This window comes from Xiphophorus maculatus, chromosome 2 (genome assembly GCF_002775205.1).
Source record: "Xiphophorus maculatus strain JP 163 A chromosome 2, X_maculatus-5.0-male, whole genome shotgun sequence".
Classification (NCBI taxonomy): domain Eukaryota; kingdom Metazoa; phylum Chordata; class Actinopteri; order Cyprinodontiformes; family Poeciliidae; genus Xiphophorus; species Xiphophorus maculatus.
In genome coordinates, this window is record NC_036444.1 from 22,237,685 (window position 1) to 22,526,042 (window position 288,358).

General features: G+C 40.1%; 4 protein-coding genes, 1 long non-coding RNA gene and 5 other non-coding genes across 15 annotated transcripts in view; 8 read left to right on the forward strand and 2 right to left on the reverse strand.

The window, feature by feature from the left end:
* Positions 1-830: 830 nt before the first annotated feature.
* Positions 831-18,783, forward strand: appl2 (adaptor protein, phosphotyrosine interacting with PH domain and leucine zipper 2). The gene is made up of 21 exons (XM_005796335.3): positions 831-1,053; positions 2,755-2,853; positions 3,186-3,245; positions 4,835-4,906; positions 5,780-5,867; positions 5,954-5,995; positions 6,101-6,159; positions 6,524-6,670; positions 7,384-7,466; positions 7,860-8,012; positions 10,555-10,743; positions 10,847-10,889; positions 11,145-11,201; positions 11,763-11,857; positions 12,143-12,298; positions 12,496-12,545; positions 12,629-12,803; positions 14,748-14,784; positions 14,875-15,030; positions 15,148-15,195; positions 16,008-18,783. Exons 1-21 carry the CDS (start codon positions 997-999, stop codon positions 16,137-16,139), a joined length of 1,998 nt encoding a protein of 665 aa, XP_005796392.1. The 5' UTR covers positions 831-996; the 3' UTR covers positions 16,140-18,783.
* A 78-nt stretch (positions 18,784-18,861) lies between these two features.
* tubgcp6 (tubulin gamma complex associated protein 6) lies at positions 18,862-45,318 on the reverse strand. 2 transcript variants are annotated; one of them, XM_023342670.1, is made up of 25 exons: positions 44,979-45,318; positions 42,812-43,616; positions 42,055-42,218; positions 40,908-41,121; positions 39,019-39,177; positions 37,655-37,776; positions 37,412-37,475; positions 37,203-37,312; positions 37,030-37,121; positions 33,722-33,861; positions 32,284-32,433; positions 31,987-32,068; positions 31,463-31,551; positions 29,337-29,452; positions 28,395-28,533; positions 28,165-28,254; positions 26,515-28,084; positions 25,746-25,886; positions 24,914-25,082; positions 24,342-24,483; positions 23,130-23,324; positions 22,487-22,619; positions 20,689-20,902; positions 20,063-20,256; positions 18,862-19,271 (listed from the first exon to the last, which is right to left on the reverse strand). In XM_023342670.1, the coding sequence occupies exons 2-25, from the start codon at positions 43,592-43,594 to the stop codon at positions 19,180-19,182; spliced, it is 5,364 nt and encodes a 1,787-aa protein (XP_023198438.1). In that variant the 5' UTR covers positions 43,595-43,616; positions 44,979-45,318; the 3' UTR covers positions 18,862-19,179. The 2 variants fall into 2 exon arrangements, with proteins under 2 accessions (XP_023198438.1, XP_023198433.1); XM_023342665.1 differs by having other exon boundaries at positions 25,746-25,898.
* A 4,682-nt stretch (positions 45,319-50,000) lies between these two features.
* On the reverse strand, positions 50,001-208,008 carry plxnb2 (plexin B2). 3 transcript variants are annotated; one of them, XM_023352742.1, is made up of 38 exons: positions 204,403-208,008; positions 200,783-200,842; positions 171,938-172,124; positions 99,038-100,161; positions 97,120-97,308; positions 96,851-96,976; positions 95,276-95,376; positions 94,424-94,550; positions 93,692-93,851; positions 92,153-92,264; positions 91,523-91,634; positions 90,325-90,426; positions 88,877-88,972; positions 88,209-88,296; positions 87,946-88,109; positions 86,690-86,838; positions 83,983-84,094; positions 82,615-82,751; positions 82,105-82,287; positions 80,373-80,466; positions 77,043-77,240; positions 75,806-75,985; positions 73,274-73,410; positions 72,075-72,175; positions 71,508-71,737; positions 69,747-69,928; positions 66,028-66,094; positions 64,396-64,542; positions 63,154-63,310; positions 61,535-61,635; positions 59,641-59,725; positions 59,114-59,265; positions 58,745-58,905; positions 56,194-56,341; positions 55,421-55,485; positions 55,203-55,278; positions 53,622-53,696; positions 50,001-53,088 (listed from the first exon to the last, which is right to left on the reverse strand). In XM_023352742.1, exons 4-38 carry the CDS (start codon positions 100,157-100,159, stop codon positions 52,984-52,986), a joined length of 5,541 nt encoding a protein of 1,846 aa, XP_023208510.1. In that variant the 5' UTR covers positions 100,160-100,161; positions 171,938-172,124; positions 200,783-200,842; positions 204,403-208,008; the 3' UTR covers positions 50,001-52,983. The 3 variants fall into 3 exon arrangements, with proteins under 3 accessions (XP_023208510.1, XP_005796393.1, XP_023208511.1); XM_005796336.2 differs by lacking the exon at positions 200,783-200,842; XM_023352743.1 differs by lacking the exons at positions 171,938-172,124; positions 200,783-200,842.
* A 7,076-nt stretch (positions 208,009-215,084) lies between these two features.
* On the forward strand, positions 215,085-215,225 carry LOC111606591. The gene has a single exon (XR_002752127.1). It is a non-coding gene; the product is annotated as a U4 spliceosomal RNA (small nuclear RNA).
* A 549-nt stretch (positions 215,226-215,774) lies between these two features.
* LOC111606588 lies at positions 215,775-215,915 on the forward strand. The gene has a single exon (XR_002752125.1). It is a non-coding gene; the product is annotated as a U4 spliceosomal RNA (small nuclear RNA).
* An 871-nt stretch (positions 215,916-216,786) lies between these two features.
* LOC111606584 lies at positions 216,787-216,927 on the forward strand. The gene has a single exon (XR_002752121.1). It is a non-coding gene; the product is annotated as a U4 spliceosomal RNA (small nuclear RNA).
* A 392-nt stretch (positions 216,928-217,319) lies between these two features.
* On the forward strand, positions 217,320-220,863 carry LOC111610591. Its single transcript, XR_002753733.1, has 3 exons — positions 217,320-218,950; positions 219,071-219,252; positions 219,366-220,863. It is a non-coding gene; the product is annotated as an uncharacterized LOC111610591 (long non-coding RNA).
* On the forward strand, positions 218,416-218,556 carry LOC111606586. Its single transcript, XR_002752123.1, has one exon. It is a non-coding gene; the product is annotated as a U4 spliceosomal RNA (small nuclear RNA).
* LOC111606589 lies at positions 220,589-220,729 on the forward strand. The gene has a single exon (XR_002752126.1). It is a non-coding gene; the product is annotated as a U4 spliceosomal RNA (small nuclear RNA).
* Positions 220,864-278,778: 57,915 nt separating the features above from the next.
* Positions 278,779-288,358, forward strand: part of shisal1 (shisa like 1) — a 65,933-nt gene continuing 56,353 nt past the window's right edge. Inside the window, exons 1-2 of one of the 3 annotated variants that reach the window (XM_023352087.1) lie at positions 281,162-281,556; positions 281,632-281,767. The gene's annotated coding sequence lies outside the window, so the exon portion shown is untranslated. Of the gene's footprint in view, positions 279,160-281,161; positions 281,768-288,358 lie in introns of those variants that run through there. The other 2 variants (XM_023352096.1, XM_023352100.1) reach the window with 2 other exon arrangements.

A 288,358-nucleotide genomic window follows, 5' to 3' on the forward strand; every position in this document is an offset into this window, starting at 1 on the left:
AAGACATTAAATATTTAAGGGCTGATTATTCAAATTTTAATTCAGAAATTTTTTTTTTTTTTAAACTTGTACACCAAATATTTTTTCTATGAAACTGAGGCTTTTATCTCATAAAGACTTTGAGGGTCACCCACACACCATACAGGCTCCAACTCTCAATGTTTTTGACCATCATCACAAAACATATTCACTCATTGGCTTTTAATACAGAAACTTTAAAATGTTTTACTGTTTTAATATTTTATATACTAGTTTATTTCAGTTTAATAGTGTTTTTGTGTTTTATTTTTTTGTTTTATTTTGTTGAAACCAGTTGCTTTTCTAAAAAATCGGTTGCATTATTTGACTTGAACTTCCGCATGTTTACAGTATCTCTCTTATGCTTGTGACAAACTTTAGATGGGACTTCTTGGCTTACTTAAAAGCAATGTAATATATTGACGTTTGTGGTTGCAAAGTCAGTATTATAAGTGATTAGATCTATATTTTGACAAAACGTGTTTAAACACTTTGTCTGCAGAGTTTCCATGTGTTCTTCTCTCACATTTTTATCAATCTGCCACAATAACTGGGTTGATTTTATTTATTACTGAGGGAAATAACATTTAAACGTTCTTCCTAAATTAAGTATTATGTCAAGCTGCTGTAAATCCTGTTGGTAACACAAGGGGGCACTATTAACACTTGTTCCTTGTTCATTTCTAAGCTAGCTCATATTTAGCTAGCTTACACTTGGCCTGAGCGAGGCTTACACTTTAAATCACAATAAATATGAAGCTTCAAAGAATAACACCAAAATCCTAAAAACTATCCTCTCAAAGATTGAGTGCGCCAGTTTTTATTTGTCTATTTCCAGTGAACCTGTGTGGGTCGGTGAGACGCCATCAGAGTACTGCCCCGCAATTTTACGTTGTCACGCTGAGACATCTGGGAAACCGAGTTCTCCTTCTTAGTATTTCCAGCCCCTCATTCTCGTCTCCTGGTACAGCTAACAAGATGCCGGCCGTACATCACAAACTGCTCCTTGAGGACGCCTTGCAAGACAGTCCTCAGGTACGCCTGCGTGTTTTTGTTTTTTTCCTCGTGTGCGGAGACACAGTTATCCCTTTTAGTGCGTTACGAGCGCAGCGGTTAGCTTTACTTTAGCCTAGCCAGTATCCAGGACCCACTGTAGGCGGTTTCCACTGGTCGATGATGAAAGCGTCCAGTTGACACATTGTTATTAGAAAGTAATCCCCCGGTGATTTTAGAAACATTTCTCTACCGCGAACACAACCTCCTATGTAAATATCACACGTTTTGTGGCGTGTATTATATTTACAACGCTACCTCTCGTCATTGGGTTGTCTTCATGTGTATAGTGTACATCCTAAGGCTTCTGTCTCAAACATGTAGCTCAGTGTGAATACTACTCTGTACAGTTTTATTTTTCCTCTGCGATACGTAGAGTTGGGTTGTAGCCTGCAGCAGAGCCAGTGTTGGCCTGATTCTCAGGGTGTGGGAAAGGTTTCCATCACAGTCTGCAGCAGGGCTGCGTCCCTGACTAATATCGCTACGTTTGCAGGATTTCAGTGCATAGCAAAAGAGTTAAATCAGCTCTGAAGACCCTTGACTTGCTCCCCGGGCTGTTTTCTCTCGTTTGTTGCATCAATCTTGCTTCAAACAGTGTTGTCATCTCTAATGGGTTCTACTTTTAAGTGCAACTCATGCAAGAAGACATATACATGTACATTCCCCTTGCCCCCTTTTCAGGAAGTTTCCTTCACTAGAATTAGGCCTAAAATATATATTTTTTTTTAAAAGCCAAGACTGACAATGCTGCTAATAATTTCTTTTTAATGTAAGAGGTCTTATCTTTCTTTGAGTGCCAAAAGTCAACTGCTGAGAAATGTAAACAGACCTAACCCTTATGGGCGTGTGCCTTTCTGCTCTCTCTGCATTTCCTTGCTGCACCTGTTTGCTACAATGACTTGGCTCAGTCTTGATTTTTCTTAGTTTGCATAGACGGCCTGTAGTAAAATCTTCATGTCTTTGTTTTCACCTTAACTCAGCTTGTCAGTACCTAATGAAATACCCTCAGTTCGGTCTCTTATCCCCTCTTTAAACTTGCAAGCATATTAATATCATCCAACTTTTCCCACATTTTTACGGATGAAATCTAAAAAGTCTGGTATTCATTTCTACTTTCCCCTCTCCTTTATATTCCTAAATACAATTCTGACCAGCAAAGGACATCTAATTAGCAACTTCATCGTTAAGTGTCGTGTTCTGCGTGCACGTCACACTGACCACATTATAAGACACGGTGGTGGTTACATCATGCTGAGGGGATGATATACAGTTTTCAAACGGACTAGATTAGATTAAGGCACATTCATGTGTTAGAAGGACTGCAGTAAGACTTGGAAAATTGCTGTTCACATACGCTCTCCATCCATAAACTACAATTTTTGGATTTTTTTTATGTACTGGATAAAAATTTAAACCACAGATATTTTTCTTCTCTTGTAAAGTTTAACCTTTCAAGTTTTTCTAGTGTATATTTTTACAAAGTAAATCTGATTTACGTTGAGTTATAAAAAAAACAAAAACAACATATGATCACTGGTTGGATTTCTTTTGAAAATATATCCTGACATTTCTTAAGTTCAGATCTTGAAACTAATCTTCTCCCTTACTGCGAGTCAGGTGGTAAAGAGATGCAGGGAATTGTTCCACGTTGGCCCTCTTGACGTTCTCTGTGTTGTCCCACAGACCCGCTCCTTGCTGAGTGTGTTTGAGGAAGATGCAGGGAATCTGACGGAGTACACCAACCAGCTGCTGCAGGCCATGCAGAGGGTGTTTGGAGCGCAGGTACCAAAGCGCATACACCGTGTTAAAAAACTAAGTTCAATGTTGTTTGGAATGTATTTTGATGACACTAACACGGCAAGCTCAGATATTCTGTATAGATTATTAACTTTACAGTTCAACAGCTTAGAATAACGTCTCGCTGCCACAGTCGGACTTGCTTTAACCTGTCGTCCTTTTGTGTCTTCAAATTAAATCTCATGTGAACTTTGATTCATCCCTTATCTCTTCATTTTGTTCATTCCTTTATGATACACAAGGGGAAGCTACATGCTGATCTCTTGTAATTAACCTTTCATAATAAGCAGTGCCTCGTCCTCCTCCTGTCTTTGCAGAGTGAAATGGGACTGGCCACAGAGCAGCTTTCAAAGCAGCTTCTCGACTATGAAAAGAAAGTAAGTTTGCAGACACCTAAGCATAAATATCAAAAAGTTCATCTACGAAGTAACGCTAATTAGTCGACCAAGGCAAAGCTGGACAAACAACTTAAGTTTAATTAAAAGTTTCTAAAACTGGGGACAGGCTACAGGACTTTGACAGCACAGGTTTTGAAAAAGACAAAAGTGTTCACACAGACGGGCTGGGTGTGGTTTGGTTTTGACGAGTGAAAGACTGAGGCTCACACGCTTAACCACTGGGCCTGCTGCTGCTTCACAGAAGACAGGATTCTTTTGGACCAATTGGGTGCATTAAAGTCTCGTGGAAACTCTTGTGAGGGTGGAACCAGCAGGTGGCGACAATAGAAAATGTTCTTCTTCAGGCTTCAACTGGGTTATATTTCTGTGACACTCCCCTGTAGAAGGGAAGAGTTGCGATTTCAAATATGCTGCAAGTGAGACACGGACAAGTAAATATGAATATGAATAAGTTGGGTTTGAAGTGACTTTAAATGTCAGCTGTGATGTAAAACAATGTTATTTGTTTCTGAACAAACAACTGAAAACTCTTTTCAAATAAACCCTAAATATTTATGATAAATAGTTGATGAGGAAAATATTTCATTCAGAAATGCGAATTTGTCAAAACCAAGTTTAATATGCAAATTGTTCAGTTTGTTTTAAAAAGGCCCTTTATGATTTATTGTGTTTTGAATAACAGAGTATCTGTTATTTGTTTGTTTTTTTTAACACGTGATTGAAATCAGTTATGTGATAGTTTGGATGATGCCCATTGCTGTTGTGAAGGTTAAAGGTTACAGGCTAAATTCTCACTGGGTAGCTGAACGTGGAACTCCCCTGTCACCAGGGCCGAATTTACAAAGATGTGGTCCCCTGGGCTGCAAACTGTTTGGTGCCCTATATCCACAAAAGAAAAGTTATTTCACTAATACAACTTACATCATTTGCATAAACCAGGTAGGAACTGATGACACCAACTGAAGATGCTAGATTTTTTTTTGGTACATCCCTTTGCAAAAAAAAAAAAGAAAGAAAAAAATCAAACACTTTAGTTGTTTATATTCACAAAAATCCCAAAATATAAATACAACTCACCTGATATGGGCCTTTGACGCCTATCTAAAGTACAATATTTGCAAAACAGGCATTCATTAAAATAAATAAAAGGAATAAAAATCTGTGGGCCTCCCCAAAAATTGGCACCCTGGGCTGTTGCCCCTGTAAGCCCTTATTAAAGTCTGGTCCAGAATATTGTAGAAATGGTGTTTACAGCGTCTCTATATTCCAGACAGAAGCCCAGTATTGTGACCAGGCTATCATCTAGTGTGGGTGTGAAAGGAGAAGTGAAAAATGTTTCTATTATCCCTATTCTAGCATAAAAATAACAAAACAAAACAGAAAGCTGTCTTGTCTCCATGAATTTCCTCATTTTGTAGATTTAATACGAAGTCACACAGGAAAAATGTTTTCAAAAGAGAAAAACTAGAGATTCAATTTGAGGTATTCTGACAGGAACTAACGCCCAACTTCTCTACACTGTAGGTTTTCAGAGTTAAACAACTCAAACCACTTCTCCTTCTGTCTAGAATTTTGCCCTCGGGAAAGGTGACGAAGAGGTCATAACTACACTACAGAGCTTTGCAAAAACCGTTGGAGAGGTAAGGCCCTGTCCTTCTTTGTGTCATTCTGTGGCGGTTCTCCGTAAATCCATGCACTCACTGAGCGATGATCAACTGCTCCAAACTTATTAGTTGGGCTCTTTATCCCAACTTTATCTCATTATGGGAGATTTTGCACCTGTGCTCCCCTCAGCATCCTGCAGGGAAGGAGAAAAAAAAAAAAAGAGCTTAATAAAAAGACGGACAGATTATCAGTCCTGTGAGACCGGAACTGAGCGGCTAAGCGGGGAGCCGAATGTGATGTGTGTCAGGCTGGATGGATGAACAGAGCGGAGCAGAGCTGCGGGTCGATGGATGGATGCGTAGCTGACTCAGGAGTGTGTGTGCAGGCAGAACAGATGGACTTGTCCCCGTCAGCCATAGGGGTTCAGGAACCTGCCAAGGACTCGCATCGTCAAAGATACAAGGTGTTGACCTTCTACTCCATCGTCCACACCGAGGAAACGAGGCTCAGTTCTGAATCTAATCCAGCCGATCCGCTCCCATCAAGTCAAACCAAATCCACCAGCTTCATCCTTCAAACTTGTTAGCCGTCAGCGTGGAGCTTGTTGATAAGCGCAGAGAATAAAAGAAGGATTTGCTCATCTGTGAGATCCTCTTTCCTTTTTCAGGGTAAACAGAAGGATTTTTTTATTATTATCCTTCACATAACCCTCTGTTCCACAGAGTGAAGGCTTTTCTCTGCAGTGAAACCCACTTCGTGATTGAAAATGATCTTTCCTAGCTTGAAAATGTAACCTTCAATAAAAAAAAAAAATAAGTAAATGGGAATCCTCCAAGATGTCTGTTGAGGCCTCACTTCCTGTCCTTCTGCTGAGCTTTAAGGTGTAATAATTTTTTTCTTTTTTCCAGCTAAACTCGCTCCACTCCGAGCTGGCCAACCAGATGGCTGACAGCATGGTGTTCCCCCTGATCCAGTTCAGAGAGAAAGACCTCACAGGTGGCCAAATATAAAATGGGAAAAGAAAAAAAAAAGTTTTCCCACATTTATCTTGGATTATTTAACTAAACTTTCAAACTTTGCAGAGATAAGCACTCTGAAGGAAATATTCGGTATTGCCACTGACGGTAAGCGTCAACTTTTGGTGCTTTCAGAAGCAAATTGCAGGCCTTATTTGCAGATCTAATGTCCCCACTCCTCTTTTCTCCCTTTCTCTCTTTCCTGCTGATCAGAGCATGAGGCGGCTATGGTCAAGTACAGCCGACTGCCCAAGAAGAAGGAGAACGAAAAGGTAGAGTAACCGCAGAGTGCTGATTTAACAAGCTGCAAAAAGCCTTCCAGAGCAGTAGCGCTGCTGTTAATGCAGTGCAAGTGTTCGATGACCATTTGAAACGGTGTGATATGAACAAAAAGCGACCTGCTGCAGAGCTAAATGTGCTCTAAAACTGTAACACTTCACGTTGAAGAGCAGACGTTGCAGCTGTTAAACATGCGAGCGTGTCGTTTTGAATGGACAAGGAAATGGGAGATCGCTCATTTGCATTTTTAAGAGCGTGACGGGTGTTTGCATACAATATGTACAGGAGTGCAAATCTCGATAGCTATACATGTGCAAGGGGTACATTTGCATGCTCAGGCCGATTCTGTTTGGACAGCTGAAGACAGACATGGTGAAGGAGGTGGCCTACACCAGGAGGAAGCAGCACCAGGCCTCGCTGCAGTACTACTGCGCCCTCAACGCCCTGCAGTACCGCAAGAGAGTCGCAATGCTTGAGCCCATGCTGGGGTACACTCAGGCGCAGGTACTGACCTTCGAACTGTGTCCGAGGACATTTTGGTGATCGTGCATGTATTCGCAATAGGAGGCAGAAATGTTGTCGCTTTCTAAGTTCCTAAGTTTATTTGCATCGCACATTTCAGCGAGTGCCAAGAAAAACATAATACAGTGTCCAATTACGAAGCAAGCATTTAAACGTTACATTTACATTTTTATGAATCAAAAGCAGCTCTAAACAGGTGAGCTTGTTGCTTTGATTTAAAGGAAGTCAGTGTTTCAGCAGTTTTGTGGAAGTTTGTTCCAAATTAGTAGAGCATAGAAACTGAATGCTGCATCTCCATGTTTGGTTCTGGAGATGAAGAGTAGACTAGAGATACCATGTTTTTATGTCATTCCCACTTGGGAAGCAGGAAGTCAGTTCTTTGTCTCTCCGATTAACCTAAAATGTTTGCTATAAATTTAACCTTTAACATTAATGTTGAAGTTTTCTCTGCCACCCCAAATAGCAGATTTAATCTACTTAAATTAAAGTGATTGATGATGATTTCACAATTTTTACAGCACTAGAGCAATAAATGATTATTTATTTAAGGGTTTTTGCACTAGAATGTGCTAATAAATATGAAGGGTCCTACAGCTAGCAACTGTGTCTTATTGGCAAGAAGAAAAAATGAGTATAAAGACCCACACAGGAAATGTTTCGTAATAGCTAACTATGACTCTGTTATGTGTCCACAGATCAGCTTTTTCAAGAAGGGCCTTGAGCTTGTGTCAAAGAAGATGGAAAGCTTTCTCTCCTCAGTGTCCAACATGGCCCAAAAGTAATTAACTTTAACATTCAATGTGTGCAACTGATGAAGCACAACTTTGGCTCTTAATATCTTGCAAATGTTTGAAAAATCATTGAATCTTTCCACTTATCGTCACATCACAACCACAAACCTGTATCGTATTTATTAGATTTTAAGAGAGTAATGTACGCAAACGGCTGCCGCACTTTTCAGACTTTCATTTGAAAAACATTTTGAAAACCACGTAAATCAGTCTCACTTCCTCACAACGATACACTTCTATTTTAGTCCTCCCCCCAAAAAATCCAGGAAAGCTTATAGTTGCAATGTGACACCGTGTGGAAAAATTCAGGAGTGTGAACCTTTTGAATTTAGAATTAAGTTGAGATGTCTTCCCTTTAAAAGTGTAATTTTTCTGTCCAGTATCCAGAAGCAGCTGGACGCTGAGGCTGAGACCATGCGCATGGCGCAGAAGGAGTTTCTGTCTGTGGAAGACACCGTGTATATGCCAGATAAGGAAACTGAAACCGTCAATCGCACTCTTATCCAGAAGGCTGGCTACCTCAACATTAGGAAGTAAGACAGGTTGTATCTAAAATGAAGGTCTTCAAATGTCTTAGACTCATAAAAAATGCAAGTTGGTCTTGAATACATTAACCGCAGGTCTTAAATTTTTAGCGTGGCAAGACTATTTAATCTCAAATGTACGTTTTTGTCAGGAAAAAGTTTGAGTCGCACGTAAACATCTTCATTGTGCTCTGTGGCTGCAGGCGGTTGAGGCTACTGCTAACTAGCTGCTAGTAAACCCTGTTTAGCTAGCTGTTTATTATGGGTAAGTGCAAATGTATTTCCAGTTGGCAGGACGTTTGTTTTTGCCACAGGCTTATTTCTGTAACCAACCAATATAAGGCCAGGTGCGTTATGTGCAAAAAAATGTAATTCAAGGTGGCATTCTGTGTTCTTAGAAATGTGACTTGCTGAAACCTGCAGATACCCTGTAAGATTAATTACCATAATTTTGACCCTATCTGAGCTCCAGGGATGTTTCCTGGTTATTAGTGACTGATGGTATTCTGTTGGCTAGGCTATAAAGGCAGCCTTTCTTTTTCCCCCCCATTAATATGCAGAAAACATAAAGGAGAGAAACAATAAGTGTCAAAGAAGACGAGGTGGGTCAGATAATATGGTGACGGCGTGCTTTGCCAGCTTATTGTAGAGCAGATGTATGAGAAGGGAAACTTCCTTAACGGCCAGAGGAGATAAAACCGCGGCGTGGCGCGCGTTGTGATTTAGTGAAATGCCAGCGCTGTCAAACCCCGTCGCTCCCTCGTATACATCAAAGCACTCTGATAAATGTCTGTGTCCCCAAAGGAAAAAGGTTTCCCAGAACACCAGTCACTCTGTACATCAAGTGCAACCTCAAATTCTTTGATGGAACTGAGGGCAAATGAGCTCCGCCGTTTGCAATGGTTTCTTAGTATTTAGTGTTTGAGTCACAGAGTCCACCGGGAGCCACGCACCTCAGCATTTATCCAAGATTATCTAAGCATTTCTGGTTATTTTGCAAACAGGACGTGGAAGGAGAAAAAAGGAACACCGATGACTAATTCATGTGAATCACACACCTGTAGTTTAGAAATCCATAGATTAATGGATTTCATAAACATGTAGATGACAATCCATTTAATAAATTACAGTATTAATGAAAAGTTAAGCTGAGTAATTCAAGTCACTCAGTTCTCTGCAACAAGGGGGAGAGTATTATGTAAAAATGACCTTTTGTTATGTGTTCCCTGATCAAAACTATACCTGGGGTTCCTCCGGACTAGCGGCAGCAGCAATCAGCAAACACCTGATGGAACTGTGCGTCTGCTTAGCTCTTCATACGAACTACTTCTCAGTGTAAAGCTCCTAAGAACATCTGTAAACGAGATGATGGAGGAGAGATTATGTGTTTAAGGCCGAGTGTCGGAAAAAGTTGGCGTTTCTTAAAGACACAGAGGCCAATTTCCTGGCATCAAATTGTGAAGTCATGTTTGAGATATGCAACATTTTTATAACTGAAGGTAACAGTTACTTGATTGTGCTACAAAGTGGCAATATGTGCCTAGAAAATATATAATCAATCAAGTTCAATCAAAAACATCATGAAACTTATACTGCAATTCTATATAAAAAAAAAGGGTAAAAAATATTAAATAGCTGAATTAATTAACAGCCCAGAGTGGTATGGCTTGGTGTAAGCTTAAGTTGTTTTTCTAAGTGAGACTAGAAAGAAGTAGTCAGTATTCAAGGAGCACAACGTATTTGAAATCTGTAGGCTCTGCAAGAACACAGGGCCCACAGGAAAAAACTGAAGTGGAAAAACTCAATTTAAGAATCTTAATGGGGCAAATACCTTTTAGCATTCAGAATTTGTTTAATACCCCGAAAAATTTCTTTACACAAAGTTATAAGCATTCCTGAGTCAGTTGTGCATCAGAACTGATATTAGCACTGAGCTAATCATAATTTATATTGCTGAAATTTATCAGGCATTCACTGCGATTAATATTTCAGTTTCCATGTGGAAATTGCTGACAGGTAAATGATCAGGACAAATGACTTTTGCATCAGATGTGTCTCAAACTTAGTTTTAGAAAGCCAAACAGGTGTTACTATCCTGCGTGGCGGATCTTAATGACTTCCTGTTAGTCATGGCTGAAGCTTTATTGCTCAACGCTCCGTTCATGTCCAATAAGGCTCTTTATAATGACAAAACACATCATTAGTTGTGTTCGCGAAACAAATATTAACCAGACTGGGTGAATCACTGCAGGAAACTTGCACTAATGTTAGTTTTCATGCAAATGCAAATTAAGATATTTTCTATATGTGATTTAAAAAAAATATTATTTCATTCTTCCTCACTTCCAAATGTCCAAATCGTACTTCATATTTGTCAGAATCCAAAAGGTTTTAGTCAGTATTAAGTCACTGCTGAAATGTAAATAAAAGAAATGGATGGATGATGTAATTATAGCCATTCTGTAGATCCTCCTGTTTGTATAGGTTATCACAATAACAATAAAATGTTGATATACACACTCATACTGTGGTCGTTCTTCCCGTTTCCCAGTAAAACAGGCCTGGTGACCACAGCCTGGGATCGACTCTTCTTCTTCACCCAGGGTGGAAACCTCATGTGCCAGCCTCGAGGGGCCGTGGCGGGGGGCATGGTGCTGGACCTGGACAACAGCTCCGTCATGGCGGTGGAGTGCGAGGACAGACGTTACTGCTTCCAGATAACCTCCCCTTCAGGAAAGACGTACGCGTGCCCCTCCCTTCTGACAATTACAAGCAAGCCAAAAATACGATCAAACTTGGTTTTAATTGCCTCCGTTATTGTTCACGCCCCTCATCCCCCCCAGGTCGATGATTCTACAAGCTGAGAGCAAAAAGGAGTACGAGGAGGTCAGTGTGAAAGAGGAGGCAGCTCAAACGTCTGTTTGTTTGATCTTCATCACAGAGAGATGTGCTGCTATGGGTATCCGTCACGGGACAATGGAGATGCTGTCAGGCGTCGTTTGTGTGGTTTTCATCATTGTTTTTGCTCGGACACATCTGAGTGGTCTCTGACAGCTGGTATCAGTCGAGTTATTTTAGGGGAAGTCGTGACGGAACTAGAGGGAGGTCTAATGTGTGTGTGTGTGTGTGCTTGTTTTTTAGTGGATTTGCACTGTGAACAACATCTCCAGGCAGATCTACCTGACGGATAACCCAGAGGTAAATGCACAATTTGAATTTTAAAAATGTTAAACAGAGCAGCAATTATCCCACCATCCCCGTTTGTAGAGCACAATGCTGAGATTTTACACTTTTCACTTTTTTAAATTCAATAACGGCATGTAATTTTCTTCCTGCTTTACAGTTGTGCTCCTTTGTGTTAGTCCATCACATATAATATCTGTAAAATGCATCAAAGTTTCTAAAAGAATACTTTGGTAAGGTCCTGTATTACAGATTTTAGACTCTATCAGTGTGTCACTAATAACAGTAGTCCTGCATTTCTCAGAATCAAATCTCACCAGCCCAATTTCCAGCACAAATTGGTAGCAAAATGTTCAGATTGAGAGCAATAAATAGAAATGAGACAGTTTGGAGGAGCTTAAACATGGTGAGCTAAGCAGCAGATGGAGAACAAATTTAGAATTAACTAATTTAATAAAACCTCACAGCTTCAGCCTCTCAACACAGCCCGTTTTGTCTCATTTATCTTCTGTATTTTGCTCTCTCCAGTCTAATCCTGATATATTCTAATCATTGAAAGGCTTTGCTCCTCTTTAGGCCGTCGCTATCAGATTGAACCAAACCGCCATACAGGCAGTCACTCCGATCACCAGCTTTGAGAAGAGACAAGAAGGTTCACCCAACCCCGACAGGTCAGTACCACACTTTAAAACACACTGCTATATTTAGAGAACTGCTTAGTACAGCTTGTTGTTATTATTGCCAAATTGTTGCAAACTGACATAGTTCTCCTATAAGACGTTTTTCTGTTGAACAGGATGAAGTCGGTATTGGCCAAAAGACCTTTTTAACATTGCTTCGTTGAACATTTCATAAACACAAAGATGTGCTTGCTGGAAGTCCGAGAAATAAAAGTGAGCTTACTTTTAGTGAGTTCATTCCCTGAAGCTCAGTCGTCCTTTGTCCTGTCCCTTCAGAGCCAAGCCGGGAGGTGCTCAACCTGCTGGAAGCGATTCCCAGAAAACAGGGGCCGCTCCAGAACCAGAGGACCTGATCGCTCCTGGGACGCCCATTCAGTTCGACATCATGCTGCCGGCGTCTGAGTTCCAGGACCAGAACAGAGCCGGGGGGAGGTGAGGGCAGGACAATCGCATGATTATGCTTGTTTATCCATATGCAGGCAGGGGGTGAGGCACTGCTAATTTTCCCCAAACACTGGCCCCACTGAGTTGATTACATCATTTCCAGGAAATTGAGATCTTCATAATGACCTTTGCAGGGGGTTAACTGCTTCTTTGTTTTGCTGATGCATGTGCTTGCATCGTTACAGGCGGACGAACCCTTTTGGGGAAACAGAAGAGTGTTCAGCAGAGAGTGATGGTAACCTTAGTCTTGTTCCACATGCCCCATTAAGACACTGTTAATGTTAAACTGTTGTAAATGATGTATGTTTACCTCTGCAGACTCCCTCCTGCAGCAGGTGTTCGCCGTGCGCTTCCTGGGCTCCATGGCCGTTCGGTGCGGAAACAACCAGGAGGTGATCTACGAGGCCATGAGGCAGGTGCTGGCGGCCCGCGCCATCCACAACATCTTCAGGACCACCGAGGCCCACCTCATGGTCACCAGCAGCAGCCTCCGGTATTTCTGTTTGTTCTTTTTGTTTGTTTTTGAGAGTTACATCATAAATGCATTAAAAAAACACACACACACACAAACAAAACAAGCTCCTTTATCCGGCGAGGAAATAAACTCTTTATCCTCTGTTTTTGACATACATTATTAAAAAGAATCAATTAGGCAGTTTTTCATTTTAAGAACCATTCAAAATGCAGAAAATCAAAACAGGCAAAAATGTTGGGAAAAAAATACTGGGCACATGAATATTCTTTAATTTCATAAAATAAAGTACAAACTAGAGCGTAAGCAACTGATGATCTTTTTTCTTTTTCCGAAGCGCTCTTTCCACCCCCGATATAATTCTTCCCTGAGTGGTGAACCATAATCATCCATGTGACACATTTGCCTTAATAATCACATTTCTAGCATTAAAGCTTAGGTGGATGCAGTTTTTGTCTGGTTTTGACAAAAACTATATAGCTGAACAGCATTAAGGTAGCACAAGCCGCATCATTCATATTTTCTCTTTTTGTAACACGGAGTTTTGTAAAACTTTGACTTATCAAGCCATTTTTCTCTTGATGCCTCTACAAAGTATTTGTATCATTCTTAAAAATGACAGATAAAAACATGGTTACAACTAGGCCTGTCGCGATAAACGTACGATAAATTAAAACTATCGACGTCATTTCAATTATCGGCATTATCGTCTCTTCCGGCCTTTTTCTCTTTCTGTTGATGACATCGAATGAAAAAAGGCTCAACTCCAGTGCTCTCCACTGACTCCTCCCTTCCTCATTTCCTTAGTGTAAAGCCCAGCGCAGACTACACAATCTTAGAACTGTCGGCCGATTTTCAAAACCTGACATATCACACATTAGCCGACAGAAATCCTAGGTATAACGGTTCGATCGGGTTCGTTCCTGCCGTGTGGTTTCCAACAATGGGCACAAAATAATGGCTACAAGTTCAGTTAACTAATTTTAAAACCAGGCATCAATCAATGCTTTACTACAATCTACCTGCAATGCATGTTGCTAGTGTCAGCGTAAAGTCCTGACTGAATGAAAATCATTATAACCTGTTTACGTCACGTTAACGAAGAACAGCTGAAAAGTTACCGGGTTTATCAACTGCGGTAGCAATTTCGCTCCAACTCCTCCCCTTGTCATTTCTATATTCTTTGCATGTTGAATAAACATTAATGTTGTTTCCACGTCCGCTGGACTTCGTGTTGCGCCGTGTCAGCTGTTTGGGATTCCCCGACATAATTTCCCCTCAGAAAACACAGAGGAGAATCCTCGCTTTCTGATTGGCTACCTGTCACATTCGACAGGCTGCGTTAACGATCCCAATGGGAAAAAACCCTGATTTAGATCGGAGCGGCAACGACGATCTACCATAACACACCACACAATCTTAGAAAGACCAACATTTTAAGATTGTTGTAAGGGGGAAAATAGGAGCAAAAAATCATGTAGTGTGAACTATTGCATCAGGTAGTCGATGTGCCCATCTTCTCTATTTAAATCTAATTATTACTGAAGGGCAACATAATATACAGACTTCATAATCTGCCCTCTTTTGGTTGAATGCAGTTTTTATTACCACTTTGGCTTTATGTTGTTTAGTTTTTATCAAGTACATTTTTTGTTAATGGAGACTGAGAATCCATTTTGTTTTTGGTTGTTTTGTTTATTTTGTTTATCAGCTCCAGTGTTAAATATTCTTTTGAAAATAAAGTGTATCTATCTTTGGCAGGAAATCACATGCATTATTACGTCATTTCCATTAAATCAGTGTAAAAAGGTCTTCAAACAATATTATCGTTTATCGCAATAATTTTTTGAGACAATTAATCGCTCAGCAAAATTTGCTATCGTGACAGGCCTAGTTACAACTGAAAGTGGGGAAAAAAAGGCAAAAACTTCCTAAAAGAAAAGCATTTTCTTTTCTCCTTCACAGGTTGATTGACCCACAAACTCAAGTAACAAGAATAAGCGTAAGCATGCCCTAAAAATCGGGTCATTGCTTTTAATTAAAGGCTCCCGTCATGCTGTCTGCACCACGTTAATACCTTTTATTTCCTCAGTTCCAGCTAGAAGAGGTGTGCCAGTTCGCAGCCCATCAGGAGAACGGGAGGCTGATGGGGTTTGTGGTCGAGGGGAGAGACTGGAGCGACGGGAACGAGGAGGGAGAGCCGTCGTTCAGCGCCTTTGTCTTTGAGAGCAACACGGAGGGCGAAAAGGTTTGGCTCCTCTCTTCCCCCAAAATACGTGTTTTTGTTTTTCTGCTCGAGTTCAGACTCATGCTCACTGATGCTGAAAGTGTGTAATTAGTTCTGCTCTCTTCTTTTCATTCACAGATATGTTACACCATAAACTTGGCAAAGGAGATTACAGAAGCAAAGAAGGTAAATGTGTTATTATGGGAAACAGAAGGCAAATCGAAATCCAGGATGTCATGCTTGATTCTTTTGATTAATTCTATTTTTTTTATGTAAAAGCATGAAGGGAGGCGACAGTTTTATATCCATGTCAGGACTGAGATGACTCCATTATGTTTAGATTTTCAGCATTAAAAATAATTTAGTTTGAAGTGAATGATGATTTGAATAAAGAGAAGACTAAATGTCTCCACTAGAGGGAACCACCACCTGGAACGTAAACTAGAGTGAAAGAAAATTTCCCTGGAACTTTTTCACATTTTCAGAACCAGACTCATTTGCAGTGCATAGTTGTGACATGAAAATAAATGTAATCAGCTCCTCTAAGCCAATATCATGTAGCACCTCTAACCGTGCATTAACATTTGTCTCTACTAGTGTTGGACACCTACAGACTCAGATTTCCGTCCACTACTGCACCATACTCTTTCAGGTTTCTGATGAACCAAGCAGTGCTATTTGAGATGCTCCAAGGTTGGAGATATAGTCTTATAACCTAACCGTAACCCTGCTTTAAACGTCTCCACATACTTTCTGCCCGACCTGTGTCCCTTGGTCTTCATGACTGTTTGTTCACTAAGAAACTTCCTACCTAGACAACTTCCAATGCCAGAGCTGGTTGCATTGGATTTTATTTATGGATGTCAGAATAAAGGAGGCGAAAAATAAAAGCAAACAAAAAAAATATGTTGACATCTGACTGACAAAATGTGAAAACTTGCGTTTTGTAAGTCAGTGGACTTACACTGACACATTGTATGATTCTGATTCCGTTAAAGGATCCAGAGGCCCTGGCCGAGCTGATGAAGAACATGCCTCTGACCAACGACGGCAAGTTCCTTCTTCTGGAACCCGAGACGGGCGACTCGAACAGCGGAGAGAACCAAGAAGACCTGGAGTCTGAGGCCTAGTCGTCATTAGAACATTCCTTTTTCTCCAGAAAACAAACAAAACAAAAACCAGGCTTCATTACGACCTCCCCGCCCCTAACTCTAGTACTGTAACACCATCCCAAGAGCGCAGGGTTCATTCCCAGCCTGTGCAGCCACATCTCCAGATTAAGACATGGAGACATGGCGTTTGACCAGAAACAAAAGTCAAATCCATCTCTTTGGTGTTCAGTATCATCTGTTCCATGCTTACATTAGTATGGATCTTTGAAGTTCTTAATTTCCTTGTGCACTATTTTAAACAGCATGCACGTCCTAAGGTCCTGCGCCTTGATTGGTCCTGGTGGTGATTTATTCACTTCAGCTTAGGTTTACATTTGTTTCAGCTTCTCATAGTGTGAGGGTGTTTGTGTATGGAAAGACTTGTAAACCTGCAAGTAATTAATCTCTTTTGGCATTTTTTTTCTTTCCTGAACGAAAAAATATTGCACTTTTAAGGTTAAGCACCAATTCATACAGCAAAAGAAGCTAAATGCGTGGAAAAAAAAGAAAGTTTAGACAATGTTGGTTGCTTTTGCTCGCAGTGACTATAGCGGTTTATTATAATCAGCCATAAAATATGGGGCAGGAGAGAAAATGTTTTGCTCTCTCTCCACAAACTTGAACGCATCTTAAGCATTCCTGGTGAGCTATATTAACGTCATGCTCGAAGTAGTTTCCATCTACCTGCATAAAAACAAATCTGAGGATAATCTGTCTGCAACATCCTCATTGAGAACCCCCTCCCAAAAAAAAAAAAAAACAACAACTCTACGCTCCATTCCTCTGAGTCGTGTGTAAATATGATTTGTCAGAGTGTCTATTTGCCATTTGATCTGCGTGTGTGTGCAGGGACTGTTGCGGTTCATGAATAAATGACACCGTCTCCACTTGTAGAAGATTAAAGCCTCTGTTCTGAGTACCGAACAGTAATACAAGAGGAAACTCCACTCAAAGTTTCTCCATTAATGCATGAAAGAAGACCCAGAAACGGCCGCTTCGCATGTTTCAAAGCACAAGAGCTGAAAGCGTAGTTATCTGTGGGAATGTTGGACATTTTTTGCCGTTTGATCTTATTTCAGCAGATAAACTGTAAACGATGGAGACTTTATACAGATAAGAACAGAACCTGACCTTGAATGTTACATTAAATGGTTTTGTTTAGCTTATGTTACCAACGATGTAAGAGGATTAGAGGCACTATTTGATTTAGGACTGGTTTTCCTACTATACCAGTTAGCGTAAAAGTGAAAGGTTAGCATACACTCACTTCACGGATGAATTTAACAAGTTTTGGCCTTAAGTGATGCATTTGAGCTGTTCTTTTTCATCAGTTCATTTTAAAACTAGAACCATTCAGGCCTTTTTTTGTCCAGCCTAATCATAAAACCTTAATTCAAATATATATTTACCTTGTTGATGTGGGAAGCGGCATATACCTGGACCAGGTGCTTTTTCTCCTCCCAAAATAAAGATTATCAAATACAAGTATCCAAAAGGGTTAATATTTCATCCTCCATGTATAGTTTTAACCCTTTGGGGTATAAAGAAATTGAAGACACAGTCTTGTTTGTCAAATAAAATTTGTAAATCCTTCAACCCTGAGATGAAGAACCACCCAAATGCGTCCTTAAAGGTTCCAAATTAACCAGACATTCATGTCCAGTGTGAGCGTACATGATCTTTTCCACCGGAGCTATACATAGTTAAGACAAAGTTCATTTTGGAAAATGTGCATATCAGCTTTCTCAAGGCCTATTGAAGTTTAGCTCTTATCAGGTGATGCACAGACAAATGCAAGGCAAGGAGAAATTAAAGCGAATCAGCCAACAGGGATTGCAAAAAAACAAAAATTCTGACTTTGAGGAATGTAGATGTTGGTGAAGTTGGGGGAAATTTATTTAGTTACATGTACGACTGCAAAAAAAAAAAAAGTAGGAGGTAATACCTGATCTGGTACTAGTTTGTGTAAATGAATTCACAATATCAGTGGAAGGTGAAAAGGTAGAGAAAATTGACATCTACAGATGAAACTCTATGAAGACGCCTCCTTTAAGAATGGCCTGCTTCTCAAGACTCCAGAAACCACAAGCCACTAACTGAACCTTCTCAAATATCAGGCGCTCCCTTTTTCTGTTGCCGGATCTTCATTTGCAGTGTCTGATGTTGTAAAGCAAACTTTCGCTCCTCCAGAGTCCCGAGTAATGCAAACTAATGTGATTACCGTTTCCCATCAAGAGGGGTTTTTTTTTTTTGTGTGTGTATAAAGACAAAGCTACTGTTTGTGTTTTCTCTTTAGCAAATTACTGGCTTGAAGAAATTAGTTTAAACTTTTAATATTCCATCCGGAAACTAAAACTTTCCTTCTGTATGCGACCTGCTGCAGAGCTACAGCCTTGATATATTTTTTTGCTTTGCAAGTCATTTATCCTTAGAAAAATTCTTGGTACTCACAGTGAAGGAGGTACATTACCATAATATTAGCAGGAACGTGTTTCTTCACTCTGTCTTTTTTATAAACGGCTACATTTATTACCTGAAATGCTTTGCACTTAATTAAACCCGGTTTTCTAAAACCATTAATGTTAACATTCAGACTTTAATAAATATGTAATTTCTTAACAGAGTTATTGCTTGGAGTTTTTTTTTTTGTTTTTTTTAATCACATTACTTTAGAAATTTTACATAAAAACAGACTCAGAAAACATGTCAACTTTGTATTCACACATGAACACTTCACTTATATTAGCTTTAAATATACGTCGATGAACGCCCACATGTACACGAGATGCATCGCAACAGTCATGAGCTTCAGCTCACGCATGTCGCCTTGATTGTTTAAGTGCATGGAAACCATTAAGGGCTCAACATTCATTACTGTTTGCTTCCTAAATGGAGGACAGCAGAGGTGGGATTTGAAGGACGTTTGAACACCATCATAAATCCAACATATCTTCTCAAAGCGGCCCACAGGGAGGGTTCAGCCAATTAAACGATGTACAACAGGAAACCAGAGAGCACCTTAAGAGTCCTTGTAGTAGTTGTTGAAGTTGATGCGAAGCAGGAAATCCTCTAAATGGGGCTGATAGCCTCGGTTCACCAGTTTAGTCACCACTGGAGCGGGGGAGAGAAAAGAGAAATAAGTTTTAGTCCATCAATCTCGTAGCTTAAGCCAGAAGCTTACATACACTAATCTGCATGAATATTATATTTAGAGATACCTTTTTTCCCCCTGAAATATTACAAGTTTCATGAGGTAAAATAAAATAGAATTTACTACTTGTATAACTGATAAATATAAACATTGTTTACTAATTATTTCTAAGTATGAGAATTGGATACACAAGTTCATATGTAAGACACATGGGGTCAGAATTCTACACAGAGACTCAATTCAACTGAATTGAATTGATGTTCATTTCTTAAACCTATGAACTGAGGTTTAAGAATCCTCAATTTAATTCAACAAACATTCTTAGAGGCTGCACAGAATAACTTTACACTCTGCTTTCCTCTGAACAGTGACTCTGGTGTACAAGCAATTTCCAGACTGGATTAATACCGATCATTCCCTCCAGTTTCATTTCATCCGAGTGCAGCAATTTGGGTCAGATGACTGGAACTTTAGCACAACCTTTTGATAAACTACTAACATCAAATTTGCTTAAGGAAACCAACCATATTAAGCTACAATAAAATCTCAGGTATACACTAAACTGATTAGAAAGCTGTTTAAAATCTATCAGGAAGATCAGAAACTGTTACTATGATTTGTAAAAGTCCACTAGTCATTTTTCTCTGAACGTAAAAAACTTTTTTTTCAATCTTTCCTGTCTTGCCTCGACTGTAACTACAGAGGCCAAATTACATTCAGCCAGAGGTGAAACAATGTTCTCTGGTCTTACCTTTGAAAAGGAAGTGGGAGTAATACTTAAAAGTGTTGTACGACTGCTGCATAGCAATGAAGCTCGGGTGCACTGCCTCCCCCTGCTGGCTGTCCCAGGGTTGCGCGATGAGCTGAGCCCGAAATTTGAGGATCAGGCTGAAAATGCTGTGGATGATGTTCATGACCGGAGCTGCTTTCTCCGTCAGCAGACCCCTGGAGAGGGCGAAGGGAGAGAAAGGTCACAGAAAGAATAAAGTTAACTTTTTAATGACCTTCGAAGGCGAGACACAACCACGAAACACCTCGGTGTGATAGTAACAACCTCTCCTGAATTATTCATATGCAGATTAAATCATTCATCGGGTTCGCAAGTTAGCCTCGTCATTCAACAGGAATGTGAATGAGTGCGTTATGAGGAGAATAAAATGAGCTAAAACAAGATAACCAAAAGTAGGACTTAACTTACTGTGCCTAAATAAAATAAAAATTAAATAATTAAACATCCCAGGATAAACTAAACTACTGCCTCTGCACGTCTAGAACAAACTTCAAATATCAAATATAACCTCATTTCTGCAGAGACAACAATTACAACCAGCAGTGCTGTGATGTTGTGGATTATACATTTGCAGTTCCACGTGTCACCTAAAGATGGCTCTGTTGAGGTAGTCAGCGTGTGTGCGGTGGATGCCGTCCAGGTCACCGGCGGTGGCCAGCTTCGCCGTGAACTCAGTCCAGGACACCTGCAGGATCTGGTTGGCGATGTAACCCTGAATGACTTTGACAAAATGCTGCATCTCGTGCCTGTAGAGCTGCAGCTGACGGAACTGCACCGAGCGGCCCGCGCCTTTCACCAGTGCTGCAAGACACAACAGGGTTTCTGCAGGCTTCACCGACTCAAATTTAACAACTTTTAAGGACCTTTTTAAGACCATTGTGAATTAAACTTAACACCAGTATCACAACTGTGACATTTCCAGGGTCTGTTTGTGGTTCTTGGCAGCAGCTTTATGCTTCTCACACTGCATATGGCTCTCTACAACCTAGCTAGCTAGCGAGGCTACATTAGCAGCTCAGCCTCAAGTCAAACAAGGCAATAAAGATGTGCGACTCAAACTTTTGCCTGACAGAAAAGTCATGCGAGAAAAAATAGCAACATAGAATATACAAAATTAGTCCTGCCACAACCAAATTTAAGATGTGATTAATGTATTTAAGATATTTTAAGGTTTTAATTTATTAGTTACATGGATTTAAGACATTTTAAGGAGGCGCAGACACCCTGCATGAGCGTGGGAACAACTGACAAGGGTGAAGGAACTTGATAGTCATAGTTAGGAGCATAGACATAATATATTTATATTATGTCTATGGTTAGGAGGATCATATGTTGGAAACCTCTTGGACCAATAAACGCAAATTCAGTGCCTTGGAAAGTTATTAATGCTCTTTGACTTTACTCATTGGCTATGCTTTAAGTTACATCTTGGTGCACACAAATCTGCTTTTAGTTGCTGTATTACAACCTGGCTAACTGGCTAAGTGTTTTCAATGTAGAGTGACCTATATGCTGTTTTTGTTGCTGAGAAAAGACTAAATATTTTTTAGTTTTCTTCAATCGAGTCCAGATTAATAAGCAAACTGGATGGCTTCAGTTTTATAAGGGAAGCATGCAAAAACCAATTCAAGTTTTGGATGGACAATCACAAATCACATCATTTGTTTAATTAAAATAGTTCATGATTAGTTTATAGTTTTGAACGTAGGAAAAAACCCCAGCATCTTTGGTGATCTTAGGTTTTAAGAATTATATTTTTTGGCTTGCAAGCACTTTCCAGCATATTTATATGCTAGAAATCCAGTTGAGAATCTGTAGTAAGTCTTGAAATTGATGTTCACAGATGTTCTCTATCCAGTCTGATGGATGAATGCATCCTTTTCCTTGGTATTTTGTGTCGCTCTGTCATAAAATCCTAGTAACATCACAAGAGTTTGTGGTTGGAATGGGACAAAATGTGAAAAGCTTCAAAAGCTGGAAAAATTAATTAGCATTAAATTGACTAGTACTATAGTTTTTACAATACAGGTACGACATATGGTCACGTTTTTTTTAGCTCTGGGAAAATATTTTCAATATCATCCGTTTCCATCTTAAGACTTTGTTTCTCTCCTTTTAGTTTATCCATTTCTGAGATTTGTGCACAAAGTGTTGCAGATCAATATAATCAAACCCTATGAAGAAAACAGAAAAACAACATTCCTTGTTTATCTTTTATTCAAAGCAGAGGCTTGGACCTCTGCTTTGAATAAATAAATCATACAAAAAACTTCAACATTTCTTTCTATAAACATTGGAGATCCTGGTATAAAGCAGGATCTTATCCCTCCTTTCTGCGTGATGAAGTTTGAACTAGAGCTGCATCAGCAGCTGCCTTTCCCTCACCTGTCCTCTTGAGGTGAAACCAGACATCCCTGAGGCTCCACACCATGTGTTTGAGCTGCAGCAGGAACGAAAACAAGCGGTTGTACTTGTTCATGCAGCTGTCGGTGATGATGATGTTCAACGGCCAGTCCACCTGGAGGAGATAGATCTATGTCAGACAGAAAAGCTAAGAGAGGTTGAGAGAGGGGAAGGAAATAACAAGGAGGTGAATTGAGAGTTGAGGAAAAAAAAAAAAAACAGGTAAAGGCAGAGTGATGGATGACGGGAGAGAAAGGTGTGAATATGAAGCCGCTGATAAAGTAGGTGAGAGGATTGTGAAGGGGGTGAGAGAAACACGGCAACATAAAGAGGCAGAACATGTGAAGAAAGAGGTAAAGATAAGCAGGAGGAGGAACAAGATGGAGTCAGCAGCTTCAGGAAACATGAGAGAGGAGAGCTGGGGCCCATATGTGCACCATTAGTTTCTGAGCATGACATGAATCTAATTCCTCTATGATGCTCACCTATTTCGGTGAGAGATAAAGCTTGTTTTCTACACTCTGAGCCGTTTGTCAAAACATGACAGGCTGTCACATTCACGCCGGGACGAACACGCCCATGTCAGGGTCGCCGCCGCGGTACCCGCTCCATCAAGGCAGCTCACCTTGTAGCGCAGCTCCAAGCAGTTGAGGGAGTCCGGGGCGTGGGGGTGGAAGGTTTCGGGCAGGAAGCGCAGGGCGAAGGTGAAATTAGGAGCTAAGGGAGTGTCTCCGTGGAGGCTGTACTGCAGGGCCTTACTGAGGATGGAATTCAGGACCAGCGGGGTCAGCAGCTCGCCCGGAGTCTGGCCGCTGGCCATCTGGAAGGACACAAAGCAAACATTTGGCAACTTAAATATTCCTAATCTTTAGATAAACATACTTTTAGAACAAGTTCTTGTTTTACAAACACACAACTGATTAAAGGCTCCACTTCCTGTGTGGTTGAAGGTGTGCCAATCAGCAGAATTAGAGCTTTGGCTGGATAAACAACACCTTCTGTCTGATGGGCCTCAGGAGACAGATGTACATGAATGTTCCTGTAGAACAGCCCTGAGGTGTGAGCGACGGCTGCGCTTGTTATCTCACGACAGGAAGCTTAAAAGCCAGCAGTGGAATCAGACAGACCCTTTTCATGGAGAAATTCTTCACTTTTCCAGATGGAAACAGTGTTTCTCAGGGGTTGTTTTAAAATCCAAAGTTCACTACGAGTTTCTGCTAGAGATTTCAACAGAGGCCAGGCTTTAAATGTGGAGAAACAAGAGACCGGGAACAAAGGGAAAACAAAAACAGTGGGTGGCAAGAAGGAAAGACAGCAAGAAAAAAAAAGAGAAAACAAAAAAAGAAAAAGCAAAGAAGGAATCCATCCATTTTATTTGGTTATTGTTATTTTTTTTGGAAAAAAGTGAAATTGAATTGCAGGAACCCTGGTTAGACAGACAGCACTGACAGCACAAACTACAGAACATGTTATGACAGTGACAGATTTAACAAAAAAGTAAAAAGCATATTTTCTTTATAAAAGCTACAGGCTGCTGCTCTAAATGCTGTTTTCTTCTACATAGTAATCTGTGAAACTAGCCTAACAGCTTTTAATTATAGTTAGTGGGAGAAAATTAAAACCATTACCTAAAGTGCTCCCAGGGTGAGAATGTTGGACAAAAACGGTCCTTAAACCTGTGAGTCCACATTTTTAAACATGGCAAACCTACGCTCCCAAATCACCTCCAGAGAGGCTAACAGTAGTGACAGCTCCTTCAAGTCTGACCGTAGGAAAGGTGGAGAAAAAAAAATAAAATCTTGCGACACAGAAATAATTACAGGCAAAAGAGCGTCACCTTTTCAAAGATCAGATCGCTGAGAGACTGGGCGAACTCGCCATCCTCCATCAGCAGGAAGTGGCGAAGCGCCTCAAAGTGTCTTTCCACCCCCAGCTCCACAAAGAAGTAGTCCACTATAGCCTTATTCACCAAGGAGACACTGGGAACAGAGTTGACATATCATGGAGAGAAGCATTTGCATTTCAGAATACGAATACAGAAAATTCGACCAAGCATGAAGTAGGCTGATACCACAGTGAACTACATTAGTGTTTATATGTAGTTTATAGAAATATGTCCTCCTTCTCATCACTTTTAGAAATCTGCATTCATGCAGCTATGTTATTCTGGAACGACAAGCATCTTTGCCATTCCTGCAGGGTCAATTATGCTCTTAACTACAACGTAACTGGCTTAAATTAAATAAGACTGGATTCAGTTAAAACTGATGTCAACATGACACCAGTCCTTTCATGCATAATGATATACCTTTAATCTGAACCATTAATTTGCTTCGAAATAAGCCATTACTTCTCGCCTAACACAAAGAGAGCCTCTCCTCGACGCGCTCTTCCAGAAGGGAAACTTACTGCGTGATGAGCGGGGCGGTGACAGAGTGCTTTATCAGCACCGGCAGGGAAACCATCTCGCTGAGCTGTACAGCTGTGGTGTCTGTGGCTCTGCGGAGCGTCGGGTCCACGGGAAGGCCCCAGGGCCCCCGCGTTACCTGCTTCAGCAGCTGGGACTCAGGGGACGAAGCTGTGAAGGGGAGAAGACAGGCGCGCTGGTGAAGAAACGTCTTTCTCACAGCTGCAGGTTACATAACTGAAACAAGATGTCTGGATTTTTTTCATTTGTATTTTTTAATCGAGGCTGTAGTTAGGCGAGTTTCAGACTGATTGCAGCAGTAATCACCCAGAAGCAAGTTGCTTCACCTGCTCAGCCGATTCCATCCCTGCATTTATGGAAACCGGGCCCTAATAATTATGTCTGCTGGCTTCGATCGGCGATGTGGAAGAGGAACTCGCTGGAGAAGATGCTGACTGATTTTGGCGCGAATGCTTGCAGCGTGAATAAACAACAAACAGAGTGAAAAGGAGAGGATATGACTTAAACAAGCCACGGCCCTCCCCCAAAGCTAAACATGAGCCTCGTTTTCAGAAATGACCGTCATTTCAGCAAGTCAAATATATGCTTAACACAAAGACGATATGCGACAATTGATCCTAGAAATTTAAAATCAATTTCACCCCGTTGAAAACACAACACCTTGTTGGCACAGTTTCACATCATAAACAGAAAGTGAGCAAAAAATCCTTTCAGCTGCACATCATCCAAACCCAGAGGGAATAGCTGTCCAAGCACGCAATGCCTCAACCAAAAGAAATATGAACTTTATTTTCAGCCGTGTTCTGCACTAACCTAGTAAGTTGTAGCAGTCCTCGTAGTGTTCCACCTGGTACTGAGCGGATAGGGCCATGAGGTATTCCTGCTGGGACTTCTCTCCAGGGGATAACCACAAACCAGACGTCCAACACACCATCCTGTCATCGGTGGGGCTGCCTGAAGGAGAAACTGAGAAGAAATTTAGAGACCATTCTCCAAAGAACAAGTAAACATTTTGCTGCAAAAAACCAAAAAAACAAAAAGTGTATTAATTTGGCCTTCACAGGAAAAGGCAGCAACAGTTTGAAATCTATGATTATATTTAGCTTTGTATGAAAGTGATCAACTAAAAAGCCCCATTTTATGACATCCAAACAATTTGGATTTAAGAAAAGAAACTCATAGCTGCTCACCTGAAATGTATTACTTTAAAATGGACCTTTACAGCAGATCAGACTTTAAAGTATTTCTTTCTTTTTCTCCATCTAGTTAGAAGTCTCATTTAACACACATGCGATCTTTAAAAATAGATGGGTAGTTACTGCAATCAAAAATAAATGTTTTCAGTGAAAAGCTGCACAATGGTTATTTAATGATTCATCGATGCTTTCTCTATTTTTATCTGTTGACTTTATCTGAGAATGCTGAGACATGAACAGCATGTGCTGGATTTAAAAGTGATAAATGAAAAACAAAGGTATGATAGCTCTAATTTTATACTTAATTATTCTGTTATTGATTCATAGAAATAAAAACTTAACTGCAATAATCCAATACCTACATAGATACCTCCATGTTTTAGTACCTTTATCTTCCTTGTCCTTTGTCTTTTGCAGGTTTTGATCTTCTTTTCCTTTCACTACACATCCAACCCCTAGAGCAGAGTCTGATGAGTGACCGTATGAGCTGCCTGGAAGTGCAGCGGGCGGCGGCTCTGACCCCTGGACCACGCAGCCGATGCCCAGTGTTGAATCAGAGGAGTGACCGTAGGCGCTGCCTGGTAGTGGCGATGGAAGCGGGTCGGATTTTGAGACGACGCATCCGATACCCAAAGAAGAGTCTGACGAATGTCCGTGGGCGCTGCCAGGTAACGCTGCTCGTTTGGGCTCCTCTCCCTGGACCACACACCCGATACCTAAAGCTGAGTCCGAGGAGTGACCGTAAGAGCTGCCAGGCAGAGGGGCTGATGGGAGTTCTTCTCCAGAGACCACACAACCTGGCTGGAGGACACAATCCGAGGCGTGCCCGTGTTTACTCCAACGAGGTCTTCCTTCTGCTACATCAGACACAAACTCCCCCACTCTTATATTGGCGTCAGAGGAATGTCCGTGAACACTGGGTGCAGGCCGCGGTGCCACAACATCTGACACATTTTCCCCGACCTTTATATGAGCGTCAGAGCTGTGGCCGTGAACGCTACGCGCAGGCCGCGGCGCCACAACATCTGAAACATTTTCCCCGACCTTTATATGAGCGTCAGAGCTGTGGCCATGAACGCTCGGCGACGGTAACGGCGCCTCTATTTCGGAAACATATTCGCCAACCTTGATGTGGGCATGCGAGACATGACCGTGGATGTTACGGACAGGAAGAGGAAGGACACACTCAGGAACATATTCCCCGATTTTGATGTGCGCGTCAGAGGAGTGGCCGTGAGCACCGGAGGATGGTGTGGGAGCGTCGACGTCAGACACGTGTTCTCCCACCTTGATGTGCGAGTCTGAAGCATGGCCATGAATGTTGGGGGAGGGGATGTGAGCAGTTACCTCAGAGACATTCTGTCCAACCTTTATATGAGCATCAGATGAATGGCCATGAGAGCCTCTGTCTGGAACCTTTATGTTAGCAATGGAGAGAGAGCGCTGAGGGCCTGGGAGAGAAACACCTCCACCAGATGTGTCTCCACTCTCTAAGTCTTGGTCTTTAGTGTCTGCCTCAACTGCCTCAGTCTTAGTTTGATCTTTTTTCTGCTCATCACTTGCCTCTTGTTCAGGTACAGCCTCATTCTGACCCTGGTCTGTACCCGAGCTGGAAGCTTCCGAGTGCTGCGTCAACTCAGGCTGGACTGCAGGTCCCCACCGAGGCCTGGACTGAGAAGAAGACTGGCCGGCGATACCCTCGAGTGGGCTAAAGGGGGCACTAAAGTCATAGTCAACGAGTTGCAGAGCAGGATGGGCATCAGGTAGGTCAGAGCCAATCTCCTCCAAGGCGTTATCCACTTGCTGACTGTCAGGCTTCAGCGATTTAGTGAGAAGGTCACTGATGTCGGAGTCCTCCGAGATGGGAGGAGGGTCTGCTGCCGACGGATTAAGTGGCGGGGATGCAGCTTCTGATCTTCGAATGTCTGCTAACTGCTCCTCCTGAGTGGGAAATTCCTGTAAGCAAGGATGCTAAGTGAGTTTCTAACAAAGCAGAGGCTACGGAAAAAGGATTGCCGTGATGAGGGAGCTATTACGTGAGTTTGTTGTGGCGTTAATGAAGGACCAGATGGCAATGCAGCCACAGGAAGGCTCTCCTGGCCAAAGGGGTATTTATCCAGCAATACCTGAAAGGTGGGCACAAAAGTTTTGAATTAAAAAAATGTAATAAAACGGTGAAAACCTTGAGAAACTGTTACATATTTTTTTATCTGCCTCCTTAGAAATCTATGTTTTTCATTCTTCTGTGCATTTGTTTGTCACCAACCTGAATTTTCTGCCCGTCGAGCATGAGGAACTGTTCCCTGGCTTCGTGGAGTCTCATTCGCTGCACTCTCCACATGGCCCGTCTCTCTCTGCGAGCCGCTTCCTCCGACAGACGGCTGTACTGAGCAATCAGCTCCTTTCTATAACATGCGATCGAGGGACATCCTTTCAGATACAAGGTTTATCCAGAGCAGCAACAGCTGCGTCAAGAAACTGTGTTTAGCATGAGGGTTAAATATTTAGAAAAAGAAGAAAAAGAGAGTTGAGCAATGTGAAAGACTAGCAGAGATGGTGCCAACATGCATGAAAGTTGTCCCTAGTGGTGGTTTTTGATATGGGCATCTGCCCGGGGTGGCACTAGCAGTAAGTCTAGCAGTAAGAAGCAGTTTACAGAATAAAAGCATATACATTTATTATATTTTAAATGATTTTTTTTGTGAAGGTCAACTCGAGTTTGCAATATTTTATAGGACAGAAGGTAGAAATGGCTCTTTGACCTGGAGTCAGCAACATTTACAATCCACAGAAATAGAAATCTTTGCCTTTATAACACCCAAATGCTTTTCTTTATTGTCCATATCGCAAACATATTCGGTGTTTAAAATCTTGAATTTTACCAATCCTTCCTGAAGGGTAGAGGAGTAGAAAGATGCAAACTGGCTGCTTAAAAGGCTGCAGATGGCAGGTGCTTCCTTCCTTCAGCTTTGGCACACTCTGATCTCCAACATGTCGTCGAGCTGAATGACAGCTCTGATAGCATTTGCTCACGCTGTGGCATTAGACAGTTATCCCAACTGTGCGGGAATGCTGCATAAGTCTAGCCGCTCGCATATGCAATACTCGTGAAGGTGACGTTTCAGCATGGTAAACATACAGTGTTTATGTTCGTGCCCAACATGGACGGATCGGTTAGCTGGAATAGGCAGAGCGGAAGCTGTCAAACCTGGCTCTCTGCTCCAGCTGCTCCTCCAGGGCTTGCAGTCTCTTTTCTCTGTCTCTCAGCTCTCTGGCAAAGCCAAAGTCGTCGTCCTCCTGCTTCTTCTTGGCTGCACTTCGCCACTGGCCGCAGAAACACAAACAAACGCATGCATGCATCGTTTCTTTAAGCTGGAAATGTTTATTTGTACGTTTTTGAGGCCATGTTTTAATCTCCTACGCTTCCCTTTAGAGGGTTATCTAAGATTTTTCTGACATTGTATGGAGAAAATCCACAGCCAGAGTCTCACCTCAGCTGTCAGCATGCTGTCAGTTTGGAAAGTATTTGCGACAAGAGATGAGCCAAGTTTACTGATCCCTACACTGGCCCCAAAAGAACAACAATGTGAAAAATAGAATAAATCACTGTAGTTTCAGTGAACACTGCAAAGTACTCTGTGTATTTTTAACAAAGAAAACATCTCTATTGCAAACAAAGCCCGGCAGTCTTAAAACCTATTGGAAGTCCTTACAAAGGTTTGAATAGTTAAATATTCCCCTTAGTAAGTACGATTCAAATTAACTTTTGCTTTTAAAATGAAAAGAATGTGTATTATGTTGTGGTACAAACTGAACAGAATCATTTAAGGTGCTATACTTCAAAGAACTAAGACAGTCATCTTACATGCGACACCATCACATTCTCCTTAATCTAACACCTTTTAGAAACTAGCTTCATTATTTCTATAAAGGACCGTACTTGAGGGTGCTGAAAGTTAGGTTCCGAGTATGAACCGTGAAGAAAATTACCTCAGATAAAGGTCTGCACATCTTGTGAAACTTTTCTCAGGAGTTACGAACCAAGGCAGGGATCTTTTTTAGGCTTAAACGGGACCACTGTGCGTGGGTGAATGGGGTCGTGTCCCTCCATTTTAGCAGAGCCGCGCGTAGCCAAGAGAGACGTGAAACATAATGCATGGTATTGTACAGAGGGTCAGAGGAGTGTCAATCTGTCAGATGGTACCAAAGAGGGCAACCAGCGGGTTAGATTCTATGTGGTGTTTGAGAAATAAAGATAGGGTCTGAAAAAAGGGGGAAAAAAAGTCTCTCCAGCATGTTTTAAGATGAGCAAATGTTGAGCTAATGTGGACGAGGGAAGCCGGCGCCATATTTATCACAGCAGGGACTTGAGTCTGGATAACTGATGGACTCGAAAGGAGGTATAATTAGCCTATTTGTGTATTTAATTTGTTTTATTTTCATCCTGACCAACAGAGCAACTGTATTGAAGAAAGTCTGTAAAGAATATTAGCTCTCCAACCTCAGACCAATGCAAATTTAACACGTTTTTTTAGAGCCTCGCAAAAGTATTGATGTCGTGATGAGGTGAATGGAAAAGCATAGCCAGTTTTCAAATATTTGGGTTCTGAGTCAACCATCTTTTACTGCAACTACAGCAGAGAGTCACTGGGAGCAATCTGCAACCAGCTTTGCATATCCAGATATTGAATGTTTGCCCTATATTCCCAGTAAAACAGGAAAGACCAGAAGAAGAATGTCTATGAGCACTAATTCGCATGATCTTTGATTCATGGTCTCCTTATTCACCTGCTTAAGAAGATGGTCAAGTCTCGGCTTTGCTCCACTCATTAGGAATGTTCTGCAATTTGTTCATTAATCTTCTATTTAAAAATTCCTGAAAGCCTTCAAGCAAAAGCTGAAATTATTATTATTCAGAATAAATTTCCCGCAAGTAACGTTACCCGACTTCTGAAGGCACCTAGGTGAACAAAAATTTAGGATGTAGAGTGATAAAATGTGAAGAAAGTTCAAGGTGTGAAAACATTTCAAGCCACTGCAAAGACAGATGGTTGGAAACAGACTGCTGTGTTTGGGTAGTTTCAAACAGAGATATAGTTTTGTTTTTGAGATCATTTTCTGGCCTAACTAACAACATATCATGCTCAGAGAAGTGCAAGCAACACCCTGTTTGACCTATTACTAGTTTGCAGATCGTCACAAAAAAAAAAAAAACTATACAGATTTCATATTTCTTAGAATTTCTCTTGAACATTCGTTCAGATATAGAAACACAGTTCAAACTACTTTTTTAAAAGAAAAAAAAAACAAAACATGCATTTCCACTTGAACTACCTCCTGCTCCTGTTCCAGGTGCTGCTTCAGCTCCTCAAAGCGTTCCCTTTTCTTGGCCTCCTCAGCTAGACGCTGCGACACCTGGCGCCCTGCAGGAGGTGGGGGAGATAACAGTGGGCTGTTTACCCCTCCCGGTCGAAAAGCAACTCAACATCCGCAACCCTCTAACTATGCGCCGCAGCACAAAACAACACCGCCATCTGCCTCGCACTCGAATAAGCCGAGACGTGCATAAAGCAAGTGAGCACTGCATTCCCCAAGCCAATCATCCTCCTTTGCCAACAATCCTTTACATCTTGTGGAGGAAAAGAAAAAATGGATGTGAGGACTTTGGTGAACTCTGTGACTGATAGTTAAATTTCACACTCTTACGGTAATGGAAGATGCGTCGTCACACAGCGGCGAAGTGTGATTAGTATAATTTCACCTGGAGTGTATTTAATGTCACAGGTTGAAGGTATATTCAGCCGCTTCATGAACGGTAGAAGAAGCAGTGCTTCTCAGAGTTTAAGTGTGACGCTAACCTCGGATGCTCTCCAGGGTTTTAGCCGCCGACTCCCTGACCTGATTGATCAGCTCCTGGCGCGATCGCTCTGCTCGCAGGGCCTAACAATAGACAGGCAAGAAATCATCATTAACAAAGACTCATCCCCCTGCCCCGGAGCTCACCTCTCCTCCCCTCTCCCCCATCTCTGCCTGTCACAGCTGCCAGCTGCAGGCCATACAAACTAGCTCATTGCCTTTAAAAGCAAAACACGAGCATCAGATTGTGCAAAGAGAAACACTGAAGCTCTAAAAATAAAGCTCAAACGCATCCTTACCTGCTCCTCCCTGCTGACGGCGCTGTGTTTCGCGATCCTCTCCATGCGGCTGCGATACACCGCGCATTCCCGCTCAATCTCCTCCACCTCCTGCAGGGAGAAGGTGACGGCGATGCGAGGCACCGGCAGCTCCGACCAGCAGATGTAGTGCTGGTGGAGGAACAGACTTGGTGAGAAGTTATTGCTACCACAAAAAAAAAAAAAAAAAAGGAAGAGACACGCTGCTTCTAGTGTTAAATTAATGACTCATCATGTTGACATCATGTTTTATAACCTCAAAGTTCATTTCATAAACAAAATATGCTGCACCAGCTGTCGGAAAGTACAACTCCTTTTTCGCCGCTAGATCCAAAAGTAAACTAGCGGAGAATCTGGGATGACATACGGGAGGGATTTGGACACAAACAACTAGAGAATAACCTGCAGTTGCTTGGAAGTACAAAGTATTCCCACCAATTGATTCTTTCCACATTTTGTTGTTTGGTTTTATGCAACAGGCCAACACAAAGTTAAAATGTGAATTTGCATTTTGCTGCTTTACTCTGCGATGCCTTTCTTTAGCAGGGACAGGTTTATGGCTTACCAATGTGGAAAAGTTGAATGGGTGTGAATACTTTCATATGGTGTTGTTGGATTCCTTTGAATTAAAGAAATAATTTGACTCAATCAGATTTACAAGCAGACGTCCCATCTTTCTACTTTAAACGTGACTTGCATGAGGTCACATTGATGCATTTCATATTAATTTGCTGTCATTTATGTCTAAATAAGCAAAATGTCTACGAAATTCTGAACTTTATTGAAGGTTAACCTTTCAGAATGTATAGATTTGACAAAAAAAATTCATGACATGAATATTTTTTTTAATTCTTCAAACTTTTTTTTAATCAACAACAGAATCATCAAGCGAATCATGCAGTATGATGTCATACGACACTTCTGTCTGAGTATCACTTCAAAAAACTAAAAACGTTTAATCATTTCTGATTTTTTCTCTCAGCAAATATAATACCAACATCAACTCTTCATATATATGGAAGCACTTTCTGCTTTGATTGAAACTTCCTGATCCATGTTAAAATATTAACTATGTGTTTCACTTTTTAAAGGGCCATTTTATAAGTATAAAATAAAACATAAACTCGTAATTGCGACAGATGGACAACTGCCTTAAGTAAGCAGAGCCAGTCTGTGCATTTATTAGCAAACACAAACAACTGAATCCTTGTTGGAAGCAAGAAAATAAACACAATCAGTAATAATAACAGTTCATTTAAATGCTTAATGAATTCATTGCAAACAAGAAAAGGAAATTCCTGTTTGCAGGAACAATTTATAAATACTAATTAAGCCAAGATTATTTTTACACAGAATTCAAGTGCATTAAGTTGTTCCTCCTCCACATTTGCACAGATGGCTATGAATGTGCAAAACAAACCTGTGGACAGCAGATTCGGAGAAGGTTTATGGTCTTCCCACAGACATAGACGTCGTTGGCAAATTGTCTCAGGAAGACTGGCACACAGTCCTCCACATCCATCGAGATCAGAGTGTAGCCTTGAACCCAGAAGTGTTTGTCTGCAGAAAATCAAACATACCAATTGATGTCTGCATGTGCTAAACAAGAAAAAACAACAACCAAAAAGCTTTCCCTTGTTCAATGAAATACCTACAACTACCAGTGGTGGAGTTATGCCTGGCCTTAAACTTTCTCCTTTTTACTATGACTTACAGGGCGTGACATAAGTGGCCGCTTCGATTAGCACCTGTAATAGTTAGCCCTTAATAGTTGGCGATCCAAAGCAAAAAGCATAAGAGAACATGAATGCACGAGCTTCCCGAGCGCTTTTCACGAAGCCTGCAGCTTGCCAAGAAAGCTTTGCTGCTGCTGCTGCTGCTGATCGCTTCCTGGGCCGGCAGAGTTTCGAAGAGAACAATGACATCTGCGTGTCCTTCAAACGGCGGGAGCGAGAACTGTGGAGGTTCGCGGCTGGAATTGATGAGGTGTAGCCGATGAGCAAATGAAACGGTTAGCCAGACAAAGCCAGCATGATGCTGTGACCTTGAATGGGATGTTGCGTTACATGCAATGTTTGGACAGGCAGTAATCACTCATACTTCACTGTATTTATTAGCTGGTGTCAACATTAAAAAGAAACAGCTTGTATATTTGTGGCTTGGAGTTTGAAGTTTATGAATATTAATGCTTGGTTTTCATCGACAGGTAAACATGCAGACATCTCTTCTGTCTATAAATGATCAGGTAAATATTTAGGCCTGAATGGAAGAGAATTATTTTAAATAAACATCTGTGGAAGATAGATGTTTTTTGGGGTTTTTTTGCAAGAGCATAATCTTGCATTGAACAAAGTGCAGTAGTTTCTTGGTTTGGAGAAGTCTTTTTTTTTTTTTTTAAACCTCCCTTACCATTCTTCTGACTGGAGGTTTAGGTAAGTGTAAGACGTATGTAGGGCTGAAACGATTGACCGGGTTAATCGTTTATAATCGATTATGGATATAATTGTTAACTAATTTAGTAATCGATTAATCATTAATTGAAGCATAGAGATTCAAAAATGTCATTTGGTGAGAAAAATAAGATATTCAGAGCAATAATTAAGCCAAAACACCTGTACAGACATAGACATATTTTAGCCAAGTGGTGCATTTTTACCTTTAACTGGTTCAGATTTATGAAAGGAACGCAATAGTTCTGTGTCTCAGGTAATAAAATGTTTATTTTCTTAATTTAATAAGTTATTGAATTATTTGCATTTTTAATGCATTTCTAAGATTGTATAAAATAAGATTAGGTGGTTGAATAAAAAAATCTGTAGAATGTGAAAATTTGTCTCATCCAATTAATTAATTAATTGTCAGAATAATTAATAGATAACGATCACTAAAATAATCATAAGTTGCTGCCCTAGAAAGAAGCTATATTTCATGACCATAAAGGAGAGTCTGAATGAAGAAAACTCACTTTTGAGCAAGTGAAGCTCCAACCTACCTAACCGTCTCCTGCTCCTTCCTACCATCATTCACAACCAAGACGTCAAGATCCTTTAGTGTCTCTGCTTGCGGCAAAAACAGAACTTCAAAGCACGGTAAGGAATCCGCTATATACACCTTTTAATGCAGTAGCAGACAGGGTCCCTTCATATTTTCCATGTCAGAACACTAAACTATTTCAGACTCTACTTTCCAGTCTTCTCAGTTCACTTCAGAATTTTTTTTTAAAAAGTCCAATTCTCCCGTTTGAACGAATGTCAGATTTCTATACGGTATTTAAATAAGGAATCTGCAAAAATCATTGACAGAATGACAGACGGAGTGATGGGTTACTGGACAAGCAGATGGGTGAGTACTGAACAGATGGACGGATGGACAGGCGGATATTAAATAGATGGATGGATATTGGACAAACAAATGAACAGACACAAGAATATTGGACAGATGGATTGTTGGATTCAACATCTAGTTAACTAGACAGATAATAAAGTCTGAAAATATTAATAGTTTCCCATTCTTTGTTTTCGGTTTCCAGACTTAAATCAGACTCAGAAAGGACTTCAACTAATTTCCAAATTTCTCCAGACTCCATAGAAATACCAGAGTTTTTTTTTTATTCTAAAGTAGCATTCTGACTGAAGGGACGGAAAGAGTCAAAAAAAAATTGTAACGAGTAATGAGGATCAAGACATATCGGTCTCACTTTACATTCTCTTGTCTTTCCTATTTTGAAAAATAGCTATCAAAAATGGGCCTCTGTGCAACATAGTCATACATTACTACATGGACTCCTAATTAGACACTGCCAGTCACTACAATCAACTTTTTAAAAAAAAGTTTTATTATATTCATTATTAGAAGTGACTCTAGTGGAAGAGTCTGTCCTTGTGCGAAAAACAGTTACCTGAACTTTGAATTTTTACTCTGCTGAATAAAATGTACTCAAAGCAAAGATTGTCCTTTTCTTAATTGTTCAGTGTCGGATTTTGCAAAAGCAATAAGTTTTTATTTTGATGCATTTTACACAAACTAAAGCATAAATTAGAACAACAAGAACCCCCTTTCCTGATATTTAAATACTAAACACTTGAAAATTTGCCTTTTCAAGAAGAACAAATTACCACCATTTTCCTTAATTACAGAAAATCTCAGCTCCATTTCAGAATTCAGTCTCAGTGACTGAAATGTAAAAGACCAATAAAGACAGAGGACCTGGCATTGAAAAAAACAGCTTGCGTTGAGTGAGAGAATGGAGACCCACAAAGCTAAGAGTGGAAGTTTCTGCAGAGCACAGATGGGTTTATTCTTCCTTCCTCTCCTCCTGTCTTAACTCTGATGCTTTTCTCCTCATGGAACCCATTAATTAGACCAAATGAAAATACTTCAAGTCCAGCTTTCAAGAGTAAATCTGAGACAAATCCACTTACGAAGCGTCTCGTTTTTTTTTTTTTTCTTCTCTCCAATCAGCATGGTGTGCTAAATAAAAAGAATAAAGCAATAATATTTATTAGTGTTTGTTCCTGCCGTTTTCTGAGCGGAGATGATTCCGGTCCCCACAGCAGCTGGGACTGATTCTGTTTCCTGCTTATTATTTTCCAATAACTTCATGGCATCCTTTATAGACACAAGGACAAATCCAACTAGGCAATAAAGGATCAAATTGAATCTCTGTTTTTCTGCTACTATAGACAGCCTGCTTTTCCGCTATATGTGTGTGTCTGTGAGACATCTCACCCCTGAAACTGAGGTAGTCCTCGTTGACCTGGATCATGAATTCTCCACAAACGTCTCGAAACACGCCGCTGTACACCCAGTCGTACACGAACCTGAATGAAGCAGAGCCGAGACTCCGTTAGTTCAAACGACTCCTGCGCGTCTTTGGATGTGAGCGCGTCTCACTCACGAACCGTGTGTAAGGTTCACAGCAGCTCTTCAACAGGGACAGCAGGATGGGATAGTTCTCGTTGCTGCAGTTACTCTGGGCTTCGTTGTAGAGGTAGGACAGCAGCTTAACACCCTGAGGAGAGCAACATGAAGTGAGCTGACATCTCATCTGGAAGGTTAAACACTCCCTGATGGATGACAAATTGCAGTGTGTACATAAAAGAGCCCTCACCACAGGGAAGGCAGCCTGGCCTGAGCCCGACAGTCCGTCCACACAGCACAGCTCCGACAGGTACCTTTGGACAAAAAGAGAGAGAGAGGGAAGGGAGTTTGTGATGTGATGACGTCTGTGGTGAGCTGCTTTCTGTCAGAACTGTCTGCCAGCGTGAGGTTGAGGTTAAAAGGAGTAATAAAAAAAAACCCCAAAGAAACCAGCAGAAGAAAACAGAACATCAAAAAGGAGGAGTGGTCTGACCTGAGCTGGCGGCCCACTTTGCGGAAAAGGAAGCCGATGGTCAACAGGCTGAGAGTGGGGGGAGTGCTGAGAACGCATGCTCTGTAGTAATGCAGATACTTCCTCAGACCACCGGTGAACGCCTTGGGCGAGAAAAATTATTAGTCACATGCAGCGACTTCCAAAAGTAATTATACCCATGGATATCACTCTTCACATCACAAGAAATGCTGAAATATTGTATTGGGATTTTAAGTAATAAGTAGAGTATGTTTGCAAAGTGGAGAGAAATAATCCTCTTTTTTTTTTTTTTAGGCCTGTTAATTGATTGGTAAAAATTAACTAATTAGTCACAATTAATCACTTTTCAAGGAAACCTATATTCAAGACTTAATTGAAGACTGAATCCATCTTCATTATAAAACAGGGACTTTTATTGTTTTGTTCTTACAGACCATTTCTGCTTTGTTTTGAAGCCAGATATAGAAGATAAAGCAAAATTGATCATTCAATATTGTCTTTTTATCCATTGACTGAGCAAGTGGAAGTGAGGTACGGCAACACAGAGGGATGCTTTTCAAATTAGCCACTGTGTTAATTTATTTTATCGAGTTTTAGTAAAAAAATAAATAAATAAATAATTAACATGATTTTTACAAATAAAGAAATTTGGCAAGAATTGGTATTTAGCGTTTTAAGACAAAACTCTGTGGAACCCCCTTTTGCTTTTACAGCAACTAACAAGTTTTCTTCCAGGATTGCCTCCTTTCATTTTCCGAAGATAAACTTTCTAGAGAAAACCATCCACATAGCATGATGCTGCCAGCACCATGTTTCATGGTGGTGATGGTGAGTTCAGCTTGATGTGAATATCAGATTTCCGGTCCACATAGTGTTTTGCATGTCAGACAACTGGTTAAATGTAATTCTAATTTGACCAGAGGACATTTTGTTTGCCGAATCCCCAACATGGCAAGCTGCAAGCAGAACTTATTTTGCCTCCGTTAACGATGGCTTTCTTCTTGAAATGTGAAACTATTTACCACTACGCACACTCTTACTTGCTAACGCAAAGCAGATGAAACGATAAACCAACCTCGACTAATGATAAATGATAACACTTGAACTTTGGTGTATTTTTGTGCTTTTAATAAATTCTGTTGCTCCCCTGCTTTTCTCCTTTGCGTTTTTAGAGAGTTTTCTATTGTCATTAATAGACTGTGTCTATTTGTGCTTGGTTGTCCTAAATTGTCCCTTAAGGGACGATTAAAACTTTCCAAATTGATGAACACAACAGGGTGCAACACTGACATTAGTGCAAAATACGAGAGGAGGGAAACATGTGGCCCCAGAGGCATTAATTAATGGAGATTATACAAACATACCTGGAAGACTAGGCCCTTCTTGTCACCACTCTGGAGACAAAAGCGACTCAGCCTCAGGTAGTGGGTGCCATACTGGGCCAACTCTCCCAGAAGACGAGACACGCTCTCTGGAGAAGCTCCCGACACGCACACACCAGGCCTGACGTCAAACTGAACGCTCTGGTGTAGAAAGCACATATTTAGAAAAGGCCTTTAAAAGAGGAGGATAGTCTAATAAAAAAAATCAGCCATACTTGTAGCACACAGAAAATTAAACTCAGGAGTGTAGGAGGAGTCACCTCCTGCATGACTTCTGAAGGAACAATTGGTGGAGTTCTTTTATTAGATTATATAAGGAGAAGTTTTATGAGAACAAGAAATCGCGTCTCTAAGCAGCAGTCTTCTGGGGAAAACAAAATCAACACGGACAGTATTTTGCAATCACAAAGGCTACTGCTGTTATAAAAAACAAGTGGTCACCAAAGCAAAAAATAAATAAGAAAGCTTCAAGACCACACATTAACTCCAGATATTAAAGTAAGGTCTAATATTACTGTTGGCCACACTGTGCCATGCTTTTGTTAGTTTTCTGAACAACGTACTTGAGTCGCATTTCATTTCTTGAAATTTTGTCTTAAAAAGCCAAACTTTAATGTAGACTTCTCAAACATTTAACTTTAAGAGTTAGCATCCCAGGTCTACAAAATCTTTGAACTTGAACAGGGATGCACAACAGGAAAATATTTAATTATATCGAGTATGATGAAGCCATTTTACTGCTACTTTTCTTTGCTAATGTTAAAATCACGTATTAAAAAAATGTACTGTCTACTAGCGAATCCCAACCCAAAAGATGGACATTAATCCGTTTTTAATAGGTTGCAGGCTTTCGTTATGTTAAAAACACACAAAATATGAAATAAATAAAAACTAAACAAATTAATAAAATAAACTCAATGTGCTCACATATAATAGACTGCAGCAGTGCCCTATGATTTTAGTTGTGTTGACCCATTTAAAGTGAAATTTGATTCTTTACTGCCAACAGCTGCTAGTTTGAATATTTTGTCAGTAAATCTAATTGACAGTGCAGAATGAATCATTTATGGTGCAGTAGAATGATACAGATTATGTAGAATATTGATACAAATATGATCATCAAAATGTGTGAGTTTAGCAGAAGAAAGATAACCCGTTACTGTTTCCAAATAAAGTAAAGTCATGTTATACATCTCTGCGTAAATACAGTAATTCTGTAAAAATGTTATTTTTATGATCATTTTTCTTGACGTCTCTTACTGCTTTAAAGGTTCACAAAGTACTTGACCTTATCAATGAAAAGAGCAATATCTAATAAAATGATTTAAAAACCTTGGGAACTATTGCTAAAAACAACTTTACATTCTGATTCTCTGATTCTTCTGACGCCAAACGTGAAGTGCTTTAAGCCTTTTCACATCACTGTATGTCAGTGTCAAGCATCTCCTGCAGTAACGGGATAAGGACGGGGCCGGGGGAAATCAGGAGAATCGTGATGTAATTTATGTTGTAAGACAAGTCTACAACCCTCCTAAAACAGGAAAAAAAAAACTTAATGGGACACAATAAAGCAACTGCTGCTCTCTCCTGTGGTTTAGGTTTTAACACGAGGAACACTGCAATTTACTTCTTCATCATTTAATCAAGTTAATGGCTTGATACGATTTGGCTCGGTTCTCCGGAAGTCGCTGTAATGGGCTTTTTTTTTTCTTTTTTTTTTTAAAGGAACTGAGTTTGTTTATATCTCATAGACTAATTGCACATTGATTCTTTTTTTGTGTGTGTGAGCTGTGCACTGGCAGCGCGTGAAAAAGGAAATGATTGCATTTAAGTGCATCTCCGAGAGACGAACAAATGATGATGAATTGCACCTGGTTGAGAGGGAAGGTAGTGGACGCCACTCCTATCAGAACGTTCAGGAGGTCGGACACTAATTGCGTCTGGGAGTCCAGGGGCAGGATGAGGATGGGAGAGGAGTCGCTGGAGCTCACGACCCTCATCTCTCCCTCCCACAGCCGATAGAGCTGGTCAAACGTCTCTCTGCCTCCCTCTGTCAGATAGAAGGACTCCCTGTTTCCTGGTGGACTAGTGGGACAAACATTACAAATTATTTTTTAAAAATTAGGTGTTTTGTTCCTAACTAACTTTTTTTTTTTTTTTTTGCAAAAACAAAACAGTTTACAATGGATTAAAACCCATATTTTCTTTTCTCAGAAAATAAGAATATAACTTTAGACAAGTAGTCCTGTCACAATAAACTTTGCCGGACGATAAATTGGCCCAGAAATTATTGCGATAAATGATAATATTGTCTTTTTGAAGTCGTTGTAAACAAACTTGCCTTTCAAAATATATTAATTATCGGGGTACACCAATTTATCAGTCGGCCAATTTATCCACAGTTATTGTGGACAGTCAGTAAGACAGAGACAGCCCATTGATAGTGGATTTGTTTTTCTTCCTCCAAGCTGGGAAACCTGCATCAGATGATATTAGGCTTTAGGTGCAGATGCATTTTTGTTGTTGTTGCAACTGTTTAACAACGAATGCGACATGCAGGTGATGTGGTCCACCACGGTCATTAGGTTTGAATCCAAATTGCTCCCAGACTGCAGCTGTCACTTTTGGCTTTTAAACCACTCTTCTCTGGCCCACTGATCCTCATGAGACGTTCATGCTACGCTCTGTGGTAGGAAACCACGAACCTGCCAAGCAACTGATGCGAGAGTTCACTTCTCCTTGAGTTCAATGCACAGGGAACGACAAACGACAGGCCAAAGCCACCACCACCCAGGGTTGTCATAGCGACGACAGTGACAAAAGTTGAACATTTTTCCACTTTCTTGTGTTGCGCCGCTAGTCGACGTTTGCATGTCCAGGTATACAAACTCAATATTTCACATGCACGAATTGTGCTGGTCGCTTGGCTGCAGGAGGCCATGCGGTTGTCGCCTCAATTGTGATTATCGGTAGAGCAACCTGGGCTGTACTTGTATAATTAGTAAACGGATCATTTACCAGCCAACAGACTCCCAGCAGCGGCGTCTTCTGGGCTCAAACGTGCGGACAGCCTCCCAGATGTCAACATCTGGAACGGGGCTCGCCTCTGACTGAGAGTCTGGGGTCAGGTTGGAGGCTGACTGGAAGCCCTCGTCTTCAGACTGATCCAAGTAGTGAGGAACCTGCGCAGGACACACAACAGACAGTGAGTATAAAAACTGTCAAAAATGAAGATCCTCCAACACCATTTTCACTTCCGGTACAGATATCTGAGGTTTAGTATCAGTAGGTAACAATGCAATACAGAAAAACATTACTGAAGTGACTACACAGATTTTTTTGTTGTTGTTTTTAAACATAGACATAAATGTACTGAATTACTAATTAATTTGACAACTCTTCACCAGTACCACACATTTAAAACCACCAATAGTTTCACAAGCTTCGTCAAAAGATAAAACCAACACTGTTTTAATTTGTTCAGTTAGTGTAATCAGGAGTGTAACAGCAAATGTAAAAAAATTTAAAAATCGATGTGGCTCAGAGCACAAGTCATAAAATTAGACTGAATAGATCTGCCCTTATGGACCGGGCTCATTGTCACAGAAAACTAAATTTTTTTTCTATATAATATAATTCAGATATTAAAATCGGGTCAGTGCATCCCTAGTTTATAGTGTGCAAATTTGAACCTGGTGACATTATAAAACATGTGTAAAGCTAGTGTGTTACATGGAAACTGCTCAAAAGTTGAGTTTAACTGTGAGTCACCCACCCTGATAGCCAGTCCAGTAACATCGATATTACTGGGAATAGGCGGGAGGTCCAGTCTGATGTCCATATCTGATGTTCGAGTGTGCTGCAGCGCCCCAAACAACGACAGCCGCGTCTCCTTCTCAAATCTCTCTTCTGCTTCCACTTTCGTGCTCAAAGCCAGCAACCCTGTCCTTGGCAGGGAGTCCATCAGCCTCTGAGTTCCACACAGAGTCTCCAGCGTCCCCCACTCCTCCGCACACACCAGACCCCACGCCCTGGCCTCCAGCCTCTGCAGCTCCTCGCTCTGGTAGCTCCAGGGTTGCGGCTTCCGCAGCACGGCCCTCTCTCGTCTCATGTAGTCCCTGCTGAACGAGGTGGGAGGCGGCGGCGCGGAGCCGGCGAGGCACACTAGGAGCTCCAGGACGGAGTCTACTTCTTTCAGACCGGAGGACGCTCCTTCACGCAGCCTCCCCAGCTGATCCTCCAGCGCCTCCGCTTCTTCCCGGCAGCCGGCCACTCGCAAGTCAAAGCACATCATCAGGACTTTGTTCCTGGGTGGAGTTCTGGCTGCGGCACTGGGTCTCGAGCCAGACCCTTTGGTGCCATCTTGAAAAAGCTTAGACAGCAAGGCGCCGTAGGCCCGCTTTTTAAGGGCTCGGTGGAAGCCCTCTCTGGAAACTCCTCCGAGGGCTCGACGCTTCCAAGAGACCCCAGAGAGGCTGCGGTCACACAGAGCGCTCAGGAGCTCTGTGATGCTGCTGCTGGAGTTGGCCTTTGTGGGATTGTTTGAGCTCGAATACATGATGGCACTGCTGTCTCAGACGCTTGGAGGGGGGGGGAACAAAACATATTTGTTATTTTGTGGAAAAAAATCTCTGAAGTGCAAAGAGCAACAGATTGCTACCTATATTTGTCAAAGCATGCTCGTAAAAACTTCAACAAGTCGTTTGCACTTTAGACTAACAGTATGCTCACTTTCAGAAGCATAATTGAATTGTAACGTGTACAAAATGCAACAGGCCCAAATATTTCTAACATAAAGTTGCTGTATATACAAGTTCCACAGCAGGTAACGTCAGCCACTGGAAGTTGACAGACTTGTCACATGTCACAATAATTTGGCTTGTAATGATGTATCTGAGCCATTGTTTGTATAAGAGTGACATGAAGTCTCTTTCACAGCCATCAACATGTATCTGTCCGAATATGTGACTACTCTTCTCAGAATTGGTAGGGCTTCTTTGAGGTGACATTAGGTCTTCAGTACTCCAAACACTTTGTACAATGTACCAATATCATTGGCAAGCGAAACATACCCACAGCATAATGCTGCCACCCTATGCTCAACACTGCTCTTAGATTGTAAAGTCTCATCTTAACTCTTCTTTGTGTGGCCAAGCAGCTCTGACCATAACACTTTCCTCTCTGGTCCATGCGAGTACTTGTATATTTTCGGTATAATTTTTAGTCAAGCCGAGCTTGTTTTGTATAGCACATTTCAGCGACAAAGCAGTTCAAAGTGCTTTAAATCATTAAAAAAAAAACATCAATTATTTAACAAGCAGGTGACACTTCTGCAACATCCACTTCTTTTTTGGCTAGAGAATATTAGGAACTAAGCTTAAAAAATGCATCTGTAGCAGAAAACAAAACGATTTATGCCGGACGTTTCCTGATGTATAGTCATTCTACCAAGTGAATTATGACATAATATTCATATTCACAATTAGTAGACGTAAACATCTAAGAAACACTGTTTAATGCAGTGTTGTTGTTTTTTTGTTTACCCTAGTGCTATAGGCACACTGCCCTCGGTGTTTCAGATGTTTATTCCTGGCTCACCACACCTGAATTCAATTGCTGACTGATTAACAGGCTTTTGCAGAGCTGGAATCATATCGACCAGGTGAGTTAAAGCATAGCAACATCTCAAACATGCTGCTCTGATGGTCAAAATGGAAAAAAAAAACAATTGTATAATGTGTTACTACCACGTTCAAACACACGACAACCCAAAAATAGTCTTACATGTTCAACTTGCTCACAAAGAATACTGTAAATACATGGAAAGCTTCTTGGTAACGCAGGCTGCAGCTAGCCGCTGCTAGCTAAATGTTAGCAATGTCAACCGTCGCTCCCTGCAACAAACAGCATATTCTTTTTTTTTTTAAACCTCAGTTTCCTACCAAGATAAAATGACGCGTCTGGTTGTTGTTAGTCCTCCTCATATGGTCCGTTTACATCATTTTCCTGGGGATTTCAACCTCCCATCCAACCAAAGGAACTGTTTCCCCATCTTTGCTAATGTTTATTAGCAATAGGCTGGTGCGTTATTTTCCTTTCCCAGTGTCCTCTATGCGGTAAATATGCAAAATCCAAAAAGGCAATTAATCCAGCTCAAAGTGTCTATATTAGCCGTTCTCACCGGTTTTTACTCAGCAAAAATCAGTTCATATTTGGCAAAGTTGCACCAAGTAGCGAAATTTCAAGCTCTCTATCTTATTCATATTCTGCCATCAAACGCGGGCTACAAGCAATTCTGTAGAACCCACCCACTTCAACGTGATTGGATGATTTTGGCTGAACTCCTCGCTATGCGCGATTGTCAGCCACGATGTTTGGCCAGACCTGTCTGTCAATCACTATGGTGCGTTCAGGTGATGCTCGGTAACAGGCAATTAGCATCTCGATACCGCTGTCACATTTAAGCTAATAGATTTCAGAGTTTCAAATCGGAATGCAAATCTATAGCATATATAGGTAATCACCTTTTGATACATCTTTAGCATTTATTAAAAACAAACAACCAAAAGAAAAGCCAACTTAAAATCCTTGTGCAATGTTTATTGTCACTTATTGCTCTAAGTAGCCACTAGCCCAGATTTCTCCAACGGGAAGGAAAGTCGCATTTCTTACTACAGTTTTCACAGTACTGTGCTTTGGGGCGTTATTCTTAAAAAGGGTCAAGGAAGATACAGATATTTTTTCTCTTTTTCTTGCCATTTCTTCATCCTCACAACTATGGTTGGTTTGTCATTTAAAATGCCAATCTGAAGTTGCACTGGTAACATTTCAGAAAGTGTCAAAGTTTAAGGGGTATGAATATTTTTACAAACTAGTCCAGGTAGTATAATGTTATAGTTACATGGTCTGTCCACTGATGAGATAAATCACAAAGAAATCTTTCCCATAGTGCTTTACATAATGTAGAATATGGATTAATATACTCACCTGCTTCTACAATATAATTGTCTTTTTACCCTGATAAAATCTGAGCACTAAGACACTACAACCGTGCACAGAGCATCATAAAGCATTGGGGACACACTTGTGAAGAGCCCACCCCATTATTTTATAATGGGTTTTCTGCCCCTCCCTGGACATTTAATCTCCAGTTACAAAGAATTTATAGTTGGCTACATGTTTTTGCCTGTTGGCTGTAATATATATCTTTAAAGTCATTTGCATTTCTTTTTATAGTCTGCTCTATTTTCCGAATATATCTACGTTTATTTTCATTTTGCCTCGGCCCTGGTTTTGCCTCCATTTGCAGTTCCCTTTGTCTCTGTTTAACAGTTTAAATCTCTTTATTGTTGCTCTGCACCTCTTTGATGGCATTTTGGGTTTTGGTTAGCTCTGTCCCCATGTGGATTTTGTTTTCTTTGGAGCCGGCTCACATCTATTTTCTTTTCAAAATGTATTCTTTAAAAAAAAAAAAAAAGCTTTTTTTGTAGTACAAGAAATTGTAATGTCAAGCAGAAGCTCAAAACAGAGAGCATATAATCCCATGGCTCTGTGGGACTGCACAAGAGAAAACAGAAACCCAGTAAAAGCAGCCCACAAATGTTCATTTTGGGTATGCATCCTCACGAAAAAATTATTCGATTTTAATTTGAAAGCAACATGGGTGATAAAGAACAGGGGTTGTAAATCTTTTTCAGTGTAGGAGGGCATCGCAATGAATAATTGAAGCTATGTATTTTAAAGAAGTCAAGAAAGAATTATTTTTGTGCATTTTATCATCCAATTTAAAAAAAAATGTATTTGTTTTGTGAACAATGGGAAAAGAGAAATTGGATGTTACCTCGGCAGGTAAACGAAGATTCCAGTTCCAGTAAGGATAAAGGATTCAATACAGCTTTTTACAAATTGTTAAAGATTTGGGGGTTTTTTAATTTTTTTTTTTTTTTTTTTTGCATGCTGGGGTGAATCTAAATACATACCTGCTAAATACTGTAAGTAGCCATCATATCTTGTCATCCATATACAGTATCTTCAGAGTCATTGTGTTTGGTGATGCAGTGAGTGGGAAGGTTCCCTGGTAGCAGTCAGACTTGCAGCGAATCTGAAAAGGCCTGTCAATGAAGACTCTTGCTGAATGACAGTCCTACAACAGCTAAATTTCTAAATATACCACAGTATGTCTTGGATGACATCAATCCACTGCTAATCCATTTCATTTGCTTTTGCTGCAATTGAGATGGGCTAGGAAGCTAGCCAGAGAGGTGTTGGTATCAGAAATATGTTATAATAATTTTTATTTTATTTTTGGAGGACCTGGTTTGAACTTTCTCAATCTCTTCTGCATCCATGAAGTCTCATTTTTTAACACCTCTGGCATTTGGGGTTGTAGTTCATGTAATGTTTGAACTTTTGAGACGCTAATTAGCTACATCAAGTTGTAAAAGCAATACCTCGTTGCCTCGGTTGCACATAACTGTTTGAAAGTTTAAAAAAACAAGTAGGAACAAAACTCCTTCTAGCTGAACAAAACCAGAGGGAATCGTTAATACGTAATGTCGCTAAAAAAAAAAATCCATAAAAAGAACAAATCAGAAATATCACAAAGTTACTCCAACATGAGCGACAAAACTCTGCATTACTTTTGCATATCAGCTAGAATTATCAGTTTTGATCGCATCTGAGCAAAGCACCTTTTCTCAATGTTTGTCTTGACAGATTGTCCCACCTGAGCTGTGGTTTTCTGTGTCTCCTCAAAGACTGTGGTAGGAGAGCGACAAAATTGAGAAAAAGTTCAACATTTATGAGTACTTACAGTTCTATTAAAGAAATCAGAAGCAGAAATGTTTCCCCCTCAAGTTATTTGCGATTTACTTCTTAAATATGTTAACATACATTTAGAAGAAGGATTATTCTTGTAGTTTTAAGGAATTTACAAAATAGTTTTGACTTAAAAGTCTTGTCAGCCCTTAGCTGGACCACTCTAGATCACCTCGACTTTATAATAGCCTTGCGCTTAAGAAAAAGGCACGATAGCATCTTCTAGTATAATGCTGTTAGATAAATGTGTTTACACAGTTGTAGAATCACTCTCAGTGGTTTTCAATTATTCATGAGCAGTGTTCAAAAAATGATACCGCGCAATAATTGTTTATATTTTTCCGAGTTCTCTCCCTCCTTCTCCTCCCTTAAGGAGGTGTGAATCAAAGCCAAATCTCATTAGGAACTTTGAAATGTGGAGGTGAAAAGCAACCTATTGGGAAATACAAAGATCTCCTGCTGTAGGAGAGGCTGGCAGCTGTGTGCAGGGAAGCGTCCTGGGAAGGAGAACAGAAGCCAGCAACATGCAGATTTTAACCCATTTTCTTTGAGCATTTCCAGCACAGATGCCGACTTTAAATAATAATTGTCAGCGAGCAGTATTGATTTCTACGGCGTGAAGGACACGGGTTATTTTTTTTTCTTCCAAGTTTAATCTTACAAGTGCAAATAATGTTGATTTAAGCAGCATGTCCTGGTAGAGGTATAAAGAGCTCTATCTTTGATTTACGGCAAGTGGATCGGGGCTGTCGTGCTTGATGCTGTACTTGCAATAATCAAGTTTACTCAGAAAACCCCGGAAGTTACTTTATCTCTTGCTGAATCAGTGATTTGCTCACTTTCAACAAAGCCTAAGTAAACGCAGGCCTGCGATCCGTCTCGTGTGCATCAACTCCAGCAACTCATTTTGTTCCTTCAATTTCTTTTATAGCTGTCGGAAGCACTGAATATTTTCAGCACAATTTTATTCACTTCAGCGCTTCTGACAGAGATCCTGCACTGCCATTTACAAGTCATTTCATGGCAGAACTTTGAGTTTGTATTCAGGGCGGTGTGATAGGATCCCGATGTGGGAATTAGATAAAGACCTTCACAGGGTGTGCCACATATGGAGACTGATTTTATAAGATTTTCGAATCATAACATGACAGGATATTTGTGTTGGAAAAATGTAACTTGGGTTAGAGCACCTCTTTTTATGAAGTAACTGGATTTACTTTTCATAATTCTTAAACTTCTAAGCTCAAATACCAACTCAAGAAAGAAATGGAGAAATAAAAGTTTCCAGACACCTACGTCTTTATTAAAAAGCACTTGAACCTTTAAAGGTTGCTCACAAAAACCTTCATATAAACTAGCACTGCATGATTAAGTTTAGAAGTCCAAATTTCTATATTTAAAAGTTGAAAGGATCTTTAAAGTGAAAATTATGAGTGGAAATGTCTGGTTTCTCAATAACCCTGGCCTGAAAATTACATATGGCTGACTTGAAATGAAGCATAATGATTTTCAAATGGAAGAAAAATGTCCACTTCTGATTTATATCTAAATTAATTAGTGATGTACAGTACTATGCAACCTCCTTTTATAGTGCAGTTTACAAAATGAAAAGAAATACATTAATATTAGCTTGTATTGCCTGGTCATAAAGCACTCCAACTCAAATACCACTGGTTTGCAGACTTACATCTGGAACATATTGGGTTTAATGTCACTTATTGTCAGAGGTTAAAGATAAATTCAAAAATATCCATTAGCCCTTGCTCCCTAGCTCACTGTTGTTTAACACAAAACAGCTAATATGTTCATATTCAAGTTGAAAAGCATATTCATATAGTACTATCTTTACATCTTATGATTTTGCAGTACTGTGTTACTTTGTCACATAAAATCCCATTAAAACACACTGACGTCCGTGGTTGTAACAGGACAGAACGTGGAAAGGTTCAAAGTGTCTGAATACTTATGCAAAGGTGCTGTAAGTGTCAGAGATTTTGAAGAACACACAATTCACTCCAATGAGAAAAATCGGCTGCCTGTGGCAACTCCATCACCCAAGGTGATTGTTACTCCTGATGAATAAAGCATGAGAGCGGTTTCAGTCAAAGCAAATCAATATTGTCCAAGTGAAAGAAACACAGCCAATATGAAGGGTATATATGTCTCTGAGTTTATTCACGGAGGAGTACATGATGAAACATGTGGGTAACCGCTCCGTCCACACATACGACTTTTTAAAATTATGTTCATCCAGCACGACCGGATCAGGTACAAGATCGAGAATATTCGAAGCTGCCTCGTACGGGGAGGAAAAAAAAAACATTGGCTTCCATTACTGGTCCTGTACCGAAAGTGGAGTGTCCCAGTTTCTTTTGTCAATACAGCACATTCACAAGTTTCAAAATGGGGAGTGAGGGACAAAAAAAAAAGACAACAAAAAAAACAAACAGGTCTCGACAACAGCACAATTTTTTTCGCTCTTTTGTTGTTTTCGTCATAGGAACCAATGCATAGGGGTATACAGATAGAATACAGTATTTCAACTTGTTTTACAAAGATTCATATGTATAGGAAACGAGAAATAAAATAACTGCACAGCAGTAAGAAAAGTCAATTGTCGAGTATAGATAGTCATTTGTCGTACACACTGTAGGATAGCTTAGAAACACAGGTCAAAAGAATCAACACCATTGGAACAATTTTTGCGCGATGTTCAATTGTACACATGGATACCCTTTTTGTCTAATTTTGGAATGTGAGACATTTTCAAGGGAAACCCAACTGGTCATTCTTCAACATTTAGTCTTTGACTTTTTTTCTTCTTTTTTTATTTATTTTTTTGCTGTTTTTGCCACCAAAATCCTAGTAAGCACACACCAAAGACATCCAAATGAAATGCACACGTCGAAGCTGCAGCCAGGAAAAAGAAATCGTACTGAAATGTCCTCAGCCTAACGGCACGCCAATGGCTGCAGCGGCGCATCTAGCGTTTTTAGACACCACACATAAGATCACAAGTCCAAGTACATTTCTGTGTCTATAGTACTATCATCATATTCCTATGTTGCCAACAGAATAATTTAGAAACAATATATAGGTGTCATCCTATCCGATAAGGCACATTTTTGGCTAAAGAAAGGCTCTGAAAGAAGAAGCTTCTTGCATCGACTCTAGTCAGCGAGAACGGAGTCACCAGTAAACAACAGCGGAGACGAGGATGGAGAGTCTGCAGTCGGCATGCAATTAAGATCAAAAGCCTCCCCTGCTGATTTCATTACACAGAGTGCCACTCCGCATCGCACTGAGTGGGCAGTGCCAAATGCTGTTAGTCAGGAAGCCGGAGCGCCATGCTGAGACGGCAGGCGGGCAGGCTTGAGGTCTGTGCAAACGTCACTCTAGCCAAGGCAGGAATCGTTAACATTCTGGGGTCTCTGGAGCTCGTTGCCACGTGTCGGCCAAACGCGTCCACCCGTCAGACACGAAGGGAGGACAATTAAAAAGATCTGCCGACGGCCAGACCTACAATTTGGGGACGGTGTTTAATGGACAAAGAAATATCACACCCTCGTTGCGACTCAGGCCACATTCTGACATTGATTTCAGTTATCATAAGCAATTATATACACGACTGAACCCAAGCACCCTGACATCATTAAAGAAACAACAAAAAGAAAATGTAGAAGAACAACAATTTGTTCGCAACAAGCCGCTGCAGTACCAACTGCGTCTCTGACAGATCGTTACCATCAGCATTAGGCTATTTTATAGCAAAGAGGCAGAGTTATTAATGATTATTTGGAACATTACTATGTAGAGAAATGGCACAACAATAAAAAAGACAAACAAAAAAAATGCATAAATCAATTTTGAATTGTTTTTTAACATATTGCTCAACTGCTACGATATGGCAAATACATTTAATAAGAAAAAGCAGGAGTCTACTGTACTGTAGCTCGTAGTATACCAACGTTATTGCAGGGCTAATATGAGCGGCATGGTTCCATGGCATAATACAACTGCTTCTCTTTGCTGACAGCTAAAGAAAAAAAAGTAATATACCAAAGAAGAAGAAAAAGAAATGAATCAACTGAAATGTCTTAAAGAAAACTCAGAAATGTCCCTCTGTGCTTTAGTTGAAGTGGAATGTTTCATGGCACTGTACAATAAAGGGAGACAGGCTGTGCTGTTATTGATTTCCATGAGCACGAGTTGGCAATCAAGCTTAAAACAAAACAACAACAAAAACATCTGTGTGTGTGTATATATATATATTTTTTTTAAAAAGCAAAAGGAAATGTTTGCGAAACCTCTGGTGAGCGGTCAGTCACACAAAGCCGGCGTCCCTGTCCGGACCCTTTGGTCGCTGTCGTAAAGCTCGGCGAGAGCACAGGCTCCGGCGGGGTGGGGACTTAAGAACGAGAGAACGCAGGCGTCGCTTCGCCCTCACGCCTAGGCATCCTGTGTGCGCACGCATGTTCCCCACACAACCCCCACGCTCGCTCACAACGGGCACGCTACCATTCACACAGCTACGCACACAGGCTGATAAAAACACTCTCCGCACCACAAAGTGATTCCAATTAAAAAGATTTTTTTGTTTGTTTCTTATAAAGCTTTCTGCATAAAGACTGCACAATAAAAAAAATATATAATACAACTCTTTAACCCTTTTTTTCCACACATACAGAGAGAGAGAAATTCAAACATCTGATTATCTGCGGTGCCAGTGCTCCACAGTGGGGCTTAATTCTCACAGAGACTTTTCTCATACTGCATCCTGGGAGCAATATTCAGTGGAGCATGAGTAAGGGCTCAGACCTTTAAGGTTTGGCAAGTGAGATTTAAGGCGTACCTATGACAGCGGAACCCATCATTTTTCCCCAATCTTTTTACTTTTCTTTTTTGATGTCTGTGTGCAATTAATTAATCTTGGTTTACGCCACAGAACCAGAAAAAAAAATAAAAAATACACGCTCCGGGGAAGCACACATCAAAATGAGCCCCCCCCCTCAAGATTTTTACATTTCCATACTTCATGCTCTGAAAAAAAAGAGGAGAAAAAGAAATAAGCCCCTGTAGTCACTGGCGATCTCCCTCTATGTCTTGACTTTTGTCCCTCCTCTCGGTGGGTTAGAGATCAGTCATTTTGTTTTCCAGGGCAGCTGCAATCTGCTGCAGCCGCAGGGTCAGCTGTTTACTCTGAGCGGCCGGGTCCTCATCCAGGGATGCGATGATCTGAAAGGGACGACGGAAGGACGGTCATTGAAATGATCGACAGAGCAGTCGCAAGTATCAAGAGAAGAGGGAGGGGAGGGGGATTTGGATGAAGGACAGCAGAAGGGTAGCGCTGGAATAGTAAAAAAAACAACAAAAAACAATAGGAAAGGGGTGACGAGTGTGGACGGGTGTTATTCCCCATCAACAGTCACTTCATATTAGTCGTTATTGTTTGTGAGCCCCTCTTAGGGGAGACTGACAGCCCCATTTGTTTATCCGACTTGTTCATTAGGTTTTGTTTATCTGCTCCTTTTTGTGACCTCAAGTGGCGACACGCAGTGGACTTTAAAAAAAAGAAATAAAAAAAAAAATCAATTCCCAAAGCAATTTTCCAATTCACATCCCACAGAAATGCTTTCAATTAAAATTTCACACAATCTCTTTTCTGGCATATCAAGAGTGAAGGAGGAGAAAAAGAAATACAGTGGGTAGCAGTGCATGCAGTGGAATAGCCCTCCGTGGGTGCGATAGGAGAGCAGGGAGGTTCTTACCCCGTCGTAGTATTTGCTGGCGTACTGGTAAAGCTGATGGAGAGCCACTTGGGTGTTCAGTTTGTCTGTGTGAGACTGCAGAACATAAAAAGACAGTTTAAAAGTAAGAGATTCGACAAAATGAAAGGACTAAATTGCGCACAAAAAGTGCCCTTCCCTCATCTCCCCCCGGTGTAGATAATGACTCTACCTGTAGAGGCAACTTAAAAAGTGGTCTGTGCAAAAAAATATCACCCAAGACCCAACATACTTTAACCACTGCAATTTGAAATAATTGGTTCTATTTAACAATCAGACATAAATTGGCTCATATTTGCTCAAAGATTTTTTTTTCTTATTTAAAGTGAGGACTCAAACAGTTCCAGTCAAAATATTAAAATAAAGGCGACATAAAAACCACGTTTTCAGATTCTAATATGTTTTTCTTGCTTTCTTCAAAACTGTCTGCAATCAGCAGGAAACATGTTTCAAAAAAGAAAAAAAAAGCTCTGTGCCTGTTGTAGTTTGTAACACCAACAATTTAAATTCAGATAAAATGTGTACCAGCTCAAGTCCTGGAGACATTAATGAGACCTCACTTAAAATGCCACCAGATTTTGATTTAAACTTTACAAAAAAACCCAACCATAAATCATAATACCATGCAAAGCAAAGTCTCTATGCTCATTGGACAAGAGGATGAGACAGGAGAGAACAGTGCAGAGCAACACAGGCTGCCATACTAACAATTAGACACAATGCTTTTGTACAGAATAATCTTTTACTTCAGACCAGACCTACATAAAGTAATTTTTTTTTGTGCTTAAAATTAATCGTAAAACTCTTTAAGATTTGTTCTTAAACCAACATGGAATATGACCAATATTACACCATGACTTTTCTCTGGAAGCAGTCATAAAATCTATGATGGTCTGTCTAAACTGCCCCGAACTACTTGCTTGTGATTTTTGCAGCAAATGCACCATCTGCATAAACACAAACTCAGGCCTCTACAGCAAAAAAATAATTTTTGTTTTGTAATTATTTTTGGAAGTTAAATCAAATTAAAAACTTCATAGAAACTGATCAGCTTAAGTAAAAAAAAAAAAAAAAACACTTCAGTAATATTTATTACAAAGTTATTGTTAGCGGCACCAACCAGTCACTGAAGAAACTCACTCAAATTTAAAGTTGAACTTATCAATATAAATCACTGCAAGTCTATGCAGTAAGTCTTTTTACACATCCTTTCAAGGGGTGCCAAGAAATTTGCCTGCACCAGTAATTTTGAAAATAACTTGAGGGATGTGGATGTGAATACATCACAACGGGATTAAACAAAACTGCCAGGGCGCATTTTGCAAGAAAATTGCATGCTTTGAAATAAGGCAACAACCGTTGCTGGGAAAAAACAAAAACAAACTCTGAAGATTAAATTGATAGAGAAATGTAATGCCTCCCCTCATAATATTTATGTACCGCGTGACATGTTCTCTTTTACACATAGCGGAAACCCATTGGGCTTGCCGCCTGGTTCTGGGCTTAAAACATTTAAAGCAAGGTCGACTACAAGCCAAAGATAATGACAGCTGCGTCTCTCACCCGTGATACTTCCGCCAAATGAGTGTTCATGTCCTGATCACTGACAGGGACCATCTGCCTGATGCCCTTGTAGTAGCTGCACACACATAAAGAACAGACAAGAGGGTGTAATCATTCAGTTATGCAACTGTTATTTTAAAAAAATGGTCTTGGGGAAATCTGGAGGATTTTAAACTTGACATAAAAACAGATGGGAGAGTAAAGAGCACCACACTTACTCATCCACCATCTTCTTATAGGTGGAGATCTCCTTTGCATAGAGTAGTTTGTTACTTGGAGAGTCCTGCAGACGAAAAAAAAATAAAATAAATGAAAGCATGAGTAAAAGGACATACATCTACATCTCAAATTAGAATAGTTGAAAATATCATTTATTTCAGTAAGCATCAGTTTTAACTATGAATCAGTTTTTAGTACTATTGCATGCAATGAAACAAAATGAGAATATTACAAAATACCAATTTTAAAGGGTTTGCAGTGCAGATGTGCAACATAGGGAAGATTGGTGACTTAACAGTTGTCCAACTGAGAATCACTGACACTTTCTATAGATCGGGGAAGTCACAAACAACAACTCCTAAAGAAAGTCGAAGCGAATTAATGGAAAGCTCAGTGAAAGGACAAAGTGTGGTGAAAGAGGGCGCACAAGTAGGGACAAGTACAGCCTTCTGAAGACTGAACAGAAACCCATTTACGAGTTTGGGAAAAATGTGTGAAGTCAAGATGGAGTCGATGTTTGAAGAGCTACAACACATACACATATCCCAAGTTTGACTCTTCCAGCTGACAGAAAAACTAAATCAAAAACAAAATAACTCAAATATTCCTCTTGGTGTAATGAGTCTATATCAGACTTTCACATTTTGATTTACAACCACTGACATACTTGAACCGACTGATGATATTCTATTTCATTGACATGCTCCTATATATTCCTTCACCTTCTCTTGCACCACATTCCCACTCCTTTGATTTGTTTGGGTCTACTCACCCGGCTGAGTTTGTGTTCGCTCTTGGTGCAAGCATCCATGAACGTCTGGGCTATGACTGACAGAGACGCGTCCACCACTTCAGACACGTGGACGTCGAAGGTGAAGTGGGGATTCTTGAGGATGTTCACCCAGAATCTCAGTGGCAGGCTGGACAAGTGAAGGAGGCAAAAAAAATAAATAAATCACTATGATTATCACCATTAACGCTTTAAAACTTGAGGGAAATCTCAACGGTAAACTGATGTAAGTCGAGGAGGCGTGGCATGGGAAAGAGCACTTGTCTGTGGTTTGAACTGACTACAATAGGAGGTAATAATAGGGGTGGAGGAAAGCCTGCTTTGTATGTGTCGGTGTTATTCAGAACAATAGCCTTTACTGTCTGTTTATTTTAGCGTTTGCTCAATGCTGACCTCCTTGTAAGTCCACACTGCGTCCACACTAACAAACAGAGATTAAGAAAGCCGAAGTAGCTGCAGCACATTGACCTTTTCAGCTCCTGCGCAGCTTAATGTAAAGACCAGACTACATAATGTAACGCCCCGGCGCTTGTGCTAATTTCCCTCCTGAAAAGGAAAAAACACACGCTCAGTGCTCTTCTTTCTGCTCTCCCTCTCAAGCTTATGAATTCATGAAAAACGCCCCAAAATACAGCAGTTTCCTCAGCCCCTCCGCCCCCTCTCCTCCCAGATCGCCGCGAACATCCCCGACATCTGGGAGAGGAGACGTGCGGCGTGTAAAATTCATCCTGATTTGGTAATATCTTCTGGGAAGGCTTCGGTTAGAATACAATAGGAGCATAAAAATAGCTGTTACTATAATCACAGAATTAATTTAGCTTGGGAAATAATTACCATGTTTGTTTGTTTGTTATGCTTCATACACACATTCATATTAAATACATGGCCCTCGGTTGATTTGATAAACAGAACGGGTGGATGCAGAATTGGGCGTAGAGTATAGTAAGTAATTAAATCGCTCATATCGTGTCCTTGTGCAGCTGCTCTCCAGCCAGCAGCGCGTCAATCACGGCCATCTACATGCAACACGTCGTCTTGTGCGCTTGAGCCTCAGCCGACGCGACACTAATTTATGCACTTAAATGGCACATGGGAGCGCAGAGATTGCAAATGCAAACCAAGTACCGCTGAAATTGTGCATTTGCATTCAGCACTTCCCGGAACAAGTAAGTTTTATTTCTTTGAGAGTTATCGTATCAGAGAGAGAGAGAGGAGAAGAAGAAAAAAATAATAATAATCTGACCGCTGCTGACTGGGCAGACTTCCAGCTGCGTTTTTGTTAGTCGAAGAAGGTCTGAAATGTGGGCAAATGCCTGTACTGTACTGTGTTTTATTAGGTGATGCTGCAAGTTAATATTTTATTACTGAGAAACAGCATGCACACCTAAAGAAACGTTAAAAGATTCACATTAATCCCAGTACATCTTTTTGTAACGCAATCAGCAGCGGTACAACCTTTGACACCTCTGAGGTGAACTCCACCTGGAGTGATTGTTGACAGAAGCATGATCCAAGTCCGCTCCACATGTTTATGTTTGTGATGGTCAGAGAGGAACGGCACAAGTTCCAAACACCATGTTGTCATGTAGGTATTGTCTAGTGGTTGCTATGGAAACCTGGTTCACCCTGGGGTCAGTGGCTTAATGAAATAGGCCTCTGTGTCACGCCACATTATTACTCTAGGGAAACCGAATGTCGTGTGTGAAAAACTTTGCAATAAATCTTTTCACAAGGAGTCCCGATATGAGACCAAGCAGGTCCGGGCAGAAATGGACAGTGATCCGAGATAAGTGGGAGAAAGTGGCTACAGTAAAGTTACATTTCTGAAGCAATCTCACAGAATGGAGCTGGATCTTCTTCTACTGTCAAGTGGACAATGTTCCGCAAACTTCAAGGATGATACATGAGCCAAGTAAAAGCTTGAAAGGTCTTTTATACACCAGCTTCTTTTCTGTGAAACAGAATCTAATTATAACAAGCATTTGGTTTAGAAGATGCAGTTTTGGGGATATGCTGTTAGTGTGCGACTGAGTGGAAAACTACAAAAATAAGTATTTGATGAAACAGTAAAATCTAGGCAACAAGTATTAGGTGGATCCCATTGTTCGTTTGTGCTTTAATCTTCAGTTGCAAGAAATGTGGGGAAAATATGATTTTTGATATTGCAAGTCAGTCTGCCTCTAGTCCGGGTAAGTATGGAGCAATAAAGCAAGCACGGGCTTTTATTGGATACAGAATATCTGTGGGGGAAAAAGCCTGACTGACATGTTTTCTTTTAGCAATCAGATGTAATCTGACAATGTTAAGGCTTTCTTAACCATTAGCACGATAATTAAGACTTATAAGTCAAAAGTATCTGCTACATTTGAAGTATCAAAAATGTCAATGCTGCATGCCAGTAACAGTTTTATTAAAAACTAGAAAAATTATGTATCGTTTCTTTTTAGTTGATGTTATTTTACCTGATCAGAAAAGAACAGCAGCATAGAATCTGGTTGAAGTACAGTAAGTTTACCGTTTCCCATCTTTTTACCTATTAGTCTTCCAGATGTGGATGGTCTCCTCATCAACATTGTTGTGTTTTAGCGCTTGTTCATCCAGGAAGTCAAAAAAATATTTGACAGCTGGTGGGACCACTGCCCCGGAGCACAGCACGCTGCGGAAAAAGTCGTCCACAAACTGCTGCAGTGTTCCCTGAAAGCGAACAGACAGAATGTGAAACTATTTAGCTGACGGTTATTGATATTAAATCTCTGAGATGGACCTGGGAGAAAAAACATTGGGTTTAAGCTTAGAGCATTTCTGCTCTTTCCTGATCATCTGAGGCGTCACCTAATACCGTTTGGACCCCCAAAATGCTCCAATGTCAGGAGGTACATACAGTTTTGTGTTTGTGTTTTACCTTTACAGACAAAAGTCGGGTCAGGTAGATCTCTGTAATGGCTTTGGTCATCGACTTGTCCTTTATGCTCCCTCGTTTGGATTTGATCTCATCCAGCTCGTCCTGCGGCCTCACCAGATGGAAAACTTTATCGTCGTCCAACAGAGCATTTCCTAATGCGGAAAGACAAAAAAGTTCAAATTTTACTTTAGATCAGTTTCATTACCCATGTGCATTTCTGATGAGTAAACAAACATGAGGGGGGAATTTTCAGACAGATTTGAAAAAAAGCAAACAGTAGATAAACAGCTCTCATGAAATGTGTCCCAAAAAAGAATAAAATAAAAATGCAGACAGTTTCAGCATAATATAAAAGAGTGGAATACATAGAACATATATTAGCATTTTTAATGAGAGTGGGGATATTTTTGAGGAGCTAAACAAAAAAAACAAGACAAAGAAATGTGTTATAATCTGAATGCCATGTTACATTTGATCTTTTGGATTGTACTTGTATCTGTTCATTATGTCTACTGACGGATACTTACGTTCTTCATGGTTTTCCTGGTTTTGGTCATAGTTCTGCTGTGTGTGAAGCACTCTGGATAAAACCAACGTGGCATTATCTCGTACCTACAATGCACAGATGTCAGAAAATATAACTTTTGATTTTGATAAATGCATCGGCTTGTAACAACACTCAAACACAGCCAACAGCAGCACTTTATTGTGATTCAATTTCATAGACAAGACATTTTTATCAAGCATAAAAAGTATGATTCATATTTATGTTCAGCCCCATTAAGTCCATGTCCATGCAAACAAAAAAAAGCCCCCCACTGTGTCCCTACATGGCTTGTTGCGAAATGCTAACAGGAACACAGCTTCCTTTTCTTGACACATTTCCAGAAAATTTTTTTGAAAATTTCTAGAATTCAAGACTAATAGTTGTACTGATTCTTCTGCTTGAGCTCCAGAGTTACTTGGCCAGTTCTCTGAATTACAGTTTAGGTAAACAGCTACAGTATGTCTACGCATATTTTTGAAAAATAATTATCATTTTATTTCTTTTAGAAAACGTATGAACTACTTTATGCTGGTCTGCCACATAAAATCCCAATAAGATACATTGCATTTGGTAGTTGTAACAAGGCCCTATGCTGTATTTCAACTGTGTTTCTTCATCCCATTTGTTTGCCCCAGAATTTATGTCCAATCAATGCGAGTGAGCAGACATGAACAGTGGGTCTTAACTGTGATATTTAGAGGCCAGTTTCTGCAGCACACCCTGTTATTGACCGCACATACACTGTGATTAGCGGCACTCTGACACAGGCGATGAATCCATGGCAGTTAGGCTGAGGTCTAAGAACAACGGAGAGGCAGGTAGGCTCAAAGGAGGCCAAGCCGCTCTGAAAGATCAGGATTTAAGTAGCCGAAAAGCACGGCAAGTAGGGGATATTACCGCGTGACCTTTATTGTCTCACAATCGATACAGTGGCAAGAAGATTTAGTGACATTCAGTTGGGAACCAAAACTGGCAAGCAGGGAGGGTCTGGGAAAAAAAACACAAGTCTAAAGAAAAGTGGTGACTTGAGAATGAGTTTGATAATAATATCCTAGCTAGCTAGCTAATTAGCCAGGTAGCTACATGGAGAAAAACTCCAAGCTTCTTGATGATGCACACATTTTCTCAACCATTAATCATATCCACTGACTGCTATCTTGTTATATATGGCACAAAAGTCCCTGCATATTTGTCTGAATACATGTGTAGGATATTCATGGTGGCAGAATTTTTACATTAAATTTACAACACAATGCTCTGTGGGGGTCATAAGCAGGAGTGAAGAGAAATGTCCTTGTCATGAATTCCCCCTTTCCCCCTCATTATGGTAATTCTTTCCCGCCAATAAGTGACTTGACAGACATAAAATATGACAAAGAGTCACAGCCACTGTGTTGTGTGTCATAAGTCAACTTTGTACGTAGATTTTGAAGCTATTTAGCTAACAGGTAGAGAGATTTATTTTGCCCTAAATACTTCATATTAGAGATGACAGATTGTGAATTGAAGAACAGATGTATTATTCTTCTTTTTTTTCTTTATTTCCACTCGTACACGCAATAGCAAGAAATGGTGTAAAATTCAAACCTTTGGCAGTTTTGTGATAAGAACAAGCAATAACTCAATATGTGCTAATGTATTCAGGTCAGAAAATCTACTGCAGACAGATTTCATGCAAATTGCTCCAATGTGCAACTCAGACTGACTGACTGAGATGAAGTGAAAATATTAGGCTCCATTCGCTTCTACACACCCACGTGTATCTACTCATCTCCCTACATTCTTACCAAATCCAAAGCTTTTCTTTTATTGCAGCAGTTGATTGTTGAGATACTGCATTTAAAGTTAGGATTAAATATTTTGCCGGTACTCACGTTGTAGTGTGCCAGAGTGTTGATGCGCTTCCATCTGCCTTCTTTCTGGGAGGTCAGGTCCAGATCGGATAAAATCTGTCCTGTTGAGCCGGGACGCCACTCTGTCAACGGGAAGAGGATGGAAGGTATACTGAAAAACTTTGGAAAATGTCCACAAATGTATTGTTTTTTAAGGTAAGTACACAGGTTTAAATTAGTTACGTTATTCATGGCAGTCACCCAGCTTTCTGCAGGGGTTTTAAGAGCACACATGAGGAAGTTGGGAGTGAAGAAAATACATCAATCTTATGAATAATTTAGATTTAATTAAAATCTGTGTTTTGCACCCTAACATTTTCTGCATCGCTGCAGACTTGACAACACACGTGATGTTCTGGATGACTCCCTTACGAGTTCAGCAAATATACGGGAGCCATCTTTTTATTAATCGTGAACAAAGACGGCTCTCTATTTAAAACGTCTCGAGAAATTAGATCTACAGCGTGATGCGAGTGGCTTTGAGGTTATGGCGTATCTCTGGAGCTTTAGCCTTTCAAGTCGGTCCCAACGGTTTCTGTCTGCACTGGAGAGAAAAGCTCTGTTAAAGGATGAAGGGTTGCTTCATGTTGCTGAAATACAGTTACATCTTCACCAAAATAAGGCTTTATTTAATCTTAATGAAAATATTTTTGATTTTTATAATTTTACAACCACTTATCTGAAGTGCCTGGTAAAAGTGTTCATACTTTGAAACCTTTGCAATGTCTGTCACATCCCAGTTTCAGAGTAGATCACACTTCACTGGGATCTTACTGGCGGAAAGCACAAAGCAGCACACGACTGAAGTGGATACAAAAGCATAGATGGCTTTTCAAACTTGTTCTTTTTTCCTTTTTTTTTTTTTTTTTTACAAAATTATCTTTAAAATGTGGCATGCATTTCTATGTGGCTTCACTCAACACTTTGTTTTCTTCACAAACGTTGTACTTCCAGAGGCTGTTGTTTCTGCTCATTTTTTGTGAATTAGTCTACATTTTACCAAATTTAACAAAGACGTCCTGAATTGCAATATTCAAATCTTGTCACAATTCTCAATCGAATTAAACTTTGGGCTTTGACTGTACCATTCTACCAAATTTGATTTGATCTAAAAAGACAAAATTGTTGCTCCGGCTTTAAGGTTGTTGAAACTCTTCCCCTGTCTCAATCTTAATTTTTGTTTTTATATATATTTCCTGGATTATTCTGCATTTACCCAAATAGTGCTAACGAGTTGTTCAAAGCTTTATAACCAAACCTGCTTTAAATTTCTCCACAACTGTGACCTGTCTGCTGTGGCTTTGGTCTGCATGATAAAGTTTGTTCACTAATGTTCTCTAATAAGCATCAGGTGGACATTATTGACTCTTTAGACGACTCATTACGGTAGTTGTAATTTTCTTTATGGGTCTGAATACAAATGTCTGAAACACTTGAGATTTTTATTTCTACAAGAAAAGAAAAAATTCAGAACCATTTTCTTTTTCACGACTATGAGCTACTGTGTGTTGGTCAAGGTTTGTGGTTGTGACATGACCAATGTGCATAAGCTCAAGAGGGCACCGTGTTACAGGACTCATTAGTGCCTCTTCTCTACTTACCCAGAGTGACGCTGTCAACCTTGGGTCTCTGGGAGTAAGGCAGGTTCCTGTATACTTGCTCTATGATCTTCTCCTTCACCTGCGAGACCGTGTCACAGCTCAGCACCTTGACGGGTGTCACATCTGGACCCTCACCTTGAACCAGCACCTGCAGGGTCTGACAGGTAAACACACAGATATATACACATCATTACCGAGTCGGAGACAGCATGTGTACCACCATGGAGTACTGAGAATTAAAAGCATGCAGACAAATGTCCACATCTGCAGCCAATTGGGATGCTACCATTATGGCAACTGGGCATTTCAACACACATACACACATGCTGCACTGACACCTGACATGACTTTTGTCACCTTGGCTGGCTAATGACCAGGACTCAGCTGGAGAAAACCCTGACCCACGTCACCTACTATACTCTGCCAGCTATTAGAGATAACTGACCACTCAGTGGACAGGGAGCAAAGAAATTCACAGCTGAAAGCTCATAAAACTGATCTGTATTTGACGTGAACACGCTGCGGACTGAAGGCAGAGGTAAAGATTTTGCAGGCAGATAGTGGGGCATCTGCCTGCAAAATCCAACTGGTTTAGTCTTTTTTCACCCTCTGCCTCTCCCTTCCCCGTGAAATTTAATCACAGAAGGCGATCCATCACAACGGGAGACGTGTAATTCAGCCTAATTTGATAATTGTCCTCGACGACGCCATTACCCATGGGTCTTTTTGTTTGTGCCGACTTTAACAGAAAACAGCTGTGCTCAGATTAGCGTCCATTATTGAAACACAATACTAAAATGAAAGGTGCAGCCCCCCCCACTCCACCACTCCTGAAAGCTGCCCAAACGAATGCAGAGCACGCATAGGTGGCAAGGTCGAGGAAAGGTCGCCGAAGGGGCTTGTACTCCATTCTTGTTCTGACTTGTACAGTGCTCACCTAAACCACACATTTTACCACTATACTGGAATGAGTCGCCAGGGATGTTTTTTTTTTCTCTCTCTCTCTTTTAAGAATGAGAACACTGGCAACTGGAAATGGATGTCACATGAAAGCAGGCTTGTCATCTTAAGATTTGTTCCTGTGTATGGCTACCATGGCAACACCACAGAGCATGTGTGTGAGCATGTTTCTGTAGCCCATCACACATGAAACACTGTGTATTCAGAAAGCAGTGTGTGTGCAGTCTTTGTGACAGGGTTTCCGAATATGTATGCGGAAATGTGTGTGTGAGTTTATCTCACCAGGACAGAATACTCGACATCGTCGCCCAACAGGCCGGTGTCGTTGAGGGTGTACTTGGCTTTCTTAACTCTGGCGTCCACAGGGCCCTTTTCAATCTGGTGCTTGATGGCTCGGAACAGTTTGTATAAGGGCTCGCCTGCGGTGTCCTAGTACACACACACACACACACACAATTGCACAGGAATAAAACGACACTTAGGGGAGGTTTTCTCTGTTGTTATTATTAGGAAGTTAATCGTTGTCAGACGACTCACAAGATAAATTCACAACATTCACACAAACATCAAACCAGAGAATGCCTGGTTGTTTTCTTTAAAAAGCTCATTATTAATCTGGACTTTACCCTGGTAATAACTCAAGCATGAAAAAGCATGACTTTTATTTTGAAAAGTATCAGGGGACTTTAATTTGAAAGGTTAATAATCACTTTTTCAAGAATGGCTTGGATCCATTAGTAATGTGGAGGCTAGCTTTACAATCAATAAAAAATTGAGGATTTCGTTTTGTAGTTTCGGCGTGAGTTTTATTTTGAAAGAATCCCGTTTTACATCACTGCTTTAGTTCAATCAGTAGTGCAGAACATACTTGACTAACTATCTATAACTAACTAAAACTAACTATCTATAAAATATTGAGGCTTGTCTTTTATAGCGCACAATCTTGAAAGAATGACATTCTCTGGTTTAAAAAATAAGTAAGGTAAAAACCAACATTTGCAACTTTTTATCCTATGAAATACTAAAAATTTACTGAGTATGTATGAGCTCCATTTTAAAATGGCTAAATTTCAATTACTAATATAGAACCCACTTCAGCAATGTAACTTATGAATTATTTAGGTTTTATTTTGAAACGTTAGTAATCCCATCTTTATTGCTGGTTTTATGCCGTTAGTAACGTAGAACCTACAATTGCAATACAACATGACAGATATGAAAATCTATATTTAACATTATTTATAAGCTGTATTTTTAAAGGCTAACAAGCCTGTTTTTACCAGTGGTTTAATTTTGTTTGTCATCACTGATGATTGCAATGTTCTCATCAAAACAATATTTTCCCTTTTATTGCTAAGAGTATCAATAAGCTTTATTTCAAATGTCAAAGTGCATATCTTTTCTGTTTAGTAAGAATGTAAAAGTTCATCACCAACATGGGTTTTTATTTAGATAAAAAGAGAGCAAAACACCATGTAAGTTGATCAAAAAGGAACATATTTCATTTTGAACCAAAATCACTAAGTTACTGCTCCTCCGGTATTAATTACATCCCCAGAATGATCCCATGTTAATCATAGTTGCTGATGTTGGTTAACATTTATAACAAAAATCTTCACTATGTCTTGAAAAAGATGTAACCTCAGATCTATGCCTCGTTTAATAAGCACACATATGAAAAATTGTTGGAACTTATCCTCCATCCCTCCTGCTCATATAGCAGCAGGCGATGCTAATTTATTGCTGTTTTTGCTCCTGTCGTGCTGCAGATGAGTGACTGAAAGTTGATTTTTAATACTGTGTTGTTTTTTTTTCTTTTCCTGATGATGCGAAGACCAATTAATATGCCTTCACCTCCTCAGTCATCAAAACCGATTTAATGGATTCCAAGGTGCCAAACATAAATTCTGCTACCTTCAAAAACTGGTAAAGGCAGATGGACATCCAGTTACAAAGCATCCTTTCCACCACCGTCTCTGATCTGAAAAACAGATGAGATGAAAACATCAAAGTTGCAAATAGTATCAGTTTTAATTTGAAATGCACGAACTTATGCATTGGGATGGATGGCAGATCAGAGTAAAAATTTCATGGACAGATTCAATTATTTACATGAGGCTCATTCTGCATGTTATGCGAGTTCCAGATCGATCAACTAACTCTTTAAAAAATAAATTAATTTATCACCACCACTGAAAGCAACATCAAGGATAAATAAAACGGAACAGCACACATCTCCATTATGTGCTCCTGAAAATGCCGAAACCCTTCAGCGTTTTCTGAACAGCTAATCAGCGTCAAGATATTTTAATCAAAATCTCGTGTCAGCGGTCACTTGACGGGCGGGTGACACCCATTGTTAACTTGTGGCATACCTAATTAGATGTCTCGCGTATAAGAAGGGCCTGTGTTTGTACAATGGCCTAATCAACATAACGAGCTTCTCCACTGGGGAATAATTAGGATGTGTGCTTGCAGCTCGTCGCTGCCTGCCTCAGCACAGCAGATAGTTCGGATCACATAACCCAGTCTCAGAGGCGATGAGCGACTGTTGTGTAATCAGGAGACGATTTGACACTGATGGCATCGTTACACCAAACAAACAAACAAACAGCCTGGATTGCACCGAGGATGATGCGTTTCAAAGAAATCTGTTAGGTCACCTTTTTTTTCTTTTTGTTTTTTTTTTGAAACGGCAGAAGAATTTTAAAAGTCTAAGCTAGCTGGCAAAGTCAAAAAAAGGGGAAAACATTAAGATTTTAAAATCAAAATTATTAAATAAAAGCAGTATTTGAGAATGTTTTAATGAAAATCAGATAGTTCTTGTTCCAGGTTTACGTCATATCGTCACAGGCGTGTGCGTCACATTACTTTTTATTTGAGCATTTTAATATTTATTTATTTATTTATTTATTTATTTATTTCGAACAGACTTTAAAACAATCAAAAGAAAATAAAATAAAATGGAATGAAACAAACTTAAGAAATAAAATATGAAACAAATTATTATGCCCATGTGACATGCAAAATTTTCTGTTCGAAAAGGAGCAGGCAGAAGATACATCTTATAATGTCCTGCCCCTTTCCTACTTGTCAATGTATTTACAATGAACTGTCATAACATCAAAAAGAGAAATTTTTCCATTTTTTCATCATGTATAACTATACAAAATTATTTTAAGTACTATTTATATCATCAATTACATTATAGCCTATTGGATATTAAACATCTTATACAGCATATTTTGAAATGAGCTCTGCTTTAATCAGCTTTTTAAATTGGCTTACATTTGTAATTTGTTTTAACTCATCATTCAATCCATTCCAGACATTTACTCCACACACAGATAAACAAAAACTCTTCCTGGTTGTTCTAATATGTTGTTTTTTAAAATATCCTTCACCTCTTAGATAATAACCACCCTCTCTGTCAGCAAACATTTCCTGTATACTGTGTGGAAGTTTTTGATGTCTGACCTTAAACATGAATTGTGTAGTTTTAAATGTTACCAGGTCCCAGAATTTCAGTATATTTGATTTAATAAATAACTGGTTTGTGTGTTCCCAGTATCCCACTTTATGTAATATTCGGATGGATTGTTTTTGTAAGAGGTATAATGGCTGTAAATTTGTTTTGTATGTATTCCCCCAGACTTCCACACAATATGTCAGATGTGGTGCAATGAGTGTATTATATAGAATAAACAAAGATTTATAGTCTAGTACGAAGTTAATTCTTCTTATAACAGCAACACTCTTGGCTATTTTAGATTTTACTTGTCCGATGTGTGGTTTCCAGCTGAATTTATTATCTAATATGACACCCAAGAATTTTATTTCATGTACTTCTTCTAAATTAACACTGTCAATTGATATTTTAATTGGATTATTTTCCTGTTTTTTATTGTTTCCGAATATCATAAATTTGGTTTTATCTAAATTTACAAATAATTTATTGTTTTTGAGCCAATGCTGTAATTTTTCTATTTCTGTGTTGATCACTTTAGAGAGTTGTTGAATGTGATCCTTTTGCAAAGGTGGGATGATCATACAACTCGCAATTTAAGTGAAATTCAGAAATAAGAATAACAGTTTGTATTTACTGCAGATTTTCTCTCCAATATATACATACATATATGGTTGGGTTGGAGAAAAAGTCACAAATTCGCTCTTGCAAAGCTTATTATTGTTTTCAAAGTTTATTGTAATTGACATGACATTTATGTTAAATGTCTGGTGTAGATACTCAGTCATCCCTGACATTCTTAAGTGCTCCAGTACAAGGCAACTTGACATCTTTGTATCCTTTAAGATGTTTTGCCTCTCATCCAAAAGGCTTCCTCAGTTCTGAATATTCTGGAAGTAACAAGATAATAAATTGTAGTGTGAACAATAACATTAATAGTGCCTTTTAAGTCATTAATGGGGCAATTGGGACATGCAAGTCGCTGCTGGTCCAACCCTTCATTCATCACAATATTCAGATTATTGTTCAACCGTCGGAGCATATCCCGAACGATGCGAGTTGTTTTGGTCACAGGTGAATAATTGTTAAAGAAAAAAACCCCCACCCAGATGAAGACTCGGAGTTGCAGAGTAGGTGTTAGAAAGATTAAATCTGACTTAATCTTTTCAGATCGTTAAACAACAACATAAACTTTGAGCGAGTGATTTACATGTTCAAATTGCTACTTTGTTGTTTGATTGTTCTGAATAATATTCATAAGCCATGTTCCTTCAAACCAAGTTGGAGAACTGAAGAAACTTTTTGGATGACAGCTGAAACATCTTCAAAAAAAAGAAGAAAAAATAGAAGCAATTCTACTGACTTCTAATTAAGCGCTTAGGATTGTCCTGTCCTTAATGAGTGAGAATCTACACTAGATATTTCTATCAATGACGACTAAGGTACGTTTCTGGTCAGAACTGTGTGTATTCTTACCTTCAAACTGTTTCAATTATATACAATTCATTTTCTAATTAAAGATTTTAAAGCACAACTCTTGGTAAAAGATGAATGTTATTTGTAGATTTATTGTGAGTTTTAAGAGTGGTAATCTGGTCAGAAATAACATTTTAGACGTTATCAAGGATGCTAAAAACGAACAACAGTCATCTGTGGGGACCTCGGTGGGCTCCAAGGACGAAAAAGAAAAACAGAAGGAAGAACAGAAGGAGGAGGACTGGAATAGACTGAGCTGCAGTCTGGCTCGTTCAAAGAGGACTACAGTAGTAAGTGCAAAATTCAACCGAAAATATGGCACCAGAATGAAACAGTCCGATGCATCTTGAGCCGATTCCCAGTCCGCCTCAACTGTCCGATGAGATCAGTGCCAAAGTCTAGAAATGGAGAGACGCCTTATAGAGCTTCAGCACGAAGACCTTTAATGACCTGTGAAAAGTTTGACTAAGCAGGAGAACAGCTAACATCGACCTATTCGCTGTTCTCCTGACCCTACTGGGGCAAAAAAAGGAGAATACTACTAAAAAATATTGAATAAATGTGGTGGCAAGCAATCTTGTCAAACAAAAGATACTTTACTTGTGTAAAATTTGAGCTGCTGAAAGCACAAGTTAAAAGGTCAGCTTTGAAATTTGATGCAAAGCAGCGCGTGAAGTTGGTTCTCACTCACCTGCGCAGCATCAGCTTGGGGTTCTTACTGTTGACGTACTCCTCCATCAGCTCCAGCAGCAATGTCCTCATGATATCCGTGTAGTATTCCAGCTTCCCATGCAGGGCCACGGTAAGCAAGGAGGCAAAGTACACCTTGGCCCTGGCGTTGAAGTCGTGACTGCGCTCTAAGGTGCGGATAAACTGCAACACGCAGACACAGGCGGAGGATGAAGTGAATTAGTGATCGCAATGAGGGTTACTCACGCTCAAGCAAATCCTGCATGATGTGCTTTTAAATTATCAGATGACTAATGCCAGTGAAAATTATAATCATCAAGGTAATTTTAGTGTTGCCCTGTAAAAACATTGTGGCTTAGAAATGATCCCAATTAGTGGGAGAAGAATCCCCCTACACACACACACACACACACACACCAACCATTAACACCTCAGAGGTTGTTTCTGTGCCAGCAATATTGGATTAATAGGAAGCTTCACACGTATCTCCCAGCTCAGTCTTCTGCTATTCTGATGCCGCATCACCACGTAGAACATGACAGCCTTCAATTTAAAGGCCAGCAGTCTGACTTTAAATTAGACTCTATATTCACTCTCAACACAGTGACAGGAGTTAAGCTGGATTTTCAAAAGCAATATAGATAGAAGGTGCCAAACTGAATCAAAGTTTAATATGAATATTAACTTCATGGCACAAAAAAAATATAGTGAAAAGTGATACTTAAATGATTTATGCTTATAAATAGCAATATATATAACATTGACCAAAAAGCTTTTTAATTAGTTTTTGGTGCCAGAGGAAATTCACCACTGTGATGAAATACATGGAGACTGGGCGTTAAACTCCAAACTACAATCCTGATTTCTTCCTCTCTGATGTCACCATCCACCTATTGACACTGCCAATAATCATTTTGTCATCGTCGTATGCGTAGATACCCAAAGTTCAGTGTTCTGCCGGCGGCATAACTCCTTTAATTTTACACTCTTTTTCATATATCATAAATTCAAACGTGGATTTGAAAATGTTCAGGCGCTTCAAGCGAGAACACAACTGAAAAGAAAAAGTTGCAGATATTATCCAACACGCCCGTAAAATAACACCAGAGATAAATGCGGGTAAGAGATCTTCCAAATGAAAACTGTCACAGGAACAAATGGTGAGTGTTTCTGCAGCTGTCTGCGCATAAACAACTGCATTATAAATGCACATCTTCAGCTGTGCTTGCTGCAAGTTTGTACTGCCACAGAGGTGGCATAACCACTGCCCGTCCTTTGAAATTAAATTTATGAAAATGAGCAAGAGATGCAGATTGAAATGCGGACTGTAGATTTTTATCCTTTTTGATGAACACAATGAGTCAAATGGTGCTGTAACATTATAAAGTGTGCAGTGCAGAGTGTGTGTTGATAGAACGACAGAAAAACAACAAATAGAGTTAGTCCTAAATTTCACAAACGCTAAAACACTTAATATTCAATATAGTAAAACATTATCAGGAGTAAGAACTTAGTTTGAGATTATAATGTTGGAATAATCCAAGGTAGTAAGTCTAATTTTCCTAGTCTTGATCCATCTAACATGTCCGTTCCTCGCCAAGTTTATAGAAGTATAAAAATATCACGCAAAAATCCTAGCAGCTCTTTTCAATGTTTATAGCAAACCACTTGGAATAAAAAGTAGAGCCAACTCCTAGCATCTGGGTTAAAGTGGTAAACTAACCACTCTAGTCTGTTGGAAAGTAATTTTTGGTATAATTACATTAATCAGAAACGTTTTGGAATTCAAAAGGTTGGAGAACTGGTTGAGTGCCTGCGACACGGTCGCCCTCCGGGCCTGCGGGATATCCAGCTTCCCTGTGATCATCACGTCATTGGCTCCATCTTTAGACGGCAGGAAGAAGACCCTGTCGGTGTAGGTCTTATAGTCCAGGAAGGGGATTCGTCCCTCGCTCAACTCGTTCGTGTGGTCTTCCATTTCAATCATCAGGTCTGCAAAATGCAACAACAAAATGAAAATTACTGTATTTTTACCTAATAAGCAGTGGGGTTTGTTGTCTGTTTCCTTTGTACACTGCTGATCTGTCTAAATTATGTTGTTAGAGACATAGAAAAAAAAACCCTCTAGGAAAAATCAATTCTCCATTAAAAGACCGCTTTTTATAACCGTTTTTGCTAAACCGCTTCTCATATTGATGACAGAACAATACTAAGAGGGAGAACTGAATTAATTGCAGTGGAAAAGATATATAATCACAGCAATGAAGCACAGTACTCTTCATCAGACATTAATCACATTGCTGAGAATTAGCAGCTGGTTTCGTATTACCTGTGAACTCCTTCTTGCAGCGGTCTCTAACGCTCTCCTCCAGGTTCTCCAGCTGATGCTTGACTTTCTCATATTCTCTTTCGGCCTGTTGACTCTTTCTCCTGAAAGCATACAAAGAGGAGAGGTAAGATGTAAATGCATTGAACATTAGGTCCAATAAAACATTTCAACTGCGCTGTACCATGGCGATAAAGCAGTCTCGCCATGTGTATTTCTGATGCAAACACAAGCGGCGTTGACAGCCCTCGTAGCTCAACGTTGTTCCAAACTTGTGGCGACCGTGGAGCCCCGGCACCGCCACCTTGTCGTTAACGCCAACGTACAATTTTTACTCCAATACTCGCACCAATGTTCACATCTTCCTGTTTTTTGGAGGGGAGCACATATTTTGGCAGGCAGCATGTTCAGCCTTGTAGGATAAGTAAAATAATCACTTTGTGTTTATGAAAAGTGTTTTAAATGAATTATTACCTTGCTCTAATAAGTGATCATATAAAGACCAGAACTTTAAAACCAACGCTATTATTATCTTGGGAAAGCTCTAGGGCCAGTAATTTTACAAAATCCCAAGCTGCTACCTTGGTTTGGCTTCATTACAAGAAACTCAACTTTGTGGTTAGCACAGCTTGGTAGTGTAGCCCCTCTTACATAGCTCGCTAGCTTGCACAATTATACTAATTAACATTCATAATTAAAAACTTCTCATAACATGTGGATAAATAGCTAAATATGTTGCTGCTTCACTGTTGCTGCCTTAAGCCATGTTGAGTTGTAAACTGTCTGAACTTCAATATGGCTACAGCGCTGTTGAAATGTGTTAATATGATTGGCTCATGCACAATCACGTGAGGTGTGTTCTTATGATTGGCTGAAATAAGGAAGATATCTGATTCCTTGTTAAAAAGATGACATTTGTGGGTTGAGTCAAGTCAGGGGAGCCTCTTCACTCGCACACGAATGAAGCAAAATTCACAGACCAGAAGCAGAAGGTAACTCAAGATACATTTGCGTTTCCATCAAAAGTACAAGTGTGAATCTTGCATTGCATTTGTGAATCGTTCTGTGCACATGTGAACATTGAGACCATTTTAGCTCCGTACTATATGGCAACATTTCTGAAATTCTGATTTATAATTAAATCAGCAATAGTCTGAATCCCGGCTACTGCATTTTACCACATGGGAGTGAGAATGATTCACCTGTAGCAGTAGACTGAAATGATGATGATGAGCAGCATGGGCACAATAACTGCAGGGATGATTATGTAGAGAGACAAATCGTTCTTCTTTTCATACTCCACCGAGCCGATTACCCACTCTCCCTTTCCAAACTTGATCTGTGGATAAACACAGTGGAAAACTCTTACAACGTATAGAATGAAGCACATTTTACCCAGAAACAGTCAGTGGCAGAGCGTGCAAAGCAACACGCAAATACACAAATGTGATTCTGCTCCTATTTCAGCTGAAATCCATTTTAGTGGCGAGAAAATGAACAAGATCGGTTTCACACCAGCAGAAAGACAGTGTGTTCTACATATTGACCTTCAACAAAATATATGTAACTAAATATATCACGTAAATTAATACATTTTATTTTAATAACTGAAGGTGACTCTTCCAAAATCTAATTGCAATTACACAAAACTGCTGTGACCAATCCGTAAAACGCCTGCGGTACAAACTGGGAAGAAACAATTATTGCTTTGCTGATTACAATGAAGAAACAAAAAATATTATTAAACTGAAAAACCCTACATTAAACCCCAAAAACTGACAGGACAGTTATGATTGTTAAAGTGACTTTCTTTACAGTTGGTACAATAAGATCACCAACAAATATCAATATATCTGAATAGATGATTAAACATAATTATTGTGTGGTGTTTGGTGGTTCTAAAGTAAATGGCCTTTTCAATAATGTAAGTTTTACTTTTAGAGAAGTAGGGGGTGCTTATGATTGTAAACAGTGACAAATACAGTATATTTCCATAAGAAGACTTTATTGTAGTTTTTATCACTAAAAAATGCCACAAAGCATGAGAACATTTTAAGTCCATATTGCCCATTCTTTGTACAATCAGCAACAGACATACAAAGTGCGTGCAAAACTGCTGCTGTGAAGTGGCCACTGTTTCCTTTTAAAGTGGACAAATGTTTACACGTAAAATTGTTCAGGATAACATTATGATCTCCATTTGCTGCCAAACCAGCAGCACTATAAACTGGGATGCACAGTATCTTCAGACACCTTCTTATCAGAACAAAACTAATACTTACTCTTGTCCATTTTTCTCTTCATAACATATCTTGGAGGATAAAATGTTCACTCGCAGTCCAACATGTCCCACTCGGTAACTGGTACCACTATGAACAAGTGATCATCGGTGTGGCTTAAACTGTCAGTGATCATAATGTTATGCCTGATCCCAGTGTACTCTCCTTTCTTTACTGCGCGCATCTTGTACTATTGATAGTCCAGTCATGTTCCTTAACTATGCCGCACAGAACAGCCGCAGAAATGAAACAATAGCTCACTTTTAGGTACTACCCATGGGAGAGATTACTCTATTCATCACAATTGTGGGTTGGATATAATTAAATGTAATTATAGGAGCCTGTAGCTACAGAGAAATTCTTTAGCTGGAGAAAAGGAAAAAAGAAAAAGTCTCAAGACGCATGTATAGAGGACATGCCTAGAGAACCACAGCCGATACTCATAATGAATAGCTGTTCTCTTCTATACCTCTGCATAAGAGTCTGGAGTTTTGCAACGGACATTTACTCAAGTAATAATGTTTCTTAGTGCAGATTTGAAGGACATGTACTTTTTGATTTTCTTCTCATTTACACTTCCACTCCACTGCCAAGAACATTCTGTTTTATAGTTTGTAGCTACAAAGACTGCACAGAGAGTCTGTGTCAAGTTCATACAGGAAATATCCTCATACAATGTGGACAAAGAGTGTACATTTATTTATTAAAATGCATGTTGCTTTCAATTTGTTTTCAAATAATTGTCAGGTTCAAATATTAAACCTCTACAGTAAGTGAAAAGGTGTCATTTTGTACAAGTTAGGGTGAATTTGTGCACAACAAAATGGCAAAATGGCCTGTTTTAAACTTCTCCATAACTTTATCCCTGACCTGTCTGCTTCGTGATGTTGTTTGTTCCATAATGTTTTCTTCAACCTGTGAGGTCGTCACAGAGCAGCTGTATTTCTACTGAGATTACAGTACGTACAGTTCGACTCTCAGTTTCAGTTTTTTATTTGTCAAATGTAGAAAGAAAAAGTAATTTTTTTCTACTTCACAATTGTACAATCACTGTGTGTTGGTCTTTTAAACAGAAATATATTTATGTTTGTGGTTGTGATGTGCAAAAACATGGAAAAGTTCAAGTGGTATGAATAATTTTGCAAGCCACTGCATGCTTGTTATGTAGTAACTATCAGTATAATCACACCAAACAGTTGAGGGCATTTTTGCTTATTTGACCTCCTAACAAGATTTTGGATAGTTATATTCAAATATTAACTCATTATTTCCTTCAAATAGTTTAAGTCCAAAAAATAAGCACTTCAGACCATATTCAACTCTCAAACAACAATTTGAATTTGTCCCGTTTATTTATTTTAATATTTGCCTGCAAATCAAAATACTGGACAGTAGTTTTACATTATGCTGGACTTTCCCTCCATGCTTCAGCTCTTGGTCTTTATCTGTTCTTACCATCAGGTCCAGCAGCTCAGGGCGGGTGTCTCGGCGCTGCCGTCTGGAGCGGGCCCGGGGCTTACTGGAAGGTGGGTCCAGGAACAGCTTGTCGTCCTGAAGCGTGTTGACTTGACACTGAACGTCCCCCACAAACGCTTGGGCTTCCTTGGCGGTCATCGCCCTGGAGAACCCTCGACCCTGCAAGAGAAGAGCAACAGAAACACTCACCGTGTTGAGACCGAACAGGTTGGGAGAGAGAAAAAATTTTTTTTACCAATATTAGATAAATGATGTAAAAAGCAGAGCGAGCATTATTCTAGGCTTTTTAATTAGAAAGGGGTGAAAAGAGAAACTCTTAACAGTCCCTTTCTGTTTAAGGGTTGAAAAGTAATTAGAAGTCATTTAAATTCTTAAGATTATAGTTGCTGGAGGCATAATTACAAGCAGTTGTTCACTTAAGAAAATCAACCTTACAGTTCTGTCAAATCAAATCATTTAGGAGTCAACAAGTCAAACTTCCTATAATTTTAATACAAGGTAGGTTTACGTAAACCGCAACAAAATAACTGAAAAGCTCACATGTTTATTCTGATCTTAGCTCAAAACATTAACTCAAGGACTGCTAGCTTTATCATGATTTCTTGGAGTAATAAAATGTAAACTGAACAATGTGTATAATCACTACAACAATGACAACTCAGTTTTTTTCTGTTTTAAACTTTCTAGTTAAGAGTTTAAAATAAAACATTTTAAAATTGGAATAAGATATGCGAAAATATTCAACTAGGAGGTCCAAAGTGTCTTTGTAATTATGAGGAAAAAATCTGAAGACATGAACATTTGTGTATATTTAAAGAATGACTTGAATCTCATTCTTAATCTAAACCACATAAAACATTCATTTTTATTTAAATATTGTAATCCCTAACAGTATACCACAAAGAGGCCAAAACCTTTTTTCCCCTAAGCTATTCTCTTATATTTCTATAAAGTCTGCTAACTGTAACACTAATTTGCATTCATCATTTCCAACCAACACTTACAGATAACAAGTGCTCTGTTATTTGCATAGCTTTTATACGCAACAGAGCCGAGAAGGCTAGTAGCTGCTAAGTAATGTTAATGTGTCACATTGTGTCAACTCAGCAATTCCCCCCCCTTTTCATTTTAATTCTCATGTCAGATAACAAAGCAATTTCTCTTAATTGTTTCAAGCAAACAAAACAGGGAGGGAGTCGGTGCAGCGAGTGCTCACCTTGACGATGATGATGCTGGTCTCGGTGATGACCTTCTTCGTCACGTTCTCAAAGACAGGGTTGGCGTAGTACTTGAAGGACTTGAGCTCCATCACCCAGTTGTCCAGCTGGATGTAGGTTCTGAAGTCCTGGCTCTGAGAGCTGCTCACCGTCGGAGACCGAAACTGGATGACCGTGTCGTTCTTCTCGTGGGCTTCCTGAGTTGTTTCAGCGTGACAGTTTTTGAAAAAAAGACGTGAACAAAATTAATGAGGAAGAAAAGACACAAATGAAAACACACCAGTATGAGCACAGAAAGCTATTTACTGGGATTAGCGAATCAAAAAGCAAATAGTAGCTGTTGAAAGGCCTTTGTTTTATTGTTGGGTTTTTGTTTTTGCAGTTTTTTGTACAATAAGGAGGTTAAAATTATGCACATCTTTGAAATCATTCAGACTCCAATGTGCCACAGAGAGCAGCATCTGCCTCTGATGAGTCACAAATCACAGTCACAATGGCATTTCAGCGCTTTATTAAACTTCTTTTAGTTTGATTTTTTTTATACTCTGTCACTCACTGATTGTTTTGATAACGGACTGAAAAAAACACAGCAATCTCCATCACAGTTTACCTTTACAAGGTAAAGGTGTGCCATAATTCACATAAATTCAAACACTTAAATTCTTCTTCAGGCTCATTTGTAGGATTTATAAGTCATACATAAAACTTAAAGTGTTAATTTGTCTAACTAATGTCCTAAAAACAAGTAAATTTGCAGCTTTTTTAAAAAAAAGAACCTCACAGAGCATCTTTTATTCACAGTGTAACTTTCATGTACGTTTTAATTCATGACATAAGTCTGTGTATTTTATATTCAGGTCTAGTTTGATATGAAATAAAATGTAGAGAATATGTTTAGTTCAAGAATACTAATCAGGTATGTCCTTTTGCGTTAAAGCTGACATGACATAAGCTTTTGTTTAAAATAAGAGCAGTCCTGCGTAGCTAAGCAGACATGACAAATAACTTAAAAAAAAACAGATCCAGCAGAAAGGACATTCATGCTGCTGATTATTATTATCATTTACAAAAAGGAGCCTCGTTTAAAATAATTCAGCAAATGTTGGCTATAGTGCATTCCAATATGATAACCTGAACGAAATATGTTGTTCCTGATACTTTTTAAAGCAGAAGCATGTTTTGATTAAGAAACTAACTGGAAAGAGGAAAACAAAGTGGTAGAAACACTGCTTAGCTAAAATAACCTCAAATACTTTCAAGGGGAAAGCCAAACTAGAACGACATGCAAGAATATTTAAATCTATCTTTATAAGTTACATGAGGGCCACAGAAGAACAAACCAAGGATTCAAACTGAAGACGCTAAAGTTGACCAAAAAACACATTTCCTCGTCTAACGAGAAATGGTGCAACATTTTGTGGACTGATGACAGCGAGGTTGTTCTTTTTAGAGGTTTTTAGGGGCTGCAGACAGTTTGTCAGACAGCAACAGTAACAACAGCCATGCCTTTTCTGAGGCAAAACCAAGAAATGCAAAGAAATCGTTAAATTCCTAAAGCAGTTCTAAATCTAGATTTATCTAGATTTAGATTCTAAATCTAGATTTAGAACTGGAAGCTAAATCTTCCAAGCATATTTCAGTTTATATAGTAAATTACTGTAGTTTGTAAAGATAAATGCAGACTATTTTGTAAGTTTTTATTTCTGTATATAGGGTGAATGTAATGTAGTTTTAAAAATCGCTTTGAAAACAGAAATAAAGGCTTTTACATGAAATTCAAGCTTCGCTTACATTTCTTGGTAACGCTTTATTTGACGGGGTGTGCATAAGACCGACATGATACTGTCGTAAACATGACACAGCACCTGTCATGAACATGAAGGAGTCTTCATGAATGTCTATGTCTGCTGTCATGACGTGTCATTCGGTAAATAATGACACTCTTATAAAATAAAATTGTCAACTTTGCATTATTTGGTGAATAACTGCATTTTTAATGCAAAGTTGATGGACTTCTACTGGACTTTTAGAATAGAATAGAATAGAATAGAATTACTTTATTCATCCCAGCAGGGAAATTATTTCGCAGTTACAGCAGCATAGAGACAAGACACACAACAACCACCACTGAGTAGCAATTGTAGACAAAATAAAAATAAAAATAAAATATAACATGCACGTTTCAATGAAACTTTGCTTTAAAAGTGTCATTATTTACCGAAAGACACTTCATGACCAGATTCATAAAGACTCCTTCATGTTCATGACAGGTGTTATGTCAATCTTATGCACACGATTTCAAATGAAGTGGGGGTTTTTTAACCACACTGTTATTATAAACAGGACAATATGCAATGTTTATATTTTACCAATAAAAACATTACACATTAAACGATTTTACATGATATAGTTTAGCTAAATCTAGCATAAGGTTATCTGGAAATATACAACAGTACAACATTGCCCTCATATTTAACATGGTAATATAAACATTTTCAATATAGCTTCTCATAGCACAAGAACCATCTACTCTCTATTATATTAAGGAAATTGGCTCTTAAAGTATGCCTGCTTATGATAACTGATATGCAGACTTCAGAGGGCTGTGTTTCAAAATGAAAAGTACAGAGTGTCTTTCAAAAACAGAAAACCACTTGATGGCTAACCACCAACCTGACCTACATGTAAACATTGGTTTACCGCATGCCAGCAGCAATAATGTGTGTGCATATTTGGGCTTAGTTGGATGGAGTTGAACCAAGAGGAATGTATCAAATAGAGCAGCTTAAGCCTCTGAGATGACACCCTACATCCCGTTCTAGGCTGTGCTGGCCAGAAGTATTTTCCAATCTCTGCCCAGAACCTTGGCCCAAGAACAAAGTGGCAAGGTTTAGCACCGTTGTGAAACTTTAAATCTGCTATTACATTGAGGTCTTTAAATAAAATGCACTGAATCTCTCCAGAAAAGCGCTGCCCAGGACACAGATTGGTAAATAGCAGCAAGCTGCACGAAAACCTTCTGGCTCGGATCAACCTAATGAAGCCGGTCAAGGATTAGTTGCTTTATGGTGAGATTGAAACCATATGTCTTTTACCTTGAGCTTAACAGGTTTTATAGATTTAAAGAGTGTTCCTAATTGGTGGGGAGAAAAAGAAGGGATGGGAATCTGCAGTTAATTTAACAACAGCAAAGCTAATTTTGAATGAATTGTCAACGAAGGAGCAGAGCAGAGCAGCGCTGCCAAAGACAAGTGATTGGGAAAAGACAAACACTCGATGACAGATCAGATCAAAGAAGAGAAACGCTGATGAAGAAAAGTAGTAGAGACCTCGACAGATGATGAGTTGTCTCCCTGGACTCTCATCACAGCGGTCTGGATTATATCAAAACCGGAGCCTGTGACCACAATGTTCCTCCCACCACTAAAACACAAATCAAACAGAAATTAGGCATGTGAATTCCCAGACGCACAGAGTTCAGATTAAACTTAAAGAAATAGAGTGAATTGTAAGAAAACAGGCATTTTAAATAGAAGCTAAAGCAATTTTACAGCGAATTGTTTCAGTACATAACGGATCAAAGACAGATACTGGAGAAAAAAAAACACCAACTGGTTAAGAAATGATCAAACACTTTATTTCACGGTACATTTTCAAGTCTTTCTTATTCCATTTTAAACTCTGTTTTACTTCTTAGAGTTCAAAAGGTGCAATCAGTCCCGAGTCCTGTTTTCTCATTTTTTTCCTAATTTCTAACAGTCTTTGTGACATTTTCTACACAGCTTCCATTGCAGAGATTTAGACATCAGCAGCTCTGGCAGGACGATGACTGTTGGGGCCAGAAAATTGCATCTCCTAAGGCCTTCAAAACAAGACAACACTTTACAGAAAGGCTGTCAGTTGTTGCAGAAAAGCGCTGGGAGCGGAGCGCTAACATATTGATTTTGCTTAGAAGATAATGTAGATGATATTCACCATTTGACAAAAGCAGCCATTTGTTAAAGTGCATGTATTTATTCATAAAAATGTGCTTTGCCATCCAGCACATATACAGATGTACCTTACAGGCTAAGTGAGCACAAATGTTGTTATCGTTTGTGGTCGTCTTCATGATTCATCACCTGGGGATCACAAAGCCGTTAAGCAGCAGTTTATCTTTTGCAAAACAGCAAAGTGCTAGCAAAATAGGTGTGTTTACCTCTTAGACAAACAAAATCAATTGTAAAATGTATAACTTAAAACCAGTTCCAGAACAATTTGTTTCCATACAAAAATATGAGCAGCCTGAGGTCTCTACGCCTTTCGAGGAAAGCGATGTCAGGGGTGATGTCTGTAATAGCCTGTTTATAGTTACACGGTGCTCAAGGCTTTCTCCGACAGGTACAGAGCGCTGAATGCAACTTGTGTGTGTTTTGCCAGTCTGAGTATGGCAGTGTGTCCTTTAATTATCTAAAATGTTAGTACGTGTTGTCCTGGGTTTATTCCTTCAGCTCGAAGACAAGGCTGGAAATGTAGAAGTCTGACTCTTGTGATTCCTTAGCTGTTTTTTTTCCCCATGTGACTTTCAGGGTTATGCTCCAGTTCGGTGTTTGATTTCAGATGTTTCTAGGGGAGGTGCAACTGTTGCAGCTAACTGTAGCCTTTTTAAAACATAATTTATAGCAAGTTTATGTGATTTTCATTCTTTTTCCTCAAATTCTGTAAAGCAAAATCATTGGATCAAAATCCATTGCCTTTGGACTTTTCCCCCCAATTTACAACTTCAATGTACTTGACAGACTTTTAGAAAAAAATCAGTGGAGCTTTTTTATTAATAAAAAAGCAAAGCTATGTGCTCTTGCCCTATTTCACAAATTTTCTACTACTTAGTCAAGCACATAAAATCTCCATAAAAGACAGTGAAGATGGTGATTATAATGTGAAAAAAGGTGGAGACACGTTTTTTCCCCCATTTTAATGTAAATTGAAAACATTTGAAAATTGAAAACTTGGGACAACTATTTGTGATATTTGGCCCACAGTCAGACTGTGGCCAAAGGTGGATGCTTTAGTTATACTGACCAGACAAAGCTTTCTCTGGGATGATGGTTCGTCACTGTTGGGTTTTCCACATACTGGAAGGCACCTTGGACGGATGTTGTGGTTGACTTTCCGTAGTGAATTGTGACGGGGAGCTTGTCCAGAGGCAACTTCTCCTGTTGATATTCACCTGTCTTGCAGACAATAGCTTCCCCAAATTCCTTCCTGCCAAGACGAGGACAAAACTCAGTACAGGCTGTCTGTACTGAGCCTGTACAAAAGGTCGCTGTGCGGTTCAAGCCAACATGGCAGCCACCCGACAGTCCTGGCTCAACCGCTTCTCTTGGTTGTTATTTTTAAATATCGCTACGGATTTTGAAGGAACTTTGGCAGCCACAAGAGTTGAACAGAGGGGAAAATACATTTCTACAGCTAAGATCAATTAAAGTTTTACATTTTTTGAAAAATCTACAGGCTTTAGGTCTGGACAGCAGCTGGCTATTTCATCAGAGAGATTAATGGCATCAATACAAATCTAAATGCAATCCTTACACAGCACAGTTCACGTCTCCAACTTTAACCTGGACATCCTCCTTGCTGCTGGTCTTCAGAAACTGCCCAGTTATTGTAATGTTCGTGCCCCCTGCTTTAGGCCCTCTAGCAGGGTGCACACCTTGTGGCACTGGGTCCTAGCAAAGGAGAAAAAAAAGGAGTAGGAAAAAAAAAGCAGTCAGGTTGTTTGTCACCAAGTACTGCTTGAATAAGTGCACATATCTATCTTGCAAGGACTCAAACACACAAGCGTCAACCCTCAGGCTCATACAACCAGAGGAGCTACACACACAGAGATAACAGTGTTGTGCCATAAACATGCACGCTTTCTCTCGGACTCCTTTAACAACCCCCACTCGCTCTATCAGAAGCATTCTGCCACAAACCCATACAAGCTCCACATCTGCCTCAAAATGCCGCGTAAACAGTGAGGCGGAAGCAATTCCCTTGTGGGAAGAAAAGGCGGCGATATAAAAGGCCAGTTAAAAAAAAAAAAGCTGTGATCTTATAAAGCATTTAAAAAGTGACTACTGAAGTTAAACTGCTGTTTAGCACTTCAAAATGAAAATTAAACTCTACCCCTACTTAGAGCATTTTAACAAAGAAATGCATATCTAGAAATGAAATTTATGGCCTAGTTTAAGTTTTAAGGAGAGTATAGTGGCTTGCAAAAGTTTTCATACGCCTTTTTCTCATTTATCAAATTTCAACCACAAAAATTCTCTGCGTTTTGGGAAAAACCAACACAAAAGTGCTAAATTATGAAGCATAAGAAAAAATATGTAGTTTTCAAATGTTTTTATAAATTTTTTTTGACAAGGATAAATAATCCCCTTGATTTTCATACCCCTGACACAGGGTTGTAGCAGTGACATACTTTATGGATGCTTATCCTTCAGCGGGCAAATTAAACATATACTTGATGGGAGCCCTTAGCTGTATACAAAACAATTATGCATTATGTGCATCTTATGTGTTAAAATGACCCAGTCAAAGTCCAGACTTAAAACCACAATATGTAAGAAGTCTTCAAAACTGATTTTTCTCAAGTGCTCAGCGTCCAGTTTAGTTTGAAATATATGGCAAATAAAATTTAAAAAACACACTTTTGAATTACCACATTTAACCACTACTTTCACAGACAAAAATCCCCAACAAACTATATTGAGGTTTGTGGATAACTTTGCAAAATATGGGAATTAAAACTTTTGTACGGCACTGTTTTGAGATGAACGTTTAAGTACTTAAACATACAAGCACGATCTCCAAAATATTAATCAAGATAAAAATCTTAAGTTTTTATCTCCTTTCCTTAAAACATTTAAGACTTACTTCTAGTCAGGCAGCAGAGTAAAGTTTGGTACTTACCCTGTAGGTGAAGTTGATGCGAGACTTTCCTCTCTTTCCCCCATTCACCCATATCTCCACTGGACCCGAGAGGCTTTTATTAGGGCCTATACGTCCAATCTCACACACGACACTGGACAAATCCAATAAGAAAGGTTCAGATGTGAGAAAGTATTTCAGGCATGGACCTTATGTGATATATATATATATACACACTTTTTTTTCTCCACTTTTTAGGTAATCCTCATTATCAGTCTTGCAAGTCACAAGCCTACTTTTACAGCTACTGGCACAGTTTGTAAAAAAAAGCGTAAAGACTCCTTCACATTGTGAGAAAAACTGTAAATTAAACAACGAAAAGCAAAGGGAAAGTGACTGTTTCAACACAACAAGTTAATATTTCAGTAACGCTGAATAATTACAAAACGTATTTCAGTATCTTTAGCTGGACCAGCCAACTTTTGATGTGTGGCTGCTTATTATGTCGGCATCTGGACTCTAGTAGAAAACCATGTCCACATCTTCAGCAGATTGTAGGGGAAGTGTGTTGCAGCTGATTAAAGTTAAAACAGCAAGGCTCATTCAGGCAAATGAGTGGGCCCCAATATCAGAATGAGGAGCTCAAACCAAGCACACTTCAACCTGAAAAACAAACAACAACAAAAAACGCGTGGCAGCTAGCAACAAGAGGAGAGGAGTGCGGTCGTCGGAACAAAAGTGAATGATTTAAGACCGGGAGACTTCCATCTGGTCACATAAATCCCGGTTTATGCCTCATCATGCAGATGGTGGGGCGAGGATTTGTCGTAAATGTAGCTCCATCCTGCCAGGTGTCAACTGCTCTGGCAAGAGGCTGTTTTCTGTTTTATAGACCATTTGTATGAAGTGAGCACTTTTAGACCCAGCTGTGACTGAAGTGAATCTGGTAGACTTGGTTAATGCAATTATCTTCCTAACTGTGCCCTGCCAAATAAAATGCCTGCAAGACGAAGGGAATAAACCATTAAAAATCTGTCCAGAACATGCAAGATCTTATCACGATTGAAATAATGTCATATTTAAGACTGGCCTGGGAACACTTGCCCCGTCTGAGGAAGGTTATAAAAAGCAAAGGTCAGAATTAAAAATGAATTTGACCAGATTACTTAACCATACTACAAAGGACAAAACTAAATACTTTCCTTTTGCTCATTTTTAAGCATCTTAAATTCCTGCCACTCTCAGTAAGAACAGTCTGGGGTTCACTACACGTGAAAATATGTTACTGTGCAAGTAAAAAAAAAAAATTAAGTCAGAGACCTAGCTGCATGCTGTCCATATTGAAAGCAGAAAAATCAAAGGGTTAAATCCTTTCTAGGTATCTGTATCAGAATAAGCCACTATTAAACCTTTTTTAAGTTGGAAACATTGCTTCAGGTTGTGCTACTTTTTGGCTTAAAAATGGAGCAATTAAGAGCTACATCATTTATATTCTACTACTTTTATTCTCTACAATAACACAAATGTTCATGTTCACAATCAGTGGGGAGTTTAAAGCCTTCCCTAAAGACTCAACAATCAACATCCAGCCAAAAATGCTCAACTAGATTTTAAACTTTAAGTCAGTAAAGGCATCATTAATAATATCAGGGGAAAGCAGAGTAAACAAAAAAAAGGAACATGGTGATCAATTCATTTGTAGCAGTTTGCTGAATATTGTTGGACTTTTGTGTTTGCAGGTGTGGCAGTACTTTATGAAAACAAACGTCTGCACAAATATATATGGACAGCTAAGTGCTTCCACAAACACTTATTCAGGGAAAAACGTAGCAGATGGACAACATGGCGGACTTCGTTGAGTGCGTTCAGCAGATTAAAAATAATATTACGGTAACTTTGTCTTTACTGTCTTCTTATGAGCAGAAACTGAGTGTTGTTTCTGCAGCTGCAACTTTGACATTATTTTATAACTTTGAATTAATTTTATCCTGTTTAATTTGAGAAAAAACTGTGAAATTTCAGAAAATTAGTTCAATCTATTAAACTTTAGATTTTCATAAAAACAGCAATGTTGACATCATTAATTGGATAAATTAACTAAAAACATCCCCAATTTGCACATAAAACACAATTACAAAAAACAGCAGAAGTGTCGGCATGCCTCCTACACAATCATAACAGTTTTGTAATTGTTTATATAAGCCGTACATTTGCCTGTTAAATCAAATGTGTTTTCAGACTCTTATGGTTTGGGTTGTATGGACTTTTGTCCAACAAAATGTTTAAAAGAAAAAGTTAAGTAAGAGTTAGTGATTCATTATAGTTTTAAGTTGAAATGTGTTTTTAGAGGTGCTTATATGCTATTCTGAGTGCATTCTCCTTTATATGCATTTCAGTCATAGTTTTATAAAAAATATTTAACCTAGGACTCCAGACACCTTGGACAGGTCTAACAGTTCACCTGAGAGGAATTTTAATGAAGGAGCTGAATGTGATCTGTTGTTTTAGATTTACTCAAAAAAAACAATATGCAGTGTCTGTGTCCTTTAAGAAGACTTTTTACTAAACCCGCCCATGTCTGGAGACCATCAGATCAATACGGTTGTATAATAAGCTTTCCAGCACATGCAGGCACGACACAGTGAGGAGAGGGAAAAGCCTCCGAATGCAGAGATACTTCAAAAACACAATTAGGAAAATGACAATGAAATGTGTGTTTGTAGTATAGCTCACACCAAGCATACTTTACCTGGTGGAGACAGAATACTTTTCCGCCTGATGTATGCAGGGCTCTCCAGCTACTGTGATGTTTTTAATGTCCTCCTTGTAAATACCAAGGTTGGATCCATGGACGGTAATGGAGATGCCTCCTTTCATGGGCCCAAAAAGAGGGACGATCTGGAGGGAGAAAGTTTGGAGAGATCAATCAATTGAGCTTATTTGTGTGGCTCATTTCAGCATCAAGGCAGTTCAAAGTGCTTTACATCATAAAGCAAGTTGAATCTGTGACAGATCAACACACTGTGCATAACTTTGAAATCTATTTTTTCTCTTTCAAAGTGCAGTGCCTCTTTGAAACCCACCTCCCTGTATCAATACTTTGTACACATACCTTATTTGCAATTACAGCTGCAAGACTCACAGCTTTACACATGGAGCTTATTGGCTATTCTTTCAAAAAAAATAAAACTTGAACGTTTCCGGCTTCCAGCAGGAAACTTTTGATAGATTTTTTAAAATCTACATAATCAATTCATCAGAATGAATGCTTTGAAGTAGTAAAAACACCTGGATTTATACTTTGATTAAGTTGACTGCAAAGCGATGTGTGAAGTCAGGTTGCTGCGCAGGACTTCATTCAGGGGTATCAATGTAAATATAAATGTTAACATGTCAAAAACGTTTTTGTTGACCAGTCACATAAAATCCAAATTCAATACATTAAGAGTTTTGGTTCTAGTTTATAAAAAGATGGTGGAGATTTAGGAGTCTGTCTGTTTTTGTGAACAAGTAGAACAAAGGTTTAGCAGACAAACTGAATTCAACCTCTGGGATCCTTGAAACCTCAATGATTGGTGGGGGGAAAAAAATAAAAAAATCAACCCACTGACACCATAAACAATCCTGCCAATGCCATTTATCCGTGTTTCCATCAACCGATATATCTGTTTGTCGGTGTTGTGGCTGCTGACAACCTCTGTCTGAATTACATCAACACAATTACTGGTCGGCGTTTCTTTTGTCAATGACAAAAAGACACCAACAACCCAGTAAGCAAACAAAATATTGATCCAATCTAGACATAATGGAGGAACATTGCACCATGCTCACAAGGAGACTTCCAAATCTTCTGTCAACACACAGATGAGACAGACAATACACAGCCAATACACTGGTCTAATCAATAATCCAATCCCAAAGATCAATGTGTTCTCCGCTCAAACGTCCTAGAGGCGGACACAGTTTCACATTTTAAACGTAAATGTGAGGTTTGCCAGTACTTACGTTGGTGATCTCAGGGTTGGGGCACTCTGTGTTTTGGGTATCACCACAGAGCTTATTGAACACACACGCCTTCTGCTTGCTGCACCACACACAGTCGTACTTTGAGTCGGCGTACTTGCAGAGGCTACAGTCTTCCCTCCCCACGGAGCAGTTGTACAGGGTGACTGGATCGCAAGAGATGTCAGAAGAACAGTTAGAGTGTTAGTCAGATTCCCATCCATTTTGTTTCAGGTTGGAAATTAAAGGTAGCTTAAGAAATGCACCGTTTAGAGTGCTGTCCATCTTGTTCCCAGTCCTCTTGTCCTTCATGTAAAACAGGACGCTGGTCTCCGGTGACTTATCGTAGGAGAACTAAGGAATTGAAAACAGAATGAATAAATACTATGAAATCCAGTGATTTATTACATTTAAACTCTTCTCTACAAACAGTGTGGGCTGCTGCTGCCACCCTGTGCCAAGGGGAAAAAAAAAAAAAAGAAAAAGAAAAACTATACCCAGTCTGGCAGATTTTCAGCAGAGGAAATCAATGTAGGAGAAAGAACATAGCTGGGGGCAAGATACGGTTCGAGTTTCTCAATCAGAGAATTCAAAATGTGGAGAGACGCAGCTAAAATAACTCAAACGAGTGGAGCCTGTCCATTAGAGGGAGCTAGAGAATATCAAAGGATTATGAAAAAACTGCTAAAGGGGAAATTCATTTATAATTACGCAACATACAGAACATGCTTGGCAATAAAAAGGATGTGCTGCAAAAAGAACTGAGGCTGTTCTATGGTATATGCTGTTACTTACTGTATGTAGCACTATAAACTGAACAACCCCACACCTTAGCTGTAGTTTAGAAGCTGCAGTTCAGTGGAGGATAATTTCTGCTAACACTGAGGAAAGAAACTAAAGTCTAGTGCAGTATTTACAGTTATGGTGTACTCACACTGAAGCCCTTAAAGCTGTAGAAACGACCGCTCTCTTTTCTGACCACTTCCTCCATGTTTTTCATCAGTTCGGTGCCGATGGTGAAAACATGATCCTGCATGACAACAAGGAGGGAAACAGGTAAACTGATACAGAAGGCAATGGCTATTATTAGAACAAAGACCAGACTCACTAAGTGATCTCTTGACATATTTCAAGTGTTTAGCTACATTAAAACTGATCACCAAATGAAAGCAGCAAATGAAAATCTAAAATTCCGTTTCTCGTTAAATTTGAATATAATATTAGACCAAAAACCACTTTTATTTCCAGAAGTGTCTGTGCAACACAGGCACGAGCCAAAAAATTAAAAGCCGCAAATACCTGAAACTCCCTCCAAAAAATGTAGAATTGCCTATTTTAATATTTTAACCAATAAATCTGTCTTTAAGCTCTCACTACAGCTACAGACGATGCCTGCAAACTCTTGAATGGACTTTGATTCATAATCCTCTCAAGGATGCTTTCATCCCTGTTGTTTGTGTATCTTTTTCCTAATATACTTTTTCCTTCCACTTTACTATCCAATAATATGCTTGGATACAGAACTTGGAACCACCAGCAACTCTGTATGAAAACTTAAAAGAAACAAAAGCACTGTGTTTAACCTACAGAATGAGTTTTTATTATGGAAATAAACTTCATAATAAAATGACAATTTCTTTTCAGACTCACATGCAGGTACGGTACATACTATTTTCATCCATGTTCGCCTAGTCCATTAGCATGGCAAAAAATATACCTGCAGACTGTTCCAGCCTTCCCACACTGAGATGATTATATGTTAGTAAATTACAGGTAGCTTTATAGATCCTTCAGCCTCACACAGTGTCTTAAGGAGGCACACAAAAGTGGCAAGTTTAGTCTCAAAACTTGGATTAAGACTTGCTTCAACACTCAAAGTCTCGATCAGAAGTGATGGCTAAAGAGGCAGAGGGTAGGTGCTTCATCCCCGGCCAGTCTAGTCCACATGTCGACGTGTTCTTAGCAACACTGGTAAATCTACCAGTTTCCCCTGATGTATAAGTGCGTCTGTGATAGAAGAAGTGCTTTATGTAAGACAGGAAAAAATAAATAAATAAAAAACACGGCATAAATGTGTATGAATGTGGCTTATGTTTTAAAGCACTTTGCGTGGTCAATAATACTATCAGAGTGCTACATAAATACAGTGCATTTCCCATTTCGCTTCGCTGTAATGACTTCCTGTTGTGATTTAGGTGATTAATGGAATTTAGCACGTCCAACGTCTGCTTCCTCTTTTTGCTTTCTTATAAGGTGGAGTTTTTTTTCTTCTTTTTAATCAAGAAAAAGCTGTATATTTATTCTTTTACAACTTGTGTACCGCATCTGTTTGTTTGCTAACAAACCACTGAATGTTTTGGGTGCGTAGACAGTCGCCTTTACCTCGTAGTTACCCAAATTGATCCCTTCAAAACTGATACTGGTCTCGTAGCCCACTGGGATCAGAACTGGATCTGGATTCTCAAACTGAGGACACGCCGATCCCTGAAAACATATCAAAGCAAGTCAGACACACCCACTTTTAATGATCTGCATTTCAAACATGCAAGCCACTTAACAGATGCCCTCATCTGCAGCAACAGATAAGTTTATCGCTGGAACATCTGCCGACTTGTAAATTGATATCTTCCACACTCAGTGTTTGTCATGGACGATGTTGGCGGCTGATTGAGGGATTTGCGTTTTTTATTAATTTTCAGGAAGGCTCTGAACAGTCAGTTGCTGCGTCACAATTGATGAATAGATACACGGTCTTACAAAAGTGTTCATGCCCCCTGCACTTCTCACGTTTCATCAAACTTCAACCACAAATCTTAATACATTTTAGTGGAATTGCATTTTACAGAAATACAAGATAAGGGACAAATATAAAGTGGAAAGAAAATTATGCATAATTTTACATTTTTGATTCTAAAAGGTAATTTCAAAATTGTCTTATCCATCTGAATAAATATCCTTTTGATGCAATGGCAAGTCTATTAGAGTGTGGCTCTGTCTGCTTTGCATCTACAGATTGATGTTTTACCCATTCGTCTTTGCAACATAGTTCAGGTTCGGTCCAATTAAAGGGAAAGCATAACAGCAAATTTCAACTCCCATGTTGATTTTGTCTGGACTCTGGAGTCATTCCAGCACATTAAAATGTTTCATCCAAACCATTCCATTGCAGATCTGTTTGTATGTCCTGGGTTGCACCACAAATTTGGCCAATCACAAATCTTTTTCAAAAAATAACTTGACCTGTCGATTCCAATTTTGGCCAGTATCAATTTTTTTTGTCTGAAAGTTCACTAAACATAGTGACGGAAACCCTAAGTTTGCAACAGTTGGGTGACTATTATTAACTGCATGCGTGCAAACATAGCCTAAATCAAATGCACACCACACTTTTCAGGGGAAAGAAATGCAGAAAAAAAACTCTCTTTAGTGTAGATATGTGGCATAAGATCCTAATAAAATGCATTGACGTCTGTGGTTCTATTGTGGCAAAATGTAAAACAGACACAAGATCTCTTCGCTTAACATACCAACACACTGTTAGTGATAGAAAACATCGACTCATCTCTTTACTGAGACTGACCTTACGGTGTCCAATGATACCTGGGCCCACTGTGCTGTCGTCTTTGTCACTACATGTGTGATGACGCGTATTCCACTGGCAGCCCCACGGACTTGTCACGCATGCCATGCACCTAAAAGACATGGCAATATCAAATGTCAGAGAATTCTGACAAGCATATGCACGAACAAAAGCCTGTAAAGAACAAATTTTTTTTAAAAACATGCAAACTCATCAGAGGCCGTCCGGCACAGAAATCTATGCAGCTGACATTGAAATGGATTTCTGCAACTTCACATAAGCAAAGCTCGTTCATCACAAATGCCTCCATGTGAAAGAAATGAAGAAAAAATATGGGTGGGGGTGTGAGGAGGTGCTGTGGGGGGGACTGGTGTGATCGACTTACATTTTTTGATTAATGAAAAGGGAACACAGGCAATTTCCTCGGTTTGGTAATAAAGGCACAGAAAAATGCGAGAGGTGCATTCAAAGCCGCCATGCATCACAATTTACAAACAGAGCCTTGATCTCTCATCTATTCATGCGTGGTGATAAATTTACATCAAGGTTGTCAAGGCGATGCTGTGTTCAGTGTCACTGTGCATTTTGGTGAGTGACAGAGCAGAACTGATAGGTAACAATCTCACTCACGGCGTGTTTTCTGATTTCCTCACAGTGGCTGCACAGTTGTAGAACTTGAACTCCCTCTCAGCCAGCTCCACGGTCTCGTTGACGAAAATCCTCACTGAGACGGCCACAAAATCTAAGGAGAGAGCAAAACTTTTAAGTATTTTGTAAAGATAAGCCAGGCAGGGAAAGCACAAATGCTACGTGTGCTCATCAAGACCAGAGAAATGATTCATTCAGTAAATATCTGTTCAATGATTCCAAAACTGTTTACAAATCATGACCCAATCTATAACTTTTTGCGCTGATTTTCTTGGCTGGCAACTTTTGATCTCTTTTGAAAGTGACCACAACTAAGATAATGCCAACATTTTGCAGATAATGGTTATATCATAAAAGCCAAATTACAGAATTAAACAAACACTGACGGAACAGAATTAGCTGAAGTGGAGAGGTAAATTGTTTGGCCCAAGTGTTCGCACACTTTACACTTTTATATTATAGATCAATGCAAAGCAGCTTATTAATTATTTCAACAATTTTAGAAAGACGAGTTGAAATAAAAAAACCCAAAGACGCCCCATTTGCATCTAAACAGAAGCCGTCTAACAGACACAAAACACACACATGAAATAGGAATTTGTGATCAGATGAGACTAAAATTTAGCCTTCAAGCCTATTTTCAAAACTCTCTCCATCTAAAACTAACATCCACACATGGTGGTGGCAGCATCACGCTGGAGGAAGATGGAAAACCTGCTGGAGGCTGCAAAATACTGGAGACTGAGGTAGAGGTTAGGCTGCAGCATGACAACATGCCTTATGGGCGATATGAATTTATTATCATGATCATTTGTGGTACTATTGTGATAACAAGAGCTATTTATTACTTCTTTTTTAGGCAGCTGTAGGGCCGCGACTGCATGACAACAATCATAGCTCCACAAACACAAACACTGCTCTTGAAAAACATTTCTAATTATAAAAGACTTCTTTAAGACACTATTCACTAGAAAAGTGTGATTTCTATCACTAAGCTCCGCGCAGTCACTGAATTTATTCATATTTATTTATCGTCTCATTGAACAGGCAGTTTGGGGAGGAGAGTTAAACAGCATTATTTAGAATTTATCGCAAAAGCGATAAGAAATTTACCAAAATAAATGATAAACATGTCCATTACTAATCAAATTAAACAAACCTTGAACAATTTTACAAAAAAAAAGAGCAAAAGTGTCATTCTCTTCAATGCTAATGAAGTCATGAACCTGCCTTTCTAAACGTGGAGCTTTAATTATTATGAAATGTGGTACTTCAAAGTATTTACTCTGTTACAATAAATAGAGATGAATATAAATGCATGCCAAACTTTCTGGATACATGTTTCAAAAGCCATGTCACTTCAAAATTGGGTGGTTGTTTTTTTTTAACATTTGCTCACCATATGGGATATTAATACCGTACTATATATTGAAAATTTTAGCAACAATGTGGAAAAGCTTGAAAGCCTTTTGTGAGGCACCTTAAGGAAATCGGACTGGTCATGAAAAGGAAGGGCCAGACCTTGATTCTCGGGAGTTTTGGGGATGTCCGAAGGCTGCGGCAGATCACAGGAAACCTGGCTGGAGTCCAGCATGATGCCTTCACTCTGGAACGATCCAACATTACACTTCAGACGGTCAGAGGGTCCGATAGAAGGGAGTGAAGGGACGTTGATCTGGATCTGGTTGGGAAAAAAAGAAAAAAAAAATACACACACAGAGAACATAAAACCAATTGATTCTTGCTAAAATCAATGTTGTTCATCACAAGCTTTGATTAAAAAAAAAAAGGAAAGACTTGAGTTAATTTCTCTGCTCTGTTAATGATACAAACACCTCTGAAACAGAAGTCAGAAAACAAGAAACAATTTCCTTTTGAAAGACAGGAGATTGATTGAGAGCAAGAAAGGAGGAGACAAGCTTTTGATGGAAATTCCAGTGAGTCAGAAAGGGAGGGACAGAAAAATAGAAAGCAAAAGGAATGAGAAAAAACATTTTAGAAGCAAAGCACATAAGAGGGGCTCTCAATCTTCACAGTGAAAGGCCCAATCAGCCAGCCTGGTTATTAATAAGAAAGTTTGGAGCTTTCTGGATGGATCAATACAGAACAGGAAGACCCAGAGTCTATGGTCGCTGACTCAGAGTAAACGGTTTATAGCTCAGATCATAGATATTAGTTTAGCATGCTCTGGAAGCCAGCAAGAGAGAAAAAACACAAAACAAGACCAGAGCAAATTAGAGGAACTGTGTGTACCTTGTCGGTTTTTTTGTTGGAAAGGTTCGGCGGGTAGAAGGATAAAATCTTGAGACATTGCTGCCCGGGGCTCCACAGCCAGCCGTTCCTCTCCTCTGCCCGGCGGCACTCGGACCTCCTGGTGCACCTACAAATGAAGGATGAACAACCGCCATCAGCATCTGCTCCACATCCCGTAAACACTCCCAACGCCACAGACTCCTGCAGAATCTCAATGGGCTTTGTGAATAACAGTTCGACACCAAAGTGACCTAAAAAAAACAACATGTTCTTAAAACAAACTTTCATAAGCACAAAGTCAGAGTCTTGGCAGTGGAAAAATACACTTTAATTTTAAAGGTAAATTATTTCAGGGATAATGAACTTAAGTACTTTTTGAGGGAAAACAACTTTAAGCAAAATAAGTAATTTTATTTTCTGACTCAGCTAGCTAGACTTTTTTTAAAATAAACAACTGTTTACCTCTTCAACTAATGAGCAAAATACACATTTGATAATAAAAGTAATACTAACTTTCTAAAGAAAGCTCCCTAACATATCCCTGTGAAACATGACACATTCGCACCTTTTTTTTTTTTTTTTTTTTACTTTTCAGACCTTGATAAATATAGTCTGATCAGAGTAAATTGCAGTCTGGCTTCGCTGCATGAAGCTGACAAACAGCTTTAATTTCTTATGGTTCCATGGACAACACAAGACTGAATATAAACACTAAGGGGTAATAAATGTGTCTGCAATAAAACACACCGAACAAATACCCCACTGTGTTATACAGATGGAATAGCATTCGCGGGTGTTTGCATTCGTGTGTTTTTGTGCATACGCGCATGTCTCTGTGACAGAGATTCTCACCTGCCCTCCAGGACACACCAGCCACAGTAAGGATCCCTCAGCTCCACGCATGATTTGCAGTCTGTCTTTTGGAGGCACGTCTGCACCGGCACCTTGGTGATCTTGAGAATTACAAAACAGAGTACGATCAAACAGTGCACCTCGGAGACGTTGCACTGAAACGAGGCGTTCGGCTAGAAGCGCCTAACTGGTTTTCTGGAGGAGTGCTCCTGTCACAGCACATGGTCATGTACAATTACTGAAACAATTTACTCGGCGCATTCAGTAAATGTTTACTGTATCGGGCTAATAGAAAGTAACTACCTATGTAATTACCCTATGCACTTCCATTAGACGCCACGTTCTGCTGTCAGGATTCTTCAAACAAAGTGCCTGCACAAGTCCCTAAATGTATCTGAAATAGCCTCTCTGTTTTTAGGGGAAAGCTGCACAGATTTTTTTCTTTCTTTATCCCAGCCCTGATACAATTATTTAGCACTATGAGCGTCTTCCAGGAGAAACGGTCTAAAAATATTTTTCATGTTTTGAAAGGATTCACATCTCGCCTATCTGTAAGAAAGTTGGCACTCAACTCTGCTTTTGACTGAGCTTGGCAGAGAGGCGAACGCTCACCGCTTCCAACGCAGCTGAACATCGTGTCATTCAAACCTGTTTTGATCAAGTACAAGTCACCCTTTTAACCCTGCGTCTCTCTGCTGTTAGACTGGCTCAAAACAACAGAAAAAAGGGAAAAATCAAAGTTGGGTTCAGTTTTCAGTCTTCTGTCTACATATGGTGCAGTTGTTTTTGTCAAAATACAAAAGCGTTTGAGATTTAAATTCAGCTGTATGTCAACTAAGAACATATCTGTATATATTCACTTTAAAAAGTGGGTTTGTACTCAACCTGGGGCTCTCGCATCAGGATTTTTAAAATTTTGCTTAGTAATAAAAATGATCTGTGTATAAAATCAGTGTAATGTTACTAATAGGTTGTCAGACTTAAAAAACAAAATGTAACTGTGAGATTTACATCTGAACAAGTTATATTTGTATTAAAACACACAGTTGAGACAAAAAACTGCAAAAAAGAAAAAAAAAAATAAATGTCTGGGTGAGATTTTCTATCAAAATAAAAGAAAAATATCTCTTCAATAACCAGATTATTCCATTTGTACTGCAACAATAGAACCTTAGCAAGTATTTTTGGTCTAATTTCTAGTGGAAATATATTTGTACACTTGGAATAAGACAAAACCAACTTGCAGGTGACTTTTCAGTAAGATATAGGAGCTTGTTTTAAGTTAATAATTCCTTAACATTGGTGAAAAGGTATTTGTTATAAAAGTACTAGTGATAAGTGAAATAATCTCCCAGTGGAACAAGACATTTTAACTTACAATATGGGAAAAAGTCTTGATCCACTGACAGATTATTTCACTTATAAATAGTGAAACTTGCATAATGAAAATGTACTTTTTATTATGCAATATTCAAAATGGAATTGTATTTCGCTTTAAGCGCTGCCATGAAGCAACAGACTTCCTCTCTGCTGTTCACCTGCATGAATACGTTGCGCTCTACCTGCCTGACGTACCTTTTTCTCTGTGGTGATGTAGAGGTGGCTGTGAGGGAGGTCAAAGAAGAGGTTCTTGTTGACCTTCTCCCCGAGGTTGTCACCAGGAACCTTGCCGTACTCATCCGCTGCCGCTGTGAGATGTACCTGGACAAATAAGAAAAAATAAATAAATAAGAGAGCAACCCTGTCAGACATGAGCTTCGTCATTAACCTGACAGAAGCTCCCTCTGGGCAAAAGGTTAAAGAAAATGAAAAGCTGAGAGAAGAAACAGATGAAATAACAGCACCTTGAAGACCTCTCCCTTGTTGTTGCCCAAGAAAGCAATGGTGTGATCGTTCTCCACGGCAACAGCCACAGCGGTCAGAAGGCTTTTAGAGGTCCACGCTGCACTGGCCGTTAAGGCAAATTTTGGCCTGCTCGCCAGAGGGGATGGCAAAAAGTCTGCACCACACTTGAAGGTTTCCAACAAGTCTTTCTGTGAAAGGTAAACAATTGTACAGAGGTGACTTATTAATTTTTCTTTTTTCCCCCTCAACATTATGAAATTATATAACTGACTGCAAATAAAACCACTTGTTGATACTAATTACACTGCTCACATGTGTATAGCGATTACTTTTTATAGTCACAACCTACTTTTTCAATTTGAAATGCAGTTTTAACTTGTTACATTATATGCTTCATCCAAAAAGACACATTATTCTGCTTGGGTTGCTTATGTGTCAAATTTAGACTTTTAAAGACAAACTCATTCTTTCTCATCCATTCTTTGCACAATAGGCCCGACATTTCAAGTAGTTTATAAGACAGCAGAATTAGTTCAGCATGACAGAAAAAATGAACTGACACACTAAAGAAAAAAACCCCATTAATTTAAATGTAGAAAACTTTGCATTTGATTGGGAACAACTTCTGATGTGATTTTGATCCTCTTTGACAAATAAGAATAAAAAAGGAGTGTTTTCAGTTGTACATTTTAAAATCCTTTCAGCCTCCAGCACCCTGAAAGGAGAAACACTTATAGATTATGGATGAACTGATGGACATTTTAAATTAGTAAGGATGCTTAAATGTGCAATTTGTGCTGAATATTGAGCATTGTGCTTACAGGTGACTAATTCATGTAATATGCACTTTGTTGTTTTCAGGGTTTCCGGAGGTTTCACCAACTCAAATTTAAGACCCTTATGAATTTAACTTAAGACCTACAGTATAACTCCACAGAAATGCACAAACTTCATCCAGCCAGCATGTGATAAATTTGCATTGCCCCATGATAGATACAAAAAAGCTAGCCAGCTAGCCAGGATGTAGCAGTGGCTAGTTAGCGGTAGCTTCAACCGTCTCTAGTCACAGAACGTAATGAAGATGTGTGAGTGAGACTCAAACTTTTGGTCTCAGAAAAATTCCACCAGAAAAAAGAAAGAAAAAAAATAATATAAGAGGTTAAATAGTCCTGTCTCGACAAAATTTAAGACCTGGGAATAACAGAAAGGCCAACTTACTTTTTAAAAAAAAAGAAATTTAAGATATTTTAAGGCCTTAATTTTATGCCTGGGCCATATTTTGGAATGACTCGGGTCTAATGGAGTTATGTCAAAGCAGCTAAAGATCAGAGGACAGAGGAGGAACCTCAAAGACCTGGAACTAAGACTTGTATAGTCAAATATATCAGTGGAGACATGCAAAATTTTGCCAATGATTATCAGCTGGGTTTGATTGCTCAAATAAAAATAAAGGCTTTTCCACTATACCAAGGCTATCTGAGAATGTTAATTTTCTATGCAACATTATTTGCTAAATGTCACATGGGAGGTGAATGTGTCATTCTTTGTCAAAAACACATTTTTTTTGGTCACTGAAAGTTACTAAAATGGCCTGTACTTGTGAAGCGCCTTATCAAATCCAGAGGAGTCCACAGCACCTCACACTACATTCAGTCATTCACACACATATTCACACTAATCTAAACCTGTTAGGGCTATAATTATCTCTGGCCGTATCGTCTACCTGACACAAGTTTTATTAATGTTAATGTATAGTATCTGACTAGGAAAGCTTTTCAAATGCCTACCATCAATAGAATGTGTGCAGAGAATTTTTTTTTTTTAAAGTATTCAAAAGTTGTTTTTACTGATAAAATATGCATTTTATATATAGAAGACAGAGATCTATTAAATATGTTGCGCTTATAGAGAACTCACCCCAATGTTAGATGTGCAAAATTCTCCTGCTTTGGAAGAGTAGGGGATGTAAACAGCAGGTACCCCTGAAATCTTCCCGTTGTCACTGTAACAAGCACTGATTATATCCACCAGCCTCTCATTGATGGAGTTCATGGGATACATGCACAGAGCTGATTCACCATCGAGGTCATCCGAACTTGCCACCATGAAGAGGACTTTATGCCACGGGCTTACCTTCCCGTACACAGTGGACTCAGTCATGGCCCGCGCCAGTTCTTTTCCAGGAGAAGCCACAAAAGCCGCCTGGACTTTGTTGTATTGATTTTCTGCTCCACATTTCAGCTGAAGCTCTGTGTAGGAGTAGTAATGTTGGTCGTCTTCGCAGAGACGGGACACGAAGGTCAGGTTTTTGGTATCCACACCATCAGTTCGAGACAAGAGAAAATATATGTGACCGTCCTCTTTGAAGGCGTGCCTGAAATCATGAGAGTACTTTATATTAAATGGCGGCTGTATTGTAGAAGCCTCAATGATGGTCTCAAACACGACCCATTCCTTGTATTCATCGAGGATTCGCGTGCTGATGAGTTTTGAACTGTCAGAGTTTCTGTAGTCCTTCCCCACAACAAACACGTTGAAAGTTTTGTCATCTTTTTTGTAGTAAGACATGACTCCCACCACGTTGACATTATCCTCTACATTAGCAACGTAAGTCCTCTCTCCTTTACTGTCACAGTAGTAAATCTCCTGCTCCACATTGGACAGGTTGAGGAGGGAGCAGATGCCTCGATAGCGACTGCCACAGGCTATAAGTGACTGATTAGATGGATGGATTAGCAGAAGCTTGTTGAGATTGGGCATTGGCTTCGTGTTCTGGCAGGCTGACGCTGGCGGTGTGCAGGTAGGCGAGTCATCTTTGGGGCCCGTCTCGGCACGGGCCTGCAGCTTGAGGGAAGGGCCGAGCTGGTAGATGGAGTTGTTAGCTCCCAGATAAATACGGCCCGTCTGGGGGTCTTGAACCACATTATTAATGGTGGTCTCAGAGTTGAAAACCGGGTGGGGGGCGTTGCTGCTCTCCTCCTGGGCTTGTGATATTGATCGGCATAAGAGGACGAGAAGAAGGGAGACCCAGCTTGCCATCTCTGTTGGGAACAGGAAAGGAGAAAATGCTTCATTATTAATGAAGTTAAATGCATACAGCAGTGCACTCTAAAGGCCACAAACACTGGAGCTCAACAGAATTTGAGTGGTTAACATGACCATGACACGATAGTGCATATAAACCAAGAATTTATGTTAAGGTCAGGAACGTTTCTAATCACATTTTAACTCTCTATGTCATGACCTTTTTATTTTTGGGGAGAAAAAATGTCTTTGGGAGCTTGGTGGTCCTTGACTACATACCAATCATAAAATCGGACCCACCCAGCTCCCAGAACCACATCTGGGTTTGTTGCCTCAGGGCCTATATGGAGTCTAAAGGTTTTCAACAGTGATTATGAAAAGTGGTATAAAAGTCAAACGTATGCAAGAAAAAAAATTTTTTTTTTGACAAATAATAAGTCAGACATGGTTCCAACTTACCAACTAACATTCAAAAATGAATGTTAGATTTGAACATTTATACACTTGAACAAATCACTAAGAGGAGCAGCACCCTTTAAACACCGTTAAAGCATTTCAAGACGATGCCAACAGACATTTATAATGTAGTGTAAAAAGTGCCATGACAAATTGTACCCACGTTTTCAGATTTTCCACTCTGCCGTCTCAGTTTTGACAGCGATATCAACTATTTATCCAATGTGATTCCATGATTACGCCAGAAGAATTGGTATGGGAGCCTCTGGTATTAAAAATGCCCACACACAATCATATCCAGTGGCTACATTAGCAATGCTTCATCTGGTGAAGCAATTTTTGAACTATGACCCCATGATATGAAAGCGCTGTAAGCTTGGCAACCATGTCTACGTCTTAGGGTCTTTATTTTGGTGTGAACTACTAAGCCTGAGCTGACCTGTGGTGATGATGCTAAGTTTATCCAAGTTCACTTTATCCAGGTTTTAATGGTTGGAGACAATGGGGCAGAAAATAAAGTATTTCTTTTGTTTGTTTTACTTATCCACTGAGAACATTCTTACATTTTAGGCTTTCTGACCATTTTCCGGTCAAAATCTAACATAATAACCCTGAACTGGCTAATTAAACACTGAAAAATGTTTGAAACACAGTTTGATATTTATTAAGCTTTTATTCTAGTTATGAATACAATGGCATTGAGCATCTCTGCTGCATTTGGGTCTGAAAACAAACTGGAATTCAAGGGGTGAAACAAATCTATAAACACACTAATCAAATCTGGTAAAAAAATATATATATATTTAAAGCATATCTTTTTATTTGTGAAATGTTCAACAAAAAATTGAGAACCTAATACTGTCCATCTTTCCATCTTGTGAGCTGCATGTATCACTACTCCTCCAGGTTATGCACAAAATTGGCTATTGCATCAGCAACACTAACAGTGAATTGTGATTCATAATCTCAAACATATCAAGGTATTTCTGGAGTTCAGCTATTAGGGTAAAACCTTTTTTTTTTTTTAACTGCCTCCAGCTAATACCATGTGCAGTGTAGGTGTTTGTGTGTGACTCAGATCTGTGTTCCAGTTATAAAAAGGCCATTCTATTTTGGATTTAACTGACTTAATATCAAAAACGATCACTGTTCTGCTCAGATGGGGGGTAAATAAAGACTGAGGCCAAGAACAAGGTTTATTTAAAGTTCTTGGCTTTCAGCCAGTTTGATTTGCACTTTGTCCCCCCTCAACACACAAACACCTCTGAAAACAATGTGCTGAGGAAGAACGGCGTTTTGTCTCAGGAAAACATGATCACACAATATCATCGCGGCGTACAGACAGCATCATGTACCAGGACACAGCAGGGGCCTGCGGAGCCTTCGCTCACTGCTGTTTGCCCAAGCTGTGGCAAATATGGAACTGCAGGTGGTTTTGCAGCAGCTATTGCCCACACAACAAATGTGTGTCTGCGACTGAATGCAGTTTCGAGCTTTCACACTCTGTAGTAGCCTCCTTTCTTAGTTCACCTTGCCAGTCAAATCCACAGGCACATTCAGTCAAATGAAAGCTCCCCGATGAAACTTGCCAGAGCTGTGTTTTATTGCCTTAACCTGCCGTTGTTTACTCCACTAAGTGGGGAGACCACTGATTAGAAACTTGACTGAAGAGGGGCGGGGGAAGCACGTTCATTTCACCAGAAACACTCATTTGCATTTAAGTGCCCACAAATCGATTCAATGATTTTATTTTACTTTGGAGTTACTGCCACAATCTTTCTTCCCACCTTGGCTAATCTCACTGCATAAATGCAGTTCATTTCGCAGATTAAAATATTTCCATTAAAATTGAAATGGTGCAGTAAAATCCCTGTCTTTGCTTATTCGGGACAGAAAAGTGTGTGGCTGTTTGTTTCTTACAGCTTTAATTAAAAAGAAAGGGGCAGTCGGTGTTCTGTCAAAGAGCTTTCTTGAGGTTACACGCATGCTGCAGTGGGAGGAAAAAGAAGAAAAAAACAAGTGAACAATAATTTCATTTCAAAGTAACAAAAATTCAATTTCAAAGACATTTCTAGTAGCAATTATGAGCCTGTCTCAGTTTGAAGAGATGCCAAGAAAACTTTAATGTTCAGGTTTTCAAGGAAACACCACAAAAACTGCAAGAGCTGCAAAACAGCCTTGCTGCCACAAATTGTCGGGGGGAAAAATAAGCAAAACGTAGCCACATAGTACCGACAAGGAGATGTGTCATATAGGAAATTATTAAAAATAGAGATCTTAAAAAAATAATCTTAAAATGCCTGCAGAATTAAATGAAAATGTCTGTGAGCTGCTCTTAGCGTAATAATGTTTGCTTTTAAAGGCAAGTAAGTGCAGATTCAAAATACATTTGGCAATGCTTTCGGTTATTTTAATGCATTTACTTACAACCCACCGGTCTTCCACAACAAGCTGATATTTAAGCTGCTTTCATAAGAGCAATGCATGTATCCTGCCGTGACATAAGACATTTAATAGAGTAGACCTCAACATGCAATGTGCAACAAGTTTTGTTTAAATCTGGAAAGCACTCATTAGCGATCGAAATAGACATAAACCTGACAGTTAAATTTAGCTTCTTGAAAAATTGATTGGTACACGTGGCTACAAACTAAAAATTTTATAATTTTTCTGATTAGTGAGCACAACACAAGTATGGGCAAATACTTCATGCCAAGAACATGTTCCAGTGAGGAATTTCTTGCTTTGGGAATGCTCGCATCTCTCAACTCTAAGAGAAGCTAAAATATTTAAGATCTGACCTCTAATCATTTTGTCCGTTCTGAAAAAGGCTTTAGAGTCAGATTCCTCACACACGCAGTGTGATATCGCCTCTTCTTCTACTACAAATAATTAACTGTACACAGCAGAAAGTACAGAAACAATGCTGCTGGTTATGTCATCTTAATCGCCATTCTTGTACAGAAATCTGAATCACCCTCGACCAGTTATTGGAGAGATTGTCAAAGATTGAAAGAAAAATAGATTGAAACTCGAAAGAGATCGACCATTAATAAACTGCCCTTTATAAGACAACAAAATGTTTGCCAAATAATTTTGACTGGAAATCAACAAGGAGGAAAAGGCATCGGGCAAAACCACCAACCTTGGACCAATGAATTTAAATTGTTGTGAAAATCTATAAGACAAAGAGCCACATAAAAATACTCCAGACGACAAAAGGGAAGACAAATTAAGGAAAATTGCCTACAATAAGAAAGGAAGTCAGGACTGAGACAAATTAATTAGCAAGATACCATACTGAAAAGTCCAGACTTTGAGAATGTTTGTGTCTAATAAAACTTCAGCTACAAAAAACAAATTAAAAGTTAATCTGAACTAACTGTTATAAACAGAAAAAAATTAGGTTGTTCAAAGCCACTAATTATTTTTTGTCCATGAACAAACCACCCAGGCATCCCTGTTGCTCAACCTGGTCACTATTCATCCACACACGCACACGCCCACACACACGAAAAACCACACACACATTTCCATAAATCCACTTGTGTTTTCATCAGCTTAATTCTGAATATGAGATTTATAGAGGGTTTAAAGAGCCGAGGACAGACCGCTGCGTAATAGGGGTGGTGCAGGTGAATTAGGACCCATTTCTCTTCAGACTAGCCCACGTCTCTTTTCTCCACATATTTGAAAGCTTTGATGAGGGAGCGTGGCAACTGGGCATATCATTCAACACGTGGCCATTCAAGATAAATAAATAGCTGTTAAATTTAGCAGGGCCTTGTGCCACATCAGCCTCCTGCTAATGGTGTCTTCAAATGGTCTGGAATAAATATAATGAAACACATCAGGCGCTAATAAAGGTGGCATATATGAAAAATGTCATCTTATGAAAAAAAAAGAAGTTGATGCTGAATGTGTTCAACTGACCCTGAATAAGGCATCTGATCCAATTTATCTTTGTATTACACAACATTCAAAAGAACATATTGAAGAGGCAAAACTCTTAATTAAAAAGACAGTTATCTTCCAACTAAATGGGTATTTAACAATGGATCCTCCCCCAGATTAGGTTCAGAGTAAATGGATCCTGTCCTCTTAAAACATGCAAACCCAAATTAAGGAGAATTGGTCAGTTTAATGATGCACAATGTAGTTAAAGAACCTCAAGAATAAGTTGCTAATTTCATTGGGTTTGGGTTTTTGAATCCATACATTCCTACTAGACCTCCTTAATGTCTTTGCTGTTCTCTTTGTCTTGCCTTACGAATACCTAAACAAACACTAAAGATGCATCAACAACCAGGTTTTGGTCAGAATTAGACAATTTTTAGCTTGACCTACAAATGAAGAGCAGCTGAACTACAACAAATGAACACATCAGAGGTCTCACTTAAAAAGGTGGCGTACACACAAGAAATGTGACCTGAAAGTGAAGTTCGTCACTTTCCAAGAAAAGTTGTGAATTTATAAAAAAACAAACTTGATGGGAGAATATGTAGTTTCTTACCGAAACTCTGGCCAAAATTAATTCTAGCTTTTGGAGTCAAGAAAAACTGGTGACGGAAAAACTGAAGCAGCCCGGTTCCTGAGGTATTTAATTTCACTCCTTAATCAAAACCACAACTATAAAAAAAATAGCTGCCAAATTAAATATTATATTAAAGTCCATGCAACATTTCAAAGTTTTCTCACAATCACATTCCACTGGGCTTGTGTTTGTTTCTTTTTTTTGTTACTGTCACACCACCACTGTTGGAAAAAATTATATTTTTTCAACTCCACTGCGCTCACATCGATTTCTGCCTCGGTGAAATTCTGTTTCTCGACTTTTTTCTCCATGGGTGCCATCGTTGACCATAAAACAGAACTGATCCGCTCATGTAAATACGTTGTGGTTTTTGCCATGTGCCATATAAAACATAATCAATCAAGTAATTCAAACTACTTGTTGTTAAATGCAACCTTATTGTGAAAGTTTAGTGAATAAATGCTTTAACCTCCTTGAGATCATTAATGCATCAGGGAATATGGCGGAGCTCCTTTCTCCGAAGCAAGATTTAAAAACACATTTTTATGAATGTCGGCTTAATTGCTGCACAGCAGGCTAGATGTACAATTTAGGTACTGCCACATAATCTCCATAGTCTGGGTGTTAATACCACCATTTTGTCAAATGGGCTCAGACACCATGCGCCAGCTGTTCCTGTGTGTGAGCTGTGGTGTACCAGCTGTGGTAATATCTGATGGAAAGAGCGTTACGAAAGTGGGACAACTACAACACCATGTAGACTCGCATCTTAAGTAGCAGTTTCTGTTGACTTCCTGCTCACTGGTAAATCATTGCAGGCACAGTGCCTTTTTGACCTCAAGGGGGTTCCATAGTTTGTTCTTTGAAACAGCCACACAATCCCACGGTTTTTTATTATGTATTTACACCATATACAGTCCTGTAAGTTCACTCGTACACTGATAAGCATATTCGGATGCAACCTGGGGCTGCAGAGGTTGCCCAAGGACACTCAGACATGACTACTTTACCAATGAGCTACAGTTGCCTAAGGCAACAAAATTCCTTGGTTGGGCAAAGGATATAATGATGGTTTGTGTTAAAATATTCAATTTCTTAGGGTTAATGTAGCATACGCAACAGGACATCCAATGATTTACAAAGCAGCACATCATGTCTGGACAAACAGACTGTGTGCAATAACCAGAGATGCACAGAAAAATCGGCTCAGACTGACTGACGCTTTACAGAGTGTTGGGAACTCAAAAGTTCAATATTTTCTCTTCAGTGAATGCAGCATACACAAGTGCTATCATGCTGCAATAAAATCTGTAGTGCGAGAGCTGTTACAATGGGAAGAAAACTATGCTTGTCATTTTTAATACTGAGTTAAACAGCCAAGTTAGAGAAAGAACCATTTGCTGCTGATGCATATTATTGGTTGCTCTTTTGCAGCTGCATCGGAAAGCGAGGCTAAAGCTGGTAATCTTGCTTGCAATTTTATACTTTAGCAGTTTTGCCACAGGAAGTTAATTTGTTCCAACAGTGAGGCAGTTTTGAGTACTGACTCCAGCAAATAAGACTGAATATAAGGCAAAAAAAAGTTTGGCTGTTTTACTCTTGAACTGCTAGAGGTAGTGTAAAATGTTTAATTTCGACTGACTGAGGCCCAGTTAGACAGCGACTTCTCTCTCACGCACATGATGTAAAGTCACCTCTGCTCCAATACTGTGATTGGTTTTCACAGGAAACGAGCTAGAACTCTTTTAGAAATGGGGTTGTTAGAATGGCCAAATACTAAAGATCAAAAATCCACTACTAATGTCTCTGGTATGCCTCTGCTTGTAACTGTTCCAATCGTTTGGACTGATTTCTGATGGATCCAGGAAAATTTCGTAATACATGTAGCCGTGAGCAGAGCTTTTTAAGTCTGAACTTGCCAGGCCAACTGAGCAGCCAACAAAAAAATGTATGACTTAAGGTGGTGCATAAATAAAATTTGTAAGACTTAACAAAATCTTACAAATGACCTCAATAGACTTGAGGTCATTTGGTTGTACCTCAAGCTTATTAATTTGGATACAAGGAAGATAAGTATTGCAAGAAGGGAACTACTTTACTACTACTACTTTAGGAAACTACTTACAGACTTGCACAAGGCTTATGAAAGTATGTCGCTTTGTTGGCTTGCCAAGTTCTACACACACCTTTTGTTGACATACATAGCACAATTTCTTTTAGTCACTTGCTACAAGTTGAGGCTAGTCTAGACAAGAGAGGCAGCTCTCAGTAGAGGAAATGACAGATAATTGAAAAATTGTAGGTGTATACGCAACATGCACACAACCTCACACAGGCTTTGAACCGCATGTTCACACATCCATCCGTGCACCGTCTCAGGCTGAAGTGCTGATGAAGTAATCCCCCTCTGACCACACAGAGACACTCTTCTCCTCAAACTGCCATGCTGCGTTTCTTTGACACAGTGGCACTAAAACCCAACATGGAAGCCCTCATGCCTGTCGTCCAATCCTCTCGCCATGAAGCAAACATGCCAACGTTGGCTGGGAGAGTGAGCCAAAGATCATAAAGGATAAAGCTTCGAAGGGGGAGAATCAGTTGTGACTCCATCATCCACACAAACTGCTTCAGACTGCTGACCTGGCAAGTATTAGCCTGACACAAGTGCTGCTCTTGCGCGCTAAAACAGATACGGAAAGGAAACGGATGTAATGGCTAAATAACAGACGCGCCACACTGAAAACATAATAGGATATATCATTCCATGATGGGATCATTCATATTCAGCACTTATAAAGATGAGCTGGTTTCAATAGATGCCAGCTCCGACAGGGATGTGCTGGGTATCTTTATAATCAAAGCGCTTTCACTGATGTAAAAAGAGAAAAGAGGGAGTGCAATTAAATTACTGGCCGGTCCCCAGAGGTTTCCGTTTTGTGCAGAGAGGGATGAACAGGGAGGTCTCCGAGGATTTAGACATTATGCCTTGGAAAAATATTAATAGTCCTTCAACTTCAACATGTTTGCATGCAACATTATAAAGTTTCAGTGCATTTAATGTGATTTGACGTGCAAAAATTCAACAATCCAGAAAGAAAACTTGCTGAAAGGAGCAACATCCGGGTGAAGACCAGCCTTCCACCAGGGCAACATATCTTAAAATACAGCCACAGATACACAGTCATCTACTAGAACAACCAAGTCAAAGTTCAGATCTAGATCTAACAGAGTTTGGGCAAAAACCTAACAATACATGTTCTCAGAAACTCTTCATCTAACCTGACTGAGCTAAAGATATTTTGCAAAGAATGGGTAATACCTGCAATGTCCAAATGTGCTAAGCTAGTTGAGATGTGGGTTGCATCATATTAGAAAATCACACAATAGTTATGTCATTAGTAAACAGACTTTTTCATGTGCATCTCTGTGACCTTAATGGTGTAATTGATGTCATCCATAGGCCCTGACTGCAGCAAGACTGTCCAACAGGCAGAACATCTTATTGGCCTGCAATAATATAGCCTGGTAAAAAAAAAAAGCCCCTTGTTCTACACTTTGCGCCGTGCAGAGGGTTTGGACCCTCGTCTTTTGAGAAATGACTGATTCCTCAAGGCGTGGACTCTGTGGAAGTTTTAACTTCAACTTCACAAACATTTGCCCGTGGTGTGTGCCTGCGCTGTAAACAACCATCCTCCACTGTGAAGAGAGAAGTGCCGAACCGAATGAGGCCGCTGTTAGTGTTAATTCAATATTTGGAAGCGCGGCCAACAGGGACTGAATGGCTTTGTTCACTTCCTTCGCTGCCATTGCTAAAACTATAGGCAGACTGAAATTTTAAAACAGCGCAGGAAATTGACATCATCATTCAAAACATCTCCTGTTCACCAATCGACTCAGTTGAAATTTTACAGGAGAAATCCAGCTCAATGGGAGAAAGTCAAGCAGAGCCGTGAAAGAAATTAGAATCTAGCGGAAGGCAATGGTGAGGCTAAAAATAATATAGAAGAAATTAGAAAACAATTCCTGCATAGAAACAGTCTTTTGCGTATCAACTTTTCCACACCAATATTGTGAAAAGGGTATGTTCATGAGATACTGCACAGCAGCAGCAAGAGAGATGCACCAATTTTTTAAATTTAATTTGGTTTTGACAGAATTATAAATACTTTTGCAAAGCAATGTATGATGGCACTTTTTGGCAAACCAGCTTTTCTCAAGGACCTCTTGCCATTTTTCCTACACAGTGTAAGTTTATGAACAAGGTAGACAGAGCTCAAGAGGGGTCTGGAGCTATGACAACAAACTGGGAAAATGGGCGTGTCTGTCTTTTATTTCCCTGCCACTACCAGTAGGACGGGCAGAACAAGACGCATTGTTAAAGACGAGACACACGAAAAGGGAGACTATGGAGAGCATTTTCTTTATCTGCACGTCTTTTATTCGTCCTTTTTTTTAAAAAAAAAAAAAAGAAAAATTTTGACATGCAGACACTCTTGTCCAATCCTTACAGCGATGTTTCACAAGTTGCAACAGGGAGGCTGGCGTGACGATGGCAATCCAATTTCCATATGAACAATTACCCTGCCGTCAGGGCTGGCAGTTCATTTATTTCAATTTGACTGACTGGGAGAAGCTCGCTCACTAAAGCAGGCAGCCAGGCCATTGTATTCAGGGCACCAAGCAGAGGCGGGGGTTTGATGAGCCCGGTCCATTTCAGAGGGATCCAGCTGCTCTGGCCTAAATATGCTAACATCTTTAAAGTTGGCCCGTGACCCAAAGAGTGTGTGGATCGCGCCAGGGTACTTTTTTTAGCCTGTGTGTCCCAAATTTACTGAGTATTTACTTTGTCTCTGTGTCCTCTTGTGTGTGTTGTGTCTGCTGTGATGTATGACCACGAGTCAGGAAGGTGTGAGCCCAACATGTGCACACACACACACACACACCATCCGTTTAGGCACAGCACTTTTCCTCATTAAGGCTGATAGACTGTTTGTGTGTCTGTTTACTGCTCCGTCACCATTTTTAAGGCTCCTGCTATCTCCCCTCTGCCAGCTGGACACTTGAGCAGCAAAAGCACAAAACCACAGGCTCAGACACACAAACCACTCGAGCCGCACACGCATTTAAATGCGCTTTGTGTGCACCGCTGCGCACGCACGCAGAAATTTCGGTGCCTGAATTTTTCCAGCCACATAGTTTTCTCAGCAGTCTCTTGTAATCTTTTCAATCTCTGTTTGTCTTTCAGACAAACACGCGAATGCAACCTCTGTCTGTCTGGGCAGATTCGGTTAATCTCCCGTCGCTAAACCACCTGCACCCCTCCTCCCTCCGACGGCGTCTCCCCAGCTGGATGCTGCAGCTCTCCAGTGGTGTAGAGTGGCTGTTCGCTGTGTGGACACAGCTGGCCGACGTGGGGAACCTGATTAAACGGCCCAGCCTGGCAGAGGAGAGCTACTTTCAGGAGCCAATACATCCTCGGCCCGACATAGCCGCCGCGTCCAGACGGTTGCCGTAATACACACAAACAGTTGTCGGAGGCGGCCATGCATGCACAAGCTCATTTCCTTGACTCACTCAGTGATCTGCATGTGGAAAAACCAACTCTAGAGCAGCATATGAAAACTGTCACTCATGCCAAGACTCCGGTTAGACATATTTTCACTATCAATCAACCCCTTCATTTATTTTTTTTTGATGCATGGATTAATTTTTTTTTAGTTCACAAAATGTCAAGCTTGCAATGTCTTGTTTGATGAATGACTTAAACCTCTGATTAGCAAAATACATGTCTATTAATTCTCTGTCTATCCACTAATCAAATCGTCAACTAATGCTTTCACCCTGAGCTCAATTTGACACAAGACTGATGGCTACAGGCTATTTCGTTTTCCACTTCCTCATATTAGAGTTTTAAAAAAAAGGGAAAACAGGTAATAACTCAGTGTCTTGCTAAAGGGCATTTCAGCAAGTTGGAAGTTCCCTCTCGCACACAGAAACTGAAACTGTGAGCTTCAACCGGCCGGAAGGCAGCTCCCTTAATCCAGACACCAGCCTGAGGTGAAGCCCTGCTCATCACCCTGCTCTTACACACTGCACACTCATGTTCCAACTCTCATGCAGTGACAATTAAGAAGTCAAGCCGGCAGACTGACTGCTGGGAAGGAATCCATTACACACCTTATTGGTTATAATGATTTCACTTCACGAGCATAAACGCCAATGAGCCATGAAGGTATCTTGTAATGTGGTTTAGTCTCAGTGGCCAGCTTTCCTTTGGTTCCAAGGGGAATACTGATCTCATGGTGACGGATTGCTCGCCTCCTCTCCAGCAGATACTTACATGAAGCCTATGCAACGCTCGGCATTAAGATACAACTGCTCTGTCTTTTTAGTGGCTCTGACTTGAAGGGGATTCGGTAATACGGCTGTTTGCTTTCCTTCCAAGCATAGCATGAGATGAGCAAAATGAATCTTGTGTCAGCACACAGCTGGAGTCTCTGTGTGTAATGTAAGACAGAATATATACAGTAATCTGGCAAATGCTTTCAAATGGGTCGCAAACAAATCTGTAAATCGGCCGTCTCCTCTACTGGCTGTGCTTTGAAGTTTTGATGATAAGCTTGATTAAAAACAATGCAAAACCTCTAAATATAAACTTGGGCTTTATCATATGTGGAAAATCTTCAATAGCCACACTGCTGCTGAAGATGGTGATACATTTACGCGAATGCATGTTCGTACATTGAGGGTGGGCATAAAGAAGCATTTTACAAATGGTGCGATTCTCAAGAGCAGTATTTTGTTTGTATGGCTATGAATTCTGCGTCATGCAGTCATAGCCAGGCAGTTTTGTAAAAAAAGTAGTAAATAGATTTTATTGTCACTTTTATTGTTACCACAATACTACAACAGAATATTGCGATAATACTTTAAGTATACATCGCCCACCCATATCATGCGTACAGACATCAATGTTACTTCCAAACCATCATTATCACATGCATATCCAAAGACGTACAGTAAATAAACAGTATGAAAAGTGTATAAAATATCTATAAATCAATTGCAATGCTGATAATTCACTCACATTTTCCAGGCACTTTTTTTTTTACCATAATGCAATGCTCCCACCACTTTCTGTGAGCCTTTGGCACCAAACCATTAAAGATTGAGGGCAGTTAGAGTCCATCTATCTGACCAAATCAATATGCAGAGCGTGAACGCCTGACACTTGAAATATAATACCCCCACCAAATGCTGCACACAAGCAGTCTGTTGCAAATGAAATACTGCACACACTGATATTGCAATGAGCATTGCAATTCGATAAATTGTGCAGCTCTAATATAAACACATTTGAATGCATTTTATTCTCTACACAAGCATAGGAACTTGAACAATAGGGAGAAACTTTGTGTAGCAAAAGAATCTGAGTCTTATAAATTTATAAATGTTGTTCATTTACATATTATCATTTTTGCCCCCTCTCTCCTTTGTTACAGATACTGCGATCCAACTCGCAGCACACATGCTGAGTTACCCATATTGCATTTCTCCTTGCTTTTCCTCTGTACGCCATGATGCAATCTGGCGGCGGTGGAGATGGGTTGATGTTCAGAGCCATCAAAATCGCGTCTGCAATGAGGGGCCCGGGGGATGCAAACTCTTTATGCAGCATTCCCCAAAACAAAGATGCTGTCTCATGCTCCACAACTCTGCAAAATAATCGTATGGCACTTCTCCAAACATTCTGAAGCACAGACACATCCGGGTGTCTTTACATTTATATTTAATTGCAAGCCTGGAAATTTTGCTGTGAGGGCTAGACGAACGTGTGGCATGCAAGTGCCACCAAAAATTGGTAGGCATTGCTTTTTGTCATGAAACAAGAGGAAAATGCATACCTTAAGTCCTAAATGAGGTGATAAAAACACAACATCAAAATGTCTCCAATAATGTAGAATAGGATTGTTTTTAAAAACAATCATTCATAAGACATTACTTTAGTAAGAGTTACAGGTGGTGTTCCTTTAGTTTCTAAACATACATCGTCTAAGACTAAAATATCTCCAAACAATGAACTTGTCTTCCTGTAACAGAGCAAAACTTTGCTTTCTTTTAGCCTGCTGACCTCCACTGTGGCACAACAGGTGGAGAAGGAGCAGCATTGCATTAAACTGCTTTATTTAACTGGAAGTAACTGAAAACCCACAACTCTGAAGTACTTTAAAGCACAGGGAAGATAACACTGAAAATGTGAGCAGTTTGGAAACTTTAATGCCTTAAAACCTTAGTATGTGTATTTGGAGACTTTTCTGGTAGAGGACACATGCTGACTGGTCAGCTGGTCTCCATTTTGCCCTGTGGTGTTTAATGTGCCTGAATTTGACAGTCGCATGATGGGCTGTGAAAACGGATTGCTTTTGTTTTATAGAAAGTAGCTGGTATTTTAAATTCAGGCAGATTTCAGATGGAGCCATTTAAAATTACCCTATGAAATGATCTGTGTTTTATTAGGGATCTGCTGCTTCCCCTCTCTGAGGTTTGTGACTGTTGTAAAAGGCTGATTAACATAATGTAGTAAATTTCAGCTAGAGAAACCCAATCCGATAACTAATTCCAATAAATGCCATTATCGAAAAACTGTTTCCTAGTTCCCAACTCACACACACACACAGGTTACAATCAGAACATAATAATTATGTAGAGTTTGACAAAACATAAAGTTCCAAGACTGAGCCGAAAATATAAGGAGACTTTGCTCTGCCAACAACAGTAGGCTATAATCCAAACAATTACCACTTCCAACTCTCTTCTGCATGCAACCATGCTGCTTGTAACTTTTATGGAGGCAAGTTCAGATACAGGCAGAACTGATATCATAACTGAAAAATCATTATGAGTCAATCATTCCCAGTATGCTACTAGAAGAAAAAAAAGAAGATTTTAATAGCTAATTAATTTTTTTCCCTCTATCAGGTCCAGCTTCTCGTGACAGACTGGCACATGGAAAACTTCCAGTAATGAGTTGCTGTCTAACAAAGATAAACTCCTGTTGTGTGCGAAAGGCGACTTCGGACAATGGCCGAACCTGATAGTGCGGACGTCGTATGTGGGAAAGCAGCTTATGACAACAAAACAATGGAGAAAGTTGGCTGTGTATGGTCACTTCCATTTGCCAAGAAATATTTCTATCAGGCAAGCCTTCCTGGTCGTGTCTTGGTTTTGGTGTATGCAGTATAGTCAAGTATTTGTGTACTTAAAGGAGTACTGGAGCGTTAGCAGGGTGCTCCGTTGCCTGCCTGGGCATGTTTGTAATACTCTGGTCATCTTTAAAAAAAGGATTAAAACCAAATATTCACACATATCCAAACCAATGTCTACAGGTTTTGTAAATCGTGAACTTTTTCGAGTTTTGTCCCTCTACAACCTCCAACTTCATGTGTTGTATTTAGATTTATGCGATAGAAAAACAACAGTGCATAGTTATGAACTAAAATGATGCCAGGTTTACAATTTTATAAATATATATATATATATATATATATATATATATATATATATATATATATATATATATATATACACACACTTCCATAGACGTCTTAATCCCCCTTTAATCATCTGCAACAAAATAAAATCTAGTGTATGAATTGAGGTGTTCTAAGAAAGCCTCAAAGGTTTGCGAGAGAACATTACTTAAAGACTAAGGAACACACAGACAGATTGAGGATAAAATTGTGGATCAGTTTAAAGGGAAGTTAGGTAAGGTTATGATTATCTGAGCCATTTTTAATCTCTTATCTGAAAATGTACAGAGTATGCCAAAGCACCAAGACATGGCTGTCCATGTAAACCGACAAGCCAGATAATGAGAACATTAATCAGAGAACCAGCCAAGATTTCCTTGGTACCTCTGGGAAAGCTGTGGAGATAAACAGCTCAGGTGGGAAACCTGTCAGGAGGACTGGCAGACACGGATCCCACACATGTTGCCTCAAGCTAATTATAGGGGACAGCAAACATGTGAGAGAAGGCACCCTGGTAAAATACCAGCAATGAACGTTTTTGTTCATAGGCAAAATGTAACTGTATATGCAGTGGAAAACCGACTGGGCACATCTACCTCAATAAATTGCCCTAACTGTGAAAAGTATTGGGGACAGAAATACCAAACAATGCCACTGAGCAATCAGATCAAAACATATTCACGTGTGATAATGACAGTCATAGTCTAATATTTATTATTGAGAATCTTTTGAATGTTTTGAAAATTGATCGTCAGATGTCATCAATGTGCGATAGCTTGAGTTATTTTGCAAAGAAGAATGGGGAGAAAAAGTAATACTAGAGTATTACCAAGCAAAGGGACACCAACATACACCAAGACTTATCACTGAAACTACAACAAAAGATGCTTCAGCAAAATATTCACTCAGGAGAGTCAAAACCATTTTTCAGATTTCCGGCTTGTAAAACTTAAATAACCTTTTCTTTTCACCTCACAATTATGCACCAGTCTGTATCGGTCTATCATAAAATGAAACATATTTTCAAGGTGTATGAATACTTTTGCAAAACATCAAAGGAACAGGTGGGACGGAGCAGAGAAGGAGGGAGGACAGAAGCAGAGGGCGGGCCTTTCACACTTTACTGACTGAAATTCAATAACTTTATTGTGCGAGCTGGCAGCTGCCTGTCACTTGTCAACATGAGTCAGAGTGTGGTTGGTGACAGCGTATCGTCGTGATGGGTATATTAACTGATGCCCAGTAAGACTCCAGCTGCTGGTAATGACTAACAGCTATCAGTAATGGCTCTAAAATGAGCCAGCTCTCATCAGCATATGGAGAAAAGGTCACATTCAGAACTTAGAAGGTAATCTCTAATAGCTGCAAAAATACCTCGCAGAATTAAACTTGAAGTGCCTTCCACCGCTGCAGCAGAAGGAAATGGACTGGACTTCTTTTTAATTAGTTGGACGAAGAAAACTAATCACAGGATGGGAGGACTGTGATAAACGTCTGCATGCCTCAATGCAAAACTCATAACACAAGAGCGCCTTCTAACTTTCACCCACTCTAAAATATTAATGAAAAACCACATTTGCTTAGACTACCTGCTTCTTAATTGAGGGCAATAAAAAAGATTTAAAAAAACCAAAAACGCTCCGTGGGTTGGTGAAATCCCTGCACAGCTCTCATCCCTCAGTCTGCCGATCCTTGCAATCTTCATCCATCATCTATCAGCGCTGCTGTAGCCAGAGGGGAGAGAGCTGCTAAGCAGGGCCTGACTAATGGCTAAACAAATACCATTATCAGGCCTTGGTGGCCAAGCGCTGAGCTACAGGAGCCCCAGAGCAGCTGAGGCTCTTTAATACTTAATCCCTGCCACCCTGCTTTGCTACGGCTGTTCAAAGCTGTGGGCCGCGCGGAAGGTCCCCTAATGAGGAAATAGCCACGAAAACGCGAGGAAGGATAAGGTGGGAATAAAAAGGAAGGGTCGCATATTTAGGCTCACGCAGGCACAATCACTTAGTGTAAAAACGAAGGCGTGAAAAGGCCGTGTTAAGGACGCGTGTGGCCCACTCATCTCGGCCAATATCCCTGTATATATATATATAAAAAAAAATATTCAGGGAGAAGTTAATGAGCCTGTTACAGCCCCACACCTCCCCTGACGGGGTGGCTGATTGCACCGCGCGTCTGGAAACAGGAGAGCCGGTGTGTACGTTAGAATGCACATTTCCAGAGGGGACGCCACCTGACCTAAAGCGGTCATTTGCTAATTGTATGTTCCCCAACTCAGGAATGCACATTTACTGATGAACACGCTTTCACCCACAAATCAGCGCTCTCGGGCTTGCAATCTATCCCACTCGCACTCGACGTCACCTTCCTGCATAAACCCATCACACCCGCCGTAATGTTTCACATGCACACCCCCACAAGCGCAGACAAACACACTCAATCAAGTGTGACTGAGCGGGCGAGCCACTCAATGAGAGTGGGTGATTAGGCCCTCGGAGAGTAGGCCTGACCTTTCCTTCCACATCCAGTCCTCCATGCACATGTGTTTTTATGAGTCAGTGACTGTAAGCTCTCGGGCTCGCGCCACTTCACATCAAATGTCACAGACTTAAATGAGACGCCCAGACAGACAGGATGATGATGGAGGAGGGAGGGGCAGAGAAGGGAAAGGAACAATTGAGGATAAGTAAAATAAGGAAATGTAAGAACGACAGGATTTATTATATTTTTTTTTGGATGGGAGGGCGTTTACAGTAGCATTACAGTAGGAGGGAAGGAAAGAATCCCTTCACCAATCAATCTGCTGTCAGACTCCTCTCTCTTCCTCTCTGCATGAGAAACAGCAAAAGATATTTTTACAAGTCCTTGTTGAGTTGAGGGAATTTTGCACAGCCTTCGTGTGTACACCGACCTCCCCATCTGACACCAGAGATAGTCGAGTCTGCAACTTCCACATTCCCGGATTTCAAGACGGACAGAATGGCAGACAGTCTGAGTCAGGACTCAAGGGAAAGGGGTGAGCAAAGGACAAGAAAGTTTTGCTCTGAAGGTTTACTGGACCGCCAACCGTTAAGGGCAATGTTTCCCCCATTATATAAATCCTTGAAATTATTCAAAATACTCCAGAATTAATAGCCTCCAGAGGACTCCTGTATGTGTCCAAGGCTTGTTGTTAACTGAACACACACCACTCTGTATATCATCAACTCCTTTAAGAACAGATCGCTAATGACCTTACCTGGTTAAAAAAAACAAAAAAAACACACCTCAGGATCCAGCAGAGATGGCACTTCATGAGGAGACTGAAGCAAACATCTCAGAGAGACTGCCAGAGAGTTTCACTGTATTTAAACAGAAATTTTACATAATATGATCTAACTGACTTAATGCAAAGACAAAAATGATCTCAAAATCAAAATATATTTAAACTATAGCAATAATTAACACTTTGTAAAAATTATGATTTTGATACATAAGCCATGTTTCTTCTGCTTTCTTTAGTTTTCACATTGGCGTCTTTAGCAACTGTGATTTATTTGTAAAGGCAATAAAAAGGCTAAACCATACCAGTAGGTGACCTTTTTCCACAGGTGCTTTCCATATGTAACCATTTAACTTATTTTGATTAATTAGTTTAATTAATTAGTAAAAATGTCCTGCTTAGTTAGTTAGTCTTGAGCAAATTCAATCTCTTGAGAGGAGACAAACTACACGATGTTCTGGTACAGTCATAATGACTAGTTTAGAAACTTAGAAAATAACTGCTGGATTAATCAAGGATGGAAATCGGCAATTTACATGACCTACAAATATCACCACAGCCCTTCATCAATTAACATTTAGTGAAGCAGGAGCACTCGGATAATCAGAGGTTAGTCAGAGCAGTCTGGGGGAGAAAACAACAAGAAACTATAAAACGATGGTACCAAACTGCAGACGTTTCTTCAAAATTTACGGTCAGGTTTATAAGTAGGCGAGTGAAAATAGCACACTTTTCCTCAGTCCCGGGGTTGAGGGGGCTGAATTATAACTCATTATTACACTCCTTGCCTTCACTTTAACCTCCATGTGAAGAGTTTTGTGTCGATGTTTCACCCCCTTTCAGTGGTTAATTGGGCAAATGCAATGTTGTTAAATGCAGAAAAAATGGTTTCTAAAAGGTATATATTAAAAAAAAACTAAATTCACACTGAGGCAAACAGGAATGACTTGATAATAGCAGGCTATGGTGTGTGTTGGTAGTGGTGCGGCAAGTTTCCATCTGTCTCATCTCGCCCTTATCCTTCCTTTCTTTTTTTTTTCTTTCCCCACCGCCATCGCAACAGATCTCAGAGGAGATCGGCACTCGCTGCTGACGGGCCGGAGGACGTGTGGCGTGATGCCCAGGTTAATTAAGTTTGAAATCGTGGAGATGATCACTGGTGCTGCCACTTGGGCTGCCATCCTCCCTCTCTGTTAATACCAGGGTGTTCAGCTTGTCTGACAGGTACAGGGGGTGTTTGTTTGCATAAGTTTGAATGAGATAAAAAGGTTATTATATGTGAAGAAGAAAAAAAAATAAGAAATGGGAAAGTGTTGGTTAAAATTTAGGCAACCAATCAATTAGGGATTTGTTTTTCCCACCTAAAGGTTGGAGTTGTTGCACATTTCTAATAGACTTCAAACAAAAAGGCAATACATGAGCCCGACTTTCATCCAAGAATTCAATGCATACATACCGGCCATGCAAAAGTAATTGAGTAGCACATTATAAAGTGCTTTGGGGAGTACAGATAAGCTTTAGAAGGCACTAATAGGAGCAGACCATTTACCATTTAATTTATATGTAAAGGTAGTGAGCTGCTGGTGGAAGTAAGGGATCTGTACACCTCATAAAGCACAGGTGAAGTTCAACCACAATGCCATGCATATGTATACACTCCCCTGCTGATAAATGGCTATGATTAGGTTTTATTTTCTGTACACTCCTCTGATTAATTGCCCAATCCATTTCTAATCAAATGCAGATGCACAAAGGTCAGAGGGCATCTCACCGTCTAAAAATAAGCTGCTCTAATCAGGTTGCAGATGGTCTGAGTGATAAGCGGCATTGTGGCAGTTGGGACCAGTTTGTGCGGCACACCAAGAAGTGTCAGCGATAGCATCTGTACCTCATCTCTGAAGGGGTCACTGTGCCTTTCATGTCATTTGAACGTCTTGACATTTTGTCACATAGACCCTCAGGTGAGGAGGGAAGAAGAGGACTGTTGCTGGCAGAGGTCAGGCATCTGCTCAAACCAGAAGATAAATCATCATGAGCAAGATTGTCATTAATCTGGGGATTTTAATGATGCATTGGAACCAGTCGAGTTTTCAGGGGGATACAACAAAAATCAAGAGCTTGATGCACAAGTTAGAAGGTGTTGTGGATTTTCTCTAATATAGGCAGATTGAAAATCACACATATATGATTCAACCTCCTCTTGTCAGTATTGCTATCCATTCCCAAAATCTACTACAAAGCGTGTTTAGGATCACTGTCTATTTGGACCACCCAGATGCCTCCAAATGTAAAGCTTCTGACCCAAAATGTGATGGAAGACGAAAGAAAATTCATTAGGATGTTTAGTACCAACACAGGAATCACCAAGGCTGAAGCCCAGTATAAACTGGAAGATGTCGGAACACCAGTGTCAATGTCCACAGTGAATCCAGCTGAATGAATGAAGAACCAGCTTCAAAATCAACACCTTTAAACACATCTGGAACTCACAGCTGTTCACGTGGACAACTCAAATATCGTCTAAAGAAAAGTTTTACTGTCAGACAAAGCAGAGAGAGCGGTTTGGTCACCATGACCACAGCAAGAGCTGAGACACAGTACTAAATGCCAAGAATGGTGGTGGTAGGATCATAGTTAGGGTTGGTTTGGTAACCAGCGGAGCTATGTCAACATAATGAAGAAAAATTAAATCACTAAACAGATGATTAAAACTTTCACATTTTCAGGTGTTTAGAAGGCAAGTGATATATTTAGAAAATTCACATCAAAATCCAATCATTAATTGTACAATTCATCATGTTTATGTTTAATCGACCCATCCCGAGAAGCAAGGAATCACGAATAATGCCCAGGATGGTTCTATGTAAATGTCTGACCGGCAGTGTAGGTGAACATGCCAAACACAATGACCGAGGCGGGGACATAAATTTAAGTCTGATGTCTGCAGCTGAAGCCAAGATTTCCGTCTATGCCTCCTGAAACTCTCAATTAATAAAATCTGTCTCTTCTTTTGGACTCTGTCACCACAAAGCATTCGGCCTGTGAATGCTTTTGAGCCAGGGGGGAATTATCAGCTCTGGCCATCGCAAAACGGAGCATCTCAAGGTCAGGGCCTCTGTTCAATTACATTTCTGATTCCAGTCCACCTTTCTTTCTCCTCTACCCCTTATCCACTCCTCTCTCTCTGAGTCTGCCCACGCCGCCACCACTGAATTTCACTCCAGGGCTAACCCCTTATTTCCAGGACAACCACCGCTTTGACACTCATTCATTTCCAATCTTGCAGAGTGGTGGGCTCAATAGAATTTGACGATTCAATTTTTGGAATGAAACTCAAGAAGCCTTTTGGAATCAACTCCCCTTCCCCCCTGCACCATCCTGGGTGTTTTTTTTTCCTTTTTGCTTGGGTGCCTGCTCTTCTGCCCCCCGCCAGTCGCTATCTTCGTCCTGGTCTGCTGAGTACAGCCAATTTCTCGGCTTGTATGGAGACGTGGGCGAGATGGCTACCTCAAAGCCCAGTCTAGGAAAGAAAAAAAAAAAGCCCTGCAGCTCCCACACAGTTCTCTCAGACACCTTTTCTCCATGCATGTTCCTTCTGATCAACGAGACTCCCATCAAACGCTTTAAAAGCAAAAGGTTTATTCTCAGCATTGCTCCCAGCAGGATGCTGTGTGGCAATTTAAAAATGATCTATGCAAATGTAATTTCTCTGTGTGTCATCCAACACAGCCAATTAATGAGTAAGCTTCCCCAACCCTACCATAAATTAACGAGGCTAGATATAACAGCTAGATTAATGTGTTTTTCTGGCACTTGCCTAATTGCTGGAAGACTCCGGTGGGGCAGGAGTAAGAAGCCTCGTCTCTATATGTGACAGAGCGGCTGGAGACGGTGAGGGATAAACCGCCGGATTATTTATGTGAACTCTGTTGTCTCATCCTCTGGTTTGCAGTGAGGAAAATCCAAGTGTCAAAAGCTTGGCTAAGATACCCTGTCGCCAAGGAGCTTGTGTTTAACCCATCAGAAATTATGGGTAACAGTTGCTAGATTGAGTCCATCCTCCAAAATGAGGACATTGGCTTTGGTCAGAATTAGCTACTGGAAAACAAATGCATAAACAGTCGTCAAGGCACATGTGCGCCGACGGCGAAAGTATTAATGAGAAATGGAAGCTCGAGGCAGAGGGGAAAGAGGTAAAGGAAATGGAGCGGATGAGTAACCCTCAGTCTAAGTCATGGGAAGGATAAAAAAAAAGAGAGAGTGGGAAAAAGGGAAAACAAGCTCAAGGAGCCAAAACAGCACATCAGCAACAAGGAGGCCTTTTGTTTTTGCTTCTTTCAACTGATTGTTGGCTTCACAGAGGGTGAGACGGCTAATCCGCTGTGGAAACTAGAGCTGGGAGGATTTGCTCTAAGTATCCTTATTAGTAGGGACGTACAGATATGAGGGGAGCTGGGGTGGATGCTGGGGTAAAGGTTGAGCGGATAAAGCGGAGAGTAGAATAAGTAAGGAGGAAGCAAGCAGCAGGGGAGTGGTGTATTCTGAATACAGTGTAGGTGCCATATGAATCTTTAATATGGAGCCTAATGGTTTGGGAGGGGAGATGGGAGGAGAATATGGGGAGCGATATAAAAAAGAAGAATCCCCGAGGAAGTTACTGAACTCCCTGTATATCAATATACATTAAAGGGATAGTTCTGAACTTTTGCAGTAGATAATTCTCTTGGCTTCTTTCAGTTCATTTAGTATTTAGTCCTGGAGGCTCAGATAAATGGTTAGCCTGAGAGGGGCCAAGACTAAAGTGGACTTCTTCCATTTTAAAACGGCTCCAATCTCTAAATTGTTGTTGCGTTGAATGAGAGTACCAATTCATGAACTTTTAAATTAGAGGTGGGCAAAGATTTTTCCCACATGGTCAGATAAACAGCTGTTACTGTTGTACTCGATCAGCAAAATAAGTTTCATCTACTTCTGGCTATAGTAGACAAATTAACTGGCCAATAAAATGTGAGGCATTATGCTAAAAACTAGAGATTTTTATTTATTTCATGTATTTATTTTAGTGTGGGAACATAAATTCAAGTTGTAATTCTTCAGAATAAAGTGTGCCTAGTGTTCACACAACCTTTTGACTTGTGTAAATAAATATTTAGATCCATGTCATACAATATTTCAACAAAACTGCCCTTCAAAAATCCTGAACTGTCCCTTTATGGCAATCAAGCCTAACTCTCCACACCGCTACTGTTACAGCAGAGTCTCGATTAGCAGCAGAGGATTGTCACAAAGGACAGGCTTCCTTTGTTGTCCAAAACGAGAGAGAGAGAGAGATGGGCCCGATATGCAGATAAAAATAGATGAAGGATCTTTCCAGGTGATAAATTCCCTAATTGTTTTTATAGAGCACACACCCTGCTGGAAGCCTGGCCATGGAAGACTCTTTTAATTACACACACAAGCGCCTAATTAGTTGTATCTGTTATACCAGAGGCTAACATGCATGCAATTAGACCCAAATCAAAAGGACGGTACTTTCAGACGAAGGAATCTGTGCCTCTTTGTTCCTGCCCAGAATTCATCAAACAACAGAGGAAAGTAAGGACAGCACTCAGCTTCCCTAAGCTGCTGGTGCCGGGATCAGCCGGCCATCTTTAAACTAATTAAATATATTTCCTTGTGTGAGTGCTTGAGTGAGTGGCTGCTTGACTTGTCAGTGTCTCCATCTCTCTGGCTCGCTAGCTGATGATGATTGCTTGAAAAATGTTGATGCAATCACAACAGCTCAACAACACTGCCAATAACTGTGGCCTTCGTGAAACAGTTTGTGGATTAAAGCTGGCAAAGTATGGCCTATGGAGCCTGATCCACCAGCTGTCTCTCAAAGGAAGAGAAAGAGATGAGGGGAAAGCAGCAGCCTGGAGTCTGAAGAGTTTCAACGACACCATGAGTTTGCTCTTTTGGTTGCAGCTATATTAATAAACTGATAAAGTGTTGCCCAAGGGAGTCAAGATACCAGATTTAAAAAAAAAGCATATGACAAGAGTTCAAGTGATTTTTTTTATTTTGAGGAAATGATTGAACATTAAACTCAGTGGGTGAAACAGAATCACCAGGTCCACAGCAAAAACCATAGCATGAAAACCATTTCTCAAACCCGAAGGTACTTATGCCTCGGGATAAAAGATTAAAAAAACCAAAAAACTTTGGCATATGACCCATAAAAAGTCTTAAGCATTTATGCTGTCATTATCCCTGTCTACTGTGCGAACTTGAAACATTTTAGTGAGCACATGAATATCTCCGGGGAGGTTCTACAGGTGAGTGAGAAGAGAGCACGTATCTTTTGCTTCATCTCAGAGTGTTTCTCTGCTAGTCGTTAACTGCAGGTCTACTGTTCTCCACAATCACTCCATCAGTATAAAAGAAAGTAAGTCGAGTGAATCACTGAATTAGCTGCCACTATATGGAGTCCTGCAGTGCTTTTCGCCGTCTGATATTAATGTTAGCGCAGGTCCCTCTATTTGCACCTGCACACCAAATCAGCTACAGTTTTATTGCTTTGCCGTGATTGTTTTTAATGGTATGTGTTTAGCATGTAGCATGTGAGCCAAATACTCAGCAATCATTCTCCTGTCGCCTGGTCCAAAGTGAACTTCAGGTCACAGCTGATTTCTTCAGGCAGTGATTGGCTCCAGGCGTGGATGCAAACCAAACTAATTGTCCCCCTCTTAAATTAGTCACATTTGTGTTACTTCCGATACATTAACCACAACGAATTTGTCATTTACTCATTAATTTTCACTTTTAAAAACAATAATGATCACATAGGCAAGGTTTGTAGTGAACACAGGATTGAGTTGAAAGGAAAAATCTAAATTTACCACTTATGTCAATTTAGATTCTAATTAGATTGATTTTGAATCAACAGTACTAAGTTTGTAAAAGCACAAAAAAGAAGATTTTTTAATGTATTTGTAGATAAATAAAAAAAGAGAGATTTATGAACAAGTCAAACTTGAAATTATATTGTAAACTGATTAGAGAACCTTTAAGAAATACATTGTGATTTGGTAACAATCACAGTAAAATAAATAAATAAAAGATATAAAGTTCTCCCAAGACTGTAGCAAAAAGCATAAAACATTTGAATGTAGAAGTGTAAAGGAATGTAAATGAAACCGATAGTTTAATGACTGTGTCAGGCAAGAAGGACTTGTTCGGTGTAATATATGCAAACTAAAGAAATATTGTGGTAAGAACGCTGAGCCCTGCTGGATGTCAAATCAACTTGCACAACTTTGTCACCACATTGGTGGTTCAGGACAATAACCTCTTCTTGTAAGATTTTGCTGACACAACATGAAAACCTGTGTAAAATCTGAGGAAGAAGAAAAAAAAGAGAGAAAGAGACGCTGACTTGTCAAATCCACAAAAAGTTCTTCAGGATAATCTAAAAAGAGAACTTAAATGATCTGCTCTTCCTGTCTCGTAGAACATCACAACATTTTACAGAACATAAAGAAGAGACTCATCATCAATCATCAAATCCATAGGAAGAACTACAATGTTGTGCATCTTACTCGATAAAAACGAGACTTGCGCACCGATGACAACAGGTACAAATAAATAAGTAGCTGTACAGATGAACATGAGAGTGCGCAAACGGGGTAATGTTCATAAGTGGCACCTGGTCGAGCCGGTCCATTTCCTTGATTGGTTCTATTCTAGCTCTGCAGAGGACCTGCTGGGCTTGTGGCCTGGCAATCCACATCCTGAATAGCACCCGACAAGTCACATCTGATTGGAGCGAGGGATGGGGCAGCAGCGGTGGTGGCTGGGTGGCGGAAAAACTGATTGTTACCATGGCAATTGCAGACCAAGGATCAGGAGGTTAGATTGCATGGCGGGCAGCCCTCGATAGCTACATGAGGGCGTGCATCAGAGTTATTTTCTGCAGTTTATAATCACCGTCGACCAGCAGCTCAAGTGGTCTGCGCACACATGGGTATTTACATGCAAGTATTCACAAGTAAGCAAGTGTGCGCACAGAAGAATTTTCTCCAATCTGTCTCGGAAACTCATCTGGCCTAAGCTTCCAACTGGCAGCGAAATCCTAAAATCCTTCCCGCATCTTTGCCATGAGTGACAATCTTCTTTCACTACATCCTGTGGATTCCTACTTTCAGCAGAAGAAGGAGAAAAACAGAAGAGAGAAACTTATAGAAAGCAGCTTGTGTGAATCTAACAAGAGAATCTTTACAACCCGCTACGCAGTTAATCCGACATTGCTTATGTTTTCATTTTTCCCGATCAATAACCAGTACGTACACTGGCAGTAGTTGTCAGAGTTATGTGAACATGTATTTGGGATGAAATCAATGCCAGTCAGCTTTAAAATAAAGTCTCATTTCTCTGCGATGTGCCCATTTTGCCTCTCCCCTCATCAACGTTTCAGAGTGAATTCTCATACAAATAGAGTCAGGTGTGTCTGGAGGTCGCAACAAACGATTATTTAAGCAATTGGTTATTCTACCAAAGATGATTAATCGATTAAAAAAAATTGGCACATTCTGCAGATTTTATTACTTAACCACTTATACCTTTTTTTCACAATATTAGAAATAAATTAGAAGATGGAAATAAGTAAATAATTCAAATACTTTTTTGAATAAGGATATTAAAAAAGCAATCATAGCATTCCTTCATCATTTGTAGTAAAGGACGCATCAGCATCTTCACTAACATGTTCATTATGTTTTTTGGATAACAAAAGGTGCTTAATAGAAATTTTTTTGTTTGTTTGTTTTTTTCAGTATTTGATCTGCCACTTGAAGAGTCCTGATAGAGCAGATTTTAAGAAAGCGTTTTCATCTTCAATGCAAAATGTATGCATTTCTTCTGCACAGTTTTGGCTTAGTTATTAGTTGTGTTGTTCTTTCAGCAAGTGGCCATTTTTAAAGCCTGTTTACTCCAGTCAACAATTAATCATTGACTAAATTAGCTGATTATTTTAATAGCAGATTAATCACGATTAACTCAATCGCTTCAGCCCCAAATTGTTTAGAGTTTCTTTCTGGGTGGGCGGGTTGTGTCGATTAAGCTCGGTTAATCCCTAGTACAATAACTATCAACAATTACGAGCGCTAAAGGAAGAGTGTTGAACTTAAAGTGCAAAGGGAGGATAGGGTCGACAGGTGACAAGAGTGCATGAAATCAGTTACTGCAGATTGGCTGGGATTTATTTATATGTAAGAGACAGTCTGAGAGAGATTGTCTCTGAGTAAATGTGTGTGAGGGATGCAGGAGTGTAGACAGAGTAGCTGAGGCCAATCCTTAAAGGGTATCAGATTCTCAGAGAGTCAGAGTGGCAGAGCGCTAACAGACAACATAGCGCTCCTCTGGGGAGACGGATGCACAGCGAGCCTTTAAGATTACAGAGAGAAGCGAGGCAGCAGGTCACGTTTCCCGGGCCGAGGGGAAACATTAACAAAACAAAATCAAACCCAACTTGCGACGAATTTGCTGCCGCTGAAAATAATCTCCGCTGTTCACTTGTTGTGAGGAAACAGTTTTTTAAAGCTGACAGAGTTCACCCGAGGGTCACATTAGCAGAGAGAGGAATTGTTTTCTGCTAAATCTAGTTCCGCGCTGCTACAATGACTCCCCGACATCAGGGAAAATACCAGGCTTACACTTTCACTCTGCACAAATTAGACATTTTGTTTTCGCTTCAAATCGATAACTGGAGGAAAAAGTGCCCTCTTATCAAATTTAGCTTCTCATGCTGAACCAAATTACTTTTCCATTTAGATCACTTGCTAAGTAAATGAAAGGTTAGCCTTTACAAGAGGGAGCAAGAACCACAGAGCTGTGAAGTAGTAGCTTCCCCTCAAGCAAATTATAATATCAGACCAAGGTAGCCTCACTAATTATGAAATAAAGTTTTCAAATGATAATGTGAATTTGCACAGCACAATTTGAGAAAATAATTACCCCTCTGTCAAATTATGAATTTACTGTGATTAACGTTGGGAAAAGCTGAACTCAACTTCATTAGACAAATCAGTGCTTGGTTACTGTCAGACATGTGAAGAAAGCTTCAAAATTAAATCATGAAATCATTTAGGGTAAAAGATCTCAAAAGCAACTAATCACACCTCAGTGTAGCAACGCTCTTTCTCAGGCTTTGAGGCTCCAGTGAACCAAAGTGAGGGACTGAAAGCTACAAAACATGCTGGTGAGCCTTGCCTTGATTAGCCCAGCTACCAAAATTATTACAAGAGTCTGCATCACTGGTTCATGTAAGAGTCTCAAAAACCTTGTTATTCAACAACAAGAAACACAGGGTAAAAATGATAATTATGTCAGAATTACAAGGTGAAAACCTCCGCTGAATAAAAAGAAAACGCGTCCATTTCAGGGTGAAAAACGAACCGAAGCACACCGGTAAGTCCACTTCTAAACAACAAAAGTTTTGTAATTGGTCTAAATTTCAGAACTTCTCTTAAACAGACAGTTCATGTTTCAATACCTTCCTGAATTAAATAGCTCAAAAAAAGAAAAAAAACTCCACAGCAATTAAAAGACTAAAGGGAGTCATTTCTGAAGCTCGATAGCAGCTGCTGCCATCAGCACAGTCTGTCAGTAGGTCAAGAGAGCAAATAAACGATGAGGCTGGTTTGGACAATAGTTTTATCCCAGAGTAAATACAATCATCTGAAGTAAGTTTTGGTATCAGAGATATAAAATAAGACAAAAACTGGTGTGACTTCTACTACTAAAAATGCAAAAACAGACCGAATTTCTGAAGTGTCAAGAACTTCAATACTACGCACAACGTTTTGTGAAGGGCCATGAGCTTGCACAACTCAAGAGATCGTTTAAGATTTACCTTGGTGTGTCACTCGAGATCTCTTTACAGCCTTGCATGCTCAACATCCCAAACCAGGGATTGAGAGGAAAATTCAAGGGATTACAGATCTGGTTCTTTGGTTCTCATTAAAGCGAATCAGAGAACCGAAACAAAAGACAAATAGCCAAAACCTTCGCATCCACCTTTTAGATGTTAAAGATTTGGTAAACAGGACACATACAAGTACGGTAATTCCTCATGAATAAACAAATGATCTGACAGACTGATATGACAGAGATGCATGAGCTTTTATGTGTTCGCTGAGAGTCGCACTGACAACGTATCGGGAAAGCATAAATCAAGAGGCAGCTTATGACTGCAGGGTGGACATCACAGAGGGCGCTTTTTATCGCAGAAATATGGTTAATATATAAGCTCTTTATCCTATACAAGGCTGCAGTGTGATTTTTTGCCTGACACTGCGGAGCACTGAAATCCTCTTACTTTCATCTGGATGAGGTCAGCAGCAGAAACGGACAGAGTTCAGACAGATGAGGTCTGAGGGACCGAGGCAGAGGGGACACAAAAATAACGAGAGAAACATCACAAAATGCAAGCGATAAAGATAATGGGTGAAAAGAAGGAAATCTGCCCTTATATAAAATGTCAATAAAATTGTAATTCTGAGAGAAAACATTGGAAAAGGACCAGAGAGATCAAAATCTTAAGTATGGCTAAGCAGACCGTATAATGTTAAGAGTAATACATGATATATTATCGCGCACTTTATGTTTTTAAAGCCATCAGACCTAAAAAAAAAAATATAATGTTCATCTGATTACTTTTTTACTCTGAGTAGAGTCGGGTTTGCTGACACTTAGTCTACAGGCCAAGAGGATATTTCCCAATCGATATCGAAACTGTCACAATATGCATTATGATAGCAGCCACTGCAATTGCTGAATAAAGTTTTTATAATGAAATTATTTACTTTAAGATATTCATGATGTTTCAGTGTTGGATTTTAAAAAAAGTATTTTTAAAAAGCACTACAAAATGGATTTATTTATAGCCATTTAAGATTCAGCTGCATGTTGAATTTGCACACACAGGCCAATATAAGACGATACCACATAAAATATAAAAAAATATTTAAGTATTTCAAAATATTGCCATACATATTGGTCAATAGTACATCCCGTAAAGTTCATCTAATTTATGACAATAGGAAAAGTGCATCTAAGTACATACTGTTTAAAGCGTTTTTAAAGGTAAATGGTGGGAAATTTTAGTCTTTGTGGTTTTAATGCAAGGCATTAATTGGCAAAGTTAGATTTTTTTTCTCCATTGCTGATCAGCAAGTCTAATCCTGCCTGGTTTTTCAGCAATATTGTCAACAATGTGATTGATAGAACTATAACCATCAGTTTATGGAGAAAAACACAATTGAAAAAACACCTGTAGGTTCATTTTAATTCCTAAAATTAACCACAAATCAGTAATATATATATAATAAGATTAGAAAAAATGGAAGGTTGTTTTTACTGTTAAAGATATCCTTTAAGGGGCGTGCTGTGGTGGCGCAGGGGGTTAGCACGCCCCACGTTTGGAGGCCTTAGTCCTCGACGTGGACGTCGCAGGTTCGACTCCCGGTCCCGACGATCTTTGCCGCATGTCTTCCTCTCCTTCCTGTCTGCCTACTGTCGAAAAAATACGAGCCACTAGCGCCGCAAAAACTCTTCGGAGAAAAAAAAAGGAAAAAAAATATATATATATCCTTTAAAACTCCTCCTTATCCACAACATAAACCAACAATCTTCTGAAGACTGTATTCACTCTGGATAAAACATGTCAGTGTCTTCTGTTACTAAACTTAGATGAAACTAGTCTATTTATGCAGCAAATATCTGTAGTATGAAGATGGAGTTCAAGACCTTTAATGTTTCTCCTTAGAATCCCTGACTACATGTGTAGTCAAGTCATTTAAGGGCAATTTTCTCTAAAAATACTGAAACAATCTTTAGCAAAAGCGTGCTTCCACTGACAGATTGTAAAATTAGATTTTCGAAACCATTTCATGTCCACACTAAACTCTACTTATAACGTGGCAGTGCAAATATGCTAAATCAAAAAATACATTCAGTATTTAGATGAAAAAACTGCCCTCTGCATTAATTGAATAAAGAAACTTGCTTCCTTTGGCCAAATTAGAGCAAGGGTTCTGCTCGGATGCACCTGCACACACAGACATCTTCTAAAGAGCTGATAGACTCTACTTTGTCCCGTTTCCCCACCGGGGTAGTTAACTCTGCTGCCCCTGAACACTGATGGTGCCTCTTTTTCCCCTTGCTGGGGCCACAGGGTCTTCTGTAGAACCGACAGGTCACCAAGCAGCGTTTGAAGTCAAGCTTTGATAAAACGAGTCTCTCTTTTTTTCCACTTCACTGCTCAGATCTTCAGGAACCAGTCTGCTCCAGTATCTCCCACTACCCCAATCCTCCTCCTCTAACATCTACCCTCTAAGCTCCTGCTATCTTGCTCTTAGAAATGAGGCAGGCAGGCGGAAGGGGCCCCTGCTACTCTCCATTTTGGGAGCGCGCTCGCACGGCCCTGACAACTATCTCCTCCCTGCGACAGGCAATCCTTCTCCGCAGGGCTGCCCAAAGAAAAGTGTTGATGCTAACAAAATGCATGACAGCCACTCACTTATGTTAACAGCCAGCGCACACAGCGGAGCAGCATCCCTCCGCTTGCGTTTGGTTTTATTTTCAGTCACCCCGTCTAACATCTGAACTCTGCATTCCCGTGGGGGGAAGACGACAGTTGACAGTGAGCCAGACGACTCCGCTCTGCCAGAGATTTCAACTTTTTGTCCCGCGGGGAGCGATGGGTGTGTCAGCTGGGATATAGCAGAGAGAGAGAGGGGTGGGGGGGTTGCAGTTTAGCAAAGGGTGGGAAATTGAAGAGACGCAAGAGAAGAGATCCATCAATATTCTGTCATGGCTGCCTGGGAGAGCTACTGCTGTAGAAATGCTGAGATAACACAAGACAGACACATTCATTTCCTTGATTTTTTAAATCAGACAGGAAAACAACAGGGGGGCAGGGGGAAGTTCACTGAAAGTGATTGGTAAAAAAAAAAGAATAATCAGATAAATGGAATTCTAGATGTTTAATTTATTCATCGTTGTGATATTTATCCAACCTTACAGACACAATGAGAAATCAGATGATGACAAGACTGTAGTCTCGTCGTCTAGTTTAGGTTTCATGAGCAAGAACACTCTTCAGTGGGGAAACTGCCTCAGTTGGCCATTTGTCAGGAGAAAATGTTGATCCAATTAAACACCAGCCACAACATATTGATCTCAAGTGTATGAAATAAATGGCTTAAGAATACCGTAAGCAAGTAAAGAGCAGTGAAAGTCATCTCTAACTGCTGCCATAAAAATAACTGAGGAGAAAACTCAAAGTAGAACAAAGATCTGACAGGACAAAAGAAATACAGTATCTTTATTTGATTATTTTTACATTTTCTCTATTTAAGGTATTAAGGATTTGTAATCGCTGGCTGCCAACAAAAATTTGACCCCAGCAGGAATGTTTACGCAGATACTTGAAGCTAAGTTTGTGTTGTTAACTTAGCTAAATGTGCTAATCACAAATTAAAAGCATTGAAAACAACGTTTTGTCATCAGCATCATCTGCTCTTGGCATCATTTGATTACAATAGAAAATCACTATTTTATTGAACTGCTTGTTTCAACCTAAGCAACACTAAGAAAGAAACAATTTTTAAAAAGAAATACGCAAAAAAAAACTGACATCGTCATAAAAAAAATTATTGTTCTTGGAGAGGAAAATACATAAAAAATAAAAAACTAAGGTTTCAAATAAGCCTGAAGTAGAATTGATATTAGTGGCCTGAATTTCTCTTAAATTAATCACTGCAGACAGAAGCACCTTAAAGGATGCTTAGCTTTTTGCCTTTTTTTAAAAGAAAAAATGTTTTTGTACTTTCCTGTTATTTATAATGAATGTAGTGGCTCTCAATGACCTATCAGTGCAGCCAGCGTGGGAGACATTTGCTTGTGAGAAAATAAATTATCCAGTTTCAGCAGTATGAAAGGAGGAATGACAGTTTCCATGGACCATTTATCATCAGCACTTACAATGCAGGTTCAGAAGATAGGACTGGGAAAATAAAATCCATATAAATTACCCTCTTTTCAAAAGTAGAGCTTTAAAAGTAAACTATAACTGCTTAAATATAGCCCACTCCTATTAAAATGCATTACAGCGGCATTCTGAAAAAGCGTGAACCTTAAAAGTTTGTTCTTCTGACTCATTCTGTTAGCATTCTGTTTTGCACATTCGCTCCAGCACCAAACATTGGACTGGATTTCTGCTTCAAAGCAAGAGCTCAAATCATAGCAGACTGAAAGTGAACCAGTGCTGCTGTTATTCGACTGTAAAGCAACATCCAATTATCTTCTTGCTCTGTGGTTGCTTTACTTGGCTCTATCAGCAAAATTGTAGGCGTATGGGTTTCTAATCAGGAGGAGATTGTGATCATTTTGCTATTTTAGTTGTGGCTTAGCAATCCAGAGGTTATGTTGATAAACCAGATAGCTCTGCTGCAGTGCACTGAGAATTAGAGGCGGGCGAAGCTGTGCTATAAAAATCATTAAAAGAAACATGTCAAAGGTCGAACCTTAACATGCAATCGTTGCAATTTCAGCACAAAATTACTTGAGAAATTGATTTGAGAAATAGTACAAACAAGGTACTGTTTTAATTCACTTCATTTCTCTTTAGCAATCGCTGAAGTTTAAGTTATGACTGGGATTTTTCGGTTTTAGTCTACACCACAGTTTTAACAAGTCGTGTTTCAAAACCACCAACGTTTTTCGTCATACAGTTCCTATTGCACACAGTAGTGCAGGGTTTTAGATGTGCACGTCATAAAGCTTTATGATATGCACTCACCACCTTCTGCTGGAAGCTGGCAGCCAGTTCTGTTTGTGAAAGAGGGAAAAGCCCCTGAATGTGTCCCTGTTTTTGAACAAGCACAAGGTTTGCTGAGGATTGTTATGCACTGCTCATTTTAAAAGTAAATTATTTTTCTCTAAAAGGCAATGATTATGACAGTTGGCAAGTTTAGCACCAGTGAAATAAAAGAAATACCACGGGCTAGCTGCTACGACATATTGCTGGGAAAAGCAAAAATAAGCTCTCAGTTTTTCAGCCTTCCGACATAACATTACAAAAGGGAAAACAACAGAAAGGAACGTGCCATCTCTTTCCTCTTCAATTGTTTGCCAACACAAACATTGACAGCTAAATACATGGAAGCAAGTGAACGCGTTTAGGCATCCAGACAAGACGAGCTGCTGAAGCTCAAGCCGAGCATCAGGGTGGAGGGGGAATAAAGGAGAATTACCTTGTTGTTTCCAGTGTCAGTATTCCCAAAACTGCTCATCTACTGAGATTTTTACACAGCCATCATTCATTCTGGTTTAGATAATGTGGTGAAAAGAAATTAATGTCGATACAGTTGTAAAAACAGGAACACCTTGTTGATGTCAGAAGAGTGGGCAGACTGGTTTGACAAGATAGAACGTTAACAATAGCTTAAATAAACCATTTGTTATAAGCGACACACGAACGCTACCTCAGCACGCACGACATTGAAGCAGATGGGCTACAGCAGCAGAAGACCACTCTGGTCGGCACTACGATCATGAAACATGAAGGCAACAATCAATCCTCCTTTGAATCAACGATTCAAGATGCTGGCTAGAGATATATCACATTTTTCAGTATACTGAACTTAAAGGCGAAAATGAAAAACAAAGAATCCAAACTACTTGTAGTAGTTGGTGATACAGGGTTCTTGTGGGTTCTACCACAGTTTAGATTGGTTAGGAAAGGATCTTATGAAACATCCAGCTGGCTCTACAGTCTTTTTGCCAACAAGTCAATTTTGAAGCTGTAATGCTAATAAACTTGTTTTTACTTGGCAAACTTATGAGTTTTTAATCAATCAAAACAACTAGAAAGAGCCATTACTAAATTTAAAAATTGCAACAATATATGATGTGTTTTCAGCAGTAACAATTGCAGAAGTTTTGTTTTCGATTGTGGAATAGCTTTTTATTTATTCTGTTATTTTGCTGCATTTCAGCCCATCAGAACTAAAAAAAACACACCATTATTTTCCATACAAATATTGACAAAATGTGTGATGCAACAGCAGTAATATATGTCATGTTTTTATTTTAAAATAAACAGCTTTGTCTAGTAACAGTAACTAATATATTTCTCAAAGTCACATCACACTTTGATGTGTTATCAAGCAAGAATTCAGCTTCGGTCTGCATGTCATTTTCTCATCAAAATATAATAGAAATGCTCTACGACCAGCACAAAGGTCCTGTGGCACAATCCAAATGTGGTTTGATATCTTAGCAGGTGGTGCAGGCAATTTCTGAGATAATTTCCTAAAAATGAAGACTTGAAAAAAGTCCAATCCTGACACAAAAGTCTTTTTTACTAAATTAGAAAAGAATTTCAGCTTCCTCGCTCAGAAAATGGCCTTTCATATCTTAAAAGAATTTAATAGCAAAGGTCAACCAGATCGAACATTTCAACATCTCAGTTTCTCCACTTTATCTGTCCAGAATTGTACTGACATCTTTTTTTTTTTTGGAGGGGTGGATGGAGGGGAAATCATTCACCCAGCCTCAACACAGCAACAGCTCTACGTCTCCTATCACACATAAGATAGCATATCACAATAAGAGGGCTTCTAGGGCCCACTCTCATCCACAACAGATCCTACTGTTGTGGATTTATCTTTTTTTCTCTCGCCCCCTTTCTGGCACAGACGGAGAAGCACATTCCAGTTTTGAAATAAGCAAGACTGGGCTTCTCGAGAACGCCGATTGCAACACAGCGCCTTCTGTTTGCTAAGCTGAGAGACTGAACTCACTGACTAAAACATCACAGAAATAATGAACATGTCAATTGTTTTGATCAGTACAAGCAGATGGTAGGCCAACTAACAACATATCACACTTCAAAAAGGCTGGGTTTGTTTCATTTTCGTTGGACGTAATTTTTTTTATTTTTTTTTGGCTTTGTTACCACATTTGGAGAAAGAACTCAAACAGATTTCTGTATTCAGTCTTAATTAATCTCTGTAATTAATTTTTAACAGCTGCGATGGAAGAAGTACTCAGAACTTTTAAGTTCAGGAGATGTGCTAAAACAAAACTACAATTTACAAATGTCCCATAACAAGTCATCTTGAAATATGTTAACAACCTAATTGAAACAAGCTTATAAAGCTATTTAAATTATCTGAATTTATACTTATATCTACATACTTGAGTTGACAACTTTAGATTCTCACCACTTGACCACAATCATCAGAACTTCCTGTAGCTTAATGCAGAAAAGGTTTGGGATCAGCTCCTATCTTGATGGCTAAAAACAGCAACGTGTGCAAGAAACTTAGGCATACTTATGGACTATGACCATTTGATCAAATAAACATTTATCACTGAGTTAGCCTAACACCATCGCAGATGGATTGAAAAAAATAGCATGCTTCTTTGAAGAGCAAAACACTGATTGATTAGAAATCTCTTAATTGGTCAGGCTGCTGTAATGGTATATCTTCAGAGATCATTAAAGGGAAAATGAATTAAGAAGCTGGATCTTATCCACAGTGTTGTTTCCAGAGACTTACAACGTATAGCAGTATGGATAGAAATTGCATCCCTCTTGGTTGTGGTTGCTTCTGGTCGACAGAACACTGAATGGTCTCAGGTTTAAACATTTTAAGATTTATTTGTGAATTATGAGCCAGTTAGACCCCCCAGGTCATTAGAGACCTGCTTAGTTAAACAAAGGGAGGAAGCATTTACTTTCTATGCTTTTTAGCTCTGGAACCAACTCCCTGAAAACAGCTGACTCCTTCAAATCAGAAGTAAAACACTAGAGCTCACCCTTATAGGTCAATAATTACTTAAGCCTTGCATGTAGACAGGATAGACAGTGATAGCCTGTCTATTCAAGGCACAGATTTTACACATTTATAGATGCAAAAATAACCATAAAAAACAAGACGCTATGAGACTTGAATTAGCAACAGTAATTTTTGATACTCATAGTGTAAGTATAAAAGATATTTGCGCAATTAAAAATATCCTCGGTTTCCACCTCACTCTTACAGCTAAGCATTTCAGGTTACTACAGCAGTCAGTTGAAGGCACAGACAAGCCGTCTACCACACAAAATATGTTTCCAGTCACATTTTCAGACTCCCTCAGAATGCAATCAGACAAGGGAAGGGTGAACTACATATTTGAAAGATTCTACACCGGAGCTGTGACACTAAGAAAAAAAAGGTGGGAAGGAAAACTAAGCTTAAGTCAGAGCTATCTGGCTTCCTTTGATCAGAAGGAATGGTGGATTAGAAAGGATTCTGAAGAAGTTTCTAGTTAATCCCCAAAACGTTTTTATAAAACCCGCCAGTAAACGTTACAGCAAACTGAAGCCCCGTGCCAAGGTCAGATTAGACTTCGGCAGGGCTAAGGCCCCTCACTACATCAAGCAGAAGCTTTTCTACCCAAGACCAAATCACTTCACACCATTAGGTCACTGAACACTGGACAGAATGGTCGTCTCTTCTGAAAAACACAGAAATAAACCGTTTATCTTTAACTTCGCTTTCATTGTTTCTCCTGTGATGGATACTCTGACAGTGAACCGAGCAGGTCAACTTTTCTTCTGCATGTTAGTGCGACTTTGAGAGAGACGAGTGAAACGTTTCACTAGGGGTGTTAACTGTTGAGAAGTGAGATGCTCTCTGCAAGCAAAACCCCTCCGGCCTCCTATGAACTTTAAGTTTCGCATCTCTGGACACAATCAGATATTGTGTCTGTGACATGTTTGCATGTGCCTTTGTCCTCAGAGAGAGTATTATGTCTGTGGGGGTGAACTAAGGCATAGCCTCCTTTTGAGTCGTCAATCACTTTCATGTACAGTAAATGATTTTTCAACAAGCTCCGGGGTGATGGATAATCAAAACGAAAAGGTGGGCTGAGTGCTCCCGATTTTCCAGTGGATGACAAAGGAAAGAGATGGCCCCAACATCATAGCACGCTTGTCGTGCAATACACGTTTTTCCATTTGGGCACCAACGTTAAATGTACCGCCCTGGGCCAAACACAATGATGGATTCCCTATTCCGGTAGCTTCCCTTGTTTTCAAAAGAACAGTCAGGATGAGAAACAGCGCGAGGGAGACTCTGGGGACAGAAACCCCCATCTCGAATGAGAAGCTGCCAAATAGAGCTTCTCCATCAGGGCTGGGGGTCCTGAAGGGTTGGACGCTCCAGGCAAATGCTAAAGAAAAAGCTGTGAGCCAGGCAACACATCTGTGCAGCTGGGCTCTCTCTGTGGCATCATGCAGAGAAACCCCTCAGTGAAGAGGAGATCGTAAGTTTGGAGGCCGATAGACAAGCTCAGAGAAATAAAATGACTGAGGGAACTAGTTAGAGAAAGATGAAACAGAGGAATGTTTGTGGGGGCAACTGCGGCTTCTGACTCTATATTTGGAAACCCAAACTTTCTCTTGCCCTCAGCGTCAACGACAATGATCTGAAACCAAACACGCTGAATTCACCAAAGGAATTCGAGGCAAATCTCTGTGGTAATCCTGCTCTTTTGTTTCTCCAGCTGTAACGCTTGGATGTGCTCTATTCATTTTCATTCAGGCGTAATTAAAGCCCTCTACTTTTTGATGGTGATCATAAATTGAGACAAGTCAACGTCTGGTGAGATGACTTTTTATTGCTCGATGGCTCTGTTGTGTCAGCTCAGGCTGGAGGAATTTATTCGGCACTGACGCAGCAGTTTGCGCTGACATTTACTTAACGTATGATGCTGTTTTCTTCTCTTCTGCTCCATATATCTCTGCTTCTCAACGACACTTCCATTCTGTAGCAATCAGCACACTTTAAAGATTTAGCACAATGCGACGAGACTTTATTGAAAAAGTTGCAATAAAAGAAAGGTTCAAGTTTCTCTTTATGCTGGTGATTAATTGCTTTTTGCTTTGCGTTGTAATTGCTCAATTTGGATAAATATGAACATATTAAGTGAATTAAACGAAGTCAGACAAAAGGTCATTTTATATAAATGCATTCAAACTTAGATTCCCTTTACAAACTAGTTCAGTGTCATGTGTAGAACATGACGTCTGTCAGTTGTGGCTCATATTATTTCGCCGAATTGAATTTATCTATTTCTCCTGTTACGAATTAAATTTGCATTAACGTTGCATTTTTCTTTTCAATGAGGCTCCTAAATTGGACCCGTCAGACGTTTCTTTCAAAACAGAGCACTTATGCATCTGTAAATCCCAAATAAACTTAAGCAGTCTAAGCATTTCCTGACAAAAAAAAACCCCTATAAATTACAAAAAAGTGTTGTGCATGACTTGTGGTTTATTGACTTTGACATTTCCATTAAAGTCCATCTCACAAGACCTTCCTTGTGGTAGTAATCGAATCTCTACAAGTGTAGCTCAATAAATAAAGAGAAACATTTCAGTATTGAGCACATAAATTATACATTTAAAGCTTTTATATTAAGATGATTACGGCAAATAAAAACCCGAAATAATTTTCTCTATTATTTTTACATAAGATCAGAAGTGTTCTGACATGCATTTAATATTAGCATGGATTATTGCATCTACAAAAGGCTGAGTTATGAAATAACGACTGACCCCAAGCTGTAAATTAGCTTTGCTCAACACTTCTCTAAAGTTCTCTGCTATCCCTGTTGTTTGTGCCACCATTTCAAACTTCTTCTTTTCCTTCCACTTAATTTTACATGCTCTGAACAGCCAGTACTTTGGTATTGATCTTTTGTTTTTATCTTTCATATGGAGGATGTGAGTGACTGCTGGAAAGCTGTCAAGTCAGTAATCTTCCCAATAAATGTGTAAGTCAGGAATACATTTCTGTATTAGAAAATGTTGTAATGCTAACAGTAGTGATCAAAATGAACAAAAATAAACAGTTCAAATCAAAATACTACATTACATTTTCGACGATAGTCATATTTATTGAGCTCTACTTTTAGTAAACATAACAGTTGCTGACATCAGGTTTTAGAAAAACAATTGAAAACCCAGTTTCAGGCCAAGCATCAAGAAATACACACTTCCTCATGATTAAGCAGCTGGAAGTAGCCTAAGAACATCATTTTGATTTAAATTGGCAAAACATGCAGTAAAACACTTTCATTGCATGTTTGAGGGAAAGAGGATGTCCAGGAATGCATTTTATTTTAACCAAGCTTATTGTGTAACGCATCATGGGGTCTGTACTTTTGTCAGAATGTAATGACACCCAAATTCCTCAGCCAGAACTATAAAATACAGAATGAATGAATACAAAAAAAACATTTAAGTAGTAATGAATAAATAAAAATACAAATTAATCCCCAACTAAATGAAAAATTCTGATCTACTACAGAAAATCTGTATTTAATACTTTTTAGAGTCTAAAATTAAGATGATTTATTCTTTAAAATTGTGTTTATCAAGATTTTCCATATGGTTGCTTCTTCTTGTGTTCAGCTCAGTGCACAAACACAGCTTGTATGTTGACTGTGCATCATCTGACTTATTTGTTGCCCATATTTCAAAAGTAACACCCAGACACTGCCAGACATTGTGATGACCAAATTTGCATGACCATTTTTAATACGCTCTCGTCCGACGTATTTGCAGATCTCTGATTTATTGGTAATTACTCAGTGTCAGAGTTTGTGACATTGCACCATAACAAACAATCTCAGCTTGCTTTTTAACAAGCAAAGAAAATAATATGAGAAGACATGATTACAACATGGTCTCCATTGCAATATCAGCCCCTACTTATTGCGCATACATGCACAGCAGCCTTGCACAATGTGAAGTGTGACCTTAAGCTTTATCACTGCAATCATGACCCTGTCGAGGATTTCCATTAAAGAATATCTGTCTCATTAGATTATGGAATGCAATCTGTGCAGAGCGCGATAAAGCGGTACCGGGTCACACAGTCAATATCTTATCATTATGTAACAACAGGGAGTGCAGCCACTGCTCTCCACACTCGCACAAAAAAACTATTTCTGTGCCAGATTACAGTCAAAACTGACAGCCCTCATCAATTTACGGAATGGGCATCGTCAAAGAATATTGAAGCCACGTCTGAGAAGTTGGTGTTTTGGAAACCGTACAATAAAAATTATCTACAAATCCTCAAAACGGCTCTCATGCAAACCATAAATTCAACCACTTTGATCTCATCATCGTACACTTTGAATACAAATGGGGAATGTTAGAGCAGGCATGCTACATTAGCAGCAATAATAATTGAATAAACTAAAATAGCAGCAAGGCAAATGGGTCTTGTAGGTGTGTTCCTGAAACATTCTTGGGCAAATGGTAACTGCTGTGTCATCCCAAAACATCTACTCAACATTTACCAGTTTTACATCACTGTGTTGAGGGAAATAGCCGTTACCCTCCCTTTTGAGAGGCAAAATGCCATGCAAATGGATGATTGCTCCTCAAACACTGCCCAGCAAATCACTTAATGCCGTGGGGAAAATAAGCGGTTTTGTCTGGTCTAACGGCTCTTTAGCGATGGAGTAGAAGATTGTCAGGGTGTAATTCCAGTTTTGCTCTCTGCCAGCACAGCCCTCCCTTGAAACATCTCCACCATGATTTAGGGATTAGAAAAAAATAGAAAACACCAGTCACTTCCCAATTCTATCTTTTCACCCATTTGTGCTGCTTTTATTTTTAGATTTAAAAATGCTAAATGAGGAACTGAAAGACAGAGAAAGATGTCTTTTGCAATGGCAGTGGATTATTGGTGATTTGCTAAATCCCATCATGAATGATGGGGTTAAGACATGCTACTCTGCATTGCATAACGTATAAGAGCTGCTGCACATTCTATAGTTGAGAGCGACCCACTGCTGAGCCCTCACTGCACTTCTTCTCATCTCTTCCCCCTGAGTGCTAGACGCTCCTGGGGAATTAACCTCGCAGTCATTATGCTGGTAAGGGTCAGTGAATCTATGGCATGTGTGGAAACACCAGCAGTTCTCTGACTTTAGTTGTCAGCTTCAGGCATCCTGTCTGCATGCCTTTACTCAGGCACAAGTTCAGATTTCAACCCATATAAGGACATTGTGCCAACACATATTTACCCCATTCCTAACCAAAACTTAATACCCACCATACGTTTAAATCCCTAACCCCTAAAAAGGGAGTCCACCACATTAGGACCAGGCTTTATTCCCCCATAAGGCCATCAGTCCTTAGAAGGTTAGTGAAAATACCGGAGAAGGTCCTAAATAGGCCACATAACACACACAGCAACCTAGTCAGTAAATATATTTATAATCAAGCTATTAACATGAAATTCATATTGGTAACAATGCAACTTCATTATACATACAAAGAAACCTCCGTAAAGTAGTCCATAAATTATCATGTGTAATAAAGTAGGATGACATACGACAAAAGGTTTATCACAGTTGCTTTTGGATTGGATTAAGGACTGATTAGGAGCAGACATTTCAGCAACTTCATTTTGCTTTTCTAAAACTAAACGTGATTTGTTTTTTGTCTGTGTTTGAGATCATTGTCATTTACCAAGATTCTCAAGAAATTTCTCCAATCATATGAGATCTGTCATATGCTGTTGGTAAGGTGTTTTAAGAGTCATGTGCAATGACTTTTCTCCTCTAAAAATTGTGCAAAACAAATTCAATAGTCAAACCTTTGTCCCATATGACCAAACTCTTTTCCAGTATATTGTAGTCTAGCCCAAAATCTGCTGCAATCAGTAGTAAGAGCTTCTTGAACTTCTACAAGGCGTCTTGAAGCTTTAGTAACAGGCTTCAAGATGCCTTTTAGTCATTCTCTGGCAGCGGGTGTGAACTGAGGCCATGATGGTTGAGAGCATTACTTGTTGCTTCCAAGGAAAATCTGTCCCTGCTAACACCAAGACTCTTGGCTAGGGCCTTGGATCGCTTCTCTAATCATTGTTTTGAACTCTCCTTTAGAAATCCTGCAAGGAGCTCCCAAGTATGACCCCATTGAATAAATGCCCTGAAGGTTCTCAGTGGGATCATAAAAGTTTTAAAATGCATCTACGCCCAAAGTCATTTTCAGCTTTTTGCTTTTACCCTTAATGAGATTTTTCTTGTAGGATACCTTGGTATTGAGAAATTTTTCAATATGTAATGAGTTGGGACTGAAATAGTGGGTTATATTTATACTGATCATCTGTAATTTGTCAGTATTTAGAAAGGAATCCTCCAAACTACATTCTGGGCTTCCTTAATGTGTCCAATACTTGCCCCGTCTTCAAGACAGATAACATATTTATGGCTTTTATTGTTTTGATGTCTTCGCATGTCTGGATTACTTCGGTCGTTATCGACAGCTGGTGTGAATTTCATAGCCTTAGCCCCTTTAGAAATACATTTACAGAGAAAAACGTTGACATTTTTGATAACTTACTTTGCCTGCAGTAAATACATGCACATCCCTAAGTGAACATTGTCATGAACATTGTGGAAGCCCACACACTCAGGCTCGCTGCCCAGTCACCAATCAGACTGCTTAATAAGGACTGCAAATGATCCCTTCAGCACCAACGGCACAATAACACGAGCCATGATATTCTCCCTGTAGACAAGAGTTTAACTGTCTCTGTGTCCATGTGCAGGGCTGCAGTTTCAGACAACTTAATGCAAACGCTTCACTCGAGTCAGAGCTGGATTCGTGAGGGGACGGGACTTGTTTTCAGACGTAGCCGCTGGGGAGAACCAGTCTGGCCATCTCCTAAACCAGCACCACTGTGACTTTCCACAGGTAAAATACCCCTCGAGATAATGAGCCTGATCAGAGTCAGCAGGGCAAACAATAGCTTCAGGCAACGATTGTAAACTCTGGCATCAATTTCTAATTGCCATTGTTCTCTTGGTTGATGGGGATGCAGCAGTGCTTACTGTTTGCCTTAAAAAAAGGAGACATACAGACCTTCAAGTGGAAGAATCAAACAAATGGAACTATAAACCCACTTCAGCTTCCCACATGAAAAGCTTTTCAATATACCGCCCCCCCATAGTAATTTTCCTCCCTCCTTCGTCGAGTAAGGTGGCAAGATGAGCAAACAGACATTCAAGCACGCACTCACCCCCCAGGGTATCATTATCCCAGACACAAGAGTTGCCGCCAAAAGTAATGGAGCTCTGGGTCCACCTGGCTCATGGCAGCTTTTACTTTCTTAAATTGAAATGGAAGGAATGGGAGAGCCCTGAACACTGTTTATAAAAAAAAAAATGCTGCCAGCAGCTTTACTGTGGGATTATGAGAATTGGCCCAGAGTCAGGAAAGGGAGGGAGGGGTGAAGGGGATCAGTCGTGCCATTTCTCCCCCCCCCCCTGTGTTGGCTGGTTCTGTACTGTACTGAGCTGGGTTGGGTCAGGCTTTTTTTTTTCCTTTTTTTTGCTCTCGTTTCCCAGAACACAAGAGTCCTTTTTTCTCCTGCCAATCACAACCAGATGTGCCCAGACTGGTTTTAAGAATTTTGACTCCTCGCTCCGTCCTGTTTTCAGCTGCAAGAGAGCCACATGAGTTACAACAGATGAACAACAAATTTAGTAGGCCGAGGAAACGCACGAGCATACACACACATAACGACGCACAAAAACATACTTTCACCGAAGCCCTGTAATCACAAGGGTCTAAAAGGAATGCCGCAGCCGGACTGGGTTTCAATAACATGCTTTTCAACAGTGGACACTTGTTTCATTCGCCCTTTCCCACAGGATGTCTCTGCAGTTCTAGGAGATTCGACATGACAGGACAGATTTACAAGAAGAAGGTAGAGGTCTTCTCCATAGATACCTGGTCCTATCAGTTATGCAAAGACAGAACCTTCCATACCCACAAAATCTCCAGCAGGTAACGTTGCAGGCCTAAAAAGCAGAAATACAGTACAGAACTGTGCCATGTGGGTGCATATTAATATTTGACTTCCTCTGGAATGTTTTTGCCTGCAAAAGACAGTGGGAATGCAACTTTGTACCCTGCGGCTATATGAAGCGCTGATGTTAATGACAACATTCGAGAAGTACAGACATCAGTTCAACTGTGCTGCTGCTGTTTGAGCGTAAATGAATCTACGAGGGGGTCATGTGTTGTGTACACAACCAGTAGGAGATGATGTGAAATTAACTATTCATTACAGAAAACTGATTAGGGAATCATTCTTCCACACAGGTTACAAGTTTACGTTTCAACATAGCACCGTAACCTCTCCCCTCCCACCCTTTTCCCCAGTGCTCCGGAGGATCTATTCTCTCCTCACTCTATCTCTCCCTCTGCAGCTCCTCCGCCACAGATCCACCTCCAGCAAACACTATCAGCGAGTACCATCTGTTCCCTGCCGCAAGTGTAAAATTGAGCTGCTTGAAAGTCATCCGATATCGATCGCAGCCACATTAATTTCATAATGTCACATGCAGTGGGTCACCGTTCACAATCGCATCACGAAATCTGTGCAGCCGCTTGTGCCACCGCTCATGACTTGCAATCAGTGTGACTGACTTCCTATTGGCTTGTGATGTTTGGGCGTCTGATTTGAGAGTCGCACGCAACATATTTGGTGATTTTTGTGTCGCAGTTGCTAATTGGGAGGATAGCAGCGTCCTCAAAGATCAAAATATAGCAGAGTGTGTTGTTCACACCTGACAAGTAAATTAGTTTAACTTTTTATTTCAGCAATCTAACCCAGCAAGTCTGGAGTGGAGGTGTGATATCCTCTTGGAACTGTTAATGGTTTGAGTAACAGTTTTTTGTTATTATAAATGAAACTAGGGCCGGCAACACAACACTTAAAAGAGAAAAGGTGTTTCATATCTCTTGATGGAGGTAGTAGTCTTAAATAAAAGGTAAATTTATTTAATAAATGAGGAATAACAAACAATAACCGATCACTGATCAGAGCCAATAAAGCAACAAATAGCCAATTTGATTGGAGTATGTTTACTCTGAGTCAGATTTTTAAAACTTCTAGTCATTTTACAACCAACACTTACAGTCCCATAGCAAGTGAGTCATTATTAAAGGTTAAAAGAAATTGAGAATGAAGTAATGCCATTAGGCATGTTTTGATGGAAGCCAAATAACCCTGATCACAATTTTTTTAATGATCAATACATTGATTAGCTGTATCCATTGTGGGGACAATTTGCATGGCCAGTCTCAAAAACAAACTGTATGAAAACTGAAATTAAACTTCAGATGGAGATACAATGTGTACGTTTATTGAAGCCTTTAGCTGTGTGAGCCACATAAACAAACATAAAGATGTCCTACAAAAACTCTTTCAGGGACAAAACATCTGCTAAGAAAAATGAATATTGTAGGACTCAGAACGTCACTATTGAGTTTGTTCAATAGGAAACAATAACAGTAATGCATACCATGTAATGCTGATGGAAAATGTGTTATTTTGGATAAGGAAAAGAAGTCCCGATGAAGACATCTCTACATTTGAATAAAAGACAGGCCAAGAAGCTTTAATTCAGCAAATCTCTGAGCACACACTCAAACAACAAATTTTTAAAAAAGCAATAAGCCAGACTGGAATACCAAAATAAATTCTAGACAATAAACTTTACAAGGTTTAAATGTATACATACATACATACATATATATATATATATGTATATATATATATCCTTGCCAGCAGGCAGCACAACATGACTGGTATTTCGTAAATCATTCTTTTTTAACAGCATAAAAATCCCCATCAAACTTAATAGAAATTGCCTGAAGCTGTCACGGGCTTGCGGGCACACTGACCAACAAGGCTCGTCGTCCTTAAGCGGATCGGCGGCGAGAAAAAATAAACCCACAAAAGCACTGGCAGAAATGTATTAAACATGGGAGAGTCATTTAGTGGAGTCTTGCAAATCCCAGAGGATCTCACCCATGACAACCTCGACAACTGCAGTCACACTCAAAGGTGCCACAGTGCAAACAAGACACGGAGCAGGAGCCAATCAGATGTGTTGCTGGTGTGCAACTAGTTTCTTCCCAATTGTTAGCTTACACCAAGTTAACTTGCGTACACACCAGGCGCTCTATGAAAAGGATCCCTTCAACCTGTCAAGGTGATGATATTTATTGTATGTTTCCAACCATCTGCAAGTAAAACTGGTTTCAAACGCTGACAAACTGGGCTGTATTCAAAGGCCACCTCCATCTTCTAACTTGTTATCTTTAAAGCAAACTAGATATGCAGCTGACAAAGTGTTTTGCTGTTTCTTTGAATCCCTATAATTACGCAAGGTTACAGATACACCTTGTAGGATTTTATTCAATGACTGCAAACTTGGCTATAGTAAGTAATTGGAAGAAAAAGGATGCATGATTTTTAAAAGTGTGATGTTTAAATGTTTTTATATCCATTTTTATTTGGTTTCTTTCTGTATTCAATTGTACTGACTTCCTTCCAATCTCCCATCAACTGTGTGCAATTTTCCTACATCTGCTGAAATGTAGGAAAATAAGCCTCACAACAGCATGAATCTACCACTACTATGTTTTAGCATGGATTATGGTTGTATTTAGGCTGAGTTACAATGTCAGTTTTCAATCCACACCAAAAACTTTGAGAATCCCTTCTTCCACATGCCTATAAACGATCAAAGAACTGATGTCACAAGATTTCACTTAGGTGAATCATATTGAATGCAATTGAATGTCACACTTTCCAGATTTCTATGTGATGAAATTCTGTAAAATACTTTGTGCATTATACATTACCTTCTGTATTGATACTATACATCAATATAATACATTACCTTGTGTCTCACAAAATCTCTCAAGCACAAATAGTACAGAGCTATTTGAGCCAACAGATCCACAGTCACGTGAGAAACTGCACTGGTTGCAGAGCCGAAATATGTAAACCACTTTACAGCCTCGTGCTTAAAGCACATTAAGACCTAATCTCTATGGAGCGACACAGTGAACGCAGGGTGGTGTAGATTGCTAGCAGAGGAGGTGGGAGGGTGTGAGTTGAGTGGAGGCAGGCCAGAGAGGAGTTCGTGCCCTACAGGCTCCTCTTCAGTAGATGGTCCATTGTGGTTGACTGTACAGATCAATAGAGCAGGTCAATAGATCATTAAGCTATCCCTATGCTCCTGAAATAACACAGGGATCAGAGTGGAGATAAGAGGTTGGATCGATGCCGTTTGGATGCAATGCTGGAACAAGAATGGGGGGCTATGGAGCATGTGAGTGTGGTGAACTCACAGCAGCATCTAAGAAATTAAACAAAGTTTCACATATCATGAAATTCACCTTTTTATCTTTTAAATAGATGTAGTTGTACATCTACGATATCCTCGCAGAAGCAGGTTAAAGGTTTGAGACATCTGGCTCATGCTGGATGATGGTCAGTGCAGGAGGACCTGAGGAGCAAATTGCTGCAATCCAAAACGACTCCAACCTTCACAAATTTCAGAGCAGTTTGAGCGAACAAAACCGTGGGGATTTTTCCACCCCATTACTTTTGTATCAGAAAGTTAATTACGCAGAAAAATGTATGTGTTGCAATACAATCTCTGTGCAAAATCGCATGAAGACGTGAACCATGATTTGTAAACTTGACCCATGCGACTGCATGATGCAAAGCTGGCACAGTGGAAAAAGCCACACTAAAGTGTTTGCTCGAACCACAATGTGGCTTAAATTCTTTTTTTATTTAAAATCACACGTTTGATATGTCATACACATCCTGTAAATTAGTCCACGTGTCAAGAAAACACTCAAAGCTTCTCCAAACAGAGTACAAACACTGTCTACTGCAAGTTAAAGCTGACCAGGAATAATTTACACGTTCCTAATGGGAAAATGAACTATTCACTTTCAATTAATTGTGGTGTTGAAAGCCTCCATGAGGCCACTTTGGTAAGGACAGTTAAGTAGAACCGTGGGTGATAAAAAAATAAAAGAAAGAAAGAAAGTCCCCACTCTCTCCTCAACTAAGAGCTACAGCTCCAGACAGTATTTAAGCAAATGGTAAATTAATGAGGGTAGGTAATGACAAGCTGCAGGAAATGATGCGACCAAAAGCCGTTGTTTCAGTTCAGTCATTAAATATTTTGATTACATTTTTGAAAGTGAAAATATGAAATTAAACAAGCAGCCTTCCCGACGCTCCTCCACATTCCTGTTGTGGCGTAACAATGAGCTGGTTTCCAGGATCAAAGTATACCAAGGTGTCAGATCGCGTTCTTCACTTTAAAGTTGTTTTAATTGGATGCCAGACAAAGTGTTGGAGTGACCACTTTTCCCACATTTTGTGTGGAGCAAAGGATGGAGCCCAAAAACGACATATCTGAGCAAAGCTGTACAATCTTCAGATTTAACAGACTCCATGTTTGACATTTTTAATGCAGTAGGGCAATACCTTAGATGTACTAGGATTGGAGTAGTAGTATTGAGATCTATCATTTCTCATAACATGAATGAATTAATGTCTTTTGTGGATGTTTTTTCACATCTCTACTGTGAGATAATTTTTTTATTCAAGGTTGTATTACAAATCTTACACTAAGAGTATTTTGGAGTGCCTGACAGAGCATTTTGCTAAAGTAACCATGTGTTTGGTGGATTGTGGGTAGGGAGTCTTCATGGCACAGGACTGCTTTCCAGATGTGCAGTTGGATTTTATCTGATTTGAATACTGCTATTTAAAAAATAACATATTTGTCATAACATCATGACCAGTAGCAAACATGTCATTGGTCATATTACAGTTAACCACCTCAAGTTTGAACGGTCGAAATACTTTGGACTTTGAACAAGAGATGACCCAATGCAGTCCAGATTCCTGAAGAAAAAGAACTTAAGGTCCTTTAGTAAAGAGTTTAATCAAACACAGATTGAAATGCCAATTTAGCTAGAAGTGGTACCACAATATTTTCTCACAGTGCTTACAATTTGACAAAGTTGTTTTTTGTCACTTAGTCACTGCTTCTCTTGCCAACCAGCTAACCAAAAAGTCACACTGACATCAGCAGGATTGTGCTTTGGGAGGTGAACTTGACTTTGTGATGAGGACGATCATCAAATTTAAATATCACAAAATCTTGTGCCAAGATTGCAACGCCCTGAGTGAAAAGGTCAGCAGAGTTATTATGTTTCCTCAGCTAACCTGATGTACAAAAACCTGATGAAACTCATTAACAGCAAAGGCAGCACTACCCAAGGAAACTTTACTCCACGTTCAAATTCTTTCTCTGGAAAGAATTTAAATTATGAGAGAATAGCTTGTTCTGTAATCTTTTCTCAGATGGGGGCAGAACAGAAATATCACAGACATATAGATTCCAGACTGGATTAAATCAAAACCCGACTCTGGCAATCCTGAAATTATGCTACCTGCCGCCTGAGATATGAATCTTCCCCAGGAATGCTGAAATATAGGACTCACTTTTATAATGGAAAGTACAAGCAGTAAGTGTATAAAGTGAAATCTGTGGATTTGACACAGTATCCCTGAAAAGCCAGAGACCTGTTAAAATCCTGGGTTTGTGATTTTTAAAAGAAAAATAAGCTTGTGATTAATCTTGAAGGTATTTTTTGGGCACTAGAGACCTTTATTGAAAAGTGATTAGTAAAGAGAGGAGAGACAAGGGGAAGACATGAAGCAAATGCCCCGAGATCGGAAATCGAACCCAGGACAGTCACACTGAGGACCACAGTCCCTGCACAATGTGCTCCTGTTTTTACAACTGAGACTCCCGGTGCATCAATGATTAATCTTTGAAGGAAAAAAAAGAAAACATAACATTTGTCCTGTACAATTCAACTGAAAAATCCGTTAGCAAAGAAAGGTGGAATAACCTGCCTGTAAATGTGTTTTAACCTTTAAACTAAAACTTTGTGGAAGCGTCTTGAAATCCCTTCCCAAAACTGTAAGATATTCTTCCATAAATTTATGAGAGCTTTAAGCCAGGCCTGGCTCTTCAGAGCAAACAACTTCAATCTTGTAAGCCTACTCCTTATTCCAGACACATGAACAATACTGGAGCTTGTTATCACATGGAGAACACAACCAGTCTTTCTTGGAAATTCCTCCAGCTCACTTAGTTGTACCTCTGGCCTCTTAGCACCCTCCCTGATCAATGTCTATCTTATTTTTATATATATAATTTTGGAAAAATGTCCAGCTTTTATAATGTCAGAAATCCCAAAATTTTCTACCAACATTAATGACCTTCAGTGTACCACGGTATACAAATAAGGATGTGGAATTTCATCTTTCTCCTGACTGGTACTTTTATATGGTAAGATAGATTTTTCATCTATATGCAAACAGTTTTATTACATAAATGTTAAAAATGTAAAAAGTCAGGGAAATACAACAAGGACAGTTGAACATAATTTCAGATTAGATATAATTTGCACGAGGTGAAATTTCCACAAGACTGAATGCTAAAAACTAGTCAGAAGGTGTTTTAGCAACATATTAGTTAAGGGGATTCATATGTGCAACCAAGTTATTGTAGATTCTTTGTTTACATCTCTAAATAGCTTTCTCTTTCGTAGTTTCATAGTGGTCAGTGTAAAATAAATGTCAGAATATACGTATGTGGCAAAGGTTTTGAAATGATTTATAGCAAATCCTGGCATTTTAAACAGAATGAGAGCCACCGTATGTTCAGAAGCTGCAATGTCAATTAGCAGTGAAAGAAATCCTCTTCACTTTTGGTGCGGTGTCATAGCAGTGACGTTAAAAAGGTTGGCATTTCAAAATGCAAACATTTTACCAACAGGGCTAAAAACCATTAAATTGAAACTTAAACTGCCATATTTACGCAATATGGATGAAGTGGCCGCTTAAAGCATTAGCTCAGATGTGCATGGGCAGCTTCTCTGTGGGTCGAGTGCACGAGAGGAGCACCTGAATAAAGTGAAGCTCAGCCAGGAGGATTTGACAGCAGAAAAATGGATTGAGGTTTCAGCAAAGGAAAACAGCCAAAGCTTTTGGTGGATAGAAATCACATAATCTTTTTTTTTTTTTTTACCATGGCTAACATTGAGTTTATTGCCTCTTTAGAATTCACTAATATAAACTACTCAGCAGTAACTCATTAACATCAGTAGCTATCTGGCAAACCAAATTAAGAGCATACATTATTCGAAACAGCCCTGGGCAACAGTAGTGCTGTGTGGCTCTGGCATTAAAAGATGCCTTCTATCAGATAAGGATTTAATTATACAAAGCTAAATATTGTATTGACTGCAGGAGAGTTAAACAGCTTAAATGAAAGGAGGTATTAGCATGCTCTTGCTAATGTCTTTCTATATGTAAACCCGCAATTATGGAAAATCTTTTCATAAATCAGCCAGATTCATTTCTAAAAGGTCAATGTCTGATGTTTGTTCATTTTTCTCATAAAAAAAGAGGCTGAAACATTGATTTTGGATTACAGCGGCATCAAAATTCTCAAAATTTGATTTTGCATTACATCAATACGTCTGCCCTGCTCGTAAACAGAGAAAGTCTCCGGCTTTGGATCAGATCCTCATTATCGACTTTGAGCAGGACTCGTGATAAGAGCCTGAGGACTGGGGTTTCCTGTTCCCCGCCTGATGCCGCTGTGGCATCTTCCTGTCTGGGTATTTTGGATCCAGACCAGCTCATTGCAAACCTGAGAAAATCTGTGCACAGAAGCGTGCAGGGGAGGAGGACGAGTGGCTCGGAGCCACACGCAGACGCTCCACCTAAAGAGGAACAGCACGCCAGCCCCGGTGGACATCTGTTTTCACAGGTGTGCTCGCCCAGTGTGATTAAGATTGGCGCTACACACCCACCAAGTGACGCCGCGCTGGTACGGCAACACCATGGGTGCTGGGGCATGACTGCGAGGCACTGGGAACAGTTGCGTTGTTAAGGGGCAGATGGAAACGATGATGAGAGTTTGAGTGAAAGAGGACGGAGCAAATGGAGGAGAAAGCGGGAAGCGAGTGATGAGAACGATCACAAAGCCTATTTGCTGCAAACAATTGTTTAGAGAAACATCATGTAAGAAAAGTGGAATTATTTCAAACGCATGCAGATTATCCTCTCCCATTTCATTCTTGCAGTGAGAGGAAGAGAGCACATGAAAAGACTAAAGGAAGCTGCCCATGGGAGCAGCAAATGCAAGCAGCCTCCAAATGTTTTTCAGAAAGAACACTTCATGGTCTGAAAGGAAACCCATTCACTTCCTGGAAACGCCTATGTGATATAGGTGGGGAGCAGTTTATGGCAGAACCAGCATGCCTGGTACCAAATCCTACAGCGCACCTGCTTCCATGGCAACCAGAAGACGGATTGCTTTCCCATTACACCAGCAGGCCGCTTCATGCTTTAATGTAAAGCGACAATATGCCCGAATTAATTTGTGCGTTGTCAATAAAATAAAAATAAAAAATAGAGAGATCCCCTAAACAGATTCAATTCTAAAAAAGAAAAAGAAAAAAAGAACAGAAAGCAATTTTCCTATTCATGTGGGCTTCCACACCCACGCTCCCCACCCAAACACACACCCCTACTACCACACCATATTTTTCCAGGGGGTTTTGGAGAACTTCAGCCACTTCAAGTGATCTTACTCCTGAAGTAGTATGAGGCAGCGACAAGAAAATCTTTAACGAACGAGAAAGCAATTCCATTTCACAGCAGCGAGGAACCGAGGAGGAGGGGTGGAGGAGTCAGTCACTGGCTTCTAAAGAGAAATAGAAGCCATGGATAAAAGCTGCTCACCCTAAGATATCTCCAGAAACAGGAAAAAAAGAAAGCAAAAAAAAAAAAGGAAAAGCAGAAGACAGACTTAACACCGAATCATCCTGCTGTACGTCTCTGAGGCTTACCTCGCTGACAGTCAACACCGAGAGCTTCACACTGTACGTAGCTTATTAGCATTCGTGAATACTACTTTGCTTGTGCCCCAACTAAACCTTCTTAAACCTCTATCTGCAACCAACAGAGCAACACCATATTTTTGGTGCAACAATCTTACAAACAAGGGATGAATCAAAATAAAAACCATTATTATGCACACTCACGCTGGGTAATAAAGTCTTTGTTTTTACAAGAGAGCTTAAGTGGTGGAGGATAAAACCTGTTGCTAATCCTTGGTTTAGGGGACCAACAGCAAAGGCGTAAGACTGATATCCATGCAGGCAGTGTTAGGATGGACTGTTGCATGATGTGATAAGCTACAGGAAACAAAACATACAGTACCTTCCTAAAGCACTTAGACCCTTCAACTTTTCAAAAGAGGTTTACTAGAGAACACTGGGGAACAAACAGCAATATGAAGAACATGAAACACAACAGATTAGGCATGAAGCTTTGGAGAGGTAAAGTTGGGTTAATGACATCATCATCATCTCAACAAGGACTGTTCAATTCATTTGAAAATGTGGAAAAAAATATCTTCCAGACCTACCAAGCAATGGCTGAGCAATCAGAGAAGCAGCTAGACAACCCCATGTTTTCTCTGGATGAACTGAAGAGATCGACAGGTCAGAGGTCACCATTATTTGCCACCAGCCATGTAACATCACAAACGTATGGAAGAAAGTGCTGTTAATTTATGAGACCAAAACTGAATGTTTAGGCCCAAATAAATGGTAAAAATCACCAAAGTCAGTGCGTTTCAGGTCACGCTGAACACCCAAGACCTTTTACACCAAGGCACAGTCACATTGGCAGACGTGGAGTAGTAGACAATTTATGATTAAGGGCTTTGCCCAATTGCACATCAACATGTGGCCAGACAGATTGAACTTGAAATTTGCACCCTTCATGTCAGAAAACCTTGTTTCTCACTTACCTACAGCAGCCAAAGAATACTATGGAAGACAAAAAACTGACACACGTCATCGGCACATGACAAAATTAATATAGACAAATAATAGGGCAGAGGACCAATTACTACTTTAATGATTCATCCTCTAAGGCCCTAATTATAAAGTCAGAGCTACAATGGAACAGCATAAAATGGAGCACATTAATGTGTTAGACTTTATCTAAACCAATTACTATCATTTACCTTCCACTATGGGAAGAGGTTGATGGTTGCAACATAGCAAATATGAAAAAGGTCAAGAGTTATGAATTTTCTGCGTCCCTTTATTGAGTCTGGGGTTTATAACAAGCTAGCCTCTGTTCTTGTTTGCATCCCCAACCATTTACAGACTTCTCACCTCTGCCATCAACGAGGCAACGACAGGCATCATCCCCAGACCTCTTTTCAGCTTCAGTCTGCTGTTCCTATTCATAAGCCTCTCTCAGCAAGCAGTGCAACTTCTGTCAAACTCTAGATGTGAGAAATGTACATGTTTGCGAGTGTTAATGTGTTGGGTCAGCACCACACAGAAGGTTTCGAAAGAGTCAGAAGATCAGAGACGGTCTCCCTCCCACTAGCTCTGTCCTTGTTCCACTATTTTTCTGAGAGAAAGCCATATCACAGTACTGCACAGCACCAGGGGAGTTTAAGGGTACAAAAGCAGGCCTAATTCCCCCAACAGTGGAATTGGTTTACTTTAGCAAGGGTATCAAAGTACTTCATCAGTGAGAGAATTTTAAAATGCAATATCTCAAAAGCCCAAACGAACCGTGTGTGGAATACAGCGGAAAGCTCTCTCTGTGCGTGAAAGGACGGATAACGGAGAAACAGACAGACAAAATAAAAAGATAAAACAACAAAGATGAATAGAAGTGGTTTTGTAGAAAACTGATTTGGAAGGAGGTTACTTCAAACAAAGAAGTTCTTATTTAAAGGCGTAATTAGCATCGTCCAGTGTGTCCTTTAAAAAAGACAGCCAACAGATTATTCAAAACAATCACAGACAAAAAGAGCTTTATTTACAAAGCTAAAGTACTCAGGAGCAAATGCTGAAATCCCTGTGTGAGCGATGTGTGTTTGTGGATGGAGAAGACATGGCTTCAGTTCCACAAGAGGGTGGGTTTTATGTCTTTATTTGGAATAGATGTATGCTAAAATTGGCTCACGACACCACTTCATAAGGAGTCCAGGGTCAAACAAAGTGCAGCGCTTCACAGCATGGCAGACTGGGATTCTCAACAACTAAAGCACAAACATTTAAATAAATCGAATCCCTTTCACCCTCAAACACACCAAAATTCCCACAGACAGTCGAGCTCAAAGTCTCTAGACAAACAGAAGACCCTACTTTCCTTTAACTGAATGAAGCTGGTCTGTGTGAGCGACAAATGCACATTTTCATAAGTCACGTGTATAATAGTGGACCGGCTCACCTCCTGCTTCTGTCTCTGATTCTCTCACTCCGTCTAAAACTCAGGAATGAAATTTGCTACAATTCACCCATGGAGCAAAGAATTCAATCAGGGATGAAGACACAGTGGAAGAAGCGTTTGCACGGAGAAAATGACCTGCTCGGCCTGCTGGGAAGAGAGGAAGGTCATGAAGAGAAGCAGCAAGCTTATTGGGAATCTCATTGTCCTGATCGAATATACACTCTCATGGGGCAGTTTACTAGCTACGTCTTCTTTTACCTTCAGAACTGCATTAATTCTTTGTGACAAATGCAACTAGGTGTCTGAAACATTCCTCAGAGATTTAGATTCATATTTACATGATGGCATCTCTTAGTTGCTGCTGATTTGTCAGCTGCACGTCCACAATGAGAATCTCCAGGTCCATCACATCGCAACGCTGCTCTATTGGACTAAAGTCTGGTGACTATGTAGGGCCATTGGGAGTAAAATGAACCTGTCTTGTTTGGGACATAGAGTATTAGCTTAACTCTATGACATGAAATAAATAAGGTACTTCTATCCACACATCAGCCCCTCCTGGATATTTCACGCAACATTCTCTGTAAACCTGGAAGATGGTGGTGCTAGAATATCCCAGTAAATAGGAAGCCTCTAAGGATGTTTCATACCTAATCGTCTGGTAGACTTGGTTTGACTGGCGACCAAAATTGCAACATTTGTTACATTTTCAGCTACTGTGGTTCACTTTCACACTGCACTGCGTTTGACATAGTTGATCTGAAGCGTCAAACGCTTCAGATCAATTGGAAAACCTGTTCAGTCCCTTGTCTGTGGTGGTGCTGCACCAAGAACCACTGAAGTAAACAGCACACAAACCTCTGAAGAAGACATGTGTGCAACTTCTTTCTTAAACAAAAATGGAGTGACATCAGATTTTTTTCCATTGTAGGAATTTTTCTTTTGTCTTTGATGAAAGGTCACGAGCCATTTCTCCCTCTAGAGTTAGACTCTTGGGTTTGTTTTGGTTGTATTTACCCAGAATGACAAAGAGTTGAGTTGCTTTCATGTGATTGGTTGATTTGTATAAACATTAATAAAGGCATATCTGTAAACAAAAATGACAGGTCAGTGTAAAAGCCCTGGTTGTCTTTTTGAGCCATCTTGACCATTGATGCTGTATAAAGCCAACAGCACTGGGGTGTGAAGGAAATTGAGTCTATTTTGCTCTCAACACACTGCTCACAGATTGCATAGCCGGTGTGCAGACAGTCTGCCGACCTGAGTGACCTCTGGCCTACCCGACCTTTCTAGAGCTAAACAAATGTGCCATGAGAGCTCCACAAAAACCCTTTCCCCCCAAGGTGATGCAGAAAAATTCAAAAATGAACTGAAGAGAAAAGAGTTTATTAACAGCTACACAACGGAAGGTAGTGAGGAAAAACGGAATGAGAAATGGGAATAAACGAACAACTGACAGCAAACAGTAGACACCAAAAGAAGTTGGCACTCGTCCATGAAAAGACAGCTGGCAGCGACATCCTTCACAAACCTGGAGGCGCAAGCGGCATGATGGTAGCAACCTCGAGAGACGCTCAGAGAGAGGGAAAGAGGAAGTGAGGAACGGGAGGTATGAAGAAGGGGGGTGGTGGCAGCAGATAACGTGGCTTCCGTCTCCAGACTGCTGTGCTAATTAACACAATTCCACATACAAGGCCCCCTGCTGGCCTCACAGGCTGGCCCCTGCCTTGTGCTCCTACAAGAAGGGACAGCGTCTAGGCTGTGTTGTCGTGCGAGGGGGGAAGCGTTGGGGGAGTGAGAGAAATGAAAAGGGTTGAAAGGTGAGGTAAGGTCTGGTGGCCTTGTCTGAAGGTGAGTCAGCTCAGCTCCCCTGCCAGCCTTCATCCCGGCTCATCTGGCGTAAAGATGTGGAGGGAATGAAGACGAATGGGCTGGCGAATGGGGATGCTGATCAACAGCACAGTCACTCATCGCCTATCTCCCTCTGTTTCTCTCAACACCTAGAGGGAGCAGGAAAGAAAAAAAGAAGAGAGACGAAGAGGGACAGAGCAAAGCAAGGAGGCCAATGAGCCGGCACCAGCCCAGTCACAACACCACGGACACAAATCCTGGTTCTGTGCCATTAGCTCCAGACTGTCATAAATCAGACACAGCCAGCCGGCAGGACGAGCGAGAAGGCCAAACAGAGAAGTCAAAAAACAACAGACGCCCAGCACTGATGCGGCAGGGAGGAGAAACAAACAGCAACCTCTGGACAGATGAAGCATTAGTAATGAGCATCAGCAAACTTAGACAGCTCAAAACATTAAAGCTGGATATTAAACCTATAATCCATTACAGCCTTAACTGTTTATATTTGGTTTGTATTTCTTATGCAAACCAAACATCCTCCAAGTCAGAGGGTGGTGTTTATTTTAGTATGTTCACTTACGTTTGTGTTGATCACACACATACAAGTTTGAATGTGTACCATTTGTTTTTGTATACAAAGAGTACTTCTTGTTTATTCTTTTTTTCCTGCAATTTATGTTGTGCAGTTGCGTCATTTTCTCAACAGCGACACCTTGTGTTTAATAGAGTGCCTACAGACTGTGTGATTTACTAAAATATATTGATGCTACAATTCAGTTGCTTCAATTCATTAATCTGTTTATTTTTAAATAGTCAAAGACTTGGTTATTGATTTTTTTGTTTTAAATACAAGCAAAAAAATGTTTTGTTTGTAAACAAAACATTTTTGTTTGGTAGTATTGGTGAAATACTACCAAACTGGTGACAAAAAGTCACTTCACATCATTGTTTGTCTTAATACCTAAAACTGCTGCTGCGCAAGTTACTCAACATGTTGTTGCTACGTAACCAACGAGTTAGTTGGTTGGTTGATGCCACTAACACACTGAGCTGGCAGCCTTTTTTTGCCTACATCCCCCAGAATGCCATGCTGTTCTGGATTGAAGTCCAGTAAAATGATCAAACATTCTATTGTTAAGTATTTTCTACTGATATTGATCATGTCATTGATTTTGTGGCTCTTCCCTACTTGGTGGTAACTGGCTGGTTAGTTACATAAAAATCTATATTAAATCGTATGCCTTAAATGGACGTTTGGGACACAAATTAAGAAGATTTCAAGGAAGAAATGCTTTGTAAGCTCCTAAACACAGATTAAAGCCCATGGTTTTCGTTTTGCTTCCTAATTAAAAAGCCTCCATTATCAAACAATCTAGATTACACTGATATTAGCAGATTAGTTATTTTGTCATTATGACTGTCACTCTAATGTACGATGTACATTCAGAAGACGAAGGCTAGTGTTTTCATTAACGCGGATGTTGGTGGAACAATTACCATTTCTGCATGTAATAATCTCAACGGGGGATTTCCTGACCCAGATTTCAACCACACCCAACACAGGCATGATGCCTTGGCATACACCCTGCTGGCAGAGTAACATCTCCTTCTCTGCTCTCAAAGTTGTACACACAACTTCTATAAGACACTGGTAAAAGGCATCTGCTATATAGGAACAAGGGAAAGAGAGTTTCTGGAGGGGTGTCATGCAAAACCGTTTTTGCATGACACCCCAGTCCACGCAAGACTGTGTGTAGGAAGCAAGGCTTCGGATTGGCACAAAGCGGCAGCAGAGCAGGCTTTTGCAGAAGGATCTGCTATGAGTGTGCCAATCCTGCCTCACACAGCAGCACACCATGGGGAAGCTGAACATTTTTACGGTTGGATCCAATTAATTTCATCTCCACACACCACACATTTCAACATGCTAGGAGCGTTAAGGAGAGGAGGAGGAGGTTTCAATAAGGTGGAGGTGTGCAGTGAGGCAAGTGGGAATGCAAAATAAAGAGGAAGAGGAAAGGATGAGCCAAGGTTGGGGAATCTTAGAATTCCCCGTTTCTTGCAAGAGGTGAAGAAAATGCAATTACACATGCCCTCTCATGCTTTTCAGGCAAGTATGGTGTGTAGACGTAAGAGGTTAGTGGTGAGGTTTGTGCCCGGTGGCAACCTGCATTGCCATTTTCTATGCTAATAGACGCTTGTTCTGCATTTTAACAGACATTTGGTGGCACCGCTCAGAGCGTGGAACAGCGGAGGGGTGAGCGCACAGCGTATCTGTGGGTTGAGGAGGAGGAGGAAGAATCTGTCGCTTCGTGTCTCTGGAGATAGCGGGAATAATGAAAAACTCTCTGCTGGGACTTCAAAGCAAACGGCTGGTCATTTCCTGTGGTGATGGCTGATACGGGCCTGCATGTTCAGGCAACGTGCACGCACACACTTAGTCACACATTCCTGTTAGCAAATCCTCAGACGGTGAACACCACTTCCTTTGATGGTACAGTTGGGCCAAAAGAGGAGGAGGAACAAGGCTTTCGGACAATGAATAAATTTGAAAAGCCTTTGTGTGGCCCTGGCAGGATCATCCAAGTCTTTCAGTCGTCCCCTTGGGGTCAGCACTTATGCAATGTGGGTGTAATGACAGAAACAAGCCTGACGTTTTACACTGCAAAGAACAGTTTCTACTCAAAAGGCATTAGAAGACAAACATATCCTCAGCTTTTGTTATTCCATCTGCCAAACTTCTGACATTTTCTTGGCAGAGAAAAACAGCAGCACTAAATCTCAGGTATAATTAATCATGTTTCATTAAGTTATTCTAATTTCAGAACTCTTGGCACAGAAGAGTTTACCATAGCCTCAAGAACTGAAGTTTAAAAAGTCTGATTTATTAATAAAATAAGCAGCGTCCTTCTGGCAGAACTTCTCTTAGGCTGTCAAAATCAACGCAAAGAGAGATTTAGGAAATTTGGCAACCAAAAGTGTGGAAAAATGTGGAGATATGCATGTTGCTCATCTCATCTTCGCAGTCTGAATGGTAATCTACTGGTAATCTATGTCAGGACAGAGGGCGGCTTGGCCAGCATGCTACGCAGCAGCCATTTCTGGCTTATCAACATTTCTTATCGCATCATCTCGTTCCATTATGAAAGTCAAAATTTCCTGCAGGTTTTTTCATGGTATGTACTGCATGTGTGCAAGTTTTCATTTAGAAACAAATTCATGCAGGTCCTTTTTGCCTTACATGCTGGTTAAAAAATGTAAGGGCTCACATTGTGTGGCTCAGTGAGAACAAAAACACAGAAACATCTGGTTCTGTTCAAAATGCCAGGAATTCTTCAGCTGCTTGGTTCATATTACTTCCTGAGCTCGAATGCTAGCTCTGCAGGTCAACAGATAAACTATGCCCCCCAAACACAATGCCTTGGCTTTTCAACGTGTAACTGAGGAGGTGTAATCTGACAAGTGATAGCGGTTTACACAGAGTTTACACTCAGTGTGGATGAGCCTTAAGCAGGAAGCTGCTCTGATTTATGCCTTCATACCTGCTGCAGTGAGCAGATCCCAAAGAAAGGCCATGTTTGAGATTTTGCCAGGGCAAAAACCTTCACCCCTCCCACTTATTTCCACTAAGAAAATCCCCACCAGCAGAGGGGCAGCAACAAGAAGACTGAGACCAGCAAGACTGAAATAATCAAGTCAAAGGACAAAGAACCTGGAAGGCATCAAGTGACTAAAAAGAGAGTATTAAATTTTTAAAATGAGGTTCTCTGTAGTTCTTTAACCAGTAGAAAGATGTTATGTCACAGTGGATTTGTAGAAAAGTAAAAAGAAAAAAAAAGAGAAATATTAGAGCTGTAAAAAACCTACAGCCAGTAAGTTGGTTGATCCCAGGAATTCAACTAGACTCAAACAAAAAGATCTGTGGGATGTAACTGTATGTTAGAAGGTAATTAACCTCTACATTATGGCAAGAGACATTATTTTATCAACCAATGAACGCCCATCTGACTATTTAAAAATTACTTTGTCCGAGTCTTCTGGCTGTATGACTCTTGTCACGATACTTTCAAAATAAAAGACCTGGAAGACTACAAAAATGTAGCATCTTTAATGCTACTGCACAAACGATCACTTGATTCAAAATGAAAAACTTTACTCAGTTTTTGGCGACTGCAGCCTTCTAGATGTCTCTCAAGTCGGACCTGGGATTTGGTGAACAGACACACATTAAAATAGAGAGAAACAGCTGATGGATATTGTACACTGCAGTGTTTACAACTGGTTTTATGACTTACAAGCTGTGAGCGGTACTAATAAATTTATATTTACAACTTTCACCATATTTTATAGACATGGGAGCCATATTGAATACTAAATTTGGCACTGGTCAACAACTTTACTGCTCAAATTTCAATTTAGAGGGCGTTTTTCTTGCATTTACAACTAGCTATTAGGGGAAAAAAAACTACTTCTAAAATATTAAAAGGTATTCTTACTAGAGCTGCAATTGATGAAGTGAAATTACACAGCGTCACCCTTAGTCACCGTAATTCCATCACAGTTATACGGCTGAGATAACAGAGCTGCACTTAACTAGATCTGCTTAATACAGGTAACAAAGCAGCTACTGATAGCTTCACAAAACCTCACTTAAAAGAATAAAGTATCCCTTTCAGGTAGGAGAGTAGAACAGTACTAAAGGGGCAGAGTCCTGCCTGTTTTAGATCTGTCCAACACAGCTCATTGAAATGGCTGAATTATTTTCACAGCATCTCACCAAGGTCTGTAATAATGAACCATTTATTTTTTGAAGTTGTGTTGAACTAGGAAAAGAAACTAACGGGCAGAACAGCCATTAGGGACAACTGGCACTGGACACCACTGCTGCTTTTAGTTGTACCGCAGGACAAAAAAAACGAAGCCCAACATAGTAGTTGGAAGATGTGCTTTTTATTTTTCAACCGCAGTAAACCCTGTTGTGTTCTGCATTTTGTTGTGAGAGCTCACAGAAAGCTGCTTTTGATTTCAAAACAAACAGATCTACACACTTTTAGGTCAGCTCTTTTTGCACACCAAGCTGGTTATAAACCCCATACGTCATGCTTCCTTTACATTTCAGGTTGTGCTCGTTCCAATTCCCCCACCCTATTCTCTTATCTCCCATGTTTGACAGAGTGATGTCTTCAGCCAAAATCACCCTGTCTACTGCGGTTCCCCAGGAGATGGAGTGCCAGTGATGTAGACGATTCAATCAGAGAGAAGTGAAAGAGCAGATCACAGACAATACGCCGCGGCCCCATTACCCCCAATACCCACTTACTGCTAGCGACGCTTAGCCCGGGCCCCCACCTAATGGGCCATAATATCATTTTACGGCATGTTCTAGCTCCTTATGCCAGATCTAAACATAACTGTGTCGCCAAGGCACAATAAAAACAGATATATTTCTTTATTACTCCTCACAAAGCATATCACCAGACCTGAGCACCCCTTCAAAGGAAACTAATATCTACAGGAAGCTGCTCTTTTCCTTGGCTCATTTAGAGCAGACGCACTGTTGTTATTACTCTGAGCTGCACTCTGCCGGCCTCACACTCCCCATGCCGTTCACTCAAAAAGTAATGGATGTTTTCGTATAATAAAATGAATACAATATCTTCGCCATAAATAGCGTACTTAAAAATGCATTTTCTCTGCCTCCCAATATGTCTGGATGTCCATCATGCCTCAGGCTATCAGGCGCTACATGTTTAATTCAGAGTCACAGCTAGTTGCGGCTTGTGTGTCACTGTATAGATGAAAACAGTAACACGTCCAACCTTTGCTCACGTTTGACTCTCCATTCTATTCACCCAATAATAACACGGTGCACCTTCTAACAAGAGGTCACAGAGACTCATTACTTCGGTTGAAAGCAGAGGAAAGAATTATCGCCTGGGTTTTCTGCCCATTCATTTCCTTCATCTTCTGGGTTAGATATAGACATGTGATGAGAAATCAGCTGGTGAGCAAATTCAGGCAATTTTACATTTAAGCAGCAGCCAGTCAGAGACTGTGTACAATAGTTTAATATGTCTGCAGTTCATTACGGCTGCAGGAGAGTGAGAGAAAGCAAGGCGTACAGATAACAGGAACGCTTGACCGAGTACAACCGAATAGCAAAGTCCTTTTGAGCTTTCAGCCTTTGGCTTGGACATATGCTGGATTTGGAATTTGTTGGCAGCTTTTTGGGAACCAGAATTAAAGTAAAGATCTACTTTCTTTAGCCAATATACACAGGAAGGGAGGTTTACATTTAGTAAAGTAATATAGAATACTAAAGTTAGTTTAGATGGAAACTCCAAATTAAATCTTTCAAAAGCAGCAGAAAATAAATGTTTAAAACGACTACCGTATTTTCCAGACTATAGAGCGCACTTTACTATAAGCTGCACCTACAAAGTTTTTTTTTTTTAAATTGGAAACGTACATATATAAGCTGCTGGTATCTCCACCGCTCTCGGTTTTCCACAAGGACGAAGCAGAAGGCTGCATTCTTAATAAATCTGCTGGATTTATTAAGCCCTCCGTCTCCAACGCCGAACCACAGATTCGTTCACGCCGAGCATACATGCAGCGGCTCCATTTCCCTCCTGTACTGCCAGATCGATAGCCTTCAACTTAAAAGCTGCATCATATGAACTTCTTCGTGTTGTTTCCATGATGAGGGGGTATGAGTTTGAAAACGTTTCTCCGCCGTGCCTGATGCTAGCATGTGCTTGTTCTAAATAAAAATCAGCACTTTCTTATTTGATTTCAAATTTTGACTTCCAGTGATTTACTTTCTGCTGAAGAGCCCCCTGGTGGTTGAGGAAAAATCCACAGAAAAGCCGCACCAGGCCATAAGCTGCATGGTTCAAAGCTTAGGAAAAAAGTAGCGGCTTATTATCCGAAAAATACGGTACCTAGATGTTGTAACATTGCCTTGCCATCCTATACAAATAAATATTGACTGCTAAAACCCCTTGAAGTCCAGCAAAAATGTTCTAATCTGCAAATGCAGGAAGCATAAGCAGGCTGCACCAATAGTGTCACTCTTCAGTGATGAAGTTGTTACTGTGTGAAAACAACTATTATTTTTATTATCAAAGGTTTGTTGAAAGCTGAAACTAGAGAAACGGAAAGAGCTTTTAGCAGCTTCAAGAAAGAAAACAGTTTTCTGATGTTCAGTCAAGCTGTTGCAACAAGGAATGAGACATCAGCAGATAACAGGAAGCCGAACATCTTGCAGCAGAGTTGCTCTGTTTTGGTACATTTTGACAGTCTGATTCCACCTGCTAGGAAGCATAGGAAAAACATTTCCAGCACACTGGAAAGATTGAGATTTCCTCAATCTTTTATTGAGATTTCCTTTTGGAAAAGTACAGGACCACCAACTCCATAGAAAATATATAAAGAAAAAGCCGTTTTATTTATGTTAAATGTGCCAATAGTGCAAAAATAGATAGCAGACAGATATATCGCATTTTTAAAAAGGTCAACTATCATTTTGTCTTTATTTGACATATTGGTGAAATCATATCCAAGTCTATACATGAAGTGGCATCTCCCCTGGTCTGTAGCAGCTATAGTATTGCTGATTTTTGTGATAACAATTATAACTGATCTACATTATCCCGACTCCTCTCTTTATTTTTCATCGTTGCAATGTCTTCATATTTTCTGCAAGTTTCTCATCCAGTAAGATATGCATCTGACGAGGGCATAAAGGGCAGCAAGTATCCCTGCGACTTTTCAAATATATTATTGGTATGCAGAGTTTGAATGCGTGTCGCTCGATATATAACACCCCATCAATAACTGCATCCAAGCATTCTTTCTACAATAATAGTTTTGCAGACACCGTTACTGAGATTATGATTGAAGTTCAGTATATTGAGAAACTCTAGTCTTTTAAAAATGGAATTGTGCAACAAAAAAAGGCTACCCAAGGCGCCTGTGTAGTTACCATAAAGTAATGATTTAACAATCTGATGTAGCCATCAACAATGATATTGATTTTAAATGTCTTGTTGGGGAAAAATCTGGCTTTATTTATAAATGCCAATGCCCTAGAACATGGAGGATTTTACTTCATTTGTGGATTTTTTGGGATACGGAAAAAGCTCAACAACTTTGAACTTTTTGAATATTCATTGTCATATTAGTAAATTTACATGTCTAATTTATGAGAAAAGCAGAAAGCAGGAAAACTGCAGCTTGCATCAACTAAAATCTGTCCAATAAAAATACAACAAAATCTCAATTTAAAGAACTTATACCATCAATAACAAATAATCCTAAACTACACACAAGGACTGTAGCACCATCATCCCATACATGTACATTTTTATTCATATATACACACATATATCCTAAGGTCAGATCAGGCTATTTACACTATGAGGCGGATGAGATGAGCAAAATCCTAGGGGTGATGGGATGTGTGTGGGCGTGTGTGTGTCGGGGTGTGTGTAGATGTATAGAGATGGAGGCAGATGAGAAGTTGGGGGAATCCAATCTCTCACACTGAGGAGCAGAGACAGGTGGGCAGATATGCCCCAAACCGAGGATAACCCCTGCAGTATCCAAGAGTGAAATGACAGGATTACAGGGGCATTAAGAACCTGCTGAAATGGTTGATAATGCTGTTTATGGTTGGAAGTCACGCTGGCAAAAGAGAAAAATAAATAAAAAATGTTTTACTAATGAAAATATGGACAAGCTTCTTCTCAGTTATTGAGTGGAAAATTCAAGGAAAGGAGCCTATTGCTCCATTTACAGCGGAGAGTTGATGTTGCCCACTTGACAGATTCTTAGAGCAAATGTATATATATATAAAAAAAGATGCGTCTTTATCACAGTTTTCTGCGAAAAACTTTTAACACTTGCGACAGTAAACATAAGCCCCACTATCCTGGTTGAGAACGGGATTATTGTTGTGTCAACAAACCCCCATAGATAATAGTAATTACTGCCCTGGCTGCTGCGCCATCAGACTGAGGCAACTTCACTAGCTGACAGCTTGGTCCTAATTACTGAGAACCACCAATTACGAGCTTCATTTCATTATTTATATTCCACGGAGCAACCAAATAAAAGAGACTTCAGTTACTCCGAGCGCTCACATCTCTGGCAGCTGCAGAGGAGCGTCCAGAGACCTGCTGAATCACTCTCACTGTTTTTTTTTCTTCCTGATGATAAGCTAGTAACTAGGCGAACAGAGAACTGATGGTGCACATACAGTATATGCAAAAAACAGTGACTTTGTTTTTGTCAGCCACAGGAAGTAATTTAGCTACATAGGAAGTGTGTTATCTACTCCTCCACTAGCAGTTAAAATTTCAATCATTCCACAACTTGATATGTGCAGAAATTAAATGACAAAACTGCTTCAATTTTAAAGCCGTCTCCAAAAATATTGAAATAAACACCAGCTTCTTATCGGTTAAGTGTATTCAACCACACTGATTTGCACAGATGTTCCCCATCACCCCCGACTGCCAAGCGGCGTCCAGTGATGGCTGACAGGAGGGAGGCAAGGAGAGGGATCGGGGCGGGGGTGTGAAATTCGGCTATTCCTGCTCCAGTGATTTCTCCGGAAACTTGGCAGATCATTGTGGAGATTTGTATGTCTGTGGATTTGACATGAAACTGTTTGAGAGGCTCGTCTGGGATCCGTCTTTCAACGAGCCATCCCTTCACCCTCCTCTCGTTGCTCATGTTATGTTCCTGTAATTCCTGAAGGCCACAGTTCCCAGCCTAACAAAAGCTGCAGATGTGGTGATTATCTCGGGGTATTTTATGGCTCGTACGATCCACTGAAAGACGACCGTTATTACACCTGCTGATTCAAAAAGGACAAACACGTGTGTGTAGAAGCTGCAAAATAGGCAGAGCAAACAAAAAGAAAAAAAAGCATCTGCACAATCTATTCAGAAATATGCAATTGCACACCTTGTTGATCTCTATGATTCAGTGCAAATTCAGTGATTCACAGAATGAGCTGAAAACGGAAACTCGCGCTCAGAAAGCTGTAAAGCATGCAGCGCTAACACGTTCCAAAGAAATAACCCATCACAAAAAAAAAAAATGGAAACATAATTACAAAAAAGGAACGCACTGTAGAAATCCAAAGCTCTTAGCATGTAAATGACAGCTGCGCAGGGCAGGCCTTGTTTGCACGGCCTGGAGAGGAGCAGTATATGTGGCCTGGAGGCCAGATCCGTTCCAACTGTGCCCTGGCACGAAAACGATCAGCCCGGTCCGACTCGACAGCTTGGATATTTGCAGGGGGCGATGGAAAACTGGAACGTTGCAGCACCGTGTTGGAGGTGGGCCCGCGGGCGGAGGGGCAGTGATGAGTCAGGAACAAGGTGCTTTCTATTATTTTAGGTCCGCAAGGACGTGACATTTCCAAAGTGTGATGAGCAAGACCGAACTGCGGTGGGTGAAGGAGGTGCCATTTCTGTGGGGGCCTGAGGCAGCCAAGTTTATCCACCAGCACATGTGTCTGGAGGACATATGAGCATTTTTAACCATTTCCCAACATTTATTAGGCGTCTATATAAGCTTCAACAGTCAAAACCTGCATGGTGATGATGCATCTTTAAAGCCTGGAGTTAGTTTATGTAATTATCATTGAGACAAAAAAAATAAACAGGTCTGAGGTCATGTAGCTCATGGGAGGAAAAACAAAACTAAGAATAAAAGTCAAAAGACATGACGAGTAGCCTTGCAAGAAAAAACAATAACTTTTTTAGCATGACAAATTTATTTAATCTTATCTTGTTACCATCATCATCATCCATCATCACTTACAAAGAGTCAGAGTTTGGGATTTTCCTTAAAACTGAAGAAATGCAGGAGGTTTCTTAAAAAGTGATGCAATGAGAAACCTGCTGGCTGTGGGAATATTTTCAGTTTAGCCTGCTTTGACCACTAACAAGAAAATTACAAATCTTATCAGTGTGGCTGATGTTACTGACTGAAGGCTCAAAGCTCAGTGTTTTTAAGATAAATGACAAAATAGAAACAAAAAAAAGTGGACAAAGAGATGCCAAGAGATATTTAAAAGCAAACCAGTTCGTAGGACATAGAGACACGTCTGGAGTTTGTTAAGCAGATAACAGAAAAGGTGAACGGAGAACAGAAAAGGCACTTTGTTCCATCTCTTCAAACTATAAACCTGTCCGTCATCCTGGCAGCCTTTGATAAATCTCAGTGTTAAGGTAAGGCTCTTCCTTTGAGGATCAGACGGAGTGTCGTTTTAGCTCTATGCGCAACACTAACTTGAAACAGCAGTTTCAAAGGTCAAATCAAAAATCATTGATACAGTAAATCCCTATTTTACACGGGTTGGACTCTCAAACACACACTGCTCCTATAATAAATAGATTTTTTTTTTCTATTACTAAAGTTACTATGGCTAAAGAGAAAGCAAAAGCAGTTAAACTCAGCATAAAGCCAAGTCAAAGAAACAAAAAGATCCAGCAATCGGAAAATCTGACAAAAAAAATGTTTTTGATCTGTGCAGCTCGATGTGAAGTTTCACAAGACAACATGAACAGCTTTGATTACCATTTGCTATACAGAATAACGGGAAAAATGTGATTTTTTTAAATAAAAAAAAAAGAAAATCAATCTAAAATTTACAACATTCTGTTGCACAAGAGAATAGAAAGCTACAGGCCCCACCCTGTCCCCAGGGTTAAAAAACATTTGTTTGATATAGTGCATGCTAATTCATTCATCCCCAATGTAGCTCTTTGCTCTGGGGTAGCGCCGTTGCAAAGCCTCCTGGGAAAAATGATTGACACTTCTTAATCCTCATGGATAGCAAAAAGCATGTCATTACCATGACATTTATACCATCTTCTGGGACATGAGATGAAGAGTGTAAACAACAAAAGGGATAAACAGAGAAAACTCCATAAATAAGGAGTGTGAATGTTTAATGGGATGCATTTTTGGGTCACACGTGTAGTTTAAATATTTCACTCTGGCTGCGCTCACTTAATAGAACGGGGATGGAGAGATGCCTGCGCTCTGGCACCTGGGGTAGCCAAGATTTCAAATTATCCAACATTTTATTTATCTGTAACAACAGAGGGCTGGCTGGTGGGCACCGAGGACTGCAGGAAATGTGGTGGAAAGTGAAGAACAGTAATGACCAAAGCAAACAGCTGATAATGAGGAAGATTTAGGGGGGGGCGGGGAGGAGAAGGAGTCATCTGTCAAGATAAGCACTACACAGATGAGTAAGAGGCATCCAGAGAAATCAGCAACTCCTCAAGCTTTCTGACAGCTTTGGGACTTAAACACCACAGAAACTGTTAGTGACAGAGTGAGAAATATCAGACAAGCCTTGATACATCAGTCACAATTATGCTGCGACGTTCTTCACCTTAATTCATCTCTTTGACTGGATGAGCAGAGCAGCGTTTCTCCTCTTCAATTAAACGCGTAAAGAAAAAGTTTTAACAGCGCTCTCCGTAAAAACCGTTACAGCAGCAGTTAATTACTGGGGATCTTCAGCTAATGAGCATCGGAGCAGATTTAATTACTCATATCCCTTAATAAACAAACAGATCTTAATAGAGCCCACATAAAGTTTCACCAGAACGGACTGAGTTAATACTTTGAGAACTTGCCTCAACTTGTAGGGCAAGGCTTGGCTTGTAATTGGGGCATAGTTTCCTGAAACAGAGCGCTGACCATTTATTGTCCAGCAATGCCCCACATCCATAACAAAACAAACAAACAAATAGAAACACCTGCTGGTATTTTGGAGGTAGCTACTGCCAGCATATCTCCCAGGTGAGCTGAGCTGCTATCTGCTGGGTAACAGAACTACTTTCTCTTCTCGACGCTGTTCAGTTTCTTTCCTCCAGAACTTTTAATATGGATAAACAACAGGGAGCAAAACGGTCAACAAGTGAAAAGAGGAGGCTCGACTGATTACTGGGTTCCTATGCACATTTCAAGTGAAAATACCATACTTCTGTACATTATTTTTTTGAAATCTCCAACAGTTCTGTCTGTTAAACTCATTTTTCAAAGAAACGAAGGAATGTATGCGCCTTAGCTTGAGAATTGCATGAAAAGGGATAAAGGTAGCTAAAACGTATTAGTTTAATAGTCACCATTTTCAAATTGTATTGATGTAGAATTATAATTGAATATCTAAAGCTGGGGAACTTTTTCCCCTGAAACGGTGGGATATAAAATGAAGTACTGAAAGTGCTATTTTTTTAATACAGTTTTCTTTCTCCGTCCTTATTCAGACCTGAAAAAACACCATTTCAAATTCAATACCTTTTCAGACAGCATAGGAACCCAGTAATTATACCACCTCCACACCATTAGCTCCACACCCTGCTGTTTACTCAAAGCAGTTTGAAACACCGAGGCCTGGCCTGAAACTGACTCACCCATCAGGAGAAAAACAGGAGCTGAAATGCTTTTTTATTTCTTCCCCCTCCCACCTTGGCTGCAGCCCAATGGGAGACCATAAAAAATTACTTAAATCCAACTGTGTTTAGTGAGGACAAAGAGTGTGAGCAGAGTGTGAGCCGGAGAAAGTGAGGAAATGCAGGGACCGAGTCTACAGAGTCTAGCAGCAAAAATACAGCTCAGGAAAGAGTACACAAATTGTGACAAGTTTTTACTAACAAAAAAAAAAAGAAAAGTGTGACGGGCAGAGCTGGTGGTCCAGAAAATAGCTAGACCCTGATGAATTTTTCTTTGTACAGAAAAAAAAAGTAAAAGAACATAGCAAAGTGGTGCAAGTAAATGAGAGGATAAGCGAAAATAAAACGACCTTGAGTTGCTACTCACTAGAGAGAGGCCGACAGGGGTGCAGGGTGCGTCTTGGCTGCTGGAGTGGAACAGAGTAGGGTGCAGTGGCGGCTGCACAGTTTGTGCTCACTGAACACTTCAATCACAGGTAGCCCCAGCCCCGGGCGAACTTGGCCAATTAGCCACACACTGCCGCTGACCCCCGGCTTCATTAAGGGCTCGGGCTCTGGAGGGGGAAGAAAGACGGGAGGATTAGAAGGTGAGAGGGGAGGCTGTCATTACTGGCGACAGTTTGAGAAGACGCGTCTACACCTTATGCTTAAGGTGGGACTGAAGGTTACAGATGAACACAATCAAGTGTGGAAACAGACTCAACTCCGCAGGTACCCACCGCCCCCAAAAATCACACTCTCCACGTCCCTGTGGGTTTATACCTGCGGCAAAGGTGGTGGAGGTGAGAGTTGGAGCTGCAGAGGCCAGAGGGCAGCGCCACACCCCCACCCTAAAACACAGCTGCAGTGACAGCAACAGGTGTGGTGGCTGGCAGACATGCAATTATCAGGCTGAGATTCTGCTCTTTGTGACAGAGACAACAGCAGATCAGAGGGAAGATTAGAGCTACAGGGGAGAGAAGAGAAGCAGGACGGGAGGAGACAGAGATGAGAGGGAAGAGAGGAGGAAGCACTACTACGAGTCCCTAAGGGATGGAAGGAAAAAGACTTTCTGTTCTGCTCTTTTGATCGGCAAGTCCTCAGAAACTGAAGAAAATGCAGATCAAAAGCCAGCCCCACGCTGTCAATCACAAGTTCACTTTCACACATCAGCATGAAGGTGATTAGTTTAAACCTTAGAGGACTTTAAATTATTTTTTCCTTGATTATAAAAAACTAAAATAAAATGCACCTCACTGATATTTAGTTAGGTTCTGGCAAAATTCTCGTTGTATATCTGCCTATAGTTTTTCTTCGAAAGAGTAGAGCTCAATCAAACCGGTTGGATTCCTGCCAGAGATTTAGCTTTTAATGGTAGGTCATGCATTTTCAGAACAGTTACAGTTGAGGCCAACATGGAGCAGGCCTCGGGATCATCGTCTTGTACAAACGCCAACTTGGATCAACCATCTGTTTGTTGATTTTAGATGCCTTCAACTCCTCCACTTCACTATTGCAATTCACTACTACCCCTGAAAGTAAACAGCAGCACAGTATGATGCTACCACCACCACCATGTTTGAGAGATGCTACAATGACCTCGTGTTTTACAGCTTCACTCTGATCTTCAAAGACTCTTATTATGGTCAAATTGGTCACTATTTTCTCTTGTCTGGCCTTTTAGAGTAAGTTTTAGAGTACTGGTCAACCACCTCTCAAGTCTATGATGATTTAAACGTCACTTTCCTGTGGATCGACCAGACAGATGCATCTTGAAGATTATTATAGAGCTCAGATATGTACCATCAGGACAACAATCCCAAACACACATTAAAACTGATTTTGGATTAGATAAAGCAGACTAACATTAAACTCCTGGAATGGCTCCAGCCTCAACTGTGTTGACAATTTATGGACTTTGCTTAAAAGCTTAGTCCCAGGACATGAACCAAATATAAAAGTGCTCCACCAATTATGATTAAAAGAGTAGTCATATATGCAGCCAGATTTATATCAGTAGATTGCTTATGGCTATAGATATCCACAAGCAATCTCTTATGTTTACTATGGGATACTTATCAGAAATGTAATCTGTGCGTATATATTTATTAAAGGGCAGTATTATGTATTTTCCAGACACATAGTGCCATTTAAGTTATAAAATATTCTGCATTACCAAATAGGACTTTTAATAATTTTACGCCTTGAAATTGGGCCCTGTCCTTTTAAGAAACCCCTGCTTTTTCCGACACTCCGTTTTCAGGACGTCATCACAACACGGCTCCTTCATTAACCCTTTAACAACGTTTTTACCAGCGTTGCACTGAGATGTAGCTCATATATTGATCTCTTCTGATGCACAGTTCCACCAGCTGTGTGCCAATTGCTTCTGGTTAGTCTGAAGGAGCTGAGCGAGGGAGCAGCAGGGGGAATGCTGCTCTGTGAGGTGGAAGCTGCAGCACCAAGGAGGAGCTTCGTCCACGAAGGCAGCGTTCTGTTCCACCAAGCGTTTTGCACATCTGAATGGTTGCCATGGGAGATTAAAGGATTTATCAAATATGTATTAAAGAATCAAGGCAACACTCCAGCTATGTTTTTAAGGAGGTAATAACACAACCCGATTTAAAGTTAAAAAACGTTTATTTCACATATTATTGCCCCTTTTGTGAGATTTCAAACCTGTGTTGGAACAGAGAACACACATAATATGGTCCAAGTCATAAGATTTCTCCATCACCAAAACAGGTAAAATGCATAATTAAAAGCACATTAATATCCCATTTAAATCAATAATAATAAGTGCATGCACTCATTTACCAGCATTGTACACTTTGGCCTTCTGCAGCAGGAATCAGTTTACTCAGGGTAGTGGTCTGAGGAGACCTCATACACATGTTTGCACGACACTTATAAAAAGCCAAAACATCTCGTGTCATTTCAGAGTAGGTGGAGCAGTTTGTGGCTGTATGGGACATGCAAGGCTCGGCAACAGTTAGTCATATACAAATGTTTTTCTCCCTTACAAAAGCAGAAATCCACATGGGACTTGTGCCTGCGTCACATTTACTGTGGAAACCTCAGAGCTGCCGTAGAGGAGTGGGGTGCTTCATACCAGTGTTCCTTCTGATTACAGGGCTTTGACCTAGCTAAGGAAAAATGTTTATAAGGTGGGCTACCAGAATAGTAATAACTACTGTCAGAACGTTTTTATGCTCGGGAGAAGGAGATACCAGGCCTTTATTTAAAACAAGCCCAGGATAAAAGATCAATGGCCCAAGTCAGAACAAGAATTGGAGGGAAAAGTTCACAAACATGGTGGGAGATTATGAGGGGGGGATGTATGAGTAGATGAGGTGGGGGAGTGGAGGGAGCGCCAACGAAGAGGGATCTAGCTCATCTGGGTGCTAGTGGCTTATTGATCGGAGAAGACACACAGCTCCGAGCCATTCATCACAGGCCACTCTCAGGTCCTTAGATAAGTCCTGTGATAGTGCCTGCTTGCTGAGCAGCTGCAACTGGCCACATCCATTATCGCTCAAACGAAGCCCACTACCCTGGGAATAGGCATGGAAAGGGCTGCCGGGTGACATGGCAGAAGGAAGGCTGGATTCAAAATAGAAAAGAAGCCTGTGGTTAAGGGCCCGTGGCTGAGGCTAATGCCTACAAAGGCAAAAGCTGCAGTTGAAGGGCTGGAGTTTGATGAAAAATTGTGCCCTAACAGCCACAAACGAAATGAAAAACTCTCTGTTTGCACCAGCAGGAGGTGGGAACTTTTTTATGGCCCTATTGTTTCCATTTCTCGGCCAAACACTATTAGCAAAGCTGTTTTGTAGCAGATAGTACACAAACCATCCGAGCGACAGGCAGCTCTGAAAACCGCTGAGTGGTTCTGACTGTATGTATGACTGAACGCGAGTGTGTATGTGCATAAAGGAGAATTCCCCAACTGGGCAGGTGGGGATCAGCCATAATGAGCCATGCAGGGAAAGAAGACAGAAAGGGAGGGCAGGAAAAAAAAGATGACAGGAGGAGTGATGGCGACAGGCTCAGAGCCAGAGTCAGGGCCCCAAAAGAGCAATTACAGGAGCTCCAGAGAAGGTGTGGGCCTCGTCCCAGGGCATGGTTTCAAACAGCACAAAGCCCTGCCAGACATGTACTCACAGGCAAACACACACAAACACATGTATACTGGCTTTATTTACTGTTCTTATGTCAAAATCCTATAGTTTATATGCAGAAGTTTACTATGACACCAAGGTGTCCTTCTCTACAAAGGCCAGAGTTTAAATAAGGGTATTGAGGAAAGAAAAAAAAAACAGAAAGGATGGATAGATGGTGATCAAGTGCTTTAAACACAGACCATTAGATGGACAAATGGATGGATGGACAAACAATTTGAAAGACGAACGGACAGACAGACAAGAATTGATTTACGACTGAAATTGATGGTAGGATACATGGATAAACAAAAAGTTGGATGTGTGAATGTAGGCCTGTCACAATAAACAATAAATCAATTAATTACATGATAGATTAAAACATATGCAACAATTTCCATTTGCTTGACTGATTGTTTTTCTCTTTTTACCAAAAACTGCATGATAAAAGTTGTCAGTCTGGTGCTCTGGTCTAAACGATCCCTTTTTTGAAAGAATTTTGTTTACAGACACTTCATAATTAATTTTATTTGTTGTTTTTTTAATTCATTTTGGATATTTCAAATAAACTCTGTAAACAAAATTATTTCCTTATGTTTTGTTAACGATTGTCATTTTGTGCAACTTAGGAAGAGATGCACCGATCAATCGCATGATAAATGAAAAGAAACTACATTTTTATTTGTCTTCCAGTTCCAGTGTTTAAATGTTCATTAAAATTTAAAGTTTATTGATCTCTGAGAATGTGTTCTTGCCATTATTACTATTACTTGAAAATGGTCTCAAAAACAATGTTATTGTTTATCGAAATAAGCTCTAGGACAATTTATCGTCCAGCAAAAATTATCGTGACAAAAAGAATGGGCAGAAAAGTGGTCTTAAAATACAAATCAAATAAAAAAGCTGTTAGAAAAAGTAGGAACAACAGAGACGGGGTGAAAACGCAAAATGGGAAGGAAAGAAGGAAGGAAGGAATCAAGGAAGCAGGAGGGAATATTTTCAAGTGTAAAACATCAGCATGCTACATGCTGCACATGTTTGTACCAGCACATTCTGTGCTGCTCTGAAGCTGCTTCCTGACACCACGGGCTGAAACAAAAGCCCAAACTCCAAGGCTCTGGTCCGCATGCCGAAAACTTTCAAGTGAATTCTGCTGTGACTGGTGGGCGCTAAACAACAGTGAACGGTCTGGACAGCTTCTCTCCATGGTGCCCGTCACAAACAGGACTCTGAAATAGCTTCTGAAGGCAACCATTTTTGGCCTTCTCCACTCCACCACTTAGAGAATGACAAGATGGGGAGAGCAGACATAAATGACGGGAGAACGAGAGAAGATATGCAAACAGATATGTGGGGGAGGAGAAATTAAATTAAGAGAAAAGTTCTTGCGCACCGGTACGGACCATTGATTTCCCATTCTCTTGGAAAGATTTAATGAGCTTAAATAGGAGGCTGGTTTGACACTGCCACAATGACTCTGAGAAAGCTCCCTGTGAGAGGAAATCGTTCAGAGGCTGTGACGGCTACCAGCGAGAGGGGAGGGAGCGAGGAGGGAGATGAGATGCAGGGAGGGAGGGAATGTTTTCATGCCAAAGTAGGAGACATGAGGAAGACAGATGTTGGATTATGCTTGGGAAATGGTCCACGGCTAGCTTTACTTGTCTAGTTCTCAATGAGCAGGAGAGACGGGGGGGGAGGTGGGAGGGGGATGAAGGATGAAAGGGATTAGAGCAAGAGAGGCAGATGCTGAAAGAGGCTAAAAGGTGGTCTACATTCAACTGAGCTGCCAAGTTATGTAGGTGCTTACTCACAACAGGCGCTCATTATAACCCAACGATCTCCGAGGTGATTGACAGTTCCTGCTCGACTGCGGCGCTTCACCTCATTACTTCCTGGATGACCTCCCTACGAGCCATTGAAGAGATGCAATTGCTTAGCAGCCATCTTGTTTTCCAACCGTCCCCTCTCACTATCGCACCTCCGTAGGCAGGAGGACTGTAGTGACTTCCGAGAGCAGAGTCCTCGGGCGCTTCACTGCGCTCTGCCGCTGATGAGGGCCCCACTGGGAATCATCAGTAGCCGTTTTATGAAGCTGTCTGGCAGAGTGAATCCGCTTAGCGTCCCGCCACTTTTTTTTTTATTTATTTATTTTTTTTGCAGGCAATCACGGTAATAGGAAAGTGGACTCAGGCATAGCTGTGAGCCGGTACCAAAGGGATGAAGGCTTCCCTTCGCCAACTGTTGGATGCTACAGTGTGTTCAATGACTTCCTTCATGCAAACTTAGATTAAGAGCCGTTTTACCCTGGAGATGCACTTGCTCCAGATGATAAATATGGGAACATCTCGGATGGAAGTAAGTAACTGGGTCACTCTGTTAGAGCATTGCAAAAGTATTTATCCCAAGATCAATTTACAGATTCCCTCTTCACTAATTAGATTACAGACATTTTTTAATGACATCAGAGTAGAGGTGGCTGACTATATATATACTTAAAAAAATAGTTCTAAATCTATGTACCCTCCTTTTTCTCCTTCAGAGTTGAGCTCCACATTGTGTTTGTCCAAAACGCAAACCCCCAGTAAAAAGCACGCTGAAGTTTGTGTTTGGAACATGACAATTTGAAAATGCTCAATGGGAGAAAGGTTTCCCCCAGAAAACTTGCCAAGTCTGGTGGCTGTCATTCATCCAGCGGCCCGTCATGTTTTTTAGTTAAAAAATGTTTAAAGTTGACTGGAAATTTGAAAACATAACTTGATGATTATGAGTTATTGGACGATTGGAAAATTAATATCTGAACACCAAATAGAAAGTCTTACAAAATGCAAACATTTAAAAAACTTAAATAAGCAATGCTAAGCCTGGTGGGGGCACAAGTAAAGCCTGGTGGCCCGCCAGGCTTATAATACGCTGTGGGAAACTCTGGGGAGTAAACACTTTTGCAACTCTTGGTATAAAACTGCCAGCCTACAGCTTACTATGTTTCAGTTACACAATTCTGTAACTTTGTAATTGAAACATATTTGCTTTGTGTAAAAAACAACTAAGAAAAGAAAGAAAAGTTATCATGGGACAGAATGGGACCCGGTACTTCAGTTTAATACAACAGGTTTCTGCGAAATGACTCGGAAAAAGCCTCATTTCCGCAAAGATAGCCAATAAAATGTGAGTTGGCAATTAAAGCATTGATTTATAACAAAATTATTCAGGGCAATTTGATGCTAGCTATATTCAGATTTAATGATGCAAGATTTGCAGAGTTTGCATGTGCAGTGAGGCAAAGAAGAGTTCCACCATACTTTACACAAATTTAGATTGATTGCTTATAACTGGACTTCTGCTGGATACAGAACATTTCCAAAAATCATGTAATAAATTGTGGTTTAGATGTCTAGTCATATATACCCACACGTGAAATAGATGTCAAGTGATTCCCCATAAATACAACATTTTGCAAAATAACATTTGAACCCTTTTGTCCTTTAGTTTGTCCAATAACTACAAATTTAATATGATCATCTGATTTTACAAAATGTGCATATTTGTGTAGTGAAAACAGTAAGTTTTCTTTTTTTTTTTATTAATGCAAGTTACCAAAAAAAACCCATCTAGAGTGCATTTCTACCCTGCTCCCTTAAATCCGATACCCTTAAATAAAATCAGGAGCCTATTAACATCAAAACTCCTATAATTAGTAAACAAAAACCAGATGGCATCAACTTGATTAAAAAAAACCTCTCTTACCAAACTATCATTTCATAATTACAGATTACTTTTTATGATAGAAACCAAACCTAATGAAATATCATAAACATTGATAGTGAAAAAACAAAACAAAAAAAAAGACAGAAAAAACTTAGCCAGTAAGATGGATATATATATATATATATATATATATATATATATATATATATATATATATATATATATATTATTTTTGCCAAAAGTTGTATTCCAGAAGCCTGTGTTTGCATTTAGCTCCAGGACGTTTCAAAGTTTAGAGGTGTTTTTCTTCCAACAAAAATCTGTTTCCCAAATCAAGAGTGCAAAGACAGAGTTCATCAGTTTCTGACCTTGTGTTTTTACTTCACCTCAAACTTTTGCTCCAGAGCTGATAACACAGCTGGCTGGCAACGTGTCTCAGAGTGTTTACCCAGACGGATGCATAGTAAGCAGTACAGCAGCGACTGTGGGTGTTGTACACAACTGGCAGCAGTGCTGAGGCCATGTTTCGCAGGGCATTCTTCTGTGACTCGCAGCAAATGTTATGCTGAGGGGGGGACATATTTTTAAAGAAAATGCATCTTAAGCTGAAATAATCATGTGGTTCTCTGGTGATTAATTATAGAAAGAGGAAAAACAGCCCGTATGAGAGTTCCCCCATTTGCTTCTGAAGAACTGGAGCGGAGGCACACAGGCGTGCACTCCCACACAAACTGGAAATGGCTAACAGGAGCAAAAACAACTCGAAGGCGACGTGTTTTACTGTTTCAGATATCCAGAAACAACATTTTCTGAGCCAGCAAGACACAAACTTTCACAGTGGAGTTCTTTCGGTAGGACTCCACGGGTTCAGATTTATGCTGGACACCGGACCAGTAACCAGACCATTTATACTGGTTTTATATATATATATATATATATATATATGGACTGTGGATAGAAGGTTATTATAGGAACAAAAAGCTGTATTTCATAATTGCACCACCGTGCTTGTGTCCCCTCAGTGAAATTGGCTCTCCAGAATATATTCCCTCTCTCTTTATCTCTCTTGTCTGGCAGAGAGGGTGATTTTGACAGGCTGACTGTCTCTGCTCATGCAATAACCACCCTCCATTTGTATCTGAGGAGGGTGCATTAACTGGACAGCGTAATCAGCCCGCACAGGAAAAGCAGCGAGCCTCAACGACCGACTGCTTTTTACCACTCTGGGCTATAACAGCTCGCCATTAGGCCACAATTAGTGCAGCTCATTTGGGGGGAAAGCAGTCCCTCCAAAGCCCCTTGGGCTGCAGAGTGGAAGCGAGAAGCAAGACTTTTTGTCAAAGTCTATTGTTGAGACAAACATTCAAGAGAGATAATCTGATTTGTTAACATTCCTGATGGAAAATGCAGAGGGACTAAAAAGCCTCACACGGTGCCACGGGACATTGCTCCAATCCAATTTGAGGGTATTGACACTGCAAACAGCTAATCACCAGATAATGCAGATAAGAGAATATCCTACAATGCAAAAGGAGAAGGGATGATTTTCCAATGTAGGGGGGAGAATTAGACATAAATAGTCCTGTAGTAATAGTAAACTCCATGTGAAGGATGCACCTCCACAAAGTTTAGCAGACACAAAGATGTTCCCTTCCCTTCCCCAGGGGATTTGTAACAATGACTTGAAAATGCACGTTCCTGTGGTCATTTGTGGCATGCTGGCAGTGGGCAGACACAGATAAGAGTTTGGATCGGTGGTGGCTGACACGCTGTGATTATCTCTGGCTGCTGGAATTGACCGTCCATCAATCCAGGCGACCAAGACAACTAGGGCTGGGCGACTTGATTGTTATCTGAGGCACAATTTTTATGATTTACTGACCTGAGACAAAAGAAAACAAGTATAAGTAGAGGTGTTTCTGATAATTTGTATGATTTCAATGCCAGCATTTGCAACTTGTAAGAATAAATCAGAGTCTAAACATATAAGCTGACATCTCACAGGTCGTAATGCCACAATTTTCAGATTTTTATTAATAAAAATCTGAATATTTATCTTTTCTGTCCCTCTTTCCACATAAAACTTATCAAAAATAAATACACAGAGAATTGTGGTTGTGACAAAAAGTGAAAAAGGTCAAGGGGTGTGAATACATTCGTAAGATACTAAACAAATGCTGCAATTTTATAGGGGAATATTAGATAGATTTTATTTTTTCCCCCCCACCAACTTTTCCCAAACAATCAGAAAGTGCCACCTGACTTTCAAGGGCTCCCCTCTCACGTTCCAATCTGCCTTGTTGGCTCCCTTTGCCTCGCCTCGTGCTGCACATTCTGGACCTGAAAGCAGATCCGCAGACCAGAGAGAACCACAGGAGAGATGGAGAAAGGGATGGGTGGATGGAGGAAAGCGAGAGATAAAGACGCCGCTTGTCAAGAAGCACATTCTTTCTGCTGAGTGCCATCTGGAAGTGGAAAGGTAGATAAACAATGACGTGAGCTGCATTCCACCTCTCTCCTGAAGCCAGAACAGACACGCGGGCTCCACAATGCCCGAGCGCCGCAGCCACTGATCCCGTGCCGTGTGCCAGGCTTTGTCAGGGATTGGGTCTTATCAATCGTTGGCCAGATCCTGAGCAGAAGCGCGAGGCAAACAAAGGGAAGGGGAGAGAACAAAAATGGAGGAGAGTTGCGACCGACAATGAGAAACACAAATGAGAAGATGGCTGGGAGCCACCCGTCCACCCGGCCTGGACCGGCTCCATTTAATCTGGTCAAGTTTGCACACCCCCCAACAAAAAAATTAAAAAAAAGGAATCAAAGGACCCTCCTCCCTGCTGAGTAGAATTAGACAACTCCAAGCTAAGAGGAACTTAGCCGGTGAGCTGAGTGAGACAATTTGGGGTTATACAGCATTATGTAAAAAATAAAAATGTGCGCAGTATTACAACTGGGAAACTCAAGACAACTTCATTTCAACAGGCTAGAAGAATTTGAAACCAAACTGAGCCTTACTTCAGATTCTTTCTAACTTGACATTTTTAGGTGCCCTCAGGTATCCAATATATCAAAGTGGTGGCAGACATTTTTATTATTCCATTTTTATCAGAACTGTTCTTTGTACAAAATGAGAAAAAAAATAAAACATTTGAAATGTGACTCATGCAATGCAGAGGGAAAGATTGAGGCTACTCAATATCAGCACCCGGTGTATGAGCATGAGGTGGTTATTGCTGTTAAAGTGTACTAGGAGCTTAAAACGTTGACCTTTTAAACTTTTATCACATCATTACAAATGTATTTTTCCCCCCACTTTTACACTTACTCTTACTTGCATTTAGTAACGGAGTCCTGTTTCCTCGCTCACCTATTGCTGAACTCCGCTGGTCAGCTGTTGAAAGGAAAAAACATAATTTTCTCTTGCTTACAAAACAGACAGAGCAAAATTAGATGTTCTATTTCTGGTGAAATCTAAAGCCATTCCATAAAAAGTAAAAGGTCAGCACACTGGTGGCATACGACTATAAAAATGTGGTCATATTTCCTCTTAAATAGACGCCACTGGATCCATGTGGTGAATGCTCCAACCTCGGTTGACAATTGTGAAATATTCACATTTTCATTACTCTTTTTATGCAAACATCTCAGGTCAAACTATTTGAAAAGCTGTGCACGAGTACCAGAGGAAAAAAGTTTCAGACTGATCAATATCAAGATCTGGGGAATGGGTTTGGGCCAGTTAACTGAGGCATGCTAGGGTTTTAAGTAGTGAATAGTTTCAAATAACTAAAAATGTTCATAATGCATTTGCTAATGTGTCCTTATAAACTACTGAGAATGTACAAGTGTAAAATTGCCCTTCCCCCACCTACTGCTGTGGACTGCCAGCAAAATAAGAAGGCTCCAACACCTAGCAGAAGTACTGATAAATCCTAAATCACATATAAATCTTTGGTTAGGCAGCAGTGTCGTTGCTCTGTAGTACAAAGAAACTGCGATAGAGGGACAGACAACATGCAAATCATTTCTGAAAACTCAGAATGCCAGTCGTTAGCAGCTACTGATGCTAAAATTAGCATTACTAGAGTTAGCATCAATTCTCTAAAACACTGATTTGTGAACTTTCCCAAGAAATTTGTGGAAATAAAGTAGACTGATATTTTCAGGTTCACTTGAAATATTGTTAAAATGTCAGCTAGATACCGTGCTTTATTTGTTGCTTTATTTTAGAAGCAACAAAGAAATGTTGTTTTCCTGTTTTAAATACAACAGATGATGTTACATATTTTGGTTTTATTTTTGAGTGTTGACAAAGTGATGCTGTGGTGTTCTGACTCCAGGTTATCCTTCAGTGAGAATCTCACTCAAGCCCCTGCCGCGTCCTCCTCCTTCTCTTTCTTCAGGCAGCCTGTCGGGATGTTTCCTGCAGGGACTGTGGCTCTTGGGACCACCCTGTCCTCAAAGTGTACCAACCAAGACCAGAGCTAGATTTCAGGGGAAAAGAAGCCATGGCCCTTAGTGGGTAAAACTACTAAGAGAGAAGGACGAAATGAAGAGACTTTGACAGATTTCCCTTAGGCAGCGAGAGGAGCTGCACCTGTGTGCCCTTCATCTCTGCTCAGTTTAGTTTCCATCTCCTCCGACTCTCAGAAGCAATAGCCTGTTCGGCTCTGTTGGCGCTGGCGGAACAACAGGAGGGAGGGATCAGGTGGCTCAGGCAAGCAGACGAAAGAGAAGACCTGGGAGGAGGGCTGACAAATGAGTCCCGTCAGGTAAGACTCACAGATGTGAAGGGATGGGAGGGGAGGAAGAGGCAGGAGGTGGGTAGGGTGAGAGGAGACTGTGTGTCAGCTTACATCGGTTCATCAACAAACATCCCCAACCCTGATTAAAAATCACTGTTTTCAGTAGACAGAAGCCAATGAGTGCTGCTCACTGATTTAGACTGAGAAATAACAAAACAAGGCCTTCATTTCACGCTCACTGTGACCAGTATCTGCAGAAATAATGACTCCCATCACAGGAGTAAGCAAGGCCAAGGAGAACGCGGGAAGAACTCCAGAGCCTTTTTTAATTGGGTCAGATGCATAACGCATTAATAAAAATGACTGATGAGAGGGGGAAAAAAAAGTGAGAAGAGAGGATTGAAAGACGGCCAAAACACGCACAGCACAGATGAACTTGCATGGAGGCGAGAAGACAGGAACCTCTTTTGCAACGGACTCGAGAAAATAAAGAGAGCTCGATTAGTTTAAAGCGATTTTACCAAATGAACACGCAACCCCTCAGCTGGATTCAGACCTTGATAAATGCCCACTGTCTTGGCTGTTATTAAACACAAGAGAGACTGGTGGGTGCTTGTGCCAGCCAAAACTAATTAAAGCCAAGCAGATGCGTCTGGACAGTGGTACACTGCACACTCACTATGTTACACAATTGTTCCCTTTTTATGCATGCTTGCACACACATTCTCACAAAAGGAGCCTTTAGATGGGCTGTTAACCCCGTCCACAAAGTAATCACTGCAACCTGATAAGACATCACCCAGGTAACTAGACGGAGAGCCTAAAATCAACAGGATCTCAGCCTCCGTTTCCAACGTTGCAGTATTTGACTTCAGAAACTTGGCGCAGTGGCTTTTTTCCCCTCCCCAATTACTTATCCCACTAAAACCAGCAGACGTTTTTGATTCCCGACCTTCCATCCTGCAGGTGATGAGGTAGAGCTAACAGCAGCCAAGTAATCTTTCAAGATGCACGTGTTGTTGCTTTTTGTTAGGGGAGTGCGTCGTGTACTGAGCGGCACTGCAGCCTACAATGGAGGGCTCGTGACGCTTTCATCAACCTCCCCTCTTTCCTTTTCCTACTAGTCAGCCTCATACTTTGTGAGCAAACACCTGTGCTTTTTTTTTTTTGCAAAAGCTATCATTACACCAGCCTACAGGCATGAGAGCTGAACTCAAAATTGCTGATGGAAGCCCCCCTAGCGGAGTCAAAGCTGGAGATGAGATTGCACTGGGGATACGTTTTGGGAAGGGTGGGTGGGGGAAAGTGATGGTGCTTTTAGGTGATGCACACAAACAAGTACAGAGATGCAGAGCAGAAAAAAAAAAAACGCAAACCTCTATGTTCCATCTTCATTTCGGCTGCTGGCTGCATCCAGCCATAATCAAACCTATGTAGGGTCACATCAACCACGGTTCTTTCATGGTTTCATAAGGTGCATAAGCAAAAAGTAGTGGAAAAAAAACCAAATCACTAATTTGGTGCAGATAGTCCCATCTGTGGATAAAAAAGGAGCTGTGTCTACAAATGTAGGCTAATTCCCTTCTCAACCAAAGGCTCAGGCTGCATTACAACCAAACAGACAAGTCTACAGTTGGGGAGGGGAGGGTGATTACGACCTGGATCAGACAAGCATGGACAGGGGAGGGAAAAAAGTGCCAACATGTGGCACCACGGATAAAAGTGATGTGCCAGATATTGCAGGTAGTAGTTGCATGGTGCTGACAACTTTGTACGTGCTCTTGGTTTCAATAGCAGCCCCCAGAATCAAGGGCGATAAGAGGACATGACCAAAAACAACAGGTTAAACCATCTCAATATAACTGGGCTTGTTTGTGAAGTGAAAAATTCACTGTGGCTCCCCCAAAGGGCTTTGCTAACACCCTTCTGTCGCAAAATATTAGCGTGTTGGCAGAGTCGGGTGCTGGCCGTCCGCTCCGAGAGGAGATGGTGGGTTAGAGTTTATGCTCAAAACGTCTCCACCGCTGCGGAAAGACATTTTTCAGGTAAGTCTTCTAGCCGTCAGAGCCTAGGCCCCGATGCAAAAGCTAAGACCGTGTTGTGGGTGAGAATGCGGGATACGGTTGGATAAGAGCCAGAAATCATTAGCAAGCAATGTGTCCGACAACAGGCAGAACATGGCATTTTCAAAAGCATAAAAGAGCCTCAAGTGTACGGCGGTGAGCAGTGCTAGGCAGCTGTTTCATTCAGGTCTTCTGATAACAACCCCCTGTCCAGACTGGCTAATGCAAGGCAGCACGAATACAAATCTCTTCTTTGATGGTCCACACTGAGCTAAGCAAAAACTGGTGAACTGGCACACTCTTGCTCATTTCTTAGCTGATCAAACCTCTTGTGGATCAATGTGTGGAAAGAATTTCAATGTAGTAGTCTGCATTTAGATTAATGTGCATCCTTACAAAAGAGCTTATGATAGTATGGTTAATAAGAGAAACACTTCAGCTATCAGGAAGAGCCAGCAGGATGAAAAGACAAAGATCTAGCTAATGGCCTTGGCCATATCATTAACCACACAGGCCTTTGCAGATACAGGATCACGCTGCGGCTCCAACGACGGGGATGAAGCAACACTTTCATTATTCACAAGATAACATCCTAGGGATACCTTAAATGGGATGAGTTTTTGCATTAAACTACCTTTCTGAATAAGCACACAATTGGCACATCGATTATGACTTTAAGCAATAAAGATTTAGGCAATTTAATTCTCCTTCTCTACTTAAAGAGAAAGGTTAGGTTTGTTAAAGGAAGGTTCTGTGAAGTTATCAGTTCTAGTCCTCTTCACCTGTAGTCGGCAGATGCCATATCACAGCAAGCTTGTAGAAATGTTATTATTAGAGTTAGATAGCAAACAGCTTTTTAGATATGGGACACCATTTTAGCACAAATTAAATATGATCATATCCAAGGAATAGGGAAAGCTATATTACATGTTTATACTTCAGCAAGTTTGTTAACATTTTCTCAGGCAAACAATGTCTGTTACTATGCCAAATTATGCTGCCTGAGGGTTCAACAATCAGCCATCTTAGCAGCGCATATATTATAAAATGTGACAGATTAACTGAGATTACAGATTTTTTAGAAAGTTGAACTCAACTTCAGAAAACAAATCCATTATTAAACTGACCTGTACATAAAAAACTATTTAAATAGAACCTCTCTGACAGCTGAATTTATTGACCACCATGAGAAACATTGTGATGTTTTAACACCGCAAGAAGTTCTACGAGATGATCTTGTTACACCTCCTCAAAACTGAAAAACTTCATGCTTGTCCTTCACTGCTCAACAAAAACTACCAAGCTCAGGCTAAAAGTAAAGATTATGAACAGATGGCAGAAACAACCACATGACCCCAGCATCACAGGACTTTTGTTCCATTTTTAGTTTTTGCAAGATTTCTTGGCAAGTTGAGTCACATTTCAATTAAAAATTAGTGGAACAAACAAGTAAAATACCGCTGAGAAACCATCTGGCTTTGAGAGCTGTTTGAGCCCAACAATCAGTCACAGTTTCAAGTGGAGTGTGTGGCGCTGTGCTGGCTCACCTATCGGACGCTGACCATTGCAATCACCAAAAACAACAAGCCCTTACATCTGTGACTCTGGCCCAGTCCCATTAAAAACCCATCACAACCACTACAACCATGCTACGCTTACTGCTCACAAAACCCATTGCTATAATTGGTTCCACTGCACCCTGTACCGACTCCGAACAGCCCAGGCTGCAAATGCAAACTATTCCACAGAAACTGGAGAAGAACCATATCCCAGTCATGTCTCAGAGTCAATCAAGCATGGCAAATTATTTCCAAACAAAGAAATGAAAACAGACGCTTTGTTTTCAATCAGACCACAGGAATAAGGTATAAAACAAAACCAAAAAAAAGACAACATGAGGTGAAACCAAAACAATGTTTATCTGTTATGGAAGGCTGGAGGTGATGACAGCTTGACTGTGGACCAATGGAAAGCTTTGCGATAAGAACACACACTTCATCAAGCCACACAAGCGGACAGAGGTGCAACGGTGAAGCAGATCTGTTGTTTCAACACCACCACAGTGAGACCCACAGCCATGTCATTACCTCAGCCAGAGGCAAAGAGCAACCTGGGCTTAGTATGCTCAGAAAACATGACAGAAGAGTGTTTTTGTGACGTGACTGAAAGACACACAGAGAGAAAGGGGGAAAAACAGATTTGAATGTGTATGGGAGTAGAGGTGAATGTGTTCTACTGAGGATCAATTCTGCGTTGAGCTAGTATCTTGGCAATCTTTGTAATGCCAGAGGAAGAGAGCATGTCTGGACTTGAATGAGACGGAGAGAACGCTGGTAAATCTCTTGGGCTTCTAGAGTAACACCAATGTTTCTTCATCCGCACGACTGGAACTTGTGTACGAAGAGGAGAAAAAAGTTATTTATGAGCAAAAAAAATTACCAATTATCACCAGCGAGAGACAATGGAAACTCGCAAGCAGTCATAATTGCTTGTTGGTGTGACAAGACTGCAGATAAAGTAATGCTATAATTGATATTCTGAACTGACTTTTGTTAATTAAGGCACTGATTATTCTGCTTAACAGACATCGACAACCAGAAGAGCAGCACTGCCCTTTAAAGAAGATGCTTTGCACGGTGATGAACTAAATTTCTTCAAAGACATTGTTTAGGGAGCCAGCTGTTGTCCAGGGAATTCTCTGACATGTAAACAGAAAACAAAAACACGACAGGGGATTTCATCCAAAAATAGGCACTTCAATTTGGTACGTGCAACAACTATCCAATTTTATTAATCGACTTAGACCAAGAGTTTGACAAACGTAGACAAGTGTAGACTATTCGCTCTTCCTTCACTTTAGGGTCAGACTGACCATTCACAAACATATATATATACACATATATACACATAGATATATAGATATAAGGGTGTGCTACAAAAATATTCATACCTCATATTTTTTGTGTTAAAACAATTACCTTTTTACCCATCATTCTTAAAATATTCAGTCAGATTGAGAGCATCTGTGAACATTGACTTGTTAAAGTATTGCCACAGATTCTATATTAGATTTAGGTCTGAACTTTAACTGAGTCATTCTACAACATAAAATAGGTTTTGATCTAAACCAGAGGTCTCTAACTAATTTTTTTTCAGGATTGTCCTGTATTTCACTCCCCCGACATTCCTATCAACTTTGACCACCTTCCCTGTCCTTTATTCAAGTTCAGTATAGCAGCATGATGATGGTACCACTATGTTTGGCTGTACAGATGTTGTGTTAAGGTAAAATTCAGTGCTGGCTTTGCTAGTTGTACAGGTCAGGCAGAACAAGTCAAGACTTGTTATTGCTTTCTATTGATAGTGGCTTAGGCAAAATATGTAGAATGCACAATTAGATTTTGTCCTGCCGACATATTCTCCCATCTAACCATTACATTTTATTTAGGGGCAACAGAGTGATAGGTCTGAATCCTGATGATTTTTAATGCTATTTGACAGAAAAAAATAAGTGATTTGAAAGAAAAAGAAGCATTTATAGAAACTTTTGGCCAAGCTGGTGACCTTACACACACACCATATGGGACTATCCATTATTAACAAGTTACAGGCGAGATGCATTTACTGATGTTAAGAAATATCTGTTTTTTAAGGTTCCACTGGACCCTACTGGCTAGAACCACAAGATAATCCAGAAAAAAAAAAGATGATAACAAGCAAATAGTATTTCTTAAGAGTCCTGCTCTTCTAGCCAAAAAGGCAATAACTGTTTTATGGCTTTGTGGCACCTCCAACAGATTTTGCAACAACAAAATTAAATCTTGAAAGTGACTTAAATCCTTATGTATGAAAGTTTTAGGTTGAAGGGTTTGTGAATTAGCGAGGCTGGACAGCGAACAAAAGGCGCACTCCGAGACGGGGTTCTGGGCATATGAGGGAGGCAGTCGGGGACAGCGCACTTAATGGAAGTGACAGTCAGCAGATACGCACCAGTCCGCTCAATCCGCAATTGCTCCCACTGCCTTCTCAGGCAGCCAGGAAAAGAAAAGAAAAAAAAAAATACCCCCATCCCATCTACTGATTACATACAATGGATCCCACCATACTGAGAGAGAGAATAGGGAGGTGGAGCAGGGGGAGTGAATAGACAGAATGTTGCCCGGACCTTCTCTCAGATAGTGTGGTTATCAGTAAGTGAAAGAGGGAGGGAAACAAAAAGGAAGTTTACTGGCGTTGTTTTATCTGGTAGGGCATTAAACCGAGAGGCACACAGGGGACGTGACTGCCAGAGTAAAGAAAAAGGCCATTCAGAGGAAAGGAAAGAGAAACTGTCCAAAGTCAGAGAGCCTTTAGATGTATCCTATCTCACCAAGTCAGTAACACACATGCACCAGCATACATGCACAGTTTACCCTTGGCTCAAAGTCATCCCTGGTTCATGGTCACTGGCTTTGATAGGAGTCTGAGCCCTGGAACAAGCTGCTAACGACCCAGAAAGCTCCTCATCAGGCGACGGGTGCAGCTTGATATGCAGCAGGAGAACGGAAACTCGTAGTGGCCTCAGATAAAACACTCAAAGAGGGATAAAAACAGAACTGTAAGTAAGAGAACTATTAAGACTGAAGCAAAAATTAGAAGAGATGGAAGGGGAGGCCGCATGGCACCTCTGTGTGTCGTCCTTGACCCCGTCAGAAGAGACAGAGGCATGCAGTGAAAAAGATTGTTGGCCGCAACACCCACCAGGTGTGGGTTGGAGAGGGATGACAGGCATGTTGATGAGGGTACCCCTCCCAGCCCCAACGAAGCAAGCACAGCAGCCTGATACCCTGCTGGATCCGGCTAAATCAGAGAACTTAGCCAGTGACCTCTCCACAGGCTCTATACCTTTTAATGAGTTCCCTGTCTTTGATTTGTCTTAGCGCTTGCAGCGGGAGACAGTTCATCCATAAGGCTCGTCACACAAACATCAGAATTACTTCAAAGCTACATGTGTCCATCCACGGCTTTCAAAGTTGGAGTCATAAAAAAAAAAGCGGGACATATGCAGTTGAAATAATGGACACACCGAAATCCAGAGTGACCAAGAACTCTCATGCGTGCACACACAGGCACAAGGAAAGTGTACCGACAGCAATGGATTTGGCCACAACTGCCTGCGAACTAGCTGAAGTCAACTAATCAGTCCACACAAGGACAGAAAAACCCACACTGGCATAAGCCGAGCAGAGCTCAAGGAGACAACACCCACCTTGTTAAGAGAAGGCCAGAGTAGGTGCAGGTGAGAATGGATCCAGACATGCTTGCTCACAGATAGAATTGAATTATTGATCAGCCAACAGATTGTGTTATGAGAAATTCATGGATCCACGTCTTGACCGCCCTGTTCCCCCAGGCTCCGAGGCTGTGTCTGGAATCTCTATCCATGTATATATTCTGTGTTTGTCCACGTGGCTGTAGCCAGGGGAAGCAGTCTGCCCCGGTCAATGTCCGAATTATTTCCAGAGGCCAGAATGAGCTCACACTTAGACGACTTGGAGTAAACCATGAATTGATCAGGCCGACCGAGGTGATTCATTCAGAAGGAAGGTCTCAGTCTCACTCAACCGTAACGGAGGAGCTTTAACTACTCACAAATAGTTCCTTCTTCCTGAGCACTCAGGCAACAGCACAACCTTCAGCTCCTAATTCCACCAACAGAAATGGAAGAAGCATGATTTTGGAGCTGCATTTGAGTCTGCTGCTGCTGATAATGCAAAAACACACACACACACAAAAGTCTGCTAAGCGAGTACTCTGGTGTTCACAGCATCACCAGACTGAAGTAGGGCTGTGTTTCTCACAGGGGTCCTGCATCTAAAACCTGGCACTCCTTCCTAGCCTTTCAACAGTTACTAAATCCTGAACAGGACAGTGTGACCAATTCTTTCCTGAATCGTGTCATGTGGGCCTTTGAACCCACAAACATGTGACTAATACTGGCTTCTCAATACCAGCACTCAAACAACTTTGTGCACCTAAACTCAAAAACACACACTGGTTTTACAAAACTCACAAAAATTTTAGCACAAAAATAACTAGGATGATCAAATTTATTTTAAAATAAGAAAATAATTATTTTTAATTCAGTAGGATGTTGATTATTGCAAATTAATAAGGTGCTCTGTAGTTTTTATTTTAGTCTTAATGCATAAAGCAAAGCGCAAATATAATAACTGCTAAATGTAGTCATCAAGTGTATTCAAGTATAACAAACTCGTATAGCAGAAGATGGGGGAGCAATGTGCTTCTCAGCTAACAAACATTTTTGCTACACTGCCACATTACTTCATATAAAACAAAGACATTAAATCTTATTGTTCTTAAAAACCTAAACAGACTAATGCTTACTGACCACAGTATAAAAGTCTTGGTTAGAGAAAAAAAATTAAATCACCCTGCACCATTGAAGCATGGATTGCTGATGTAAAGTTTTAGGTGGCGCTATTGCGTCACATGTTTGTCTAGGATATCCAATAGAAGCTCGCTGGATTGATCTCAGGGAATTCTGGATAACAAGTCAACACCTCAAACCACTCCAGAACCATTTCTGCCACATGGCAGAGTCATTATCCCACTCAAAGAGACCAAAACCATGTGGGGCAGATGATAAGCAAACTGAAATGCGCTGTGTTGCTGCAATTTTCTCTCAGAACCTACCAGACCAACAGTCGCCCATCAATTGGATCAGAACAACATGGGCCAGCCTTCACTCATTTGCGTATTCCTCAAACACCTTTGAAAAGATCAATCTCGGCTGTATGATGGTTTTTTTTTTTTTGAAGTAAGAACTTTGGACAACCTTATTGCTGAAATGTGCGACACAAATTAACTTGACTTGCAGACTATAGAATACTTGTGGATTAGCCATTCCTCCTTCTAACCACATTCATTTTAATTACAAAATGTTCACCTGCTGCTGCCAAACGAAACCCCACCCACTAACAGGTACCATGATGCTGCGCTTCGCTTCACTCCACCTGTCATAATGTTGTGCTGATCAGTGCATGACCAGGTCTTAGCAAAAGTGCACTGCTTTAATCTAGTCTAGTCAGATTTCCTACAGAGGAAGAAAATACACTTTATGCACGGAATAAGATTATATTTAATAATCCCACCGGTTTTCAGTAATTAGGATTTGCTTTGTTTACATCTTCTGTGGAGAACAGATGTGTGGTTTTAGCACACTGCTCAAGGGGGATAATGTTTTGTTTTCAAGTCGGAAGGTGGAGAGACGCATAAAAACCTATTGGGAACAAAATGTGACTTAGTTTTTTTCCATTACCCAAAAGAGGCAAGCGACTCTGTATTACTAATTAAACAACAGACACAGAGGAATGTGTGATGAATTCCTGACAGCAGACAAAGACAGGGACTTGAGATGAAGTAGAGCAGAACCTGGTTAAACATAAAAAAAAAAGCTGGCTAAGGGAGAAGCACAGACACGTTAGTGTAAGTGTACCGTTGATCTCAACAAGAACAACAACAAAAAGACCTTAATGGAGGTCCAGAGTGCAGGATAAATGGCTATCGAGATCTGGTTGGAACACCAATTGGCACCAGTCAACAAGTAAACAAGCTAAAGTGAACATGCTGTCTAACATCCCTGGGTTTGCTACAGTCTGTTATTAAGCTGCTGCACACTGCACACTTGTCCATATCCATTTGAAAGAGGATGAGGGTAGATGGGGGGGGAAATGTCTCCTGGTGAGACTTGTGCGTGATTTGGGGATGCAATTGGCAGAATGTACTCCGTAAACAATGTAACAGCAACTTGTTTTCAAAGGAGCCACTAGAGAGAAGGCATCAGGCTATTTGCTGTGTGGCACAAAAAAAAAGAGAGAGAGAGAACAAGACAAAGTCTTGGTAATAAGGTTCTGTAACCCCAGCAGCACATCCACTATGGCTAATGACTGTAATTAAAGAGTTGGGCTTCAAAGAAGGACGTGACGTGGGTTCGGCTCAGACGAGAAGCAGGATAGACGTAGTCGCACCAGATTGAAGTGACCACAAGGCTCAGTTTTAAAACTAACAGGCGGAACATATCCAAGACTGAGTGGTTGGCTAGCATGTGTTATGAGAGCTTGTAAATATTTAGGCATTCCTACAAGGGCATGTGGCTGCAACTCTGATGTCATTTCTCCCAAGACTACCATTTGCTTTAGTTGGAGACTGAACAGCCACGGCAGTGCAACTGTAAACAGATCTGTGAAAAAGGGGAACTGTTGGAAACAATGTGCTGCAGGTTAAAAATAATGTACACTAAACAAGTCTGAATAATAACCGTTGCAAATCAGAGTATTTAGAAGAAAAGCAGAAGAAAAAAACAGATTCTGTGTCTAGATAATATGCAGACAGCACCGGAAACACCGAATGAGCTTCCTTTTTCTAGCTAAAAGAAGTTGAGAGGGGGAAACAAAACTTGGTAGCTTTAAGGCTGCCCAGATGAGTCAGTGAGGAATAATGCAAGTCGTTATGGCTGCATGAATAGAGTAGTGAGGCTACAGGGCAAGCACGGACACCTAAGACATGGAGCAATGATGACACCGCCACACATCTACATTTCAGTAGACAGTCTCATGCTCCAGGCAGGTTCAAAATGCCAGGAAAGATGTCCACCTAGAGCACAGGCACACTGAGTAAGAAGAATAGTTTAGAAAAAAAAATTAATGGAGCAAAAGAGGAAAGTCTCAAAGAAACACTAGGTGAATTCTGCATTGGCGATGTTACGGGGAAGTTCTAGACATGAATTTGCTTGGATACTTCCACAAGGCTCATGGTTGGCTGATAACACCAGCAGTACTTTGAATTTTTTCCCTTTTTTGATGAGCTACAACTACCAATATCATGCTTTTTTAAATAGACCAACAAAAAAAAGAGCATGACAAAAACAGAATGAAAAGGAAAACATTTTCCCCCATGTTTACAAATTCTTTAGCCTCAAAAAAAAATCAGGCAGACATTTCTACTAAGCCCTTTTTACTCTGATACTCCTGAATAAAATTCAGTAGAACTCACAGAAAGACTTGTGATAAATCTGGGGGAATCATGTGTTGACATCAGCTCCTCTAATCTGCCTGTGATGGCAAAGTGGCAAAAAGAAAGCAAAACGAAGTCCCATCTGCAGTTTGCCACAAGCAGTGCATTATCTAATGGACATGTTTTCTTCAGCACGGACATAAAACAGATAATGGAACGATAGACCGAATACATGGAAGTCATGCAAGGGGCTGCAAAGGACCTCAGACTGGAGCAGATATTCAGGTCAGTGACCTTAAACAAACAGAACTATTACAGAATAGTTTTTTTAAAGTATGTTCATGTAGAATGGCACTCTCGCCATCCAGTCTGCTTAACTTTCTGGAGTAACTTTGCAAAGAAAGAAGCGCTAAAGTTTGAACTGTGAGGCTTGAAGACTTGCAGCTGTAGTTGCAGTTCTGGTTTTAAAAGGTTTCGATTCCAGAGAACTGAACATAGATGAAAGCCATATATATATATTTGTTTTATTTGTTAACATTTTAAAAACTTGCATCCTTCCTCTTCCATTGAGAATGATGCACTACCATGTCCTGGTTTAAAAAGATCTCAATGTAAACACTGAAATGTGTAGTTCTATTATGACAAGGAGTACCAGTTCTTTTGCATGCCATTGCAAATAATGCTGCTCTTTATTATCATTAAACTACAACTATATACACTCCAACAGCGCTCTTAACCCACAGGCATTATGTCAAGGTCAACGCAGAGGTAAAATACCTGACTCACTCTAATACCTGCTATAAATCTGCACAGCAAAATGAAATGCGCAATGAAATATGACAAAGCTGGCCTCCGCACAGGCCACTTTTCACTGTTTTGGTGCATTTTTATTTATATTTATGCTTGCATTGTACTCGACTCTTTTCTGCTGAATCACTCTCCGGCTGCTCCCAGGAGCCAATTTCTCCATGGGGATCAATAAAAAGAGATTCCCTTAAAAAATTATTGCAAAGTCTAGTTAATTTTTTGCGACCGACGGGTCGCCGGCAAAATGTCAGTCTCTGAGGTTGAGGCTATTTCTTAGGCAGTATTATTACTGCTGCTGAGACTGCAGCCACAGTAAAACGGTCTGTCAGTTTACAGATGAGAAGCAACAGAGCCAGTGGCATTTAACTAGATTCTCAGCAACTTTAACAATGGCTGTATGAACTGATTTTAATGGGTCCCTCTTGGATCATAGGCTAGCGAAAGGCCACTATACCCACCTCATTTAACAGAGACAAGGACATGATACTGGAAAAAAAAATCCTCATACTATTTCATTATAAAATGTAATAAAGCATAACCTTGTCTATATACTCTATTATCCCAGCTTGATAATAAAAGGATGTAGATTTATTTCAGGGAAAGACGAGATTTACCAAACAGCCTGGATTTGTGTAAAGCGCTGCTAACCGTGCTATGCTTAGAACCCCTGTGTTATCTTGTCTATACTAGTATTCATTATTAGATCCTATTGAAATGCACAGCAGAAAGGTCTGGAGACTTCATGTTTTGCACAAATAAGCGCAAGTAAGGAACAAAACATCTTTCTGCAGCATTAGTAAACTTCACAATTTGACTGAAATGACTAAGGGACAGACATCCAACCTGCAGCAGTGCTGCCCGCCTCTCCCATGACCACTTCCACCTGCCAGCAGGTTTCAATGCATGCCAGAAATAATAAGGACAGCATATGGTCTCATGATCCAACGCTGCTGATGCTTTTCTACAGCTCGGGTCAGCAAAATTACTGTTTTACCCGTTTTATTTCAAATCAATTACTACCGTTGTATATTTAATTTTGATTGTGGGAAAGTTTTAAAAATTGAAAAAATAAAAATACTTTCAGAAATCCAGATTTTTGCCAAAAAAGAAATAGCTACGTGGTTCCAATATTAGTTTTATGTTTAAATATTGAAAACATAAAAATTCCAAAACGTATAGATTTTAAAGCTACAATTTCTCTCTCTTCCATGCAGAAAATGCATGGCAAGGAAAAGCACACAATATGAATCGTTCGTCCTAAGGACCACACAAAGGATTGCACTGCACAGTGTAATATCCATGCCGTTAGTACCATCAGTCAATAAAATTGAATACTAGCAATCTAAAAAAATTCTAATTTAGACAGAATGTGGACAATTACAAACTGAAGTTCCGAACTGATCATCCAAACCTGTCAAAAATAACATGACGTCTACAGCTATACATGGAGTATGAATAAACTGACACTAAATATAAAATTCTGTTTCGGGTGTATCATTTTTATTTGAAATTAAAACCTTAGACAGTCATGACAAGAGGACAAAAGAAATGTCTCAATTCTATAAGATCATAATGATCTGCATTGGTTAATTTCATTATAAAGATATGCCAATCACTTAGCCAAAACCTACAAATAGCTTTTTTTTACCAGCTCTGCCTGGTGAAATGAAAGTCAAATAATAAAATAATATTAATAAAGAAGCTGTTATAATGTATTAAAAGCATTAAAACTAAGATTCAGTGTATATGACAAAATAGTCGGTTTATATGAAAGATCTGAGTCAATAGAAAGTACCTTGATGCATTTTTAATACAAAACACAAGGAAAACAAACAAAAAAATGCTTTGATGCATAAATGAAGATGGTAATAACTCATTCTCTGTCAGATTTTAAACATTCTGCAACATCTTTCTTCTCTTTTATGCGTTTCAATCCTTAGAAACCAGAATCTGAATTGGAGAAAACTAAAAATCGACAGCAGTCACTAATTTGCAGCACCACTAATTTTATTGTGCAAGCCTGCTCTCAAAATCTCACTTGCACAAGACATCCCCGTCTCTCTTCCGCAGTTTGTCATGTTATCGTATCTCTTTGCTTTCTGACATTGTGACCTTCGTCTCCAGCTGCTGCCACTCAATTGACCCCTTCATGCATCTGTCACTTACCATTTCTGGCTGAGCCTAATTTTCAGTGGTTCATAATTAATCACCAAGTGTACATGAAAAAAAAAAAAAGAGAGAGCGAGAAAAAGCAACAGAGGGCCAACAGTCGACAGCCACTAGCCTATTAACATCAACCAGCTGGACATCATATTAGCTGTAAAGCAGAGGTGATAATTAAAAATGATCTTGGGGGGAGTAAATTGGTCAGTTTGGAGGATTAACTGTGAAATGACTCACATGAATGAAAATGAATTGCATCCTCTGGTGCCATTGCTGGGATTAAATGCCACTCAGTGTGGAGAAACCCTTAGTCGAAGACTTAAAAAGTGCGGTGATAAAGCATTACAGGTGGAATAAGTAGCTCTACACAGTTTCCATTATTCTGCAGCGAGTGTAAGCCTAAGACCATGTCAGCCCCAAAGCCTTCTGAGGCAGATGTATCAGGAAGCGGCCAAATCCTTCACAGGCACCCTCAATTTGCACAGAAATGAAGCGTCGACTCATTTTCAGTATGTTTCAGTTTGAGAGATCTGAACCGTCTTCTCCTCCTAAGCAAAGAGAGAGTGACTAAACATCGCCTGCCACATTAGACTAGATGAAGCAACCAACTTTCCTCTAAAGTGTTTAAGCAGGTAGTGTTTTGATAGTGAATCACACTAGGCTTAATTATAAAAGCAGCAGATAAATTAACTTTCTGCTCTTGTCTTTTCTGGAATCGAAACAAGAAACCGTCTCCATATAGGGGAAACGAGGTGATCTGAACAGGGTTGTATTTGCAGAGGAGTTTTCATTTAAACCTATCTGTGGCAGCAGGCAAAGTGGCTTACTGTGTGTGAAATGTTGCTTATGGCCTGAGTTGGTGGGCTGGATGACATGCCTCCAGTAAACAGGCACCATCAAAAGCCAGTGTCTCTTTCAGCCAAAGGAAAGTGGCTCAGAGGAGGCGGACTGAGGCAAATGTTTGTTTACTGTTTCCATCATTGGGTTCCAGTCTTCACTGCTGGCGACGGTCCATACTGCTGTTTACAAAGAGCCCTTCTCACATCAGTCAGTGACAATGACTGATGCACCAAACAACTGGCCAGAGATCCAAATCGGACAATTTTCCTTTCAATGATTTGTGATTGAGCCAAGTCAGACGTCAAGAAAGGGAAAACTCTGCATCAGCCACAAACAGCCTAACTGGAAAATCTCTAAGATCATTTTGTCATAAACACACCAAACAAATGCTCCTGTTCAGTCTTTCGTTTTAAAGAAGTTTGTTTCCCCCCTAACAAAACTCCTGTAAAACATTCTGACCCACGGCTCTTCAACTAAGCAATTAAGGAAGCTCTTGCCCCAGGTGATTCATTTGGCTTTTTCAGAAAGGTATTTTCAAGATTCATTATGTTTCTCTTACTCATGCTCCAGTACAGGAAGGGGGAGTAAGTACAGCTCAAAGGTGGGGGGAAGGGGAAGCAAGAAAAACCACCGCGAGTTCACAACTATGATGGGTTGACTGAGCGGTGCGGTTGCTGGACATGGGGATAAAAAAAGCTTGATTTGTTAAAGTGGCACGGTCTTTTTAGCAGCAAAAGTAAAACACATTGAGCTGCGTTTGACCCTTCAGCTGGAAAGGCTACTGGACCTTAAAGTGAACTTCATCTGCTGCTGATGTTTGACGGTGCAAAGAAAAATGCCAGGCTCCTTTGTCACAAAGCCAAATTCACAGCCTGGCGCTAGGGGACTTTAGATGAGAATTAACACAATCACAACTCCTAGATCTGTTGTACATCTGCTTTGTTTACTCTGATCTCAAGTGCATGAGAGGACAGGAAACGTGCTGAGTGGAAAGGGTAGCGGGTGTTTAGTTGTGTGAAGTGCATAGAGGCAGCTGTAAAAAAAAAAACAACACCCTCTAAAGGGCCGGTTCAGGACAAGGCCTTCATTTCCAAGGGCAAGGGTGGCAGCATTAATACCCAGTGGAGATAAGATCAAAAATCCACCTCAGTGTGGCGCCTCCTTCACCACTGGATAATCCTTAGACATGAAAAGACAGGTCTATCTCCAATTTAAATAAAATCTTAATTCCCCCCCATCTTTCAGCAGCCTAATGTCAGGCTGACACACCCTTCAAGCATCTGCCCACACTCCCCTGAAAGCAATGTGTACATAAGAAAAGCAAGAGGAACAAAGTGGCACACATGAACATCCAGTTTGCACCACACCTGTTTTATGCTCAGTAAATGTAGAAAGTCTACTCTACAGAGGGGAGAATTACCAAACAATATCGTGAATTAGATCTAAGAAGGAAAGGAATGCAGTAATAATTTAGATTATAATGACTAGAAAGGCCCATAAAGGGAGGCTTATTTAGCAGTTGAAAAAGAACCAGTGGCCCTCAACAATGATGGAAATGCTTGTCATGTCTCTGCTTGTCCGGTGCTTTGTTCCTGCCTGTGTGCAATGGACAGGAGGAAAGGGATTGCTTGTTGTTTATGAGGATTAAGGCTTTATTTTCCAAATGAAAATGACAGGAGTCTGTAATCCGTGGCAAAGGAAACAAAAGAGACAGTGGATGAGTATGAATTCATCTGACCTCAAAAAATGCTACCGAGTCCCAGAATAGGTCACATGCATTCAGGAGACAGTTTACACTCTGTGGGAAAAAAACAGAGACCAAAGAATTTAAAACTTTAGCCCACTCCAAAACCGGCAAGAAAAGACAGCGTCTAAGCAACATTTGATGTATAGTAAAGAAATAAAATAAAATACATCCGTTCATAAATAGTCCAAAGGCAGTTACAGTGCCTTGGGGAAAAAAAGTCCTTATACCCCGTGGAACATTTTACATTTTGCTCATATTACAACCACAATCTTCAACACAGAGTAGCGTTTAATAATCAAGTGCAAGGAATATTATACATGGCTTCCACATTATTCACAATAAAACTTGAACAGTCTGATGTGATTTGCACTGAGCCCTCTTTACTCAGACACCCTAAACAAACTTGAACATAATTTTTTTTTTAAATCACCTATGTCATAAGTACAGTCCAGTTTAAGAATCTAGTCCAGTGTCTCACATAATCAGTATAAATACAGCTGTTCTGTGAATCCGAAGAGTTTTGTAACAGAATTTTGGTTCGCAAACAGCATCATCTGAAATAAAAGAGGAGTGTGGAAAAATGCAAACCTTCCTAGACCTGACCTCTCTCTCTCTCTAGCAAATTGATAGGCCAAACAAGGAGGCCCTTGGTAACTCTGGAGGAGCTGCAGAGATCCAATGCTAAAGCAAGACAATCTGTTGATATGACAACTATTAGTTCTGCTCTCCACAAATCTGGGCTTTTTTAAAGAGTGGCAATACAATTGCAATTTGCAGACCTTATTTGACTGACCATGAGATGCTTTGCAAGGAAAAATGGGCAAAAGACACAATGTTGCTTCAAAATAAAGCAACATTTTCCTTTGATCTTTAACATCACATCCCACTAAAATATAAAAGCAAATCTGAAAATGTAGACCTGGCATGAGAACTTTAGCAAGCTACTCCATGCTACATTTCACCTGAAAGTTTCATTCCAGATCCAGCAGCCTTTTACCCAAAGGGAGAGAGGTTGAAGTTGAAGAAAACTCAGAAATGCTCGATTTGTTTTCCCGTTTCCCTTGCATTAAAAGGGTATGAGTCTGTGCATTGGGAATTGTTTTGCAGACTCCTGAAACCCCTTGCATGACCTGAATGAGAAACGTCTCCCATTCCCCTGTCCTGAAAAGAGCATCTATGATGAAGCAGTGTGGTACGCCCGTCTTCTTCACCCTTGTGGGGAAGCAGGAGAAAACATTTATCACACTCTCCTCTGCACAGATAAGGTGTCTCTATTTATTCAGAGCAGAAGAGATAAACACTGAATGAAGCATTGTGGGGCACGGAGAAAGAGAAAGACACACTAAACAGAGGCGGGGAGGAGGCAGAGGGGGTTACTTTTTAAAACTGCTTGCGTTCATCTCTGTGTGACCAGATGGCATCTCTCCCGGTGCGGGGAAGAAACTGGAGGCTGACCCCCTGCTCGAACCCCCTTCCAGACACCAGCAGCCACCTTTCCGGCTTCCACACAACCCCTTCCTGCGCTAATCCATTCCCACTATGAGACTGTTTGCATAAAGTTATTTAATTGGAATAACCTCCAGGAGGTAGATCATCCCACGTACAGTAGGCATGTCTAGAGGAACAGGGGTGTAGATGATCATAAAAAATGGATGATTTAAACAGGGCAACAACGCAGTACAGTGGTTTTCTGCGGGCTGCGCCAGGGACTGAGAGATACAGACTGGCAAGAACAGCATTTGAGATTCAACAGGGACATCAATAGTGCCTCTGTTCCCTATGTTCTCCACAAAAGAGACAAGACAGAGTGGATACAGAGTAAGGAGAAAAAGCAAACATGAGGCATGGCTCTCTACTACGTCTGTGCTCTCGGATGCTGATGTACGGCTCGCCTGTCCAGAGGTGAGGAACGCAGCTCAAGTGCCCATTTCTCACCAAAATTGCAGATCGCGCAGGGACAGATGGCCCCTTGTGAGGTGTCTGGGCAGATGCCGTGGCTGTAGTGCATCTGACGTCAAATGAATGGTTTTAGGGAAGCACATGTCTTCTGGGACCTTTATTCCCTCTCCTTGTACCATCAATCAGCTGTTGAGTCTGAGAACTGTCGAACAAGTTTTCACTCAGACAGTCATGAGTGCAACTGTGAAGAACTACAATGACACAGCTCATTACTCGTGCACAAAAGGACTTTTTTTTAAAAAACATTTAGGTATGCCGCACAGCGTTACTGGTGCGTTTCATGGTAAGGATGCCGTTCTGGTTGGGAACAAGGCATGCTTGTTTTCACAAGGTTTTTTGCCTTCATCAAACAGACTACTGCCTGTTGGACTTGAGCCTTGACGGGATGATAGTCAATATTGCCCATTTAGATGTTTCACACTTACAGTTGTTTTCTTTTCATACCTCAGTTTTCAACAGTATGTGGGTATATCAAATTTGTAAGACCCGAGGACTGTTTTATACACTCTTTGGCAACTGGTGATTGCTCGTAAATCTCTACAATCTGTTTATAATCAATAGGACAGAACTGTAGTTGTTTGACGATGATGGACACTATACATCAGCAGGGGGTCATTTTAGTTTGCTCAGGGGTCGTAATCTCGTATTTCATAAGGTCTAAGACGGAGCTAGAAGCACAACCAGTGACCTGATGAAAGACCTCTCTGATGTAAGCAGTAGACTGGAAAACAGTTTTGAAAATGTTTTATTGGCTTTCTATATTCTATTTTGTCTGCAAATTCATCCGAACAACATTCACTAAACTTATTTAACCCTGGGTACATTACACAATATAGTCCTGTCTGCAGACCCTTATGCAGCATGTGTCCTCAGAGAGCTATTGGCGACTTCCACCTTTTTGTCAAGAAGTTTCTGATCTGAGGGCTGGAATTTATCCTCTGAATGTATCTGTATCTGCATCTTTTTGATTTGTAAACCCTTACCCACAGCTGCCCGTCTTCATCAAAACAGTCATTTTTGGCTGACCTTACAGCTGACAAGAGCTGGCAAAGAATCCACAAGACTCAATAAGCAAACTTACTTTTAAAACTTTTGCAACACTGACCAAAGCTGTCAATTGCAAGAGAGCATTTGGGGTAGACTCTGGGGACTGGCAGCGAAGATGACAATGGATGCAATATAGTTGTAGGAATGCATTAATGTTATTATAGCCAGTAATAATGGTCCTCGAGAACGGTAGGATTGTTTATTTTTTAAATTATGTTGAGATGGTTAACATCTTCAGAAACTAACATGCACTTAATTTCACTATAGGAGACAGTTGAGTACTTGTAAATAATTATTTCCACACAAAAAAATTAAACAACACTACCAATAATAAGAAGTAATTAATACGCAATGATCAAGAACATGGTTTGTACACTGGTACGAAACAGCAAAGGGGCGAACTGATCCGAAGCCACTTCTGAGGCAGCACTAAAACGGAGTAGAAGGGGTCGTTGAAGTGCACCGACATTCCTGGGTTTCCCTGTCTCCTAACGCTAACTGGCATTAAATGTGTGTTCAGGCTCTCACTTAACAGAGACAGAAATTCATACAAAGTCAAAAGGGGATGAAAACAACAGCACTGACGAGCATTTCTCACAACTCACCTTGAAGGTGAACGAGCGGAGTAGTTCCACAAACGCAAAACAGTCCAGAGAGCCAAGCGAAGAATCCCTCCAACGAAATCTGGGGACTTTTATTTAGAGAAATGTCCGTAAGGAAGTTTTACATCTCGCCTCGCGTCCTGTGAGTGGGTCTGGGGGGGGAAAAAGGCACTATTCCGCTGGAAGGGAGGAAAAAAAAGGAGCAGCCAAAACCCGGGTCACGCTGTTTGACCGAACAGTCGCTGCTGTTTGGAGACGGCGCGGTCAACTCCTCAACAAAAGAGTCTCCGGTTGGAATAAGAGGACTTTCTCCACGCCCAGGTGCCGAGTCACATGGTAATTTCCAGGTATGCGCGCGCGCGCGCGTGCCTCTGACCAGAGCCTGGAGGCACCGTTCGCAGTGGCGGCAACACACCTGTGGGATGTGACTCTCACGCGCTCGTCCTGACCCTCATCGCGAGCCCCGGAGGTCTGCGTACAAAGCGGAGGGAGGATGAGGAGGAAGCCAAGCGGACAGGCTGGTTGGGAGGCTTGGAGAGACGAGCGCGCAGGGGGAGAACAGACGACAGCGACAACGGGAAAGAAGTATCCCTTACTCCAATGCACGCTGAAGGCGAAGCCGCTGTGTGCGGAGGAGACGAGGAGAAGGCTACAAGTTGTGTCTCCTGCTCGCCGACACGCACGCACATAGGAAATACTTCCGCGGGTAGGGAAAGGCAGCGGTACGGAGGCAGGCAAGCCCAGCGCTGTGGCTCCCAAAGTATTGCACCGGATTCAGCTTTCTGCGGGGGCGTTTCCAGGTCACTTCAAGCAATAAAGCCTAATATTCGTTATGAAAAGTAATAGCTTTTGCTTAATTCGGCTGGCGGTGCCAGTGTCCGGTACGCTGTTGTATAATTATTTTTTTTTCTCAATCCAGTGTGAAAGCTTTATGAAGTTAGAAGAAAAAAAAAAACGAATAAAAAATGCGAACGATCTTCAAGACAAATAAATATCTGGTGTGACAAATTAAAACTGTTTGAGAGATCGCGTTAATCTATATGTGTTGGACAAACCTTGTTTGAATCCGATAGAAAGTGAACTTTAACCCTTTACTGTGTGTACAGTGGATGAGCAAGCTAAATTTACAATCTATGTTATACTGGGTGTTGTCCTTTTGGTTCTTTCCTGACCAGAAGCTCCCTTATACACGTTCAGAAGTCTTGTCTGTTCGGAAAAGATTATTTTAGGTTATTTAGAGTCAGAGTGGCAAATTTGGGTACATCTGGAGTCCTTTCCTGTCATCTTTGTTTTAGTATCTCCTCAAATAATCCTACATATTTTTTTATTGTGATCTAAGCAACTTCAAACGCGCTTGGTTACGTGTCTTTTTTTTTTCCCAGTACACTATGATTGTGCATCTATTTCATATCTATGTTCAGCTCAAGAGTGATTGGCTCCAGCTGGATAAACGGTCTGTAGGTCACAGTGGGAGTGTGAATGCTACATCAAGCAGCAGGCTTTATATTCGTAAGTTTGCTGAGAAGTCGGTGTAAACATTAACTTGAGTTCAGGTTAACGTCATCTCAAAACATTTCACAAAACTAAAAGTCTACACAAAAAACTCGGTGTTATGTACGCGCTGCATTAGAAATTGTTTTATTTATGCACTATATGTATGCGAATAGGGGTGAGTTTTTGTGTGTATTTTGTATTCTGAGCTGAACAACCTAATGTTTGAGAAAATTAAAGGTTTACAAGTGCTGCCCTGCAGGTAGTTTAATTTCATTTGAGTAGATAAATCAGAGCTTTGCTTATTACAAACCCTTTCATTACACGACTTTGTCCCTCGTTCAGAGTGTCTCCAATGAAGTCTTATCAAGTACAGGGAAACTTGAAAGTTATGTTGATGTTGCTAAATATATACAGACCACACAGATTTAAGCATAGCAGTAAATTTTACAATTAGCAGTGTGCAGAAAGACAAGGCTTTGCAACGTAAATCTACAGAGGCTGATTGGAATTGAGCTCTCATAACTGTAATTATCCTACATATGTTTTTTATTCTCATGTCAAAATGTTGGATGCAAAAAGAAAAAGGTTAATGCATTGTGCTTATGAAATACTGTTCCATTGACTTGTATTTATTTCCATTCCTCATATTTTGCCTGCAGACGAAGCTTTTTGAATAAGCCAAGATTTTATTGACAGCCTGATGACCATTATGCATTTTTGTTCCCATTAGAATACAATAGATTGGTCAAGATTATTACTGGATTGCGGAGTAACAGATAAAAAGTCCCATGTCAGGTCCTTGAGCTACTTTCTGCACTTGCAAGATTGAGGTCATGACCTCGGGTATTTTGCTGCACACGTGCTTACAGCCTCTAATAACTAGCATAGAAAAACACACTCCAGAGACGGTCTGTGTCTACCCAGTAACAATCTCACGGTACTCTGGGATAATCAACAGGAATCACTCTGGACAGCTTTCTAGTGTGCATTGCTTTGGATGGATATAAACCAGTTGCCAGTGGAGGCTGCTGACAGCGAGGTCTTTCAGCTTTGCAAGGGAAGACATAACGGTTGTCACATGGTGATCTTGTCTGAATCATCCAGCAAGTTTCCATTTTGTTGTTGTGGCAGCAACAGAAGCCTTGGCGTCAGCTCCCTTTAAAGCAAACTGACAGTAATGGGAAATTAGCTGTGACTATAAACTATACACATATGTTGTGTTTTAGGTGACTGGATGTAATGATGTTAATTGCACTTTTCTTGGTACGCAAACGAGGAAGCATACACACACGCCGCTCTTATTCCAAATAAATCAGTGCTGATTGATGCCGTTCTGGGGGAAACTGTTTGGTTTAAAAATACTTTTCCAAACCAACCCTCTTCATTCATTTACATTTCACATAGCCCCATGTGCCTGTGTCCTCACAAGAGAAGGTTTAGCAGTCTGAATAACGCAAATTATTTGTGTGTGCTCTGTACCTCGACTGCTGAATCGTTAATCAGAAGGAGTAGCTATAATTTTGGAGCTCTTCAGTTTTTATAAGCTGTGAACACTCAACGGGCTTTGAATGAGCCATATGTTCACGTCATTTTTAGTCTGATTTTTCAGAGATTTGTGGCAAACTCGAGCTGCAAAGAACAAAAAGTAGGATTATAAATTGTGTGCTGATGACCACATTTTGATTGTTGCTACTGCTAAAAAAAAAAAAAAATACGAGGTTCCTTGGTACAAGCACCACTGGTGGGACTAGGCCACCTTAGAGTAAATTCTGATACTAACCACTTCTAATGGAAAATCAGAACTAAAAAACAACCAAAATGATTAGTTGTTGAAACACACCGTTGTTTATTTTAAACAGGAACTAGAAAAAAACACAAGTGCCAGTAAAATGTTGACAACAATAAACAAGGAAGCAGAGCTGGTGGCTCATCACTTTACCTCATGTGTTCAAACATGGATTTATAAATGAAGCCAAACTTGAATTTAACTATATTCCACTTGCAAGTAGAAAACCAACGTGAGATGTCAGTATCTTGGATTACTGACGAGTTAAGTGCTATTAGCAATGATAGCTAATAAAAGTGAATTTCTTACACATTTTATGTACTAAAGCAACATTTTCATTACAAAGCTTGTATTGTACTATTTGTAGAAAAAAAAATTATTTATCCAAACCATTAAAAAAAAATTAAATAACAGCTAAGAACTGCAGCTAGTGCTATATTTAAACCCACAGTGGCCATATTGGATTTTATCTCTGGCGTCCATTTAACTTCGACAGTTGAATTTGGAGAAAATCCTATTTAATGTTTCAACTTGGAACTTGACAGCTGTCATTTCTGAGCGAAAATATAATACAGATAAGCCTTTCAAAAAATAATTGAACATTTTTAAGTTGTGCTATGATAAAGTACAGTGGCAGATATTTCAGCCATTTGCTATATCACCACCATAAACTGTGGTAATGCAGTATATCACTGTGGTGGAACATGTTACAAAGGATTTGAAAACAACAGGATTAAAGCACAGTGACTCTGTAGGATCATGTGAATGATTTTCCCCAATTAAAGTACTTTTTTTTCATAATAGTAAAAACTGGCACCGTGAGTTTTCAAACTGTGACGTGTCTTAGTGCAGGACTCAGTGCCAGATTTTTGAGTGATTTATTGGCGTGTAAATGGGTAATAAAAAGCTTGAGGACGGAGGGGACGTGCTAATTACCGGGCTCAGTGACAAGCTAACTTCTATCACCGGTAATAGCTAAAAACTGTTATTTCTTTTTAATGTATGTGTTCAAACACTAACATAGGCTGTGTGTTGAAAAGGACTTTAGCAGCCAAGCTCCTGACAGTTTACCACTGCTGTGGCTTACATGTGCAGCGGCCATATTGCAGCTTGATTTTGGGACTGATGAGAAACCAAAACACCTGGGATTTTTACTTAACAGGACTTCCTGTCCAGTGTTTTACCTTGAAAGACAAAAATAAGTGTAAGTTCTAAGTAGAAATTAAATCCATGCCCAGCGACACAAGAAATGGGAAAAATGACAAGTCATGCCGTGTTTCCAGTTTAACATGGCTGCCTGAATCTTAGTGCAATCATGAAACCTTTGCATTTAGCGAGGTAGTACTTGCAGAAAAGGCTTGAGAATAACTGACATGAAGGGTACCCGCTCTGTAGGATTATCTGAATGATTTTCCTTGATTGGAGTACTTTTCTCATAATGTAAAGGAAAAAAATGGCTCTTTGAGTTTTCCAACTGTGGCAAGTCTTAGTGCGTGGCTCAGTGTCAGATTTTCTGAGTGATTTATGAGCATGCAAACGAGCCTGTCTGCTGAATTGAAGGAGAAGTGCTGCCTTTGCCTAGTGGGCCCTGGAGCAAACACTAGCGACTGCGTGGGTTTTTGAGTCAGTCCCTAACTGCTGACACAGGCACTGAGCTGGCGGGGATTCACAGAGCAAGATGGGGAAGATGGCCTTCGCAGGTCTTCACACTGACTGATGAGATCAAGACGAAAGTAGGCCAAGCCAGACAAGTGTCAGGCAAACAGACAGCCAGAGACAGAGCGAGAGAGACAAACACCCTCCTATCACACATAGAGCCTGGAGAGTGGAAAGTGGCGGCACACAGCCGGGTTGTTTTGGGTCTGAGTTCAATATGTCCAAATCTGTTTGTCTAAAGAGTAATGAGGCTGCTGGATCTCTGAGCATGTTAGCCCAGGGGAGTCTGGGTAGCAAAGAAAGGCCAAGTGGAGGCTCTTTAAATTCACTGGAGTGGAACAGAGTTTTACTTTGTTCTATTAGATATCCCGATGACACTTTGATCAATGCGCCTACACCTACCTGCAGCGTCCCTTTATGTTGCTCGAATCGTGATGATCCGTTATTATGCAGGTGTCAAACACGGCCATTATTCACACAGTGTCCCTCAGCTGGTCCACGCACTAAAATATTTGACTATCAACACATTATATGACCTCATTTACGATGCAGTCTTCCAGGTGTCCGTGATGATGTAGTGGTCATAACACATTCAAGGCTCATAGTTCACAATGTTTGCCATAAGGACAGACTGCCCTCTGTTGGTCAAACCCAGTATTGCATTCTTTAAAAAAATGAAAACACAGGTAAATAAAGTCATCCTTTTATGATCCTTTGTTTTGTTTATTCACTCTGCATGTAAAAAGATAAAATACTATATCCTTATAGAACAGTATTTCTATATTTACAAAGTTTGACATCAAACGTAGCTCTTGGACACAAACAAGTACAGATTCATAATTTGCAAACACGTGTCAATAAAATCAAAAAATTTGAGGTAGAACTTCCCACAAACTGTACAAGACAAACTACAAATGTTGTTGCACTTGAATGTACTTTTTTTTTTGCATTCTTTGGAAACTTATGCAATACCATAAAATGGATTACATGATGATCAAAGTGTGTCAAATAGCTTACATGTTAACAAAGCTTAGTCTTTTACACAAATATGTCTATAGAAGAACCAGGGAAGCAGCCAAGAGTGATCATAAACTCAAGTGGGAGAAACTTTTAACTTCCTAAATTTTAGTCAGCTACTCAAATCTCTACAAATACAATCTTTCTGGTTGAGAGACCAAAAAAAAAAAAAAAAAAAAAAAAAAACTGGCTATAAGAAATTCTGCTTAAAGTGTGGGAAAAAATGCATTTAGGAGGCAGCAAGAATGTGGAAATTGATGACCCAGAAAGAAACAGACGAATCAAAGCCCAGACATAAATCCAGCTGTGAATCTGGATTGGGAGGATTTAAAATTGATGTTCACGTAAGATCTCTGTCCAGTCCGGCTCAGCTCGAACTATTTTGCAAGTAACACACAAAAATGTCCATATCTAGGTGTCGAAAGTCAATTGGCATACACTGAAAGACAAGCAAAGGATATCCATACAAATTGTTGACAAAATGGGGGTGAACATAAACACACATTTCAGACTTTTATTTGGAAAACAAGGTTTAAAAGTGTGTCCTTGTCCTCTGCTACTATGTGCGCCCTTATCACATAAAATCCCAACTGGATGCTCTTGGGTTTGTGGCTGCAAAGTGACAAAATACGAAACGGCTCGAGAGAGTGACGCAACTTCTGCGCGAGTGCATTATCGGTTCGGCTAATTTTGTCGCATCGAGCTGGAGGCGGCCAGATATGCGATGGAGGCAGATCGTGAAAACGCGAGGTCAACAGATGGAGCAGTTCACAGACACGGGGACTTGTTGTGGGGTGGGTGCTGATGAAGGCGCGGAGACAGACTGACGAGGGAGTGAGGGGGTGTTATTCGAGGCGGAGGCAACACCCTTACATGACCTGCTTTCTAACCGAGGGGAGCGCACCTCCAGCTGGACGACTTAGAAGCTATTTGAGATGCGTGGAAATGGAGAGAGGGACTTTAATCTAGCTGTGGAATGCGTGAAAGGCTTACGTACTTGGCAGAGGCCACGTGCGGCAAGGAGACATCAGGTTTGGCATAAAACGGACAGACAGGCTTATGGTGTCACTCTTGACTCAGTCTGGGGGGAAAAAAACTACAGCTGGGAATAGCAGGGTGGCAGCAGTGTGTGGGTTGTTGTGAACAGTCTGCACGCGTTGGACAGACAGAGTGACATTTGAACGAGGAGAATGACGTCTGGAGATGTACCGCAATAAATATGGGGCTGGTATAAGCCGGGCGGTAAATTTCGCGGATCAGTAAAACACACACACACACACAAAAAGTGTGTCTTTTTGACCCCAGGGTTTTAGGCAGAAACCACGAAGGCGCAGCGAGCCACGTTGGTCCCTCTCATATCAGATGTTCGCTCACACTCGCTCGGCTGTCATTTTCACCCAAGCCAAAAAACAAACACAAAAACGTCATTGTTTTCCTCCTCCTGCTCTTAACACAATCTAATCACAGCTCAATCGTCTCCAGGTGGCCCCAGTCTAGAGAGACAAAGAGACTTTTAACATAGCTAACCGTCTTTAACGCGGCCTTGACCCGAAGCAGACCAGATTATAAAATGACCCTCTTCGCGTCCGTCCGGCTAAAAGCCCAAACACGCCTGCTTTCACTCACACACTCTTAGCAAGCATCTATTTCGTCCAGGCGATCCGAGATAAGACGGAGATACCGCTTCCATGACGAGGTCTGTCAGTGTGTGATTACAGGAGAAAGCTGCGCTGTGTAGCTCAGGATGGCCAGATCACTGGATTTAGCAGATGTCTTTCTTGTTACCCTCAACCCCCGTGCCCAAAACAGACCCTACTTACGAAGCTTTTAAACATGGACTAGACAATGACAAAAGTGTGTGTTGTTGGAGCTATTTATTCTTTATTCATTTGAATTTTGTTAGTTTATTCTTACATTTCTAGTTTTTGTATTATTTGCAGGTTGGTGATTGTTGATTCTATTTATCTTTTGTTTGATTATTTGTTCTTATTTATTCGTTTTCTAAAGACAGGAAGTGAGGTGGATCAATCCACTTTCTATAAGTGTAGGGGCCTGGTAAAGACCAGCAGGCATTTGGGTTTGGGGCCTGTGGTTTTTACCAGAGCAAGAGAGGTAGCATGAAAACAAGAAAAGGTTTGAACTCTGTAATTGTTTTGCTGAAACAAAATAAATCATCCAGAACAACAAAACAAGTTTGGACAGTGAAACTTCTTTTGCCTGCGTATGGAAAACTTGACCCCAGTGCCTCATAGGGGCCTCATGGAACATTCACATTGGATGTTTGGTTTGGCCAACAATGGCCACTACAGTGTGACACATTAGCTTTCTTTGTGTTTGATAGTTCACGGGGGGGAACAGCTTTCAGCATGTTAAAATCTTCAGGCTCTCCACTGAGCCTCTTTTGGATGGCATGGTAGCCACCAGTCTGTGCTGAACGGCGGAAACAGCCATCTGTTCAACTCTATTTTCATCCCCCACGCATGGCATCAGGAAAAGCCGCAGGCTGGAGGAACTTAAACCACTCCTAAAAAGTCCTAATTGTTCAACAGGTCCATTTTAAGCTTTATAGAACAGCACCACCAAATGGAAAGGCCCAGATTATTACGAAACCTGCACAGAGTGGGCAGAGCTGCTGATAAAAAAGAAATTGAATGCGGCTGAAAAGCAATTATGGCTCTAGGAAAATAGGAGATTATTACAGTCAAGGTTATTAAATGACCATAACCCCAAAATGCCCTCAAATGCACTTCAAGAGCGAATAAAAGGCTGGTTTTCATGAATTAAACTTTGCTGATGCGGCGCGCTTCTTGGGTTGAGAAAAGAGAAATTTGTGCGTTCCAGATTGAGGATGAAACAGAAGCTGGCGGGATTCATTTGAGATTACTCGGCGCAAACATAGTGTAATCCCCTTATCTGCGTACTTACCTGTCCCTGACAGTGATCCAAGCCTACCTCTATGAGCCTCATTGGCCTGACATTCTGGCACGGGCAAATCCCTGTCTAATGTGTCAGCTCAGGCAGCTTTAACACCTGGCACAGCAACGCTTATCTGCCGAGCACCCAAAAGCACCTACATTATACCACTGAAGCTTCACAACAAGTGAATAGGTTTCTAATATCCACAGAGTGAAATTACTGCTTATGTCGAACACGCTGCGTGTAAAAAGCTCAGTCCGTTACCAAGGGCTTAAGACCGGATTTCAGTACATGTGCAGAATGACTCCTGCAGCCGCAGCCAGCATGTGGATGCTTATCATTCGCATTTCAATCATCTTCAACAGTTTTTTCTGTATGCATTTTGCCTATTTCTTTATACATTTCTGCAAATTTCATGCAATTGACTTCGATTTATTCTGCGATCGGTTTTCACCAAAAACATTCAGCCTACAGCATCCGCACTGCATTTTCACAGGAAATGCAAGTCTGCAGCAGGGCCAGCGGTAGCTAATCAGACCGTCACCATGATGGTGTCGCTACCGTGCTTGACAGTTGAAAGTTGTTGAATCCTTTTCACAGCAATTTGGAAAAGCTGCTTGATCTTTATCTTGCCTCAGTCTTTGGTATGCAGAAGATTGTGTGCAATCAAAAAAAAAAAGCGTGTGGTGAAAGTGCAATTTGCTGAGAAACATTCATCTAAATATTAGTGCACAGGGGACATATTTCTTTGAACATGAGTGTGCAATTATTGCCAATTTATGTATTAAGCACTTTGTCTTGTAAATTTAAATGCTTTTCTTACAATTGTAAATGTTTGTTTCTGTGCTTCTAGATTTAACACTATGGAAACAAATGTGTACAGGTTATACTAAGTTACATGTTAGGTAAACACACAGACAAATGAGCAAAAACAACACAAAAGTACAATTAAAAATGCACGGGAAAATATGTAATAATTTATCTCTGGTTCGTCTAGGGAGAGGTCAACAGGTCTGCATCACTGAAGGGCCTGTAAAAGTGCGATTAAGAATCATATGAAGACCGTAAGTGGACGTATCTATAATGCTGTTGGATTAAAAAAAAACATAATTTGGTTTTCCATTCAGAATTCACATGTAATAGATTCAGAGACAGTTAAACGTCTTGAAAAAAGGTGAGAAGGGCGCTTCTCTGAGGGAAGTTTAGCCGAATGACATTACGTCATTTTAAAATTTTATTTATTTATTTTTATTTATAGCTGTTTTATGATATTTTCGAGCTTATTGAGGAGCTAGTCCAGCTTTATTCTCATTCCAGTCTGCCATCTGGTGTCAGTGCACCAACACTGCATTTTGGAAGCCGTTTTTAAGTGAGCCCGGTCAGCACTGCTCTTGTCTACGCTGCCATCTGGTGGTCATGCCATAACATTGTCTTTTTGAGAACATTGATATGTGAGAATTTGTGAGCGGGGACAATTTCAAAGCTTTTGAATTACAAACACAACGCTTAGCTCTCTTGTTAAGCTAAGTGCGAGTCAATTGGTGTTTTGATGGTGAGACGAAAAAATGTCGAATCAGTTAAACGCGTAAGTTATATACTTTTGGACCCAGAATGCACCGCGCCAAAATCCAGAGTCTTAAAATACGTTTATTCGTAAAACAAAGAGATGCTGTTAATTTTTATCCGCTGGAACCCTAAAATGGTCCATGTTTTGGAGCAAGGAGGCAAATACGAGAGTACTTTGAACTGGTCACGAAACCGTGAGTTAAAATGGTATGTAGCCACTTGACTACCCCTCCGCTCACGTACGTACGTCAGCTTTGCGCAGTGGCAGTATCGTAGCCTATGAGGTTTATCCGAGGCGCGATTATTGCTAGTTGAAAACTTTACCCAATACCCCGCCTTGACGACTTGAAATATAGTCGGCAATGGCAATTTTTGACGGTCTCTACGGAGGCTGATTTTATTGTTAAGAATTTAAACTTATAATTTAGGAAACCTACAGCAATGTCAGTCTTGAACACCAACACTAAATCCTTTCCACACAGTAGTTGGTGGAACTCGCTCTGATTGGTTCCGAGTCTGTCGAGCCTTATATGTTGTAACACCGGATGTGACGTCATTACCGTTTGTACCTTCTTTTCCTTAACTTTCCTACACTGGCTTTGACTTAACTAAAATATTTTTTCCCCCACGTTTATCCTGTTCTTAGATCCGACACCGCGCCACGCGTTTTCCAACGTGTTCTTAACACCAACTGTTAACGAAGCGATCGGCCGCTTTCGACCACTTCCTGTTTTACAACGGACGCAATTTAACCTCTGTTCTTAATATCTGTAGAGATTTAATTTTTGCCATTTGTTTGAGAAATAGAAGAATATGATTACTAACAGATAATTATAATAATTTGATCTACTTGCATTTATTGAAACCACGCCCTTGGTTAAACCGTGAACGAAAGAGATAGAGCTGAGACTAAAGAGTCTCTGCGGACAATGATGACGTCAGCTTTGCGCAGTGGCAGTATCGTAGCCTATGAGGTTTATCCGAGGCGCGATTATTGCTAGTTGAAAACTTTACCCAATACCCCGCCTTGACGACTTGAAACATAGTCGGCAATGGCAATTTTTGACGGTCTCTACGGAGACTGACTTTATTGTTAAAACAATGAAAATGTGGTTTCTTTCGAGTCAGTAATATCCTTAAAGCTTGTGAGGTCTGAAGTGTAGGCATTGGTCTGTAATCTTCAAGAAATCAGTTTCAGAAACTATATTCTCTAACCAATCAGTTCACATTAAGCTCCGCTAATGGTGACCTGTAAATAACAGGTGATTACGCGATTACGTCTAAAACAAGGCAGGTGACAACAAATAACCTCTTGTTTGTTAACATATTATATTAACAGCAATCATTTGTGCATGCACTAAATGTAACATTTATTTAGCTCTGTAATGTACAGATAAATGGACCTTAAACGTCGCTCCTTATTTGTTCCATTTGTATGACTTGTAACATTTGCTCATTTTTGCCATTAACGTCTGTTTTGTACCAATTTTGCACAACTGCACTGTGGCACACTTGCTGTACACATATTTACATATACATATCGGCATTTTTTGAATCTTTGCAAGGACTGCTCTTAAGTTGCTTTTTATATTAACAGCATTTTATATTTTTTATATTTAATTTTTTTATTTTATCTACAACTACTACTCAGTTGTAGTTGTTATTGTGTCTTGTCTCTATGCTGTAACTGCGAAGTAATTTCTCTGCTGGGATGAATAAAGTACTTCTGTTCTATTCTATTCTATTCTATTCTATTCTATTCTATTCTATTCTATTCTATTCTATTCTATATTCTTAACCAAATCTCATTGTCTCTCAAGGTAATGACTGTGATGTTTTGACTTGCATTTCTCATTCATCAAAGTCTTAGTGAAAGACGAAGCAATGTTTTCAACCATGGGTTAACATGACAGGGAGTGAATAGAGTTCCCATCCGCTGAGGTCAGGCTGCCATCTTTGCGCAGTGGCAGTATCGTAGCCTATGAGGTTTATCCGAGGCGCGATTATTGCTAGTTGAAAACTTTACCCAATACCCCGCCTTGACGACTTGAAATACAGTCGGCAATGGCAATTTTTGACGGTCTCTACGGAGACTGATTTTACTGTAAATATAATTAAATAAGGTTTTTGTTTTGTCTAACTTTCAAGCATTCTGGAAGTAGAGGGATGTGAGCTACATGCATTTGTGAAAGCAGTCAGGATGTCTATGAAGTCTTGCAGTTTGTGTACAGTATGTCCACCATTAGCGTTTCTCAATCATTTATTTCTTGAGTTGCACATTTGAAAACCAATGATCTTCTTTGAATCAGTTCACATTGTATCCTTTTAGACATTATTAAATATTTGTATGACCTATAAATATTTTTTCGTTTAAACTCTTCAAAACAAGACAATTCTAGGTGTTTTAAAATTTCTGGTATTGGTAAAAAAAAACACAAAAAAACCCCCAAAAACAAACAATGTTTCAAAACACAGACAATATAAGATGTTAAAATGAGAAATGTAAGGTGCATGAATGCAAAAGTTTTGATTTAATTCGTAAAAGTCAACAGTTTCACTACAATTCAGATTTAGGCATTCCCATCTCAAACTTTTCAAAATAAAGCAAGAGTGAGTTAAAAAGACAAAAAGAAAATGTAGAAAAATACGATCAGCCTGAAGAAATAGCATACTGTTTGTTGTTATTTTTTTAATCTAGCAAACCTGCAAATATATATATTTTTGTTTTAAATCTACAATAATATATGAAAAGTTAAATTATGTGACTGCTATCATGTTTAGTTTCGGGTTAAAAATGAAAACATAACATCATTTTTGCAAACACAAAAGTACTAAAATGTGTGTGGCCCCTGGAGTTGTTTCAGCTTGACATTTTTGGCCCCCATGCCAGAAAGTTATCACACCCATTGTCTTATATGAAATGTGCTCTTATTTTTTCAGTGTAAAGACTGAAAAAGAAGGTTTGGACATTATACTGAGAGTTGTCAAAACTTTCAGGGTACAGCAATATGCAAACCTACCTGCATAATACATTAAATACTGAGTGGTATTGGCAGCCATTTTGGATGCCACGTAAGATTGTAGTGTAGTCACAGGAGCATTTTTTAATCATTGGGGGGACAAAATGGATAAGTTGCTTAATTATGTGGCCTTCATCAAAATTGTCTGGAAAAATTTGACGAATCTTTGTATTTTAGAAAGTGAATGTGGAATTTGATTAGTTTGGCTGCTGTCAGATTATTTTTTTTAGGTCTAAATTGCATTTCTCAATTTTAAGCAAACATTGGTTTTAGTCACTTTGACACCAGGCCCCTCGTCTTAAGAAGAAAGTTAGATTAAAAAAAAAAAATGCCTGTGGCCACATAGCATTTTGTCTTTACAATAATTCATCCCAGGCTACGTTTTATTATGTGTTTTCTTGTAATTGGTGCCTAATATTGTCAAGTTATTTTTAGATGTGATTATGATGTTATTATTGTTTCTTTTTCAGAGATGCTAAGTCACGATGAAGCAATGTTTTCAACCATGGGTTAACATGACAGGGAGTGAATAGAGTTCCCATCCGCTGAGGTCAGGCTGCCATCTTTGCGCAGTGGCAGTATCGTAGCCTATGAGGTTTATCCGAGGCGCGATTATTGCTAGTTGAAAACTTTACCCAATACCCCGCCTTGACGACTTGAAATATAGTCGGCAATGGCAATTTTTGACGGTCTCTACGGAGGCTGATTTTATTGTAAATGGAACAAAATTTTGATCTGAGAAGTATTGAGAAAGTAATCTGCATTCATTGGTATGTATTTCCGAATGGTGATGGGCCCGATGACGCAGAAACCTCGGCGCATGCGCCGAGCAAACAAAACGAAACCTCGTGTCGGTGCGCGTATCGCTTTAAGGAAAACCACGTGGCCAAATACAGTTCCTGTGTCGTTTGGTTGCGAAAACGCGCCAAATTGTTTTTGTGAAGGAGAAACAGCGTCGACACGTTTGTGGGTTTTGTTGAATGGAGATACTTTGCGTTGGTTTTTGGCTCGTATTTGAACACCGGCATGAATCAACCGAGGAAGAGGACTTTTCCTCCCGTGTGGGATCATTCTTGATCTGGTCGCGGAGGATAAGGTAAATTATTATTCGGCTCTCATTTCCACTATTTATAATTGTTCTTTCGGCTTATTCCAATTCCTTCCTATAGGATATTTGAATTAGTTTATAGGGGATTAACTTTTATTTATATTGCAGGTGAAACAGGATTTGCTCCCAGGTGTGGTCTTACTGTAACTGGAGATCTTCCACAAAGCTGAGGCATCATCGCGCCCGGCATGAGGGGATGATCCGGTCAACACTCCGTGATAAACCCTGGTGCTTCCAGAAAGCAGGCGACTGAACTGGACCTTCAACTCAACCGCCTGCTCCCAGTTCAGGTTTGTCATGATTGTTAACTGTGTTTATATGTATTTTAATGTTCTTGCAAATCACTCCCTGTAATTACAATAAATTAGTAACACAGACGCATTTGTCTTTCCTCCTATGACAGACCCGTGGCAGCAGCTGAACATGGAAATCGAAGAGGGCAAGGCCAATTCAAATGTCTCCACAGATGCCGTCATCGAGGTACAAAGATTCATCTCGGAGGCAAACGCACCAAGATCACAAGGTCCGCTACAATACTGGGGGATGCAAAGACTACAATTACCCTACGTCACACAAACAATGATTAAATTTCTATGTATGCCGTCATCATCGGTGTTCTCAAAAGCAGGAGAAGTGGTTTGTAGACGGAGCAATCGCCTCGGCCCAAGGCTGTTACAGCAGCTGGTGTTTCTAAATAAAAACATGTGGATGAACCTGGTTCAGTCTGTTTCCAGTCTCTTGCTGTGACATGATCTGCAACAGCAACACATTGTCAGCACTGTGTCGACACAGTTTGAGGTATATGCCAATGAGGCATCATCTGACCGTCACTATTTCTGAAAGCGGTCAGGATGTGTCTAGTCAATGAAGTCTTGTAGTTTCTGTATAACAGAATTCATAAGTGATTTTTCTCTTCCGTTCCACGTTTGAAAACCAATTAACTGTTCTGAGCCAGTTCGCCTTGTCTCGTGAAAGCAAAGAAGACAATGTCTTTTCATCAACATATTAATATTTGGATGACCCATAAGTACCCAAATATTTCTGTCTAAAGTCTCCAAGAAGAAATAGGCTCTTATTTTTTCAGTGTCATAACTACGCTGAGGTTTGGACATTGCATATCAATTTACAGCAATGGGCTGTGCAAACCTACCTGCACAACACATTGACTGCTGGGTGATATTATTAGCCATTTGGGATGCCATTTAAGATTTTCACCAGCTGAAGATGAAGTGTATAGTCACTTTAGCATTTTTTAGCAATTGTGAATAAAATCGACAGAATGCAAATTGTTGAATTTGTTAGGCTTCCCGCTTCTTTGTGTAAGTTATCTAAAGAAAACAAAACCTCGATGAATTATTGTATTTTATAAAGTGAATGTGGAATTTGATTAGTTTGACAGCTGTCAGTTAAATTTCATTAAAGTCTACATTGCAGTTCTCAAATTGAAGCAAACATTGGTTTCAATCAGTTGATGCCCAATATTGTCAAGTTATTTTTTAAATGTGATTATAATGTTATTACTGTTTACTCTGCAGAGCTGCTGAATGAAGACGAAGCAATGTTTTCAACCATGGGTTAACATGATAGGGAGTGAATAGAGTTCCCATCCGCTGAGGTCAGGCTGCCATCTTTGCGCAGTGGCAGTATCGTAGCCTATGAGGTTTAACCGAGGCGCGATTATTGCTAGTTGAAAACTTTACCCAATACCCCGCCTTGACGACTTGAAATATAGTCGGCAATGGCAATTTTTGACGGTCTCTACGGAGGCTGATTTTTTTGTGAAAGTGATCACATATGGGACTTATGCATGGTCAGACATAGATCTTACAAACTTAAAAAGTAGACTAATGTTAGCTATGTGTGTTTATGAAAGCAGACTGAATGTGTCTAAAAAAAAAGTTTAGTAATTATTGTATTTTACTGTGAAAATGTTTGTATCACATTTGAAATGTTATGTTTTACTTGTAATCATTTCCCACTCCATCATCAAAAGAGTAATATTACAGCATTGGTCTAACTTCTTTTATGCTGTGATTTTTTTATCAGAGAAAACTTGCTTATTTTTCTTATTATTGCTAGTATATCATCGACATCTCAGTGTTGATTCTCATATCCATTTTCTGTGGCTTCAAGTGGTTTTAGAAAACACATTTTCTAATGTCTCCAAACCACTTCCTTATTTAAATATGTGACATTTAGAAACGTTGGAAAAATCGTCATCGCAGCAGCATAACTAAGATTTTAGCATTTGCAGACCAGATCAGTAACTTACTCTAAAAAGCTAGATGTATATTTGTAGTTTGTCTGATTCAGCTTTATGTGTTTTGAAGATTCAGAAAACATTCATTCCAACCTTACTTTCCAAAGTGAGAAAGCTAAAGAGAAATCTAAAACTAAGCAGTGAGCCATGTCGTATCAGTATCGACAACACTGTCTTTGGTTGATATTTGTGTTTAACGTTATGTTCCCACAACTAATTCAAATGTCAACTGCCTTGACATTTCAACATCAAGGCAGTTCAACATGCTTTACATCATAAAAACACAAAAATCAACTATTGGAACATTACTTTTTTACTTTTTCATCAAAATGTTGGCTAGTATTTCATTAAACATGGTACAAAATCAACTCTAACAAGATTTAGTCTAGATTTAAAGGAACTCAGCGTTTCGGCTGTTTTACAATTTCCTGGAAGTTTGTACCAGATTTGCGGTGCATAAGAAGCTGAATGCTGCTTCTCCATGTTTGGTTCTGGTTCTGGTGAATGCAGTGGTTAATTAGTAAATAGATTTTTTTTTCTCCCTTGCTACAGTTAAAAGTAGATACATTTTGGCAAGTTTTAATACCTGAAACCAGAATAAAACACATATTGTGATGCACTGTGCTTTCTAGAACACACGGGGGCGCTCTAGATCCATGACAAAGGTGAAGAGACGAGCAGAGGAACATCGAGTTGGTTATGCTGAGGGTTAATCGTCACTTGAAATTCAGTTTATTTATAAATGTTCTAAAACCTAAAATAATATTAGTGTTGTCATGTTTTAGCATCTCACAGAGACATAATTGCTTTGCTATTTAATTAGAAAGAGATTTGATTTAGTCAAAGGCTGGTAAGCCTTGACTTAATCAAGGCTTACCAGCTGAACTCATAAGACTCTTGTCTCACCCCGATAAGGCTCTCGTAACTTTGATGTTTTTATAAACAGTCTTAATTTCCTCTTTATTTTCACTCTTTGCTGTTTATGAAAGTGAAAATGAGGGATTTAATGTTATGGTATGAAACTAGTTTGCCTTGCTAAACACAAATATATATATATATATATATATATATATATATATATATATATATATATATATATATATATATATATATATATATATATATATATATATCTTCCAGTTTCCTAGTAGTGGTCTTTTGATGTGCTACTTTGCTAAATGTATTTAGCGTGCTGTCGTTTGTACACCATTCATAATGAGTCATTGTTTCAGATATTGGAGTGCGGTTACAGGAAGCCATCTGTTGGTTGTTACTCCCCAACTTCAGCACTGACACTGTGAAAATGAAATTGGAGCAACTGGTCATCTTCCTCCAAAGTCAAATAAAGCTTTGAAGAGGAGAGATTTATATTTCCCTAAACTACTCAGAAAGATTTTTGCATTGAACCTTGTGGCAATCTGGGAAGCATTTCCTTTGGCTTGTCCTGTAGACCCACAGAGCAGTGATCAGTAAATCTTTTACACTTTGTATTTTCTGTGTGTGGTCCTCTTGACCCGATTATGACCCGGCGGTCGCTCCACGTCAGGATGTAATTACGGTTTCAGTAACATGAGGTGAAAATAGACGGCTCTTTTTATCGGGTCAGTGTCCGGTCTTTTGCTGAGAATTCCTCAGCCGTCCAGAGCGATATGAAAGATATGGCTCTCCTTTGCGTAAACAGGAGCCTAATAAATGCCAAAACGTAAACAAATACACAGCACAACACGACAGGACTAGTTCCTAGGTAACCATGTGACAGTGCTCAGGATTGCTATGGAAACCAGTGTATCCTCCCCTCCATCCCCATCTCTTTCTAAATCTGTGTCTCTCTCTTCCTCTCTAATGTCTGTTTGGAAATATGTGACAAGCTATTACCTTTAATGTGTCTTAGCTTTTGCGTTTCGCTATTGATTACTCTTAAAGTTTATTTTTCTAAGACGTAAAATCATTCCCACAAAGTCTAGAGGCAGCAGTACTCACTTGAGGAATTCACAAATGAAAACCTGCGTTTCATTACAAAGAATAATATCTTATCATAACGTCGAACTCCGTGACAAAACCGAAACCGTTTATTACAGGAGACAAAACTATTTAGTTTTTTTTTTTCTTCACATGTCTGCTCAGTAAGCTAATCTACAGTCTGCTTTTAAAGCTGGTGTTGTATTATTTGTTATTTGTTTTATTGTCACAGTGGGTGTTGCATTTCCATTTTCTAACTAGAAAACCACACTTGTCTTCAAAGACTAAAAAAGATCACAGCCGATCCTATTTAAAACGCAGGTGCAAATTCTGAAAGGGACGCTTTGATTTGTGGCCAATTACGGACACCCTTGTTGCATCACCTGTCGTAGCAGGTCTTCTCATTTTTGTTCTCGCTGCCGTTTCTTTCGTGGGGGCGGGAGGCATTTTAGGGAGACGGCTAATACATTTAGAGATCACATGAGTGAACAGAAATCTCAAAAGTTCTTGAACAAACCCAATTAAAGTTGTTGCAGTCCTCCAAAGCTATCTGCCTTTTTAATCTCTGCATGGTGTACAAGGGATTGCCCCCAATTAGTTGCCTTCTGTGACACCATGACATGGAAAGCATCTATCCTGATTGTATTTCAGCCTCAATTACTCTGTAAACCTTACAGGCAAGCCAAGAAAAACTGGTCTCTTCCACTCTTTGTCACTTTTTTGGGGGGAATGATTTGTTTTCCTTTTTAAGTTGTCTATGAAGTGTGGTGTTTGGTTTTTGGGGCACAGGTGCTCCAGTTGTATTACATTTGGCACAAAAGGCCTGGCTGTCTTAGTGGTGAAAGCAATCTAGTGTAACCTTCCAGTTCCCTGGAAAAAGCCTTTTGTTTTAAACTCTTCAGCAACATTTGTTTGCATTAGGAGGGGGGGAAAAAACATACTCCAGACTATTAAGAAAAGAAGCTAACTGGGCTTAGCATCAATGCTAAACAGATGGCTAAATATAAAACTATAACTTGTAAACATTCTGGACTGAACTTCAATGTGTTTTTACTTTTGGCTTATTTTTATAGAAGGGATGTATCTTAATTGGTATTTTTTTTGCTGAGTGGTGACAGTTGAGGTAAAGACGGGGTCCTGCAGGCTAGATAACTCTGTTGTTTGACACATCTGTCAATGAAATGAACACTTCCTTTCTTTTGTGGGATTAAGTCCCCCAAAAATTCAAGTTTCCTGCTCTTCCAGTGATTCACTGTCTGTGCGGCAGACAATGGTATGCGATCAATAACTAAAGTGTTATTTTTATTTCCTTACAGCTACATTTGTGCCTGTGGTCTACAGTGACGGTGCTCAGTGTGAAGCATTTTCCACGATTAGATGCTCTTTTGTTGAAATTAGTTTCTTTGCGACACATTGGTTCCAGAAAATAAAAGGAATAAAATGACTTTGGAATAAACAAAAGCGGATTTTATTAAGGAACAGTCTTTTAGCGTGGATGGCCAAGTTTTTTTTAACGAATGCTAGCATACATTCTGAACGACAACATCAACCTGTGACTTTCGTAAACCATTACAACGTGTTGTGTTCGCTTGGACGGTTGAGTTTAAGTGTAAAGTAGTTGAAATGTGCAAAGTCTGTCTACACAGTTTGCAAACTGCATCATGATTCAAGACACTTTTAGCTTGTTGGTCTAGTAAAGGTCGATTGTCCACAGTCTGTGGGAAATGCTGTTTCGATCAGAAATGCATTGATCTACTCCTTGTGTTGCGCTCATACAGTTGGCTAATGTGGCTTAGCAGTAAAGTCTACTGACTTGTCTTTAGCATCATCCCTAATGATTGACATCGTTCTCAGATTTTCTCCCTAATATTCGGTCTCTCTCCATGCCACGTAGCAACAGACCTGCATGTAGTCCAATGGGTTATACGAAGCATTCAAAATAAACGTTTTCGTAACTTACTGAGTAAATATCTCATTAGTGCCACGCAGAAGACGCGCGCCGTCTCAAAAGACAATACATGTGAGTCATTGCATATTTATCAGAAATATCGAAACCCAACATCATGATGATGACACACTCTGTTGGTAAGAGTCATTGTTTATGCGAACAAACTAAAGTCGGTGAGAAAAACAACTGGCATGCAGAGCCATCCTCTAGACTCTAATAAAATCTTGTGACTGATCAAAGCAAAAGCAGCGCTGCGGATCAACAGCCCGGCATTAGATAAAAAGCCTGGAAGCTTTGCCCGATGCTGTTGCTGATTATGCTGCTGCATATTGTTACAAATGAGTCGGCAATTCCTAGAAGAAACCTGTAACTTAAACGGCATCGCCTCCAAGGGAGAATCCGTGCAGAGTCATCTCCTTCGGTTAAGCATAAATGTTAAGGAAAATAAAGCATCAGTCTATAGTTGGCTGTGGTTCTTTGATCAAGAAGACGGTGAAGTGAAGATTATTGACTGTGTATTTGTGCTGACTCTTGAGGAAAATAAAATTGCCCCTACTGGGCAATAAAGGTCGTCAGTCAGTCTATCTTGAATCATTCAGACCCTTTAGGAATAAAAGTCCTTTGAAAGTGCTTTGAAATAATCCTTGTCATTCTTTCTTCTAAGTGAATCTATCTTGTGAACCTACTTTGTTTTAATGAACATTGTGTTTTTCTAATGTAAGCTAAACCCCGAGGGACACTTACTCCCTATGTTTGAATACAGAAGACGTATGTTGTGAGTCTGATTGAAGGAGCAATCTGTAATCATGTTACTGAACGAAGGACAAATCCATGCAGTTCTTTAATCTTATTTATTCTGCAAGAGCAGAAGGTCAAGAGATCTCTAATAGAAAGCAGATGTCCTCCATTTTGCATTGTCAAATTAAATGCGTCGTCTTCTCTTTTCATCTGACTCTTTCTCTGTGCGTATGTGACGCATTTTAGAATGAACAAATGTTTGATGTCATTTAATGCAACCTGAGGCTGCAGCATATTTTGAAGGCCCTTACATTGATGCTTAAAAATACACTTGCACAACAAACTCTAAGCTAAGCTAAGCTCTGTCGTACTCTCAGTGCACTCTCAGATGTGCCAACATGTTTTTCTGCCAAACATCTTTTGTCAGCAAGAAATCACTAATTGGCTTTTCAGTGCAACAAATTAGTTAATGAAGTGGTGGCAGTGATGACAAAAAGGAAACCAAAATTTGGTCTACCACAGTTTCTTCTCATTTTTAAAAAAATTTTCATTTCTCCAAAAGAATAAATACTAAGAACCAACCGAAAACAAAGACCGCCCGCTAGCTGCAATCAAAGACAAGCTTAGTGTGATCCTTTTGACAAACAAACACTGCAGACTTACTTTGGTTTTCATTTTGCAGCCTTTTTGTTCCATGTGCTCTGAAAAATGTGCTAACCTCTTTCTGAGGAGCAGATTATGTTTGCTTGTGTGGATGTTAACGATGCGTTGAAGCTACAATGCACGGGGTCTGCTTTTAGAGCAAGCGTTTGTTTTTTTTAAATTGCTGGGCTTTGTGCGTTGGAACAACGCAGACCTGCGGTCCGTGAATTTAGTCAATGGAGACGACGCACCGTGAGGCTCTGCATGCTTACTTAGCAACTTTAGCAACTACTTTTTAGACTCCTATTCTTCCAGAAGAGAATAAACCAGAAAAGGAATTAGACCAGAGGATACTTACTTATACTCATCTACCAATCCTGAATAGGAGTATCTAGTCTATTTACTTTGGATCAACATTATTAGCTTGTTCTACTTTTGTTCTTTCTTTCAGTTTGTTATTTTGTTTGTATTTCCTTTTATATCCTGTAAAGCACTTTTGCCTTGTTGCTGAAAATGTGCTATATAAATAAAATTACCTTTACCTTTACTTTAAGAGCACTCACAATTCCTCTACAAAATTTTACAGAGGTTTTACCTGACCAATCCCAATGACGTTTCTAAGCTCCAGAATAATTGCATCTTCCCCACATTGGCAACTTTTAACATGCTAAATGTTAATATATGTAGAGAACAGACCTCAAGGGCTGAATAACTTTTAATAAACCATGTTGCTGTGTTTTGACTAAACTGCTCATAAACGTAGTAATTACTGCAGAGAGACTTTTCTTGCATTTTATTTCCTGTTGTTCCTGTTACCCCAGACGATGCTGAAATTAATTATGCAAAGAAAGATTTGTCATAAAATGAAAAACATTACAGACCGCCCTGTACATCCTCCTCATTTAACTGTAATGCAACAGTGTCTTCAGTCAGAGGCTTCTTCAGATGTACTGTAATACTGACTGCTACTGTATATTAAGTTTTTTTCTGCCCACAGCCTCCAGCATCTACAACACTCTGCAGAAAATGTTATATTCTGGTTTACAGCAAACATTTAATTTCCCTTTGGGATTAATTAAGTATTTTTGAATTGAATCATTTCATAAATTATTGTCAAAGTTGTTTATCTAACTGAAGTTTCGGCAGAAGTCACACAATCTGTATGTACTTTAGTTTTCCTGCTTTTCAATGAAAATAAGCTGCCATAACAGAAAGAAGTGTTGAGTCATTAAGGGTGAGTCGCAGTTAAAAACTAGACCAGTCTATGTATATCAGTTAAAGAAATACAGTAAATCCGTTTAAAACTATTAAAACATTAAAGCATAAAAACAATTAAAAACATGCAGATTCAAATTTTTTACGAGAGTCAAAGTGCATCTTTAAGAGTTTCTTAAAATATTAAAAATTCTGAACAGATCAAATGTGAAAAGGCAGATTGTCTCAGATACACAATCACCTCTGCTTAAATACGCTTCAATATCTACCTAAAAGGTTCAAGCCTTTCTCGTTTCCCCTGCTTTTAATTGGATTTCGTCGACAGGAGTTTTGCCTGTAACAAGTACTACTAGACAGACACTTTAATCATAAGTAAAGTACACAGAAGTTTGATTTAATGGGGAATTACAGTGTGACCAAACGATGACCCTCCACCCTCATTTTCACTAATAGTGCAACTCCATGCAATCCTCTGAAAAACGTAGTGCAAATTTTTCACTACATTGTATTAAGTTCAGTTTGGATATGTGTTATACAGAGAGAGAGAGAGAGAGAAAAAGGACTCAGCGTGTCTGAACTTTTCCAAAGTCCTTTCATGCAACTTCTTCTGCCAGGAGACAAAATCCTCTGAAAGTATTTCTTCCACAGATTTAGACCTTCGGAGGTATTCTGACCCTCTTAAATGAGACTGAAATTTAGGAAGAGCATTTACTGAAAGCAGTGAGCTATGTCCCGTAATCCCTTAGAAAATGGTTGATTTAAAATCCTTTATCTGTTTTTTTTTCTTTTCTCCAGAAGAAAAGCTCGACTCTGGCCACAGCAGTCAGTCTGTGGAAGTCGGTACGCTCTCAGCTCACACACAAATAAGAGAAATACAGAGAATAATTTCTTACAAATACTAATATGTTATTAAATATCAGTCTAGGTTATTGCGCTACTTAATATGAGCTAAAATGAAAGGGGGAAATAAAACCTACCACCTAGAGAGAGGTTATCCCAACCCACGTTGAATTGTCCTTACTGGAAGTTACTGAATACTGCTGCTGCTTTAAAAATGGGAATATATGTGAATGTTAGGTAATATATAAGTGTTTAGAGTGGCTGCTAATACTAGAAAAGCACTATATATATGCTTCTAAATATGCATTACATATTACACGGTCTGCAGGTTTTCTTCATAAACCGCTCAACTCTGTCGGGGGTTTATTACTTTTTTAAAGAACGTAACCTGAACACTGTTTTAAATCAGAAAGAACTGAAGCAAAACAAGAGCTCAGCCCGGTTAATGAACACCACGGTTGTCGTTGTTATTTCTTTTGGCTGTTCCCTGCGTGTCTTGACCAGTGGCTCTGCTCGACACCATTATCTGTGTGCGGTCGTTTTTCTTTCAGCTGCATGCTTTCCTGGCCGCAAAACACAACCGCTTTTTTTTTCACAAAGACGCAGGCATGTGAAATGGAAGAAGATGGTGGAGGTAATAGAGACGAGACTGTCAAAACTGAGCTGAGCAACGAAGGATTCACTCCATATTTAAAACGGTTTAGTCAGAATTGTTTCCTAATAATGCCTAATTTGACATTGTTCAATAAAGTTTGTGCTGAAATAAGCAGCGTGTCGGCGGCCGAAAACATTATGGCACGTTCAGGTTTCATTTGTCTTTCTGTTTTCATCATTGCTTTTTTTTATGGTCGATTCACATTTGAGTTTATTTCTTTGTATTTATTTTTTATCATTCATCTATCTGGATCACGTTCTCTCACATTTTACTTGGTTCCTCTGTGTTCTTCTCTGTTCATGTTGCCTTCCCTCAGCCTGCCCCGCTGCTTCTCAGCGCAGCTGTTATGCATCACCTCGTTGTCCTCTGCCTGCGCTCTCCCTCAGCTGTTCTCACTTCTCTCTCCGGTCCTCCCACCCCCCTTCATCCTCTTCGTCTTCCTCAGTATATATGTAACATTTTGGTTTTGACTCCTTCCATGACTACTGATGATATCTCCTTTACTTGCCCCTGTTCTTCGCTCCACGTCCGGTTGTTTTCTCTGATTTGTTGCCTTTTTATGTAAGTTCTGAGTTATTCTCATTTAAGAACACTGTGTTCTTTACATGATCCCTCCAGTTTTGCTTGCACTTGGGCCAGACGATTTACTCCAACGTTATGGCAGAAAATGTTTCACCTTTTACGTCACACTGTCCTTTGAAGAAGAAGGGGAACTTCTTTCAAAATACACTTGTCAAAAGACAAGTGTATTTTGTCAAAAGGCTGCAAAGCTGCTGTGCGTTTCATTTGTCAATCTAAAATGTGGTTTTCCATAAAAATAAATTTTTTTCACACTTTACAATGAAGTTAACAGTGAACAGCAAATTTTTATGTTTCGCTGCTCCACCTTTATGCGCCGTTTTGCTCTGAAACTGTGTGCTCTGACGGCGAGTTTGGGTTTTGGACGCAGTTAGAATATCTATTGAGGCACTTATTTTGTGTTGCGTATTTTTGTTTAATCATAATTATTTTGTGGTAGCAGTTTTTACTTTGGCACTAAAGGGTTTTCTCTCATTTTCGTCTGTCAAAGAAGCCAAACTGTGTTGATCATGCTTGATTTGTACAAACAACAAAAAGGGAAATCATCCAAGTGGGTGAATACGTTTAATAGACACTATATATAATGTTACAAAAAGACAATAGAATACAACAGAAGCAATTTTATGATAAAAAAGTCAGATTTTGAACAAAATATAAACCCCTTCGAGTTAAAGTGACCATCTCTTGCCCTCATAAAATTGTTTCAAAATAGCCATCCTTTTAAATCATCTGATGGATCTGCCAGTGAAGCCCTGCTGACTGACTCAGCATCCCACCATCTTTTGTTAAAGAAAGAGTCACTCTTATTGGTGTCAACTTTATCTGAGGGGGATAGCGGAGCGGTCAATGAAACTACTTGGTTTTGACATTTGTTGTCCAAAGCTCCTTTGTGTCGACATCAGCAAGTCAGCTCTATCAAAAGGTGGATCTATCGAGTGTGGGGGGGGGGACGTCGATGAAGAAAGCATAATGCAGGAACAGGGTCTTAGCCAGTCCTGGTATTGGTTTCTATTGAAAACCTTTTTCCTTGCTCTTGTGCATGTGTCAATTATTTCCCAGGGAGCGGGCTGATCTGCGTCTGGCTCCAGGTCTGTCTGGTAGGTCACGTTCGCCCGCACAGAAAACCCGGGAGGTATAAAAGCATTAGTTCAAGATCGGCATCCGTAGCAAATCTCCTGCCAGACTCGGTCGTGTTCCTGCAGACCAGATGCATGAATGATATTATTTTGAGTGCAGAACCCCTGCGTTGCAAAATAAATTCAGACTGCATAGGAGGAATTTTTTTTCTTAAAATGTTGCTGTTTTGATTAAGCCAGTTGTCTCATCTGTTGGTTGTTATAAATATCAAATCGCTTTTGAATTCACGTGTCGTGAAAATGACCAAAACAAGGTGGTTTAAACCAGCTCAGACAGTTTAGGAAGGGAAGGTTGGTAGCAATCAGACCGGCTTCACAGCCTGGAACGCTTTTGCTTCCAGGCAAAAGTGGTTGGATGGCAGTAGAAAGTGAAAAAAATAAAATTTACCTTGACAAATAACTTCTCTTTCTTTCTCTCTCTCAGACTCACATGCAGAAAGGTATTTTGACTTGGAGCATTTTGAGATTTCTTTTATCAGTCTGAGGACTTTGTATTGACTTTCATTCTGTTTGGTCCCAAAAAGGCCTGTTGGTCCTCAGAAGGTCAGTAGATGTTGCACATGAGGTCCTATGTGGATAAGGGAAGGCAGTTGTATTCCTATAGCACATTTCAGCAACAGGGTGATTCAGTTTAATTGAGTAACAAGAAGATAAGGCAACAAACATTGCATTCAAACATAAACGAGTGTCCAGAACTATGACAATTTCTCAATAACTTCGGTGCAATGCCGTGTGGACATTTAATCTCATTGGTCAGTTTTCATATTTGTGCCATTTTTAATCAGATTTTCCACATTTATTTGAATGCTTATTTCTCCGAAGCAGCTAATGTATAATTTTTGGTCAACATTGCACAACCCTCCAAAGAGCTAGCATTTATCTTCAGTTTATTCTTGCAGCTCAAACGCTGGCACTAATTAAGAAACTGGAGTTGTGTGTTTAATCCCCTCTAAACTAAAATGAAATCCATTAATCAGTCAGTGTGAAAGAGGACAAGGTGTGAAGAACTGTTTTTTTTGTGTGTGTTTTTTTTCTTTGGGGAGATCATGTGAATTTACTAAAAAGGTGTCAGTCAGTTCTTGGTATTACTGGGTCTGTTTTGACTACTGGAAAATATTTTGCCAGCAGTATTATATTAGTTTTTTTTTTAAATATTGACCTTTCTTTATAGCCACAGAGAAAGTGTTTGTAACTAAAGCAGTGTTAAAACTTTGTCACAAAGTACAACAAGCATCAGTAATTTGGAGGCCAAGTTAATGTATAAAATATACAGTTACTGTTAAAACGTATTTGTTTAATTAGTAACTTAATAAGTGCATTTGTTGAGGTGGCATTATTATATTGCATGTAGGTAATTTCGTAATGTTTTATTGTGAATAACTGTTTTATTTGAAGTTTGTATGTTTTATAGCTGCGACAGACTGGCGACCTGTCCAGGGTGACCTCCGCCTCTCGCCCCGAACGTTAGCTGGAGATGGACACCAGCAGCCCTTCTGACCCCACTAGGGAAAAGGGTGTGAGAAAATGGATGGATGGATGTTTTATTGCTTAATTGGCCACTTTGCAATTTATGCAAATGAGGTGTGCGTTAACGCAGGATAGAGAATCGAGGAGACGCTACAAGTAAGATCGACAGAGCCGCAAGGGTTTTCAACCGTAGTTTGTTTGTGGAGGTTAGCTAAGAACCAATTGCTCTCGTAAAAGAATTACGCAAACACTGTAAATTTTTGTTTTGCACCTTTACGTCAGAGCACTGTGGAAGTTTTTATTTTCCTCTTTAAACACACGAGTAAAATCCATGAAAATCAACCTTGTGGCAACACAAGTAAAAACTGTCTAAAGGCTGCTGAGTTTTACCTCTGAAGTGTTTGTTTTCTTTGGTGGCAACAGGCTTACAGTATTCTTCCTACTAACCCAATTATCAGCTTAGCATAATGTCACAGAAAAGCAAATGAAGGAAGATAAACGCTTCATAATTACTCTAGCGCAGGGGTCTCAAACTCCAGTCCTCAAGGGCCGCAGTCCTGCAGTTTTTAGATGTGCCACAGGTACAAAACACTGGAATGAAATGGCTTAATGACCTCCTCCTTGTGTAGGTCAGTTCTCCAGAGCCTTAATGACCTAATTATTCTGTTCAGGTGTGGTGCAGCAGAGGCTCATCTAAAAGTTGCAGGACTGCGGCCCTCGAGGACTGGAGTTTGAGACCCCTGCGTCTAGCGTTTCAGAGATCGCCACGAGGGTCAAAGACGCCATATTAAGAGCCCAGAGTGTCGGCTTTCCTGTCTGAAGTGAAAAGGAAATCAAGAGCAGGAGCAGCAGATTGGCTGATGTTTCAGCTGAGTTGTCAGCTCTGGTTTGACTGGTGTCTCCAAATAGCAGCCTGTTTCCTGATTATAGAAAGAGACTGAGGGAGTTTGCCCACTGCTTCCCCCCCCACAATCTGTACTTCGGTCTAACACGGGTCCAGGCTACGACAACCGCGCTGAAGTCACTGGGTGAGATAAATGGGCTCCTCCAGGGACAGATTGCTGTTAATTTTAGAACCCATTGCTGCCCAATCACCGTCTCCCTGTTGGGCAGCCAGAAGCTACGTTGTAATGTGTGATTACTTTGACCCTACGGGAGGCACATGGGGGGAAGAAAAGTGGGAGTAGACAGGGTTTTGGAATAGCTAGTACTTAAAGGCAGGCTTGTTAAGATATGACTGGAAATCGCAACACTGTAGACTCGGAGCCAAACGGCGACGTATCGGCGCAGCAACGCTATCAGTAAGGAGCCAGATGGGGAGCAGGGAGCTCATCAAAAAGCTGGTTATGCTCAAATATCCAGAGACCCATTTCATGTTCAGCATCTCTGCAGTTTTAATTAGGAAATGCAGCTGGGTAATAATTTTGGAATTTCAAGTGGAAGATTTTGTAATAAAAAACAAAAACATGTGTCTTAAAAAAAAAAAGCCAGGTATTATTGCTGCATAGCGAGGACCGGGCTGTCACAGGTGGTGGGGAGGCTTGACAGGGAAGACTGAGAATAATAGTAAGCAGAAACTGGGAATAAAACAAAAAGTCAAGCTCTGTGCTTGAATTCCATGTTCTTTCACTCACTAGGATCCACCTCAGTATCCTGTCGTGCATCAGTCCTAACCTGGTTGCTGTCAGAGAACAGTATGTGCATCTTGGGGATCTTGCTGTTGCTGAGTGTATTTAATTTCTGATATGCGGATAATGTTGTTTTCTTTCCGTATCCTTAGGAGTCTTTCCAGAAATGGAGCTTGACTTGGTAAAGTTGGCAAGAAGACTCTTGAAATAGCTTTCTGTTGTTTTTCCAGGAAGTTATTTGCTTTTATCTTGTAAGTGCTTCATAGGTCCTGCTGCAGAGCTTCCTGTTGTTTCTGAGAAGTAATTATTTTTGCTCTGGTTACCGGCTGTGTGGAGTTTCACTGTATCTTGTCTGTTGTCAGGAGGAGCTTTTCTTCTTCTTCTTTTATTACTGAGAGATATCGCTGTCTTTCTTTTTTAATTTTGAATTAACAAATCATCTTTATTGTAAAGGTTTCTCATAATGGGTAGGCAGTTGTTTGTTTTAGATGATTTCCATTACATGTTTTCATTATAAGTTTAAAAATCAACCAAATGGAAGGGAATTGTTAGGCAATCTTCCCCGATTCGCTCGCACTCTCATATATCTATTGTAGCCTCTATAGCTTTGCGATTCTTTGCCAAACACATATTTCAACTTTTGCATTGCAATGAGAAAAACAATTTGTGTACCAAACTTCAGTTTCCTCAGCAGTCTTTCTAAGACGACAACCCGATTGTACAGAACTGGAAAGTTCTGGCTCATGCTTGAGCTCCGATGAGTTTAATTTAAGCAAATGAAAAGAATGAAGATTAGAGTTTTTGTTTTGTTTTTTCCAAATACCAGCTCATTGATTCAAAACGTTCCTAAACGAGGCCATAGCTATATCTGTGCTCCAGTCCCTTCTGTTTGCTTGGCTGCCACTCACGCAGCCATCTGAGCCACCGGCTCAGCGATGAAGGCCGAGGCTGACTCCCTCAGCTCGCTGCCTGGGGTTGTCGTCTGCCATCCATGCTGACACGCGGAGCTCAGGCCAGCTCCAAAAGGGTGGATGAATAATGACCAAAGGCAAGCCAGAAGTTTCCATTTCTCTCTTTTGGTGTGCACAGAGCTGTCTTTCCACGACTCCAGAAGGAAGCGGATAATCTCAAAGACGCTTCCGCTTCACCTCAACGTAGGAGAAATCAATACCGCCTGTTGAAACAGAAGTAAAGCAGCGCATATTTATGTTGATTTTAGATGCAAACCGATCAGAGAGTAGAGATGATGCTCCCCTCCCCGACGCCCAGCTGGCAAAGAGGCCGGCATCGGAGCTGTCCTCCAACTCAACCATCGGAACGGAGAAGAGGGGAAGATCCTGGATTCCTCGGATGAACCATCCGAGGAATCCAGGATCTTCCCCTCCTGCTCGCCCAGTGAGGTCTCTTGTTTGAACATAGCTCACAAATCAACCCTGTAAGGACTCAATGAAGGATTCAGATAAGATAAAATATATTTGAAGGTTTGTATTTTGACAACATATGCTATTTGCTCATGTAATGCTATTCGCGTCCAGTTGTTCCTTTCAGGCTAAAGGAAACCCAATCCAATGCTGACTAATGCGATCCTCATTTGAACTTTAAAAATGAATGCAGTTTTTTTTTTTTACAACCTGGAGGGTTTTTTTTCTTGCCAGAAGTCTGGCCGCATCTATTCCATTTTTTTTTTTTCTGTTTAGTATTTTACGGTTTGCTTTTGACTCCAGATTCCCTTCTAACAAAACATAAAATTTAATAACTGACTGCGCACTCCCACCATTGTGTTATGTAGGTGACATCATTTTTATTCAGAGGGTTTACGACGTGCATTTATTTATATAAGAATCTTTTCACAGTCGACTTACGCCCTATAAGCAGTGAGTCCAGTTTCAGTCAGATCAGAAATACATCCGGTGGGGAAGCTGGAAATGAGCTTGTAGCTGTTGCTAAGAAACTGCTACGCTTACATGTGTTTGACAGAAGTAATTATACTACTGGAATGTATTCAGCATGTGACGAGGCGAAGAGTGCACTGAATGTTGCCTCCTTCATATTTGGCAGAACCAAAGTAAACACAGTGATGAGGAGCCAGCAGTTGTGGCAGGGGCTCAAATTTAAAAAAAGGCACATTGAACAAAAACTCCGTACAACAACAGCAACAACCCATATTAATCGAGAATCTAATTGGATCCTACTGTATCATTGCCATCATGTGGGGAAATGCAAAGCAAATATAGTCTATATTTTCCCCAACAGGTATAAAGTTTCTGTTTCTGCTGCTGACAGTCCTGGAGGGCTGAGCTGATCTGAGACTGTAGCTGTTAAACAGACCAGAGGAGAGAAGGTCAAAGGTTATGAAGTTATGAAATAAACAAATTTGTTGCCATTTTACTAATTAAGCCCTAATTATATCTATTTAACCTCTAGAACAACTTGGCTGCAGACTGATTTATAGATCAAAAAAAGTATGTTTTATAAAAAACATTTTTTATAAAAAAAAACTCATTTAATATCAAACTCTACATAATAGCTTGATATTAAACCTCTAGATCTAGAATTATAAGACTGAGATATCAAGGCAAAGAAACTCAGTAGCTGCTGGTAGGGGCCATTCAGGGGCCCCTAGAAATGGTTTAATTGTAACACAGACCATAAATCTAAACCTGTAGCATCATTTATACAGAATGTTATTACATTTCAATTAATGTATTCAGCTGAGAAAAATAAATAGTAAACTTAGGATTTAATTATTAAGTTTACTTTGTAAAAGTTTAAAGAATCATCTTGATAGTTTGATTGTTGTGTTACCATGGCAACAATATGGTGTAATCTTTGTGTTTGAATTGGGTTTGTTCACAAATACATCACAGCAAACAACCAATAATCAGTGATTGATTTTAAACTCGGCCAATAAACCTGGTCTCCTTCTCACAGATTCACCTTATTGATATTTAAACATGTTAGTGATGCTGAGGTTCTTAGTAGGACGGGTTTCTAACTGATTGGGGCCTTAGACAGGGGAGTTCTGTCTAAGGCCCCATATTATCTTGGGCCGGCCCTGCATGAACAGCCGCTGCAATGTGCATCTCTGGAATCAACCTTTAATCCCCTGGTGGCCCCTGTCAGTCCCCCGATGCTTTGGGGACATTTTGATTCATTTAATTGTGGCATGTTTGGCTTTTTGCTGCGGTTCTAATTATTGCTACAATATTTTCTCTGATGTAAATAACTTCTATTTACAGCCCAGAACCTCCAGCCCAGATCCCGTCAGCAGCGGCTTTAAACCGCCTGGTAGAAACGTTAAGGAGAAGCAGAGCCAACAGTCAGCACATGGTACCAGGTGGTACCGGGTGGTACTGGAGCTTTGAGCTGCGTCGCGACTCGCGGTGACAGTCGCAGTACCGTGTCTTACATCAGGATGTCTGATATAAAGACAGATATTCTTTATATCTGTCGGTGGGACCGACTCAAGCTGCCTGTAGCGAGTCGCTCCTACAGGCAGCGACAGGCAGTAGGAGCCTGTAGGGCTACTGCCTACTGCCTGTAGCAGTGGGCAGCCTGATTAGCTAAAGTTAATCAGGCTGCTAAAGTTAAAGCAGCCTGATTAGCTAAAGTTAATCAGGCTGCTAAAGTTAAAGCAGCCTGATTAGCTAAAGTGAATCAGGCTGCTTTAACTTTAGCAGCCTGATTAAGTTAAAGTCAGAAGTTTTCTCTGCTGCCGAAGCGTTTCTGAGTTTAGGGGCGAGGCGGGTTTTGTACCGATATTGCAAGGACAATTATGAAAATATAAATAGAAACGTCAGACCTACGTTTTTATTCACAAACCAGTGTATAAAAAAATATCCTTGGCCATAATTTGATAGTTAGAGGGCACAGATCCGGCCTCCTCTTCCTCACCTCTCTGCCAAACTGAGAGTCATTATTAAACTGAGGGCAGCCAGACTAGTTTATTTAGCTAGATTATTATATTTAGCTAAATATAATTGCTAAGGGGCACACGCAGGCCTTCTGACATACAGATAAAAAAAAAAAATCAAATTTTTTTTGTGGAAAAAAACAAAAACACAAAAACTCAAAAAGGGCACCAGGGGCATCAAGGATAAAAGGGGCAGAGGCTCAAGCCCCCTTTGCCCTGCACCAGCCTGCTAGTTTCACTAGGTGACACATTCCTGAGCTTTAAGCAAAAAGTTCTTGGTGCTTTTTTGTAAAATCCGTACTAACACACTCTTTTCAATCATAAAATTGCAGCTCTTTTCATAGCTGCTTTTTTTTTTTAAACAGCTAAATAACTTCATGTCAGTTTATTAGAGCAGACAAAATGCTGCCTTTAAACAAACTGAGTGAATGACGAGGCAAAGAAAAACTGCTAATGCAAAAAAAAAAACAAGCACAAATAAACAGCAAATGTCATGTCTTGTAGTTTAAATGTAAAATAATCTGATGTTCTTCAGTTGGAAGATTTTGTAGATCCATCAAAGTGGACATGTTTGTTTGGGTTTGTTAGCTTTGTTTGAGAAAAAGACAGTTCAGGCCTAAGATTTATTAAAAAAACAACAAAAAAAAAAAACGTTGGTCATTCAGCGTAAATCAATTACGGTGGAATCAATTTCTTTTCTTTGGATTTTTAATAAATGAGAACCGTCTAATTGGGTAATATTGACAGTTTGAAAAACCGAGTCTGAGTTTTTCAAAAGCGTCTATCGGGAGGTGAGTGGAAATAACCCCCAGGTGGAACAGAGTGGGCTTTCAAAGACCTGGCTATTTCATTCACCACAAGAGGAAATAGATCCGGAATGATCAAAAACAGCAGGAGCATGGTGGGGGAGCAAATGATCGTGGCTAGAAGGGGTAATAATGTCCTCCCTGATATCTGCCGTCTCTGAAAGGTAATGCACATTGTTGATAGATTGAAAATGCTGCACAAGGCATGTTAGCAAGACCTGAGTCGTCACTGATGCAGTTATTTAGAAGGTGTGAGCAAAAAAAAAAATCTTCACTGATCAACGTAAAAGTCAACTTAGATTCAATTAGAAGAAATAATTTGCATTGTTTAATGGCAGGGGCTGTTCACAGCTCATCATTGTGACATCTTTTTAAGCTTTGTCTACATTTTAAAGCTGCAACAGAGAAGCACAAAGCAAGACGAAAAGTTACTTTTTTTTAACCACTTCCAAATATAGCACAATATATAGAAATGGAACCAGCATTGCAATCAGTGAGAACTCACATCAGTGGATGCAGTATTTCAAGGGTCATGCAATCAAGCTCAGCATGTGAATAAAGCCCACCTGATTTAGATCTTTAGTGGCTCAAGTGCTAAGTGGTGTGGATATTGTGTAACAGTAAAGAACAAAATGTCTCAAAAATGACTAATTCTATTAGAATCATTATTCTTGCCACATTTTTCACCAATGGTGGAGCGGTTTGATGTTTTCTGAACACGTCAGCATCCTGAGTTGCTTTTCAGGTTTGTTTATTTCTTAGTTTCTGTTTTGTTAAATAAGCTTGTTTCTGTTTTACTTTAGTTCAGTCCATCCTTAGTGATTCTAGTTTACTTCTTGTGTCTAATTATTGTTTGTTGCTCGAGTTTAATTGTGTTCCTTAGGTGTAGTTATTCTTTATTGTTAGATTTATTTCCTAGTCCCCTGTCTGCCTCACCCACTGTGCCACTTTCTCTTTCCCTGTTGATTCCTCTGACTGATTTTGCTGCTGGATTCCTCTTTTTATTCTGCTCTGGCTCCCTGTGTTTTTTTTGTAAGCTTTTTTTTTGTCCTTTTTTTTTCCATTAAAACATTTAACATGATCCATCCTCCTAGCTCCAATCTGCATTTTGGTCTATCTATAAACTCACAGCTCACGACAGAGTCACCCTGCTTCTGAAGCGTTTTGAGTAAAGCGTGACTTAATGTCGAACAGATTATAAACACATGATGGTGCAAGAATTATCTCCATGCGAGAGGCAGCAAATTACATAATTCAATAATTTCCTTCCAGTATTTCAAGCAATTTGAGACAGACTAATCAAGTAATTACCAGCTTACTCGCCAATCAGCAACCGATAGTTATTGCCTTTTGATTGGTTAATCAGACAAAGTCCAGATTAAGAAAAACATCAACGTTTGGACCAGTTATTTTTCCCAGCAGGGTTTATGTTGCATGCAGTCTGTGGACCCTGGAAGGAACAGGGGAGTTAAAAGGTTCCCTACAATTTATTTTTGCCATTTGGGTCCTTAGAAAGATCAGCCAGCCATGAAAAGCAGTCCCTGCATTTGGCTTATTAAAGTAACATCGCTGGCAGAAAAGTGGCACTTAAAAGTTGCAAATTATTATTAAAAGTGCTTGAAGCAAAATATTATATCCACAAGCAAACTTCTGGCAAATTAGTGTTTTTTCCCACACTAGCATGTTTCTATATGACTGAGTTAACTCCTCAAAATTGTATTTATTTCTTTCCAAAAACAGACCCTCAAACACTGAGCCTTATTAAATATTAATCTTTCTGGACAGCATGTTCTCTGGTGTTCTGAACTCGAGCTCAGCAATGCACTACAGTGTGAATCCAAATGAATGCTGCAGCGTCCATCTGCCTTCGGCTGTGAATAAAACTCGGAAATATTTTAAAAGGTTGTGTGTATTCTTTATGAGAGAATTCAGATGGAGGCTGGCTAATTACACTATGGAGGAAATGGGGAACCACAAGGTCATGACCTTATTTCAGATGTGCAGGCTCACCTGTTCTCTCCTGTCAGTTCGAGCAGAGGGATATTTCATGATGCTTCCCCGCTAGCTGCCGATTTATTCCTGCTTGTGATCTCTGCCTCAGTCCTCTATGACTCCTAAGCCAATCAAAACAGGGCAAATAGGATTTCCTTGCAAAAGTGATGGTGTCCGAGGGGCAGCCTCTTCAGACATGAACAAGAAGCAAACCAAATAATCTCCCATAATGAATAGAGCAGAATCAGTGTTTTCTACCTCAGCTTCTCGTCAGAGCAATATGATTTTTATTTTTTTTTTTAAAGGAATGTGGATTGAATTTAAAATTTGTACACCCGCGGCTGTTCTTTCAAACTGCAAAACCTTGTCTACAAAACTTCATGAACGTACTTGAGGACTGCAATGAAAATGTCCTGGACCTGACTGATGTCACTTCTTGTAGGACTAAAACAACAGCGTTTGATATTTTGTAGTGTGCAATGTATTAAATGGAGTAGATTACGTACTGAAGAGAATTGTGTAAGCGCTTCTATAAGAGCAAAAGTTGAGAAATCCAGATATGTTACTGGAAACTCTACAACAGGATGGACTTTCTTTGAATCTTCATCCCATTCTCAAGAATTTAACTAACTTTTAATGTATAATTACAAGATATTGGTTTCAAATTTCTATACCGCTTGAACTTTTTCAGATTCTGCTTTGTTAAAGCTACAAACTACTCAACTTTATTGGCAACTGAAGCGATGAACCGACACAGAGCAGTGGAAGTGGGAGGAAAATATAATTTTGGAAGACACTGCAGCTCAAGATTAACAAACAATTGTCACCAAGCTGTATGTCAGATTACTCAAATATTCAGCGTCAAAAATCTTGGAACATGGCATGTCCGTCTGGCGAGTGTTTTTGTGGACTGTTTGGGAAAGGGCTTTGCAAGTGTTTGAATTACTGTCATATGGAAACTTCAGATCAGAAGGAGATCAAGGAGCGACTCGAGCTTCTTCTGTTGAGTGTTATAACTACAAAACCTCATCTTTACTAGCCTGTTGCTTCTTTTTTCTCAAAGAGGAAAAGTGAAGCTTATCTAACATTGACATTTTTTAGCTTAATATCATGCTGTAATGTTATTCCCTCATTGAAAACATGATTCTTTTTTTTATTTTTATTTTTTTATGTATGTTTGAAGAATCTCCCGTGGCAGCCATTCTGGGGTGTCTAAAGGCCACCATCTACACAACAAATCTGGGAGCACCGGAGGCGTGAAACGAGTCTCAAAAATACTCGTGCACTCGTAAGCGGGTCTGTGCGTAAATGCAGTTTTGCGTGTGTGTGTGTACCAGGTGACTTGTGCGTACTTTTTCAACATTTGCAGGCGTAGGAGAAGGTTGTTTTTTTTAGTTTTTCTTTTTACGGTTTACAAATCATGTTTCACAGACACAACTATCCAAAATTGCACACAAAGATGCTTACACGAGTTACAAATCCAGTATTACACACGCACAGATATTTTGAGACTATTTTCACTCCATAGACCGAGGCCAATTTCAAAACGTCAAAATGGCCAATTCCAATTTCTTTTAAGTCATGTTTGATATATACATCAATTTTAAAACCACTGGAGGTAACGGAAGTACTTGCTTGTGCTATGAAATGGCACAAAGTGAAAATACTTTAAAAATATGTTAAAAAATCTGAAAAGGACCAATCTGTCACTCAGTGATGCTAAAAAGTGCAGTGAAGAACGTACATCTGTGCGTAATGTTTTATTTGCAAGTCTGAAGCAACACATGGTGTTTGAATTTTTTTTCTTTTTTAAGATTTTCTTTTTTGTAGGTTAATAAAAAATCAACTTGGAGGAAAAGAAATCAGCTTTTTTTTTCCTACCTTACATCTGCTTGAGGAGATGCTGATGTAAACCAATTTTTTTTTTCTCCAATAAACTGCTCTGTAATTCTGAACACTTATTCGTATTGTTGCTTTTTTTTCATAATAAATCCAGCAATAAACATGCTTAGTCAGGATTATCATTATAACATCAAGAAAATAACTTGAACAGAGCACTGAATGGAGCCAATGAATTGGCAGCGTAACAATGGCAGGCTGGAGTTTGTTTCCTGGACTTGCTCTTTAGACAAAGTGTTTCTTGGCAGCTCAGAACGTGGAATACTTTATGAAACTGCAGTACATTTGAGTTTAGTTCAAAAATATAAAATAAACCATTGAGACATTTGTTTGAAATTACGATCAGTTCCTTTTCTTATATAAGGTAATCATGCCATTGTGCTCTAGAAAATATGTAACTCAGCAAATCTTGTGGAGCAAATGGACTATGATTCAAGTATTTAAACCCATAAAACTTTGCACTCTTTTTAAAATGTATTTATTTTGAGCCTTGGAGGTAAACATCTGATCATCACTTGATTTATGCAGCAGGATGATCTGAAGCAAACCAGCAAGACAAAATGGATGTTTTATGTAAAGGTTTTGTGAGGCCAATGACAGACCAGAAATGATAGCTTAAACAATTTGCCAACAAAGAAGAAGAAGAAAAAACTTCTTCTGGGATCAGATGGAAAATCCAGGACGCCTACTTCAGGAAGTTTATGATAGGAGGGGTATTAAAATGATGAAGGCCAGCACACCACTGAGGCTGTTTGTCAAGCCAGTCGTGACAATGAATTCAATGAATATTGAGGCAACGAAGATAAAGAATAAAGAATTTGTGAAGGTTTAGAGAGAGTCTTCAGGTCTTCAAAAACACAGGGCAACACCTGATACTCTCAGCTCCTCTTTGTTCCAGGGAGTCATGTGAACGTTTTCCAGACGGTCCCACTTCTCGTTCATTTCGAAACAGTCGATGCCTTCCTCTGCAATGTCAGGTTGCTTTCCTAGTGCAGGAGATGCGCAGCGAGAAACTGATTAAAGTAGTTCACTGATAACTGATAATGAGCGTATGACTTATTGATGCCACAATTTTAAAAGTCAGAGTCAGACTCACCTACGCTCGTGCATAAATCCAGCATATAACGTATGTGTGAATCACTCCTCACCCATCTTCATCACACAGGCATACTCAACGACTAGCAAAAAAAAGCAGACACACCAATACACCGTTGTAATTTTCAGATCACTGTTACATAGTTTTTCCTTATATTTTTTGGCATTATCTTTGCTTTATCCTTTGTATTTTTTAGCCAGGATTTTGTTGCATTCTGTTCTGCTTTGCATGATAAAAAAAAGGACTTTGACAAAATGGTGACACCAAAGTTAAGCTGGTCTTGGATTTGTGAACCAGATGGGATGTAAATTAAAACATCCCATCTGTAATCTGTTTTAGGTTCTGTGGAAAAGCATTTTTCTCTCTTGCAGACAGTTTTGCTGTTCTGTGACACTTAATGTTTCAGATAAATACATTTTTATAGCAGATAAAGCAAGTTACTGGGTTCATTTATTAAGCAGAAAAATCTATCCAAACCAACCTGACCGTATCTCCCATAAGTCATTAATTAACTCATTTTTGGAAAACGTAGTTTGGTTTTGCAAGCCACAGCCAGGTCTGATTTATGCCAAAAATGTAGATTCAAGAAATTGAGCAAAGCCTGTCTGTATGATAATAAATCCCAAAATTTATTAGACAGCAAATTTAATTGAGTAAAAAGTTATTGCAAGGTTAGCTTTTATTCAGAGCTGTTCATTTGGTCTTCAGTTAAACATGATAATGATTAACATAAACAATTTTTTTTTTACACTGAGTTATATTCAGTGGAAACACAAAGACAATTTCTCTTTCAGCCAATAGAAATAATTAGCTACCTGCAGGCTACTTGTTGCACTCTCTCCGTTTTCCAACCCGTTCAGAGTACACTCCCGTAAGAAAAGGTGATATCAATGTGTTCAGACAACCCTTAAGATGAAAGCTGAAAGCAAGATCTGTAAGGGTCGCATTCTTCGGAGGGTTATAAATTTCCCCTCTGGCCATTTTACTCCGAGGGTGAAATCAGAGCAACCTTTCGAGCCGCTCAACAATACGCAGAGCTTATAAAAGTCTATTTTTATTTTCCAAGAAATCCCAAAGCAGCTTAATAGAGAGAGTCTCACAGTGTCCTCTGGTACTTAAAGCTCCTCCAACTACTCCTATAATTTCATGGTTGCAGTCCTCGCAGCTTCAGAAGCTTCAAGCAGATTTAATCGGTGCTTGCATTTAAAGTAACGAGGTTAGATGGAGTTGTTTAACAAATGAGAAGTTTGTTTTTTTTTACTCATTGAAATGTTCTCATTTTCAAATATGTAATCCTGAACATAATAGTTCATTTTCTTTTCTTTAACTTCCAACAATAAACTATCAAAAGTTGCAGTCTTATCCTGATATCCACACATGACCTTTGTGCTTTTATATTTTTTTCAGCAGATTAACATTTACACCCCAGCACAAAGCAGCGATTCCACGCTCTGACCTTGTAGCTGTATGTTAAATTTGACAGCAGATCATCAGCATGTAGTGGCCAGCTGTTGTTTAACGGCTTTGTCATTGTTCTGGTGGCTCACTCCCGATAATTAGCTGAGGGAAAGCAGAGCGTCTTGTCCCTTCCAAGGCTGTTTGTTGATCAAAGGCATGTGACGGACTCACTAATCTCCTCTGACCGGCTCGAGAGGAGCTGTTACATCAGGGTGCAGAGTGGCAGCTGACACACACAAGGACTTTTAGCAAGGCCAGTATGTTTTATATCACTCTCACTCAGATTTCTGACTGCGAACGAGGGAACATATTGCTCTTGTGCTTGTTTGGGGATAAGACCTGTAACTTTTGTTAGAAGTACCTGCCGACTGTCAAGGACAGAAACACTTCTTCTTGTATCTGCACTGTGGGTTGCTGGACTTTGGCAGCTTTGGTGGTTTCGATCCTTCGGTCACGGGACGTGTCGTGGAGGATGGGTCATTTAGTGCCCACCAAAGGAGTCTTGAAATGTATCCATCCATTGTCTATACTCCCTCATTGTTGCAGGGTTGCAGAAAGGCTGGTATTTATCTGCAGCAGTCTTTGGGCGAGAGGCGGTATACACCTGGACAGGTTGCCAGTCCATCACAGGGACACACAGGAGAAAAAAACCACACACGCACGCACACACACATACCACACTACACATGTACAGGGAGACTCAATACAGAAAGAATCCAGGCTGGGCTTCGAACCTAAGACCTTCTTTCTGCAAGGCAACAGTGGCACCAGCTACTGCGTGTGCAGCCTAGAAAATATCATGAATTTAAATTACATCAAATTATACAGGAGATTTTAACCTTTTGTGATTATTAATGAAATTACCAATTGATATACAGTTGATCTAAGTACAAAGTGGTTGGGCTATGAATTGGAAGTGGGGGTGGTGCGGTGGGTATAAATAGACCTTAAGTAGTAGCAGATTCTAAACGTTTAAACATAAATATTATAACAATAGATAAAATTTGTTTGATTTTTGGAAGTAGTCATGACTAAAAAAAAATCCTTTCCAGAAAACAATTAGGAAACTTCAGCAGGCGTGCTCAATACTTGTCTGTGTGCATCAGACTCCTGGTGTCAACAGAAAAAAATTTGATGGTTTCAATAGTTATTTCATCCAGTGTTCAACAATTTTGAAAAAAGGAGAAAAAAAAGTAAATGTCTCACTTTTACATATAATCACAAACACTGCTTTAAAATATCACCCAGAAAAATTCACTCCAGGTGTGATCACTCTGTGTTCACTCTATGTATTTTTACTGTCCACCTTTATCTTAATCTAAAGTAGCCCTAAACATCCATCTCCAAATCACTGGACAGTTGGATCAAAGACAAATAACTAAAGCAAAAACAAACAAATGGCCCTTTTTTTAGAGTCATGCCATGCTAAAAAATAACCCATAAGAACCACTGGATTCTCATTAGAGCAAAACTCCAACTCAAGAGAGAAAACAAATATAGCTAAACTTGTTTCAGACATGGATAGGGTTGCCTGAACATTAACTCCACTGCACAGTGTAAACAACACGGTGGAAAAAAATTGCCTCAGTTTGTGGAACATTGTTCACGCTCCATATCTGCTAAGGTACACATGCGAGATTATTAAAAGTGGGAAGAGATTAAATCCCATTTACCTTTTCAGTCACATGTTGGTTTGCTGGATTTGCTCCTATCTCTTTTTATTGCTCTTTCTAAATAAGAGTTGCAGCAAATATTTGCTTTTACACAATTAGATTGCGGGCTGACCCGCTGTCTTTATGATACGTTTGCTGTGAAATGCCCTTCCATCCAGTTTTATTCAGTGTCTAATGGACTCAAATAAGCTGGTATTTCAATAACATTTCTGTTCCCATTGAAGTAAATTGATTCAAAATCTCCTGTTTAATGTCAGATAATCCCTGAAAGAGAAGACAGGAATAGAATGTGTAAATGGGATCATTAAAAATTTCTGTTTCATACGCTTCTTGGCTGACATGAAGTCGTAACGGTACCTTCCAAGGAAAACGTCCGCACTCCTCATTAATACAGCCGTCTGAACGCGGTCAACTGTTCTATGCTTCGTGAGCGTAAGCCGTAACTCGTCTGCTGGAATAAATGTACTTCGCACGTGGAAGCCGACCGTTGAGTGAGTCACGTCGTTTGTGCAGACGCCGACTCTTTGCAGGATGACCAACTTTTAATGCAGCAAATGTTTAAATCACAAGCCTCGAAAAGTACCTTTAAAGCATCACTTTGACTTAATGCTGCATTCTAGTCCCGACGATACGATATGAAACGATACGATCATATCGTTTGCAAATAATTTTCCCTTACATACCGTTTTTGTGAAATGTAGCATCTTGGCTACTAAGACTAAGATTAAGTCAACATCCATCCTCCCTCTGGAAGTGATATTGCTGGCTTTGATTTTGAGGATTGGGAAACAACACAATCTAGCTTCCTCAGCCTCCATGATCTACAGGTGGTGGTATTTTATATCCATGCTGCGAGGCAGGTATGCATCGTATTTTTTCTGTACAAATGGCTTTTTTAATCACTTAAATCTCTTCAAAGTTTTGTGGGAGCCGACATAGACAATTGGGGTTGGCAGGGCTGGTACGGTTGCCCATAAAATCTTCTTTAAGTCTTTCACCAGGAACAGTGTGTGAATTTCTCCTCCCCCCCAGTGAAACCCGAATAATCTCCTACTCTGTAAGGTCTGGCAAGAAGTCTGTTTTCTATTGTTTCTCTCTCCGGGAGCCTGTCAAAGCAAAAGGAATCCTGACATTTCCCCACAGATCTGAGCTATGCAAACACCTTTCTACTTTGTCAGTGTTGTCACAATGCAGCACAATGATGAGGGACCTGTCAACAATTCGCCAACCGCTGAATACCAATGCGGTGCTACCAAATGGCTCCTCTAAATCCACACCCACCAGTATGTTAAAAAAGCACGACTGCCGAGCCAAGGCTGTAGGAGTCAGGAGGAGACGCTGAAGGGGCAAACACCTCGTCATCCTCACACCCGAAGATGCTACAGGTCAGGGGGTTTTGTGAGAAGAGCGCCGCTGCTTTCATGTGGATCAAATCAGGAAGTCTTGGAAGTCAGGAAGTCTACGTATTGGATGCATTCACCCATCCATCCAATACGTACCTTAGATACGTCAATCTGGTGTCTTGATTGACTGCCACTGTCTGCTTCTGGTGTCTACGTGTTTGCAGGTGACAATGAAATGAGAGATTTTGTCCTCAGTTTGACATCATGGCAATAAAATATTTTCCTATAATTCAGTTATTCTATTTTAACTCGTTTAATTAATGTGAAGAAATTGAGATCTGTTTTTTTGGAGGGGCATCACTAACAAAGAGACAAGTGTGCCGTCATAGTGGCGTTTTTTCATGCACCGTTCATCTAAAATAACTGAGTGAAGTCTCTCCCAGAAATAGGATTTCGCATTCCCGGTCAATGAAACGACTGATTGGACGATGAGTCATCTTGATGCCGCCTCAGGCAGCTGCCAGAAAACCGTGGCAGGTGCGGACAAATGTCACTTCGGCTCGTTTTTCTTTAAATCCTCCTTCACCCGCCTTCAGTCAATTAGTAAGACAGGAGGAAAACCTACTAAAGGCTGCTAGGTCGATCTAACTCAACCACATTGTATTGTATCCATCTGAACTTAAATGTGGGGCCGCACTTGGTGTGCAGGTGTTAGATATGTGCTTCGTAAGGAAGGAGGTCCTGGGATCAGATCCCAGTCCAGCTTCCAAGATCCAATTAGACGTTGCTGACCTTAAAATACTCTCCCCTCTGGTGTTTCTGTCACCTCTCTTGACCCACGAAACTGTCATTGTTTTGGATGGACCTCTACATAGAGCGTCAAAATCAGTAATTATAGCTATTTCCATTCACCCATCCATCCAATACGTACCTTAGATTCAAATCTGAGCTATGGTCTTCCTGTGTGGCTGCAAAGACTCTACTTTGTAAACATTTAAGCATAAAAACACAAAAGCCCTTTTCTGTTGTTACTATTAACTGTTTTCGAGACGATTTTCATCTCACTAAACCAGGGTTGGGCTGCGACACATTTTGCACCTGTTGCAAGTGCCGACTGTGTTCGGCTTCCTTCTTCCTGCCGTTGTTTCGCGGAGGAGCGGCGTCTCGTCTTCCCTCGTGGTAACACTGCTGCTTTTCAGGCGGGCTCGTTGTAATTCAGATTCATCCACTCGGTCCCTTGGTTTGCATATCTGCTTGTGCTTAGAGCCGCTATGATTATTCATGTTTGGTGTCTGCTCGAAAAGAATAAATGTTAAATAGGAGAGCTTTGATGTTGACCTCAGAGCGCCGCTTCTTTATTGAAAGAAATGAGTTTCTCAGTGATTCTCTCTTTTTTTTAATCTTGTAGTGGAAAAGCATGTTCATAACAGAAAGCGCCTCAAAACTATTTTGGAGTGTTTTTATTGACTAAATGAAGCTGGTGTTCTAAAATTAAAGTTCTAAAATTAATTGAATCTCACCTCAAGCTTGCAAAACTGCAAAGATTTTATCATAGTAAATATTACAGTTGAGATAAATTTATAAACAGTATATATATTAATTAGACACAATCCTTAGAGACATACAAAATAGGTAAAGTTGTGAAATGTTTAATGTGCAACTTTGAGAAATCGATCAAACCCTAGAGTGTAGAGTTGAACAGTATTAAAGTAAACAAATTACTTCAGTTAATGTCCAATATTTAGGCATATTACTATATGATAAAGAGATAATCATTGTTATTCACTTTACATCAGTGCTTCTGATGTTATGCTTGGTACATATTACTGTACTATCACAAAGTAATAATGAACTGCATGCTAAATTATCTTTTTTTATTCCTATTTTAGTTCAGTTAATTTTTTCTGCAGATTGGCTCCATTTTTTGTGATTGATCGGTTGTCTCAGCTGAAGATGGGGGAAATCCCCAGTGATAGAGAAAGTGTTGCACTGTGAAACGTTTGACCCACAACTAGTTGTGCCTACTGTCTTTTACTCTTTAAAATAAATGTAGCCAGTTCTAGATTTTGAACCTAAATGTGTGAGTTTGTGAAAGATAAACTTGCAGTAATAAGCTGTGTTAACGTTTTATTCATTTTGTCAAGTTGACTAAGTGAGAGGTTTTAGATTAGCACTTAAAAAAAAAACTGAAAGATGAAAAAGACAGGAGTGGGAACTATTTCCCAGAATGCTTAGCGGCATGTTTTTGTCTCCTGAGATGGAAGTGACTTACATTGATCTGACTCTTGTGTGTTAAGGCAAATGTTTATTCTAAAGCTTGTTCATGCAATTTGAAGCAAGAATTTAAATTATTCTAAAGAAAAATGTTTAATTATTTTAACTTGGTAAACGAGGTGATGGCAGTAGTTTCTTTTTCTTGCATATTGCGAAATCATTATTTGCTTTATATTACAGCATTAAGTTACAACTCACAATTCAAGATTAATCAACTTGTTGCTTAGACAACTTGTCTCTTTATAAATCAACTTCATGATCTTTTAATTTCTGAGTTTAAGCCAAAATAATTTTATTGTTGACTTAAATTGCGTTTTCAAGGCAGCAGATGAACTTTCATTTTCAAGTTAAACAACTTTCAAATATTTTACAGCACAGGTGTCAAGGCCCGTGGGCCAAATCTGGCCCACCGTAGCTTTTTGTGTGGCCCTCTAGATTCTAGACTAAACACCAAGGGTCTTAAATATTATGTTATCAATCAAGTTTGTATCTGTTTACTGCCAAATTATCAGTCCCTCCAGTTTCTTGAGAATTATCTAGGAAATTCAGTCAAAATCAACAAATTGTGCTAAAAATTGGGAGTCTATTGCCGATTTTCCTCAAAAATTGTCAAAAACTTACTTACTTGTACTAAACAGCTGCGTCAGCGATAATTGATGTCAGATTATAGTCCATGACCTACATAGCGCGTAATAAAAACTCACATTTATCTTCATAAATAAGCACAAATATTTCCAAATTAGTACCACAAACACTTGGATTTTTATTGGGGGAAAAAAATCAGAAAAAGTATCAAAACCCTGGAGGGAGAGAAAAGATGTTCAATAATGTTTAATTTTAAGAATTCATTTATATTTTAACAGTTTGTGAACAAGTTTTATCAATACATTCTGGCACAAAGCGCCCTTGAAGAGCATTCAAGATCTTGATTTGGCCCAAAACGAAATGAGTTTGACACCCCTGTTTTACAGTGTAATGATGTCTGAATGAGGCACTGAACATATTAGATGTATTAATTTGCATCTGACAACTCTAGTTTTTTGGTCCCACATCCTGGTCCTACATCAAAACTAAATATTCTTCCATTATTGTAAAATCTGCCCCTCCAGCAAATTAATGATTTAATATTGTTTTATATGTTAGCAGTTCTCTTTAGAGGCCTGTGTTCAGTAACCTTATTGTGGCTGATTTTTCACACCACAGGTATACCGGTCACTCTACTTGCATGTGAATTTTTCTGCCACTCTGGAGCAAAGGGCAATTGTCGTTTAACAACTCTGTGAAATCAGGTCAGTCGGGATTTGTCGGCCGAGGTTCAAGATATTCATTTTCCTAAACGTGGAGCAGGGAAGCTTTGACTTGGTATTACCATTTTAATGATGTGCTCCTCTCCACATGAACAGTCTGGGTGCAAAGCTTAATTCTCCGACCAGTTAAAGGTCAGTCACTGGAGAACTTCTTTCAAAACACAAAAATAGACAAAAAGGTGAAGAAATTCAGTTTCTCTGCATGCTGCACCGTGTCCGTTTCCTCTTCCTGTTGGAAAATTTCTGATGGTCAAAAATACAATAACGTGTCACGCATGTCGTCAAGTACCTCAGTGATTGCTTAATGTCCTTCAAATAACGCTCGAGCTACCTCAAGTGTCATTTATTTACATGCTTCAAGCACATTCACAGGTCTGAGTGGTATTTCATGGCCCGCTTCCACCGAAGCCCAAGCATGAAATAAATTTTACATGAGCTGAAGCTAATCCGCGGAGGGCTGATTAGGTGCTAAAAAGGGAGTAATTCACCAGATAATGAACACAGCTCGATAAAAATGTTCCGCAAATGTCAGCGATGACGCGTAATCCTTCAATAACTGTCACGTTTAATTTTTTCCTTCTCTTTATTCTCTTTTTTCTTCGCTGTTTTCATGCAATCCTCCCTATCCCCTTTCTACTCTGTAATTCAAAATAAAAATAGATGAGGTGCCAATCAAACAGACACAGACGAATACAAAAAAATATATAAAAATACACACATCATGCATCAAACAGTCTTTAGACATCGGCAGCAATCAGGGCGAAAAGCTCCGAAAGAAAAGAGTGACAGAAGGGTTTTACAATCAACCCGGGTTTATATTTTCACGCCTCAGCACGCACAAATATCTTGACATCTAGCGCTGATGGAAAAAAATCGGCAACCTGCAGGTTTCTGTGTTGGCCTATAATGCAAGAAAAAAAATAAATAAGTGAGAAAGCAAGCCACTCTGAATGGAAAAAAAGGTAGTTTTTTTTTTTCTTTTACATCATTTCAAACAGACAGAGTGGCACAGTTGGTAGCTTGGAGAAGGAAGATAATGATTGGCTGTGAAAAGGTCCAGGTTGCACTCTGCTATCTTCCCAAACACAATAGGAGACGCACTCCCATCCAGGCTACGGTGGCGAGAGCCCATTGTCTGCTGGAGGCGAGGCACTCGGCTGACAGTATGACAGTAGCTATTGTGTGCCAGTCCTGAGATGGGTACTTTCTAATGTACTGGCAGGGCAGTAGCAGCCTGTGGTACCACTGGCCTGTCAGCGCGGTTCTTGGGCTTGCCCTCACAGGGCAGATGTGACATTTAGCTGACTGTTTCCCTGCTGGTCCTTCCTTTGGGAGCTGGAGGAGGAGACAATGACACGGCTCACTCTCTCAGTTAGAGAAGTGCACCGTGTGCGCAGTGTCACTCGTGACCTTTCCACATTTATGTCACAATATTTGTCACCTTCATTTGTCACCAGCTCACTTTGATGAGTTCTCCCTCTCCCTCGCGAGTCACAATGCTTCGGCTCCTTCCTGACGTTAGAAATCAATATTGAAATGTCAGCTTTTGTATCTCTGTGTGCGTGTGCGGGCGTGCGTGTGTGAGAGCCGTAATGCACCTTTGTGCCATGATGAAGGTAAAACAAAATGGGGAAATTTTCATCTGTGGTTGATGATTAAACAAGGATGACAATAAAACAGCAAATTATTTTTTTGTGTTGTTGTAGAACAAAGAATTTCCAACAAACTTTTGGGTTTAAAAAAAAAAAAAAAAAGTCAAGTTACTCCCACAAACCTCAGTGTATTTTATTGAAATTTTATGTGATAAGCCAATCCAAAGGAATTAGCATGTGGCCTACAAACACGTTTGTGAGCTGAGCTCAGATTTTCGAGAACTTTGAACTGAATGATGAAGTTTCTCCTCTTAGCTCCCTTGTGCCACCTTCTCTTTGTATTAGTAATATGACATGTAGAAATGTTCAAGTGAGATGGATAGTTTTTCAAAAACTTGGCAATTTGGTACAAATGTGTGTTCCTGCTTTGCAAACAACTATATGCAACATGGTTTAGTTAGCTTGCAGAAGCAAAGTTTAGTAAAAGGAGGCAATAAAAAGGAGAGACACGAGGGGTTGCTTCCAATCAGATTCAAGCCGGGAAGTCAAGGAGCTCATTATTACATGATATGCATATTAAACGGAGATTATGAATGTGAAAGTGGGCTCAAATGCTAATCCTCTTCAGTAGGTGCACAAGTGTTGATTACCAGAGGAGTGTATGGTGACTGTTTCTTCCACCCGTGTCTTGATAAGGATGAGCAAGACAAAAGGATAAAGTTGAAATCAAAAGCTGCATTTGAAGACACGAGAAAATATAAAAAATGCCAAAAGAAAAAACTGAAGCCCTTTCTGTCCAAATAGAAAAGAAAACCATGTTAGCATTTTTGTATTTCCAGACAGATCTTTTAAAAGGTATTACTTAAATGTCAAAATGGATGATGTTTTTTAATTAAAGGTGTTGCACCGTATTTTCTTATTAGTTTAATATATATTTAAGAGTCATTTTTACACTATTGTCTGTTACATAAAGGTTATACTTTTGAAAATGTTTATGGCACGTAGCTCTTTTTTTTATTATTTAGTATTTTGTGTAAATGTAGGAATCTTGTGATTTAATTTTGTATTATAGACCGCAGATGAACAGATTTATATTTTTGTCCGAAGCGGTATTTTTATTTTCACTCAAAAACCAATAAGATAAAGACACCTAGAGGTTATGTCAGGATAACTCCAGAAAAGCAGGGAAACCTTTCCAGCACCGAACCGCTCAGGCTCAACATGGGCAATCCTTTCTCCTCTCTGGTTGTCATGGTAACTCATGAAAAACTGAGGGTGCTTCTGACGTGCAGATGTATATTTTCCCTCCACATTTAATTGTTTTTTTTTTTAAGAAGAAGAATTGCGTGAAATGCCTCAAACGTTTTTTTTGTTGTATTTTTTTTTTTCAAACGTTCGTTCATTATTTCTACACTCAGACACTTCTCTAGTCATCGGTACGGAAACCGTGTAAAGAAACACGCCAGTAAAAGTCCAGGGGAATATGAGACTTGAGCTGGACTTTCCTCCAAGGGAACTGCATGTGAACGCGTCTCGCAGTGGATTTTCAGGTTTTATTGACGCTGGGAGAGCCCATGCAGAGCACAAAAGAACAAATATTTCATAAATTGCCTCAGGATAAAACGTGGTAGTACAATATTGTAGTATTTTATTTTTTTTGCTAAAATGACATAAAATGTGAAAATATCCTTTTATTTTGTGATTCTTTAAAGGGCATATTTAACTCAATAAATTCTGTACAGTAAAAATGTTACTGTAACTTAAGCAGCTCCTTTACATTCAGTGAATTTCAGGAAAGATCAAATGAAGAATAACCAAAACTACTTAAAATGAGTCATTTTCCAAACAAATAAGTTAGCTTTGATTACAAGTGCTGTGATTTATCAGCTTGCTACACAGAACTGCACTTACAATACATTTACCAGGCTGTTTTAATATTGTCACTTTGTTCATAAATTTGACTAAAAAAAGAAAATATTGAGTTGCATGGTTGAATAATAAAAAAAGAGAAATATTATACTTTTCAGTTTGGCTGATCAGTGAACGTGAATGCTGAAGATTTGTAAAGGAAGTAAACGAAGCATTAAGTGTAAGGCAGGAATCAAACTTTGCACATTAGAATAGAGTGTAATAGATGTGCTTATACTAGATCTACAAATGGGTTACAATTAATAAACTCAATCACGTTCTTGTGAAAAACAAGTTGTGTGTATGTGTGAGTGGTAGTTTTTGTTGTGTAGTTTTCCAATGGAGTTGCATTATCCCATGCATATGGAAAACATTGGGCAATTACTCTAAAGTAGTAGTTGTGAACTATAAGTACTGTGCATCCAGGTTTCTATGTTTTGATTATGATCACTAAAATTAGGAAAATATAACAACACATTCTCAAAATGTTCAACATTTCCATGTAAATCTGGACCTGCCCAGTGTCTGGAACCTGTTGAATATTATAAACCGGTCTTAAGGTGATGTGAGTTGGGCAAATACACACCAGATTTGCCTAACCTGTGTGATCATAGTGGGACTTTACCGACGTCTCTCTGCTTTCTTGTTGTTTCAGTTTGGACAGCTGGCTAACGGTAGCGTAGTTGCCATGGGAACATGCTCAATTTGTAACAGAAAGAAGTAAGACAGAACATTTTCTCCATACAACAACTCTGAGATAGAGGCGGCGGGGGGATACGGCAGGAAGATCCTCTGACGCAGGCATGAAGATGCAGTACACCTTGGCGACGCCAACATCTGCCGCTTGTGCTTGAGGGCGGAGCGGAGCGGGGCCGAGGGTTTATGAATGAGAGGCGATTTTAGACTTTAGAGAGAGCTTTATGCTCTATTGTCCACGTGATCATTGACTAATAACTGCATTGTTCCTGTGCCAGTGACCTCTGGGAACTCTGCTGCTAAGAATAGCTGCCATGCTTGCTGCCAAGTTATTGGAAATGGGAATATTCAAAACATTCTTGTGAGCAGTTCAGGTTCATCCATAATTTCTGCTGCCTTTGAACTCCAATAACTAAACCGGCTTTCTGGATTCTTATCTCATTTATTTTCACTTTGTTTCTGAACTGTGGCTTTTTGGTAACTACTGGCAATATGCAGCCTGATCACTCACTCACAGACTCTGTCAGGTACAAACCCTTCTTACTAATGTATAACCACGGCACATTGATGCATTCTGTATGCACAAGATGGAGCGAGTACTTTATCTACTCTGAAAAATCATTTCAGACTAGAAAATAAAACATTTCTTTGAGTTGCCATGAAGTTAGTGACGTAAGAAAAGAGGGAAAGCAACGGCAGGCAAAGCAAATATTTCTACTTGTAGGTTTTTGTGAAATAATTCTCTCATTTTTAACTTTATATAATTTGTCATATTCAAAGCAAACTATTTTAATGATATTTCTTGAGGTGCATCAACACAAAGTCACTCAAAAGCGGTTTTAATAAATAATTTCAGCTCATCTTTGAGTCAGTTTTCTGATGACGCAAATGTTAACTATTAAACAGCTTAGCTTTAGCGAGATAACGCTTCACATTTTAAACGGGTGTTGGCTTTTGTTAAAGCTCCATTTATGACGAAATGCTTTGACAGTGAAAACCACAATCTAAATACTCTGCCGACCCTCACACAGAGCTTTTCAGCTGCAGCCGACGCTGAAAAAGTGCGTTTTCTGCTTCAAAATATTACACCTTTCTGCACACACACACCCCCGAGGAGAAAATAATCATGTCGACCTTTAGAGTTTCCCTGTTAAAGCTGAGGGAAGATGACAAAGTAATGAAATGTCCAGATGCAGAGCTGCTATCCAACCTGCCGAGCGCATGGAGCCCCAGCACTTATACCGGGGCCAGAGTATGGATCTGAAAACATTCTGATTTATCACAATTTCCCTCACAAGCAAGGTTGCCTATTTATTTTGTTGTTTGTGATGAATTCATAGCCATCTTCTGGTCAACTAACCAGTACAGTGAGGATAAACAAGCATGACTGTCATGTCTCTACCTTGAAATAATCAGCTGTGAGAAAAGCGACATGGGCTAGTCAAACTCTGTGACGGGCGACATGAAGACAAACTGTAGTGTTTTGATCAGATGCTAATCGTTTGTTTTTTTATTTAAGGCTTGTGTTTAGACTGCTCTATCTTTTTTGTTGTTGTAGCTTTAAATTTGACGTTTCAGAAATCAAACTCTGGAGTTTTGACTCTGTGTTTTGACTGACCCTGCCTCCGACTCCTAATGAAAGCTGTTTCTGTTTCCTTTTCTTTCTCTTGCCATGTTGATTTTGATTATTAAAACAAAAAAAAACTATTCATAAAATACTTTAAATTTATGTTATATGCACAATGGAAGGTTCATGGAGTATACAAGGAACTCTACTGAGAAAACAAAAGGTTTCATTGGCTCTGGTGGCCTTTATTAGATGGTAAATTGACAGGAAAGTGGGTAATGAGAGAAGGGGGAAGACACATCAAAGGTTGTCAGGCAGGGAATCGAACCTGTGACAGGCGCATAGAGAACTAAGGTCTCCATATGTGGGTTGTGGTTAACCCTTGCACCACCACAGCAACCCCTAGATGCTATTTTTTTATGTATATAAAAATTTTACTTGAAATAATGGCAAATTTCTTTTTTACTATATAGATTAGGACTCTAACCCACAAAGCCAGTTTTGAATCTAATCGAAACACCTAAACACACAATATTTTGTCTCAGCGAGGGCGATTTTGAAACTACAAAGACAAAATGTACTTCATGAATTAAATATTGAAATATAACATCTGAGTAAATAAGCTATGTGCGCCGGTTCCTCGCTGCTCTTCTTGCATATGAATGTTTTATGGATGCTGAGAGCTGCTCATCTTTAATCAGACATTTACACAGACGTCTGATGTTACCCGCTCGGCTCTTTGTTATCAAAGCTTTTTCTGCAGCCGACCCCCCCCCGCCCCCGCGGGCTGCAGGACCGGTAGCGTGTCAACAAAACCCATGATGTCACGTAACCTTGGAGACCAAGTGAATGGATCATATCCAAAACAAACTTTAATAACTGGCTGTCATCATGACGGAGTTTCATCTCCGAAACTAAACAAGAAACTTACAGTATGTCATAACTATGAACTTTTCTCTAAATGTTACCATACTATCCTTCATAAATAACAAAAAAATATATATGTGTCCAAAACTTCAAAATATCACTTACTAAAAGGAGATTCTGTTTAGAAAAGCCTGCGACTGAGCTGAGAATGTAACCTTGGCTGTAATTCTTCACGGCGAGGGAGCCGCCCTGGAGACACATTACTGCATCACTTTAATGCTTCTTCATCCTGAATATCTGTGCAGGACTGCAGCGCAGAAATAGAAACGCACTTCACTGTACATATTTCATTCTCAGTTAAGAAATACCAGTGGGCATGAATCAGATTAGTGTGTTACGGAGCAAAAGCAAACATCTTTCTTCCTCTCTGCGAATGACCTTTGACCGTGATTTCGTGTCGGCCCACAGGGCCCTTGTGCCTGTTCCTGAAGTTTTGACTCGAAACTTTTGAGCTTCAATTTTAGCATCTCCTTTAACACCAGGCAGCATGTGTGGGGCAGCATGGATAAACTTGGAGATTAAACAGTTTGTGGCATATTTTGTAGGCAGGCAAAACAGTCGTGGGGTGGGAGTGGGGCGGTTGCACAGATTGTGGGCCAGCAGGGGGAAGTAGCATCTCAGTAGGCTGTGTTCTGCGTTAGCATGAGGGTAATTAGGTTATCACCTGAATATGTGCAATATTTTATAATTTATTTGATGGTTTATTTAAGTATCATGAGAGAGGAATTCTTTTCTTTCTTACAGTCTGTGTTTTTATTTATTATCCCAGTTTGGATTTTAAATATAATAGTTTAGTGGCTTTATTAGCTCCTGTTCTGGTGTTTAAACTAAAATAAAATAAAAAAAAACTGTGCTACTTTCCATATGCACTAAATGTTTATGGGTTCAATGATTTTCAGAAAATAGAAACATGGAGAAAAGAGAAATCAGATTTTATTCTTAACAACTTTGCATTTGAAGAGACAGGAGAATTATATTTTTCTAAATTAACTTCACTGTCATTGACAGCATTAACAACTCAATATAAAGTTTGCTGTAATATGCCTGATCATAATGGCATTTATTTTTATCAGAAGAACAAAAAAATGAACACAACTATAAAAATCTTGAAAAGCAGTCGCCTGGCAATGAGAGAGAAAAGAAAGGAACAGAAACCTGCTGCCTCTCATAAGCGTTCACATGTAATACTCTGTGACTTTACCCAGGTGAGCAGGACAGCTGTCTGAGATTATTCAATATAAATAGCCAGGCACAGGTGTCTGTCTCCTTTCAGAATCAGGCTGGTAATAATCTCCGCCTTCCTGCTGCTTCCAGAACTAATTGATGTCTGAAAAGCAAATCCGAGCAGGTCCAAATATAGATTTGGAATCTGACTTTTCACATTGCGAGGAATCCAGACTACCTGGCAGTTGTAGAGACCGGACAGCATCACGACTGCGTCATGATGCATGATGCATCACGAGTATGGCAGCGGGTATGGCTCGCCTCTGACACTCTGTCCTACATTCAGAACTGCAAAAATAATGTCAGAGGAAATCAAAGGTTTAGTCTGACCACTCAGGATCTTGAATTAGGTCGACTTCAGGTCTACCACTAACATCAACGCTGCTTCTAATGCTGTGGAAATGCTTTTCAGATGAGAAATAAACGGATCCGATAAGGTATGGCTATGAGGGTTTTCTCCTAGAAAGCCGTTCACTCGCCTAGATAACAAGAATCTCACGTGACCCCGCTGCCGGGACTTGTTGGGGTTATGTTCCCACCTTCCTCTCACCTGTTCACCTTTCTGCTGCCGAGCATTTGTCTCTGCCTGAACCACTGCAAAATGGAGCGCTCTCATTAAAGCCAGTAGTAAACCTTAAAATAGCCAACAGCTCTCTGCGTGTTGCTCGTGGTTTTTGCGTCAGCCCTGCCATGACAACCGGGCTTTGCTTGCGAGCCATCTCCTTCCTTCATCAAATGCTCCTGTTCATTAAGATCAAAGGCTTTGTCCACACCAATACAGCTAATTACATCCTGTTTGTGGCGCGTTACATAATTATTAAGCTTCCTAACAAGCAGTTTGAAGAAGTGGGCCTGCGCCGACTCTGTACACAGGGGACGGCGAAGAGTGACAGAAGAATCACACGCAAGCTTGAGTCAGTACATGTGTAAGGCGTGCAACATCTCTTCATTTTGCAAGCCACACCTGGTTGTTCTTGAGATTTTTTTTCCTTGTTTTTTTGAGCATGTGCTGTGAAACGCAAAGTTCTGTTTTAAATCAGGTTGTTGATACGATCCAGCTGAGAGAGTCAAGCATCCGACTTTCACTTATGACAGCATAATGAGAAATGTTACTTTGAAGCCGTGACACGCTGATAGAATGCAGCTGAAGTGTGTCAGGTCAATTTTCTGTTGAGTGTTAAGATGTCTGCAGATGAATTTCTGCCTCATCAGCCCGAGAACTATTTGTGTGTCACAGACGAAATTGTGAGTCTGGAGTTGTTTGCGCCTCACGTAGAGTTGATGAAATCCTCGTTCTTTGCTGCTTCCTTTTGTAAATCCCAAAAAGGAACAAACACGTTTTTAGGAGCTGGAACAAGATGTGACAATTACTTGTTTTGGTTTTATTTAAGAAAAAAAAAGTTTAGTGTTTTACTTTATCCATGCAAAAAATGATGTCAAATCCCTCGCCCTGAGCGCCGGGCCACGAATGGAGGGGAAGAAATTCACTCAGTAGCTGCTGAACGCTTCAGGCTGTCCTCTTTGTAAATGCTTTCTCCACTGGTGGCTGTAGAGAGAGAAAATACGCTTTCCATCAAAGTTAAGAGCATGTTGTTGCAGATGAACCTGTTCGGTGTTGCCGCTCAAATATTAAAGGTTTGCGATCACAGATTTCCACAGGGATGTTCATGGAAATTCATCAAGAGTCGGCGAGAACTAATTACACCGCAGCACCTAGAGCCCTTTTAAAGCGATGAACAACATGAGAAAATGATGAAATAAAACACTTTGACAGGATTCGGTGATTAGATGACTGTGTGTTTATATCCAGGAGGACGGAGGTCAGATTCACAATGTCCCATGAATTACACTTCTCTCCAATCTTTAAGTCTCTCAGGAGGAGAAAGTGAGATGCTGACACTAATTCTGGCTGCCCCCACTGACAGATTTCTTTAGCTGCTGCCAGACTTCAGATGAGCGTGAAGCTTCCTTTTATAGAACTTAATGTTCTACCAGAACCAGCTTTACCGGTTCAAGGTGCAGGCAGAGATTATTATGCGAGGATGTACCGAAATTAATCCAGTCTTTAGTTTTAGTCAATTTATCTGCAGAACAATTATTAGCAACTCTGGTGTTAATACTTTGTTCAGCCACCAATAGGACCTCACCTAGTGTTTTCTGTAAATCTTGGGAGAAGGTTACTTTTGTCCGGTGAACCATTTCTGTGTTGATTTGGGTCCAATTTTTAAAATTATATTCTTGATGAAATCCCCAATTATGATTTCTAGTTTTTTAGGTTTTTATATCTGGCATTTCATCGGAGCTTCTGAGGCCATGCAGTTCAGAAAGGCCCACAGCATCATAGATCCTCCACCATAATTAATTGGCCTGAGGAGCTTTTACTTTCTAAAGTATTGCCAGATCTGAAGTGTTTACTTCCAGACAGCATGATTTCAGATTACCTAGCTTTTGTTTTGTGATGATTCTTTTTGCCTTAAAGGTTTGAGCACAAAGCCAATAACTGAACCTGAACCAATAACTGATCGGTGGTTTGTGTGTTTAATGTGGAATAATCTAAAAGTAGCCTTAAAATCTTTTGATCAAAATACACATTTATAGGTATAGTGGAAGTAGCATTTTATAAACTCCATAAGTTCATGTTTGTGATTTTTGTTAGCTATTTCTTGGTTGCTCAAACAATTGGTGCACATGTAGATAGCATTTAATGGTTGCTATGGAGACTGGTGAATCCTTTTGTTTCATTATTCTAATGTTCAGGTCAGCTCTGGAGACCTTTTGACCTCTTTCACCATACTGATCACTCTCCCTTAATGGCAAAATAAACTCAAGTCCTTGTCTAGTATATTGAATAGCGGCTAAAAGAAATGTTCCTCTGTGTCACCTTATATTTATTCCCCTGAGAAACAAGAAGCAAAGGGTATTAGTTCCTAGAAACTTTGAAAACCTAAAATCTAAGGCATTAACCAAGTAAAAGAGATAATGATTTGTTTCACTTACACTTTTCTACTGCAAAAAAATAACTGGCTCGTTTTAAGCTTATTAATTATCTTTACCGCAGATTTCAGGAAACAGAGGGGGCTTTTTCGCTTTCCGATTGACCCCATCCAGATGTTTACATCTCTCCTTTTTTTGTCTGTATCATTTTTATACATGATACGGGAAGTAACAAATAATTGACTTGTAGAGAAAATGAACTCAGTGTGGATGGATTCGCCCCTTGGCGCTACAGGTATCGTCCACTTTAGCACGCCACGATCTTTCCCTGCAACAGCAACGTGTTTCTCACCGTGTTAACCGCTTTCAACGCTCATCTCGTTGTTATTCTCACTCCACAAGGCTGCATGTTTGCTTTGAAGCTGAAGACGGCAGCTTTTCTTTACCTGCACGCCGTCAGCGCTCTGCCATCCACCGTGAATAATGAAGCTTCACCGGGCGTCTCTTCCGCTGATCAGGCGCATCAGTGCATGTATTGGGGAGGAAGGACATTGCCAAATCTTCATCCGCCTTCACTGATCTGTAGACGCCCCGCTGTTGATGTTTGTCAGGTTTGGTGAACGTAGGAAGTGAGAGGCATTCAAACGAAACACTCCACACATTTGAAGAAAGCGAGAGAAATCAATTAGATTGCCGTATTTGTTGTTATTAAATGTCAGAAGTCAAAGTGATGGTATCAACATGTGATGACATTTGTTTGGATGAGGACATTTCTACTTTATTTATTTTGCTGGAGACCAATGAGAAGTCCAGACAAGAAATAAACACATTTATGACTTGCAATGATTTGCTGTATATATTAAAATTTTCCGTCTCGCACAGTTTGAACAAATTATAATTGGGTCAGCTGCATAAAATCAGTTTATTGTTTTTCCTCCTCTTTCAATTTCCATTCTGCAGCTGAATAAGACCCAAATCCCAGTGTTTTCCTTCATTACCATTTGTTCACCAGTTTAATACTTTTTGAAGAACATGGTCATTTTCAGAGGCTGCATTAAAAGCCATTAAAAAAAATTATAATTTTTTTTTTTTAAAGTCTGCCTGGTAAACTTGCTACTTTTTTTTTCCCAAATCTGATCCATGTTGCTTCAAACATTCCCAGCAGCAGCAGCGGTCACTGCAGAGACCAGCAGCAGGTCAGGGACTCTGATCTATCATTTGACCCACAGTTACTGAGGAAAAGTCCGACCCATTTTCACAGCCTACTTGCTCTCTCAACATTTAGACTCTAACGCAAGGCCTCTTTGCCACTTAGACTGTGTTAGACAGTTAAAATTAATCATGATGTGTCTGTCGATACTCCTGAATTTATTTATTTAAACTGTAAGTTATTTTTACAGTGAGCTATTGTTTACAGCAAGAATAAATAAAAGTGTAAAAATATCATTATTGGTGCATTTTGCTGTTGCTGGTGTTGATATTCCTGTTTATGGTCACATAAACAGGAATGAAAAAAAATAATTATATTTCTGTTCATATATATAGAAATTACTGATATATATACAGTACATGTAAATGTATATGTGAGGTGATTAAAAACTGACGTCATGATGTTGTTCAGTACACGTGTGCAACTCCTGCCTTGTGTCGTGTGGATTTAATATTTTGTGATTTATGACAAGTCAAATTGAAATCACCTTGTTTGCTATTTGCGAGGTTACAAGAGGCCAGGATTTGTCTTATTAAGCGAGATGCTCACGCTGAGGCAGACAAAATGCAGGCCCAGAGGTAGATTAGGTCTGAAGAATTGACAAATGGAATCAAAGAGTGAAAACAGATAAAAGACAAGACACAATCTATCTGGTGGCGTGTCTCTCTCTGTGTCTTTATATATGTGTGTGTGTCAGATCAAAGCTAATCTCACCTTTCCTCCAGGCGATCCTGAAAAACAGTGTCACAGTTCACTCAGCAGAGGTTTGAGTCTGAACACTTTTCTGTGATTAAAACTGCAGGGGTTTTTTTCTTCTTCCTTTTTTTCGGTTTCCTTTTGGATGTAGGAGGAAAGAATACAGCACCGCAATACTAATTCGAACATGTAAAGCGCCGATCAGATTGACCAGACAGGACGTGACGAGCAAAGTGAAGCGCATTCCTCTTGCTTCATTTTAATAAACAGCGTGAAAGCAACTGTGTTTTTGAATCGTATTCAAGCCATCAGAGGAAGCTGCTGGGCTGGAAAATTTAATCATTTGATGCACTTATTACATTTACAATGAGTAGCGTAGTGGATTTGCAAATCTGACTTTTGTACAACACCTTCTCTGCATTTTGGGAGAAATCTTGACACCTTGCTGGTGATTCAGGACAGAGACAGAGGCTTGTATCATATCTCCATTTATGATATATGTGAATTATTTTATTAATATCCATTTCTGTGGTATATGGTGCATTTCCACTATAGGAACCTTTTTCCAGTAACCAGGGTAACTTTCTGGGACCATTTTTCTAAACCCCAATTGTAATTCTGAAACCAGAACAACCTCAAAATACCAGGTTAGAAATGTAGCCCAGAAACGGCTATCAGGATCTGAGATTACAGCTGTGTTATTGGTCTGATTTCACAGTTTCTGATGGGTGAAAGCTATAAAAAAAATAATAATTCTGCAGTCAGGGTGACCTTCTCAGCTCCGGAGGATGTAATAATATAAACAGCACAGTTTTGGACGGTACAGTGGAAACTCACGCAAATGACAGCCAGAAATAAAATTAAAAGCTCATGGAAAATGTGCCATATTATTTTGAAAACATGTTCATAACACATCACGATGGACAACAGATGAGAGAAATGACAACAACAGGTCTTAAAGTAAACCTCCTTTTATTCTGGATTCTGTCCAAGTCAAGTCATTCTGGCTTAGAAGAAGAAATATTTTTCAGGTCTGGATTGGTATGGACTTGTCTTCCTTGTCCCAGTACCTAAACGATTCACCAATACATGCATCCAATGGGTTGTCCTCTCAGCCATTCTTCCATCAGTCATCATCTGTCCATTTGGACATCTGCTTTGGATTTTTATGCCAGCCATTTCCATGCATTTATATGTCGAGCTTGGGACGCTGATAATTTGAGCCTTGAAGCATCTGGAACATGAGAAACGTGCTGGAACCCTGTTTCTAAGACCGACACAGTAAGCAAGTTACCGTAGGGCTGCATTTGATTGAACACGAACTGGAAATGATTAGAAATTTTTTGAAAAACTCCAATTGAAATCTTTGCCAGTACATAGAATTAATTTCTTGTAGATCTTGGAGAGGTGCCCTTCTGATACACAGTTATCATCAGGCTCTTTAAAATTTAATTGCCTCCTTCTGCACTCTATGTTCCCTGTTCTTTCCCTTAAGCTGTTAAAATTTAAGCTGTTAAAATTATATTGTTGGTTTCACAATGATCTTGGAGTTGATGATTTGCTCTTGGAGGACTTGAGAGCCTTGTCCTATGAAGCCAAACCTGAGCACTGCACAGCATCACAGAGGGTTGAAAGGAGCATGCGCCTTTTTATTCCGTGATTTTTGGCCGAGCTCCAAGGACACCGTCTACTGTAATCACCGTGCGAGTGTCGAGACAGATTCAGTAAATCTGAGCAGGAACTTGCCTCCCTCCATCTCATTTATGGTTAATCCTGATGTTATGCACTGATTCTGGATTACAGATGTATTATTTTTAGTGTTGCAGAAATGATGGACTGAGGTGTTTCTTTCCCCCCCAAGGGATGTCTGGTGGTTGTGGAACATGACACATTATTCACAGTGGTCACACTCAGGAGCAAGTCAATCCGCCAAGATGACTGTAGTGGGTGTAAGTGAGCCAGCGTGCTTTATGTGTCTCCTTCCTAATTCATCCAGGTTAACAGAAGCTTTTAAATCAAGCCCCCCCACTGGTGTTATCAATCAAGCAATCAATCCATTTTTATTTGTATAGCACATTTCAGCAGCAAGGCATTTCAAAGTGCTTTACATCATATCAAACACAAACACAATGCAACATAGAATCAACAATCAAAACACGACATGTTATCCTGCTCTGTAGTTTAAGGATCAGCTCTTTTGTACAACAAAGGGATTTCCTTGCGTAAATGTTAGTTTTGCAATCTACATTTTCGGCACATCTTTCCATGTGCTGCTACCCAGAGGTAACCTGACTGCCATGGCGTACCAGGATGAGACCCATAGTGAGACCATATGCTGGTGCAGTGGGGCCCTTTGCTCCTTCTGATGCATGACGATGCTGGGCCTCATGTGGCTGAAGTGCGTCACAACTTCCTGCTCGATGTTGGGCTGGCCTGCGCGTTCCCCAAACCTGAATCCAACAGAGCACACATCTGGAAATCATGTCTCGTTCCATCCACTGCTGCCGCCACGTCGCACTCGTCCCGGAGATGACTGACGCTTTAATCCAGACCTGGGAGGGAAAACGCTCAGGAGAACATTGGGATCATCAGGGTCATTCGCAGCAGTCATAGGGAGGTCAAACATGGAGGCCACACACACTGAGCCCCGTTGAGACTTGTCTTGAGGTGTTTTCACTGACGTTAACGTGATTTGATTTTTCCACTTTTATTCTGAGTATGATTGTAAATCCAGATTTCCGTGGGATAAGCCTGACTTACATTGATCACTTTTATGTTATTTTGTTCTCAATGCATTCCGCTATGTAATGAATAAAGATTTCCTACTGAAATATTTCATTCATTAGCAAGTTACACAGAAAGCACTTGGTTATCAAGAACATTCTAGCTGGATATATTTTTTAATATAAAATAAATATAAAATATAAAATTTGACACATAGCAAGGATTGTATAAATTTAAAAGGCCTGCAGCGTCAACATACTTATCTACATATCTGCAAAACATATAGGATGCAATATGTGTTTTGTTCTATTATATGCTATGACACTTATTAGTATCATAATTGAATATTCATCAATCGTATATGCAATAATTAAATTAACCAGCCCTACTTAATTTAATCATCTCAACAGGAAAATCACAAAGAATATACTTTTTAAAGTTGTAAATGAAACACATTTACAATACAACAATAAATCCAAACACAACTTAATGTGTATTTGGATTTATTGTTGTATTGAAAAACTCAACTTTGTCCAAATTTCATCCTAACCGGTGAACTGAGGCAAAGTCACCCAATATGTCTGCAGTGGTTTGAGTTCATTATATTTGCATTACAACAAGCATCTCATGTTATGATCTGATGATGTAAAATTTGTTTAAGTTTGTTTGGTATTTTGTACGCAGATGAATAGTGAGCATCACTTACCAGCAGTAATCAAATATTAATCGACGGTAGAGCAGCAGACATGTTGTTGTGTAACATACAGCTGAAAATCCTTCCTGCATGAGTTTGAGCTGAGGTTAAATTGTTGATTTGAGTGTTGATGTTTATTGTTTTAGGAAATGTCTCCTGTTCAAACAAAAGTCTTCACTGTTTCTCTGTTGCTGCCATAACATTAGTTCTGCATGGCTAAATCACAGAGCTACTCAGGATGCTTAGCATGTTTTAAATTTGATGAATTATCCCATTGTGAGAAACTTATTCAAGTACTTGTGTGCGTGTGTGTGTACTTTAGGACAGTTTTGATTGGTTTAATTAGGAAGTAGAAATGCTTTCAATGCTCTCGAGGTTTTCACGATGACTCTGTGAGTCTATATTTCATTTGCCAGAGGTCTTGTCAGCATCAGCCACACGTGACCTTCCATGAGTCGCTCAGCAAATGTCCTGTGACTCTAACCAGCCGGCTCCCCACCGACAATCGTGCTGGAGCAAACACAGGTCATCGCTCATCCACACGGCGCACGCCTGGTCAAACAGACCCGAAGAGATGAGGCACAAACATGATATCATGAGACAGATGTGCAGCGTGCACAACAGAAATGTCAATATTCTAGTTCAGGTGAATCAATATCTGAAATATTCATGTCATTGGATATGACGTGCAGCGTTTCAGCACATAAATCCCACATGCTGGGTTGAATTCCTGTCCACCACGTCCAGCTTTTAACACTTTAAAGGGTTAAAGAGCCTTTAATGTAGAGCAGCCAAGCAAAAGAATCAGATTTTTGTCTCAAGGAATCTGTAAATATTCTAAATTCAAAACATGAAAAGGGATTATACATTTTCCTAATTCTTTTGGGTAGATTATTTTTTTGATTTTGTCTGTCTGTAAATAAAATTTTGTGAATTTTCAGTAGCAAGGTATAAAATATCTTTTTAATCTTCCAATCTATACTTCTGGATAGATTGTTTATTTTGTTTGTTTAGAAAGGAAATTTAGTGCTTTTTAGGTAGCAAGGCATGGTATATCAGTAATTTTAATTTTAAATTAAATTGTATAAATTGTTGCTTTTTAGTGAAGGTCACTGGATGTTTGCAGTTTTATTTACTGCAAAATGAAAGCAGAAAATGTGGTTAACAAAACATAAACACTTGGAATTGTAAGTAATTTTTTAAATTTTAAGTAGATTATTCTGTGAGAAAATCAAAAATTATTACCCTCTGGTCTAACTTTCTTAAATAAAACATTTTGCTCATTTTAAGAAACTCACTTATGGACTTATGCTAATTTCTCAACTTTTATCAGAGCTGCTACAAAATGTTTAGCTTTTCATTCACATCTGATTGGAGCTAAGGAAGTAAAACATGGATTAAGAAAAAGGCAAAACATTATCAGCCACTTTGTGCTATTGTGCCATGATGCATTTCCGTTACCTAAGCCAGATTTAGCGGTTTTGTGTCAAAGATTTTTCCATGGATGCTCAAAAGCACCAGGTCAGAGGTGAAGTCTTCGCCCCTGTTGCTCGTGCTCCGCAGGTCTACTGATCTCATTCGGCAGGGTAAGCTCTCACACGCTGTCGGGCTCTTGAAGAGGCCCGGGCAGCTTTTAAGGGCCCTTATGCAATCACATGAAAAGCCTCATGAGCTGATTGACAATTTAAGTGCTAATAATTATTCCCTCTCCAATCAAAAACAATTTCGGCATAGAGGGCTTTGTCCCAGATGTAAAAGGCCTCTGTTCCTCTAAATAGGTTTCCTCTGATGATTTGAAGATTTGTGTGTGTGTGTGTGTGTGTGTGTGTGTGTGTGCGGGCGTGTGTGTGTTTGTAGCAAAAGACAAAGACAGAAAAGCAGACTTTAAATTGACAGCATTTCAAAAGTGATAAACAGACTTTGCCTGTAGAGCAGATGTCTGAGGATTTTGTCAGCTGCAGTAATTTGAGTTTTTCTTGGCTTCTCCGTCAGTTTAGAATATGAACTATTTTCTTTTTGATTGCAGAGGCAGCACTTTAACTCTAAAAGGCTGCATGAATTATCTGCGTATTTTGTAGTGAGGTTGCAATGTTCTTGCAGACATCTTTTTGTACGAAAAGAGCCAGCTCCTCCGCAGAAATTTGCCAGGAGTAGCCAGGGCCCAGAGAAATTCGCAGTCTTTGTAAATTTGTGCCTTTTTTTTTCATGATGATTACCAAGTGAGATTATCACGTAATTATTTTTCGCCTTTATTTCAGTCTTTGGCAGCCTGACAGAGGTTGTCATCCTGAATCTGCATCTTTACGAAAGCATCAACAACACCTTCAGATGCTACAGGTCCAATATTTATATTTCTAGTAAACAGATGGAAGAGTTCATAACGTTAAATGTTACATTAACTCTGCTTTTTTTTTTTTACTGTATCATTTTGCAGAATGTAGGGAGCTTACTATACATGTCCAACACGTAAAACAAAATCAAAAATATTTATTGAGTTATTTAAATTGTGTCACTTTTCCTTTCAAAAGTAGGAACTGTTCCCATTTTGTCACATTACAAGCATAAACTTCAAACTATTTTGTTAGGATTTGATGTGATAAAGAAGCAACTTTATTCAACTTTTGTGATAGATAAACACAAAGTAGGATTTTATTGTAAATTGGAAAGAGAACGATGCACAGGTTTCAAATTATTTCACAAATAAAAATAAAGTGTAGCACCAATTTACATTCGAAAAGCAGATTTTGCCCATAGAATAATGTAAACACAAAGCTCTGAGTGGTTCACAAAGCACTGGACAATTCATCATTTGACTGAACTACACACAGAGGAGAGAAAGGAGACTCTGAATCCCAGAATGCACATCATCAACCCATTTTCAGAGGACTGCCCACCCGCCACCATTGGATTCCCCGTGACGTCACAGAGTATGAAATAAAGAGCGGAGCGATGCTCTTCCTCTTTCCTCGCCACAGACTGCATGTGGAGAACATTAAAATGGGCAGCAGCAGACTGATAAAGGCCTTCTAGCAATGAATCCAAAGCTAACAGCGCTGGCTGATTTTTTGATGACGGCGTTTTAATGTTTATGGCTTTTGCATAATTAGTTACTGCATCATGTTTTTATGGTGCGAAGCACTTTGAACTGCCTTGTTACTGAAATGTGCCGAACAAATAAACTTGACTTCGCTTGCAGTCCTAACAATTTTAGCAACCTCACCCTGTTATTGGCGCTGAGGACATACACAAATTATATGAATCTTCTTCCATATTAGTTTTTTGTTTAGGCGCGAAGAGTCCCTTCACAGTAACTCCGCCGTCTTGTAAAGTGCGTACATTGCTAGCTGCCTCAGGAGAGAGCAGGTCAGATGTCTCAGGGTTTTTACGTGGTACTATTCTATTCAAAACCGGTCTCAAGTCTTTCTAGCAAACTCTTTTGTTCTGATCGTAGCTGCTGAGAGAAACAGAGACATCGTCCCCACACAGCTATTGACAACAGTGCGGCCGTGTCCCAGAGCTATTAAGTCATTTGTAGTCCCCCTGGATACGTCCGTCTCTAAAAGCCTCACATGTAAACACAATATAAAGGTTCCTGAACGCTGCTCGGTGCATTTATCCTAAAAGCCCCTCATGACAGACATCGGCCCAAAGCCTCACTGGACGTCTCAGATTGTCAGCTGCTTCTTTGCTCTTAAACAAAGCCATAAAATGCTGGGCTCTACTTTTAGATGAAAGAAACATATATTAAATGTAGGACCTCCGTTTAACCGACGTCTACGCATGCACATTTGACTCAATGGCTTAGCAGGTGAATTAAACGTGTCAAGACTTCAAAGTGTGGCTGCAAATGTCTGTAATGGCTGAGCTTGATGAGACGTAGAGGTCTCTCCTGATAAGAAAGGTAGTGAGGCTCGGAGCAGGTAGAAATGGGGGAGAGAGCATTTTAAAGTTTGGCAACAGCTAATTGGATTTCTGGAAAGCGAAGGGGGTGAGAAGGTCAGTTTGTGTCTCATAACTTCCCAACTCACATAAAGCACAAGTGCAGGAATCAGCGTGAGAGCTGCTTGTTATATAACACTCATTTTATGAAATAAGACATGAGTAAGGATCTCAGTGACTGGACGCTCCTTGTTGCTGCCGGTCAGTCTGGAATGCAGCTTTCTGTGTGGTCCGAACCTGAAACATGAACGCAGGTCATTTAGAGTAAGATCTATATCTATTCTCTGGTTGACAACAGAGAATAGATATAGATCAGATATATAACAGGTTTTGACAAACAGTCTGAGGCAAATGCAGTCAGAGCTTCTGGTGTTTCCTCCTAGTCAGACACAACAAAACCACAGAGATTTGCAAGTTAAAGTTGCTATTAAACATGTCTGGGATGATGCCAGAATGAGCTTTGGTTTTAATTGGAAGCTTAATATTTTGCTTAGTTATGTTGCCATGGTACCATCAAAATGATCTCCTCCTCTTTTTCAAAATATAGCTCTGATGAAAAAGAAACGCAGATCATAATTCACCTTTGGTGTTTATCAGTCAAGTTTCAATCCTCAGTCAAGCTTCCATGTTTACAGCCTGATGTCCTGAATTGCTTTGGTAATTTATTATTGATGCCACAAAGACAAAAAATCTTTAGCAGCCCGTGGGTCTGACACAGAGTCGAATTGATCTCATGGCTGGCAATCCCCGCGCCGTTTTCTCACTAATTATCCAGAAGCAAATCGACAGCGAAGGCGTCAATCACCGCAAATGACACGAGTCGTTTCGAGGTGAAGAACCATAAAACTTTTGCACAAAGAAACAGCCTAATCCCAGAGGGGGAATGATTGCTACAATCACGTTTAATCCCCATTCACAAACACAAAAGTAATTCTGGTGCTTTATGACGGCAATAACAACGTCTCATCCGTGTCGGTGACTGCGAGCAAAGCTTTGTTGTTTTGGGTTTAGCCCAAAGTGGATTTTCACATAAATTCCTCCTGAAAGCTTTGCTCCCACAAGAAAAAAAGCTCATGCAAAATTTAGCTGGACCCGGAGTGGACCAGCTTGACTGACAGATATTCTCCGCACTGAGGCTTCAAAGCAACATATGATGACAGGTGATGATGCTTTGAGCGTTTTCCATGCTTTGAGCGTTTTCCATGCTTTGAGTGTTTTCCATGCAGACAGGAATGGAAGAAGCAAATATGCAATTGACAGATGCTGAATATTTTATGGAGGGTTTCTCTGTCTTCTGATATGTTTTTCACCTCTTTATTTTTTGAGTCTGTTAAAAAAAATAAACAAAAGTCAGAATTAAAAAAATAATTTAATTTCAAGGTACATATTTGCAAAAATAATTAATTACAAATGAACATAACATTATTTGGCTAAATAACCTGACTTTGGATTTTTGGCAAGATTTTTTGTGATGTATTTATATAGATTAGATATCTGGAGAGAATTTGAAACAATAACGCAACCACTTTATGTTCTAGAAAATGCAACAGTGCTGCGTTTGTGCTGGTTTTTCACTTCTATCTTGTCCACCCTTACTGTTTCCATAAAACATCAAGTGCAAACTAAATAACAACTATGAGAAGAAAGGCTAAAAACATTTAATGTTCAAGAATCTTTTAAGCTTTTTTAGCCTGGCGCTGCTTTAGCAATGCCCAGGATCTTCTTCATTTGCAAATGTTGTCAGTGCTGCCACCTACATGTGTGGAAGAGTTATTACAGCATTTTTCATTGGCGTTCCAGAACCTGTGTCGATACACATTTATAACATTATTAATCTTACCCTAGCAGCTGTTTCTTGATGGGTAGTGCACCTGCTACCCATCAAGTAATCACTTCTCACAAGATATGTTCCTCTTGATTTCAAGGAGTGCTTGTCAGATCGTTTACTGCCTCCTAGTAATGCCATGTCTCTGAATTACCAGTGGCTGACATTAAGTCATGGTTTTCTTAAGCTAAGTGCCTGACTCACATACTCTCAAGATACCAGGAAAAAGTTTTAAAAAGGTGAAGTGGTCTGTGTGGTTGTCACTGGAGGATGCGATGACGAACCGGAGAGTTTGGACGGCGGACAGGTTGTACAATCGAAAGGAAGTTCTGGCAGAGAATCCCAAGAGGAAGCTTTAACTCCTGTGTTTCGCTGCCTTTTGGAGAGGCTTATTCTGGGGGACAAATTAATCTTTGTAGCAATAATAATATTACTCAAGTAAAAGAAAAAGGTAAAGTGCAGTAAAACTACTCTTATGAATACCATGTTTTTCAAAACATTTACTCAAGTGAATGTAACAAGTACTACCCACTTTTGAACATAAACACCATCAGTAGCCTACAGGCTACTAGTTAACAAGCTTAAGGTGCTGTACTGGTATTAGCTCGTCATCTTTTAGCTAACATTACCTGCATCCAACAGCATTACTCAACTCAGTCGATTAGTTTGGGGGGAAAACTGTGCCAAGTTCTTTGCGTTTTGCTGGTTTGCTGCTATGACTCTAACACACCTGAGTAGCTCTGCCCCGCAGCAGCAGGTCTCCTTCACTGCCGCACAGGCGTAAACCCAATGCAAGCCTCGTAGCGCTCAGGTGTGAAGGTGCACCTGGTCAGCACCGCCCTCCGGGAAGCCAACAGTTCTGACTCCCCAGCGACCTCTGGTGGAAAACTGGGGTAAAAGCAGAAAACTATCCGCACAAAACACAAAGTCACCCAAAATCTGACAGTTACATCAGTAGTAAGTTTTGTGAGTGTTGGTTATTTGTCAGTACATTTAAAAACATTTTTTTTTATTTTCGCATCAATGAAATAACCAATAATTGGTGTTCACAAAAGTTTAAGAGCTGTTTTTTTGTTTGTTTGTTTGTTTGTTTTGCTTGTTTGACTAAAAACTTGACACAAGTTGAGTTTACCACGTTGATTTGTTTTTTCCTTTTTCTGTTCAAACAGCAGAAAATAAGTTGTGGCATGATGAGAGCTGTAAAAAAACTTTAAAAAATAAAAAAAATACATAGCTGACCTGACGCATTGCAACACAATGACAGTTCTGAGAGTTCAGTGTTCAGACAGAATAACTTCGAGACAGCAAAGCTATTTTAGTGCGATGCCAGAACCAGTTTGTCACTTCACCTGCTGCGGGAGACGACTTGAACTAGACACGAGGCTGATTCACATGAGAAACATTTTGGAAAGGACGTCCACCGTTTGTGTGTGGATTTAGGAAAGCATAACAAAAAGTGACTTGGAGATTTAATTTATTCAGAATCTCATTAACTCTACACAAAATGTTATTTATGGAAATGTATTTTTAGGAGCTGTGCCTGGTGAAAACATGCGTTATCCACTTGGCTTTTAGTTTTAATTCCAGCTGAGAAATGGAGCAAACACAAATGGGTAATTTTGCTACCAAATCAAAAGCAACACAAAAAACTAGTTTACTCAGAGCTGGAAATAATATATATATATAAAATGTAAAAAAAAAAAAAAAAAAAGATGCCTTATTTTTCCACTTTAGAGTAAATTTTTTTTATTCTTTTGCAAATTAAAAATTTTTTGAGCTCAGTTTTCAGCTTCTGGATCTAAAACTAAATTAAGTTCCTGGGTAACTTTAACACGTGACACGCCTGAAGGATTTTTGCCTGAAATGAGAATCGCTACAGTCTGGGCTCAAACTGCAGAGAGGGCAAATTAAATGGTTATTAAATGCTTATAGCAACTTCTCCTGATTTGACATTCATAGATTTATAATACTGAATGTAATCTTTATAGTGAGGGAAATGAAGCCAAATGTTGAAGCACACCCTGAACTAAAAAAACAAAACAAAACAAAAAAAAAAACTCTAAAATGGGATTTTAAGAGTCTGATTTTAGAGTTCAGATCATTTTCATGATCCAGTTTTGTTAACTACAGGGTTAGAAAATGTCACCTTGCTAAAATAAAACTTCAATCAGACACATCTCATACGTTCTCCAATATTTTCGGCCGTCTTCTGCCTCTTTTCTGCTGCTTGCTGGTTTTTGTTTTCAAAATTAGTGACGGGCAAACCAACAGCTCTTGAGCTCTAACCTTCCTCTCTAATCTCTGACTGTGATTAAAAGACTTGCTGTTTCTTTCCTGAATAGTTTCACAGATTGTTTGTGGGTAAGACGGATTTTTGCTCCACAAAAGCAAAAAATGCTTTCCCCCTTAAGCCTGATATGCAGGGACATCCTTGGGTAAAACCTTGACTTAGAATCAACTTAAACTGTAAATAAATACCGATAAATGAAGTTGTGAGCATAGGAAGTCAATGTGCGCGTGTGTTTCAAACCTAGTCCAAATGTTTAAATGAAGCAATGACATATGGTGTGGTGCACTGGCCAACCTTTCCGAGGCACGCTGAGGTTTGTTTGGTCTGGTCTGGCAATCTTAGAGCGTTTCAAATGACTAAACGACTTGTGATTGAATCTAGCAGTTGGCGATTAAAGGTGACACCCCATTGCTTTTAAAATGAGGTTTACAGCTTTCAGGCAATGAGGAAAACACACTCCACTAAATTAGGAAAAGTGCAACCAGCGTGTCAGAAGATTTTCGAACAGAGAGGTTTATTTAACCGATTTTTGGTCCACATTAACATGTCAAAATCGCATCGCTGCAGGCCAGGGGAGGAGGAGTTTTATATAAGACTGCAATACCTTCAGCCAGAATAGTTACACATTAACTCTGATAAGTAAACGGAAAACTTTGATGTCTTATTGACTTTTACTCTTAATAAAAACGTAGCTTCGCGGCGCACTTTCCTATTAACCGTTTTCATCCAAAGGCCAGAGGTCACGCAATGACTTGTGGGGATTTGTACAATTCCCCGTTCCATCTTTGACCTCTGTCTGTGCCACGAGGAAGCCCCCAGAGAAAGACTTATCAACATTCTGTCTTATAAATATCACAGCACATTTTAGCATCAGCTGCAAGATGCTAAGTTATAGCCCTGCTAAATTTTACATCAGTCTCTTAAACCCGCCGTCTTAAGGTTTCTAAATGGAGAATATAATCCATGTCTTCTGCCTGGGGCGTTAATGATGGAAAAAATATTACAGAGATTGAAAAAATAGACATATTTCCATATAAGTGCTATTTAGTTCTTCCTTTTGAAAGACTGTGAATCATATTTGTGTAAAAGGCTGCTTTTAGAAACACCGCTTTTAATTCTCTTGAACATCTCCAAAGAACAAAAACAAAAACTCAAACTGTCTGAGTGTCTTAGAGGAGATAATGCTTAGATAAAACGTAGACCACAGAAGATAAATTCAAATTTAATCCCCATGTAAAAGTGCACACACACACTGACACAAAAATTATTTACCGATTCTATAAAAACACTGGATATGAAAAGCAGGGAGGAGCAACTAAAAAAAGACTCTGTTGTCACAATGAAACTCTACGTTGCCTCAAAGCTGGACGAGTCGTTGCAGCCAAACATCCGTCTGGTTTTGGCCAAAACTGTCAGGTGTTTGAAAGGATGCAGAAATTTATTGTCATGAGGCTTACTTACTTTGCAACATTTCCATTATGTTAAGCAGGCATCCAAATTAACAAGGAATAAGGATTCGAACAAAATCTATATCTTGTCCAAATATCTAGGATATTGGATGCTGACAGACTTCAACCAACAGCAACAACAGCAACAACAACAAACTGAATGCAGTAAAGTAAACCATATCGTGACCTTCCTAAAACAACGGCCTAACTCAACTCAGCCTTGGGATTTATTTTATTTTTTTGCCGAAAACAGTGACCTAAGCCATTATTTTAGGGTGACAATATTCACTTCAATACGCAGCTACAGTATATTCTCTATTTGAAAAGTTCTCCCAAGAACAGATGGGTTTTTAGTTGATTTCTGCAATAAATTCATCCTTTCGTCCGAGTGCAGCATTACTTCAGAAGAACACACACTTCAAAACGCAGCGCCCAGACTCGGTCGTGTCGTTACCGACCCCAGCTGTTTGGAAGATGGTCGAAACAAGGAGCCTGTCATAAACATGACCCCACACCTGAGAGTGGGCTTTTTCCTCTCCGTAGCGAACGCTCCCACCTGCAGGGGGAACATCGGGGGCTGAATGACTCATCTAACTTCACGAGATGCGAAACAAGTCATCACAGGGATTATCTTGAGACGGATGAACAAGCCACGCAGCTTCCCCGGCTCCGCATTCGTACTTCATGAGCTGATTTTCCGTGCACATTTCAAGCTACTCAATATTTCATGAGGATTTGAAGGAAGTGTGTAATGTTCACTTTATGTCGCCGTGGGTGGAGGGCTCCGTATAAATCCCTGCAAGAATTTCATCATCGGAGACAGATAGAATGATACTGTGCGGTCGCACAATAGCCTCCTGCTTGTTTTTCGCTCACAAGAAGGAAATTGCAGAGTAAACAAAGATCTGATTCAACACTGGTCATGCCACTCATTAATTAAGTAGCTGGAGATGCACTAAATCTTGTAGGAACAGGACTGGGCTTGCGGATGAAAGTTCTAAAAATGGACTGCGGCGTTCAGGTGCACACGCAGAGACACAAAAGCGCGCTCAAAGGATGCATTATATCTCTCCCCTGCATATTTCCTCCTGGCTGAACATCATACAGGCCGGTCGCCACACAGACGGGCTTCAGGCAGCCCTGCCGGCTCATCTTCCCTTGGACAGAACCCGGCCCTCCACAATGCCCCCTCCTCCTCCTGCATGTTGATGTGTGCGGGAGCAGCACCCACCGTGCTCCACGGGGGCGTCGCTCGCTCAAGACGACGCGGCCATATGTCCCCTACCCTCCGCTTTCCCAACCTCTGAGAAATTCACTCTTCATCCGCGTGGGGTCATCGTCACCTTGGCTCTGGCGTGCGCGTTCGACTCTGAGAGACATTTTGACACTTTATCAAGCGAGTGGAAGAAACTGTTAGCGTGACCCTTTGATCACCTTTGGGTAATGGGTGGGACCTCATTGATCTGTCGCTCTATGTGCATGCTGACCCAGAATTCACCACGCTCAGGGGACGAGCTTAGGCTTTTCAACTGCAGTGACACACCAGGAACCAGCGGAGCATTGCGAGACGGGCACTTAGCAGTTGTTAGCAATGGGCTACGAACACGTCACGGCCATTATTAGTAGCTTAATATCAATAAAAAAGCAGCGCCTCCTAATGACTGCGTTTCATTTTACATTATTCTGAAAAAACTGGTAAGTGAATTGCCATAAATTATCCTTATAATTACTTATTTATTTAACTCCAGACAGTGAGTTTTTTATTTGGTGTATTTAAACTTCTGGTTTTGACTGTACATCTAGAAATGTAATATTACTACTGCTGTAAAAATTTTGTGGCCGTTTTTTTTTTTTAAGATGAAATGTGAGCGTTGGCTTCTTTTCTGGTCCCATAAATTGTATCTGTCGTCATTCAAATGATTTAAATTGTATTCCAGTAAGTTTCATTTGCAGCTTATTGTACTTTTTAATATCTTTGTATTTTGTCAAAGTTTTGTGTTTATGGTTCATTTCTCAAAAGTGAATCCAGATTGTTGTAAATCAGCTTCAACAATAAACTTGTATTCATAACTTCCAGTTACACATACGATGCAATGTTAACCACAGTTATCGCTGTAGAAAAAAAGATACATTTGATATTGCACAAGAACAAATAGTGATAGATTATTAGCAATTAAAAGATTAAAAGAAAAATATTTTAGGTATTTAATTAAAACTTCAGACAAACACTAAAGTGTGTTTAAATGTAGCATGTTGCCAGTATGAAAACGAGGATTTAGCTGAGAGTAAAATTACAGAAATCAGTTCTTAGTTGCCATTTTTAACATGTAGCTCTGATAGACAGTGGACAGAAACCTTTCTTGAATCTGCAGATCTATATTCTGCCGGATGTGCAGAAGCCCTCCCTAATGGGAGGGCTTGGAGACGACCTTTGTCTGCAGCGCCGTCTATAGAGGTCCTGGATGGCTGCCAGTTTGGTCCAGCTAATGCAGTTTGTCGATCTGATCGTTCTCTTTTGAGCTTCGAGGCCAATGCAGCTACCAGACTGCATTGCAACCTGCTAGAACGTTCTCAACAGCGAAACCCAAAGCCATGCTGAATCTCCTGAAGTTGTTCCTCAAAGAATTCCTTATTTTTTCCGACTGTTGTCCACGGTGGCACCCTGTCATGCAGCAGCACTTTAAAAATGATGTCATCTGTAAATTTAATGAGGGTGTTTGATTTATGTTTGTCGGTACGATTATGGGCGAGCAGGAGGGGGTTTGGCAGGCGTGCTGTGAGGCACCAGTGTTGAGGTGCATTAGGAATGAAGTGGCATTTCTGATCCGTACCACCTGTTGTCTGGCTGTCAGGGGAACCAGGACTCAGTTGCGTATTGAAGCTACAATGTTCAGATTCAGAAGCCTCCTCAGCAGAGAGCTGCTATTGTGAAAGCAGTAACAATAGCTGCTTTTCTATTCACTGCATAATTGTGCAAAATGGAATTAGAAAACTAAATTTGCTTAATGGAAACAGGCCAATAAACCCCCCCCCCCCACACATTTTTTGATTAAAAATCTGTTTTTGCACGAGAATGAGGGAGTTTTTCAGGTGTGTCTAAATTAGTGTATTCCGCAGACGTTTAACGCATCACGCCAGTCATGTGATCAACATCCGGATGTAAGAAGATGACAGCAAGCGGTGGAAGGAGGATGTTTTTCAATGACTTATCGCCTGAGCAAGCTTGTTCATGTGTGATTTTAGTTGATTTAATCACTACTGAATGTTGCAGCTCAAATTGAGACTCATCAGAAAAGTCACATAAATCCTCCTCTATTCCTCGTGCTAATGTTTGGTTTTAATTTCAGCAAATCGGCTTTACTAGACGACTAAATGCTTTGAGTGATTGGTGTTAAACAACTGAACAGGTGTACCTAATAAAGTGGCCAGAGTGTGTACTCTCTCTGGCAATTGAAAGTCAAAGAATTTTCAATACATTTGTGAGGTTTCTATATTGAACTCAAATATAAATAATAATAAAAAAACAACTAACTAGTGAACATGTAAACTGTTGTGTCACAGAGGGGGCATTTAAATTACAAAATCACAGCAGATGCCTCGTAAGAAGCGTGGCCACTGCATGGGCTGCGTTCGGAAAGGAGGAAGTTACATCAAGGCTGGCTGGGATGCTCACGAGTCTCAACTGGAGACTACTGAGCAGGAATATGATTGCATGAGAGAGGGGAATTATTATTAAAAAACGAGAAGACCGCCAAACTAAGACCGCCTTCACGCCGTGAGGAAAGTTGAGGAGAGAGCGAACAGGAAGTCTTTTTTTCCCTCAGGAGGAAGCCAAGTCTGGTTGCTGCAAAAGCAGCCGACCCCGTGGCTTCTGTCGGGAAGGAATGCGCACGCCGGAGACAGACAGACGGAGAGCGTACTGTACAGAGGATCACCCTCCACTCTCTCACACCCTCTCACTCACCCATTGAGTATCATTTCCTCCTCCCTCTCTCTCTCGTTCTCTCTCTCGTACACACACAACACACGCACACACACTTTCAGTTGCTGCGCTCTGACGGATGGGAAAACACTGCCAAGGAGGAGTAAGGGGTGAGAAGAGTGTGTTTCTTCTCCTCTTCACTCTGGTGTGTTTTCTGGCGTTCTCTTATGAGCTGTTAATTTCAGCCCCACACCCGAGGATGAGGAGGATCTATTTGTGAGGAAGACACAGCAAAAGAAGAGGAAACAAGAAGCAACAGGGTGGCCAATTCTGCGAGTGGCTGAGGATCTTTTTTTTTTCCTCTCTCCAGGATCGAGCAAGGTATGTAAAGAAAGCCGAAAGCATGAAACGTTGATGACTGTAATTTCCTTCTCTTTTTTTTCTTACCTCTGCTTCTGAAAAACTTATCTCCCTCCCAAGCTCGCATTGTTTCCTCCTGCTTTCACTTATTCATCCTCACATAGTAGTTTTGTAAACGAGAACATGTTGTTGTTTGTTTTTGTTTTGTTTTTGTGCATTTTGGTGATATTCCTCCAGTTTCCATGTTGGTTGTTGAAGTTTCCCTCCAGGCCAGCATTACTGTTTATTCCCCAAAGGGGAATAGACTAATTTCTCAGGTGGAGTCTATCCCCTGGAAAGGCAGCAGAGGCTAGAAGCAAGAAGAGGCGAGGACAGCTCCCTCTCATTGCTCGCTCATCAGCTGTCACTTTACACAGGAGGCAATTAAGCTGGATTGGCAGACGACGCTGCCGGTAGCTTAGAAACAGGCGTGTGGGAAGACGCACGGTGCCATACGATAGGATCCAGGGTGAGAGGGAGAGAAGCAGCTGAAGAAGGAAATTCCCTTTGTTCATTCAACACAAAAGCTTTTTTTTCCTTCTGTGAAAAAAAATTAAAATCCTGCCCTTGCCTGTGCAAAAACTGGCCCCGGGGCAGCAGTTGTGAAGCTTTTATGATTTTGCACAGAGGTGAGCGCTGTTTAAGTGTGCTGACTGCAAGTGGCTGTACAGGGAGTGTTTGTTGCTCTTACCTTTAAAGAGAGCTTATGAAATTAATTGCGCTACAATCATATCAAGCAAACTGTACATAATTTCCCTTCCCTTTAGGAGATGCACCTCCTCTATTGCTTGTTAGCACAAAGAGCTAAAGATCCAATCATATGTTAGCCCAGCCCACATTTCACTGCCTCTGGACATGTTGGAGATGACTGCTGAGGTTAAACTTGAACATCAGTAAACAGGAAGGAAAGACATTTCCTGATGTCGAATGCAGTCTGATTGTTGCAAAGCAAATAAATCTACAATGTGAATTTCATTTCGAACCATGTAAGATTTATGGAAAATGGTCTAAAGAAAGAGGAAGTAACTACTAAGTCTTATGAATGTGGACAAAAATGCCTTGTTGATGTCAGAAGTCAGAGGAGAATGAGCAGAGTATTTTTTGTATGTGATTAAAAAAAAAGGTAAAAGCAGTTTATATAGCAACTTACTGCAACCAATGTTTCCAGAATACAATCTGCTAACACACAACAATACGAACCTTGAAGTGGATGTGCTACAGCAGCAGATGTCCACACCGGGTGTAACCCCATTGGCTACAAACAGCCAATGGGAGGTCAACAAAATCTCAACACAAAAACATTGCATGATCTAATGAGTCTTGTCTTCACCTGCAGTATTAAGATGTTGAAAATGAATTCATCCTTCCTGGTATTAGCAATTCAGGCTGGTTGTCATGGTGCCACAGTGTAAAGGATATTTTCTTGGCACACTTCTGCCTCATTTCCACTGAACAGCACAACAAGGAACAATGTGCTTTGGTAAGCTATTTTATGTTTCCAATGTGAGAGCAGCCATGCAGCCGACCCGTACCACACAAATCCTGGAACCCCTTCAGTTGTGGGTCCACTGGACAGTGGTACGGTACTGTTAGGGTGGAGCTAGTGGTGTCACAGTCCATTGATCGGTGGACAGAAAGACATCATACTAATTCAGCTAGGATTTAACCGTACCAAACTGTAGAAACTACAGAACAGGGTCTTTTAGTACTGACTGATCATCCATTAAATGTCACAACCCATTTGACTAACACTCCAGACAATATCCATCAGTTTCTTACCACACTTTACCCATCTTCAGATGGTTGCTTCCTGCAGGATAAGTCATCCTGTAACAAGACCCAAATCACCAAACACATCTTGAATTTGACAAAATGTTATCTGTACTCCTCTAGCCTCCAATCACCAGATCTCAACCCAACAGAGAGCCTTTGGGATGTAATGGGACTGACATTTTGTGTCAAAGATGTGCAGTCAACAAATCTTGAGAGATGCTGTCCTATCAGTATGGATCAGTACTCTGAGGAATACTTCAGATACCTTGTTAACTCTATAATAAGAGGTTCAGTGTGGTCTTAGTAAGGTGTCCCTAATAGTCTGTCCGTCCATCCATCCATCCATCCATCCATCCATCCATCCATCCATCCATCCATCCATTTTCTAACACCCTTGTCCCCTAGTGGGGTCAATAATTATTTTATGAAAACTGTGTATCAGACTGTTCTGATGTCCATTTATTCTCATTAAACATGACAGACTGCCTGCTGATTAAACCATAATAACCTTCACCAGGTAGATGTTACTTACTGCATTTCAATACAGTATCCTATGAGGAAATTATAGAAAAAGAAATTAAAATCATGGGCTGTCAGCGTGGGAACAAAATGTCCCCCTGGTAGGAACAAATTAATGCTTGATCAGTAAAAGCTTCAAAGGACCAAAAGGTCCAGCCCCCTCTGTAGCCTTCACTGTGGCTATCGCAGCAACCAGAGAGAAGTTCAAGTTTTTCACTTCACATGCCTTAAAAAAATCTCGCATTGTTCAGGTCTTGTTTACTTCTGTGACTGAGTAAATCTCCTTGAAACCAACAAAGGCCATCCATGCTCAGTTTTTATCACAAACCCTTCCTGCAGCCATTTTTCGTCATGGATAAGATAAGAGCCGATGCAAAAGTCGGCCCAGGCGCCGGCGGCGAAGAAGGCCTTTTGATAACGACTCGAGTGTGGCAATGAGCTGTGAACTCCTTTAAATATTCGTTGTTGGGTGGTAAGGCAGTTATTCTGTGTTCGGAGTGTTTGGACAAGAAAGGAGAGATATTGCATAAGCCTCCAGTCTATTCATTTTAGTGACAGGAAAGTGCTGGTGTATGCTCAGTGGGATGTGTTTATGCAGAGACCCCTGAAGTGAAAAGCGAGCATTTAAAACAGCCTTGTTCCGCTGCAGGATTGTTCGCGCTCGCTTTGTGCTTAGTCTGTATTCACACAGTCACAATCTGCTCCGTCTGAGGGACTGAAGACATGTGAGGTCAGGAATGTGAAGTTCAACCATCAGTCAATAGTTGACGGCCACTTTCCGTCACCTCGCCTTAAATACGCAGACGACGATGTGCTGCCTCGCGGAGATGGTTATAGCAAGTCCTTCATGGCTCACTGACCTTTCCTGACTAGGTGGAGTCAGGGAACTGAAAATGCAATAATGTGCACCCATATTTACTCTCATGCACAATAGAAATGTCCTGATTCACCTCTAGTACACGCCCCATGGTTCCAGAAAGGGACTTACACTAGTCGGTGTACATCTACACCGACTGGACGAGGCAGAGCTGACAGAGCAGTTGTGGCAGGTTGTTTGGCAGGAGCCCCCAAGGTGAAATTTTAAAGTGTGGAGAATTTCAAATTCATAACAGATGATCAAACTCCTGTTGAAACAGTAGAGCAGCTGGAGGGCATCAGATCCAAACAATCTTCTGACTGAGGGAAACCTTGTGATGCCCGAATCGTGCCAGAACGATCAGGAGGACGGAGTTAAAAAGCGAAATCTAATGTGGTGGTCACGGTCAGCTTGGAGGTCCTTATCATGGCTCCGCAAAGAAATCTAAACCTTTTAATTTCCTGAGAGGAACTCTGTGTACCGCGATGATCCCAGCACACCGAATCCTGTCATACATCAGATCAGAGAGCAGACAGAGGAGGGTGTGTCTGAGTGAAGACGAGCCAGGAGTCTGTCACTTTATCTCACGGTGAGCAGACGTGAGCATTATGCCAGCAGTATAACTGCCTACAGGAAGCCAAATATAACCCCAGTGCTCTGAAGCTTATTAACTAATAGACACTACCTTTGTACTTAGCCTTCCTAAGCCGTGAACCTACTTGGCACTTTCTTTATCGCTTGTACACAGCATTACACGATTAACCAGTGTGTCAAGGATTAGGTGCTACATTAAAATTTTTATTCCTCTGAATTTTGAAACACCAAGGTACACTTGAATTGGTTCAGAAATTGCACAGAAAATTGAAAACTGAACAGGTTTGGGTGAACTACGTGGTCGTAGTCTATTTTGTAGACAGATCCACGATGCCGGAGTGAATTGTCAGGTCTGCTGCAAAAGTGTGAAGACGTGCATCTCCACATGTCAGAACCGTTATATTTATTTGTCTCTTTTTTTTGTATCACCCTCCTCATCAAAGAGTGTTGTCAGCCTGACTTGAGGAGCGAATGTTTCATTCTGTAGCATTGAACCGCCCTCCGTTATGGGACATTTTTAAGCTTTAATTTTCTTCTCAGGTCACATGCGCTGTCAGCTGTAATCCTGGTGTGAAAGAGGCAGATATCCTACCCTTCATGGCGCAAACAGCTGACTGAGTGTTTCTGCTAATATAAACAGAGATGGAGACAGATTGCTTCAATCAATTTCTAGGATTACTCTTACATGCACATGCTGGCCTGCAATGGATTATGAATATTATGCTTGGAGACATTTTGAATATTGATACGGTTACTTATATGTGTGTTTAAAGCCAGTAGAGAATTTTTCCGAGGTCTTGTGTGAGAATATTTTCTAAATAATCCTTTCACATCACATCATTTTCTATGTCTCCATTTGGGTCCACCATGTTGGATCTGGCAGCAACATCGGGTAGTGAGATGGAGAGTACTTAGCCACCTTAATACCACAGAAGAAGAAGTGAGATGTGGAAATTTTTGAGTCAAGAACTACAAGCAGTCCAGTCTGATCAGCTGTTCCTGGTGTGACTGAAGATGCTTGTTTTTGTTTTGTTTTTTAATAATACAGTTATTTGTCTGCCTGACACACTCCTGTGAGATTTCTTCTTTACAGACATTCCTAAGAAGAGTTTTTTCTCCTCTGTGTAATCCCGAAGAGCCCCCTGCTCCCTTATCATTCACTGGGAAACCTCCCTTTACTCAACCTAAGCAGCCCAGGCTGTCTGTAAAGGCAGAAACTTCTTAAGCGGAGCTGGAGATAAGGAGCTGGATGTTTATGCCTGCCTGCTGGCTGGATCTATAATATCCAGAAATCAAGGCAGAGCTTTTCCAGTCAGAATCAGGAGGAAGTTGTGTGTTACTCTGCTGAGCTGGAACTGCATAAAAAAACTAAACAACAGACAAAAAAAAAAAAAAAAATCTGCACTCTTTTTTTCTCTCTATCTGGGATTAGATCAAATAAAATCAGATTACAGCAGATATCTTTTTCACTCGGGGTTTTTCAGTGAAGTCTGGGAAATTATGACTGTCCAGCAAACGTTTTGAAATATTCCTGATCTGGCACGGCCGAATCAAATAGCTGAATCACCTCCTCAGCATGCAGTCAGGTTGTACAGAGAAAAGCTAATGATCCAATTTATTGATCCAGCTCTGATGAACGAGAGACTCTCCAGATTGTAGGGCCAGTTGCGGGACACTGGCCCTACAGGACTGGACTCTGAGAGCCCTGGATTAGAGATAAATCCAATGAATAGTATAATTATTCATCAGCAGAAGTAGATCGGCTGCTTTTCCATTTGTTCATTGTTATATTTTCTGTTAGTTCAATTTATCGCTCATGTTCCAAATCAGTAACTATTAATCGTCAATTAATTTGTTCAATAGCAGATTTACACTGTGATTCAGTTTGAAACTTAAAAAAAATAAGCCAAAAGATCTGAATCGTTAACAAATGATCATTAAAGAGCCGTAAAGCACATTTCTGATCAAATCTCACTTGCGCATTTTAATAGAAACAGCTGCGTTTATCAGGTTTTCTAAGAGTCCTCTAATCCATCCGTCACCCGTCCCTCCAAGAAAAACACACCAAAGAAAATCCCATTGAACCATTTCCAACTGAGAGTATAACCGATTAATAAACACCAGCAGCAGTCAAATAATTACATTCTCCAGACCCCCGAAATAAACAGCAGCCGCTTGGAGAGGACGGAGGTGTCTTGTTTTTCTGAAAACTCTTCTTCTATTTGGTTTATTTGCTCTGACTTCCAGACGTCGCTCTCCAGAGGGTTCACACCGGGTTCCCCTGTCCTCAGCCTAACTCTCTGAGAGAGAGAAAATTGCAGTTTCAATGGATCCTTTAAGCTGAATTACCTCCAAATAGATGAGTACGTCTTTGTTAGACAAAACAAAGTTGGAAAAAGGGATGCCTGTAGTTTCACGTGTGCATGAATGAGATACTGTATGGAGGCCAACAGAGGCAAATGGCATCGCCTGTGATGGCAACTTTCCCTCCATACCAGACTCCAGTGATCTGACGATAATCTAGCAGAGCTTTCAGAGCGTTACGCCTCCCCTGCTCGTCAATCCTAAGGATTCTCAGCAGAAAGCCGTGGTGATACTTTTATAACGTCAGAGCTAATATCAGCTATCCTCGTCAAGTGGCATCGTTGGGCATCCAGGATCATCCAACACCTTTCTTTACATGCGTACAATGTCGCAGCTCCAGTGAAACAGCTCTGAAGTTTTAAATCCCTATATCTCAATGGTGTCTCAATCACAAGGTGAATTTCATTACATCACAATCCTCATCTGTATGTCTGCGGGCTGCTTTGAGCTTCCTCACTGTAGATTTA

Coding starts and splice junctions, on each gene's coding strand:
- plxnb2 (XM_023352743.1), bottom strand. CDS start 100,159: ATGGCAAGCTGGGTCTCCCTTCTTCTCGTCCTCTTATGCCGATCAATA. Junction 96,977..97,119: donor ACAAGGGAGAGGTCTTCAAG/GTGCTGTTATTT, acceptor TTATTTGTCCAG/GTACATCTCACAGCGGCAGC. Junction 84,095..86,689: donor AAGTATTCTGTCTCCACCAG/GTAAAGTATGCT, acceptor GGATTTGTCCAG/TGTCGTGTGTGAGATTGGAC.
- tubgcp6 (XM_023342665.1), bottom strand. CDS start 43,594: ATGTATTCGAGCTCAAACAATCCCACAAAGGCCAACTCCAGCAGCAGC. Junction 39,178..40,907: donor CTACCTTCCCTCTCAACCAG/GTGCAATTCATC, acceptor TTTCTACACCAG/AGCGTTCAGTTTGACGTCAG. Junction 37,476..37,654: donor AAAGTGGGCCGCCAGCTCAG/GTCAGACCACTC, acceptor TTTTGTCCAAAG/GTACCTGTCGGAGCTGTGCT.
- appl2 (XM_005796335.3), top strand. CDS start 997: ATGCCGGCCGTACATCACAAACTGCTCCTTGAGGACGCCTTGCAAGAC. Junction 1,054..2,754: donor CCTTGCAAGACAGTCCTCAG/GTACGCCTGCGT, acceptor GTTGTCCCACAG/ACCCGCTCCTTGCTGAGTGT. Junction 3,246..4,834: donor TTCTCGACTATGAAAAGAAA/GTAAGTTTGCAG, acceptor CCTTCTGTCTAG/AATTTTGCCCTCGGGAAAGG.